General features: G+C 38.8%; 1 long non-coding RNA gene, 1 other non-coding gene and 1 pseudogene across 2 annotated transcripts; 1 reads left to right on the top strand and 2 right to left on the bottom strand.

Moving 5' to 3' along the window:
- Positions 1 to 147792: 147792 nt before the first annotated feature.
- Positions 147793 to 286524, bottom strand: LOC136324337 (uncharacterized). Its single transcript, XR_010729072.1, has 3 exons — positions 286388 to 286524; positions 150955 to 151021; positions 147793 to 148314 (listed from the first exon to the last, which is right to left on the bottom strand). It is a non-coding gene; the product is annotated as an uncharacterized lncRNA (long non-coding RNA).
- On the top strand, positions 233817 to 236221 carry LOC136324336 (dual specificity mitogen-activated protein kinase kinase 1 pseudogene; annotated as a pseudogene).
- Positions 272794 to 272869, bottom strand: TRNAS-GGA (transfer RNA serine (anticodon GGA)). The gene has a single exon. It is a non-coding gene; the product is annotated as a tRNA-Ser (tRNA).
- Positions 286525 to 288358: the final 1834 nt, after the last annotated feature.

Raw genomic sequence — 288358 nt, 5'->3', positions numbered from 1 at the left:
ATAAGATCATGTGGTTTTTGTTCTTTGTTTTGTTGATATGGTGTATTACGTTAACCGTTTTGCGTATGTTGAACCATCCTTGAGATTCTGGGATGAATCCCACTTGATCATGATGTATTATTTTTTTAATATGTTGTTGTATTCGGTTTGCCAGTATTTTGTTTAGTATTTTAGCATCTGTATTCATTAGAGATATTGGTCTGTAGTTTTCTTTCTTTGTGCCATCCTTGCCAGGTTTTGGTATGAGGGTTATGTTGGCCTCATAAAATGTGTTTGGAAGTATTGCTTCTTCTTCAATTTTTTGGAAGACTTTGAGTAGAATAGGAACCAAGTCTTCTTTGAATGTTTGATAGAATTCACTAGTATAACCGTCTGGGCCTGGACTTTTATTTTTGGGGAGATTTTTAATAGTTTTTTCTATTTCCTCCCTGCTGATTGGTCTGTTTAGGCTTTCTGCTTCTTCATGACTCAGTCTAGGAAGGTTGTATTGTTCTAGGAATTTATCCATTTCTTCTAGATTGTTGTATTTGGTGGCATATAATTTTTCATAGTATTCTACAATAATTCTTTGTATTTCTATGATGTCTGTGGTGATCTCTCCTCTTTCATTTTGGATTTTATTTATTTGAGTCCTGTGTCTTTTTTCCTTGGTGAGTCTTGCCAAGGGTTTGTCAATTTTGTTGATCTTTTCAAAGAACCAGCTCCTTGTTTTATTGATTTTTTCTATAGTTTTTCTGTTCTCTATTTCATTTATTTCTGCTCTGATATTTATTATCTCCTTTCTTCGGCTGGTTTTGGGTTGTCTTTGTTCTTCTTTTTCTAGTTCCTTAAGGTGTGAAGTTAAGTGGTTTACTTCGGCTCTCTCTTGTTTGTTCATATAGGCCTGAAGTGATATGAACTTTCCTCTTATTACTGCTTTTGCTGCATCCCAGAGATTCTGATATGTCGTATTTTCATTTTCATTTGTCTGTATATATCTTTTGATTTCTGCGCTTATTTCTTCTTTGACCCATTCATTTTTTAGAAGTATGTTGTTTAGTTTCCACATTTTTGTGGGTTTTTCCCCCTCTTTTTTGCAGTTGAATTCTAGTTTCAAGGCTTTATGATCAAAAAATATGCTTGGTACAATTTCAATTTTTCTAAATTTGCTGATATTGTCTTTGTGGCCCAACATATGGTCAATTCTTGAGAATGTTCCATGTACACTAGAGAAAAATGTATACTCTGTCGCTTTGGGATGAAGTGTCCTGTAGATGTCTATCATATCCAGGTGTTCTAGTATTTCGTTTAAGGCCACTATATCTTTATTGATTCTCTGTTTGGATGACCGATCTAGAGCCGTCAGCGGTGTATTGAGGTCTCCAAGTATGATTGTATTTTTGTCAGTTTTTGTTTTAAGGTCAATAAGTAGCTGTCTTATATATTTTGGTGTTCCTTGGTTTGGTGCATATATATTAAGGATTGTTATGTCTTCTTGATTCAACTTCCCCTTAATCATTATGAAATGACCATTTTTGTCTCTGAGTACTTTTTCTGTCTTGTAGTCAGCATTATTAGATATGAGTATTGCTACGCCTGCTTTTTTTTGGGTGTTGTTTGCTTGGAGTATTGTTTTCCAGCCTTTCACTTTGAATTTGTTTTTATCCTTGTTGCTTAGATGTGTTTCTTGTAGGCAGCATATAGTTGTATTTTCTTTTTTAATCCATTCTGCTACTCTGTGTCTTTTTATTGGTAAGTTTAATCCATTTACATTTAGTGTAATTATTGACACTTGTGGGTTCCCTACTGCCATTTTATAAATTGCTTTCTGTTAGTTTTGTATCTAGTTTGATTCTTCTCTTTTGTTTTTCTATCATTTGTTTTTGTTTGTTTGTGTTCCATACTTCTTTCCTCTGTTGCTACCTTTTTTAAGTCAAGTGTTTTTGTGGTGGTTTTTTTAAGGGTGGTTACCATTAAGTAATGAAAAGGGTACCTACCATATTCATTGTAGTACCCTATCTTATAAGTATTTCTGCACTTCATCATCCTTTGCTACTGTTAATCTCCATCCTCTCCCCCCTTTTTTTCCTTTGTTGTCACAGTTTAAGTTTGGTTTTATTGTGTTCTTGGTGGAGCTGTTACTTGTGGTGTTGTTTTCTTTTGTTCTTTGAATCTGGTTGGAAAACCCCCCTTAGTATTTCCTGGAGTGGGGGCTTTCTGTTGATAAATTCTCTCATCTTTTCTGTATTTGTGAATGTTTTTATATCTCCTTCATACTTGAAGGATAGCTTTGATGGGTATAGTATTCTTGGCTGAAAGTTCCTCTCTTTCAGGGCTTTAAATATTGGGGTCCACTCTCTTCTAGCTTGTAGAGTTTCTGCTGAGAAATCTGATGATAATCTAATAGGCCTTCCTTTATATGTTGTACTCTTCTTTTCCCTGGCTGCCTTGAGAATTTTTTCTTTGTCATTGGTTTGTGCCATCTTTATTATGATGTGCCTTGGAGTGGGTTTGTTGGGGTTAAGAAAACTTGGTGTTCTGTTTGCTTCTTGAATTTGAGGCTTTAGTTCCTTCCACAGGCTTGGGAAGTTCTCGTCTATTATTTGTTTGAGTATATTCTCCATTCCATTTTCTTTCTCTTCTCCCTCTGATATACCTATTATTCTTATGTTATTCTTTCTGATGGAGTCAGACAATTCCTGTAGGGCTTTCTCGTTTTTTATTATTTTTGAGTCTCTTTCTTCTTCTCTCTGTTGTGCCTCAAGTTGTTTGTCTTCTATTTCACTAATCCTATCTTCAATCTGGGCTGTTCTGTTAGCTAAGCTTGTTACCTCGTTTTTCAGCTCGTGAATTGAGTTTTTCATTTCTGTTTGATTTGTTTTTATAGTTTCAATTTCCTTGGTAATATATTCTTTGTGTTCATTGAGTTGTTTTCTGATCTCCCTATATTGCCTTTCTGTGTTTTCTTGTATCTCTCTGAGTATTTTTAAGATTTCTATTTTAAATTCTCTGTCATTTAGCTCCAAGGCTTCCAATATGTTAAGTCTTTTCTCCATAGATTTTTCCACATCTATTTGTGTTACCTCTCTTTCTTTTGTATCCATAATATTCGATTTCCTCTTTCTTATCGGCATCTGAGGGTGGTCTTATTGATAGCACTAATTAGAATTAATAAAGAGTAAAAAGAAAAAAAAAAGGGTAAAACACCCCCCCCAAAAAAACAGTAATAATTTATTATTTCCCCCTTTTTTTCTCTCTTCTCTTTCCCTCCTCTCCCCTCCTCAGGGAAATATCGTGCCTATAATGGAGGGACTGATTTGGGGTGAAGAATTCAAGGGGCAAAAAAAAGGGAGTAGGGACCTACTAAATGCAAAAAAAAAAAAAAGGAAGAAAATCTTAGACAAGCATAAGATGATTTGCTTGTAAGTGATGGTCAACTAAGAGATATAATGAGAGGGATAAGAGGGAATCAGAAAAAAGGACCAAAAAAGAATAATAAAGAAGAAAAAATAAAAATAATAAGTAAAAATCTGTTGTATTAAGTGGAGCGAAGACTAAATACAATGGAGACCTTGGGTTGGGAGGACCCAAAATGCCACAAAAATAAACAAACAAGAGAAAAAAAAATAAAAACAAAAGCAAAAAAGAGAAATAAAGCCAAAAAAAAGCCTTGAGTCCCAAATTGACTAATTTGTTCGTGATTGAGGATTATATGGGAGGAAAGTAAAATGAGAAAAGAAAAAACAAATAGAAAGGAAAAAATAAGAAAAAGAGAAAAACGAAGGAAGAAATAAAATAGGAGGAGAAAAAAACAAAATAAAGCAAGACAAAAAAAAAACAAAAGAGGAGAGAGTGAGAGTTAAGTGTTTTGGAGTATAATCTTAAAGGAGGGTGAAGATGAAGAAGAAAAATAAAATGCAACACTCATGGGTAGTGTAGTTCAAGAAAGGGGAAGCATAAGATGGGCAGAGAATAGAAGGACCGAGGTGGAGGAAATAAAGGCAAAAAGATAGAAGAAACAAACAACAACAAAAAAAAATTAGTGGATCAAGTTGTAAAGTCTGTGGGTTTTTCTTGATTTTGAGAGGTTAACTTCTTCCTTTTTCTTTTCTCTCCCTCTTCCTAGTCGGTGACTCTGTACCCCAGGCTCTGCCCCTGTGTCACTCTTAGGTAGGGATTTGCAGTTGATGGGATTCTATGGCAATGTCATATAATTGGCTTTAGTCTTGCTGGAAGTAAAGGCTTGTTGGCGTTTGCAGGGTCCAACGATGAGAGAGTTTGCTTTCCTGGATTCTGTCTCCTAGTCCCCCCTTCCTGAATTAGCAGCCTGGTGATCCAGCTATAAGGCTGCAACTGCTTCTGCCTGGGGAGTAAGAGGCTCAAAGAGCTGGGAAATCCCCACTCTATCCCCACTCAGTGCAAGGCTTTGGGAAAGGCTCTGAGAGTCAGGGCCTCCAGTGTAATCAGGCGGGGGTGGGAGTCAATTGTTGTCAAGGTGACTGTTCAGCGCCTATCATTTAGTTGGACCTCTCAACCCAGGCTTTCCACACTTTGTAGCCTGTTTTTGCAGGGAAGAAGAGGCACTAGTCTCTGCTTACGACTAGTGTAGTATAGACCTTATTCTCTGCCAAGTCCTTCTTGTTCGCGTTTATCCCTGAATATGGAGGCTCTATCAATCAGAAGTTGCCCCCGCCCCTTTAGCGAGAGGCACTAAAAAATATCACGCCTCTTGTCTTGGATCGCTGAACTGAGAGAGATCTTATCAATTAGAACCGAGGGTGCGCAGATTTTATGGGTTAAGCTAATTTCAGTGATTGGGTCGCAGCTGTGTTTCCGAAGGTATTTTAGGCTGCCTGCGCGCGCCCCTCCCCCAACGCTTGATTGTTAGCTTGAATGGCTGGGTGAGGTGCCCCGCCCACGTAGAGAATCTCCCAAGCCTCTCCCGCTTGCCCCGCCGCTGGCGGCTGGACCGCACCAGGTGCAGGATAATGGAGCCCCCTGGGTGTGCGGGCCAGCAGGGCGCCCTGGGCGCGTGGAATGCCCAAGGCACGTGCGTGAATGGGGCGCTCCGGGCACCGGTGGCCGGTGACCCCCACTCGCAGTGTGCGGGCCACTGGGAACGTCAGCGGTGCTCAACCGGACCGGGCGCGCGCGCGGCGGCTCGTGGCGGCCGCTCGCGGCGGCAGCTTGCGGGGGCTCGTGTCGGCCGCTCGCGGTGGCTCGCGGTTCCCAAGTATATGGGCTGACTCACCGCAGGCGCACTCCCTCGCGGCTTGAATGAGCGTCGCTGCTGCGGTAGCTTCCTCCACACCCTTGTCTCTCAGATTCAAGTGATAACAGTCCTTTTGCTTTCAGTTTGTGTGGAACTCCAGAATGCTCCGAGGATAAATTTTTTCTGTTTCTAGTTGATAAATTTGTTGTGATTTAGGGGAGAGTTGTCGGACGCGCTTCTCATGGCGCCATTTCCGTGACGTCACCGGAATCCCCTGTTTAAGACCCCCATTTTATTTCCTAACTAGTCAAACATTACAGAAGCTTGCTTCATTGTTTAATTCAGCTAATCTATTAGCATATAGTATAATAAGTTTTATAGTTGTTTTAGTTCTACTAGGGTTCTTTTGCATAATGCGTAGCATTGAGAAGCTACAACAGCAAGCTGTCATTCATCAAGTTCAATTGGCCTTAATTAAAAGAGAAGGGGGAGATGTGGGTGGAGCGCTGAGTGCATTCCTAGCTGCTGTGGCTGATGCAATGCTGTGAGAATACTCCAGCTCCTGGGCATACCCAGGAAGGAAGCTTGCCCGCTATAAAGAAGTGACTTAGCACCAACCACGCGGCTCCCTGATCTTTTCAGCCATTGGATATGAAGGACACACTGTAACACCCTATAGGCTGAACCTATGTATATAAGCTAGCTTACCTCCTGAATAAAGTGGATCTGCGTCACTGAACCTGGTCCCCAGAGTTGAGTCTTTGTGTCTCTGTTATCCTCACCCCCAGCAGGACTTGTCTACAATAAATAGGATTAGTGAAGAAACCACAGTGGGTAATGGTATACTCAAGGGTTCATGATTTGTATCCTTCATTAAATTTTCAGTATAACAGAAATTAATGCAGGGTGCTTTACTCTTGAAAAGGCATGACTTTAATCTGGGAAGGATGTGGGGAAAGCTGCTTTAGCTTCTCTCTATGTACATAGACCATTATAATGTGCCACTAGAGAATGTGGTTGACCTGAAAATTCAAGTTAAATTAAACACCTATGAGACATTTTCATTATAAGAACTCTTGAGATGCCACAAGCATCGTGGAATCAGTTCCTTGGCTCTTTGTTTACTCTGAATAACTCTGTGAACGTGGGCTAATATAGTTTGACCTAGGCTGTTGTCCAACTATAAAGCACTTGAGATGAATTTTCATAATAAACTCATAGCATACTTTCTGGTGTGTGATAGATGTGCTTAAATGAAGCAACAATGAAATGGGAGCTGGAAATGTGTTCATTGTCCTCTCATTGCACACCTTACTTTTTGTCAAGTTGTGCTGGAGCATGTGATCTATTCCAGGAGACTCAGAGTTTACTCTTCCAACCAGTAGTGAAGACAAGAATGAACATTCTGTCCAAGAACAGGGTCTTCTATACTTACCTAATGGAAAAAGAAAGCATAATGTTGTTGAGCACCTACTCTTTTTAAGGACCGTGGATGAAGTGTGAAGTGAAAGAGATATTGTTCCTTCCCTTTATACATCTTATGATTTGGGTATGGCACACAGGATGGAAGTTTCATCCAGGAATGAGAGCAAGGTATCAGGGTCTCATGGAGGTTTTCCTAATTGCCTCAATGAGACATTTCTTAGCCTGATCATGAGTAGTCTTCATATTCTCTCTGGTCTCTGGTTCCAGTGTCTTATCTCTATCTGTCATTCTCAAAATGATCCCCATACAAGCATAGTCAATGTCATCTGGAAATCTAGGCATGCAAATTCTAGAGCCCTAAACACACTTTTTGAATCTGAAACATTGGAGTTGGCACAACATGATCTGTATTTTAAGAGACCTCAATGGTGATTCAAAAACATACTAGAGTTTGAGAAACACTCTCCTAGAGGAGTGCTTCTCAAAATCACTGGGCATACAGAAATTCTGGGGATCTTGTTAAAATGCATACTTGGTCAGTAAGAGTGGCTGAAGGCTCGTAGCATTTCTAACATGCTCCTGGGTGATGCCAGTGCTGCTGGCCCGGGAACCACCCTGTGAGTAGCAAGACTTTGAGTGTCCTTGTTGCTGTTGATATGTGTAGTTTGGAGAGTTTTAACAGGGTGGTAAATGTCTCCTTTCCTTAAGAAGGAAGCATTACCCTCTTTCCTCTGGGCACCTATAGATATTGAAAGCTTCTTTGTTACATCATTTGTCATATTATACTGTAATAATTTATTTTTTTCTCTTTATTCCCCATTGGTTATCTACTTGTTGAGAGCAGGAAGAATGGCTGCATTTGTAGCAACTTTAAGTGTCTGGCATATAGATGACCCTTAATAATGGGTGATATTGCAAGGTCCTTATATTTATATCTATAGCAATAGCCATATAGCCTGTCAACAAGAGGCATATTAAAACTCCTTGCAGGTAACCTCTGTGTTACTTATTTGGCAAGCTTCTGACAGCTGGTTCCTGACAGCTTATGATGGACTGGCTAAATCCACAAGGCTGAAATTCTTCAAACACAGCCAAAGATTAATTTTTTGTCTTAAATGGCTATGTGTGTCTAGTGAAAGAGAGGAGTGAGATAAAGCTGATTTTGGTCTAGCTCCTGGTGAACTGTGGCTAAGGGGTGTTAATAGCTTTCCTTTCTGAGTTAGAAATTGTTAGTTCCCAGGAGAAAGCCTGGTTCTTATGTGGAGGGTTTAGCATTCTATCTTGAAGACTGCAATACTCTTATTTTCTCCATGTTAGAAATTATGATTCTTTTCTCCCTCTGTTCAGAATAATATGATCAATATTGTGAATTATTTCTGTTTAAACTTCTTTTCCCTTTGTTAGTAAGTTGCTAGTAGGTATAAAAATATCTACCTAGCCTGTGGACATATCCAATATTATAAAGAACCCCAGCTAGTGAGGTCACCTCTCCATTGTCCCTTCTCCCTTGGAAATGCAGATGGAATTCCTTATAATAGTGTGAAGATTGACATCACTGAAGAAGTAGCCCAGAGAAAAGGCTAGACTCTGATTACCATATTTCCCCATGAAAGAGATGCACCTTAATTTTGGGGCCCAAAATTTGAAAAAAAAATGTATTACATAAAGTTATTGAATTCAAGTTTTATTCATCATAAAATTCATACAACTCCTCATTACTGTCAAAATTCCCATTCATTAGCTTGTCCTCATCTGTGTCTGAGGATGAATCTCTCTCTCTCTCTCTCTCTCTCTCTCTCTCTCTCTCTCTCTCTCTCTCTCTATATATATATATATATATGCCTTTTCCTCAGTTCCATCTATGGCATTTCAAATGCCACAACCACTTGTATAAGATGCACCCAGTTTCTAGACCCCAATTTTTTTGGAAAAGGGTGCATCTTATATACAGGGGAAATACGATAAGTCCAACTGATGTTCTTATCTTCACCCTCCCCCCAAAATAAACCTCCTAGAGGGATTGAACCACTCGTCTTTGTAGAAAGCAAGTTCCACATTAAAAGTGGCCAGTTGATAAGAATTTAGTGAAGAATATTAAGTAAAACTAAGTGGTCTAAACTTACCCACCTTAAGCTGAATGAATGTTAAAGGCTTGGAAACACATCTTTGCAGATTCAAATTCTATTTATTACATTTATAGGTTTCCATGCTGCCCAATAAAGATCTCTAAAGTTAAGAGCAACGCCCAAAGAACTATTTAATGAAAGACCTAGATAAATGCATCTTTCTTCCACATACTACAAAAAAAGTAGGTTGTATTGCATTTTCATTAGATGTTTAATTATCATAGTTCTTTACAAAACACTTTATCTATGACTTCTAAATTCATTTCACTTGAGTTCACAGGAATTAGTCTATTAGAATGATTTTCAGTAAAGTCTGGCTTTAAATTAAGACCATCTGGCTCTCACAGATCGAGTAGCAAGTAGGAAATCTATTGTGCCATTCAAACCACCAAAACTATAAACTGATTGGAAGCTTTGGACCCTGGAATGTATTCCTCTCAGAGCAGCTATCTAGAGACAGCAATAAGAAGGGCAATTACCTTGTTCTGTAGTCATTCTCTTGCATACCAAAATATTTCTTTTTCAAGTTAATATTTTTAAACAAAACATTTTTTTTAATTAAAGTTAAGGAATCATCTCTCTAATCTTGGTTACAATTGTCAGTGGATATTTTGTTTCTGGGGTGATAATAAAGCAGGATATGAACCTGAAGAAACAAATCTATAATTCCTATTATCGCCATTCTCCTACCTTAGAGCGGGCAACTGAGAACCTAAGAGGAAAACTTCCTTCTGGAGTTTCCAAGTAGGATTTGGGGGAGGAAGACTCTTATCTTCTTTGAAAAAATTGTGATTATATCATATATCATCGGGAAACCACAGGTAAAACAACAATGAGATACCACTACTCACCCATTAGAATGATTAAAATCTGGAACACTGACACCAAATGCTAGTGAGGATTGCAGCAACAGGGACTCTTATTCATTGCTGCTGGGAAGGCAAAATGGTACAGCCACTTTGGAAGACAGTTGGTGGTTTCTTACAAGACTAAATATGCTCTTATCATATGATCCAGCAATTGTGCTCATTATAATTGCCAAAACTTGGAAGCAACCAAGATGTTCTTCAGTAGGTGAATGGATAAAAGAAACTAAAATAAACTGTTGTACATTCAGACAAGGGAATATTATTCAGCATTAAGAAGAAATGAGGGGGGAAAGACAAAGAAGAAATGAGCTATCAAGATATGAAGACATAGGGAAAACTTAAATTCATATTACTAAGTGAAAGTGGCCAAACTGAAAAGGCTACACACTGTATAATTCCAACTCTATGACCTTCTGGAAAAGAAAGAACTATGAAGACAGTGAAAAGATCAGTGGTTGCCAAGGGTTAGGTGGGAGTATTAGGAGAACTAGGTGAATAGAGCACAGAGGAAGGAATTTTACAGCAGTGAAACTGCTCTCTGTGATATTATAATAACGGATACATGTCACTATACATTTGTCCAAACTCACGGAATGTACAACACTGAAAGTGAGCACTAATATAAACTATGGATTTTGGGTGATTATGATGTGTCAGTATAGGCTTATTAATTTTAATAAATGTACCACTGTGGTGGGTGATGTTGATGGTGACAGAAGCTGTGCATATGTGGAGGTCAGGGAGTTATGGGAATTCTCTGTATCTCCTCAATTTTTCTGTGGTCCTAAAACAGCTCTAAAAAACAAAGTCTTGAAAAATAACCCCAGAAGTTATATATATATAAAATAACCTATGCTAGTTTAATTAACGGCTCAGAGTATGAAAAACTTGTCTGATTATGGAACTAAAGGAAACTAGCTACAAATACTGCCTTGTCTTCATAAGGTCAAAGAACAGGGTGATTATTTAAGTTTTAGGTCTTAAGAATGATTGATTATGAAGAAAAATTAATAGATGTTTCATTCTACTTCTAGAACAGGGTACAGGCCAGATTATTACCTTACTGGAAGGCCAACAACAACAACAACAATACCAGATAGCACTCAGTTAGAAGGCATTATTCATTCATTCACTAAGTTTTTATTGAGTAAACAAATAAATGAAACCCATTTAAATGGCATAACTACATTCTGCAGGCATTTAGAATCCATCAAGAAGCAACCTTTTCTATATGAGAGCACCTTTACAGAAAGTCTACCCAGCCAATAGAAAAAAACAGGAAAGCTAGTGGCTGCTTGGATTTGTACAGGCCCTGATGATTTATTCTGATGCAACAAGCACTGGAATCTAAATGAGGTATGGGAGGCAAATAAAAAAGAAATAAAGTTTGGCAACTCTGCCTATCTGGGAGCCTCCTCTCAGTCAGTGTTGATGTGAGAAAAGGAAATGATATTTTTATTTTCATTAAAATTCAACAAGCATCAAAGTCAGAAAATAGAACATCTTTCCTCATGGCTGGAAGCATACAGAAGCGGATGAGTGGGTACATTCTGCTGGGTGTTGCTGGAGGCTTCTCCAACACAGATCCATCTCCCTGCATGTGAGCTCAAACTTGCAGGGAGGAGAGGAGGAGACTGCAGACTGGGTTTGTCGTGGTACAAGGAGGATAGGCAGGTGTTTGGCTAGTTCTGGAAGACTCTTCCTTCCTTCCTTCCTTCCTTCCTTCCTTCCTTCCTTCCTTCCTTCCTTCCTTCCTTCCTTCCTTCCTTCCTTCCTTCTTTCCTTCCTTCCTTCTTCCTTCCACAGTCTGTATTGAATGCCTTTTATGTAATGGGGGCCTTTATTAGCTCCGGTGATAAGAATGTGAGTAAGATGTGGCAGTGCTCTCAGCTTTCTCACAATCTAATGAAAGAGACAAATAAGTCACCAGGCAACGGTAGCACTATTGAACTTGTGCATATAAGAGTTTTAAGAGCATATTCAGAAAGGGCATTTACCTCTGCCTTGGGAGTTCAGGGAAGGCTTTGCAGGGAAGGTGGTATCTATGTTAATACTCCAAGGATTAATAAGCCAGGTGACACCTCAGTAGTATGGGAAAAAGATGGGAACAGGGGAGGAGAGTGGAACAATGGGTAATGGGATTGGAAGAGTTCACAGCATGTTCAGAGGACTAGAAGAGAAACCGAGTATAATACATTGGGAACAATTAGTGCAGGATGGTTGAAGCATGTTCTTGGAGGAGAAAAAGTAAAGATGAAGAGATGAGAAAAAAAGAACCCTTGTAAATCACACTAAGGTAAAAGACATCAAAAAGTCTCAAAGGCTCAGCTCTGGACAGTTTTAGGATTTCTGCATAATGTGATGCAGTGGAGGAGAGGCCACACCGCACACACAGTGCCTCCACATAGCTCAAGGAGCTTAATTGATTTGTTTATATTTCTGTTGACTTCAAATCAAAGATCAATTTCTGAAGGGCAAACAATAGTTTTTGTAAATGTTTGTATTTTTCAGTAGGAAATGACCTAGTTGAGAACTGCTGTTGTGAGGCCAGAACATGAGAAGACACACGGGCAAAGACCCTTGTCACTTCAAAACAAGACAATCACCAACCTTTCATACCCACTGTGGTTCTCATGCCATTGGTGGATAATAATCATGGTAGGTGAAGAGTGTAGTGATTGGTTCTTTGGACAACAGTGCATATTTCAAGGCATTTTACTTCCTTTTCAGTACATTAACACACATAATATTGCCAGTTACCAAAGCAATGCCAGTATACTGATGCTAGCCTTTTTGTAATAGGCAAACGTGGTCTGCCAAATGGAGAAATTATTAATCAGTCCCTTGCCAGTTTTTATAAAGTTTAAGAATAATTGTGATTTTGGGATCTTAGAGTAATCATATAACAACCAGGTAGGGAAAGGAGGTAGGATTCCCTGTACTCATACGGTAGACACAGCCGTATGAGTACAGGATGCAGTTTGGAGGAAGAATCAGTCATTTGTTCGTTCAGACATTTATGGAAACTCCACTATGCACTACCTAGCTGGTGGAAATTCAAAGGTAGATAAGGCACCAATGCTGCCCACTAGGATCTCACAGAACAGTATGGTGTGATGAGAAGTAGGGCACAGTCATAGTAGGGTAAATGCTATGATAAAGACATGTCAAAGGTAATCAGAAAGATGAGGGACAGTGAGGGGTCCTGAGCTCCGCCTGTGTAGAGGGGTGAATGGTGGCTCTCCCAAAGGTATGTCCATCCAGAACTTGTAAATGTGACCTTATTTGGAAAAAGGATCTTTGCTGATGCAATCAAGTTAAGGATCTTGAAATGAGATCACCTTGGATTAGGGTGGGTCTTAATCCAAGGACAGTATCCCTGTAATAGACAAAAGAGAAGATAGAGATGCAGGGGAGAAGGCCATGTAAAGATGGAGGCAGAGGTTAGTTTTGTTGCCAAAGCCAGGGAATACCTATAGCCCCCAGAAGCTGGAAGAAGCAAGGGAGGACTCTCCCCTGGAGCCTTCAGAGGTGCTGGCCCTACCAACACCTTGCTTTCAGACTTCTGGTTTCCAGAACTATGAGACAATAAGTGTCTGTTGTTATAAGCCACCCAGTTGTTGGTAATTTGTTGTAGTCGCCTAGGAAACTAGTACAGGGTAGATGCTGTGAGAAATCAAGAAATGCTTTGGGAAAAGGTAAGGCCTGAATGAAGTCTTGAAGACAGAGTCAGAGTGAGCCAGCTGAAATGATTTGAGTGTGGGAACAGGTGGAAAAGAGGCTGGAATGGAAAGGTAAGTGATAACAGTGTTGAGTTAATTTAGTGTCTTGAAAAATTAAAGAGTGATCTTGAAAAAGTACTTGCATCTAATTATCTCATGATTGAGTTAATGTGACCAAAGAGAAAAAGAAAAAAAAAGCTTATACATAAATATAAGCCTTAAAAATTTTATTTTTGTGGACAAACAGGTTTGAAAAACAACTGTTCATATGTTAGGGCTCCAAAATTCACATAAACAGATTGACAGCTGTGAGAAATTCTGCACTCTATTTCCCCCAAAGTTCTTGTGTGTATGTGTGTGAAATTCCTACTAATATAATAGTTCAAGGAAAACAGCACTTCCAGAACACATTTGGGAGACATTACCACAGAAATGTTTTGGAGGTGTGACCCCAAACTGTCAAGGCTCTTTTTCTTTCTTTCTGTTTTTTTTCCTGCAATGTTTTGTAATTACAAAAAAATTGGGGGGGGGATATATTTCTTTGTACTTGTTAAAAGACTAATACTTTGCTACTTGGAGTTTACCCTTTATGCTGTGATTTATCACCAACACCTTAGAACATGTGAAGAGCTGGTCCTTTCTGCCAAATGAGTTTAAGTCAGGACTAGAGGAGCCAGGAAGTGTCTCTGAGAAGAGTGAAAGGGTCAGCCGCGAGTGGTGATTTGGTGCATGGGAAGTGAGGATGCAGGCAGAGCAGGTCCTGAGGAGGGCAGCAGCCAATTCACGTGTGTCCAGGGTCTGGCCCCGCCCCCAGACTTCCACGTGTTCACTCAGCCACTGGCTGTCTTCTGAGTGGAGTTGGTGTTTGCAGCTGTTTCTCCTCCGCCCTTTCATTCTTCCTGTCCCTGAACTTCTGTTTTCTGGCCAAGCCAGAAGCCCTTCTCGGGTATCTGGGAAAGTGACATCCATGATTAAGACCTAGACATGAGACTCGTGCTTGTGTCCTGGTCATCTGCCCCAGGTTTTGCTGGGGTGCTGCATTTTTTTCTCAATGGGCAAAGGAAAATGAGTAACTTTCAGAGAATAATATTTACAGGTAAATTCTGTTTGACCAAAGCAAATTGCAAGCATGCATTGATTAAGCCAGAGATCATTTGAAAAGAAGGTTTCATGTAAATACAACAACCAAACCCTTCAAAGCAATCACCAGTTGGTGCCTGAAACCTATATCTTATAGTGGTAACTTAAATGGTAATTAAATGATGCCTAGCACCATGGAGTCACTCATAAATCCTCCCAGAGCAGGGCCCCCAATGTAGTCCCCACTGGGGCTTTTGGAATCTTAACCAAAAGCAATTACACAGATTGCTCCTGTGACCAACATTCAAAATTATTACAACTTGATGTATTTTCTCTCTCTTTCTTTCTCTCTCTCTTGCAGCTTAGCTTTTGCTTTGTGCTTATTTCTTTTATAGATTAGGCCTGATTTTAAAGTATTTGTAAATCGTTCTCTAAGTAAAGGAAAGCTTTCTGATCTGTATGCAAATGATATTCTTGCCTGCCTTAGAAATTTAAGATTGACTTTGAATTGACCCCATGCTTTATCCCTCAGTGGAGAAAAATGAAAAGATATTTATAATACCTGTGGACATTGTATACGAGACCAGTGGGAGTTTTCTTCAACAGTAGATGAATAGCAGAAACACGGGCAGACTGAAATGTGGCAGATATACACGAAAGGCAGATTGAGGCTGATTTACCTACCTAGCTGAGTATTACTGTAGTTCTCTGTGGCTTCTCCTCTCTGATGGTTAAAATGCTGTAATCTTCTGTAAAACTAAGGAATATAAAACTAGCACACATTATGATAACATACCAGTTGATCCCCACAAAATTTATAGTATAAATTTCATTTTCTTCTTTTAAGTGTATTATGGTTTTGAGGACAATTTAAACAATTCTTCAAAATTTTATTAAGTATATGGAGGTGACATTAGTTAATAAAATGATATGTGTTTCCTATGTGTATTGCATTGTGTGTTTACTACCCCAAGTCAAATTGAAACCAAAGGTTCTTATAACTTTGATTAAATTTATTTTTATTTTTTCATTTTTTCGTTAAGTGAGAAACAGGGAGGCAGAGAGAGACTCCTGCATGCACCCTGACTGAGATCCATCCAGCAAGCCCCTTATGGGGTGATGCTCTGCCCATCTGAGGCCGTTGTTATGTTGCTCGGCAACCAAGCTATTTTAGCACTTGAGGTGGAGGCCATGGAGCCATGTTTAGCGCCCAGGGCCAACTTGCTCCAGTTGAGCCATGGCTGCAGAGGGGGAAGAGAGAGATAGAGAGAAAGAAAAGAGAGGGGGAGTGGTAGAGAAGATGGTCACTTTTCCAGAGTGCCTTACCAGGAATCAAACCCATGACATCCACATGCCAGACAACACTCTACCGCTGAGCCAACCAGCCAGGGCCTAATTTTAAATCCTAGTTGTAGAAATCATCTCTCTCTCTACATGTGCACATGTACACACACACACACACACACACACACACACACACACTCACGTATACATATCCCTCAGACACTTAGGCTTTACCCTGGATAATCAGCAGCCCCCAAGACAGCAGAAGTCTAGCCTGGACCTGACTAAGGGTCACATGTTTCAGACCTCTGGTAGGATAAAGAACATCTTGACCCAAGTTTTGTTTCAGTTCTTGAGCTCCAAGGTGGACTGATCCCCGGGCTATTTTCCCATGAGTCCAGACAAAGGGACACAGGAACAGACCTCAGAGGTATTCTCAGGACCTGAAGAAATGATTCATCACCCCTACCTGACCTCTGACCAATCAGCTCCCACCATGACCTCTCACCCCTCACCCACAATGTCTTGTGACTTTGCCCCATATAATCTGTAACCTACACACAATCGGAGAATTTGGAGTTTTGAGCATTAACTTCCTGTTCTCCTGGGTGGTGCCATTTACAATAAAATAGCCAGTATTTCTTCACTGCAATTCTCAGTGTTTAGTGTTTAGCTCTGCTAATGCTGGGTGGATGACCTTTCAGGGGTGAGAGAGAGAGAGAGAGAGAGAGAATTTCTAGAGCTAAAATTTAAAGTTAAATTTAATCAAAGTCATAAGGACCCTTGATTTCAAAATCTCCTTTTGTTACCATGTATATATTTAATCTCCTTTACCCTTCACTAGCTCTCTCATCCTCCTATATATACATATATATATTTTTTTTAAATTTTTTTATTTTTTACAATAACCTTTTTCTTACTAAGGTATGAACCACAAGAATCTCACTCATGTTAGAAGGTAATGTGCTTCAAACTACAAACTATTATACATACTCCTCTGCACATCAGTTTTCACCACTGGCAGAGACATTCTTTTCTGAACTTTATTCCCCCATATTGCTTTCAAAATTAAAATAACCAAAGCAGAACATTGATCTGGGATGAACTATGGATATTTTTATACCTATCTCAAATTCAGATTTTATTAAGGTTTTTGAAAATAAGATCACTTCACTTAAAAATGCCAGTGAAACCCAAAAGATTGAATTGCATGCGATTAGCATACCTATTCTTATCGTACAACATACATTTTTCATTCCAAACCTCAGGGATTTTTCTTTGGATCACACTATTTGAGAGCCACATTTTTTTAGTGTTTAGCTTTTATTGCCATAGTAGTGTGTTAACTGTCCTGTGTTCTCAAATAAGAATGTTAAAATTCTCCAGGTTACTGCTGAGCTAGCTACACCCAGAGTCTTAAAATCCTCAGGGTCAGGAATCAAATCTTTTCCCAGGTGCACCCCAGTGGTGGGACTCAAATAATTTAATAACTGGTTCTCTGTCCTAATGACTGTTTTAAGTATATATATATAAAAATATATACCAAAAGATAGTTTATTATTTCATGCATTTAATACTTAAATAAGAACAATAAAAAGGTACACAAAACTAGATCATTATAAGAAAGAATTTAAAAATATTAATGAAAAAATATTAAATAATACCTGACTGAAAACAATAAAACTGTTATTTAAGATATTTTCATGTTACTTTTTGCTTGGCATCCTCACTTGCAATTTTCTTTGCTTTTATACTGGCTTCCTATTGGTTTCACCATTCGAGGACAGAATAAACATTACTATGGGTGCTTAGAATAGACTATTGCACAGATGAATGTTAAAAAAGAATAAAGAATGTAAGTTTGTAATTTCCACATTAGGCGGTTGCCCAGGTGCCCACCTTAGAGAGAACCCTGATTACAAGTGCCATGTTAACAATTGGTTCACAGAACTAAACATAAAATTAGGTATCAGCTCTGCCGAACCGGTGCAAACCCCCTGAATCCCACCACTGGTGCTCACCCTCCAGGGAGTGTTTTGTGCCCACCCCCTTCCATGCATTTTCCTTGCTTCTTGCTTCTCTCTTTCTTCTAAGCTCTAAGGGCCCTTCTTCAGCCTTGTAACTTGTTTCCTAGAGCTCATTTCTTCTACCTCTGTGACTTTCTAAATAAACTTTCTCTTATATTTTGAAAAAACAATTTTTTTTCCCCAAAAGTTTTGCATTCATTGGCTCACAGTGGAGGGACATGCAGTGCTGAAACTGAGCATCCCAATACGACCCCCGCCCTCATTATTGAGAAAATGATGAAAAAGAAGTTCTCTGTTCTTTGCTCTGTGTCTCCCTCCATGAGACCCTGTGTCCATGCCCTCTCATGTCCAGGGCTCTCACGATGTTTCCTCACCCCCTTTATTTACCAAGGAACTATGTGATACCTTTTTTAGTCACCAAGTGCCTAGCTGATGGTATGCTCTGAATAAATGTTTGTTATTGGGTAAATAAATGAATGAGTGAATCATTTACATTTCATTTTGGGGGAAACTAATTAGAAAGAAAACATAAGGGGATAAAGTGAATCATACAGTAGGAATAGATCTTGGGCAATAAAAGCAAGAAAATAAATCGTGCTTGAGTCTCAACCCCAATCTTTTCTTCACAGAGCAATGGGAGTAAATGTGGTTAAGAGAAGCTCACATCTGTTTCAAGAGAAAAGGAATAATAAGAGGTAGCCAGAAATGAATAGAACCTTCTGGTAGAAAGCAAATTATCCCAGTACCTGCATGTGTGTTGTGGCCTGATGTCATTATTGAGGGCAAAGATCTATTCAGAAGGGGAATTACTATTTCATGATGATATGTTGTAGAATAGAAAGAGAAGAAGTCAAGGTACTTAATAGAAGTTAAAAAATTAGGTTTGTAGTATGCACAGAAGTAGAGTACAGGTCCCTAAGCTTTGTGAGAGAAAGATTCTGGGTTTGGTGAGTCTGTTGTATTTTCTGCCAGCTCTTCAGTACAGATAATGAGACTGTGGAGTTATATTTCTGTAAGGTCCAAGCTCAGCCTCCTTATTCCCAGGTGAGCTAGTCTGGATCCAGAATTGCCCTTTCCTTCTGTCTTTCACCTCTTGGTGTCCCCTTCTGTGGTGGGTGGGAGAGAGCAGGGACTCATCAAGCGGCACTAAGTCACCCCTGTGTGGGAAAGAATTTAGGATTCCTCCATAAATCCTGTGCTGAGTAAAGGAATGAAATTCCTTGTTACTTCCTTTTGGGATCATGACCAAAATGCACCATGTCTTGAGGGTACCATTTCTTTAGTGGGAGAGGTGAGAGTTAAATAATATGTTGCCTTTCCTGAAAGAATTTGAATTTTATGAATTTTCTTTTATTAGGAAACAAGAGACTTTTACCCCTATTAATGGGATTTCTGGCATCATTATTCAAGTGCAGAAAAATTAAGGGTGTTCTCTAGAGCCATATTAGCCTTTTCCAAACAAAATCTGAAGGGCAACTTCCTATTCTCCCTGTGCATGGAGCGACTGCTGGGAACAGAATTGCCAAGTTCAACCTAAAAGGGGTCCAGAGCTCCCTCACTGATTCTGCATTTCTTAACTTCTAAGAAAGAAATAAACAGCAGCTCCTGACATCCAGGCACTGGTCTGATGCTCCCAGCCAGGCCTCAGTGCTGTTAGATGTTGGCCTAGTACTCTAGCTACACTGAGTTATTCTGCTTAATATTTGGCTTCTCCACTAGAGTGCACACTCTATGAGGGCAAGGTTTTCCCACCTGGAGTCTTGTCTGGCACATGAAAGAAATGCACTGGATATTGATTGGTAAATATATTTATAAGCATGAATTTCCCAGTAAGGTGCCTTTAAATGCTGCTATATTCATCTAATATTGTGTTGTCTTCTTCTTAAAGGTAATAAAGGGCGAACAGGTATTCAACCATGTTGAAGGAGGAATCTGAAGCCTATATAGTGCCCTGGGAACAGAATGATGCCTTCTAGCCTTATAATCTTCAGAATTGTCACCAAATGATTGTTTGGAGTGTCTGTTCTTGGCAAGGCCATCATGCCTCAGGGGACTTGAGTCTAAAGTTTGCATGTTCCATTTCAGGCTAACTGAGTAAGAACCAAATGAGTATCATTGACACAACAATATGCAACAGCTTCTCACATATACTAAAGTCTTTGGGATTTGTTTGTGAGCTCTATTCCTAATGACATGGGTTTTTTAACAAGTAAACTAAGGTATTTGTCTATGACAGTGATTTTCAATCTATCAATGGGGAAATACACATTCTTGAATTCCTAAACTGTTGAGTAATACCTTTTCAGAGTACAATACAAATAAACTACTAGTAAACAAAAATATACAAAATGCAAGCCTGAATTTTTATAGATGAAAGTAAAATATTAACTTGACATAAAATTACTTTGTCAAGTTGCTTTAAAAATGTTTCTTTTCTTGTTTTTAATGTCAAGCTTACCTGGTCTATTACTGATGTCTTACTATTTGCAATGGCAGAGAAATCTCGACACAAGTTCAGTTTATACATGTGTGTGAAAGTCCAGAAAATTATCTATTTTTTTACAGGATGAATCTGTAAAGGAAGGTAAGAAAATCAACATTCGCAGATAAACTTTCTGTTTATACAGAGTAATTTGAGAATGTAACAAGATTGTTATAAGCAGAGCTCCACATAACTATTTAAAAAAAATTTTTTATCAAATGTTAAATATTCAAAACTTCAGCTCTGGCCAGGTTGCTCAGTGGATAGAACATCATCCCGGCACATGGAGATAGCAGAAGCAACCAATGAGTGCACAACTAAATGGAACTAAGTAGAACAACAAGTTAATGCATCTCTCTCTCTCTCTCTCTCTCTTCCTCTCTCTTTATCTCTATCACTCTATTCCCCGTCTCAAATATATGCAAAAATTTTTTTTATCTTATTTTTATTAATTTTAATGCAGTGACATTGATAAATCAGGGTACATATGTTCCGAGAAAACATCTCCAAATTATTTTGACCTTTGATTATGCTGCATACCCCTCACCCAAAGTTAAATTGTCTTCTGTCACCTTCTATCTGGTTTCCTTTTTGCCCATTTCCTCCCCCCACCCCACCCTCTCCTTCCTCGTCCCCTCCCCACCATTCCACCCCACTCCCTGTTACCATCACTTTCTTCTCATGTCTCTGAGTCTCATTTTTATGTCCCATCTATGCATGGGTTCATATAGTTCTTAGTTTTTTTCTGATTTACTTATTTCACTCTGTATAATGTTATCAAGATCCATCCATGTTATTGTAAATGATCTGATGTCATCATTTCTTATGGCTGAGTAGTATTCCATAGTATATATGTACCAAAGCTTTTTAATCCACTCGTTCTCTGACGGACACTTGGGCTGTTTCCAGATCTTCACTATTGTGAACAATGCTGCTATAAATATGGGGGTGCATTTCTCCTTCTGGAACCGTTCTATGGTGTCCTTGTGGTATATTTTTAAAAGTGGGATGGCTGGGTCAAAAGGCAGTTTGATTTACAATTTTTTGAGGCATCTCCATATTGTTTTCCACTGAGGCTGCACCAGTCTGCATTCCCACCAGCAGTGCAGGAGGGTTCCCTTTTCTCCACATCCTTGCCAGCACTTACTCTGTGTTGTTTTGTTGATGAGCGCCATTCTGGCTGGTGTGAGGTGATATCTCATTGTGGTTTTAATTTGCATTTCTCTAATGGTTAGTGATGTTGAGCATTTATTCATATGCCTATTGGCCATCTACATATCCTCTTTGGAGAAGTGTCTATTCATTTCTTTAGCCCATTTTTTGATTGGATTGTTTGTTTTTCTGGTGTTGAGATTTACAAGTTCTTTATAAATTTTGGTTATTAACCCCTTATCAGACGTACTGTCAAATATGTTCTCCCATTGTGTAGTTTGTCTTTTTATTCTGTTCTTATTGTCTTTGGCTGTGCAAAAGCTTTTTAGTTTGATATATTTTCATTTGTTTATCCTGTCTTTTATTTCCCTTGCCCGTGGAGATAAATCGGCAAATATATCGCTGCGAGAGATGTCGGAGAGCTTACTACCTATGTTCTCTTCTAAGATGCTTTTGGTTTTACAGCTTATATTTAAGTCTTCTATCCATTTTGAGTTTATTTTTGTGAATGGTGTAAGTTGGTGGTCTAGTTTCATTTTTTTGCAGGTTGCTGTCCAATTTTCCCAACAACATTTGTTGAAGAGGCTGTCTTTACTCCATTGTATGCCCTTACCTCCTTTGTCAAATATCAATTGTCCATAGAGCTGTGGGTTTATTTCTGGGTTCTCAGTTCTGTTCCATTGATCTATGTGCCTGTTCTTATGCCAGTACCAGGTTGTTTTGTGTACAATGGCCTTGAAGTATAGCTTGATATCAGAACGTGTGATACCTCTACCTTTATTCTTCCTTTTCAAGATTGCTGAGGCTATTCATGTTCTCTTTTGGTTCCATATAAATTTTTGGAATATGTGATCTATATCTTTAAAGTATGTCATTGGTATTTTAACTGGTATTGCATTGAATTTATAAATTACTTTGGGTAATATAGACATTTTAATGATGTTTATTCTTCCTAACCATGAGCGCGGTATATGCTTCCACTTGTTTGTATCTTCCTTGATTCCTTTTATCAATGTTTTATAATTTTCCAAATACAAGTCTTTAGTCTCCTTGGTTAAATGTACTCCTAGGTACTTTATTTTTTTGGTTGTAATAGTGAAGGGGATTGTTTCCTTAATTTCTCTTTCTGACTGTTCATTATTGGTATATAAAAATGCCTCTGATTTCTGAGTATTAATATTATATCCTGCCACCTTGCTGAATTCATTTATCAAGTCCAATAGTTTTTTGACTGAGACTTTTGGAATTTCTATATACAATATCATATCTTCTGCAAATAATGATAGCTTTACTTCTTCTTTTCCAGCTTGAATGCCTTTTATTTCTTTTTCTTGTCTGATTGCTGTGGCTAGGACTTCCAGGACTATGTTAAATAAGAGTGGTGAAAGGGGCACCCCTGCCTTGTTCCTGATCTTAAGGGAATTGCTTTTAATTTTTGCCCATTGAGTATGATGTTGGCTGTGGGTTTGTCATAGATGGCTCTTATCATGTTGAGGTATGTTCCCTGTATTCCCACTTTGCTGAGAGTTTTGATCATGAATGGGTGCTGGATTTTATCAAATGCTTTTTCTGCATCAATTGAAATTATCATGTGTTTTTTCTCCTTCCTTGTGTTTATGTGATGAATAACATTGATAGATTTGCTAATATTGTACCAGCCTTGCCATCCCAGAATATATTCCACTTGATCATGGTGTATGATTTTTTCCATATATTGTTGGATCTGGTTTGCTAATATTTTGTTGAGGATCTAAATTTATCAGGGATATTGGCCTATAATTTTCTTTCTTTGTGTTGTCTTTGCCTGGTTTTGAAATCAGAATTATGCTCGCCTCATAAAAGGAGTTTGGAAATTTTCCTTCCTCTTGAATTTTTTGAAATAGCTTGAGAAGGATAGGAGTTAGTTCTTCTTTGAATATTTGGTAGAATTCACTTGTGAAGCCATCTGGCCCAGGACTTTTCTTTGTTGGGAGTTTTTTGATAACTGTTTTGATCTCATTTGTTATAGTCAGTCTGTTTAGGTTTTCTGATTCTTCCAGATTGATATTTGGAAGATTGTATGTTTCAAGGAATTTGTCCATTTCATTTAGGTTGTCTAGTTTTTTGGCATACAGTTCTTCATAGTATTTTCTTACAATCCTTTGTATTTCTGTTGTGTCAGTTGTTATTTCTCCACTCTCATTTTTAATTTTATTTATTTGAGTCCTCTCTCTCTTTTTCTTAGTGAGTCTAGTTAAAGGTTCATCGATCTTGTTTACCTTTTCAAAAAACCAGCTCCTAGTTTCATTGATCCTCTATATTGTTTCTTTAGTCTCTATATCATTTATTTCTGCTCTGATCTTTATTATTTCCTTCCTTCTACTACATTTAGGCTTTACTTGCTTTTCTTTTTCTAGTTCTTTTAGATGCAGGGTTAAGTTGTTTATTTGAACTTTTTCTCGCTTCTTAAAATGTGCCTGTAGTGCTATGAACTTCCCTCTCAGTACTGCTTTTGCTGTGTTCCATAAATTTTGAGTTGTTGTATGCTCATTATCATACGTTTCTAGGAATTTTTTTATTTCTTCTTTGATCTCATTCTTAATCCATTTGTTAATTAACAACTTGCTATTTAGTTTCCATGTGTTTGAGAATTGTTGAGCTTTTCTTTTCTGGTTGATTTCTAGTTTCATGCCATTGTGATCAGAGAAAGTGCTTGATATGATTTCAATCTTCTTAAATTAGTTGAGACCACTTTTGTGCCCTAACATGTGGTCTATCCTAGAGAATGTACCATGAGCACTTCAAAAGAATCTATATTCTGCTGCTTTAGGGTGAAAGGTTCTGACAATATCTATTAAATTGAGTTGATCTAGTGTGTCCTTTAAGTCTGCTGTTTCTTTGTTAATATAGTTTTCTCAGGTTCTATCTAGCTTTGTTAGTGGGGTATTAAAATCCCCTACTATTATAGTGTTGCTGTTGATCTTGCTCTTTATATCCATCAAAGTCTGCTTTATATATTTAGGTGCTCCTATATTAGGTGCGTAGATATTTATAATAGTTATATCTTCCTGTTGGATTGCTCCCTTTATCATTATGTAGTGGACTTCTTTATCTCTTACTATATTCTTTGTTTTAAAGTCCATTTTGTCTGATATGAGTATTGCTACCCCAGCTTTTTTTTCATTTACATTTGCATGAAATGATTTTTTTTTCATCCTTTTACCTTCAGTCTATGTGAATCTTTTGTTTTAAGGTGTGTCTCTTGTAGACAGCATATGTATGGGTCCTGTTTTCTTATCCATACAACTACCCTATGTCTTTGGACTGGGTCATTTAGTCCATTTACATTTAAGGTTATTATTGAAACGTAGTTGTTTATTGCCATTTTATTCTTTAAAGCTCTATTCCTCTTTTACTATATTTTTTTCCCACTTTGATCTGTTTACACCATGCCCCTTAACATTTCCTGCAGCATTGGTTTGGTTGTAATAAATTCCTTGAGGTTTTTTTTTTTTGTCTGGGAAACTTTTTATTTCTCTTTCAATTTTAAATGATAGCCTTGCTGGATATAGTAGTCTTGGTTGTAGGTTCTTGTTCTGCATTACTTTGAATATTTCTTGCCATTCCCTTCTGGCCTCAAGGTTTCTGCTGAGAAGTCAGATGTCATCCTTATGGGGACTTCTTTGTAGGTGATAGCCTTTTTTTCTCTCGCAGCTTTTAATATTTTCTCTTTATCGTTTAGCTTTGGTATTTTAATTATGATGTGTATTGGTGTAGGTTTCTTTGAGTTTCTTTTTAGTGGAGTTCTCTGTGCTTCTTTAATTTGTGAGAGTTTCTCTTGCATTAATTTAGGGAAGTTTTCAGCTATGATATGATTGAATAAAACCTCTATCCCTGTTCTTTCTCTTCTTCTTCAGGAACCGCTATGATGCGGATGTTATTTCTCTTTATGTTGTCACAGAGCTCTCTAAGAGTTTCCTCAGAGTCTTTTTGAGTTTCTTTTCTTCTTCTCTGCTTTCATGCCTTCATTCCAGTTGTTCTCCAACTCGCTGATTCAATCCTCAGCTCTATCCATCCTGTTTTTAAGTTTTTCCATTGTGGTCTTCATTTCTGATATAGTATTTGTCATCTCCAACTGATTCTTTTTTTAATATTTCAATATCCTTTTTTATACTTGCTATTTCTTTATTGAGGTGTTCGTGATGACCATCCATTGTTGTTCTAAGATCCCTAAGCATCCTTACAATCATTATTTTAAACTCCGCATCCAGAAGTTTGATTATTTTCATATCACTCAGTTCATCTCCTGAAGGTTTCTCTTGTGGTTTCATTTGGATTGCACTTCTTTGTCTTCTCATTGTGTCTGTTTGTTTGGGTGTTTTCTTTGTAGAGCTTGTTGAGTCTAGGTAGGCTTGGTGTTGTCTGCCTCCAGTTTTCACTTGTGTTGTTTCTAGGTCTTCTTGGGTTGGCATCAGCTATTATTTGTAATCCACTTTCGGATTTGGGCTGCTTTGAAGTCTTGATTTGTTTGTTTTCTTAACAGGTGATTGTCTTGTTTGCTGATCTCAGCAGGGGGCTTATTTGAAACTGTATCCAGGAATGCGGTGAGTGTGACCTGAGGTTCTGAAGTCCTCTTCTGCCAGTTAATCTCTCTGAGGGCGGGTTGCTTTCTCAGCTTCAGTAGGGGGAGGTGTATCTCAGATCTCCATAGAGACCTGAGTTACTGCCCCTCCTCCCCACTTCTTGTTTTCAGCTGTGTCTTGTTGTGCTGATTGGCGATTGAGAGATGTCTGTATCTCTGTGACCTGGAAGTACTTTTGTATTTTGCTTTGTGGAAGGATCAGCCCCTCCCCCAGTTATGGCCGCCTCCAGCACTGAATGAGTCAGCTTTTCATATCATCACCTGTATTCCTCTCCCCCTCACCATCCATCTCTCTCTCTCTCTCTCTCTCTCTCTCCTTTCTTTTTGGAAGACAAGCGGGCCCTTTCAACACACCTCATTTTCTGGTTGCTAGGCAAGTGGCTGTGAGCAGTATTACTGCTTATTTCCTTGGAGTGAGAGTCCAGCCTCACTCCCCACCCCCCCATTCCTGTAAGCAGGGGAGATTCAGGTGCTCCCTACCAGGTTTGTTGTGGCTACTTCTTTGCTCCTTGGTTTCTGAAAGCTGTTCTTGTAGTCCAGATTTGGTTTTTCACACTGATTGTTCATAAATTAGTTTGTAATCTAGTTCGGTGGTGTCAGCTGGGAGTCTGTGCATCTGCCTACTCCACTGCCATCTTCAGGTCTCAATGCAAAATTCTTTAAAAAAAATTGTCTTCATTGAAAATGTATATGTATATATATTCAAAAATTCAATAAAAAAAACACAGAAGACATCTAAAAAGAGTTGTGAAATGAGTAATACATTTTATATTTGATCAATGTTTTAAAATTCCATGTTCACTTAAAAAAACTAAAGATATATATTATATTATTTTAAAATCTGGGGCTTTCCTTTCTATTATCTTAGAATTTAAATTTAAAAAGTGGGTTGACTAAAGCACTATAACATATTGCCCACTTACAGTAAATATCAGATCATGAGAATGGTAGATGTGATGGTGTTATAATGGTTTTGTTAACTTGTGACCAGTATGACAGACACTTTGTTTTGCATCATAGACAAAGTATACTACTGACATGAACTCAGATTTCCTTTGACAATCTGTAGAAGGAAGGATCTGTGGGGGAACTACATTATCATAATTGTAAGATTAAAACACACACAGAGCATCCAAGTTATCCAGCAATGGGAGACTATAAAACTTGATTATTGCAAAGGTGAATTGGCATATCAATTAAAAATAAAATTGACATTTGAAGCATATTTCAGATTTCATGGCAAATTACATCATTCTAAATATAGTTTCAAATAATTATGACACATTTGGTGCTAAGCTATTTTAGAATTCAAAACACTTCCATCTTGGCATGGTTGCAGCAAATCAGGGTGTTTGATCAAGGCTGTAGAAAAAAAGAGAGAGTAGATTTAATATTCCAGGTCTCCTCTGATTCTGCTTTTAGCTTTTACTTTCTGTACAGGTTAAGTCAGTAGAGTTATGCAAGGTGATGGCATTTTGAGTGCAAATGGGATTTGACATTTTGAATGTAAATAAGAATGGTTTGTCTTCTTGCAATGTCAAGTCCCTCCTCACCAGCAGCTAAAATAAAATGAAAACCATAGAAATGTGGGGTTATTCATTTTCTTGCATACACACTAAAGAATTTTATATTAAGTTATTGCTATGAACATTATTTCACCCTTTTCTTTTTGAATTTATTGCCTCATTACAGGGATTGATAATCATATCTCTTCTGAAGGACTATTAGAGACATACTTTTTTTTTTCAAACATGGCTAGGAGCTGGAGATATATAACTTTCATCTTTACTTTAGAGCACTTCTTGTTCTTCCTAAGGTACATAAAAATTAGGAAACTTTATGATTTAAAAAATTATTTTCCTCTCATGTTGTTATGGGAGCACAGAACAAAGCATGTGTAATGCAACTTAATTTTTCAATGATCTTAAAATAAAAGAGAAATGGTGAGGAGAAGAGGTGGAAGCAGACTTAGAAAGGAAGAGTCACAAGTTATGAGCTAGAGGAATGCTAAACCCAAGAATCCCCTGTTATAGGTAAGGAAACTAAAGGACAAGAAGGTAATTCAACTGAGTTTACCAAGCTAGTTCATCACGCAGCTGCCCCTCCAATAAAAGTCAAAGTAGATTAGTTGGGTATGTCATTTTCTCTTTCTTAGCATAACTTTTTTTATGATTTTAATTTGTGTTTACATAGATTCAAGTGTCCAATGGAATAGATCTCCCCCCACTCCCTTATTCCCTTTGGCCCCTCATGCCCCCTCCTCCCAATGCCTTCCCCTGTTCCCTCCAGGCTTTGCTGTGCTATTCTCTATAATGCTGTGTTATATATATATATATATATTGTTATATATATATATAATTTTATTAATCTCTTTCCCTTCTCTATTCCATCTTCTCTTCTACTTTCCCTCTGACCACTTTCCCTCTGGTTCTTTTGATCCCGCCTCTGCCTCTGTTCTATTTGTTCTGTTGCTCAGTTCACATTGTTCACTGGATTCCTGAAATGAGTGAGGTCATATGATATTTTTCTTTCTCTGCCTGGCTTATTTCACTTAGCATGATATTTTCCAGGCCCATCAATGTATTTTATTTATTTGAAAAATCAAGATACTCTCCATACCTTCCAGTGCAAATACCTGAAGAATTGAGTTGTCAATCATGTGAGCTTAATCCCTGTCTCTGAAACTTTACTGGCTGCATAATCCAGAGAAGGTTGCTTAAAGCCTTAACTCACCAAACCTTAGTTTCCTTGACTATAAGATAGGGGTTAAATAGTTCAGGTCATAGTTATTGACTTTCTCTTTTGTGCCAAGCAATGAGGACAGTACAGTGGACAAAGGCAGAAATGGTTCCTGCTCTTGTGGTGTTTATATTCATCCATTAATTTACCCATTTATTCAAAAAAATTATATAATGCCTACTATATTTTCAGGCAATGTGGTAGATCATGGCAGTACATCAGAAAATATTCCTAGACAAGAGGCAGAAGGACATAAAACCCCAGCAAATGGCAATACATATTATGGATGAAACAAGCATGGAAATAAAAGAATAATAAGGTAGAAGCTATGTGCTTTATAAAGGGGCTTTGGGAAGGCTTCTTTACAAAAGATATATTTAAGCCGAATGTTAAAATACAAAAGAAACTAACTCTGTAGAATGGAACAGAAGCACCTAAAAGAACCTGAGTAACAGAAGGAAAGTCAACATAGCTGACAGTAATAGAACAGGATGACCATTGGAGGAGTATTGAAAAGCCACATGAGCAAGGGTTTTAAAAGCTTCATTATTGAGAATTCAGTTAACAGCTACTGAAAACTTCTTGGTAGTATTGGGGGGATATGAGCAGTAACCTGACCTAATTTATGTTCAGAACATCTCTGGATGTTTGGTGGAGCATGGATTGAGGGACAGGAGAGGAAGAGGGAAGGTCAGCAATAGCATGTTGCAGTCATTCAGGCAAAAGATCATGGCCTACAGTGGAGGCAGGTGAGTTGGGGAGATGCCACTGCCTGGGGAAACAGTTTAAAGACAGAACAATTAGAATTTGATAATGAATTGGCCATGGGAATTTTTCTATTTAGTGAGAGAGACAGAGAGGGACAGATCAGGACAGACAGGAAGAGTATAGAGATGAAAAGCATCAATTCTTTGTCGCAGCACCTTAGTTGTTCATTATTTGTTGTTTCTTATACGTGCCTTGACTGGGGGCTACAACCGAACCAGTGACCTCTTGCTCAAGCCAGTGACCTTGGGGTTTCAAAATTGGGTCCTCAGTGTCCCAGGCCAATGCTCTATCCACTGCACCACTACCTGATAAGCTGCTGTGGGAATTTTTTAAAGTAGCAAAATTCAGAATGCCCCCTAGTGTGGAGGACTTAGGTTTAAGAAGGGGAATCAGGAGTTCCATTTTGGACATGCTGTATTAACATGTTGGCAAAACAACAACGTGAAGCTATGGAGCATCAGTAAGATGTGTGAGTCTAATGCTCAGGGAAGAAAGCTAGGCTGGAGAAAAATAAATAAGGGCATCATTGGAAAAAGGCCACAAGAATAGATGAGATCACTAGAGAGAGGAGAGACAATGGAATGGTTTAGTTCTAATTCCTAAGGAACTAGACTCTGGAAGTCATAAGAGCAGTTCCCAAGGGAAAAGCTGTCACAAACAAAGAGGTAAGTGGGAGTAAAGATACTATGATGCTCAACATGACCAAAAAGAACAGCTTAAGAATGAGGGGAATTTGCAGTGTTGAAAATTGCCAAAGGATAATGGAGATAGGATTAGAACAGCCACTGGAATAGGCAACGTGATGTTTACTGGTCATTTTAGACAAGAAAACATCACAATATTGAAGAAGAAACACATTCTCTTACCTGACTTGTGGTGGCGCAGTGGGATAAAGCGTCAACCTGGAACACTGAGGTTGCCGGTTCGAAACCTTGGGCTTGCCTGGTCAAGGCACATATGGGAGTTGATGCTTCCTGCTCCTCCCCCTTCTCTCTCTCTCTCTTTCTCTCTCACTCCTCTCTCTCTAAAAATCAATTAAAAAAAAGAAACACATTCTGGAATACATTGAATTAATACAGCAGGAGATGAGGCAGTGGAGGTAACACTTCTGCAGAGTTGGGCTAAGGGAGGAGCACAGAGTAGGCAGTGTCGTAAGACAGATGAGAACTCAAGGAGGATTTATTTTCCTTTTTAAATGTGAAGGAGTTATACAATGTTGTCAATGTGAGGTGAGAAAGGTTGGCATCTCGAGCAGTGGTCCCCAACCTTTTTTGGGCCATGGACCGGTTTAATGTCAGAAAATATTTTCACAGACCGGCCTTTGGGGTGGGATGGATAAATGTATCACTGGACTGAGACAAGCGTCAAGAGTGAGTCTTAGACGGATGTAACGAAGGGAATCTGGTCATTTTTTTTTATTAATTTTACTAGGGTGACATCAATAAATCAGGGTACATATGTTCAAAGAAAACGTGTCCAGGTTATCTTGTCAATCAATTATGTTGCATACCCATCACCCAAAGTCAAATTGTCCTCCGTCACCTTCTATCTAGTTTTCTTTGTGCCCCTCCCCTCCCCCTTTTCCTCCCCCCTCCCCGTAACCACCACACTCTTATTCATGTCTCTTAGTCACCTTTTTATGTCCCACCTACTTATGGAATAATGCAGTTCTTGTTTTTTTCTGATTTACTTATTTCACTTCATATAATGTTATCAAGATCCCATCATTTTGTTGTAAATGATCAGATGTCATCATTTCTTATGGCTGAGTAGTATCCCATAGTGTATATGTGCCACATCTTCTTTACCCAGTCTTCTATTGAAGGGCTTTTTGGTTGTTTCCATGTCTTGGCCACTGTGAACAATGCTGCAATGAACATGGGGCTGCATGTGTCTTTACGTATCAATGTTTCTGAGTTTTTGGGGTATATACCCAGTAGAGGGATTGCTGGGTCATAAGGTAGTTCTATTTTCAGTTTTTGGAGGAACCACCATACTTTCTTCCATAATGGTTGTACTACTTTACATTACACCAACAGTGAATGAGGGTTCCTTTTTCTCCACAGCCTCTGCAACATTTGCTATTACCTGTCTTGTTAATAATAGCTAATCTAACAGGTGTGAAGTGGTATCTCATTGTAGTTTTGATTTGCATTTCTCTAATAACTAATGAAGATGAGCATCTTTTCATATATCTGTTGGCCATTTGTATTTCTTCCTGGGAGAAATATCTGTTCATGTCCTCTTTCCTTTTTTTTTTTTTTTTTTTTGATTGTTTGTTTGTTGTTGAGTTTTATGAGTTCTTTGTATATTTTGGATATAAGGCCCTTATCTGAGCTGTTGTTTGAAAATATCATTTCCCATTTAGTTGGATGTCTGTTTATTTTGTTGTCAGTTTCTCTTGCTGAGCAAAAACTTCTTAGTCTGATGTAGTCCCATTCATTTATTTTTTTTTTTAATAAATTTTTATTAATGGTAATGGGATGACATTAATAAATCAGGGTACATATATTCAAAGAAAACATGTCTAGGTTATTTTGTCATCAAATTATGTTGCAAACCCCTCGCCCAAAGTCAGATTGTCCTCCGTCACCCTCTATCTAGTTCTCTGTGCCCCTCCCCCTCCCCCTAACTCTCTCCCGCCCTCCCTCCCATGTCCTCCCTCCCCCCCCCACCCTTGGTAACCACCACACTCTTGTCCATGTCTCTTAGTCTCATTTTTATGTTCCACCAATGTATGGAATCATGTAGTTCTTGTTTTTTTCTGATTTACTTATTTCACTCCTTATAATGTTATCAAGATCCCATTTTGCTGTAAATGATCTGATGTCATCATTTCTTATGGCTGAGTAGTATTCCATAGTGTATATGTGCCACATCTTCTTTATCCAGTCTTCTATTGAAGGGCTTTTTGGTTGTTTCCATGTCTTGGCCACTGTGAACAGTGCTGCAATGAACATGGGGCTACATGTGTCTTCACGTATCAATGTTTCTGAGGTTTTAGGGTATATACCCAGTAGAGGGATTGCTGGGTCATAAGGTAGTTCTATTTGCAGTTTTTTTAGGAACCACCATACTTTCCTCCATAATGGTTGTACTACTTTACAGTCCAACCAACAGTGAATGAGTGAATGAGGGTTCCTTTTTCTCCACAGCCTCTACAACATTTGCTATTACCCGTCTTGTTGATAATAGCTAATCTAACAGGAGTGAAGTGGTATCTCATTGTAGTTTTGATTTGCATTTCTCTAATAACTAATGAAGCTGAGCATCTTTTCATATATCTGTTGGCCATTTGTATCTCTTCCTGGGAGAAGTGTCTGTTCATGTCCTCTTCCCATTTTTTTATTGGATTGTTTGTTTGTTTGTTGTTGAGTTTTATGAGTTCTTTGTAAATTTTGGATATTAGGCCCTTATCTGAGCTGTCGTTTGAAAATATCAGTTCCCATATAGTTGGCTGTCTGTTTATTTTGATATCAGTTTCTCTTGCTGAGCAAAAACTTTTAATTCTGATGTAGTCCCATTCATTTATCTTTGCCTTCACTTCTCTTGCCATTGGAGTCAAGTTCATAAAATGTTCTTTAAAACCCAGGTCCATGATTTTAGTACCTATGTCTTCTTCTATGTACTTTATTGTTTCAGGTCTTATATTTAGGTCTTTGATCCATTTTGAATTAATTTTAGTACACGGGGACAGGCTGTAGTCGAGTTTCATTCTTTTGCATGTGGCTTTCCAGTTTTCCCAACACCATTTGTTGAAGAGGCTTTCTTTTCTCCATTGTGTGTTGTTGGCCCCTTTATCAAAGATTATTTGACCATATATATGTGGTTTTATTTCTGGGCTTTCTATTCGGTTCCATTGGTCTGAGTGTCTATTTTTTTGCCAATACCATGCTGTTTTGATTATCGTGGCCCTATAATATAGTTTAAAGTCAGGTATTGTAATGCCCCCAGCTTCATTCTTTTTCCTTAGGATTGTTTTGGCTATTCGGGGTTTTTTATAGTTCCATATAAATCTGATGATTTTTTGTTACATTTCTTTAAAAAATCTCATAGGGATTTTGATGGGAATTGCATTAAATTTGTATATTGCTTTGGGTAATATGGCCATTTTGATTATATTTATTCTTCCTATCCAAGAACAAGGAATATTTTTTCATCTCATTGTATCTTTTTCGATTTCCCTTAACAATGCTTTGTAATTTTCATTATATAGGTCCTTTACGTTCTTTGTTATGTTTATTCCTAGGTATTTTATTTTTTTTGTTGCAATCGTGAAGGGGATTATTTTTTTGAGTTCGTTTTCTAATATTTCATTGTTGGCATATAGAAAGGCTATGGACTTTTGTATGTTAATTTTGTATCCTGCGACCTTACTGTATTGGTTTATTGTTTCTAATAATCTTTTTGTGGAGTCCTTCGGGTTTTCGATGTATAGGATCATATCATCAGCAAAAAGTGATAGCTTTACTTCTTCTTTTCCAATATGGATGCCTTTTATTTCTTTGTCTTGTCTGATTGCTCTGGCCAGAACTTCTAGCACCACGTTGAATAAGAGTGGAGAGAGTGGACAACCCTGTCTTGTTCCTGATTTAAGGTAGAAAGTCCTCAGTTTTATGCCGTTTAATAGGATGTTGGCTGATGGTTTATCATATATGGCCTTTATCGTGTTGAGATATTTTCCTTCTATACCCATTTTGTTGAGAGTCTTAAACATAAAATTGTGTTGTATTTTATCAAAAGCCTTTTCTGCATCTATTGATAAGATCATGTGGTTTTTGTTCTTTGTTTTGTTGATATGGTGTATTACGTTAACCGTTTTACGTATGTTGAACCATCCTTGAGATTCTGGGATGAATCCCACTTGATCATGATGTATTATTTTTTTAATATGTTGTTGTATTCGGTTTGCCAGTATTTTGTTTAGTATTTTGGCATCTGTATTCATTAGAGATATTGGTCTGTAGTTTTCTTTCTTTGTGCCATCCTTGCCAGGTTTTGGTATGAGGGTTATGTTGGCCTCATAAAATGTGTTTGGAAGTATTGCTTCTTCTTCAATTTTTTGGAAGACTTTGAGTAGAATAGGAACCAAGTCTTCTTTGAATGTTTGATAGAATTCACTAGTATAACCGTCTGGGCCTGGACTTTTATTTTTGGGGAGATTTTTAATAGTTTTTTCTATTTCCTCCCTGCTGATTGGTCTGTTTAGGCTTTCTGCTTCTTCATGACTCAGTCTAGGAAGGTTGTATTGTTCTAGGAATTTATCCATTTCTTCTAGATTGTTGTATTTGGTGGCATATAATTTTTCATAGTATTCTACAATAATTCTTTGTATATCTATGATGTCTGTGGTGATCTCTCCTCTTTCATTTTGGATTTTATTTATTTGAGTCCTGTGTCTTTTTTCCTTGGTGAGTCTTGCCAAGGGTTTGTCAATTTTGTTGATCTTTTCAAAGAACCAGCTCCTTGTTTTATTGATTTTTTCTATAGTTTTTCTGTTCTCTGTTTCATTTATTTCTGCTCTGATTTTTATTATCTCCTTTCTTCGGCTGGTTTTGGGTTGTCTTTGTTCTTCTTTTTCTAGTTCCTTAAGGTGTGAAGTTAAGTGGTTTATTTCGGCTCTCTCTTGTTTGTTCATATAGGCCTGAAGTGATATGATCTTTCCTCTTATTACTGCTTTTGCTGCATCCCAGAGATTCTGATATGTCATATTTTCATTTTCATTTGTCTGTATATATCTTTTGATCTCTGTGCTTATTTCTTCTTTGACCCATTCATTTTTTAGAAGTATGTTGTTTAGTTTCCACATTTTTGTGGGTTTTTCCCCCTCTTTTTTGCAGTTGAATTCTAGTTTCAAGGCTTTATGATCAGAAAATATGCTTGGTACAACTTCGATTTTTCTGAATTTGCTGATATTGTCTTTGTGGCCCAACATATGGTCAATTCTTGAGAATGTTCCATGTACACTAGAGAAAAATGTATACTCTGTCGCTTTGGGATGAAGTGTCCTGTAGATGTCTATCATATCCAGGTGTTCTAGTATTTCGTTTAAGGCCACTATATCTTTATTGATTCTCTGTTTGGATGACCGATCTAGAGCCGTCAGCGGTGTATTGAGGTCTCCAAGTATGATTGTATTTTTGTCAGTTTTTGTTTTAAGGTCAATAAGTAGCTGTCTTATATATTTTGGTGTTCCTTGGTTTGGTGCATATATATTAAGGATTGTTATGTCTTCTTGATTCAACTTCCCCTTAATCATTATGAAATGACCATTTTTGTCTCTGAGTACTTTTTCTGTCTTGTAGTCAGCATTATTAGATATGAGTATTGCTACGCCTGCTTTTTTTTGGGTGTTGTTTGCTTGGAGTATTGTTTTCCAGCCTTTCACTTTGAATTTGTTTTTATCCTTGTTGCTTAGATGTGTTTCTTGTAGGCAGCATATAGTTGGATTTTCTTTTTTAATCCATTCTGCTACTCTGTGTCTTTTTATTGGTAAGTTTAATCCATTTACATTTAGTGTAATTATTGACACTTGTGGGTTCCCTACTGCCATTTTATAAATTGCTTTCTGTTAGTTTTGTATCTAGTTTGATTCTTCTCTTTTGTTTTTCTATCATTTGTTTTTGTTTGTTTGTGTTCCATACTTCTTTCCTCTGTTGCTACCTTTTTTAAGTCAAGTGTTTTTGTGGTGGTTTTTTTAAGGGTGGTTACCATTAAGTAATGAAAAGGGTACCTACCATATTCATTGTAGTACCCTATCTTATAAGTATTTCTGCACTTCATCATCCTTTGCTACTGTTAATCTCCATCCTCTCCCCCCTTTTTTTCCTTTGTTGTCACAGTTTAAGTTTGGTTTTATTGTGTTCTTGGTGGAGCTGTTACTTGTGGTGTTGTTTTCTTTTGTTCTTTGAATCTGGTTGGAAAACCCCCTTTAGTATTTCCTGGAGTGGGGGCTTTCTGTTGATAAATTCTCTCATCTTTTCTGTATTTGTGAATGATTTTATATCTCCTTCATACTTGAAGGATAGCTTTGATGGGTATAGTATTCTTGGCTGAAAGTTCCTCTCTTTCAGGGCTTTAAATATTGGGGTCCACTCTCTTCTAGCTTGTAGAGTTTCTGCTGAGAAATCTGATGATAATCTAATAGGCCTTCCTTTATATGTTGTACTCTTCTTTTCCCTGGCTGCCTTGAGAATTTTTTCTTTGTCATTGGTTTGTGCCATCTTTATTATGATGTGCCTTGGAGTGGGTTTGTTGGGGTTAAGAAAACTTGGTGTTCTGTTTGCTTCTTGAATTTGAGGCTTTAGTTCCTTCCACAGGCTTGGGAAGTTCTCGTCTATTATTTGTTTGAGTATATTCTCCATTCCATTTTCTTTCTCTTCTCCCTCTGATATACCTATTATTCTTATGTTATTCTTTCTGATGGAGTCAGACAATTCCTGTAGGGCTTTCTCGTTTTTTATTATTTTTGAGTCTCTTTCTTCTTCTCTCTGTTGTGCCTCAAGTTGTTTGTCTTCTATTTCACTAATCCTATCTTCAATCTGGGCTGTTCTGTTAGCTAAGCTTGTTACCTCGTTTTTCAGCTCGTGAATTGAGTTTTTCATTTCTGTTTGATTTGTTTTTATAGTTTCAATTTCCTTGGTAATATATTCTTTGTGTTTATTGAGTTGTTTTCTGATCTCCCTATATTGCCTTTCTGTGTTTTCTTGTATATCTTTGAGTATTTTTAAGATTTCTATTTTAAATTCTCTGTCATTTAGCTCCAAGGCTTCCAATATGTTAAGTCTTTTCTCCATAGATTTTTCCACATCTATTTGTGTTACCTCTCTTTCTTTTGTATCCATATATTCGATTTCCTCTTTCTTATTGGCATCTGAGGGTGGTCTTATTGATAGCACTAATTAGAATTAATAAAGAGTAAAAAGTAAAAAAAAAAAAAAAAAAAAAAAAAAGGTAAAACACCCCACACAAAAAAACAGTAATAATTTATTATTTCCCCCTTTTTTTCTCTCTTCTCTTTCCCTCCTTTCCCCTCCTCAGGGAAATATCATGCCTATAATGGAGGGCCTGATTTGGGGTGAAGAGTTCAAGGGGCAAAAAAAAGGGAATAGGGACCTACTAAATGCAAAAAAAAAAAAAAAAGGAAGAAAATCTTAGACAAGCATAAGATGATTTGCTTGTAAGTGGTGGTCAACTAAGAGATATAATGAGAGGGATAAGAGGGAACCAGAAAAAAGGACCAAAAAAGAATAATAAAGAAGAAAAAATAAAAATAATAAGTAAAAATCTGTTGTATTAAGTGGAGCGAAGACTAAATACAATGGAGACCTTGGGTTGGGAGGACCCAAAATGCCACAAAAATAAACAAACAAGAAAAAAAATAAAAACAAAAGCAAAAAAGAGAAATAAAGCCAAAAAAATGCCTTGAGTCCCAAATTAACTAATTTGTTCGTGATTGAGGATTATATGGGAGGAAAGTAAAATGAGAAAAGAAAAAACGAATAGAAAGGAAAAAATAAGAAAAAGAGAAAAACGAAGGAAGAAATAAAATAGGAAGAGAAAAAAACAAAATAAAGCAAGCAAAAAAAAAACAAAACAAAAGAGGAGAGAGTGAGAGTTAAGTGTTTTGGAGTATAACCTTAAAGGAGGGTGAGGATAAAGAAGAAAAATAAAATGCAACACTCATGGGTAGTGTAGCTCAAGAAAGGGGAAGCATAAGATGGGCAGAGAATAGAAGGACCGAGGTGGAGGAAATAAAGACAAAAAGATAGAAGAAACAAACAACAACAACAAAAAAAAAAAAATTAGTGGATCAAGTTGTAAAGTCTGTGGGTTTTTCTTGATTTTGAGAGGTTAACTTCTTCCTTTTTCTTTTCTCTCCCTCTTCCTGGTCGGTGACTCTGTACCCCAGGCTCTGCCCCTGTGTCACTCTTAGGTAGGGATTTGCAGTTGATGGGATTCTATGGCAATGTCATATAATTGGCTTTAGTCTTGCTGGAAGTAAAGGCTTGTTGGCGTTTGCAGGGTCCAATGATGAGAGAGTTTGCTTTCCTGGATTCTCTCTCCTAGTCCCCCCTTTCTGAATTAGCAGCCTGGTGATCCAGCTATAAGGCTGCAACTGCTTCTGTCTGGGGAGTAAGAGGCTCAAAGAGCTGGGAAATCCCCACTCTATCCCCACTCAGTGCAAGGCTTTGGGAAAAGCTCTGACAGTCAGGGCCTCCAGTGTAATCAGGCGGGGGTGGGAGTCAATTGTTGTCAAGGTGACTGTTCAGCGCCTATCATTTAGTTGGACCTCTCAACCCAGGCTTTCCACACTTTGTAGCCTGTTTTTGCAGGGAAGAAGAGGCACTAGTCTCTGCTTACGACTAGTGTAGTATAGACCTTATTCTCTGCCAAGTCCTTCTTGTTCGCGTTTATCCCTGAATATGGAGGCTCTATCAATCAGAAGTTGCCCCCGCCCCTTTAGCGAGAGGCACTAAAAAATATCACGCCTCTTGTCTTGGATCGCTTAACTGAGAGAGATCTTATCAATTAGAACCGAGGGTGCGCAGATTTTATGGGTTAAGCTAATTTCAGTGATTGGGTTGCATCTGCTTCCGAAGGTATTTTAGGCTGCCTGCGCGCGCCCCTCCCCCAACGCTTGATTGTTAGCTTGAATGGCTGGGTGAGGTGCCCCGCCCATGGAGAGAATCTCCCAAGCCTCTCCCGCTCGCCCGCCGCTGGCGGCTGGACCGCACCAGGCGCAGGATAATGGAGCCCCCTGGGTGTGCGGGCCAGTTGGGTGCCCTGGGCACGTGGAATGCCCAAGGCACGCGCGCAAATGGGGCGCTCCGGGCACCGGTGGCCGGCGACCCCCACTCGCAGTGTGCGGGCCGCTGGGAATGTCAGCGGTGCTCAACCGGACCGGGCGCGCGCGCGGCTGCTCACGGCGGCTCGTGACGGCGGCTCGTGGCGGCCGCTCATAGGGGCGGCTCACGGCGGCTTGCGGGGGCTCGCGTCGGCTTGCGGTTCCCAAGTATATGGGCTGACTTACCACAGGCGCACTTCCTTGCGGTTTGAAAGAACGTCCCTGTGGTAGATTCCTCCACACCCTCGTCTCTCAGATTCAAGTGATAACAGTCCTTTCGCTATCAGTTTGTGTGGAACTCCGGAATGCTCCGAGGATAATTTTTCTGTTTCTAGTTGATAAATTTGTTGTGATTTAGGGGAGAGCTGTCAGACGCGCTGCTCATGGCGCCATTTCCGTAACGTTCCCATTCATTTATTTTTGCCTTCACTTCCCTTGCCTTTGGAGTCAAATTTATAAAATGCTCTTTAAAACCAAGGTCCATGAGTTTAGAATCTATGTCTTCTTCTATGTACTTTATTGTTTCAGGTCTTATATTTAGGTCTTTGATCCATTTAATTTAAGTACAAGGGAACAAACTGTAGTCGAGTTTCATTCTTTTGCATGCGGCTTTCCAGTTTTCCCAGCACCATTTGTTGAAGAGGCTTTCTTTTCTCCATTGTGTGGCCCCTTTATCAAAAATTATTTGACTATATATATGTGGTTTTATTTCTGGACTTTCTATTCTGTTCCATTGGTCTGAGTGTCTATTTTTCTGCCAATACCATGCTGTTTTGATTGTCGTGGCTCTATAATATAGTTTGAAGTCAGGTATTGTAGTGCCCCCAGCTTCATTCTTTTTCTTTAGGATTGCTTTGGCTATTTGGGGTTTTTTATAGTTCCATATAAATCTGATGATTTTTTGTTCAATTTCTTTAAAAAATGTCATTGGAATATTGATGGGAATTGCATTAAATTTGTATATTGCCTTGGGGAATATGGTCATCTTGATTATATTTATTCTTCCTATCCAAGAACAAAAAATATTCTTCCATCTCATTGTATCTTTTTCGATTTCCCTTAACAATGGTTTGTAGTTTTCTTTATATAAGTCCTTTACATTCTTTGTTATGTTTATTCCTAGGTATTTTATTTATTTTTTTTTGTTGCAATCATGAAGGGGATTACTTTTTTGAGTTCGTTCTCAAATGTTTCATTGTTGGCATATAGAAAGGCTATGGACTTTTGTATGTTAATTTTGTATCCTGCTACCTTGCTGTATTGGATTATTGTTTCTAGTAGTCTTTTTGTAGATTCTTTGGGGTTTTCGATGTATAGGATCTTATCATCTGCAAAAAGTGATAGCTTTACTTCTTCTTTTCTGATATGGATGTCTTTTATTACTTTGTCTTGTCTGATTGTTCTGGCTAGAACCTCTAGCACCACATTAAATAAGAGTGGAGAGAGTGGACAACCCTGTCTTCTTCCTGATTTAAGGAGGAAAGCCTTCAGTTTTGTGCCATTTAATATGATGTTAGCTGATGGTTTATCATATATGGTGTTTATCATGTTGAGATATTTTCCTTCTATACCCATTTTGTTGAGAGTCTTAAACATAAAATTGTGTTGTATTTTATCGAATGCCTTTTCTGTATCTATTGATAAGATCATGTGGTTTTTGTTCTTTGTTTTGTTAATATGGTGTATTACATTAACCATTTTATGTATGTTGAACCATCCTTGAGATTCTGGGATAAATCCCACTTGATCATAATGTATTATTTTTTTAATATTTTGTTGTATTTGATTTGCTAGTATTTTTTTTAGTATTTTAGCATCTATATTCATTAGAAATATTGGTCTGTAGTTTTCTTTTTTTGTGCTGTCCTTGCTCAGTTTCGGTACGAGGGTATTTGGAAGTATTGCTTCTTCTTCAATTTTTTGGAAGACTTTCAGTAGAATAGGAACCAAGTCTTCTTTGAATGTTTGATAGAATTCGCTAGTATAACTGTCTGGGCCTGGACTTTTATTTTGGGAGAGGTTTTTAATAGTTTTTTCTATTTCCTTTCTACTAATTAGTCTGATTAGGTTTTCTGCTTCTTCTTGACTCAGTCTAGGAAGGTTGTATATTCTAGGAATTTATCCATTTCTTCTAGATTGTTGAATTCAGTGGCATAAAGTTTTTCATAGTATTCTACAATAATTCTTTGTATATCTATGATGTCCGTGGTGCTTTCTCCTCCTTCATTTTGGATTTTGTTTATATGAGTTCTTTCTCTTTTTTCCTTGGTAAGTCTTGCCAAGGATTTGTCAATTTTGTTGATCTTTTCAAAGAACCAGCTCCTTGTTCTATTAATTTTTTCTGTAGTTTTTCTGTTCTCTATTTCATTTATTTCTGCTCTGATTTTTATTATCTCCTTTCTTCGGCTGGTTTTGGGTTGGCTTTGTTCTTCTTTTTCTAGTTCCTTAAGGTGTGAAGTTAAGTGATTCACTTAGGCTCTCTCTTGTTTGTTCATATAGGCCTGAACTGATATGAACTTCCCTCTTATCACTGCTTTTGCTGCATCCCAGAGATTCTGATATGTCGTATTGTCATTTTCATTTGTCTGTATATATCTTTTGATCTCTGTGCTTATTTCTTCTTTGACCCATTCATTTTTTAGAAGTATGTTGTTTAGTTTCCACATTTTTGTGGGTTTTTCCCCCTCTTTTTTGCAGTTGAATTCTAGTTTCAAGGCTTTATGATCAGAAAATATGCTTGGTACAACTTCGATTTTTCTGAATTTGCTGATGTTATTTTTGTGGCCCAACATATGGTCAGTTCTTGAGAATGATCCATGTACACTGGAGAAAACTGTATACTCTGTCACTTTGGGATGAAATATCCTATAGATGTCTAACATATCCAGGTACTCTAGTGTTTTGTTTAAGGCCAATATATCTTTATTGATTCTCTGTTTGGATGACTGATCTAGAGCTGTCAGCGGTGTATTGAGGTCTCCAAGTATGATTATATTTTTGTCAGTTTTTGTTTTAAGATCAATAAGTAGCTGTCTTATATATTTTGGTGCTCCTTGGTTTGGTGCATATATATTAAGAATTGTTATGTCTTCTTGATTCAGCATCCCCTTAATTATTATGAAATGACCATTTTTGTCTCTGAGTACTTTTGCTGTCTTGTAGTCAGCATTATCTGATATGAGTATTGCTATGCCTGCTTTTTTTTTTTTGATGTTATTTCCTTGGAGTATTGTGTTCCAGTCTTTCACTTTGGATTTGTTTTTATCCTTGTTGCTTAGATGAGTTTCTTGTAGGCAGCATACAGTTGGATTTTCTTTTTTAATCCATTCTGCTATTCTGTGCCTTTTTATTGGTGAGTTTAATCCATTTACATTTAGTGTAATTATTGACACTTGTAAGTTCCCTATTGACATTTTAAACAATGCTTTCTGTTAGTTTTGTGTCTTGTTTGATTCTTCTCTTTCATTTTTCTATCTTTTGTTTTTGTTTGGTTGTATTCCATATATCTTTCCTCTGTTGCTATTTTTTTAAATCATGTGCTTCTGTGGTGGTTTTTTCAAGGGTGGTTACCATTAAGTAATGAAAAGGGTACCTACCATGTTCATTGTAGTGCACTATCTTGTGAGTACTTTTGTACTTCATCATCCTTTGCTACTGTTAATCTCCATCCACTCCGCCCCTTTTTTGTTGTTGTTGTCACAGTTTCAATTTGGTTTTATTGTGTTCTTGATGGAGATTTTACTTGTAGTTTTGTTTTGTTTTGTTCTTTGTATCTGGTTGGAAAACCCCCTTTAGTAATTCCTGGAATGGGTGTTTTCTGATGATAAATTCCCTCATCTTTTCTGTATTTGTGAATGTTTTTATTTCTCCTTCGTATTTGAAGGATAGCTTTGATGGGTATAGTATTCGTGGCTGAAACTTCCTCTCTTTCAGGACTTTAAATATTGGGGTCCATTCTCTTCTAGTTTGTAGAGTTTCTGTTGAGAAATCTGATGATAATCTAATAGGCCTTCCTTTATATGTTGTATTCTTCTTTTCCCTGGCTGCCTTGAGAATTTTTTCTTTGTCATTGGTTTGTGCCAATTTCATTATGATGTGCCTTGGAGTAGATTTCTTGGGGTTAAGAAAACTTGGAATTCTGTTTGCTTCTTGAATTTGAGGCTTTAGTTCTTTCCACAGGCTTGGGAAGTTCTCATCTATTATTTGTTTGAATATGTTCTCCATTTCATTTTCTTTCTCTTCTTCCTCTGACATACCTCTTATTCTTAAGTTATTCTTTTTGATGGAGTCAGACAATTCCTGTAGGGCTTTCTCATTTTTTTTTTAATTTTTGAGTCTCTTTCTTCTTCTCTCTGTTGTGCCTCAAGTTGCTTGTCTTCTATTTCACTAATCCTACCTTCTATCTGGCCTGTTCTATTAGCTAAGCTTGTTACCTCATTTTTCAGCTCATGAATTGAGTTTTTCATCTCTATTTGATTTGTTTTTATAGTTTCAATTTCCTTGGTAATATATTCTTTGAGTTCATTGAGTTGTTTCCTGAGCTCCCTAAATTGCCTTTCTATGTTTTCTTGTATATCTCTGAGTATTTTTAGGATTTCTATTTTAAATTCTCTTTCATTTAGCTCCCTCTAAGGTTTCCAATATATTCAATTTTTTTCCTCATAGATTTTTCCTTATCTATCTGTGCTACCTCTCTGTCTTTTGTATCCATGATATTTGATTTTCTCTTCCTTAATGGCATCTGAGGATGGTTTTGTTGATAGTATTAATGAGAATTAATAAATAATAAAAAGTTTAAAAATAAAAATAAATAAATAAAATTATTATCCCCCCCTTTTTTTTCTCCTCTCCTCTCCTCTCCTTTTTGAGAAAATCTTGTGGTGAACTGTGAATTATATTGTGTTAAATAGAACAAAAACTACCTATAATGGAGGGCCTGAGTTGGGGAGAAGTGATAAAGGGGCAAAAAATGGGGTATGGACCCACAAAACGAAAAAAAGAAAAAATTTGGGTCAAGAATAAAATGATTTGCTTTTAGGTGATGGTTGACTAAGAGATATGATGAGAGGAATAAGAGGGAAACAGGAAAAAGGGGAAAAAATTAAAAAATTACTATTGTATTTAGTGGAGCAAGAACTAGATAAAATGGAGACCCAAGGTTGGGATCACTGCTAGTGAGTTAAAAAAAGTGAAGTAAAAAAACCCCAAAGTGCCACAAAGAAAAATTTGTGTCCCAGATAAAGTAATTTGTTCGTGATTGTGGATTGAATGAGAGGAAAAGTAAAGGAGAAAAGGAGAAAAGAAAAAACTAATATAGAGGGAGAAAAAAAAGAAAGAGGAAAACACAAAAAGAAGAAAAAAGAATAAAAGGAGAGAGAGAGAGAGTTAAGGGTTTTGGAGTACAACCCTCATAGAGAGAAAGGAAGAAGAAAGAAAAGATAATGGGAGATGTAACACTTATGGGTAGTGTAGTTAAAGGAGAGGAAAGAGTAAGACCAGCAGAGAATTAAATGACTAAATTGGAAAAGGAAGAAAATAATCAAGACAAGAAGATAAGAGAAACAAATGAACAAATATAATAAAATGGCATAGGTTATAAAGTCTGTGGATTATTCTTGATTTTGAGAGGTTATCTTCTTGCTTTTTCTTTTCTTTCCCTCTTCCTGGTTGGTGACTCTGTATCCCGGGTTCTGCCCCTGTGGCATGCTTAGGTAGAGGTTTCCAGTTGATAAATCTCTATGGCAATGTCATATATTGGGCTTCAGTCTCGTTGGCAGTCAAGGCTCATTAGCATTTGCAGGCTCTGCCAATGAGAGTGTTCATATTTCCAGAGCCTCTCTCCTAGTCTTTCCTTCCTGAATTAGTAGCCTGATGATCCAGCTATGGGGTTGCTGCTGCCTCTGCCTGGAGAGTAAGAGGCTCAAAGAGCTGGCAAATCCCCACTCTATTCCTACTCAGTGCAGGGCTCTGGGTAAGGCTCAATGAGTCAGAGCCACTAGTATAATCAGGCAGGGCTTCGGCCCACACAAAGACCTCTAACTCTGCCCCTTTGTCTGGGAACATGGGCTCCCACTCCCGAGGGAATCTCTTGCCCACTCTCCATGCTCACCGACCAGGATATCCGGCCGGCTGCCTCTCATTTTGAGTGAGGCACCCCGCCCACTCAGAAAAGTTCGAGAGTAGGGAATTTCGCCCCCACTCACTCCCCACGTGCTGCTTTTCAGGGTGCAAGGATGACCCTGAGACTCCAGTTTCGGCCCACAGAAAGGCCTCTGACTCTGCCCCTCTGTCCAGTAACACGGGCGCCCACTTCAGAGTTCTAGGAGGAATCTCTCGCCCACTATCTGCACGTGCCAACCAGGAGATTGGGGTGGATGGCTGTCCCAAGTGCCTTTCTTTGTCTGGATTTGGCGTGAGCGTTAGCTTGTGTTGATTGGGTTGCCACAAACACAGTTTTTCCTCGGCTTGGATGTCCGTGCCACAGCCTGGTTTGGATGTTTGTGCCACAGTCTGGTTCTATTCAGACCCTATGCCCGCCTTAGTTCCTATACTCTCAGTTCCCAGTGAATGCGGCCCTTATTTAGGTTCGTGAGGAAGGCGGAGTGTTTCTTCCTCCTTATTTCCTTTGGGGTTGATTATATATTTAGTCAATTTTTTCTCAATCATACCTTTGTGTTTAGTGGGAACTTCTGGAGGCTCCAAGGATAGATTTTTCTGTCTCTGGTTGAAGATCTTGTTGAATTTTGGGGGAGATTTATCAGTATCACTCCTTACGGTGCCATTTCTATGATGTCATTCTGGTCATTTAAAAAAAATAAAACATCGTTCAGACTTATATATAAATACAACAGAAATAATGTAAGTTATTTATTCTTTCTCTGCAGACCAGTACCAAATGGCCCACAGACCAGTATCGGTCCGTGGTCCAGGGGTTGGGGACCACTGGTCTAGAGCACACACAGAGTAACTTAGCACAGTGTTTGACACACAGTAAGGGGCTATAAATGCAGGTATTGTTGATGGCAGTGGCTTTAGGGAACCTTTTGTAATCATTGTATTGGCCTAGAATGGGAAGAGACTACAGCTGCATAGAAGAATCCTGGGAGTGTAGAACTGAGGTAGGATTAAATTTTAAAAAAAATGTTCTTGACAATAGAGAATTATAAAGCAAGACTGGACAGGGCAAAGATGTTTGTAGGGCCATTAGAACAGAGTTCTCCTGCCCTGCCTCACCTTACCCCTTCACCCTACTTCACCACTCAAAGTCATCTCCATCTCCTTTCTTTCCTCTCTCTTATTTTTTTTTGAGAGATAAGGATAGCATCAACTTGTCTCACTTAGTTGTGTCATTGATTGCTTCTCATATGTGCCCCGACTGGGGCTCAAATTGCACCCTCAGGATCTAGTTACTGACCCTGAGATTGTGCTGGTGACTGCAGTGCAACAGGATGACTCTCTGTCCACTGTGCCACTGGCTAGGGCCAAATCTTTCTCTTTTCCTGAGTGCAAAGCCACACAACCACAGAGAGAAAAATTTGGCAATACCTAATGCAACAGCTTCCTTTGCATTTGCCTTTTTACGAAATACTTTCTTCTCCGGGAATTTTACCCAGAAGATACATTCCACAATGATGAAAAATAAAGACACATGCAGATTTGTCAGTGGCATCATTTGTATAAATGAAATATTGGAAACAAAATAAATGTCCATTCTCAAGAGACTAATTGAAATAATTATGGTACATTCACAGATGTAGTACTATGCAGTTGTGAAAAAGAATAAGGAAGTTCTCTGTGAACTGATATAAACTGATAAAGAGTAATTTATCTCTAGAAATAGAAGTGATTTCTCTATATCACTTCCTGGGCCCAATGCAAAGCAATGACATGATCCCTTTGCCTCTAGTTTTTGGGATAGTCTGTGAGAGTGACCCTTGGAAAGGTTTCCAGGTACTAGAGGGACATATAATTCTCTTAATCTGGAAGACCAAACTGTCTCCTCTTCCCAAGCACTGGAAACATTTGGTCAAAATGACAGCTTACTAACTCGTCCCAGAAGTAACTGTATTAACTTGACATTGTGGCGTGGGTGGTGGCAGCCATGAGAGAATAATAGGATTTAAATTTCAATTCTTTTCAGCTGCTGGCCAGGATTAGCAAACAGAGATAAATAGAATCCTTTTGCTATTTTTATAAATCACAGCTTTGATATAGGTTTAGAATAAAAACATCTCAAATTTCTCCAGAGATGACATATACAGACTACTAGTGGAAAGGTACAGAAAACCTACCTTTGGTTAAAGAATCTGGCTCAGTTTCCCTCCAGATAGCATTTGGGGTGATGATCTCCATAAGGTTTTATTATTGCTGATCACTCTGTACTCCTTCTTGGGCATTTGTCAACAAATTAGTCCAATGAAAGCACTTGTAATAAATCTCACAGGGACTCATCACTCTGTAGTTGCAATTCTTGGAGCTATTGAAGTTTGGTGGTTCAATGACTTTGTAATTTAAGCTGTAGCCAGTAGGAGAAAGGAAACAGCCTCACTGTCTCAAAGTAATGACTTAAAGCCATTATTCTGAAGTCATGAGAGCTTCATGGCTTTGTAGTTTTTGTCTTGCTTCTGTGTTCAATAGAATGTGCTCGAACTGGGGAGGGGAAAGTTAAGCCTGAGAACTATCTGAAATCAAGAACTGCTGAAGCAAGTACACTTTGTTCACATGACAAGAAAAGACATAGGAGACACATGCTAAAAGTATTCAAATATTGGAAGGAAATATCATTAAGAGGAACACATTCTGATCACATTTGGAATGGGGCTGAACTGTAAGCATTGATGGGAAGTCACAAGGGGGCCGGTTAGAATTTTTTTTTAATTTTATTGATTTTAGTGAGAGAGAACAGGGGAGAGAGAGAGACAAAAAGACAGAGAGAGAGAGAGACAGGAACATCAAACTGTTTCTGCATGTGCCCTGATCAGGGATCGAACCGGCAACCTCTGAGCTTCTTGATGATGCTTTAACTGACTGAGCTATCTGTGACCAGTTGTAATTTAATAGAAAAATGAATTTTCTGACACTAACAATGAAACAGATTTCCTAACACTAACAATATACAAGTAGAGGCTAGATAACTCTGTCAAGGTTATAATTTGTTTATCTCCAATATCTTTTGTCAATTTTAAGAGCCAGTTAATTCATTTATTCATTCCACCTTTATTCATTCAAGTATGAATTATTACCAAGGAATTATGCGTCAAGTACTGCCTAGATAGTGTGAAAATAATGAGAATGACATTACAGTCTGGTAGAGAGAGAGAGAGAGAGAGAGAGAGAGAAACAATGACCAAATAATCACATAATGAGTGCATGATATCAAACTGGGACAAGAATCATAAGGAAAGGGATGTGGTTCTATGGAAGCATATGACAAAGGAATTTTCTTAAACTTGGTGGTGGTGGGGTGGATGTTGTACAGAAAGGCTTTCCTGTTGATGTGATGCTTGAGCAAAAAGTTGGAAGATGATGAGAGTCAGTCTGGTGTGGTGGGCAGAGGGAGAGGGAAGAAGAGGTTTTTAAGGAAAGGAAATAGCATTTTAAAAGCCCCGTGGAAAGAGAGAGCCTGATAGGTTTTTTCCCAGTCTTTCATGACAGTAAGAATGACCTGAGGCTCTTGTATACCACTTTCTAGGCCCTTCCCCTTAATGTATTATTAAGGGGGCTCAGAAATTTTAATTTACCAAATAAGTTGACTGATTCTTATCAGCGACGAAGTTTCAGACATGATATTAGAGGACCTAAAAGAAAGCCAGTGTGGCTTCAGCATAAAGGCCATGGGGTGAGAGGCAGGCTTAGTCATCACCCTGAGAACCATAGGTAGGCTTGTAGAACTTGTAACTAAAAATTGAGGGGAAAATTTTTTCATATAGCTTTAATTTTCTGTGTAGAGGAAGGAAGAAAGATGGCTGGCCATATTCAGTAGGAACAGGCTGCACAAGCACTGTCACAGCTTGAGGAAACTGGAGACGTGAGAAGGCCATTGAGTAGGAGAAAACGGTATGATAGATGGGCAATGTTGAGGACACACTCAAGATCAGTGATTATGGATAAAGTGATAAATTATGATTATAGTGATAAAGATTTGCTCTGCTATGTTGTTCACCAGCAATTATTAGATACTTAAGTGTTATACCAGAGAGAAAGCCCGATAGCGGGGTTGATCCCAGGTTGGATGTAACAGACTGCAAAGGCAGAAGGGAGTTTGGAGTGTCAATGAGACTGGTTTTGAAGTGAAGGACTATGGCATGCACACTGGATAAGGGAGAAGTGAAGAAATGATCAGATTGAAGGATTGCTTCACATAGTGGGGTAATAGACTGAGGTTCTGATAAATCCAAAGTGGGAATGGTTGGAACTACAATGTTATGGTCTAAAGGCAATATGCTTAGATTTGTGGTGTGGTGACAGAGCAGCCTTACAGAACATTGATGTGCAATATTATGGGATAGAGATGGGTTTCTCTGAGTAGAGGAAAAATACATCGGAAAAGAGGCAGCCAGCTAAGTGAGGGAAAAATCCTCTCATCTCTACTACCGAAACATAGGAGAATGGAGACAGAGGAGGGATTTTGTTTCTAGGCACACTTGTTTGCTTCCATTATACTAGTTAATGTGTAGGTGGGTGTAGGTCAGGGAACAGGGAAGGTGATGTGACTGGTTTAGGTCATCACAAACCACAAGAAACTTTAGGGTCAAGACAGCACTTTGTCATGTCTGCGAGGCAACAGAAGCCAGGAAGACATAAATACTAGAGAACAAAACATGGCAGCTGGCCAGAAACTGATGGAGATGATGAGCAACTGGAAGATCCGTAGACACCGAGAGAGAAGGGTAAGGAGAAAGACTAAAAAGTAAGCAGAGAGCCAAGCAAAACCAGGAATGGAGGAAAAGACAAGAGAGATGAGAGAACAGATGTTGCACACCTAGACTGAAGGAACCACTTTGCTTTGACTCAACCCAAGCTGTGTTATTTCCTTGTGACCCTGATGAAAATGCATGCAGGGCAAACCTGGCTTGCAGATGGTAGTAAATGAAAACAGCCAGTTGATAGGAAATGTCTGTTTGAAAGTAATGCTTGAAAACACATGGTCCTTTGTCTTTGAAGATGGTCCTATTATACTTTAGACTCTAAATTGGGATTTGCAGCCAAAAAAATTATTTTTATATTTTCTTAGCTAGTGGTAGCTTATTGGTTTATATAACCATTAGAAATTAGAATTGTAATGCTTCAAAAGTTCAGAAATAACATTTTTTTCAAAGAATTATCAGGTGGGAACTGAAAATCAAATCAACACAGTTGTTTTACCCTTGCACAAACTAGTGCATCCCAAACTGGAATACTGTGTACCTTTTATGATGATTTATCTCAAAAAATATGATGAAAGAGCTAAGCAATATTATATTTTTAACCCAGGTAAGAGGGCGACTGTGCTTCAGAAAGCCTTATGGTAGCCCTTGTCTGGCTGTGCCTTAATTACAGGTTAAAGAGTCCCTGGAGCCAATGGGGTGGGCCATGCAAATATGCATCCTCCTTCCAGACCATATTCTGGTATCTAGGAATCTGAATTTTCTGTCTAAATACCCTGAACCCTACTTTCAGAGCCTGTGTGGCTCTGTTCCCTTGTCTTTGCTCCTAAGGAGAAAGTGGCACCCCTTGTGGATACCTTGTTGCTTAGACTAAAATGGTAGCCAAGGGACAGCTGTTTGTGGAGGCTATGGCTGAAACTTAAACAGGCTGCCTGGGGGTCCACATTCATGTGAGATAGTGTGGAAAGGAATCAGGGAAGGGAAGAGAAGGGGGGAAATGCTGAGGGCCTCAGGCTGGGAGCCATGGGCCAGCTTTTCCTGTGCTGCCATAGCCTCAGAACTCTGAGAATTCCAAACTCAGACCTAGGGCTGTTCAGATTTTATGAAGTTGTATTTGTCATAATAGATGAGTAGAACGCATTTTAATTAGCAGTCAGTTAGCTTGATTTATATCTTTTAAATATTTAGACATTGGATACATGGGCCTCCATTTGTACTCTTCCTCAGTCCCAAATATTTGGGATAAGCCTGGGTTTATATGTAGAAGTCATTCCAACTTTATATCATCTTCCATTGTAGCACTGTCCTCTGCCTGTTTATGTGTCTATCTCTCCTCCTAGACATTTTGCTCCTCAAATTATGTCCTATTTATCTTTTAATTCCCCAGTATGTAGCTGATAGCTTCTTGGCACATAGTAAGCACCCAGCAAATATTTGTTGAATCAGTTTGTGAAGGACTATGCAGTCATGGAAATTCTCTAGCTAAGGCAATTCACTGGTAGATCCATTTTCTGTTCTTAAAATCCTAGTATCTCTTCTTCTTGCTTTGTCTGTATGGATACCATATTTTTTTTTTCACAAAACTTACTTTTCTGCTCTGTATTACATTTGAATATGAGACATGCAGAAATTTATTTCTAACAGGTGGCACCTGAACTCTTAGTGAGAGGAACTGTCTTCTTCTGAAAAACTACCATGAAAATCTAGACTTTGGTCTATGGAGGAAAGTGGATGGGACCCAGTGTTGGCTAACAGAGAAGTATCATAAGGAAAGGAATCAGTTTGTACAGGAGAAGATGAAACACTGGGAGTTGTGGAGAACAATCTGGGGACTACGTGGGGAAGAGAAGAGAGGAGCCAGCAAGATGGTGGACCCAAGAGGATGTGACCCATTTTGCACCACCGTTACCCATTTGACTAGACTGCTCTTTTCTCAAAGCATGTTTAGTGTGATTTTTTTTTCAGAGACAGAGGGAGAGTCAGAGAGAGGTATAGATAGGGACAGACAGACAGGAACGGAGAGAGATGAGAAGCATCAATCATTAGTTTTTCGTTGCAACATCTTAGTTGTTCATTGATTGTTTTCTCAAATGTGCCTTGACCGTGGGGCTACAGCAGACCGAGTAACCCCTTGCTTAAGCCAGCAACCTTGGATCCAAGCTGGTGAACTTTGCTCAAACCAGATGAGCCCGCACTCAAGCTGGCGACCTCGGGGTCGTGGACCTGGGTCCTCTGCATCTCAGTCTATCTACTGTGCCACCACCTGGTCAGGTTAGTGTGATTCTTACCCCAATCTAAAATTATAATTTATAGAACAGAAGCAACGATCCCAGAAGTTGTGATTACTGTGAGAATAAAATGTTAGCTTTCTTGAAAATTTATAGACCTCCCAGGGAGGGTTTGAAAACTTCCATGAAGTATAGACAGGCAGGAGGAGTTCAAGAGTATTTACCTGGATTATGATATACACTCTCTTTTATTTTCTGAAATCTGATGCTTTGATATGGGGTTGGGGGACTTGTTAATTCTCTTCTCAGGGTTAGCCAATACCTAGAGATAGTAAACAACTTTCCCATAAATGTGCTTTTTTTTACTTCTTTTTAACTTATTAGTGAATTGTACTTATAAATATAAAGCACACAGTAAGAAAAATTTGGTATAAAAATTTATAAAGTAAGTGAATTAAAAATGCATAAACAAATACAATGTTTTTTACTTTATCACTGTATTTTAAGGTTTTTTTGAAAGCCACAGACATCTACTCTGGCTAACTTAAAAGGAAAAGTAATTTACTAGGAAAATGTGTAAGGGATTAGATCTGTATATAGTGGATATGAAAGAATGACCATGATGTACTAAAGCATATTTTTTCGTCAAAGAAGGATTGAAGCAAAGGCTGAAAGCTAGGTAAAGACTTTGGGAAAGGGCAGGAATCAGAGTAGTTCTGGGCATTGTGGTAGCAGGAACCCGTGAAGTCTCTTCAGGGTTCTGTGTAACATGCATCAGCTCTGTCTCTTTTCACACTTGTATAAATGTCATCTATGATTCAAACTCCTAGGAAGTATCTGATTGCTTATCTTGAGGCATGAGCCTTCCTCTTGGCTAGGGCACTTTGATTTACAATGAAGGTTTGGTCTCCAGATAAAATAAATTTCTGTTACCAGAAACTGAGGGAATGGATTTGTGAAACAAAAACTTCAGGTAGTCATTATAATTTTTTATACATTAGTATGTCATAAACATTTATTTATGGCAGGACAGAGCTATCCTTTAAATAAAGTGCAATGTTTTCTGAGTATGGATGAATTTATCTAGATGTCAAATCCTTGCTATACAAGGAGAGCTGTCCGGAAACTTCCTTTCATCCGATTTGACTAGCTAATTTTAAACTACAGAGTTTTTAGTTGGCCCTTTGTTTCTCCTGTTTGCTGACCTCTAAGTCTCTAACATAGCCCACCTGCTTAAACAACATTGAACGTTAACTCCTTTCCTGAAAACTACATTCTGATTTGAAGCTAACCCCTTGAAATGAAAACAGGTTTGCATCTGTGTGCAGGGACTGTTGATTTTGCATTTTAGGTATATTTGCAAAGAGCTCAATTTTCAAACTTGCAGCTGCTGGCGGTTTCCACAATAGTATACATAACTAGTAACTTCTCTTTATTAAGCCCTTACCGTTGTCTACGCACATCACCTACTTGATATCTATGTCTTATAGCCACCCCAGGAGCTAGACACTGCAGTCCTCCAGAAACAAAAGAAGGAGGTTCAGCAAATGTTAACCACTTCCCCAAAGTCACAGAAGTGCTGAGCTGGGATTTGAAATCAGGTCCATTTGCCCCTAAATTCTTGGCTCTTTCCATGCTGCCATTCGTGGAAAGGTACACTCAGCAGTTCTGCTCAAGCCCCCTTCTCCAGCTTCCTCTTAGTGTTTATCAACATATCTGACTCCAAAATTATATTGGAAACACCTCTCAAAGTGCAGATTGGTTTTTAATTATCATTGTGTATCCCACAGCAATCATCATGGTGCTTTCCATAAAGTAGATATTCTTTCTCTCTGTCATATTCTCTCTTTTCTTTATAAACATGTGTGCACGTGTGTGCAAGCACATACTCCCCCACACACACATTGTAGAGAAGTAAGCTGTTTTAGATGATGTAGACAGCTACTGAGTCTTTCCACTTTCTTTTAAGCCAACTTCTAAAGTTAATTTCTCAGCGGCCATTTCTTCCTATAGCAACTATCTATATATAGTAAATAAAAAGATTGAAAAGCTAAATGGCTTCTCTTTAAAAAGCATAGGGAACCAAACTTAAGAATCTCTGAAACTACTACAAAATTCTCCCAGTAGCTGATCCACTGTGCTCAAAGGGAGAACAAACGAGGCTAAAAGCCTTGAAAGACAAATACGAGTCCAGAAATAGATCTCAAGAAGCCAATGAAAATTCTAATCTATGCGAGCTGAATAGGTTTGCGTAAATTAAAAATACGGTGAGTGACCTTGGACAGGAAGATAAGTGCCCATAAAAGACAAAACTTAAGAAAAATCTGAAATACTCATGACTCTACTGGGTCAGGTACAGAGGTGAGAAGAGGAAAGGAAGGCACTACACTGGGGAAGGTGATGAGACAGGAGACAAAGGAGATCATTCGAGCAGAAGTCTCCAGAGGAAAAAAATGCCCTTAAATGTACTTGAGTTATAATGTACAATGCAGCCTTTCACCTCTCACTGAACAGGAATCTCTGAAATAACTTTTTATCAAAGTTTTCATAGGGAAATATAAGCATTAAAGAACTTTTTTTGAATGACTCTGATCTAAAACTTCTGATAATAAGAATATGGGGAACATATTCTTATGTATATGTGGAACAAACTGATCATGAGGGAAATGGAGTTATCCAGATTTTCTCCACTCTCCATTTAAATTTGTCTATGAAGATGGGCCATTGATAAATCCTGTAGAAATAAGCCCATTTCATTGCTTCTAGAAACAATTCTTTGAATAGCCCTTGTTTATCTAATTTTGAGTTCATGTATGCACATAAATACATATACTTTTAAAAATCTCACATTTAAATGTCTCGTTTTCCTGATTTGTTGGTATTAGATACTTTATCTTAATTTCTAAAGATGGTTTTCAAATTGCCCCGTGTGTCGAAACTAGCTGGTAAACTTCTTTAAATTGCAGATTCCCAGGCTTCCCCTCCCCACCCTACCCTCACCTCCCTCAACTTGGGTTGTGGTTTGGTCCTGGACTCTGCACTTTGAAAATAATCCCAGGTGATCCATATGCAGTATCTTAAAACTATACTTTAGAAAATATTGGTTTTTGTAATAATGCCAATAATCTGATTAGTAATATATCCAGATATAAGTAACTTTATAACAAATTGATGTTTTAAAATTCACTTTTAGTCTTTATAATTTATGATTGTTAGATGGCCTATATTCATGGATATAGTAAAATAACAGAGGATGTTGTAGTGCCACATTGTTATAGCTATCAGGGAAGGGTATATGGATGTTAACACATAATGTTCCAGCTTGAATGGGTGTGATGAACTAATTATAATTGTGATGGTCAGATAGCTGTGGCCCTCCTCACCAGAAAGGGAGGGAAGGAGGACTTCAACTGTATCCTTTTCAATCTGTTTCACATCCTCACTTAACAGTGACATAGTTAAGTGATGCTTAGAGTATTGATGGAACTGTTTTCATTGGTAGACAATGCTTTAATCTATCTACAAATAAGTTAATTTAGTTAAAAGAAGAACATTTTGTAGTTACAAATTTATAGGCCATGGCTTAGAAATAGTAGTATCCAGTGAATAAAATGAGTACTCAGATATGATTTAAGATTTATAAGATAAAGAGTCTGAGTAGGAGGGTTTCTTCTAGGAAAAAAAAAGATCAAACCTTGCAGGAGTAAATTCAAACCATAGCACAATTTTTATATTTTGGAAGAGAAGAAAGCACTGTGGATTCTTTTGATCTTTATTATCCTTATAATGGGTTGATCTACTTGGTAAAAATCCTTTTTGTGTTTTCTTCAAAAGTATTCTTTAGCTGGTGGAATATTCCTTAATTTTAGCATGGATTTTCTAAATAAATAAATATAAGTCACTACAAATCTAATCTGCATTACTTTGAATATTTCTTGCCATTCCCTTCTGGCCTCAAGTGTTTCTGTTGAGAAGTCGGATGTCATCCTTATGGGGGCTCCTTTGTAGGTGATAGCTTTTTTTTCTCTTGCAGCTTTTAATATTTTCTCTTTATCACTTAGCTTTGGTATTTTAATTATGATGTGTCTTGGTATAGGTTTCTTTGTGTTTCTCTTTAATAGAGTCCTCTGTGCTTCTTGAACTTGTGAGAGTTTCTCCTGCATTAATTTAGGGAAGTTTTAAGCTATGATATGATTGAACAAAGTTTCTATCCCTTGTTCTTTTTCTTCTTCAGGAACCCCTATGATGCCTTGCTGGGAGGCAAGAAATCTGAGTCTTCCATTTCTCTTAATATCTTTATTCTGCCTTCACACTGGAGTGACAAGTTACATGTAGGCCTCTCAGAACTTTGACAGCATTGCTTAGTTTTTATGCATTTAGGTGTTGGTGAAAAATTGGGGGCCATTTTGTTTTTCTTTTTGTACATGACCTGAAGGCTTTTAGGATCTTCTGTTTATCTTGATCTATTGAAATTTCATGATGGTGCATGTGTGGAGCCATTTTTATTCATTCATCTAAGTTTTCAAGAGGCCATTCATTCAGTATAGGTATTCATGTTCTTTGGTTCTAGAAAATTGACTTCTGTCCTGGTCGGATAGCTTGGTTGGTTAAAGCGTCATCCTGATGTATAGAGGTTGCCAGTTTGGTCCCTGGTCAGGGTACACACAGGAACAGATTGATGTTCCTGTCTCTCCCTCTCTCTTTCCCTTCTTCTGTCTCTAAAAATCAAGAAATAAAAATAAAGGAAGAAAATTGATTTCTTCTGAAATCTCTTCTTTCATTTTTTTAATTTTTGGTATTTTTTCTGAAGTGAGAAGCAGGAAAGGGAAGGTGGGGGGGAGGACAGACAGACTCCCACATACATCTGACTGGGATCCACCCAGCATGCCCACCAGGGGATGATGCTCTGCCCCTCCTGGGCATTGCTCCACTGCAACGGGAGCCATTCTAGCACCTGAGGTGGAGACCATGGAGCCATCCTCAGCGCCAGGCCAACTTTGCTCCAATGGAGCCTTAGCTGTGGGAGGGGAAGAGAGAGACAGAGAGAAAGGAGAGGGGGAACAATGGAGAAGTAATTGGGTGCTTCTCCTATGTGCCTTGGCTGGGAATCAAATCTGGGACTGCCACACGCCGGGCTGACGCTCCAGGGTGATGCCTTACCCACTGTACCACCACAGGTCAGTCTTGTTTTTCTTTACTTTTATATATTTTTGTCTCTTAATATCCTTGTTCTATATTCTTAGAAATTTCCCTAATTTACTTTTCAAACATGGCTATTAAAATGCTACAGCAAAGCTCTCTTTACTCAGAAATTTAGGGCTGTCCAAGTATAGCAGTGGGCATGTTATCTGTTTGGTCTAAAGCAAAAGTTTCTGGTTGGCAAAATGCATTCATGTACAGAATTCTACTTAGCCCTATTATTGCCTTATTCTTAGAGAACAGATACTCAGGGATCATCAGGCATTAGTGGAAAGCTTGTAACATAAAATGTAAATAAACTAGCTAAAGTTAACTAGGGTAAATCATCTGAAGATTTGGCTGAACTAGAAAGAGATAATTCCAAAATCAAAAGAGAACAAAAATAAAAACTAAAAAAATATAATTTCTTTCTTAAAAATATACCCTTTTATTTAGTTCTACCTGGTGAAAGGTAATGGGGTAGCAGTTTATTATATGGAGTTTAGTGTAACCCCCCTTTTTTGCCCCATTTTTCACTTTTGAATCTGTAGCCTCTTTGGGGTTTTGCCTGGCTCCCTTTTTGGATGAAATACCCTCTGAAACTGTAGCTTGCTCTGTTTATTTTCTTTGGCTTATGTTTCTTCAGAAAAATTTTGAAAGCTCTCATCCACTGGCATTTCCCCATGTCCATTTTCTTTGCTCTTAAGAAAATAACTATGTATTTTGTTGTCTTTATGTTTTTTAAGAAATCTGTGAGAGAAGGTTATGAATATATATGCTCAGTACAAAATCTTGAACACTGGAACAAATTCTGATTTTTGATCAAAAATTTTTTTAATTTAATTTACCAGTTGATGGTGCACATACTTCTCAAAAGACACACCACCTAGTTATGGAGAAATATTAATTAAAATATTATAATATCAATGTCCCATACTATTATTAGTCTCCATCTGTGAACTGCATCCTGAATTATGAAGTTGGTGTAGAGCTTATTTTATGAGCTTATTCCAGTCAGTGGTGCTAGTTACTACTCCATCCTACATGAAGCATGCTAAGACTAGTCTGAATGATGAGACATTGCACTCAGCATGCACTTTACTCATAGGAGTATTATAGAGGAGAAACTTTATAAAAGAACTTTGTAGAAGAAATAAATTTTTTTTTTTTTGTGACAGAGAGACAGAGAGAGGGCCAGATAGGACAAACAGACAGGAAAGGAGAGAGATGAGAAGCATCACTTCTTCGTTGCATCACTTTAATTGTTCATTGATTGCTTTCTCATATATGTCTTGACTGGGGGGCTACAACAGAATGAGTGACCCCTTGTTCAAGCCAGCGACCATGGGCTCCAAGCCAGCAACCTTTGGACTCAAGCTGGCGACCTCAGGGTTTTGAACTTGGGTCCTCTGTGTCCCAGTCCAACTCTCTATCCACTAGACCACTGCCTGGTCAGGCTAGAATAAATATTCTATTCATTTGGACATTCCTTGCACATTTCTGACAATAGGCTATGGCAGGGCTAGTTCAGTGATGCTAAATATTTTGTTTGTGTACTTCCTTTAAAAATGTAAAAACTTCTTTTCCATAAGTATCCCTTTTTATATTCAAAAATTTTTTAGATTTTATTTATTCATTTTAGAGAGGAGAGAGAGAGAGGAGGAGGAGCAGGAAGCATCAACTCCTATATGTGCCTTGACCAGGGAAGCCAGGGTTTTGAACCAGCAGTCTCAGCATTCCAGGTTGAATCTTTATCCACTGTGCCACCACAGGTCAGGCCTCTTTTTATATTTTAAGTATACAAATTTTTGTCAAAATATTAAATAACTACAAAGGATATTAGCATTAACATGTAAAATTCAACTATGACCACACTTTTTAAAATTTATCTAATGGAATCTAAGTATTGTATGAATTATATCTATTATCATCCAGTAAAAACTATATGAGCTAGCTATCTTTAATAGTATACTTTCATTGAATTTCCCCCTCTGAATTTTATACTAATGTATTATATAATATGTTTAGGTTGGAAACTAATTTATTGACTTATTCTATGTAAAAAATATGAAAGTAAATTGAAATGAAAATATCAATATACAGAGTGAGGCAAAAGTAGGTTTACAGTTGTAAGAATGCAAAACAGAGTTTCTTATATTATTATTTATGAATCTATATATTATTTTCTATATGAAGAACTGCAAACCTAGTTTTGTGTCCTCTGTTTCCTGTAACTACAAGGCTCTAAGGGTTAAATTACTTTTTTATTGATTATCATTATAATCATTAGTAGCAGCAAGTTACTTAATACATTATAAATACAGTATAAATTTTGAAAAGTATTAAATATAAAGTTTTATTGAAAATAAATATTTTAATGAAGTGGATATAGTTCCTTTTTCTTGATTAATTCACATTACTATGAATAAGTATTTCTTATTTCCAGAATGAGAAAGGGTTCAGAATCTTTTCTTTTCTTAAAGATTTTATTTATTTATTTTAGAAGAGGTGGAAGAGCAGGAAGCATCAACTCTCATTTGTGCCTTGACCGGGCAAGCCTGGGTTTCAAACTGGTGATCTCAGTGTTCCAGGTTGACGCTTTATCCACTGCACCACCACAGGTCAGCCTCAGCATCTCTTTTATTCTAGTTTTTTTTACTAGATGTAATCCATAAAGGTTTGCATATTAAGAAGATGAGAATACACAGAATTTTGTTATAGTAATGTCAATCATTTTTTGGAACTCCTTTTGGGCTATTTGTCAAAAATTACATGATATATTTTGGAAAATTCTTTTTAATGATCTACAATCTGACAACACAATCTTGCCTTTTCAGTTTTTTGAAAGGATGATTTGTAAACTACCTGATATGCACACAGGTTTGTGTTTTAAATTCATTTAGTGTCTTATGGGTTTTTACACCCTAAAGAAGTGCATTATATTAAGATGCAGTGAATTGTGAAAGGAATGGCTTGGCTGTAAAGTATTCCCAGTACAATCAATTTTAGGAAAGAAAATGTGTGAGGGATGAGGATCTTATATGATTCCCTTCAAACCGTTCTATGCCTTGGGAAGCATTTGCAAACACCCAGGGGCAGCAGCAGTCCAGAACACCACTAAATTATAGGATTTCAGTCCCTTTTGAGCCTTTGATTTTAAGAACTATTGATCTTTCCTTTTGCCTAAAAAGGAAACAATAACTTCAAAAAACTCTAAAGAGGGTCTCAAAGTGATTGGGGGGAAAATAAATGTGAACTGCAGAGGAAAAAAAGAACTGTGGTTAGGAAGCCCAATAGACAATGAGGAGACTAGATAAATGAACCAAATAAAATCCAATATTTTAATATGATTAAAAGTGGAAATTTGGAGTTTCAACCTATGTGAGGAGTCATAAATAAATATATATATATATATAAATATATAAAGAAATGGGTCTTGTCTTTTTGTGATGAAACAGCAAGCTGATGTCTTATCTGAAGATTTTAAAATCATAATAAATTATCTTTGAATTATACTGGTTTTTGGAAGATTCTGAGTGAAGATTATTGCTTTAGGACAGTGGTTTTCAATATTATAAAACACAACTCAAATTAAATATACTATTGACATCTCTATAACTGAAATGGGAGTTCCATAAAAAAAAATTATACTTACCTTTGCAATAATGAGATACTCTCCATTATTTTGTCTTCTCTCTTCCATTCTTCTCATCTTTTAAAAATAGTGTTGGTCAAGAATCACCAAATTTATTTCACAACCCACTAATGAGTAATGTTCTACAGTCTGAAAAACATTGCTGTAAGGCCCTCTGAGATGCAACCTAATATCTTTGTATTAAATATTTATTTTGAAACAATCTTGTAAAGAAAAGCACACTTATATTTAACTTATCTCTGCATAGGAGAAGGACAAAACCAAGATTTCTTTGGTGGCAGCCCATCCCTATTGTCGGCATAGTGCCTAGGATGAAATAGCTTCTGGAATGCTACAGAATGACAGTAAATAAAAAATTCAACCTAACAGAGAATCAAAGTCCTCACAAGCCAACCATTTAATTGATGTAAACCTTCTGTTCTGAGATGATAGAAAGGAGGGGTGGAATGGGGATAGAGGAGGCAGGGAGGTTGGGAAGGAGCAAGATTTAAGAGAATGGATGATGTAAGTGGAAAGTTACTGGATCTTCCTCACGCAAAAGATCTTCCCAATATTGTGCTAGATTATCTATGTGTTCCCCACATCTTGTAACTGATAACCGTCCTCATTTGCCCTTTCTCTCTAAGAAGAGAAATATGCAGAATTAAGCAAAGGCATCAACCTCCTAAGAATGTACTATTAGAGTTGGCTGGAGCCTATGTGGGTAATGAGAGAACAAACACATCATTAGTGCGCAATTCAAGCAGCCCAAGTAAATGAACACAACAGAGGAAAGCTGTGGGAAGACTGCTGAAGACAAGAAATGGTTTTTGAAAGAAAGGGAAAGTATATTCCCAATCTACCTATTAATCTAAGAGAATGTTTTGAAAGGTTCTTTTTATAGTAGGTAAGAAAAAAAAATCCAAGGCAAATAAACCAAAAATCTCTGAGTTATATAATATTATTACTTTCAAATCAAATTTAAAAAAAGTTAAATACGATTTATTACCCTGAAATGTTTCATTATTGATGAAATATCCAGAGTGCCTAAAACTTTGAACACTTAGAGACCCTGGAACAATAACTAGAGAATGTATTGGCAGGATCAAAAATGAATAAATGAAAATGTCCTAAGATCCATTGGAGAACCAACCTAAGTGGTGCTAAATGGATTTCTAAATGGAATTACTTGGGGGGAGCTTTTAGATCACCAGAAAACAAAGCCCAACCCAAACCAATGAAATCAGAGTCTCTTTGAATAGGGCCCAGGTGCAGTGGTCCCTCATCTATTGCAGGGGTTAGGATCCAGAAACCACCCCCCCACCACGATAAGCAAAAATCTACAAAGTAGCGACCTTATACGTATTTATTTTATTATTTATATATGTATTTTAAGGCTTTATTTCAATTTAATACTCTTTTAATTTGTTTTAATTAATATTTTATATTGTTTTCATTTTTTAGGCTAGGAAATGCTTATTTTACCACAAAAATAATTAAAATAATAAATATATAAAAATACCTATATACTGAAAAATCCTGCAATATAGTGTAAAATCCACCATACAAATTTAGATATATACAATTTAAAAATTCACAATATAGTGAGACCATGAAAAGTGAACCATGATATGGCGAGGGACGACTGTATCAGCATTATTCAAAGTTAATGTGCAGCCAAACAAAGTTGAGAACCATTGCCCTAGAGCCTTCCTACTCAGTTTGGTCTGTGAACCGGCAGCAACAGAATTCCCTGGGAACTTCTTAGAAATACAGAACCTCAAGCTCTTCCCTAACCCGACTGAATGAGAATCTGCAAAAGATGTAAGAAGAGCCTCAAATAATTATTACGCATATTAAAATTTTGAGAATCACTGATTTAAAAGACACACTATTAAATTCTCCTGTCTACTGTTTCCTCAATATTTTTTAATTTTTATATTGAACTACATCATTGTACTTGGAATGAGCCAAGTGGCAATAGCTGCCTTATTTCACTGCCTCTGACTTATCTAATTGCTCGGAGTTGGTGCCCTAATACCTTAGACCTGTCGGGCCAATTCCTGTCTTGATCCTAATTCTGAACAGCTTTGGCCCTCCCCAAGTGGAACCTGAATACATAGAATTCAGTGATCCTTGCTGACGACTATAGCCCAGACAAATTTTGGCATGCTAATTTATGTTTTTAGATTGGGCATCAAATTTCGGAGTGTGAATTTATTTTTTCTCTAAAGATTAAGCATCACTGTTAATACTAAAACCTTGCTCCTGTTTCTCCCTCTCATGGTTTTCTCTTTTGATTTCCACTGTTAATTCTAATTAGAACTCTACTCCAAATTCAAAAAGTGGCTATGGGGACAGTTGGCCTTCCCTGCTTACACCATTTCTCCTTCAAAAAGCTGTTTGAAGTTCTGAGCCCATACTCAGAACTGGATGATGATGTTACCCAGTTGGTTCTGCTGGTACTGGCTTTTTTACACAGCTGAGCTTCCTATGCCGTTTTTATTTTGTTTGTCCACCAAGCTATTGGAATGGACTGACAGCCATTAAAATAACTCCTGGGGTATAATTCCTCCTCCATTCTACTGCAAATGACCTCTACAGCAGAAACCTTTCAGTCCCTGGCTCTGGAAATGGACTTTATCAGTTCCTGCTCTTGTTTTCTTTTCTTTCCAGCTATATTTGATTGTATGTGACCCATAAAAACTTCATGTCTCTTGTCCAGATGAGCTCTAACATTATTCATATGATCATGTAGAGTTATCTTAGGTTCATAAGACTTGTAAGGAAATTTCAGAAGGCTTATGTGTACAGGGACAAAGAAACAAAAATAAAAGAAGAAATGCAAAAATAACCTTTACTAAACTAGAAGACATCTTTTGTACTGTGTTTCTGATGAACCTCAACTTATTCCTAGACATACTCTTGAGTTGTTCCTCTGTAGACATCCTCTGCTATTCTGGGGAAAATGTCTCTCCAGGCATTGGAATTGGAAGCCTTAAATAATCTACTATGACTTACTCCTGTAGTCAGAGATTGAATTTGGGGATATGTGCAACTCTGGCTCATTGAAGAATCAACTTCTGAAAGGGAAGATATTAAATTCCTCCAAAAAAAAAAGAACATAAAGGTTCATATGGCATTCAAATCATAAGATATGTAGTTGGTTTAGAATCAGGAGCTTTTAAACTGAACAGCTGTAACTCATTTGGGCAGTCGTGCAAAACAGAAAGTTGGCAGACCAGATAGTCTTTTCAGACATTAAACACAAAATGCTTGGGGCCAAATTTTGTGATTAAGAAATCAAATGTTTTCTTTTTCCTCTTCCAACCTGTTCTCAGAGTGTGGAAAGTTATATGATTTTTCTTCTCTGACTCTTTGGTTGTAGTTATTGGGAACTGCCAGTGTCTTCAGCCACTGGAGGTCAATTCAATTTAATTCAATCCAGTCTACTTCAATCCATTCCAATCCAATCTAATCTAACCTAATCCAATTTGACCTCATCCGCCTTTATTTGGGGGAGACCTATATAAACATAAAGAATTTTAAGTGCCTTGGGAGCTGATATACCAGGTTGTTTGCAGCTCAGCTAATAAAATATCTTGACTCTGGTGCAATATCTCTACTTCTTGTTTCCACTGAGGACCTAGAGATCTGATTTCTAGATACTTTTCCACATCCTGAATTCTGTTTCCTCCATAATTTCCAGATTCTATACATTATTGATTTTTCTAAGCCATTTGGGCATAACCTGCTGTTTTTGTGCCTAATTCCGGCATACCTACATCTCAACTCTCTCCCAACTCTCAACCTAGTTCTCTCTCCTGTACCTGTCTGTACCTTTGTTCTTCACTTCAACCTTTCAGGCTTTACTTTCTTCTCCCAAAGCTTGTCCTGGTAGGAACTGCTTCCTTTAAAACGGTTTTCTTTCAGGTACACATGCAGAGATATGCATGAGTATTTGGTATCAGCCTTTTGTTCAACTTTAGCTCCTCTTGAAATATGGAGACAGATGCTCTGATCAAAAGAAAGAAAAGATTAAAGAGAACAAACATCAGAAAAATGCCTTCATGTCTAGAAAATGTTAAAAAACCTGCTTTGGCTACATTTGAATAGTTGTATGTCTGGATTCCAGTCTCTTTCTTTCTGATCTCTGTGAGGTAGACCAGATTTCCAAGAGGCCTGGCAGCAGGAAGTAAAGGATAACACAGAAAGGTAGCTGCTGACTCCTGATTCTCGTGAGGAAAGGGGTGAAGCCAAAGCTTCTAGTCAGCAGGCAAACCCTCGGGATAGTTGTAGTGGTTGTTAAAATATGGGAATATTACTCTACTATCATATCATAATCTCTATTAACTGGTGAACAGACATTGCCCCACACTCCCACCCACCCCTCCTCCTTTCCCTGGTGGCATGACCATCTTCATGTTCCTCTCATGCCTTCAGTAACTAAAAGTTTAATATTGTGGGTCCAAAACTTATTCATTGGTTAAATATTGTGAAAAAAGTTCCTGGATGATTACTTGGATACTTAGAGCCTCTTTAGGAACAGGCAGGGAAGATCATTTTAGGAAGCGCTGTACTTATAATTAGCCTCCTGAGTTAAATTCCTCAGGGGCCTCCCAGATTCATCTCACTCCTGCTTTACCCATTTTCTTCACCAATTTGATATCTGGCTATCTGTGATCTAATTCTTCTGTCCCTCCATCTCCCATCCACAGAAGAATTGGTAGGTTCCAAATCTGAGGAGCAGATTCTTACCAGATGTTCACTCAACACCCTCATGCAGCTATGTCATATGCCAGCTTCTATGCTGCAGCCACCAGAGGCAATCAGATACCAAGGAATCCCAGTGCTTCCTGCCATTGTTCTATCCAACAGTATTATGGTGGGAGAGACAGAATCCTTTGAAATTGGATAGACCTGGGTTTAAAATCCAACTTGTCTTTGCTACCAAGTTACTTGAGGAAATGACTGAACTTTTATGAAACTTTTTTTTTTATCTGCAGAATAAAGGTACCTATTACCTCATAAAGATGAGGAGTAAACAAAATGATGCTGTTGGAGTGATGCACTTATTTTTGTTTTTGTTTTGCTCAGAATCTCTTTAGGGAACTATCCCTTCCTATTCTACATGACTTGACAATAGGAATGATCCCATGACCCAGAAGCTAAAGTACTCTCTTCCTCTTGGCCATGTGGTTGGGTTGGTTTTGATATGGACCTATGACCCAAGTCTAGCCAACTGAAATTTTCCCTGAGAATTTGCTGAAACAACCTACAAAAAAATATATTCTCTATTTTTGCATACAGTTTAAATAGGTAGTAGGAGAAAAAGAATTATTATTTTTATGATTTATAACCAATGTGTTATGACTTTAAATGGATTTTGAAAATAATGGTGTTCTGCCACTTTCAATCTAAAGAGTTTTCTTATGCATATAAAATGCCAACTCTACATATATATTTTATATCAACATATGATTTAGAGCACTAAATTAATTCTTGATCAATGGTAACTATATGAGTTCATCTTTAAATTAGCTTAAGGAAAAAGGGAATGTTTTGGTTCACGTGATTGGGAACTAGGATGGGGTGTTAAAGTGATGAGCTTCCAGGAATTCTGAGAGCATCATCTCTGCTTTCCTAATATCTATTTCCTAATATCTATTGTTTCTCTGACCCCTACTGTAAATGAGTTATTAAATTGGGATGGAGACATCACTAGGAACAACTTTAGGTGTTCACATCATAATCTCAGTTTGCTAAGTCCAGAGAAAAGAGAAACTTTTTTTTTTTCTGTCAGTGTCTATGAAGTGTCTCTCAATGTCTGTAGGAAAATTCACAAAAACATAAGTTCCTAAAACTTAGCCTGGTCTGAGTCACTTGACTGTTGCTGAGCCAGTCTCTGAGACAGGTGCACATGTGACCATGTTGTACAGTGCAATTGACACATTTACTAAAACCATACAGAGAGGGAAACAGCAGTTCTCAAAGACAAGGAGATACGATTCCTCTCAAAAAGGTGTGAAGGGATGCCAAGTAGACCAAAACAGTAAGTATCTGCTATTAATATTTTCATCATCACCATCATCACCATCATCACCTTCATTCTTATTTTATCAGTATTATATTAATCTCCACCACCATAATTATTACTTTTTTGAGAAGTATACACATAACAGTTTTTGGCTGTTGGGCTAATTTTTAAGGTATGGCATATTTGATAGCAAAGGGAAATGAACTTGTTAAAGAAAATGGCATTCGACCCTTTTCACAGTAAAAATTGGCCTGCCATCTCTGGAGCTATTTTCTTATTAAGAGGAAAAGCCATCATTCCTAACTCATGATGAGCATAGTCATCCACTTAAAAATATTAGTGTTAGTTGGAGCTGAAGCTTCATGAAAAAAACATTTTAGATATGCAGAAGTTTCATACTCCTAGAAACAGTATCCTTGCCTGAGAGATACTCACATTCCCATATAACAGCCTAATGCACTTTGTGACTACTTAATGGACATAAATTCAGTATGATTCTTGAACTTGGGGAGCAAAGACAATATATTTTAATAGTTCATTTTCTATATGTCACATATTTGATAATATGCCAAAAGGGATATTTCTGGCTATGGTTGATTAGTATTGATCCATGTACATTTGAAGATATTCAAAATACTTTTATTTATCCATGTTCTGCAGCAATATTCATTTGACTTTTTAATGTAATCGGATTTATTAAATAAATAAAAGTCTCAGTAGTTGACACGATAACCCATTTTCCTAGTATTATCTGGATTTGGAAATTCAATTAACGCAGATGTATACTTGGGAAAATTTACAAAGGCACATCATAGAATTTCTACTTCATATAAATTAGCAAGTCCTTTGTAGCTTTTATGGTCTTTGGTGATAAACTGTATTAAATCAGATTTTGAAGAAATAGATTTTTATTTTTCTAAAATGTATTCATTCAAGCCTTCATCACTTCATGGTAACATGCTATACTTCTTACCAGACATTTAGTATGTAGGAATTCTTATATTCCCTACTAAAAATATATATATAAAATTTTCAAACCAGAGAATTGGTAACACTGCCGGAATTACATTCTGATTTCAGAGCTAGAGGAGAAGGATATTGTTCATTAGACACCCGTCTTGCCTATCTTTTACTTGCCAATATTTGACTCCACCCTGTGGTAGCATCACCAGATTGAGTATGTCCCAAATATTGCATGGGACATATTTATATTAAAAAATGTGTTGTTTTTCTAAACTATCAGTTTAACTTGACATCCTATATTTTTACTTGCTAAATCGTACAACCTTACCCTAAAAGACATGACCTGACTCCTCCCTCAGAAACTGTGCCCTCATATTCTTTTTTTTTTAAAGGGATTATGTGATATTTATTTATTTATTTATTTATTTATTTTTTCTGAAGCTGGAAACGGGGAGAGACAGTCAGACAGACTCCCGCATGCGCCTGACCAGGATCCACCCGGCACGCCCACCAGGGGCCACGCTCTGCCCACCAGGGAGCGATGCTCTGCCCCTCCGGGGCGTCGCTCTGCCGTGACCAGAGCCACTCTAGCGCCTGGGGCAGAGGCCAAGGAGCCTTCCCCAGCGCCCAGGCCATCTTAGCTCCAATGGAGCCTTTGCTGCAGGAGGGGAAGAGAGAGACAGAGAGGAAGGAGGGGGGCGGGGGTGGAGAAGCAAATGGGCGCTTCTCCTATGTGCCCTGGCCGGGAATCGAACCCAGGTCCCCCGCACGCCAGGCCGACGCTCTACCACTGAGCCAACCGGCCAGGGTCTCATATTCTTTTAAAATATCTTCCTGTTAAACTATGCACAAGACAAAGAACCTTACCCCATTTACTCTACATTATAGACCTTTATGCTGTTCTTATGGCCCATCTTAGCTTGCTGGTATTCCCAACAGACCCATAAATCTGACTCAAAACCAACCTTTAACGGAAGCAAATCTTTTCTGCTAGTCCCTTGAGGTTACACAGTACATCACATGCTAAATCTTATTCTCTGAGGATGTTTTCTTTCCCTCTCTCCACAATCTTAATCTGTGAGGAATTTCTTCCCAATCTTGCTTTTGTTCCTCCCCAATTCCTCCCCAAATTCCTCTCTCTACTCTAGCCTCCTTTTATGTTCAGTTATCTTCTACAAGCTTCTGTTTGCATCCTCACGTATGTCCTGACAGATCTGGAGGAAGGGGAGGATGAAAAGAGGAAATGATCTGGATGAAGGTTTAGACCGACACATCCCCCACCTCTTACACATACACCAAACACAACTACAAATGAAATTCTTGCAAGTAACTTACTGAGTGGGAAGTTAGGTTATATTTAACCTTTGTCTAACTTTTCTTCCAAAATTAAGATGGTCTGAATTTCTTAAAATATATCCCCTCACCATTGTTTGCAATTATATTGCCCTTAAATGTCTTAAATGGTGAAGTGGTGACTTCTAACATAAAATATAAAATAAGAAAGTTCTTTTTTTGTGACAGAGACAAAGAGAGGGACCGATAGAGACAGACAGGAAAGGAGAGAGATGAGAAGCATCAATTCTTTGTTGCGGCACCTTAGTTGTTCATTGATTACTTTCTCATATGTGCCTTAACAGGGGGGCTACAGCAGAGCTAGTGACCCCTTGCTCAAGCCAGTGCCTTGAGCTCAAGCCAGCAACCTTGGGCTTCAAGCCAGCGACCTTTGGGCTCAAGCTAGCAACCATGGGACCATGTCTGTGATCCCATGCTCAAGCCAGTGACTCCATGCTGAAGCTGGTGAGCCTGTGCTGAAGCCAGATAAGCCCACACTCAAGCTGGTGACATTGGGGTTTCTAAACTGGGTCCTCTGCATCTCAGTCTGATACTCTATCCACTGCACCACCGCCTGGTCAGGTATCTCTCTCTCTCTCTCTCTCTCTCTTTTTAGCTAGCAAAGTCATATCAGAAGTTATTTCATGCATACAGAATTCTGTATTCTGCTCTCCCTCACAGTAAACTGAGCTTTACTACAGTAATTTCTCTGCATTTCCATACACACACACTTATTATTGCTACCATCGTCCAGCAGTATTTTTCCCCACTCATCATCATCATAACAGCTTATAAGTATTTGATGGGATTAAACAGAGTTAACCCAATTCTGTCATTTAAGTAGCCAAATTTATGAGTCCAGGCATCAATACATAGTGATAGATGTCTACAAGCACATTCTTGCTGACTGCAGTCTATACGGTGTGTGGGTGGGTCAGCCTGGTTGTAAGTTTCACAGTCAGGTAGACACTCTATATAACAAAGCAGATGAACTGTGATATTAATAGTTTAATTCCTTTGGTAAAAACTGCCACTGAATTATTATTTTTAAAAACGTTTTATACAATCTATGCCTGGTGACAGTCAAATACAGGCTTGAAAATAGCTTTTTACCTTTTCATTTGCCCAGAATAAGTAATGTTTATTTATGGGTATAGAGAAAAAATATGTTTGTTTATTTTATGTTCCTTACATTAAGACTCCCATACCCCAGCAACCACCAAAGAAAGGCAGACTAGAAAAGCATTTGTTGAAATGGATAACAGCAACAATAATGATAATTTAATATTAGCAGTCATATATCTCGTATTTCAAAATATCAGCCTGATGCTTTTAAAATAATTGCACAGAGACAAATTTGAAACTGATTTTTAAAATTATTGTAATGCTAAAGGCTAGAGGATCTCCATGAGGAGAATGAAAAGATTATTGACTGTAACTGAAAGCAGAAAGAAAGCTATCCCGCCTCTTTATATGCAGTTTCTCATTTTGTAAATGATGTGGCTCTGATTTTGTAAATAAAATAGGAAGCCTATGTAGAATAGAAAAACATCCCATTGAAAAATTGTTAATTTAGCCAAATGATACTTATAAACACAGGATAGTGCCAAAAATTAATGGGTTCATTTTATTTAATGGACCTGTTCTACATTCTTGGTCAATTATTTCCCTGATGATTTATCACAATTGGCCCTTCCTGTGGCTAAAAAGTACCTTTTAGACTGTAGTATATCTATTTGCATGATGCAAAGGTATAATTTAACTCTGATGACTTTATATTCCTGAAGAATTCTGAAAGGTTACTCTGATAGAATACTAAGCCAAATGTGGATTATATCAGTGAGGCTCATGTGCACGCGCACACACACACACACACACACACACACACACAAAATGTTAAGCCAAAAATGTAAAGAGTCAGACCCAACAGAAAATGTACACATTGATTACAACTCCATAAAGGTAATACACATTAGCATAGAATAAAAATGGAATTGGAGGATAAAGATCTCATGTGCATTAGGAGAATGAGTGTGTGTATATATAAAATTTGGTTTATAATAATTTACAATATAAAAAGGATTCTAGAAGAAAAACTGCCAAGACAAGACTTGTTTCAAAATAATGTTCTGTCCTATAAAAACACACATTTGTAGCCAAAGTGATTTATTTCAAGAATGGATTAAGGATCTCTTTTGTTGTATGTTTTTTGACACAATAGCACAAGATTAATATTTTAAAATTGTACTTAGAAATAAAATACTAGTGGCCTCCAGGATACCATGTGCCAATTTTCCCCTCTGAACCATTTTTACAGACAACTTACAACCTCTGTAAATTATAGGTTTACGTGGAAAAATAAGGGGTTGTTGTATAATAAGGAAGCTGACAAATCTTTAACTATAATGGTACTAGTTATTGCTACTGAATTTATGCATAGATACTGACTCTAATTAAGTAATAGCAGAGGTTGCCTTTGAATTTACGAGGCTATAATCAGCTCCCTTGTGCTCAATAAATGCCACAGCTACAGTCTGTGGTGTTAATTTCACACTGCAGTGGGAACTAGTGGTTGTTGCCAAATATACTCATAAGTCACAGGCAATTTAGATTATTACTATGGTGTGTGCTGCATTGAGAAATGAACTAGTTCATAATCACTTTTTAAAGTCATTATTGAGTGTTTGTATATGATAAGTCTTCTGACGTTGATGAGGCACAGTGTGGTAGCTTGTTCTTTCCCCAAAATCTTTTCCAGATAAAATAAATATGCTGAATCCTCTAAGAAGCTCCCACTTCCTCAGTTCTCTAGCTGTTTCTGGTACATGAACACTGGAAACTTGGGATTTTTTCTATAAACTGTGCCAGGTGTGATGTTCCCCAAAGAAGAGTGCCTGATATAGGGTCATTTCCCTTTGGGGATTTCATGAATTAATGTGATGGGATTTTATAAATGCCATGAGCTTGCTGGAAAAACTGTACCTTGTTCTTTTCCAATTTCCTGAAGCTGGGTATGAGCTAGAGAACTCTCACACTGAGGTTTAATGCCGGAATAGCTTACCTCAAAATGACACACAAAAAAGATGAGAAGTGAACAAAACAGCTCACATAAAACCCAGGATCTCTCTTTCTTCCTTTTACCTTCTTCTATTTAGGAGGAGTTGCTCTTGGCATTTGGGTTTTAAGAAATTCTACCCACACTACATCTTATTATGAAATCCACAACACTGGAAGTGCTCCTTATGGTTTAGCAGTGAATGGGTCCAAACCCCAGCTGTTGACAATAGGGGTCTTCTTTGTAACTGAAAGTGTGCTTTCACTAATCCCAGGGACAGCATGCTCTGACTGGTTGCAGTGATCATGGATTTCTGTTTTGAGTATGTTCACATCATTTCCAAAGGAACCCACTAGGCTCCAGTGCAATCAACAATATAATAGGAGAACCAGCTTTTCTTCTTAAGATGCAAGCACAGGAGGCATATGGCTCCCTAGGTGATGTTATTGTAGACCTGCCAAAATCAAGATGCCAAGAAAGACTGAAACTAGTCGAGTTTCATTGCCTCATGGTAGTCTTCCAAATAAAATGACACAAAATATCCGATGGTTTCTGTAATGATTTCTATTACCTGTCAAGAGAGAGTTCTCCAAACATCTGAAAGATCCTGGATCCTGGAGTTAAAGCTGATCCTTTGGTGATAGGATGTACCCTTTGGGAATAATAGATAATTATTATAGAAAAGTGTGTGTGTGTGTGTGTGTGTGTGTGTGTTTTCTGATCCTTCTTATTAGCATTCCAGACAGAATTGTGGACATACAGTGGCACATAATTACAACTTTTCTTCACCTAATTTATGACACAAGAAGCCAAGTCTCTCTTCTAGCACAGACACACAGAACAAAAGATCAGGCAAGCAGCTTTATAAACCAAAGGTGAATAGATTAAGCAAAGACAAAAAAATAAATATAAAAACCCCCTCATAGATATGGACAGAAGTACAGTGATTACCAGAGAGGAAGGGAGGTGGGGTGAGATGGAAGAGAGTAGAGGGGGATAAATGGTGATGGACAGAAACTTGACTTGGGGTGGTGAACACACAGTACAATATACCAAATATTATAGGATTGCACACCTCAAACCCATATAATTTTATTAACCAATATCACCCCAATACATTTAATTTTAAAAAAGGGCTTTAGGAAGAAAATTGGGATTTGTGGTACATTTTCCTCATTCAGTGTATGTGAGCAGCCTAGCTGTTTTGGAAGAAAGATGGAGACCATTAAGAAATCTTGCTTAACGGCATAGATTCACAATCTGTCTGTGGTGGCCGTGGAGGGCATCACTCCGTCCCTCCTAGGAGAACCTCTTGAGAGGAGCATTGTTGCTTGCATAGCTGACAGCCTCTGTGGCCACACCTCTGGATCTACCATGACATTCGTGCCAAGGCCACAGTCTTCGCAGACAGCTCTCAGCTGATGAGCATGGTGGGAATACTAGAAAGGGGCCTTCCTGCCTGATACAGAACTCCACTAATGGACAGTATGTGCTCCAAGATTCCTCATCATCCTGGCCACAATTTTTACCAAGCTGCACTGCACTTGGAGGCTCCTGCCACCTAATCCACCTTTCTCCCCTCACCTTTCACGATTGTCAGTCTACATCCCATCTGGAGGCTCTCTCTTTCTACTCCCACTGTCTTGACTTTTCCCATACATGTCTCCAGATATTATCAAACGTCCACTGGGAAGCCATATTTCCCTGGAGGAGAACTGCTGGTATGAGGTTATAAAGCTTCCCTAAGTGAGGCGCTTGCTCCCCTGAGCCCTTGTGCCACTTAGCTGCTTAAAGCACTTTTTATGCTTGTCATTTTTTTTAGCTATGCAAGGAAAAGGCTGGAATCTTAGCTCTTCTGTGGCTCATTACAAGCTTTTCCAAAGGAATGGTGTCTTTTGGATTCATTTTATCTTCCCAGATCCCTTTTAGATCTGAGTAAATGGTGACCATTTATATGTTGAATCAGAGAAGAGAGGGAGGAAGGCAGGGGAGAGGAACAGAGAGGGAAAGGTGACAAAAGCAAGTAGTTAGGCAGCAAAGAGCAAGGAGAGGGTGACTCCATGGTCTGATTTTCCCCGGCTGACAAAATAGACCTGCGATATGCTTACACCTTTGAGCCTGGTCGTTTCTAGTTCATTGTTTTCCATTTTGATTTTCCTGCATTCTTTCCTTTTATATTATCTACTTGTTGAGGAGCCATTTATTTATTATACTCCAAGTGTTAAAATCCTCTTTGGTTTTTGAATCTTCTCATGGCCTCTTCTTTCCACATTGAGGCTGTTTCCAGGCAACAGCTGGCAGCCTGTGGTCCCTCCCCGGGAGTTGATGGCAGTTAGCCATCTATAACGTGATTTCACCCATCAGGGCATTGCTCCAGAGGGCAAGCACTTTTTGTTTTGGGTTAACAAAGTAATTTTCTGAATAATGCATAGTCCCAAATGGAAAGGTAGCCAGGAATGCAGTCAATTAATTTGGATGATGTCAGAATCCACATGAGCTGCAGAAGAGGTAGAGTTCCAGTCTTTTCCTTGCTCAGCTATTCTGAGGGTTGATGAGCAGTGTTCCAAGGCCTTCGGCAGGCCATTGCATTATAGTTCTCCACCAAGAAAATAGGCTTTGGAGATTTGGAACAGGATTCATTGGTTTATTAAAATTGTTTAAAACTCAGACTAACAGGAATGAGAACAATGCTGGTAGGCATAGCAGAATTATGCCAGTGTCGTGGGGCTCAGCTTGCTCTCAAAGCTGGCTTTCTTCCGAATGAGCTGATGGAGCCAGAGGCACAGGGACTCTACCGGGCTTGGGCCAGGCCTTATAACTGGTCTAGAATTCCTCCTAACTCACCGGCCAACTTCTTGGTCTAAACCGTCTCCATCTATTCCCTAGATACCAGTTTGCCAAGCTTAAAAAAAAATTTTTTTTTAACCTCTAGAGTTCTTAGTCTTTCACATTTTTCATAGTCTTCATACAGCTAAAAATATCCTTTGCCATCTATCTTTGATATTAAGGAACACTTTGCTACTGTCACCCAAATTGGAGTTTTATGGGATCCTTCCTAAATTTGTAAGGGACAGATCAATTATTAAACTCAGTAGTTCCCAAATTTTAGTTAATAAAACTTCCACTGAGGGAGCTTGTTAAAAATTCAGATTCTGACAAGGCCCAAGTGTTTAAAAATTTTTGAATGAGGTATAACTTACATGTAGTCAAATTCACTCGAGTTTGATGCATTTTGATAACTGCACATAGTCATGTAGCCTCCATAGCAATCACAGTGTGAAACAGTGACATCAATCACCCCGCAAAGTGTTTTCATGTCTCTCTGCAGTTCCTCTCCTCTCCCCTCACGGACAACCACAAGACAACTAGCAGTCTGCTTTCTTTCCTGTAATTTTGCCTTTTCTGGAATTTCATATCAATGTAGTCATGCAGCAGGTAGCTTTTTGTGTTTAACTTTTCTCCCTTAGGATGCTTTTGAGGCTTGTCTGGATTTGCATTTTAAATAGAAACTCAAGCTGATTTCGAGCAGAAAGTTTCATGGCCATACTTTGAGAAGCACTAATCTAGGCCAACCTTCTTGTTTCATAGGTGAAGAAACTGAGGTGTAAATTAGTGCTTTTGTCTGAAGTGAACTATTACTGGGAAATTGTTGAAACTTATGTCCTTGGAGAGTCTTCCTTGAATCATTTAATTTTTCTCTTTCTCTATTATGAGAGATTGGATTCCTGAAGAAGCACAAGGACAGGTTTATCTTAATACTCTCCTTATTTTGCATTTCTTGACCAACTATTTATGCTCCAATATGTGACTGTTTGGATTTTCTTCTGGATTGCAGGAACTTTTTGACAGGTCTTTCTTTAAATTAAGAAATATTTGCTGAGAAACAGATTGTGATTTAGTAACAAAACAACTCTTCAAGATTCTTGATAATAGTATATTTGCTTTACAGGACTTCTCATAATTGAGAATTCTTAGTTTTTAACTTGACCTCAAGCTTCCTCAAGTTCCTCCAAAGGAACTGTGTCTGATTGATTTTATAGACTTATTTCTCATCTGACTATTCCAGGTTGGAAACTGATAGCATTGGCCTTGAAGAGCTAGCACAGCAAGTTTTCTGCTCACCTTTTTCTGGATCATAGGCCCCTTTAAGAATCTTGATAAGAGCTATCGAGCCCTTGGGGGCAGGGGCTGAGGGGCCCACTGGCAGGTGATGTGGCAGTTAACCAGAGGATCCAAGATCAGGTAAACCATAGTCAGGGAGCCAGCTGGGAAGGTCTTTGCAGGACTGGGTACAGCTCCAGGGCACATGGTAAGAGTGTCAGCGCTCTGTAAGGATGCTACTACTGACTGAGTCTTTTGACCTTAGGGAGTTCAGGTCTACTCCATCAGAATTATGCCCAGACATAATTTTACAGAAGAGGAAACCAAATTTCTGGGAAGAAAAAAATCTACCTATAGCTAGTACTTAGCTTAGGCACATAGCCAGAACATAGCTTAGTCCTGCAACTGGTGACTAACTCATGACTTCAACATAGGTCTTTTGTGCTCTATCACCCATCCTATGCTGTCTTCTCTACTTGCTCTAAAATTAAATATAGGAGAGTGGTGTTGGGTAGCACATCAGCTAGTGATCATTTTGGGGCAGAGGAAAATTTCAAGGCCCTCATCATTTGATCATCTATGCACAGGACCATTTTAAAGGACTAATGATATTTTATGAGGTTCTTTCCTTTTTTGTTGTTGTTGTTGTTGCTTCTTTAAATATTGGAAGTGCAAACAATGCTATAAAAATAAAACAAGTTAATCATCCTTCAAAAGTAGCTGAAGAAGGGGGAAGCAACCAGTATATATCCTGTAAAGTAAGGAGACAATTCTAAAGATAAAACTGGATTTTCAACTGTGACTTTCTTTTGCTACTCTTCAGTGCTCTGGAGTGAGCATTTATAATTTATCAATCCTGGACCAGAGTGCTCAGTTATTGTCTGGAAGAGACCTGTGACCTCCTATCACACCCCCAGGTTTGAGGCAAGATGGATGATCCTATAATAATTTGCTTCTGTAATCCTTCTTCAGAGCCCCTGAGAATCAAAAAATATGAATACCAAGAAAATAAACTAAACGTGTGAATTATTTTATAATTAAATTACATATTCATATATGAATTTTTAAATTGCAGCAAAAATTAAAATATTGGAAGAATTTCTAAACAACACAGAACACATACTGAATGTATTTTTAAAGTCCTCAAAGTAAGAGTTCATCAATAGTTCTTAGCTTTTTTATGCTGAATCTGTTTCTCACTGGGTGGCAATGACTATGTCTACCCCTCTACTTTTAATTATTTTTCTTCTCTCTTGATCTGCTAAATTCTAAGTCAGTTTTGAAGACTTAACCTCAGTGTCAACTACTTTGACTTCCTGAATGTAGTATATATAAGTTCATTAGAATACTGAGGTGGGCAAAGTAGGTTAAAAGTTGTAATGCAAATAAATAAAAAAAGAAAATATGCTTTGTTTTGTGTACCCACAACTGTAAACCTACTTTTGCCCACTCCTCTACATACCTTACTGTATTATAATCATTGGTTTTCCTGTTTCCCTCCCCATTAGAATATGGAACTATCTTGCTTAACTTTGTGTTCCCAGATCCTAGTGCATGTCTGGCAAGTGGTTGATACTCAGTACCCCTAGACAATAGAATTGGTGAATGCCACCTCCTCTGCTTTCTTGTCACTGCGTCTACCAACCTTTAGTTTATTGTCCTACAAACACTGGTAACTTTAGCTTCTTGCCTCTGTTCACGTCACTTCCTTATCTCTTATATTCAGCCTGAGAGAATTCATGTGGATGGTATACCCAACATCCTTGACATAAAGTCAAACAGAATGTTCATCCTGATTCTGCTACATAAATTCATTCCCATGATTCAAGAATCATTCTTCATTTCACCAAAATGTTTGCCTTTCAAAACAGTGAATACAAGTATGCTATTCTATAATCTCAATTTTATATTCTTTCCCTTTTACCGTTTAATTTTCACTAAACCAGATTTCAAATATGCTAGGACTTCCAGTCTCTGTCTTTGATTTTCTGGCCCACCCTGGCATGTTTCCTTTTCCACCATGTTCACATTTTATGATTGGTCACTTCAATTCATTCCTCTCCTACAACTTCACCTCCTTTCACTTTCCACTAATTCTACCCCAGAACTCTTTAGTCTAAGCTCTTTAATGTAGTAACATCCCTTTTATATTGGGGCTATTGAATGGTATTAGAGAAAATAACATAGCCTTGCAAATTATTGCCATCTGAATATAAAAATTCTTCTTATTTTGGGGGGAAGAATTGACTTTGAAAGTCTAACTGTTATTTTCAGGTTAACTTTATGTTTCAGTCACCTCTTTCACATAATGTCAGAACCTCTTGGCCTTACCTTTCTCAAGGGCCCTCAAGCATTAGTTTTACCCCCAAATTCCACTGCAAAGATATGCTCTATATGGACTCTTTCCAAGTAGTGCCTCATCTACCATCTTCACATGGGCACAATTACTCATCTCTCACCCTGGGGCTTCCCTGGAAACCTGCTAGGCACTCAGATATAAGCAAACTCATAGTACAGGGATGTAGATAGTCTCTGGGGCTAGACTTTGACTGATGGTGATAAGAGCTACTAGAAAAATTTCCTCTTTATTCTCATTCCCAGGACTTTCCTGCAATATTTCACATGGCCTACTGCAGATGGCCCTCTGGTGTCATGTAATCAGTTGCACTTGAGAGCAAGCAGCGGTATCTCCGTAATGTGCCTTCTCATACTTGTTCTTCCTCTGTCTCTGTCTCTGTGGAATTGTGCCACACACTGACCCTACCTCACCCCAACTCCCATAAAAGTGTTAGAAAATAAGCTTTTGCCCTAGGTTCTGTTTGTGAGTAATCTGGCTAGAATACTTCCTATACCTTATTACCTTCACTCTCAAAAGAAAACTTGCTCTGTATTATATGGAGAGAAAAGAGGCTACCAGGTGTGAAAATTTCAATTTTCTTGCCCCACACATGTAAATTCAATTACCAATCCCCTTGTTTGTCTTCAGTCTCAGAGAAAAGGTATCATTTCTGTAACATAAGTCTAATCTCTTTCATTGTGCTTTGGAGTCTACCCTTCCTCTCTTTTCTTTCATTTCACTGTCTCCTTTTCTATGGACCCTTTCTTATAGGTTAAAAATATGTATGTATCTTCTACATTTAAAAAAAAACCTTCCTGAATTGAGAAGTACAGGCTGATAGTTACAAAATAGGCATGGGGATGTAAAGTACAGCACAGGGAATATAGTCAGTAATATTGTATTAACTATGTATGGTGTGAGGTGGGTACGGGATATCAGGGGGAACACTTAGTAACGGGTATGATTATCTAACACCTATGCTGTACACCTGAAACCAATACAAAATAATATTGAAAATAAACTGTAATGGAATAAAATAAAAAAAATTTAAGCAAGTGTGAGAGAAAGACACATGGGCAGACTGGAAGGGAGAGAGATGAGAAGCGTCAACTCATAGTTGCAGCAGTTTAGTTGTTCACTCATTGCTTCTCATACATGACTTGACTGGGGGGCTCGAGCTGAGCCAGTGACCCCTTGCTTAAGCTGGTGACCTTGGGCTCAAGCTAGTGACTTTGGGCTTCAAGGCATCTACCTTTGGGCTCAAGCCAGTGACTATGGAATCATGTCGATGATCCTACACCCAAGTGGGTGAGCTCACACTAAAGCTGGATGAGCTCATGCTCAAGCCAGATGAACCCTTTCCTGAGGGATAACATCCACTGCCATATTGTATCTAATACCAATATGTGGATGATCTTCAGATCTCAGTCTAACATAAATGTATGACTCGAGAACCAGGCCCACATGTCCAACAGCATCATGGATGTCTTCATCTGTCACATCAGCTCAACGCGGCAAACTTTTTATGCATATGTTGTTATCCTACCCACTAGGCTCTTCACTGCAAGATCTACAAGTCAAAATTCTTCTCACCCTTCAAAACACACTTTAATGTCATCTGCTTTAAACCTTGCCCAATTTTTTTAGGTAGAGTAGATCATGCCTTCTTTTGGGCTCTTCTCTGGTGAACTGCTTCCAACAAACATTCATTGATAATTTATGTCAAGCCCCAGAAGATGAACAACGAAAACAGCTCACACATGAGTAGAGAAGTCACTGCAGAGGTACAAGTTCCTCTAGTAAGGGAGACATTCAAGAAAATCTTGTGAGGTCATGGTTTTCAAAGTGTGGTTTGTAGATCCATGGGGAGGTCACTGAGACTTTTCAGAGAGTTCAGAAGAGCAAAACTATTTTTATAAAAATGTTAAGACATTATTTTCTTTTCTACCATGTTGGTATTTGTACTGATGATGCAAAAGCTATAGTGGATAAACTTTTTGGTGTCTTATAATGAATCAACACAGTGACGCTAACGCAGTAATGGTTGGATTCTTTACTTCTGCTCACTCACATAAAAAAATATCAGTTCAATTTGAGAATGTCCTTTTTGAAGCAGTAAAAACTATTAATTGTAAATCTCAACCCTTGAGTATAAATAAGTGTTTTTAATAGGCCATGTGCCAAAATGAATAGTATCCCTAAAGGACTCCTGCTGCATATAGAAGTATGATGGTTGTCTTAAGGAAACACACTGTGCAGTTGTATGAGGGGTAGTCTGGCCCAGCCGCTTTTTGTGAAGTGCCATTTTTACTTGAAAGAATGACTGATGAGTGAACTGTGGTTATTTAGACTTGAGTATTTGGGAAATATTTCTTAAAAATGAGTGACTGAGCCTGTCATGGAAAAATAATTGGCTGAATTTGTTGCTAATGATGAAATTCAAGCTTGCAAGTGAAAATTAAAATTTTGAATAACATATCCACATATAAGTATGACAGCTTATTAATATAAAAGGGTTTTTTTTTAAAAGACTGGTGGTAATATTAACAATGTGACTTGTTTAATATTATATAATGAGATGTGCCAACATGTGGAAAGATCTGTATAACTCAGCAAACCAGTGTTTTTCAATGACCAGTGCATTATGTTAAAAATCATGAGCAAAAGATCCTTTCAAAGTGAAAGATAGACCAATGAATTTTTAATTTAACAGAGTATGAAAAGTTCATTGAAATTGTGTTTGATTTCACATTACAACTAACCTTTAAGAAACGACAAGTTGGCAAGTTTTGATATACTATTAACAGAAATGTCTGAAAAGGATACTGAAATACTCCTCCCTCTTCAAACTGCGTATCTGTGTGAGGCCAGATTTTCTTCATCTACTTCAACTAAAACAACATTCTACTATAGTAGATGGAATGTAAAAGCAGATGCAGGAAGCCAGTTGTCTTCTATTATGCCAGATATTAAAAAGATTTGTAAAAGTGTGGAACAAGTCCACTCTTCTCACTAATTTCTTTTTGTTTTAGAATATATACTTTGTCAAATGATTATTTTTTTCTTTGAATTTTGATTCAGTGAGAGAAGGGGAGGCAGAGACAGGCCCCCACATGCACCACAACTGGACCCATTCAGCAAGCCCACTAGGGGGTGACGCTCTGCCCATCTGGGGCATTGCCCATTGCTCAGCAACCGAGCTCTTCTCAGCACCCGAGGCAGAGGCCATGGAGCCATCCTCAATGCCTGGGGCCAATTCATTCCAATCAAGCCATGGCTGCAGGAGGGGAAGAGAGAGAGAGAAAAGAAGAAGAGAGAGGGGTGAACCAGATGGTCACTTTTCCTGTGTACCCTGAGAATTGAACCAGGGACATCCACTCACTGGGCAATCCACTCGCTCTACCCCTGAGCCAACCAGCCAGGGCCATAAGTGATAATTTTTTAAAACCCAAATAAAATCATAACTTTCATACAGATATAAAAATGAACAGAGTATAAATATCTTACTCAACTTGTTAATCAATAAGGAAACCAGGCAGATATTAGAAATACTTCAAAAAAATAAATTCATATGAAGTAATGTTGAAATGAATTTTAAATGGAGGCAGAATTAATTTTTTCAATCTCACCTTTATCAGGCAGGACATATTTTGTATTTCTAATAGTTATCTACTACTACAGAATTATAAAATAGCTCAAAGAAAAGAGAAGATGAGAGGTTGGTGACCCAAAAGGGTTGTTTCCTACACAGTGCATAGTTTCACACTGAAATGAATTTTTCTCAACAAATTAAATTTTATCCTAGTTGTGTTAACAAGAAATTGGTTTGTTATTGTTATTTTTAAATAACATAGAAATCAATATTTAAAAATTGTCTGTTTATATTTCTAATATAGTCAATATAGCTAAATATAGCCCATATGAGCAAAAAAAATTTTAGGGGGCCTCAATAATTTTTAAGAGTATAAAGGGATCCTATAACCAAAACGTTTAAGAAACACTGTGGTAAGGATTTAAGAAACTAATTAATCCCTCCACTTACCTGTTTACTGGGATTGAGAATTCCTCAAAGGTCAATAAATCCTTCATTTGGTTTACTTTTTCCTCCACTTCCTATCTCTCTCCCATTACCTGGATACTGTGACAAGTAGTTCATTTGGACCACTTAAGGCTAACCAAATTCATCATGCCTTGTACTTCTGCAAAGGCTGAAAATATGTATATGTCACTCTGATTCTTTCTCTTTTAACTCCACTTCTTCCAAATTCCTTGCATTGTTCCCAGATCTGTAGCAAATAGATCTTTTTTTTTTCCTTGACCTCATCATTAAATAATTTCTTTATGTCCTGTCTATGATGTAATCAGACCCTCTCCTGAAGTGCTGCCTCCCTGGCTAAGAGTCGGGAAGCAGAGTGGTTATCCTTCTGCTACTCACTGTTGCTTTCTGACCATTATCTCTTTTATGCACAAAAGCAGGCTCATTTGAAGCTAATATCATCTGCCTCTGTTCCCATTACCATCAATCACCTACCCCTCATTTGTTCAAGCTACTAAAGACTTAGGCTTGGGTTGACATTATTCCTCTCTAATCTACTATCATTCTGGATGAAAAACACTTACCATTTCTGGACCTTTTGGGTTTTAATGACCTCCTCCCATCATATATGATCAGATCTTAAAACTTGTCATTCCCAGGAATTACTTCCCTCCACTGAAATCTCACACTTCTTGATCACAGTCACATATTTCTGTGGTTCCCTTGGTCTGTTTCTCTCACATCATTCCTCATTCTCTGTAATCTCTACTCCTTTGTTTCTTCAACTCTCATCCCTGTATCATCTTCAGTCCCATCTTGACCACAAGGCAGATGTCTTCAGTAACTCTCTTGCCAAAGTCGTCAAATCTCAATGCCCACCTTTTATTTCCAATTCCCAGAGAACTTCTGATTTTAAAGATCTATAGCTGATTGGCTTTTCTGCTCCCACTTGCAGGGTTCTCGGTGCTACAGGTGAAGCTTGGTGCCACTACAAATGCACAATCTCTAATTTTGTGCACTCTTCGAAAATGCCTTAAACGTGTACATTTTTCTGAGTAAAATCTCTCAAACCATTTCCACACCCCCTCAATTCCTTCCCTCCACTAACCTCTCCTCCCGTGCATCAGGAATATATTTATCCCCTTCTTCACATACACACAATGAAAGGATGCTATCGTCTAAGGACTTGCAATTTCCTGCCACTCCTACCCACAACTGCATCCTGCTTCCTGCTCTCTGGTCACAGTGGAAGAGTCAGAAAGTGCCTTTCTAAGGCTAATCCCTATCCTCACAAGATAATTCAAACAGGATATTTGTTTGAAAGATGTAGCCTAACTTCAGTGATTCCACAGGGGAGGACTCAGAAAGTCGCACTAATCTTTTGCCCTTTTCACTTGCTGGTGCTTCTTATCTGAACCCAAATGGAAGCCAGAGGGCAAGGAAATCCACTGATTCAATCCATAAAGTTACAATCTCCCAGGACACGGGGCACAGGGAAGAAGGCAGAGAGTAGATATAAAGGCCAGAATAAAATACTCAGCATGTCCTCCTTTTTCAGAGCCAGGAGGTAAGGAGAGTCTTCAAGCATTTTGCACTTTGCTGGGACTCCATCCCAATAGCATGCCCAGAGTTCCATCCGATTGGAGCGTAGGGGGCAGAAGAGCAGGAGGGTCAAACTAGAACCCTTGTTCATGTACTTCTGCACATCAGGTCCTCTAGCTGAGAAAGAGTTCAGGATTCCATCAACAGTGCCCCTAAAAGGGAGAGCAGCACCCTTACACCTTTCCCCTTGTCTGTCTGCTCAAATAGCACCCTGTGGCTGACATTTCTGTGGCTATGTCACACATCCTTTGTCCTTAACCCATCCTCGGTATACAGGGTTCTCTCTACTCCTCTGCATGAAGGGGTAAACCAGAGGGCTTGACTCTTGCTTCTGAGGGCTCAAGTAGTAGTGAAATCAAAGACCACATAGCCTAAGGGGCCCTTTTTTTTTTTTTTTATTTTTTATTTATTTTTTTTTTTTTATTTTATAATTTTATTTTTTTAATGGGGTGACATCAATAAATCAGGATACATATATTCAAAGATAACAAGTCCAGGTTATCTTGTCGTTCAATTATGTTGCATACCCACCACCCAAAGTCAGATTGTCCTCTGTCACCTTCTATCTTGTTTCCTTTGTGCCCCTCCCACCCCCTATCCCTCTCCCATTCCCCCCTCCCCCCCGTAACCACCACACTCTTATCAATGTCTCTTAGTTTCACTATTATGTCTAAGGGGCCCTTTTTGAGACTACCTACTCCCATCATAGTGGAGAGCTGAACTGAATGTGTAATGGATGAGCTCAGAGAAGGGTAAGATGACAGCATTGGCCTCTTCTTTGTATGTAGCCAGCTTAACTCCTCCTAGCTCTTCCTTGCTACAGATCAGTCCCAACTATTGCAGCAAGAGATTGCTTTTGATTTAAGCATATGTGCTCCTATTAGTCATAATAATTAACCTGTATTCAGTCACTGTATATAAGAGATGGAACCAGGTTTTCCAAGGTCTGAACCTGGTCACAAATAAATATGTGCAAGCTATGGTAATGCTGTATTTAAACATTATATAATATGATGGAGAAGACAAATATCTGCTCTTCTGATTTAGATTTGAGGTTAGAAAGGCAGGTTTATGCCTGAGTGGACCAGACCCAGACTGCAAGCACATCACCTTCACTGAGATCAGACGTTATAATGGGAAATGAAGTCACCCAGTTAAAATGAGCTGAGCCTTACAAAAGACTTCCTCGTGCTCCTGTTTATACAAGCAAATTACTCACCCCAACAGCTCCTAGGCTACAGCACTTGCCGAGCCTCTGCCTGCTCTTTCCGAGCTAACCATTTATCACAACTAGAGCTTTATTAACAATGTACCCTCTGCTCTTCAGAGAACAAATAGCAAAATCTGGTTTCTGAAGATATCAGAACCATTTATTTTTGAAGTTGGCAGTGCTGGCTGTGAGCACTGCTCCAGGATGGATCTCTTCTGTAGAAGTAGTAGTTATATATTTTTCAGAACAAGCTTTTTCTCTTTTCATCTATAAGAAACAATAAAATATTAAAGATGGTCTGAAAAAAATTAAAACATTTTGAAAGGGAAAGAGCAAACAAAGCATTCACCCTGACTGGCAACAATGGCAGGAAGCCTCTGAGAACGGGAAAGGGAAAGTGGTCAGGAACAGGGCCCTCTGGTCATCACACCTGTCCCCTGGCTTCCCTGCAGAGCCAGCTGCCCGTGCTGGGGGACTAAACTGCCTGCCCCCTGGCTGTCAAGGGCACAGGAGCAGATGCAGCATCTTTGAGGTGGCTACCTCCCTCCCCCATCTGGCCAGGACCCTCTTATGGAACACTAGGACAATTAGTTGAAAAGTGAGAAAGTCAGCCAATTAGCTAGTTAGCTGCATTTTCTTGATGAGAGGGACAGAATGGCTTAGAATTAGAAAGACTTGGGTATAAATTGATGCTCAACCATATACCCACTATATGGTCTTGGAAAAATGCTTATCTCCTCCCAAATCCATTTTCTCATCGAAGAAATGATAACATTCACTATCCACCTGGATAGTGAATGCAATCACTAATGTATAGCACCTGGCCTGGAGTAGGTATCTATTATAACCACGGTAGCAAGCACTTACTTAGATAGTATTGTTGCTGTGCTAGGCTCTCATATACTGTCTTCACTCATTTAATTCTAAAATGGCCATATGACATAGGTACAGTTTTGTGTCTATTTAACAGATAAAATAAACTGAGGCACAGCAAGGTTAAGTAACTTGTTCTAAAATACACACCTGCTTAAGAGATACTGAGTCAGGATTCAAACCCAGGCAGTCTGGTTCTGGCTCTTGAATTATAAACTTGTGCTGTTCACTAGAAAAGTCTTATATATGGATTAGTGATAATTTCACTACCCATAGTAACAATGTGGCTTTTCTTCCCACAGAAATGAAAGGGAGTTTTACTGTTACTTTTGGTTAGCCACTGCTCCCATGAATTTGAGAGAGCATCTTAGGACTCTGGCTTTCTATTCTGCAGTGAATGAATGGCCCTTCTCTTCCCTCTCTAAGAAATCTAGCATATCAGGCTTAGACTCTTTAGTTTAAATCCATCACGTTCCAACAACAACCAGCTGGTTTTATTACTCTGCTGTACAATGGAAATTATCTAAAATGGTTGTTTAGGTATTTCCAAATTTCATCAGGTTGTCAGGGACTTGTGGAGACATCCTACAGCTGGAGAATTCAGAGCTCCAAGATGCAATCCCAGATCTATGATGCTACTGGTAAACTTAGGCATCAATGGCCAATCGACATCCTCTACTGAGCAAAAATGAGTTAGTTTTACCTAAGTAGGTGCAAATAACATCATGTTAAATCCAGATCTTGGCCTGTCCTGATTTGTATATTAGTCTTGTTCTACATTAATTAATGCATTTTTATAAATGTGAATATGGTGGTCATCAATAAACACTTATGAGTGGCCTGACCAGGAGGTGGCAAGTGGATAAAAAGCATTACCCTGGGACACAGAGGACTGAGGTTCAAACCCCGAGGTCGCCAGCTAGAGCACAGGCTCATCCAGCTTGACCACAGGCTCACCAGCTGGAGCGCGGGATCACTGGCTTGGGCATGGGATCATAAACATGAGCCCATGGTGGCTGACTTGACCCAAGGTCACTGGCTTGAAGCCTGAAGTCGCTGGCTCGCTGGCTCGGCTGGAGCCCCCCAGTCAGCACATGTGAGAAAGTAATCAATGAACAACTAAGCTGCCACAACAAAGAATTGATGCTTCTCATTCCTTTCCCTTCCTATCTGTCTGTCCCTATCACTCTTTCTCTCTCTCTTTCTCATTCTCCTGCACTAAAAAAAAAAGAAAGAAAAGAAATTACGAGTGGTTGAATGAATGAACTGAAAGTGGTAAGGAAAATAAGTAAATAAAAATGTAAATTTTCAGGGAAATTTACTGTTTTGCAAAATCATTTTGTAAAATGAAGACTTCTGTGATAGAAATGTCTTCTGGTTAATGTACTTACTTAATACATTTAGATTTTTGTATGATGAGAGGGCATAATCCCAAGCCCTTGACGGGCACTGAGCTTTGAGAAGGAGGGTCCCATGGGTGCCACATTTGGCTGTGGCAGTAACCCAACTGTAATCAGACACCATCTGTGATTGCCTTTCTGTTTTACATCAAAACCTCACTGAACAGAAATACCCCCTTCCTCCCATCACCCCCCCCTCTCTGCTTCCCTTGTCCCCACCAAGCCCTCCCAACAGGTCTTATGATTTCTCTCTGATCAGTTTATTTCTACCCAAGAGACACACAAGTAACAAATTAATGGTAAACTGAATTTTCCAAGTGTCTAAATGTTCACCTTACAATCATATATCAGTAGACACATGAGTATGAGCTAAAGCAGAAAAATCTTAAATTCCTGAACTGGGTTTATCAACAGTTCAGCCTAATAATAGTTTTATATGTTTCCAGTTACAGATGAATGTGCAAACATCAGACCAGCACAAAAATCACACAAGTACAATGGCATCGGAGGGTGCATGAGGATGATTTCTCTCCACATATACTTCAGTTTTCAGAAGATTCTGTCTTTTTTTAATACAATGATTCAGGGATGATACACAATTCTAGTGTCTTATTTACATAAAATGGGGAACGAAATGAGAAGGGGTTGGAATTTTATCACATTGGCTGCAGAGTAGGAGAGATTGGAATCAGTGTACTGGACTTAAAACTAATTTTGGATCTATGAATATATGTATTTGGGCCCTGACTGGGCGGCTCAGTGGATAAAGCATCATCCTGGTGTACCAAGGTTGCAGGTTGGATCTTAGGTCAGAGAAGTATGAGAAGCAACCAATTGGTGCATAACTAAATGGAAAAACTAAGTGGAACTATAAGTTGTTGCTTCTCTCTCCCTTTCTTTCTCTCTCTCTGTAATCAATGGAAAATTTTTAAAAAAGAAGAAAATACACATTTAGCAGTCAACCTTACAAAGACATTTTTATATAGATAAAAGTGGAGTGGTTACCAGGGGAAGGGTGATGTGGGGAAGGGGGAGAGTAGGTAAGGAGAAGTGTATAAAGAGGGACAAATATAAGGTGACAGAAAATTATTTGACTTTGGGTGATGGGTATACAACATAATCAACTGTTCAAAATACTATAGAAATGTTTACCTGGTTTACCTGAAACCTCTGTACTCTTGTGGATCAATGTCACCCTGTTAAATTTAAATTTCTAAAAAAATAAAAAGATGTTTTTAAATTCTTCTCTGTGACAAATGGCAATTTATTTTCTTTAAAGGTTTAATTATGCCTGACCTGTGGTGGCGCAGTGGATAAGGCACTGATTGATCGGGAATGCTGAGGTTACTGGTTAGAAACCCTGAGCTTGCCCAGTCAAAGCACAAACAGGAAGCAACTATGAGTTAATGCTTCCCACAACCCCCTCCCACCTTTCTCTCTCTCTCTAAAATGAATACATAAAAAAATCTTTAAAAGAAAATATTTAGGCCCTGGCTGGTTGGCTCAGTGGTAGAGCATCGGCTTGCTGTGTGAAGTCCCAGGTTTGATTCTTGGCCAGGGCACACAGGAGAAGCGCCCATCTGCTTCTCCACCATTCCCCCTCTCTTTTCTCTCTATCTCTCTCTTTCCCTCCCGCAGCCAAGGCTCCACTGGCGCAAAGTTGGCCCCAAGAGCAGAGGATGGCTCCATGGCCTCCCCTCAGGTGCCAAAATGGCTCTGGTTGCAGCAAAACAATGCCCCAGAGGGAGCATCGCCCCCTGGTGGGCATGCCAAGAGGATTCTGGTTTGGTACATGCGGAGTCTGTCTGTCTGTCCAGCCCTGCTTCTCACTTCGGAAAAATACAAAAAATAAAAAAATAAAAGAAAATGTTTAATCGACACACTTTTCCTGTTCGGCTACTGCAGCGGTTCTCAACCTGTGGGTCGCGACCCCAGCGGGGTCGCCTAAAGCCATCAGAAAATACATAATGCATGTCAGGTATTTACATTCCGAATCATAACTGTAGCAAAATTACAGTTATGAAGTAGCCACCAAAATTATTTTTTGGTTTGGGGTCACCGCAACGCGAGGAACTGTATTGCGGGGTCATGGCATTAGAAAGGTTGAGAACCACTGGGCTAAGGTATGACAGCACATCTGTGTAAAGGGAAAAGATATATCATTGGATGTTGAGTGGCAATTCCATTGCCCCTGTATGGCAGTAACATAGCCGATGTACAGGTCACTACAATTAGTCCCCTTTACTTTCCAGGCATGCGCTGAGCTAAAGGAGAGAATTCACTTGAAACCTAGAATAAAATGGAATAATGGAGATTTTGAGTACTCTACTATAAAGGAACAGAGCAAAGAAAAGTCAAAGACTTTTGTGAAGTGCCCAGCCTGTGTGGCTGTGGGGGCAACCTGCAGGAAGAGCAAGGGATCTTCCTGGTGAGGGAGGCGGTGCACTCTGGGCGTGGGTTTGTGCAAATGAGGGAAAATGGGACAAAGGACTGGAAATGATCAGCAGGCACCTGGAAATATGGAAAGATGGTGAGAGTATAGCTTTGGGAAACATCTATCTGCACTAAAGGATGAGTTGATGCTATACTAAGAAGTGAATTTTGTTTGGTACTATACTTAATCTTATTATAGATGACATCTTATCAGGTTTTTTTCCTAAATAAATTTACTTTTGGGGTAAAAATGGAAAAGGATGTACATGTCAATGTGAGATAAAACATACATGTTCACCTCCTCTCTTTAGAAGCTACACTGAAGTGATAATAAACAGTTTTTAAAGAATAGAAAGAGAATGGGGACTAGAACACTAGTAGAAGAAGAGAATTCAAGAAATTTCTAGAAGATGGGAGGTGGTTGGAAGCCTGTAGACAGTGAAACAGAGTTTGAATACCACAGTCCAGAATGTGCTGTGAGGGTCTGCAGTGGAGCCCAGAGGAGCTAAAGGCTTGAAGACAGAAGAATGATAAGATAAGGTGAGCAGAAGATGGAAAATGGGACTGTTCCATGAAAGTCAGACCTGGCAGCTTCACTTGCTCCCAGGCCCCAGCAGTGCTGCAGGCAGCCCGGGCATAGTCTCCAGGATCCTCCTCTAAAGAGGAAATCAACCAGGGAAAGCCATGACCTCTTTTGACAGTGTTGACCTCTCAGCAGAAAGTGTTCCTCATTCTGACATTTGGGTACCTGCACACAGTTAGGGAGGTCCATGCCCATGCGCCATAAGGCTGGTCTTTCAACCTGCCTGCCTTTATGCACAGATCTCAGGAAGACACCCAGCAAGGAGAGGTCTATTGATGAAACAGACCTTCCTACTGAACAGCAGAGGAAAGACACACCTTCATTATTAATATGTTTAATATGTCTCCTCCAAGGAGGATCACACACGTGAGGGAAACGAGTAACATGAAAGAAAAAGACTATAATTACACGGGAAAATAGACATAAGGCAGAACACAAATGAGGACTTTTACAAAACCCTGTGGTAGCCTCAAAGAGACTTGAGAAGATATTGTGTTGGTAAAATAAAATTAAATTGTTGTGAAACAGGAACACAGAACAAGTCAGGGTGCTCAGAAATGATGTGTAACAGCTATATGATAAAGCAGAAGACATCCGCCAAACAAAGAGCAAAAAGACAAAGAGAAGATAAAAATGAAAGTAAAAAATAGAAGCTTAATTTAAGGTGTCCATCTTCTGACTTGTAAAGGTTTAAGAACGGATCTTAATAAAAAGGAGTAAAAATTAATAGGGAAAAAAAAGCCCCCCAAATAAAGATACAAGGACAAACTGAAAAGGCATTCTGAGGGGCAAATGGGATAAAGGAATAAAAAGATTTCAATTTAGAGACATCCTTATGAAATTTCAGAACACAAAGATTAAAGAAAAGTTCTTAAGCTTCCAGAGAAAATAAACTTGGACTTCAAAGGAAGAGAATGAGATTGGCACATGACTTCTTATCACCACCTGTTTAAAGACAATAAGGAAAAGCTTTCAAAGTACTGAAGGAAGATGACTTTCATTCACCATAGATGTCTTTCTTTTTTTTAAAAAAAAATTGAGGTATAATACCCATGGTGAGAGATGCACAGATCTTAAGTGTAGAACCTGATGTGTTTATGTGTTTCTGCCATTCAGATCAGAAGATAGACTATTTCCATCACTCCAGGAAGTTCCCTCGTGCCCCTTTCCACTCATAAACCTCACGTAATCTCCTCGCTCGAATAATCAGTATATGATTTCTATCACCATAAACTTGTTTTCCCTGTTCATGAACCTTATATAAATTTAACCATACTGTAATGTACTTTTTGTGCCTAGCTTCTTTTGATCAATATATATTTTTTCTATTTATTCAAGTTGTTGGGTTTAACAGTACTTCAATCTTTTGTATTCCTGAGTAGCATCCTATTGCAGTATTATAGTACAGTGTGTTTAACATGCTCCTTTTGGTAGACACTGGGTTGTTTCTAGTTTGAAATCATTATGAATACAGTTAACACAAACATTCTTACACAATTTTTTGTGTGAATTTTTTGACTGTTTCTTTTGGGTATGTACCCAGGACTGGGATTGCTGGGTTGGTCATACATAGGTGTGTATTTAAATTTATTAAAAACTGCTATTACAGTATATCTCATCAGCAAGTATTCTAAAGTTCTACTTGCTCTACATCTTCACCAATACTTGGTGTTATAAAGTTAAATTTAAGTTATTTTGGTCAGTGTGTACTGTTATCTCACTGTAAGCTTAATTTGATGTTCCCTGATGAGCCAATAATGATTAACTTCTCACACATTTCTTATCTCTTTTTGCAAAGTTCCTATTCAAGTACTGGCCCATTTAAAAAAAATTAAATTGCCCTGGCCGGTTGGCTCAGCGGTAGAGCGTCGGCCTAGCGTGCGGAGGACCCGGGTTCGATTCCCGGCCAGGGCACACAGGAGAAGCGCCCATTTGCTTCTCCACCCCTCCGCCGCGCTTTCCTCTCTGTCTCTCTCTTCTCCTCCCGCAGCCAAGGCTCCATTGGAGCAAAGATGGCCCGGGCGCTGGGGATGGCTCTGTGGCCTCTGCCTCAGGAGCTAGAGTGGCTCTGGTCACAACATGGCGACGCCCAGGATGGGCAGAGCATCGCCCCCTGGTGGGCAGAGTGTCGCCCCTGGTGGGCGTGCCGGATGGATCCCGGTCGGGTGCATGCGGGAGTCTGTCTGACTGTCTCTCCCTGTTTCCAGCTTCAGAAAAATGAAAACAACAACAACAAAAAATTAAATTGTTTGGGTTTTTTTCTTACTGATTTTTAGAAGTTCTTTATGAATTCTTGATCCTGGGTTGTTGTCCCCCCCCCCCCAGATGTGTATATTGCAGACATTTTCTCCTAGTCTAAAGCTTGCCTCTTCACTTCTTTATTTAACCTAGATCTCTATATCCAGTCAAATTGTCCAGTGTAGGAAAGCAGAAAACATTTTTTTAGGTTTCCATATCTCAGGATCTCCTAAGGGCTTTTCTTAGAAAGTCATTTGGGGATAACCTTTAAGAAGACATGCTGAAAAATCAAGAAAGTGTAATATGTAAGCTCCAAAAAAAAAAAAACAGTAGACTCCAGGAAGACAGAGAAGAGATAGGGTAAACTCTATACAAGGGGCTTACGCTCCAGATTGGAGCAGAGGAATGCAGAGTTCAGGGGGGGAAGGTGAAGTGCACGCACCGAAGGCCATGATCAGTGACCTAGGTGAGCCTGAGGATAAAGTGAAGGTGCATCGTTCTCCTGGCAGCAAGAAAAAAGAGTCAATTAGTTCAGGAAAAAACAAAAAAACTTATGGGAGAAAGTATGCTTCAGATATTATGAAATAAAATAAAGTGTCACTTTTTTCCTGATATGGCATGTCACAATCTTAAGCATTTAATTGATTTTATGTAAGAACAGATTATTCATTTGACTTGAAAGAGTAGGATATAGCTCTTCTCATTTAAATGGCTCAGGGGGTAAGCCATTAGACCTGTAGAGACAAAAACGTAATTCAAGCATATTACTTGGCCCTGCAGTCATTGATATTTATGTAGTTATGATAACATAAAATCTGTAGATTTTTTTTACTTTTAGAATCAACCTATTTAGACAAGGAATGGAAGACCTATTTATATTTGAAAAAGAGAATGAAAACAAAAATTCTGATGTACAAAATACAAATACAGCCATCAGAAGACTAGGCAGCAATCACCTTGTGGTAAATGTAAAGGAACTAGTTGGCCCAACGACTAGGTTGATGGAGCAGGAGGAGGAGAGCATAATGTTGGAATATGAACTCTGTGAGGGCCTGATTTGGGGGGAGAAGGGGCGCCACTTTACCGCTGTATTGCTGGCACCTAGAGCAATGCTTAGCACGTGATTTGCCCTTAGTAATATTTGCTGAGTGCAGTACAAATTCAATGTTACAAATGTAACAATTAGAAGGACAAAATACATGCTGCCTCATACTTGATTTCCACTTCTTATTCTACTCCTTAAGAAAGGCAGGTTTGTGGTTCCTGACCTTGGCTTTACCCCTGGGAAATATTTTTCGTGTCTCCCAGTTTCAAGCTCTGTAGTACCCTGCCCCGTGTTGTCTTAGGTGCTCACAAACAGCCCGGCTCAGTTCAGTCTCCCACAGTTCAGGCTGTTGCTGAGGCGAATTCGGGTAGAAGCTCTGCCTCTTAGTTGCTAGTGAGCCCAAGAACAGGACCCAGGCTCTGGGAATGTGCTCAGCGGAAGCATCTGCACCAAGATGCTTATGTTAGTTCATAACAACTAGCAAATTTCAATTTGATTGTGTTCATCTTTTTCTTTTTCTTTTCTTTTCTTTTTTGTATTTTTCTGAAGCTGGAAACGGGGAGGCAGTCAGACAGACTCCCGCATGCACCTGACCGGGATCCACCCGGCACACCCACCACGGGGCGATGCTCTGCCCATCCTGGGCGTTGCTCTGTTGCGACCAGAGCCATTCTAGCGCTTGGGGCAGAGGCCAAGGAGCCATCCCCAGCACCCGGGCCATCTTTTGCTCCAATGGAGCCTTGGCTGTGGGAGGGGAAGAGAGAGACAGAGAGGAAGAAGAGGGGGAGGGATGGAGAAGCAGATGGGTGCCTCGCCTGTGTGCCCTGGCTGGCCCTGGCCGGGAATCGAACCTGGGAATTCCACACGCCAGGCCGACGCTCTACCACTGAGCCAATCGGCCAGGGCTCATCTTTTTCTTTTAACTTGAGAAAAAGAAACTTGTTGCATGGATCAATTTGAAGCTTAAAGGACCAGACGCAGAGAGACAAAACACTAGAACGTGTCAGACAAGAAACAGAATGTTTAAGCAGGAAATCTCTAATTATGATTTCCCCTTATTTATAACAAACAAACAGATAAACAAATAAATAAAAGAAATAGGAAGCTGGAGAGATTTGAGGATTTGGTTGAGATCTGGCTGCCAACAAAGTCAAGATGAATAGATCAGAATCCACTTCAATGCCAGGCAAATGCTCTTTCTGCAATGTGACATCTACCTATTCTCTCATCTCTGTTAGTGATCAGTCATGAGTGGACTGTGTAAGTGACTTGATTTCTACTGGCCAGTTATAGAGAATCATGATTTTTGCCATCTCTATCTAAATAAGTTTGACAATTTACTATAAGAACCCATACGAATCCATACATTAAAAATTACTTTGAAGTGGGGGAGTTATTTAATAATAGGCTAATACTTTAAAAATATCTAGTTGAATCTAGTAAAGAGTCCATTTCATCAGGTTGTTTAAAATAAGTATCCATTTCATCAAATACATTAGATTTTTTGAGTAAAACTCCCAAAAGACATGTATAAAAACAAAAGAGGTTACATGTTGGCCATGCTTGCCTATGTCATAGACCTCTGGAAGGATCTGGAAGAAGGGTAAAGGGTTGCCTCTAGGACAAAGAGAAGGCTGGAGAGACCTACATTCCAACATATACTATATATTTGTACCTTTTAAATGTACCACATGCATGAATTAATTATGTAAAACTTTTAAACATAAACTTGAATTTTAAAATTAAAAAAATACCCATTTGAGTTTTTATAAGTTAAATTTGGGGAACAGAGTAAGCTCGTCCAGCTGCTGCCAGGAGTAAGATGCTTTAAAATACCTTGGTGACATTTCTGGAGTCATTCTGTCAGAGCCGTTCAGAGGGAGGGCCATGACGTCATGGGTGCTGTGCTGCGTGGGCTCTTCATCTCCTGGAGCCGTGACGAGGTGGTATGCAGGGCCCCAGAAGAGAAGGCTGATGGAGTGCTGACTGGACTCGTTTTGCTCTCAGTCATGTTTTTTCAATAAAAAATAGCTTCGTTTTTCACTATTTCCCCCCTAAACCCACACAAATGTCAAAACTGCATTTGCATTTCCAGCAACAAAGTTAACATGACCAGTAGAAGGGGAAACCATCTGCTTCCCAAGACCTGCCTTTGCTATAGATTTTTCGAGCATGAAGCTTTTAATAAGCCTCTGCATGCAGTATTTCATTTCCTCCAGACGAGACGCTACCTCACGGCCTCCACACGCCCTCCCTTTGGCTCAGAGCAGCGGCCTGCCTCTGTGACCTGCCCAGGGTGGTGTCCAACCTCCCCTTAGGTAACCTGGTCTGTTTTTAGAGCACAGATAGAGTAATTAAAATTTTTAAAGTGGTATGGGAGGCTGCTTCTCTCTAACACAACCAAGTTGCGTGTTTAGACAATTATGGAAAGTAGCTGGGCACCTGAGCAAAGGCCACCAATGCTGCGGGGACTGCAGATACTGAAGAATGCTGCTGGAGAGGGTTTCGAAGCTTTGAGACTTGGCACTCCTTGGAGTATCAAATATTTTCTCTTCTCTTTCCCTCTTTCTTTTTTTTGGATCCCCCCAAAAAACAAGTACTATTTTTTCTTCTTGGAACAAATATGGAATTTGGAGATGAACCTATAACCCTCTTTGACATCAGTTTTTTATTAAGCATCGGGGGAAATAGGGTGAGCATTGCCAGAGACAACTCGCCAGAAAAGGTGGTAAATCAGCATTTTACAGTCTACCACGAGAGTTTAAAAAGGCAAGATCTTAAATGATGCTTCTGGGAATTACAGATTTTGCTATAATTGCATGTTGGGGCCCATCCATATGGGAAGGAGCCTTTTATTTATTCCCCTAGCCATATCTTTCCTCTGTTTGGATGGTCCGACACTGGGCTGCGTGCTGCCTGCCTGCGTTACACGAAGGGCCCGATGCAGTCAAAGGCACCGTCCGTGGAACATGGTCAAAGGCTGTCATTTGCACGCCCCCAGATACTGCTTCCCACTGCTTTGAAGGGGAAGTGGAGAATGAGAAGAATTATTTGAAAGCCATGAAGTGGGGGGGGGGCACCTCGTTGGGAAGCAGTAAAGAACATGCAGTTATGGTAGACTTTGGATGTTTGTGTGTTTTGGGCCCCTTGCTGAAACATCAGGGTTGGCGATTGCATGGGTGAGATCTAATTTGGGTTTATTAAAATATGCAGTAAAATGGAAAGTTGAGGACACAAAAGGACTTAGCAGAGGCTTTGTGGCTATCCAAATGACTTCCTACTTCTCTTTGATGGTTTAGCTATCTGCTCACAAGATTCTTCCTTTGTTACTGTTCTTTTCCTTTCATTTGTGATGTCTGAGACATAGACTAACCACCTTCTTTTGAGGTTTTGGCAACAAATTCACGTCTCAAAGTTAAGGTGGGTGAGGACAGGGGCCTTTTTTGGGGTTTGCTTACATCTCTTTTGGGGTGGGGAATGTGGAGGGAGGAACTGATTGGCAGTGCTGTCAAAAGCATGTTGACTCTCTTTCATGTGGTTTCCCTGGGCATGTCCCTCTGTTTTCTTCAGAAGCAACATTAAACAGTATCAAAACCTCAGTTTGAACAGAGAAACTTCCCCCCCCGGGAATTTGCAAGCATCATGCCTTCTGTTTATTGCACCAGGATGAAATTTATCTTTCTGGGAAAGGCACATGCAGATCTCCCTGTGCCTTTACTTCAGTGAAAGAGATAACAGTTACAATATACTTTTCCCATTTGTTTCCCCAAAGAGGAAAAAAAATCACTAATTTTCAGGTAAATACCCTATATTTCATGTTATATAACGTTATGGACTATAAGAAGCACCATTATTTTATAGATTACTAAGAAAGAAAAAAATGCTATCAATTCAATTTACATAATGTTATTCTCAGTTTTTATTTTCTTCTTATTGAAAGAGCTATTTTAGAGTTATTTAGATAAACATTATTATGATATAGCACTTTTGTGCATTCCTTAAAAAGGGAAACATAAGCAAATTAAGTTGCGTAAGGCATTTCTAAAACTTCTTCCCATTCAGATGCCTCTTCTGAAAACTTTTCAGTTCAAAGCAGTATAACGTGATTTTCCACATACTGTTGTCCTCTGTGGTGTCAGGAGTGTCGGTGATGTCACATTTCTTTAAAACCATCATCGACCCTCTCCATGCATTCCTTCCAAACCACCACCACCACCTTGTGACTTTGGATGCATGAGCACCCTATGGAAACCATAGTTCAACTGGTTCCTGGCTGACAATGATCAAGAGGCACCTCCCCATTCCAGAGATGTAAAATCAAGGAAAATGTATCTCAGAACTGACCCTTTGCCCTGTATGAATTTGTCAAAGTTCTTCCAAAGTGCTATGATACCTTGGGATAGACATGTAATGAACTTTTATATTTACATGTCATGTTACTCCACTCCAACAGTAGCATTCATTCATTCATTCATTCATTCATTCACTCATTCTTTTATTCATGTAGCCAGTCTACAACATGTTTATTGAAAGCCCACTCTGTCCCAGGCATAATGGTATGTATTGTATTAACAATACAAAGATAGTTAATATAGGGTTCTGGCCTTCATGAAACTTGCAACAAAATTGAGAAGTAGACTTAAAATTACAGTTACAATGTGTTATGATCAGTGAAGCAATAGAGTTATGTAATAGGTACTTGTTATAAAGACAATAACAAAGATCTTTGCTTGGGAGGGCTGAAAAGAAAGAAGACCTAGACCTGCTGTTGAGATGGGGCAAGGGCCCTGGTAGAGAAAACATCTTGCCGTCTTTAAATACTAGTCTCACACATTTCTTACTTCACTTAAGTAGGGAGTATTGCCTAATTAAAAGCACCATTGTGTATCTCTGACTGTGTTGTTGGGTTGTTTACAATGTAAGGGCTTATCACTTTTGTGTACTTCTCAGGATTGGAGAACTGCAGCCTAAAACAGGAGGTATGCTGTGATTTCAATAGCAGACCAGAAGAAATCAGATAGAAAGCTAGAAACATGTGAGCTGGAGCCAAAAGCACTAGTGCAGGTGAGCAGTGAGCCCCCCAAAATGCTAATCCATAATGCACACAACATTAAACTAGGGGTGTGGTGAACTTTGGGCTGACACTCAAGGATGATCATAACATTTCCTGGCAGACACAGACGTACTGTTATGACTAGCCAGCCAGCAGCATTGTCTTTGCAGTGAGATCCAGTCAACTGCAAGGGAAAAACAGGCAATTTCTGTGAGCCAGGGGAAGGAGGAGTCATGCCACAGCTATAGAAGTTGCAACCTGGGAAAATGGAAATGCACTGAAGGCATCAGGGTAGAATCCAGTCTTGAGAAAATCCCAGGAGGACTTAGAAAGAAATATTGTTCAATGGGCACCCCGAAGTCAGTATCTCATCCCAGGCACAGAGACTTCATGCTGTAAGACTAATTCTAAAACACTTTCCTTTGCACCCCACCTATTTCGTCAGGGAATAGGAGAGCTCTAAGAGACACCCAGGGCTACTCAGGATCAAGCCAGAGAATTCCTTTATCACTCACAGCTAGTAGGGAGTGTCACTCACCTTTTAAAAAAGGGATTGAGATTTCTCAGTGACCAATAACTGCTGATGTTATCCAGCTAAGTGGTGGTGGTAATAGTGGTGATGGGGGTGGTGGTGGTGGTGGTGGTGGTGATGGCATTTGGCTTGAATCCAAGCTTTCCGATTCCAAATTCCTGAAGAAGCAAATTGATACCTGATAGTAAGGGAGGCCCCTTCTTCCTTGGATTCAGCCTCTGCCCAAAGAAAAACAGAATTTCTTCCCAACTTTTTTTCCCCTAACCTGAGGAACATAGAGGGAAATATCAGTAGCCACAACTCAATTTCCTTACCAGAGAGAAGGGTGTTTCTTGGTTTGAAGCTGACTTTTCGTTGGGTTGCAGTTCACTCGCAGGAGGGGTCATTGCATGGAAAGCAGCAGAGCTTCATTGACCGATGTCTTCTTCTGCTTCTGAGGGCAGTTTGCTCTGGATGAATGACTTACGCATAATTTTCTTTCCCCCATTCTTCCCTGGGAATTTCTGTTCTCGAACAGTAGAACTACCTGGGCAGTTACCTGTTACAGAGGCAGACTGGACCAGGGGCTTTCCCTTACAGGAGGAAGCCAAGCCCCTTGTTTTTGCTTTCTTTCATTTCATGTGACATCCTCCTATCAGTTCAACAACCCAGATAATGGGAGTGGTGAGATCTTGGCAGCTAAGCAGTAGGCATTGGGGATAATTACATGATGTTTTTTTAATTGTTTCTTGTTTCCTTGTCACTGACACTGGAGGATGTGTATGAGTTGGTTTTCCAAGGGGGTAGAGGCTAGTAGGTGTTATATGGGCTGAGACTTACTTAAGCCTCTTACCCTTAGCTATGCTACAGAGCCTGTTCTAGGGAAGCCCTGATCAGTGAGTATTTTCTGAGATATTTGGCCACTTTTCTACTGTGTTCTGTGTTTAGTCTATTTAAAGCAAAGCCTGGAGGATAGAAGAGATGAGAAACAGAATTTCAGCCCTAAAACCCAAACTCAACCTTGAACATCTAACAACAGCACAAGCCATGATCAGTGGTGGGTGTTCAGTAAATGTTTGATTTTACAAAGAAATTCAGGTGCCTGTGAATCATTATTGTGCTTATTCATCTACAGAGCCCATTAGTTTTCACATTTTCAAATCAGTCCAAGGATCTCTTCCACCTTTGTCCTAGCAACTAAAGTTGCCATTTAGCATATGCTAATTTAGTTTCCACTTGAGTCAGTGACATTCCTAAACCAAGCCATAGACTAGTCTGAGTTATTTTCATTCACTAGAATCCAAGATAAACAGTGCATCCTGTGTCTTTACACAGCAACCATTTGTTTAGAAGAATGTTTTCTGGAGTAATGTGGCATGAAAAATAAAACTAATGACAATCAGAAAGTTTTGCAGACCAAAGAGGAATAGATAATGTAGAGTTGAAAGGAGGCTGTGAGTCACACTGCAGGTTGGAAAACAATTCCTAAAACACACTTGTACAATGCCAACTAAGTAGACATTCAGTCAAAGGATAAGTTTCATCTGGTCTAAATTTTTGGCCCAATGTGAAATTAGTTTTTATGATCAGCGCTCCCTACATGAAAGAAGTATCCATTATGTGCAAAATTATGTAAAAAAAAAAAAAAAGAGCATTTTTAAAAAGAAAAAGAAACAAGTATTTTGTTCTATGGCAACATAGTTTTAACAATGCCAGAAGCTTTCTTTAATTTGAAACACTACCTTGAGTTAAAGGTGTAAAGTTAGAAAGAAAGAGTTCATTTAGTGATTTGTGTTGTCTTCATAATACTGAAATCACTGAACAAAATTTCGGTTTCTAAAAAATTATGAATAGTTGAAGTTTACCAAGCAATCACTTTTATTGTTTATCTAGGTGAAAATAAATAATGGATTTGACTCAACTTTGTTCTTTTGACCTATTGTTTGATGTTGTATGAATACAAATTTTATTTAGAGAAAACGAAGTCAGTCTTGTAAATTACCTTTGACTATATAACTGGTTAATCTACTGTGTAGTTCTAGATAAGTCAATTAAGTTTGCTAGGCCTTATTTCTCATTTGTAAAAATTAAGGGAGTGAACTACAATAGAAGGCCACATTGGAGGTCCATCTTTGTTTCAGTCCTCCTTTCTTATCTTGTTTTCACCCTTATTATACTTGGGGAAAAGAAGTATCTATACAACCAGTTGCAACTATTACATTTCTTCTTTTCACTCAGATGCTGATTTTTATCTCTTCTTTTTTTATCATCTCTTATTGTAGTAACAACAAAATGTAGACAAAATGTTTCATGTGTATAAAAACTTCAGCCACAACCTTTCTCTTCCCTGACATACTGTATGACTTAACAAGGAATCTGTGCTTTAGCATTATGTAAGGGCTGGTAAGGTGACATTTCTTGTGCATTGTAGAGTGGAAAGAAGGTACTATGTACCATGTAAAATCTTGTTATTTTATCAGATGATGTTTTATCAACAAGAAAAAATAAATAGAAAGAAAAAAATAATTACAAAACTGAATTCTATGATGTATGCCAGTCCGAACATACATTTGAGATGCCATGTCCATGTTTAAGTCACTGCTAAAATGCTTTCTAAACAATATGTAGTTCTAGCTTGCACATTGTGGCAGTGTTCTCTACAGCATTCTCCAGTAATCCTCACCTCCCCATTAAATAGGCCTGACCAGTTGTTACCAAGAAGATATTATAGAAATGGCAGTGTGTGACATCTGAGAGCAGACAATAAAAGACATGTAACTTTTACTTTATGCTCTCTGGAATTACTAGGAGGAAGCCAGTCACCAAGTCATGAAAACACTTTAACAGCTTTATGAAAAAGTACACGGGGGAGGGAACTGAGGCCTCTTGCCAAAAGCCAGCACCAACTTGTCAATAGTCAAGTAAGCTATTTTGGAATCAGATCTTCCAACTCCAGTCAATCCTTCAGATGATTTAAGAGTCATTGTATTGCCTGACCTATTGTGGCACAATGGATAGAGCATTGACCTGGAATGCTGAGGTTGCTGGTTCAAAACCCTGGATTTGCCTGGTCACAGCACATATGGGAATTGATGCTTCCTGCTCCTCCTCCTCCTCCTCTCTCTCTCTCTCTCTCTCTCTCTCTTTCCTCTCTAAAAAATGAATAAATAAAACCTGAAAAAAAAGTCATCATATAATAGCAGCCTGATAAGACAACCTGACCCAGAACCACTCAGTACCTAGGTAAGCCACTCTGGAATTCCTGAAACACAGAAACTGTGAAACAAATGTTTGCAGTTGTTTTAAGCAGCCACTTTTGGTGGGTAATGGGTATGCAGCAATAGATAACAAAAACATGAGTCAAAAGAAAAATGTAGTGAGTATTCATTTGTTTTAGTCACTTACTCATATGTGGGAAAGAAAATAATGTTCTTTGTTTTTCTATAGCTCAACTTAATCTCTCTTTTAAACTTTATTATGCCTTATTATGGGAAAATATAACCTTAATCTATTCTGGGATAATTTAGTAACTTTAGTTAATCAGTATTTTTTATCACACTCCCTTCTGCTTAGAGGTGGCATCTGTGACCAGGCAATAGTGACTTACCTAGTGACATGGTATCCGGAGTCTTATCCTTGGTCTTTATAATATGACCTCAGTGAAAAACATAAGTGACTATAAGTGTATTACTAGTAAGAGATATAAAGTCAGACTTTTCAATATTCTTCCCAGGTCAAATGCTTTTCACTGTTTTATCAGCTCTAATATTCCATTAAAATCTAAGGTAATTGTACAGGGCACAGAACAAACCAATAAAGATCCACTTAAAATTCTATGGCTTCTTGTGGAGTTAGACGGCCAATATTAATTTAAATGTGTGGATTGCTTTGAAAGTCCTTTTCTTTACTATGTGAAATGGGCTATTCAAGAAGTTTATTAATACCCCAAAGCTATTCTGGAAAGGGCAGAAAGTAAAAGAAGCTATTTTACTATTGGCTGATTCTTTAAAGTGAATGATTATTTGAGAAGCTTTATGCTGGATGCCAAAAGCTTCCTTCATTATGTTAAAACAATTTTATTTTTGTACTTGCAACTCTATGACATATCTATCATTTTTCTCCCCTTCAGTCAGATAGAAGTGAATGTCTTGGATAAATGACTAATAAAACAGATCAGTGACAGAAATGTAAATTATTAGCATCCAGAAATGCAGTTGTCATATAGTGAATCACATACTTAGATATAGTGCAAGACTCTTAAAAATAAATTACCTATGGCAGTGGATCAGGACAAATACTGCAGTGTGGTTGTTCCGTCATATGGTATACCTCCAACAGGAATGAAGTCAACCCTTATATTACACCTCATTTGAAGACTTTCCTTTTGTTTCTTAGCCTTTGTTTCAGTACTACAACTTAAACAACATTCATCCTGTTCCATGTTGAAAAATATATCCAGGTTTCGGACATTTTATCTAAGTCACAGCCTAAGACACATTTCTGCTGCACAGCTCTCCTTCAGTTGTTATCATGGCAGAAGCGATGACTTGTTAGCTTCCGTAGCTCTCATAGAAGCCGAAGAGTAAAAATAACACATCGGAGGACACCAATGTGAAAAGTCTCCCTTTTGTAAGGAATAAACTTTCATGGCCCATTTTTTTCCTTCCTATCTCTTAATTTCAGAGTCCATGTTACTTATAAAAAAGATCCGAATCCACAAACTGTAATACCATGTGCCTGTAGATGTGTATTTATCTTTCTACCCTAAGTACTTTTATTATTTTTTAGTTTTCTTTTTGGAGTTGCTTTATCATTTCATAGAATTGGTTTTTGATTTATCACATACCTTTTGCTGTGTGAAAGCAAGTCATAAAGGAATATCATAACATAGTATAAAAAGTGAAGACACATAGAACAATAATATTTAGTCCTGAAATAATGATTAAGTCAAAGAAAAATGAAGAAAGATCAGTGTTATAGTTAGCACTATAACCAGGGCCTTAAAATGAGATGATTCCCACTGTAGTTTATATATAAAATCAGTTTGAAAAACAAGCATGAATTCTAATGTTTGAGGCAAGGTGAAGGGCAAGGGATATGAGGAGGACAACAAGTGTGATTACTGTAGTAACAAGTGACACACTGAATTGAGGGAATCATCAGTTATATTGTCCTTTTGAATTTTCACTGCAGCATTAGGGACTCTCAGTAAAATGTATTCTTGGAGAGACAAAATATTCTATTTAAATTTTTAAAATCCTGCTTTGTTAACAAGGATATCCTATTCCCACAAATAATTTTCACTGTGGTATTTCAGAATCTTAGAACATTACCCAGCTTTGAAAACAATTTTATTGTTTATTGGCAGTGTAGATATTATTTGGAAACTTGTGGACTTGCTGTAATTACAGGGTCTATGATTGACTCTCTAATTGGAAAAAACCTTCCCTTATCCTTTAAACCATAGTCTTAAAATAGCATTTTTCTTCTAATATAGACATTCTGTTAACTCTATTATTTTCATCATCAATGTCAGAAGTATCTGTTGAGTGGCATTATTTGTCACCATATAAATCCTATAGTCAACCAACAATACATGCTAATGGTAAAACATAGATCAATAGGTTGTTTATATCCACATTCCTGTGTGTGTGTATGAAAACAGATGTAAAAGGCCTAAAAAAAATATTATCAGCATGTAAAGGAGCTATTACATCATATATATAATTGAGTTTATTCCAGGAATGCAAAAAGTGGTATTATATCATAAAAATTATCAATAGAATTCACTACATTAATGAATTAAACAAGAAAGCCATATACTAATTCCTTAGAAACAGAAAAATTATTTGATAAAATATGCCTATTGAGGTTAAAAATATCTTAGCAATTTAGGAATAGAAGAGAACATATTTAGCCTGATAAAGATTATTTTAAAATACCTAGAGAAAACTTTATTCTTAATGAAAAAATATTAGAAGTACTCCCTTTTTAATTAAGACCAAGACAAGGATGATTACTGTCACTGCATGCTCTCAACATTCATCAAAGGCCCTTGTCAGTTCCATAAAACAAGAACAACAAATTAAATGCAGAAAGATTAGGAAGGGAGTAATAAACTGCTCATTATTTACAGATTAATGTTTTACATTATTTATTAGGGTAATATAAAGGAATAAAACAAAATGGGCATATGTAAGATCAATATTCAAACATTAATTGCATTCTTAAATATCAGCTGTTATTTTTAAGCTACATGACATTTAAAATAGCAATGAAAAAATATAAAATCCTTGGAGAGAAATCTAACAAAAATTGTGAAGAACCTTTTTGGAGAAATTATAAAACTATATGGAAATACATTAAAGAAGACTTAAATTGTGAAGTCTATCAGGTGTGCAGATAGGAATATCCAATATCATAAAGATTTTAATTCTTCCAAATGTAACCTATAGAGTCAATGCATCCTAGTAAAAAGCAAAAACAATCTCCTATATTCTATAATTTTTTAGAGACATTTAAAAAGTTGTTTCCGAAATGTATATAAAAGAACGAAATGCCAAGAACAGACAGTAAATTATGGGAATTTGTCCCACCCCACCTCAATACTAACTATGAGTTCTTGTGGTATTGGTGCAGCCTCTGTCATAAACAAAAGAGAAAACCTAGAAACAGACTCACATTTATCAATACTTGATATATTACAGAGATACTATTTGATAATGTTGCTGAGGCAATTAATTATCTATGTGGGAAAGACTAAAATTGTGTTCCTACCTCATCCTATATATGATCATTTTCAGATAAATTAAAGGCTTATATTTGAAAGACAAAAGTTTAAAGCATTTAGAAGAAAACATAGAAAAATACTTTTTTGAGTTTGGAATGAGTAAAATATTGATAATTTTGCATATACTAAATAAAGAACTTCAGTTTTCTAAACAGTACAATAAAAAAAATGAAAAGGCTAACCAAAACAAACAAAGAAAGTATGAGGGGAAGTATATGTAGTATTTGCAGTGAATGTAACCAATATACATAAAGAACCATACATTAAAAAAAAAAAAGAAAAACAACTAAATAGAAAAATGGGTAAATGACATGAACAGTATTTCTTAGAAGAAATCTGAATGGCCAACAAACATTTGAAAAGGTGGTCAGCCTCATTAGTAACCAGAAAAATGCAAACTAATGACATGATGAAATGCTATTTTCCATCTATTAAATTTGCAAAAAGTAAGCAGTCTGAATGCCAAGTGTTGCTGAGAATAGGGATAAACATATACTTTATGTACTGCTGGTGGGAATGTAAATGAATAAGACCTCTTTCCAAGACAATTTGGAATTATCGTGTAAAATAAATGTTTATGTGACCTGCAGTCCAGCCACTGCACTCCCAGGCCTGCCCCTCAGAGGAACTCTTGCATGTGTACACCACGTAAAAGAGTGCTATGGCAGCACTGGCTGTAATAGAACAAACTGGAAACATCCCAAGTTCCCGTCTGCAGGAGAATGGAATCAAATCACAGTCCCACGATGGAATATTATGTAAAAAGATGAATGAATTTTAATAATATAATAGTGAGTGGAAAAAACAAATTCTAGAAGATTATATATATTATGAATCTATTTCTATAAAATGATAAAACTAAACAATATACAGTTTAGAAGGATGTACTCTACTCATAGATATATAGTAAAACTCTATGTACAAAGCAAGGGAATAATAAACACAAAATTCAAGATAGTATTTATCTCTGAGATAGATAATGAATGGTGATAGCAGAGAAGTATATTGGTAGATGCAATGATTTTAGAAAAATTCTGAGCTTCAGTGGGCTGAAAAATTTAGAGAAGTTTATTTTATTACTATGTTTCCATGTGTCAAATATGAAACAATAGTAAAATTTAAAGGTCATACATACCTTACACCAGGAAAAATACATATAGAATAATAAATTCAGATACTTTTGATTATATTTTTGGGTTATAAAAATGAAATGTATTCAGCACTAAAAAGAAATGCTCTATCAAGTTATGAAAAGACATGGAAGAACCTTAAATGAATAGTAAATCCATGTCATTATACATTTTGTTCAAATCCATAGATTGTATAACACCACAAATGAACTATAAGGTAAACTGTGGACTTTAGGTGAAAACGATGTGTCAGTGCAGGTTCATCAATTGTAACAAATGTACCGTTTTGGTGAATGATGATAGTAGTGTGGGAGGCGATGTGTGTATTTGGGGGTGGAGGGAAGATACATGGGAATTCTGTATGTGCTTTTCAATTTTGCTATAAGCCTAAAACTGCTCTGTAAAATAAAAGCTATTAAAAAGTTTTATATATATACATATATATACTGATATATATATATATCTGAAGGATTCCTTCAGAATATAAATATGCAAACTAATAAAATATATATATTTATTTCTGAAGGAACAAAAGGGGGAAATACCAAATTGTCCTTAGTCATCTCACAGCAGAATTCAGTATCAGAGACAACATAGCAATATCCACACAGTTCTTTGAGAAAAAAAACTTTAGTCAGTTAAATTGCCACTCAAGTTTAAAGAAGAAAAGAAAAGATATTTTGAAATATGAAAGAAGTCTGAAAACAGTGCACATGAACCTTTCTTGGGGGAAAAAAAAAATCTACTTGCTGCCAAAATCTAGACAACTTGAGCTGAAGTAAAGCACTCAGCTATTGGGAAGTCATTGTAAAGAGCATTGGATCCATCTTAATATAAATGGAAAATAACAACTGAGAGGACTATGGTCACAAAACAGAAAACAATGGTTTTAAATTCTGATTAGAAAAAATAAAATAAAATAAACAGTAGATTTAGAGGGGAGGATAACAACATTGCTATTTCCCCTGTTTCATATCAAGACATCCAGTGATACTCCTATCAACAACTGATTGAGCTACACATATACACACATCCCAACATCTTAATGGTCTTTGTGGGGAAATTTCTTTTTTTAAAGAATATTTTAAAAATCAATATCCTGAGTAGTGAAAAAAAAAATTTTTTGTAAAAACTAGCAATTCTCTGTTTCACTTCATTTTCTTTTTATTTTGTTAAATCCAGGAACCTAATCACTTTCTATTTGTAAAAAACCATGTATATGATACAAAGCGAAATAAGTAAATCAGAAAAAAACAGGAACTGTTTTATTCCATACGTAGGTGGGACATAATAGTGAAACTAAGAGACATTGATAAGAGTGTGGTGGTTACGGGGGGGAGGGGGGAATGGGAGAGGGATAGGGGGTGGGGAGGGGCACAAAGAAAACAAGATAGAAGGTGACAGAGGACAATCTGACTTTGGGTGGTGGGTATGCAACATAATTGAACGACAAGATAACCTGGACTTGTTATCTTTGAATATATGTATCCTGATTTATTGATGTCACCCCATTAAAAAATAAAATTATTAAAACAAAACAAAACAAAACAAAAAAAACATGTATAGCACCATCTATTTTTTTTTTTTTTTTTGTATTTTTCTGAAGCTAGAAACGGGGAGAGACAGTAAGACTCCCGCATGCCCCGGACCGGGATCCACCCGGCATGCCCACCAGGGGGCGATGCTCCGCCCACCAGGGGCGATGCTCTGCCCCTCCGTGGCGTCGCTCTGCTGCGACCAGAGCCACTCTAGCACCTGAGGCAGAGGCCAAGGAGCCATCCCCAGCGCCTGGGCCATCTTTGCTCCAATGGAGCCTTGGCTGCGGGAGGGGAAGAGAGAGACAGAGAGGAAGGGGGGGTGGAGAAGCAGATGGGTGCTTCTCCTGTGTGCCTTGGCTGGGAATCAAACCTGGGACTTCACGCCAGGCCGACGCTCTACCACTGAGCCAACCGGCCAGGGCAGCACCATCTAATTTTTAGCAACTGATTTCTTTCCCTTTTTCTGTATAACTTACATGATTTCTTCTATCTATGTAGGTGTTCACCCATTAACATTGGTTATTTCTGTTCGTATTTGCAGTTATGTTGCTTTCTTTTTAAATATCTTTCTGTATTGTTTGAATTATTTATGATGTTTAATTTTTAATATAACAACAAAGTAATTACTTGATTATAATTTATATTCGTTAAATAGAAGAATAAGACATTTGAGGATTTTTTACTACAGTGGATTAATTTGTTGTAGTAATGCATAAGATTATAATATCCTTGAAAGAAAGAATGGGATTATATCAAACTGAAAGCTTCTGCACAGCAAAAGAAACTGACAACGAAACAAAAAAGCAGCTAACCAAATGGGAGATGATATTTACAAACAACAGCTCTGTAAAGGGGCTAATATCCAAAATATAATTATATAAAGAACTCACAAAGTTCAGCAACAAACAAGTGAATAATCCAATTAAAAAAATGAGGAGAGGACCTGAACAGACATACAAATGGCCAACAGATATATGAAAAAAGTGCTTTCTAGCTATTAGAGAAATGCAAATCTAAACTACAATGAGCTACCACCTCACACCTGTTAGATTGGCTATCATCAACAAGACAGGTAATAAATAACAAGTGTTGAAGAAGCTATGGAGAAAAAGAAACACTCATTCACTGCTAGTGGGAATATAAACTAGTACAACTATTGTGAAAGAAGCTATGGTAGTTCCTCAAAAAATTATGACTAGAATTACCGTATGCCCCAGCAGCAATTCATCTACTGGATATCTACTAAAAAATCTCAAAAACATTATATGTAAAGACACATGCACCCCTATGTTCATTACATTATTCACAGTGTCCAAGACATGGAAACAACCAAAGTGTCCCTTGATAGAGGATTTAATAAAGAAGATGTGGTACATGTATACAATGGAATACTACTCAGCCATAAGAAATGATGACATATTGCCATTTACAACAACATGGATGGACCTTGAGAACATTATACTGAGTGAAAAAAGCAAATCAGAAAAAACTAAGACTTATATAATTCCACACATAAGTGGGATATAAAACTGAGACTCATGGACATAGATAAAAGTGAAATGGTTACCAGGAGTGAATGTGGGGGAGGGGGTTGGGGGGAAGTAAAGAGGGACAAAAATACAGTGATGGAAAATGATTTGACTTTGGGTAATAGGTACGCAACATAATCAATAGATCAAATGATATAGAAATGTGTACCTGAAACATATGTACTCTTTTTTTGATCAATGTCACCCCATTAAATTTAACTTTCTAAATAAAATTTAAAAGAAAAAGAAAGACTAGTCTACGTTTCACTTATGTTTCCCATGACATTATGCACAGCGCGAATGATCAATAATTGCTTTTTAACTAAAATTGTACATTTTGTCTACTTAGACTTAATAACCAGAGAGAAAACACCCCAAAATATTATCATATGTTTCCTCTAAAGAGATTCCCATTGAATTTCATTTGTTGTGTCTCCTCAAGCACTTCAGTGTGTTCATAGGTTAACACTAACCCCTAGATAATTGTCTTTGGAGCTACACTCAAGCAATTAGTTAACCTAATTGTTCATTACTTCATTAAACAAATATAAATATTTATTGAGCACCTACTATATGTAAGTGCCTTTCTGTATTGCACATACATAAATGAGCTAATAATGTTCCTATTTTCAAAGAGCTTACACTTTAGTAAGCAAACACAGACAAGAAATAAACAAGTATATACTTCTCTTATGATGATAATGCTATGAAAAAATAATATAGATAAGAGGAGAAGAATGACAAGGTAGGGGGATAGGGTCATCACAGAAGGCATTATAAACTGACATTTGACCAGAGACATTAGTAACTTAAAGTTGAGTGAGGTATGTGGATATCTTGGCAGAATGAATGAAAGTATCATTTAATGAGATGAAGATAGGTTGGCCAGATGGGTGGACAGGAATATGTGAGAGATTAAGAGTTTGATTTCAGATGTGTTTGAGAGGCCCTTTAGGCATCCGAAATGGAAGGATTCAGTAAATAATTGGGTCGATGGGTCTGGAAGCCAAAGTACATGTTGTGTTATATGAGACTACAAGTCAAAGCGTATGTATAATTAAATTAAAAATATGTATAAAGCCAAAATATATAACCTTAATGTAACACAGGCTAAAATAATAATAAATATTCCTCTTGAACAAGTAATCCACTCATTGTGAAATATTAAAAAATTGCAAGACTAATTTTTTTTCTAAGCAATTTATTCTTCCAATTTATGTACAAGAAGAAAAGCTTCTAGTTCAGACGTATGGTGTGGTTTTCTTCTCTGCTGGTCAATTGAAATAGCATAGCTGGGGCTTGTAAAAATAAGGCTCTACTGAATGGACGTAGGGTCCTTTGCGTCACTGAACCCTGTGCTTGCTGGCCTGGCTACACATAGTGTACTGCTGTCACGCATAGAGACCAGGGAGGTTGAAGGACCACTGCATTGTTAGAGCCAGTGCTTTACTGCTCTAGTGGGTTTTCAATGCAGCCAGCATAATAACGAAGAAATACGGCCAATTAGTGAATGATGGTGTGCTGCAGGGAAAGACATTTCAAGACAATTGCTCCAGAGACCAGAACATTCCCTTCCCTTTTCCCTTTGTCTCATATCCCTCAATTGCCAGTGTTTCATGTTGATGCTAGTCTCCAACAGCTTCCCCACAGCCTCAGCAAAACTTTCCTCCTTCTCTGTTCCTTGGGTTTAATGAACACCGAAGTCAGAAGATCAATGGATTTCAGTTAGGCTCACCATTGTGCTCTCAGGCCCATCTCTGTCCTGAGCAGCAGCCAAAACTTGAGACCCTGTGGACACTCAGGCAATGTGAACACTTAATTCAGAATATGGGATATTCTGATTCTTCCTATCTAGAAAATGAGCATCATATCCACACGCCTCAAAAATATGTCTCACAAAGTTGTCATCACAGGATGTCTAAATATAGAAAATAAACAGTAAGTAGGCATTACTCATTTGGAATCAAGAAACTACATATTAAATCCAGTGTGTAGAACTTATAAATAAAACTCAAATGTAAACTGAGATTTTCTTGACCTTTGAAGATCTCAAAGTTGATTCAGACTCAAAACCTCCCTTTCTATGGCCAGTGATAATCCAACATCTTACTAGATGATATTCACCATGGTCCCCTCTATTCCTGTACCTATACGCACTTGCACCATCTGTCTTTTCTACCATATCCACCTATACCCCAAATTGAACCCTTTCCTTGGTTTTCACACACACACACACACTCTCTCTCTCTCTCTCTCTCTCTCTCTCTCACACACACACACACACACACACACACACACACACACAGCTGTTTCTTGCAAGGCATCTGGCAAGTTTGGTAGCTCTCCTACAGATTTGAAGGGGAACAGGGAGGGGGACATCGTGTACTAACACGTCTCGGGTCGTCTCACTGGCTTTGCCTCTCCTTTATTACCTTCCTTCACCTCCAAGGACAAACATAGTCTTCACTGTATTCATGGCAAGTTCTGGTTTTAACAGAAAATGTGGCTTCTCTGGACTGTCAGTGCCCCTGTTTACCTAAACATAAATATAACATTTTCACCTTGTACTTATTTTGAGTCTTGCTGAACTCCCACATATCATGGATCTACCAGAATTCTCTGCTCATGAGCATTATCATCACCATGTGAAAATGGAACCCCGGAAACACAGACACAGATATTGCACAGATCTCTGCTCACACTGCCTTCTTGTCCCATTGGATTTTACTTACAAAACAGGGGTAGTCAACCTTCTTATACCTATCGCCCACTTTTGTATCTGTTAGTAGTAAAATTTTCTAACTGCCCACCAGTTCCACAGTAATGGTGATTTTTAAAGTAGGGAAGTCACTTTACTTTATAAAATTTATAAAGCAGAGTTACAGAAACTTAAAGCATGTAATAATAATTACTTACCAAGTAGTGTATGTTGGATTTTCGCTAAGTTTGGCAGAATAAATCTTTAGAAAACAACTTACTATAGTTAAATCTATCTTTTTATTTATACTTTGGTTGCTCCACTACCGCCCACCATGAAAGCTGGAACGTCCACTAGTGGGCAGTATGGACCAGTTTGACTACCAATGCTTATAAAACATAAGTGCCAAGATAAGTTATTAAGAATTTCAAGATGGCAACAGGAGGGCATTAAACCAAGTGTGTGAAACACTTCTGAATGTGGTGCTCTGTGTGACTGCTCCAATTGCATTCTTGGAAGCAAACGTTGGAAGTGGATGTTCTGGTCCAAATCAGGCCTTCATATTTCTGCCGCCCTGACTGATATTGCCCCACCATATGAAATACCAAACCAGAAATACACAGTCAACCCACTCCTGGTTAATAAATATCTGTTATGCACGAGCTAATAACTGATAAATGTTTCAGTAAAATGCAGACTCATAGATTGTAACTCAGGGTCAGGTTGTAGCATGGGATTATGCTTTTTAATAGTAATCCCAACCACTAGGAAGTGCAAATCAAAACCACAATGAGGTAACTCTTCATGCCCATTAGCCTGGCTATATTTAACGAGATATATAGTGACAAGTGTTGACAAGGATTTGGGGGAAACAGAATCTTCACACACTGCTGGTGGGAATATAAATGGTACAGCCACTTTGAAACCAGTTTGGAAGTTCTTCAGAGATAAACAATAGAGTTACCAGATGAGCTAGCAATTCCATATCTAGATACGTACTCAAGAGACTTGAAAACATGCCTACAAGAAATCTTGTATACAAAAGTTCATGGCAGCATTACTCATTATAGCTCAATATGAAAACAACCCATATTTTTAACTGATGAAGGGATAAAAAAAATATATGTGCTACAGCTAAGCAATGGCCTGTTATTGGGTAATAAAAAACCCGGTACTGATACATGCTATAACACACATAAAACCTTAAAACATTATGCTAAGTGAAAGAACTCAGTTATAAAAGATCACTTATTTTAAGATTCCATTTATATACAATGTCCCAAATAAGCAAGTCCATAGAGACAGAAGGCAGATTAGTTGTTGCCTGAGATGAGAAGGTTGGACAGAAATGGAGAGTGACTCCGAATGGATAAGAAATTTCTTATTGGAATGATGAAAATGTTCTAAAAGTGTGTTGATGGTTGTTTAACTTTGTGAATATGCCAAGGACCACTGAATTGTACACTTCACACAGAGATGGTATGTACATTGTATCTCACTCAGTAAAGCTATTATACAAAATAATAATCCCCACATGGTGCCAAGGCCAGCAGTCCAGTTTTTACACTCTGACAAATGCCCACTCTAAGCTTCTAAAGTTGATATTCATTTAAAATTAAAAGCACAACTGTAATAATTCTAATTCATTTTTTTAAGTATATTCACTACTTACACCTTTCTAAAGAGAAAATACAACATGAGACAAATGAGGAAAAACTTGGGGTAAGATATCTTTAACTTCAGCCCCAAATGACTTTTAAAGCACCCAGCTTTGCTGACAGAGAACGGAAACAATGGCAGCAGTAGAACGAAATGAACTCTTGAGAAGAGAAAAAAGTGTGTCTGAAAGAGAAAAACGTCAATAACTCCTCTTCAGAATCTGTAAGGAGGAGCTTAATTTCTCCATGAAATGGCTTTTTTGCTTGTTGTTAAGATGCCCTGTCCAGGCCCGACCACCAGGAGTGTTCTTCATCTTGCGTTTTCTGTGAGATGGAGTCTCTTATCAGCCGGGATTACAAGAAACAGGGTGCACCGTGTAATTGCAATGAAAGCAGTTTTTATCCCCGTTGGGCGTCTGTTGATGCCTAGCATTATAATTTTTCTCTGTAGAGCTTGCAGACACAGTAATTATTTAATTGCTTGGTTTTTATTTGTCATTTGTAGGGTTTGAGCTCTAGTGAAGCGGAAGCAGAACCCACAGGCAGAAAACAAAGACGCTGTCCCAGCGAACGACCTTCACCCCTGAGGCGCGCACAGTTCTCCCTTTCTCTCACAAAATGGGGGAGATTAAAAAGCGCCCTATTTCACCCCGTAGTCCATAACCATAAATTTGAACTCTTAAAAAATTATAAACTTAAGTTTGGTGTTTATACAATGTGTAGAAACACTTGTATCTATTTCTCACATAACTCAAATTAAGAATGGAATCATTTGTTGAGATTTCAAAATTTCCTTTTTAAATATCTAAGGTGACCAATATCATTGAAGAACCACAAAGCAGAGTTGTAAGGGAGAGCAAAGCAGGTTCTCATGATTGTACTTGTTATACCAAAGATTTGTTATAGATATTCTGACTATATTATATATGCCACTATATTCATGATCAAAATTTTATCTGAAAAAAAAAAGCAAAAACAAAAAAAAATGCATGCTTGTTGATTTCAACCCTGGGCACCTCCCAGGGAGGGACTGTACATTATTTATGTCAGCACCAAGCCCAGAGTGTAGCACACAGCCTGGAGCATAGCTGATGCTCAGGAAATGTTGGAATTTACAAAACTACCTTGAGAACTTTCCTGTATCCACTCGGGCATTCCCCCCTTTGCTTCCATTTATCCCAAATCAGTATTCTCCAAGTGGCTTTCAGTATGGCCTTGTCTGGCCTTGTCTGTGACATAACCCCTCCACAGTAAGATGCTTTCTAATGGGGACTCACTGCATTCCAATAAGTGGTGTGTGCCCTGAATTGCTAGGTACGTATCAACATCATGTTTTAGAGATGACTGAAATCTACCAATGTTTCAAACTGTCTCACTTAAAAAGGAGGGCATATTCATCCCCAGAGAGCTTGGTTAGAGATGTTCCATGTAGCTATAGTGCTCTTAATTAGAGGAAAATTCTTGGGTTCTTCCCAGTTTTGTTGTAGGGAGCTTACTCTAGAGCTCATGGGAGAGCCAGTGGATGGAGAGGGGAGTAAAAGCGAGACCATACAAAGGAAAGAGCTCAACGCTCAGCACATGCTCTGCTCATCGATAGGTGCAGCCAGGAGCACAGCAGAGGGCTGTGAGGCTCCAGATAGCCCAACATTATGGACCTGCAATCAATCCATGACATAGTTTTGAGGAGGAACTTGTCTTCTTCAAGCACTTTTGCTCCTCAGGAAGAGGATGCCGCAAATGGGTTTGTTCTAGTTGAGAAATATGCAAAAGGTAGTGGAGAGCAAGTGATGGCCAGAGGCTGAGGTAGGCTCTGTCAGATCTACCTTGTCCTTTGTGTCAGTTTTGAATGAGACCCTCATGAGTCTCCATGAATTGGGAGAGGTCTGGAGAGTGCTCAGTTTGCTGGGGGATCCCTAAATCTTTAGTAATAGAAAAATAACACCACTGCTTCCATAGTAAGAACACCAAATGTATTACACTGAAGTTGTTAGTCATATCCCTTCTTTTTATTCATGAAAACATGCTGCAATTTTGCTCCTTCATTCTAGAGAAATTCTATTTAAGCGAACGGGAAGAAAGCAGCAGAATTTAATAGGAAAAATATCAGCTTGGATTTTGAAAGCATATTGAAGCAAGCAAAAATAGCAACGTATCATGGAACCTAGTTTCCTAGAGGGAGAAGTCTAGGTGCTTTGTACCGCATGAGGCTGGCCTCAGTGTGCTCTTGTTTCTCTTCTCATAAACCCTTGACTTCTAGTCTTTCACCTACTAGAGACTGGGCAATTCTACTTGATGCTGACTGAGGGAGCAATTCTTAGGGAGTGTGACTGGAGCTTTTAAGAGACTACATGAGCCCTTAGGGACCAAACTGCCTTCCCTTCCTGAAACTTGTCTCTTCATCTATGAACTGAAAGAGTCCCACAGAATCTTTAGGCTACATTTGCATTCTCAATGTAATGGCAATAATAAACGTATCAGCTTAACTTTCCCAGTGTGCCTTTGGTTAACTTCCATTTTATTCATTTGTTGGAGCACATTATAAAGAACATAGGCTTGGATTAAATCTAGGTTTAAATCCCATTTGGACCCTGTCCTAGCTGTGTGACCACTGACAAGTTACTTAACCTTTCAAGATCCAAATTGCTTCTCCTGAAAAATAGTGATACTAACAGTTTAGTGACAAGCTGTATACTTGTCTTTTGGACTAAATTGTGTTCTCCTCAAATTTATATGCTGAAGTCTCAACCCACAGAACTTCAGAGTGTAATCATATTTGCAGGTAAGGCTTTTAAAGCATGATTAAGTTAAAATGAGGAGCTAGGGTGGGGCCTTAATCCAATATGACAAGTGTCCTTATAAGAAGTGGAAAAGACACTGAGGATGTACTCATAGAGAAAGGACCGGAAACAGACTCATAGCTACAGAGAACATGATCCAGCAATTCTACTTCTGGGTCTATGCCCAAAAAGATTGAAAGTAGAATCCTGAAGAGATATCTGTATGCCCATGTTCATAGCAGCATTTTTTACAAAGTCAAAAGATGGAAGCAACCCATATCCATTAGCAGACAAGTGGCGAAACAAAATGTGGTATATACATTCAATGGAAGATTATTCAGCCTTAAGAAAAAAAAGAAGAAAATGCTGACACACACTACAACCTGGATAAATCCTGAGGACAGTGTGCTAAGTGAAATATCGAGTCAAAAAAGATATTATTGTATGATTCTACCTACATCAAGTACCTAGAGTGCTCAAATGTATAGAGACAGAAAGTAGAATGGTTTTTGCAGAAGCTGGAAAGGGAAAGGAGATGCGGAAGTTATTGTTTAATGGGTGTGGAGTTTCAGTTTTGCAAAATAAAGTTAAAAAAAAATAAAGGGATGATTAAGTTAAAATAAGGACCCTTGGGTGGGGCTTTAATCCAGTGTGACTAGCGACCTTATAAGAAAAGGAGAAGACATTGAGGATGTGCTCCCAGACACAGGATCATGTGAGGACATAGCCAGAAGGCAGCCACCAGCAAGCCAAGGAGAGAGGACTCAGAAGATTTGCTAACACCATCATCTTGGGCTTCTGGTCTCCAGAACTGTAAGAAAATAAATTTCTGTTGTTTAAGCCACCCAGTCTGTTCTGTTTTGTTATGGCAGCCCTAGTAAACTGATATAACTTGCTACAGTACCTGTACTACAGTCCGCTTTTAAATAAATTCTAGCTAGTTTTACCATATGCCAAACATTAGTTGAAGGCCTGCCTACCTTGTACTGGGCCATCTGGGAGCTGGGGGTGGAGGCAGGGGGAGAATAAGAAGGTGGTAATGATAAACCCACGAGGTTCTTTCTAAAGAAGGTAGTCTATAGGGAGATAAATATATTAGTAATTAGTACATTATAGTGTGCTGAATAATATAACAAAGGCATGTTCGTTTAAAAATTTTTTGTTATTTTTAAAATACAATTGATGTACAATATTATATTAGTTTGATGTACAGCCCTATGATTAGATATTTATATACCTTGTGAAGTAATCACCCCAATAAATCTGTAACCCATCTGACACCATACATCATTATTACAATATTTTTAATTGATTTGAGAGCAAGAGAAATATGGATATTGTTTCACTTATTTATGCTTATTTTCTCTTTAAGTGAGAGGAGGGTAGATAGACTCCTACATGTGCCCCAACCAGGATCCACCCAGCAACCCTTGTCTGGGGCCAATGCTCTGCCTATCTGGAGCTATGGTCACAACCGAGCTATTTTTAGCACCTGAGGCAGAGACTCCATGGAGCCATCCTCAGAGCCTAGAGCTGAAGGGCTTGAAACAATTGAGCCACTGGCTGTGGGAGGGGAAGACAGAGAGAGAGAGAGAGAGAGAGAGAGAGAGAGAGAGATAGCAGGGGGAGAGTTGGAGAAGCAGATAGTCACTTCTCCTGTGTTGTCTGATCTGGAATCAAACCTGGGACTTCCATATGCTGGACTGACGCTCTACAACCGAATCAACAGACCAGGACCTATTTATGCATTTATTGGTTGGTTCTTGTATGTACCCTGATGGGGATTGAACCTGCAACCTTTGCATATCAGGATTATGCTCTAACCGACTGAACTACCCAGCCAGGGCCTTCAATATTATTGACTATACTCCCTATGTTGTACTTTATATCCTTGTGACTATTCTGTAACAACAATTTGTATGTCACAATCTCTTCACCTTTTGTACCCATCCTTCGACCCCCTCCCATCTTGGCAACCATCAAAATGTTCTCTGTATCTGTGAGTCTGCTTCTGTTCAGCTTGTTCATTTATTCTGTTTTTTAGATTCCACATATAGGTGAAATCTCTGGCATTTGTCTTTCTCTAAATTACTGTAATTAGCACAATACCCTCTAGTCCACCCCTGTTGCTGCAGATGGTAAGATTTCATTCTTTTTTATGCCTGAGTCATATTCCGTTGTTCATGCGCACAACATATTTTTTACTCACCTATTAATGGACACTTAGGATGCTTTAGAAAACATGTTATTGACTTGTTTTACAATTTTCTTATTTTTCTTTCACTTAAATGTTATCCTTAATTTTATCATAACATTCACCATATCTTAGTTACTTCTTTCTTGACTTTTTTCCCCATTTGACTCTACATTTACCTGAAAAAGATTTTTTTTTCTACTTGGGACCTCCTGAATTCTCATGTCTTTACTTTTACTATTCAGATCTTTTATTTTTACCTTTTTAGACTCATCACTAACCCAGTTACTGATTTCATGAAGTCATCTGCCCAGACAATTCTGAATGGCGTCTGTCACTTTCTGTGTGATGATACAGCTGAGCAATGGCTTTCCTGACCCCTCAATTGCATCAGGTTCCCATGACAACACAGGTTTCCACTGATAGTTGTAAATTTTTTAGCTCTGAATTCCAAGGTGTCCCATTGCAACCTCCCCTCAGTCTTTCTCTATTACTGTACTTCAATATCATATTTTACTGTGGGTTCTGTAATTTTCTCTGTATGGTTTTAGACTCAAGGTGTTTTTGAATAAGCAAGTGAGGCTCTTTTTAAAAATAAAATTAATTTTATCTAATTTTTGGGTCATTTAGGATCTTGACAACTCTTGGCAGACATGTAAGAATACACTGGCTGAAATTACTCACTTTGCAGTTTTTGCATACTCACGGGGTCACATTCACATCCAAGGATAATTGATGGGTGTGCCATGATGGTCATTAAAATTATGACCTATCTTGTAATTTAGGAAGGATCTGTCACAAATCCAGGAATAAACTTCTATTTTCAGCCCTTTATGACTTTACTATAAAAAAATTATTGTGGAATGAGAAGCCTAGAATGTCTCAGCTCAGAAACATTTTTTCCCCACTCCTTTTTACTCAATCTGGGAAGCTAAGAATGATCTTAGTGGGTTTTTTAAAATTTAATATCATTTAATTCTCATCAAAATCCAATGAGATAGGTACTATGAATACTCTCATCATGCTGATGAGGAAGCGAAGGCAAAAGCAGGTTCAGGGAGAGACCTAGGAATGATCTTAGTTTAATGGTTTTCCCTGGCAAGCCTCACGTGAATTCTGTAGCATTTTTGCCTCTTTGGAGTTTTCACATGTACTTTGTAGAATTAGTACTTGAAGATACGGTGCAAATTGGAAAATCAAAAGAGCAGCTATATCAAATTTTGAGTGCACAGAGAAAATCAACGTCTGGGGATGAAAAACAAAGGGTCCTGAAGCGCATGTACTTTGGTAAAAAAGAAAAAATGCAAGAGATTCAACTGGATTCCTTCTGACAGCCTCACAAAAAGGTGCATGAAAAACTAGAAAGTAGTGGGACTGAAGCAGTAAATCAAGGTTGACAAGAGAGGGAATTGTGAGTGAAAAGTTCTCTTAGGCACAACTGTTTTTTGTGACTTTTCATCTTAATTCAGGAATCATGTTCCTGAATTGTATGGTATCAATCACATGTGACCCTTTTCTCTGTTTTGTCCCCAAAGGGTCTACCATATTTCTCCTTCTCTCTCCACCTCTCTCTCCATATAGCCACCATATTGCTCAAGTTCTTTACTCCCTCACACTCACTCTATTCCTCCCATTGCCTCCTCGCTTTCCTCTAGTCCTCCGTTCTCTGCTCCGTCTCTGCAGTATTGTTAAATGAAATAATGCTTACATCACTTCAAACAGTGCCTGCTACATAGTTAAGTGCTCATAAAGGTTAGATACCATTATTCATTCCTCCAGTCAAACCTCAAAACCATTTTTTTTATTATACCACTCATATAATTGTGAATCTTGCTGAGTTTCTACTCCAAACCCAAACTCTTTGGCTGGATATCTGAGGCTCACTTTTAACTGGCCTCATCATAAATTTTTAAGGTCATTTCTTTCTTTTTTTTTTTTTTTTCAGAGATAGAAAGAGAGTCAGAGAGAGGGATAAACAGGGACAGACAGACAGGAACAGAGACAGATGAGAAGCATCAATCATCAGTTTTTTGTTGTGGCATCAGTTTTTAGTTGTTCATTGATTACTTTCTCATCTGTGCCTTGACTGTGGGGCTACAGCAGACGGAGTAACCCCTTGCTCAAGCCAGCGACCTTGGGTCCAAGCTGGTGAGCTTTTTGCTCAAGCCAGATGAGCACGCGCTGAAGCTGGCGACTTCGGGGTCTCGAACCTGGGTCCTCCGCATCCCAGTGCGACGCTGTATCCACTGCGCCACCACCTGGTCAGGCAAGGTAATTTCTCATTGTTGTAGCCTCTAAGCCCATTAGGCTAATATGTGGCTCCTGCTTAGATCTTCATCATCCCTGCTGTGGTAACATTCCTGTAATCCTAGCTAACATTTATGCATCATCCTCTTTATTTCTCACACCTATACATGCAGGTAGTATTGCAATTTTACAGATTAAGAAATTTTCTAGAAAGGTTAAGCAATTTATTGAAAATAATATAGCCAGGACATGGCTCAGCCAGAACTAGGACAACGCAGCCTCTGACTCCACAGTGGTCCACAGAACTTCATTCTTTTCTTCTCACATTACTAACTGAAAGATCCTCACTCCAACCTCTACCCTCTTTGGACCCCACTCAACTTTTCTGACTAGTCATAGAGACAATAATCAGTCTTTCTCTCAGTTAACCGTCAGAGGCCACAGTCTTATGCTAGTGTGTGCTATTTTTTTTCTATGTTAGATGATTCGTTGTCCGTATGATCATCTCCTTAATCATTCAGTCCCTTGTTTATGGTAGAGGCTGGTGTATTTTTCTCTTAATCATCGTAGTTGTCTGGGTTAGCACTTTGGGTAAAGAAGTTTATAAGAGGGTATGAACAAATGATCAATACTATAAACTCTGGGCTTTCAGATATATATATATTTTTTTTTTTTCATGAATACTTGGCAAGGAATTTCCTGCTAAATATGAGGAGAAGAACACAAAAGCACTGAGCCAAATCCTCTATGACAGTAACCCTGGGCATCCTGACAGGATTCACCTGTCCTGGCTGAATGTGCTACACATGGCTGGCTTCCCTGAGTTATGGAGCAGCATATGACCAAAGACATGGGAGGAAAGGTCTGTGGATGCTGGCTTTACCTTCCTATGCCTGTTTCAGGGAATTTCTGTCGGGTGTGAGAAGGACACATCAACGGTGCAGAAGCATCAACTCAGTTGAAAATGGGACTGAGACTTCAGGAATAACTGTGGACTGTGAACTAAGAAGCAAACCAGTCAGGCATGGGGTTTGTTTCCGACCTGCATAATTTGATCTTCTCTAAAAAATTATTTCTACGAAAATGTCACTGTATTGGGAATAGGCCAAATATGTAGCCTGTGAGAGATGTGATTTTGTGTGGAGTTAAATGGCTGTATTGTCAGCACCAGAAAGCAAATGCAAACTTGTGATGTGAAGGTAGTATATGTGATTGAATGCACTAAAGAGATTTTAGTACCACGCAAGGCCACATCTGCCACCCAAGCGTGGTTTTGTAGCTTTGGGTTTGTTCAATATGGTCCCCTGATATTCAAAGGGAGACCAGCAGAGACTTTCTGTGAGCTGCTGGCAACAAGGCTGGGGGTTTTATCTTCAAGCGACAGAAGGAATCCTCACTGGCTTTCGAACTCTGAGGCCAGGTGTGTCCTGGGAGAAATGAGGAAGCCAAGTGTAAACTTTTGATCATGTTAATTCACGCCCCTTTCAGAGTACAGGTTCTGACTTGTGACAATTAACTCCACTGGCCATCAATTTAAATGGACTCAACAAGACAGGAAAAAAAAATTAGGATGGAATCATTTAACTGGTCAGAAATTCAGGACCTGTTGTATAAATTTTAAAGAGAGCTTGAATGTTTCAGATCCTCAGTGTGTTGCTTTGCTTTCTGCGGCTGCTGCCTCGGTCCTTTGGACAATAAAGTGAATGCTTTAGTCAGACTGCATGTGTTCCTGTCCCTGAAAAGTTGGGTTTTATCTTTGTATCACAGACTGCTGTGAATGAAAATAAGAACTCTATCTTGCTTTTGTAGCTCGAAATCAAGAAAAAGGTTTGACTGTACATTTCATCAAGAAAGGTATTTATTATTACATCTGCTGCTTCTAACCTGCTACCCTCAGGTGCTTGCCTAATCCTCTTGTAATGCTTTCTGTTCTCAGCTTTAATTTTTTTCCTTTTGTAAGCTTACACTGGATCCCTTGTGTTATTGAAATGCTTTTTTGTGTGTTTATTTCTGAAGGATTTGTAAGTAGTATGTGTGGTAGAACACTAATGCCGCTCATTCTATTTTTAACCACTTATAATTTTCTTTTGGGTTAAGCCTTTGTATTTTGTTCATTTGCTTTTCTCTCAAATTCCCAGCTAAATCTGTTAATCTCTTGTGTATGAAAAGATCTCCAGTGAAAGATTGAGCTACCAACTTGAGAAGGACTATGGCTTTTAAATATCTTTTCCTTTTATTCTCTTATTTTTCTTCTTAATGTTTTTTGTTGTTATTGTTGTTGTTATTCTAGTGAGAGAAGTAGAGGCAGAGAGACTCCTGTATATGCCCTGACCAGGATTCACTCAGCAAGCCCACTGAGGGCAGTGCTCTGCCAATCTGGGGCCATTGCTCTGATGCTCAGCAACCAAGCCATTTTTGTTTTTAACATCTGAGGCTGAGGCCATGGAGCCATCCTCAGTTCCTGAAACCATCTCACTCAAACCAATTCAGCCATGACTGTGGGAGGGGGAGAGAGAGAGAGAGAGAGAGAGAGAAAGAGGCAATGGGGAGGGGTGGAGAAGCAGATGTTTGCTTCTCCTGTGTGCCCTGACTGGGAATCAAACCTGGGACAGCCACATGCTAGGGCAATGCTCTACCACTGAGCCATCCAGCCAGGGCCAGAACTATAGCTTTTAACGTTTCAGCACAGCTTCATGGCTGTAAGTTTTAGTGGATTTGTCAAATCCTAAGAAATTTTGTAGGTTGTATATTATTTTTAGGACAAAAATTTCAGGTGAAGAAATACTTGATTATTTTAAATCACTGACTTCAAACTACACTGTGAAGATTTCATTGTGACACATATATGATTGTACAAGGACTGTGATATACAATATTTGGGCTCTTAAATTGGCACCCTTATGACTTTTTATATCACTGTCCTCATATTTTTTTAATTATCCTTCAAAACTAGTTTTTAAATTATTTATTCTTGACTAAAGAAGCACAGCAGAAAGGGAAGGTGTTTCTATCAGCATTTATTCTTTCATTCAACCAACATTTTTAGGGGTTATTATTTTTTCTCTATGTTTTGGTTGCTTTTTAACTTTGAACATGACCAAATCGAAGCGTAGGATTTTCCAGGCTGAGAACCCATAATTCAGGGCCAGTTGTGCACATCTAGTCAAGAGACAGCTCTGCGAGAGATGAATGGTCCAGCAGAAGGACAATTACCACTGAACAAAGGGAAGGGGGAACTAAAGAGTTGCTATTATGGTGGCATTATATATATTAAATGAGGCAAACTGTTCTAGAAGCATAGATCTTCCCTGGCATTTCTCTTTGATGATTTATGATATGGTTACATTGAGTGTCCTTGTGGCCTCATATGCAGCAGACATTACTTTGATTTTCTTTTTCTTGAGCTTTATTTCATTCCACAGAGCACAATCCAAGAAAGCCAGAGAGGTTCCTGTTCAATGCACTGTACTTCATTAAAGCCAGGGGAAATTTGGACTGGCAAATTCTATCTGGTAGAACAGTGATAAACAACACTGGACTATTCTCACCTTTACTGGAATACTAGTCCTTATCCCCTGCTATCATGTGATAGTTTTGCTTTTATATGCTTCTTCCCAACTATAAAATTCAGAATATAACTGTTGAAATAATTTTTTATTTCTTTATCTCTGCAACTGAGCCAGATATTTTCAAATACACCATTATATTACTTAAATTTCAGCACCCCTAATAGATAGATATAATCACTAAATCCATTACAAAAACTTCCACACATTACATACTTGATAACCAGGAAAACCAGAACTCAAGCAAGAGCAGTCAGGATTGCACAAAAGCCATGTGCTGTCTATTATGTGATGCTAAACTCTTGCTGAATTTCCCTATATAATATACAACATTACTAAAAAGATCTCTTCCATGCCAACAAGTCATCTTGGGCACTCTTTCTTTAAAAACTCAAACCCCAATTAAAATATGTTTTTGTACTGTGGTCCTTAAACTCATTCCGTCTCAACTGAAGAGTTATACTTAAGCACCAGGTTAAAGGAGGTCACCTTAGGACAGAAAGGAAGGGACTGTGCTTATTTTAACCGATGTAGAAACATTTCATGTTCAATTATAAGCCACTGTTTAAACCAAAGGGAAAAAGTAGTTATTGTTTTGATGGCCTACTGTGACATTATGAAAGAAGTCATCAAAAATCACATGATTCACACAGAAAATGGCATCCTTTCACCAGAAGAATGATAACAGCATATAATCAGAATTCTGAGATCAGATTTGTCTCCATTTTGGAATAAAATTATGGGTCTGAGTCACGTTTGTTTTTGGTTTCTTCTTTTAACTTCAGAGATTCAAGGCAGTGGTTTAAACATCCAAAGTTTGAGTTTCTTTTTCATTGAGTATAAAAGAACATTTAAATTTGTTTATTGACTCAGTACTAACCACTCCAATTAGTGTTATATCTGATACTTGAGCTGAGTTTTTTCTTGTCTTAGACTGGATTTTTCTAGAAGCAGACCGGAGGCAAGCATTTGAAAACAATTTATTTGGGAGGCAATCCCAGAATACTAGGACTAAAATAAAGAAGTGAGACAGGGAAGGAAATAAAGCCAATCAAAGTGTGTTTATGAAGCCAGTTACTACAGTGAGCAACAGTAGCTAGTGCTACTTCACGAGCTGTCTGGTACCTATCAAGTGAGATAAGTCCAGTAGCTGAGATCAAACGTTTATAAACACAGCAAGTTGACAACATCATAATATACGCATTGGTTTTTATTGTATTTTACAAAAATGTTGGTCAGAAACAAACAAAATACTGTTACCTTATAACTGATGGGTTGAGAATCGTCAGTATAGAGCAGATGCCTGAGTTAACGTGACCCAGGGGAGCTCGTACACACAGACAAGCCAGTATTTTAGTGCTGCTCCTGGAAGCTTTAATAACTCATCGCTCGCAGTCTGCTGTGCATGTGGGCAGAGTAGGCAAATAAATGCAGGTGTTGGCTTTTGGAACTTGGCTAGGGCACCAACACCTGCTACATTTTCTTTGAACTAAGCGCAATAAGTTATAACAATAAGAACAACAATAAAATGGATCAGCAGGACTAATATTCATGCAACATCCTTAAAAAGCATTCTTATTTTCTCCTCGATCTTGGTATTTTCTTACCACTTTCTTAATGTCCCACAGGATTGATATGATTATGACATAAATCGTCTTCATTTCCTCTAACATATTTACACCCTATTTCTAGGGATTTTTGGGGATTTGGGGGTGGCATTTTAAGGGCCACCCTAGGGATTTCTGCTTCTTGTATGATGATGGGAGCTCCTAACTGTACAGCACCCCAAAATGAACACTTGTCAACATGGATGATGTTCTTTTTTAAAAGTCTACATGGCGGCTCTGGAAAATGATCAAAAGCAGGCAGATTTGGGAAAGGAGTTAATTAAACCTTGGAAAAACGCATGGTGCATCTTCTGGTTTTATGGATTTAGCCTGCATGCAGGCAGTAGCTACAACATGATACAGGACAACTAAGGTGAGACAAGTCATTTGTATGAGTATAACCATATCTTCCCCCTAAAACCAAATAATCAACATTGTTCAGGAAAATATTACAAAATCCACAGTCTCAACAACATCACATCTATAATGTCTAGCATATAATCCAAAATGTTTATCAATATCAATATAAACTAACAAAAAAAAACCACAAGGAAATGTCACCCATAAAAAGTAATATACAGATACAAACTGCAAGATAATTCAGACATTAGATTTATCAGAAAGGACTTTAATTACGTTCAATGAGGACAAAAAAGAAGATATTTTTGTAACAGCTAAAAAGACAAATATTCTCAGTACAGAAATAGAAAATACAAAAAAGAGCCAAATGGAAATACTAGAATTGAAATAATAGATTACCCAAGATTTTAAAAAGGGATGAACTTACTAAATAGAATGAAGGTAACTGGGGGGGGGGGGGGGATCATTGAACACAGACAAATAGAAATTAGCCAAAATTTCCCAAAGTTTATAAGAGACAAAATGATTCAAAATTCATTTATTAATGCTGTCAGGGTCTATCCATATTGTCACAGATGGCTGGATTTCTTTCTTTTTCATAAACCAACTGTTGGCTTTGACAGGAAAATACATGTTGAAACTTTCTAAAAATGGAATGCAATATAATAAAATACCTGGAAAACTAGAGGGAATGTTTATTAATAATTTTTTAAAGTTCCTTTAATAACAAGATGCATTTAATTTTATTTTATTTTAGATATTTGTCCTGGATCTATAAAGTATATTAATTAAGCCTAAATTCTGTGTGAAGTATCCCCCAGAGCAGAATGTATTCAGACACGGGACTAAAAGTATTTGTTCTTTGTTACATATACACTTTTAACTTTACTTGAGGAAAATAGAGGTGAACAAATAGCTAATATTTTGAGCTGATAAAGTGGTTTGGAGAAGACAGAGCTTTCCTGTCTTTACATCCTAGATTTAAAAGCTTCTAAATATAGACCTTAACAACACTCTGGACATCAGCATAAGCAAGATGAAGTGATTATCTTTATTTAGTAACTGAAGTCCCACAGTTTGGGTTTGAACACTCAGCAAGTGACCTGATGCACTGTAGTTTATTTTTGCATTTTAAATTTTATATTCGACATAAAGAAAAACGTATGACTCACATGATATTTTTACATAGTGGAAGCGTAAGGAAGAACTTCCTTTCAATGGGAGATATCCATACGTGGACCTTGTTATGACTTACCAGTTGTTAAAAGTATGAGAGGTTGGAGGATTTTAGATCTCAGTGGCTCTGGGGTCTTGTTCAAATTTTTAATCTAAAACTGTGAATTCCATGTTTGTTTGACTTCCATATGGAGGTTTTCACGGTTAAATTATGAACGTTTATTTCCCCACTGCCTCCTATGTATTCCCCCCCACACACATACCTCTGCTCTTCATGTCTAGTTGTCTCTGTCCCTGGGGACATTTGATCATCTCTATCTGGCTCTGTCCTTCATGTCTAGTGCTTTTATGTTCCTGTGCTAGCCCCATGATGGACAGAAAAATCCATAAATGTCTAGCAGAAGCTGTAGGAAGCAAGGGACACAGAAGGTGAGTAGTAAATAAAAGAGGCTTCTTTGAACTTCAAAGTATATAGGACTAAGAAAAGTGATAGAAGAAAGGCTCTAAATGGGACACCAGGGCCTTTTAAGTACACGTCATTAGGGAAATGGGAGTAATTTGCATGGGAGGACTTACCTACTGCAAGGTTGGTTATCTTCCGACTTTTCATCCTGTCCCCTTTCAGCTCTCATGCTGTCCAACTTGACTCACTAACAAAATTTAGGTATCCTATGTCCTATCCTCTCAGAAGCCTTGGCTCTGATGTTAGATACCATGACAAAACAGGCTAGCAATGAGTATGTATAATTAATGTGTTATATTTTTTCAGTTAACATGTTTACCTCACAGGGAGGGTTCTAATTTTAGTCACACTGCTCTCTGAAAAGCAGGCCATTGAGAGAAGCATTTGAAAGCCCTATGGTGACCTCTGATTACATCAGGTGGGCAGCTGACCATCCTGCCTACTTTTAGGTGCTGGTTTCAAGATTGTATAGTTCTTCTGCCCATCACTGCTTCTCTTGTCCTCTCCTACATCACACTGTAACCCAGTACAGCTGCTGGAAGGACAGGGGAAGATGTGACTTGCTGAAGATGCCCTCTTCTTAGTGTAGTGACAGCAGTACAGTGGTACAGGTGACCCAGGAACTACGTGTGAGTCCCAAGGACTGCACAGCGCAGTTCTAAAGTCAAGAGATGGTGTTGCCTGACCAGGCAGTGGTGCAATGGATAGAGCATCAGACTGGGATGTGGAGGACTCAGGTTCGAGACCCCAAGGTCGCCAGCTTGGGCATAGGATCATCTGGTTTGAGCAAAGCTCACCAGCTTGAGTCCAAGGTCACTGGCTCGAGCAAGGGGTTACTCGGTCTGCTGAAGGCCTGCAGTCAAGGCACATATGAGAAAGTAATCAATGAACAACTAAGGTGTAGCAATGAAAAACGGATAATTGATGTTTCTCATTGCTCTGCGTTCCTGTCTGTCTGTCCCTATTTATGCCTCTCTCCGACTCTCTGTCTCTGTAAAAAGAGAGAGAGAGAGAGAGAGAGAGAGAGAGAGAGATGGTGTTGGTTTGCAACTCACGCATTTTCCAGGTGAAAACTGAAATTGGCCTCTATACAGGGAGGGCAAAGAAAGACCCGAGAAAGAGGCAGAGCACTCCAGATTGATAGATAGCAGTTTTACCAAACAAGAGAACTGACATAATAGGCTTGTGTGGGTCACAAGGTGAGTAAATCTCCACACCTACCCTCCAGAATCTTAAGAGTTTATTGCATAGAGGTCTTAGCAGTGTTCAGTCACATATACTGTCCAAATGGTCTCAACAACACCTTGCTCTCTCAAGGAAACATCCTTGAAAATAGCACCCATTGTAGAAAAGGTGGGCAGAAGGTACATTTCACGGACTAGGAGGGATTGAGGAGCCTCCAATTGCCAGGGCTACCTAGAGAGTCATCTAATGATAACAATCTCTTGATGACTTCCTTCAACAGCGGTAAGGGCAGAGCTTGGATTGAAAGTTAAATCTGTGGATTGCAAACCAAATTAATCCTACTTAAATATATCCTGGGAATAAAAAGAACTGTGAATAAATCATCAATGCATTTGATAATCTTCCACCTGAAAGTAAAGCACATCTTGTTTTGTATTATCATTGATATATTGATATTTTCACTATGACAAAGGAAAAGGGATATAGAGCAAAGGAGATTCAGAGACAATAAGACTAGGCAGGGTTCTTGGGAAAATAAGAAAGGGGCATAAAAATAGAAGAGACAACCACTTGGAAATTCAGATATTTCAACAGAACAGTAATTAGTTTTGTTTGGACATCACATCTTGGCAGCTAAATTTCAGAGGAACCAAATAGAAACAATGTACCCTCATCAGTGATAAAGCTGGGAGCAGGTGACGACCTCTTTCATCTTACCTACATGTGTGGGAGCGAGCAAATGCCCCAGCACAGAGCAGCGGTCCCCAGGGCTTTGTAAGCGGTCTCTCTGGTGTAAACAGGTCAGATCTTTTCTCCTTCTGTGCTGAGCTAAAAATAAAACTATCTGATTCTCTCTAAGTGCCCCCTGGTCAGCTGCCTGCCATCTATTACTGGAAAAGACTGTATATAAAAAAGGAATAATAACTAGTGCTTCCTGTGTTTTGATCAAAATGGCCTGAATTTACCTTTACAAGTTCAATATTGTATTTCCCTATAGAGAACTCTGTTCCAGGCTCTCTCCTCTCCTCCTGTCTGTTTTCCCCATATTTTAAGTGAAGAGATACATAGAAGCATTATGAGGGTAGATGTCACTATCACTTCCAGATGCAAGTTATTTATTGAAGCCCTGTGATCACACAGGAGTGGGCCCCACTCTGGTCAGGGCTAAAGAACAACAACAGGCCTTTAGTTTCTTTTTATTCTGTGGGACTGTTAGAACCCCTCTCTGTTAGCTTGGCTGTGGAGGAAGTTGATGACTGACTGAGTTTTCTGACATGGATTCTGTCTGTATCAGGTCAGTCCTTTGTCCAGATGATGCTAAGGCATCAAAACCTATTTTTTTTTGTCCTTCAACTTGATAACACCACTGGCAGAGCCAGCTTGTGAGATACCCAATTCATGAGTTCTTCAGAATCTGGTTTCCACCTATTGTTCCGCCTTCTTTCCTAGTTCCATCACCAACCCTCTTCCTCAGTAGTCTACTCACCAACCCTTAAACACGTTGGAGATAGTCCTACCTCTGAGCACTTGCTCACACCATCTTTCATTCCTTCCACCTCCTCTTTGTCTCTGCTTCTTTGTATTCTGTTCATTCTTTAGAATTCAGATCAGTCCCCTTCTTCTCTGGGAAGTCTTTTGTTCCCTGTCCTTCTTTAACTTTGTTTCCCAGAATGAAGTCGAGGTCCTCACAGCATCAGCACCTAGGGAGAAATATATCTTCTCTGGCCCACCCGAGAACTACTGAATTGGATTCTGCAGGTTAATAAGATCCCCAGGTGATTCTTATATACATGGGTTTTGAGAAACACTGTCTTATAGCACCTACTGCTTAGCACATTTGGCATTTAATGGCTGTATCCCCAAGTAGAGCCTAAGATCCTAAGGGAAGTGACCTTGATCTAGCTCTTTGTGACCCCAATGTCATATTCACAATGTCTGGTGGTTGAATTTCATAGTCATTTAATAAACATGCAGCTAGGCACTGAGCTTGGCTCCAAAGATATTGATATAATTAGGTGGTGTCCTTTTAAATGTTTCCAGGTGCATTTTCCTATCCAGGTTCTGTTGCCCTGGGACCTCTCCCAACTAAACCAGGAACATTAGTGCTTTAGAAGAAAGGTAGATTTCCCTTTGGCTGTAATATTAGAATATTTTCTGAGAGCATTGCAAGGTAATCTACTGGATTTTTTAAATTCCTTTATGTTCCCCTTAGTACAAGATATCTATCTGGCTTAATCATGAAGTCCTGTTATAAGCTACAGAGTAGAGAAATTCCAACTGCATTGTAAGGGAAAGGGAGACTGCTAATCCCTTCCAGTCTCAATGGATTATGGAAAGAAGAAATTGGAATTATGGAAACAGTCTAGAAACATGTTTGTCTCATCTTCCCAACTCTTGGCCTTAGTCCCAGAGTAGGAAATTATTGCAGATAAATCAAGGAAAAATCCCAGAGAGGCTTCTGTTTTACTTCCCATTTGAGACTGTGGAAGCAGGAAAGACGACAGTGCCGTTTTGCCCTGCAGGATCAGAGAGCAAACAGAAGTCCAAGCCTAACTCAGGGGACCTACCATTCCAGAGCTGAGGAAGGTTCCATTGAACAAGTGAAGATGACTGACGTGGAGGAAACAGACCTTCAGGCACATGAGCAGTTGGCACTAAGAGGACACTCAGGGGCAGTTCTAAGTTATTTAAAAATGAAAGATTTTAGTAATCAAGGGCTGGTACACCACTCCAGGGTCATAAAAACTTAGGGTCCTTTTCTTCTTGCTGCTTTACCATCCATTGCTTTTTCCTGTATTGTCCAAGATGGCTGCTTCAGCTCCAGTCATCATGTCTGCATTCTAGCTGGTGAGAAGCAGAATGAGGAGAGGAAGGGCACACCCCTCATCCTCTTAAGGAAATAATAAATCAGGTAAGAAAATTTAAATAAGGTAAGTGAGAAGAGTTTAATAAAAGGACTGTTGACAAATTTAAGAAGAATTAGGAGAAAAGTAACTAAATACCTGGGACTATCAACTGGGTGAGTCATTACCACCACCAGGCTTGAAGGGACAAGGAGAGCTATAGAGAGAGCTATAGCTATAGCTATAGAGGAGGGTTGGGTTTTAGTGAAGGAATGCACCACGCCAACTTACAGCCTGGCATTCACATGGAATTTTTCTCAAATGACTTTAAGTCAAACTGCTTTGAATGTAAATCCCTAGTTGGATGTATCCTGGGAACAGAAAGAACTGCAAGTAAATCATCAACTCATTTGATAATTTTATAGTTAATAGTAAGTAGCCTAAACTCTTTCCCTTCCCATTCTTCAGGGTCTCCTCTTGATGTCTCCTTAGTCACATTCAAGTGAAAGTCAGAGGTCACGGGAGCCCATGGATGTATTCTATAAAAATCCATTCTCCTTTTTAAATTATTATTATTAAGTGAGAGGTGGGGAGGAAAAGAGATAGTCTCCCACATGCGCCCTGACCTGGGTCCACCCAGCAAGCCTGCTCTGGGGCAATACTCTGCCCATCTGGGGCCATTGCTCCATTCCTTGGCAACCGAGCTATTTTAGCACCTGAGGAGAGGATCTGGTGCCATCCTTACCACCTGGGGCCAACTTGCTTGAATGAGCCATGTCTATGGGAGATGGAGAGAGAGAGAGAAAAGAGGGAGGGGTGGAGAAGCAGATGGTCGCTTCTCCTGTGTACCCTGACCAGGAATCAAACCCAGGACTTTCACACGCCAGGTCGATGCTCTACCACTGAGCCAACTGGTCAGGGCCAAAAGTCTATTATTATTATTATTTTTTTTGTATTTTTCTGAAGCTGGAAATGGGGAGAAACAGTCAGATAGACTCCCGCATGCGCCCGACCGGGATCCACCCGGCATGCCCACCAGGGGGGCGACGCTCTGCCCACCAGGGGGGCGACGCTCTGCCCATCTGGGGCATCACTATGTTGTGACCAGAGCCACTCTAGCACCTGGGGCAGAGGCCATAGAGCCATCCCCAGCGCCCGGGACATCTTCGCTCCAATGGAGCCTTGGCTGCGGGAGGGGAAGAGAGAGACAGAGAGGAAGGAGAGGGGGAGGGGTGGAGAAGCAGATGGGCGCTTCTCCTGTGTGCCCTGGCCGGGAATCGAACCCGGGACTTCTGTACGCCAGGCCGACGCTCTACCACTGAGCAAACTGGCCAGGGCCAAAAGTCTATTTTTTACATCAGAAAACATAATAGAAAATGGTGTGGCCCTGGCTGGTTGGTTCAGTGGATAGAGTGTCGTCCTGGCGTGCGGCCATCCAGGTTCTATTCCTGGTCAAGGCACACATGAGAAGTGACCATCTCCTTCTTTTCCTCTCGCTCTCTTCCTTCTCCCTCACTTCCCCTCTTGCAGCCAGTGGCTTGACTGGTTTGAGGGTTGACCACGGGAGCTGAAAACAGCTTGGTTAGTTTGAGCATTGGCCCCAGACAGAGGTTGCCAGGTGGATCCTGGTCAGGCACATGTGTGAGTCTGTCTCTCTATCTCTCCTGCTCTCACTGAAAAGATAAGATGGGAGGAGAGGGGAGGGGAGGAGAGGAGAGGAGAGGAGAGGAGAGGAGAGGAGAGGAGAGGAGAGGAGAGGAGAGGAGAGGAGAGGAGAAGGGGAGGGAAGGGAAGGGAAGGGAAGGGAAGGGAAGGGAAGGGAAGGGAAGGGAAGGGAAGGGAAGGGGAAGGGAGGAGATGGGAGGGGAGAAGAAAAGAGAAGGGAAGGGAAGAGAAGAGAAGAGAAGAGAAGAGAAGAGAAGAGAAGAGAAGAGAAGAGGAGTGTAGAATTGATTTGGAGGGGTACACAGGGCATCTCCATGATATTTCCTCTCATTTCCATATAAACTTAGGCTTACATGTCATTGACCTGAATTAAGTCACATCCCATGTGGAGAATGAGCTCTTTTATTTTAGTTGGCTCTAATGACTGATAAAAATTAGGGTTCTCATTACTAAGGAAGGTCAAGATTGATTTAGGTAGGAAATCACCAGTCTCTGAAATGTAAGCTATTTTCTGATGGGGAATTATCACGGTACATTTTTCTATCTGTTGTCTTTATGGAAATTAACATATTTTAATAGCAACCATTCACTATTGTCTTATTGTTGAAACCATGAATACTTTCCATTGGCTATGAAAGTGCCCTGCCTTTGGATCTAACTAGTGCCCTTTTTTTAAGGGAAGGGGAAAAGAAGAAGAAACCATTCCTAACTGAATGGGGAATACTCTGGTATATTTGAAAGAGACCTCCCTTCATCTTGTCTCCTGGTCAGCAGAACTACTCTTCAATGAGCCAGTGAATTTGATGTCCATGCTACTATCCGCCATCTTTATTCAGCTGGGGTTTGTGCAGTGTGTTTAGAACATAGAATTCCTCCCACATTCCATGAATTCTCTGCCCTCTGTATTGGCCCACACATCCATTTAGTGTCCCTATTCTCCTTCCTATGCCATTTCAAAATAGTCTGGCTCGTATCTTTTCCCCTTTCTCCTGATATTCTCCATGCATGTTAATGTTTGCAACCTGAAAGTCAGGTTAACGTCCTCGTTCATAAAGAGAAACTCCATGCTTTATTAGTGGAGGTTTTGTTTATGAACCTTGCCACCTATGAGGAATAGAAACTGGTGTTCCCAAAGCCCTCTATTCAGGGTCATTGATCTCGGGCACTTGACACTGTGGGTGCTGTTGCAATGGAAATTCAGCTACTAAGATAGTTCTCCAAAGACTTTCCATGAAAGTGGTTTGATCCAAAGAGATCTTAACAATGTATGAGAATTGTATTTAGCCATTTAATAAAATATTTTATGTCCCTTTTAAAAATACAGTTAGTAGTTTTAACAATTAATATTCTGTTAAATTAAAAACGCCATACACCAGAATATAAATTTTATCTTAAAAGGGGTTATGCATGCATGCATATCTTAAAAGGAAATGGGAATACTTGTGTAATAGGGTAAAATGAAACATTTAATATGCAGCCCAAAGGCGTGGTTCATTAACAAAGTCTGATGTCTGAAATCTTTTACGCAAATAAGCGTGGTCTGCAAGAGACACGGAACACACAAATAACTAATCTTTAGCTTATCCAGTGTTTAGGGAGGACCAAAGTCAACAGCAAATGCCTCAATGATACACATGTGATGAAAATTGAGTTACATTTTCACGTGATGGCAGGTGTGCACACCTGAAATTAAGCCGCTGTACCTCATCAAAGTCAGAAACAATAAGCCTCCAAAGAGGAAAATAAATTGATGGTCCATTCTTATTTTCTCCTGGGAGACTCTGTAATAAACTGTTATATTTTTCCATCCATTTTCCTCATTTTTGTTCCTTTTATTTTTTATAAATTAATAGAGGAAAATGGCAGTGTCTAAACTAATTTGGTCTTGTGGTTGCACACAGATTAAATAGTGAACTAACACAAGAGTGATTTAAAGCCCATTCAACTTCCTTTTTTATTCCCTGATGAGTTATTTGACAAGATGCCTCGAAGGCAGTTCTGTTTAAAAGAACAGAATCAGTGTGGACACAGAAGCAGGAAGATCGGTGACGGCCATTAGCCGAAATGCATCTGCTTTTCACATGGTGAGCGCATCCTTTCCTAACTGTTCCTAATTATGTGTGACATGCTGATATGAGGTTTATAAATGGAGGAGGTGAATTTGACTGGCCTCCTTATAATGCCACAGACAAACTAATTATGTAGAAATGTATTCAAACAACACTCCTATTTTTGTTAAGAATAGAAAAGAAGGAATAAAAAGAATATTTGGGGGAGGGTAAGACACAGTGGAACAACAAATAATAAAATATCCTGAAATTGTGAAGAAAAGCAAATTGTAAATAAAGCAAACCCCCCCCCCCCAAGACCATCAGAAGATAATGGGGAAAATGGAGAAAGGCTATTTCCAATATCAGGATCTACTTGATTAGTTTAAAAAAGAAAAACAAACAATAACTATCTTGACAACAAAGAAAAATCATAAAATGACATAAACAATACATTAGAGATCAGTGTCCTAATCTACAATCTTGTCAGATATATAAATTTCAAAGTAATTCTCAATATCAGATATGGATGGGGTGGGGAAGTGGGTGTTCTCAATAGACCCCAAAGTCGTGGCACAAAGGTGGTGATGTGTACACTCTCTGTTTTATTTATTTTATTCAGTTGGAGTGCCAGAGACTCCCATTCATTGATGCTTCAAATATATTTGAATTTAGGGATAATGAGTCACATAAACTAAACTCACAGAGGCTGGTATTTATAAACATCATGACAATTTAATAATTTACAATGAATAACATAACTTGCATGAAGAGCAGATTATTAATTTTAACCTGGAGAGCCCATTTTCTTCTGGTTGTAAAGTCATACAAAGGCAAATAAAATTCATAGGTTTGGCCCTGGCTGGCTGGCTCAGAAGATAGAGCATCGGCCCAGTGTGTGGATGTTCCAGATTTGATTCCAGGTCAGGGCACACAGGAGAAGCAACCATCTGCTTCTCTCCCCTTACTGTCTTCCCTTTCTCTCAGCCAATGGCTCAATTTGTTCTAGCGTGGTCCTAGGTGCTGAGGATAGCTCAGTTGGCCTGCGAGTTGGCCCCAGATGGGGTTGCTGTGTGGATCCCATTCAGGGTGCAGGCAGGAGTCTGCTTCAATATCTCCCATCCTCTCACTTAAAAAAAATTAAACAGCCGTGGTGGGTTGGCTCAGTGGTAGAGCGTCGGCCTAGTGTGCGGAACACCCGGGTTCAATTCCCGGCCAGGGCACATAGGAGAAGTGCCGATTTGCTTCCCCACCCTTCCGCCGCGCCTTCCTCTCTGTCTCTCTCTTCCCCTCCCGCAGCCAAGGCTCCATTGGAGCAAGGATGGCCTGGGCGCTGGGGATGGCTCTGTGGCCTCTGCCCCAGGCGCTAGAGTGGCTCTGGTCGCAACATAGTGGTGCCCCGGATGGGCAGAGCATCGCCCCCTGGTGGGCGTGCCGGGTGGATCCCGGTCGGGCGCATGCGGGAGTCTGTCTGACTGTCTCTCCCTGTTACCAGCTTCAGAAAAATGCAAAATAAATAAATAAATAAAATAATAAATTAATTAATTAAACATTTGCCTCATGAATATGGAAAATTAACTATGGAATACAAAAATTGAATGTCGTTGGGAATTGAGAACCCAGTAATCCATATTCCCAATAGGGTTTACTTGCAAAGTGGTTCATTTCTTGCCAAGACACTGCTTTTTTTTTTTTTTGGACATTGCTTTTCCGATTGTTTTTTTTTTTTCTAGCTCTTTTGTTTCTATATTATTTCCGCTGACTTCTTTCTCTACCCTTCTGATTGATGTATTCTTCCTTTAGATATGATAATAACATTAGTTGAGTATTACGGTTATTGTTAGTCTGTTCTTTAGACCATTTTCATTTCTTTAAAGTACTCTGGCACTTCACTCACTACTCAGAATGTGGTCTGGCAGCGTTGATGCCACCCGATAGCTCGTTGGAAAGGCAGACTCTTGGGTCCCACCCCAGGCCTACTGAATCAAAGTGTACATTTTAATAAGATCTTCATATTAAAGTTTAGGATGCATTTCCCTATGTCTTTCCCTCCATTCTACCTCCCCTTCCATCTCCTTTTATGTTGCCTTTCCAATTGTGCCAACTCCAATTCAGTACAATATTGAAGATAATCTCAGATATAGCCTCTTTCCTAGGCTGGCCCATTATGTTTTGAATTGTATCTTTGGTCTCAAAGGAACATCTTCCTTTCAAACTTTGGAGGCTATTTCACTGTTGCATCAAGGGACACACGTTCTCTGATGAGGACTGGGCTTGAAATGATCCCACAGCCCCAGTGGTATAATTAAAGCAAGCAGAAATCAACTTGTTTTTTTCAAGATAGCATTTTATCACAATTTATAACATATATATTGAAACCCAAAACATAGCTCTATAATTGAATGAACAAACCTAAATTCCAAATAAGGTCTCTCTCACTTTTAAATTAGGATCCTACAAGTTGGAAATTATAGAAAATAAACTAAAACAGTTTAGGCCAACAGAATTGTTGACTCTCATAATGGCAAGGATTGAGATTTGTATCATTGATGAGACTGGGACCCAGGGCATCAGGTCACCAGGCTCTCTGCTCATCACTCTGATGCCAGCTTTATTCTCTCCTCTTACAGGGAATTGTCCCCCCTGAGGACAGTTGCCAGCCCTTAGAGATTCAGACTGGGTAGCTTGCAGTATGATTTGCTTGGTGACACAAGACAACTTCTATTTTTACTATTTGAGAGACTGGAGTTCTGATATATTCTTGATGAAAATCAACTAATGAATTCTATTACTGATAGAGTGAACCATTGAAAGTTGAGGAAAACATTTTGTTTTAAGAGAAAGAGAGTCAGGAAGGGAAAGAGATGGGGAGGACAGAGATGAGAGGCATCGACTCGTAGTTTGTTCATTTTAGTTGTTTATTGATTTTTTCTCATATGTGCCTTAATGGGGGGGAGGAGCTCCCTCAGAGCCAGTGACCCCTTGGTCCAACCAGCAACCTTGGCCTTCAAGCCAGCAACCTTTGGATTCAAGTCAGCGAACTTGGGATTACGTTGATAACTCTGCGCTGAAACTGGCAACCTCATACTCAACTGGTGAGCCCGTGCTCACGCCAGAGATTCCACACTCAATCCTGCAACCTCAGGGTTTCCAACTGGGGCCTCAGCACCTGAGGCCAATGCTCAATCCACTGTGCCACCACCTGATCAGGCAGGAAGACAATTATTAAGAAGAAGTCACAGAGGAAAGAGGTAAGCTTGAGGGATCTGGGTTCTTACCTCCCCACCCCCATATTCACCTCCAAAGATAGAAGGACCCACCCAGCACTGTGCACATTAGTAGTGATCCAGATTAATGGTTTCTTTTTCAACTAAGTGTTGTCTTTTTTTTTTTTTTTTCTGAAGCTGGAAACGGGGAGACAGACTCCCGCATGCGCCCGACCAGGATCCACCCGGCAGGCCCACCAGGGGGCGGCACTCTGCCCATCTGGGGCGTCGCTCTGTCGTGACCAGAGCCAATCTAGTGCCTGAGGCAGAGGCCAAGGAGCCATCCCCAGCGCCTGGGCCATCTTTTTGCTCCAATGGAGCCTTGGCTGCGGGAGGGGAAGAGAGAGACAGAGAGGAAGGAGAGGGGGAGGGGTGGAGAAGAATATGGGCGCCTCTCCTGTGTGCCCTGGCCGGGAATCGAACCCGGGACTTCTGCACACCAGGCCGACGCTCTACCACTGAGCCAACCGGCCAGGGCCTAAGTGTTGTCTTTATTCTACTTCAGTTTATAATCTACTCATCATATAGATTTTTTTTTCAAAAATACGTATAGCTAATCTGGCCTCTCTAAATTGTTTATAATATATTTAAGATTAAAAGCAAATAGTTTTCCATAAATCTATTCCAATAATCACATCAAGAAACTTGTATTGGTATTTGTATGTAATTCCCGTGATGTAATTTTTAGATATGTATAAAAACAAGAACAAACTACTTGGGAGAGAAGCTTGTTAAGCCTAATCTTGTTTCATATTTGGAGTCTCATTCAGGGACTATGAACTTGACAGTTCTATTTCTTCATTAGGAAAGCTTCATAGGAATCACATAATAAAAGCGCAAACATTATGAATAAAATTAAAATCAGTCATCCTTGGAGGGCATTACTAGAACTGTTTACTAATCAGAGCAAGTATAGAGACTAGATCTCATGCTGCTTAATGTTAATTTTTTTTCATCCTTATTTTCCCCAAATATAGCTTGCTTTTTAAAGCACTTGCCTAGAATTAAGACAAGTTTATACTATGTGGTTGAAAACATGAGAAGCTGTACATTCTCTGTTGAAGTGATACCGTGCTCAGTAGTCTTTGTGTTTGTCCTATAATAAGAAATGAATTCTTCAACATACAGCATAAAGACCATGCAAGCATCAGTTTTCCATCATGAAGGTCAGTAGTAGTGCATCTTAGGTGACCAGGACAGGTACTGGGGAAATTTATCCATTTGAATAGCATGCTTTTAGAAATGACTGGAATACTTAGCCATTCACAGGGCTGGTTCTGCCACCAAAACAATACTGAAGATTACGTACTGAACGCTTAAACTATGTATATTAAGCAGAGTAACAGAAGGAAGTAGACAGCATACTCAAATTGAGTAATTTCAACAGAATTGAATAAAGAGAGTATTTACATAGGTGGGGGCAGGATCTCAGGGACACAAGAGCTAGAGTGCAATACCCTGAGTCTGGTCACAGCGGAGCACTTTCCCATGCTGGTTTGAAAAGATGGGGACTCGAGAAAACAGCCGAGTACGACCAGGACCAGGGTGAGGCTAGTGAGATAGATAAGGTGCAAAATTCAGAGACATGCTCTCAGGGTCTCTTCATTGGCTCTTGCTCCCCCATTCCCATCCCAATGGATGAGCGTTGCCCCTGGAGGTGTTAACTTCCCTATACTTCTGTTTCTCTTACATCATTCTGGAGGCAGAGAGTGGAAAGACTAACAGAAGAAGCTTGTCATTTGTCATAGGATGCCACCCCACCTTTGTAAGGTGGTTCTGCGCTTACTAGAACTGTTCATGAAAGCAGAGGTAGACTGGGGGAACATGACTCCCAGCCCCAAAGTTACAGTATTCTCAGGCCATGCCCTAGATGGAGAAGCACACGGGAACACCTGTCAGCACCTTACTCCTTTGCTTTTCTTTTGACTCCCCATCCTGATCCCAACAAGTTCTGAAATCCTGTACCACCTCAGATACAGGATTTAATACACTAAGATATTGTACATTTGAATATCTATGTTTCTTAAGGGTCAGAAATCAACTTGTTTTTTCAAGATAGCATTTTATCACAATTTATAACATATATATTGAAACTCAAATGCTGAGCATTGTGTCTTTATTTCCTTTTACATTTCTGCTATAACAACCCTTCCCTAAACTGAGTGGGGTATGTGGGGAAAGCAGGATTGGAGCAGCAGAACATGGCATCAAGAGATGCATTGCTTAATGCTTCAGAATATAATCATGCCCTGTCCCACAATACATGCATTGAGGGATAAAAGTCACTCCTTTCTGGTTGTCCCTAGCCTTACCCTGAGCCCTGCTTAATCAAGAGGATGATGGCCTGACCTACTCAATCTATACACTTCCCCACAGCACCCTCTGCCTCCCATCCCACCCCAAGGAAGGTCCTGGTTGGCCAGATTGATGCTTTGGCTGTTACAGTGGAGAATGTGTAGGAGAATGGGAAGATAGACTCCAAAGTGGCACATAAAGGAAGAGATGGAGGGATTTGAAGAATCAGGTTTGAGGAAAACCACTGTAGCAAGTAAAGGCAATGTTCAGAACAGGAACAAAAATGAGAATTTTAAACAAGTGTTGCTGGAAAGTGTGAGGTTTTTGTTTGTTTGTTTGTGTTTTTTTTTCTATTCAACAGATATACATGTAAAGGAGTCAGGGTGCTTCTAAACCGTTTTTGCTTGCATGCACTGTGTTAACTGCAACTTGACTCCGAGACTGAACCATATGAACCATGTCATGTAGGCGTTCCATATCTCTCCTGAAAAGACTTTTATTGCTCTCTCCTTTCTCAGTTCTTTTCTTTTCCCCTTCTGGCCACTCCCCTTTTTCCTCCCAGCTCATCATGGGTATGTTTTTTAAAGTGAGTTTTATGGATTTGTAGACTATAAGCCTTGGTCCTACCCACAAATTTAGACCATCCTAATGAAAGGAAATGCATCTTCTCAGATACTTGGTCTTAATTCTTGGCTTTTGAATGTTATGTGACATCTATTATGTGCTGTGTATTACAGCCCTAATGAATATTGCTAAGTCTTTCTTGATTCTACTTCATTTTCCCTGTCACAAACACATATACTTTCAAGGTCTCATCTTACCTTGAATTTCTTTTCAGCCCAAGCCCAGTATTGGGGAGCATCAATGGCTCTTCTCTCTAGATTTCATATGTGCAATATAATTTGTATTCATTTCCCAAGGTTGCCTAAAAAATCATCACAAAATATATGGCTTAAATCAACAGAAATGTATTCTATGATTCTGGCTGAGAAGTCCAAATCAAGGTGTCACCAAGGCCCTCTCCCTCTGAAGGCTTTGGGGATGAGTCCTTGCTCCAATACTTGGTGTTCCTTGGCTTGGAGCTCCATCACTCTAATTTCTTTCTTTTTTTTTTTTTTTTTTTTTTTGTATTTTTCCAAACTTAGATGCAGGAAGGCAGTCAGACACACTCCCGCATGTGCCTGACCAGGATCCATCTGGCATGCCCACCAGGGGGCAATGCTCGGCCCATCTGGGGCATTGCTCCATTGTGCCGGAGCCATTCTAGCACCTGAGGTGGAGGCCATGGAGCAGTTCTCAGCACCCAAGCCAACTTTGCTCCAATAGAGCCTTGGCTGTGGGAGGGGAAGAGAAAGATATAGAGGAAGGAGAAGGAGAAAGATGAAGAAGTAGATGGGCACTTATCCTATGTGCCTTGACTGGAAATTGAACTGGGGACTTTTCCAAGCCGGGCTGATGCTCTACCAATGAGCCAAGCTGCCAAGGCCTCTATCACTCTAATTTCTGCCTCGGTCTTTACATGGCCTTCTTCCCTCTGTGTGCATCTCCTCTTAGAAAGATACTAGTGGTTGGTTTTGGAGTCTACCATAATCTAGTATTATTTCATCTTCATTTAACTAATTATATCTGCAAAGAACTTATTTCCAAATAAGGTTGTATTCCAAGGTTCTAGGTGGACATGAATTTGGGGGTGATACAATTTCATGCAAAAATTTTTTTCTTTTAATGCCATTCAAAAAGTTCTTTCTTTTCCTTCACCCACAGGCACTACACCAAGACTGCCAACTCCACTGAGTCTATGGCCAGGAGTAGGCATGGACATTAGATGTACACAATGATCCCTTGAGTTGCTGCTATTAAAATACAATGTTAGGCATTCAGCTTGCTCTGACAATTCAGAACTTCTTTCAGAAGGACATTCACTCCGTGGGCTGTGGAGATATATGTTGGCATAGGTTGCAGCAATTTGATTTACTTATAATAATGGTGCATACAGATCACTACAAGTAGCCAGCTATCCAGTCAGGGCCCATCTACTCAAAAACACAATCTAATTTATCCTTTTATAAAACACTTCAGAAAATGTGGGAGGACTTGTCTGACAGTGTTTTAAACATTTCTGAGGCACCAAAAGATGAAGAGCTTGGTTCTTAAGAGTCACTTTGACTGACTGATATCTTTCTGTGTTTAGGGGCTGCCTTGTAGTACAGGTTTTTAGAACTAGATTTAACTCCAAGACAAAACCAGAAGGGAAAGGCTGGCAAAGGGGGAAAGAAATTAGCTTTTGTTATATGAACTCCTGAATTGGAAGTGCAAGTAAAATCCAAGGTTTTAAAATTAACTTACAAATCAAAACAGAAGAACAATGCCCTTTGCATTTACTTACACATAACGACTCACATCTGTAACTAGGAGTGTGGTTGGAGAAGTCTCATTGTCACCATGAGATTCCTTTACCATGGAGTATCATTATAGCCTGGCTGGCGTGGGCCCATACTGTTAATATTTTGTGTTGAAAGCTGCCTTGCAAAACTGCTGGGAAATTGAGATGTCCCATTAAAATCTGTGCTGGATGATAACTAAACCCAGTCATCTCATAAATTCAAGGCAAGGATTGCAAAACAAAATGTTTCCTCGGGGTCAAGCAGGTAACATAAATAGGAGAGGTGGTCTAGGTGAGGGCTGTGGCCACTAGAGGAGAATCCAGGGTCCGGACATTTGAAGAAGCTGCCATTTATTTTCAGTGATTGTCAACCAATTGGCATGTGAGTTTCTTTTTTTTTTTAATTTTTATTTTATTTATTCATTTTAGAGAGGAGAGAGGGGGGAGAGAGAGAGAGAGAGAGAGAGAGAGAGAGAGAGAGAGAGAGAGAGAGACAGGGGGGAGGAACTGGAAGCATCAACTCCCATATGTGCCTTGACCAGGCAAGCCCAGGGTTTCGAACTGGCGACCTCAGCATTTCCAGGTCAACGCTTTATCCACTGTGCCACCACAGGTCAGGCAATGAGTTTCAGTATTAATAGAGCCAGATATTAAATTTCTTTTAGGAAAACAAAACATCTCAACTTGTATGTAAAATTCCTGCTTTTTAAAATATAGAAAACTGGCCTGACTAGGCAGGGGATGCAGAGAACCAAGATTCAAAACTCTGAGGTCACCAGCTTGAGCTTGGGCTCATCCAGCTTTAGTGCGAGTTTACCAGCTTGAGGGTGGGGTCACCTGCTTGAGCGTGGGGTCACTGGCTTGAATCTAGAGGTCCCTAACTTGAAGCCCAAGGTCGCTGGCCTGAGACCAAGTTGCTGGCTTCAGCAAGAGGTCACTCACTCTTCTGTAGCCCCCCACCCCATCAAGGCACATCTGAGAAAGCAATCAATGAACAATTGAGTGCTACAACAAAGAATGGATGCTTCTCATCTCTCTCCTTTCTTGTCTGCTGTCTGTCCCTGTCTGTCTGTCTCTCTCACTAAATATATATACTGTATATAAATATATATAATAAATATATATATATGTGATACATAAATATATATAAAATATGTATATTTAGCAAGAGAGAGAGGATTGGTTAAAATTTTTTTTTTCATTTTTTTTTATTTTTTTTATTCATTTTGTTTTAGAGAGGAGAGAGAGAGAGAGAGAGAGAGAGGAGAGACAGAAAGAGAGAAGGGAGGGAGGAGCTGGAAGCATCAACTCCCATATGTGCCTTGACCAGGCAAGCCCAGGTTTTGAACCGGCGACCTCAGCATTTCCAGGTCGACGCTTTATCCACTGCACCACCACAGGTCAGGCCGGATTGGTTAAAATTTTTAAAAGCATAGTCCAGGTAAAATAATAATAATAATAATAATAATAATAATTCTTAAAGCCTGGCTTCTGCATGAATCCACTGATTTGAAATTTCTATCTCAAGATTAAAGAGGAAATGCAATTTACTGGAAAATAGAAACCCAAACCACAACTCTCCACTGTTAGCTGTATTAATAATAAATAGGTCTGCATTTGACCCAAGGAGACTTGGGTTGTACCCCAACTTTATTGCTAATGAACTCAAAACCTTTGAGCAAGTCATTCTCACTCACGACCTCAATTTCCTATGTTGGACCAGGATTTCTGAATGTTTCTATCGATCTCATTTATATTCTGTAATTTTGTGATCAAGTGCCCTGAAGGAAAACACTGTCCTTTTCATTCAGCATCTAGCCCCCTGAGTACTTTATCCAGCACCCCAGGTGCCACAGGGTTTGTCTACTCTGGTGGTGGGAACAGGACCCTTCCCAGGCCTGTGTGAAGTCCAGGGACGGCCCCGTCTGTGCTTGTTGCCCTGGCCGGGGTTAGTCTCCTCACATGCACGAGCTGGTTAGTGTGCAGATCTCCAGTGCTCTCCCTCTGTGCAGTTCTTTTCCTCTGGTACCCCGGGCTGAAGACTCCAGTTCCCTTGGCCTTCAATAAAGTCCTATCTTTCTCTCCCCAACTCAGGGAGACCTCCAGGCTTTGCCTGGTTCCCCTTGCTCATACTGGAGCCTAGAAATTCTCTCCAAACAGTAAGCTGGGGCAATGGCAGAGCTCACTTAACTTGTTTCTCCTCTCTTGGAGATCAGTGTCCTACACTGTCTGTCTCTGAACATTTTTTTTCATATGGTTTATGGTTATTTATATCTCTAAGTGTGTGTGTCAGGGGAAGTATAGATCCAGTCCCCATTATTCCATCCTTCATGAAGCGGTCCACTGGTCTCCTTTTGATTCTACCATCCCCCATTCAGCCACTCATGAGATGGTTCTTCCAATGCCATCTTCTTTTGTCCCTTAACAATGCCTGCCTTCATATTTTCTTCCTTGTCCTGTTGCCTCCAGGTTGTACACTGGCAATGGAAATAACTTTATTATTTTATTTTTAATCAATAACCATGGGGAATTAACTTTTTCCATTGATCTATGTTTATTATAAATTGCTGCATCAGCCACTACTTCAGTTTAGTATCGATTCCTGGTATAAACATGCAACTCCCTGAGTTTCCGATCTGTGTCAGGGTATTACTGCATTCCTAGCATTCAAATTCACTCCTTAGTACCATCTCTGGTATCACCACTGTCCCATTCCTCTTCAGGCTCTTTATATTCTTCACGTTCATTCGTCTTCATTCAAAAATGACTGTGGAGCATCTACTGGTTTAGTCTTGTGTTAGGCCCTGGGAATATAGCAGTGAGCAAAGAAGCCATTGGTCCAATCTGTCTGAACAAGGGAAAAAGACATTAATCAAACACCCATTTGTATATTTGTAAGAATACAACTTTGAAGATTTGAAAATGACAGATAAAATCATTTTCAGCCTGACCAGGTGGTGGTGCAGTGGATAGAGCATTGGACTGGGATGTGGAGGACCCGGGTTTGAGACCCCGAGGTTGCCAGCTTGAGTGTGGGCTCATCTGGGTTGAGCAAAGCTCACCAGCTTGAGCCCAAGGTCACTGGTTCGAGCAAGGGGTCACTTGGTCTGCTGTAGCCCCACAGTCAGGCACATAAGAGAAATCAATCAATGAACAACTAAGGAGCCTCAACGAAGAATTGATGTTTCTCATCTCTCTCCCTTCCTGTCTGTCTGTCCCTATCTGTCCCTCTCTCTGACTCTCTCTGTCTCTGCCACAACTCCCCCCAAAAACCATTTTTCAAACACTTAAAAAAATAGTTGAGTAGCTGATAAAGAGGAAGAAATGATAGGTTTAATATAAAAGTTGTGCAATTGCTTCAGAATAAGCTACAAAGGACATCTATATCCCTGGGGTCACAGATGATGGTTTTCAACAGACCACACGTGAGAGGACAGGAAACAAACCCAGAGCTCAAGGAGGAACGAGGCTGGGAACCCTACAGGGAGAGGACCCTAAGGAGTGATGCCCCGGAAGTGAACTGGCCAGACTTCATTCCACAGATGAGGTCACTTCAGTTTTACCCTTGGCTCTGGGTGAAACAGAAAAATAAAACAGGCTCCTCTGAGAGTTCATTATTACAGCCTCAGTCACCTCATATTGGGGCTTGGATTTAAATATGAAAACCAAAGATCCTCAGGCCAAAAATGTAATTTAACGTATTGCTGACCATTCATACAGAAAATAAATGCAAATGACTGTTTAACATAGAACAAGATGACAAGCTTTCGTCATCATAAAAGTACACTGAGATAAAACATTGCTACTATCAAATTTGTAAAATATATCAAAGTGCCTTTTTCCCATTGCTGATGAGGTTGTGGAGAAACAGACATTCTCATATGCTGCTGAGGGTTTTATAAAATGCTCTGGCCCCAGTGGAGGAGAAGATCTTGTACTATTACATATACATTGACTATGTACACATCAGTTCTGTCTCTAGGAATCTATCCCAAAGATATGCCATAAAAATACAAATTGATATCAGCACATGACTAAAAATTTCAGCTCTAAACAATTTATCAATTTAATCCCAAAGGAAGGGAAGTAAAAGCAAAAATAAATAAATGGGACTATATCAAACTAAAAAGCCTCTGCACACCAAAAGAACTGACAACAAAACAAACAGGCAGCCAAGTAAATGGGAGATGATATTTTCAAACAACAGCTATAATAAGGGGTTAATATCCAAAATATATAAAGAACTCACAAAGCTCAGCAACAAACAAGCAAACACTCTAAATAAAAACTGAGGACTTAAACAGACACTTGTCTCAAGTGGACATAAAAATGGCCAACAGATATATTAAAAGATGATCATCTTCATTAGCTATTCAAGGAATGCAAATCAAAATTATAATGAGATACCACCTCACACCTGTTAGATTGGCTATTATCAACAAGACAGGTAATAATAAGTGTTGTAGAGGCTGTGGAGAAAAAGGAACCCTCATCCACTGCTGGTGGGAATGCAAATTAGTACAACTGTTATAGAAGAAAGTATTTTGGTTTCTCAAAAAATAAAGAATAGAACTACCATATGACCCAGAAATCCCTCTACTGGGTATCTACCCCCAAACTTGAAAATACTGATATGTAAAGATACATGGACCCCCATGTTCATTGCAGCATTGTTCACAGTTGCCAAGACATGGAAAAAACCAATGTGTCTCTTGATAAAGGATTGGATAAAGAGGATGTGGAATATATATACAATGGAATACTACTCAGCCATAAGAAATGATGACATAGTGACATTTACGACAACATGGAGGAATTTGAGGACGTTATACTGAGTGAAATAAATAAATTAAGTAAATAAATAAGTATAGATGGCATATAAAACTGAGACTCATGGACATAGATTAAAGTGAAGTAGTTACCAGGGCTAGGGGGGTGGGGGGAAGGAATGGGCCAAGGGTGTAAAAAGGGATGAATATAAGGTGACAGAAAATGATTTGACTTTGAGTGATGGGTATACAACATTATCAACAGTTCAAATGCTATAGAAATGTTTACTTGAAACCTATGTACTCTTATAGCTCAATGTAACCCTGTTAAATTTAATTTTCTGAATAAAGTTTTTTTTTAAAAAAATCAAGTAATACATCCATACCCAAAAAAATGTCAGCTCTACTTGTAATAGGAAAAGACTAGAAACAACCCAAATGCTGATAGAACACTAGCTGAATAAATGATTGAAAGGAAGCTGGTAGAAATAGATAAGGCAAATACTAACCACAGGAAAGGGGAGTAAAAACATTCATTTTAGACAAATTAGAATTTGACAAAAATTCTAAGAAATATTATGAGATAAAAATAAAAATTATAAGAGACAAAGAAGATCACAGCATATTAATGAATGGTTAATTTGACCAGAAAGAGATACTATTTCTAACCTTGCATATACTTAATATCAAAGCTTAGAAATATGTAAAGCAAAACTTACTAGAATGCAAGGAGAAATCAACAAATCCACCAGCATAGTAGAAGACTTCTAACAGTGTACTCAGGAACTGCAGATCAAGCAGAGAAAAATCATAGATTGTAGTAGAGATGGTTGCTTTCCCTCCAATATCTCATTGTTCTTCTTTTAAACAGGGATGTGATGATCCAGAGTGAAGATTACCTTTCCCAGCTTTCCTGATACACAGGTGCAGTCAAGCCATCGAGTTTTTGCTCAAGGGGAAAGTGCCAGAGTGCTAAGGACACCTTCTCGGACCTGCACTTAGAGGGAAAGGGTTCATCTCCTCTTTGTTCCTCTGGCAGGAACGGAACGAATTAGAGGTGGACCACAAGGTGGTGGCTCCGTGTTGAGGGAAAGAGCAACAAAATAGAGGTGAGGGGGCCCTGAGCACTGCAAACACCCTGGATAGCTTATGTGATAACTCTGCAAAGGAAGTAGGCTCATGTCTGGTTCGCATTGTTTTGGGTCTCTGATACAAGTAAATTTAATCCCCAGAAGTAGATTTGCAGGCACAGAATCAAGGTGACATTTGCTTGGAAGGCGTGTTGCAGGTTCTGAGAATGCAGACAGCACAGGCCGGAAACCTGGGGGCCTGCAGCAATTCACTGGGCCACTCTGTCTCCTCAGATACTTCAGCAAGTTTTTCACATGCTGACGCAGGCTTTCCTCGCAATTCCTTTATTTTGAATGACTTCTGGGAAGCTGCCAATAAGTTGAAGCAGAGCAGGATTGGCAGAGCACAGAGATCATTAATAAAACACTCGAAATGAAAAACTCTGCTTAAGTTAGTACTTTACAGCCTTTCTCATATTGTGCACTCTTAATATGATACTCGTGTAGCGCACAGATCACATGAATGAGGCTGCTCATAGCCAGTGTGACCAGTCTGCATGCCCCGTTCATCCCAAATGGGTTAAGGGGAACAATATCTTGGCTGTCTTTTTCACCTATTTGAGGCTAAATGGTGTGCCAGTGCACTGCTTGACTAGCTCTGTTTTACATAAGATCTTTGGCTGCAGTCACTCTGACATGGAACTGACCAGAAGCAAGCAACCTAGGAAATCGTAGAAGAAAATTTTGCCAAAGAAACCACAAGTTTAGTTTATGCAAATATGTGCTTGTTAATCTTGAAAACAATTCCCAAGCACCCAAGTCTGGATGAGCAGAACTTGCAATAATATCATTCATTGCCTCACTGCAGAGGTAAGTAAACTTTCCAAAGGCTACTCCAATGAAAGCATGGGACAGTTAAGAGGACAGGGAAGCACTCTTTAATGGTGAAGTCAGGGGACAAAGGACAAAATGGATCCTGCCAGATGCACAAAACAATAACTGCCACATGGCCTGACCTATGGTGGCGCAGTGGATAAAGCGTCGACCTGGAAATGCTGAGGTCGCCTGTTCAAAACCCTGGGCTTGCCTGGTCAAGGCACATATGGGAGTTGATGCTTCCAGCTCCTCCCCCCCTTCTCTCTCTCTGTCTCTCCCTCTCCTCTCTAAAATGAATAAATAAAAATTAAAAAAAAATAACTGCCACATGGGTTAAGCAGTATCTTCCTCCACTGCCAGGACAGAAAATCGCAAGGCCTGCCCAGTAGCACTTAATTTTTCTGAAGGAGGAATGACTCCTGGGTATCACTTTTCTTAGTGAGGAGTTTTCATTGCAATATCCTACTCATTCTCCACCACCTTGTGGGGTGGGGTGGGGGTGAGGGAATGAGGGTGAGCATATAAATAGGCTTCATTGCTGGTGGCTGGGTCCTGGAGAGGCAGACCTGATGGAGCGAATGAGGCATCACTCAGGAGTTTACACGCCATGAATGGATTATTGTCCTTGGGGAGAGAAGGTTGTATTATATGTGGTAAGAAGTGTACATGGGCATAATCGGGTAGTCATACTAAGTGTCTATCATATTAGCCCAGGATTGCTTATACTCACACTATTTTGGGAGAGAGAAGTAACCTCTTTCTTAAGACACAGACCTTTAGGCCTTTACTATAGCAACCTGGAGACATGTAGAAGAATAGTCCGATAAGCTATTTTTCAAATTACAAAAGAACAGAAACAAACAAACAAAAAAAAAACACCTGTAAACAATTAAAATATCCATCAAGAACAGAATGGGTAAATAATTGTGGTTTGTCAGACTGAAATACAGTATAGTGGCGAAGAGCACAGGAATAAACTACATGAATCTTCAACCATGCTACAAGCATGATGTTGAGTGAAAGACAACTATAGAAAAATGAAGAATTTACATAAAGTTTTAAATAAGCTAAAACTAAGGCATCATTAGGTATACATTCATAGGTTGTATAACCATTGTGATGGTTAATTTTGTGTCAACTTGACCGAGCCATGAAATACCTAGATATTTTTTCCAACATCGGTGCTTCTTTGAGGGTATATTTAGATGAGGTTAATATTTAAATCAGTAGACTGAGTAAAAAAAATCTCTTCTTTATGTGGGTGAGCATCATCCAATCACTCAGAGGCCCAGCTGGAACAAAAAGGCTGATTCTCCCTTGAGGAAGAGGGAAGTCTTTCTGTCTGGTGACCATTGAACTGGGATATTTTTTCCCCCACCTTCAGACTCACACTGAAACACTGGTCCCAAGCCTGCTGGCCTCAGGGCAGGAACCACACCACCCGCTCTCCTGAGCTTCCAGCTTGACAACTCTATCCTGCAGCCCTTGCGGCTCAACAGCGTCCATAATTGTGTGAGCCAATCCCTTATACAAATTGTTTTCCATATTTATATGCATCCTATTGTTTCTGTTTCTCTGGAAAACCCAGAGTAATACAACCATTTAAGAAAATCAATTAAGAGTTATTAACAAAAGACTCAAGACAGTGGTCACATCTGCTAGGAACAAAGTGAAGGATCCATTCAGAAGAAACACACGGGGGATGGTAATGTTTATGACAATTCTCTATTGCTTCATCCTGGGAGGTAAACTTTATGAACTTGCACCTTCTTAGCTTTTAAAATATACATTATCATATAACCTTTTTATATGCATGTTATGTTTCTTAATGAAAAAGTCTTCTTCATTGAAAAGATGACAATTTTGAAAGTATGTTGAAAGAGGTTAAAGATTCCATGGGTGGCGAAAGAGTGGTGGCCGGGGCGATGCCACCGATCATTTCCCCCGGGCTTTCTGCATCTGCAACTCATATCCATTGTGTTCATTTATTGGGTACATGAAGGACTTCCAAATAAGTACATGTTTTTCTTAACAAGTAGTTAACCAGGAAAGGAGGAGGTCAGTCGCTCCTTGAAAGTGGCACTAGTTAAGCAGCTCCCGAAGCCAAGGGGAATAGCATTTTCTGCCCCAGAGCACACAGTGAGGTCATATGACACCCACAAAGAGGAAGGATTGAAACATGCCCTCCCTTTTATTTGGTGCCAAGTTTCTTTGGTTAATTCCACTGGGGTTATCTCAGACAAGAAAACTTAGTCCCTCAAAAAAGACAAATGGTCAGAAGAAAGCACCCAGCAGAGGTCCCCAAACTTTTTACACAGGGGGCCAGTTCACTGTCCCTCAGACCGTTGGAGGGCCACCACATACAATGCTCCTCTCACTGACCACCAATGAAAGAGGTGCCCCTTCCGGAAGTGCGGCAGGGGGCTGGGTAAATGGCCTCAGGGGGCCGCACGCGGCCCGCAGGCCATAGTTTGGGGATGCCTGCGTGAGTAAAGCATGGACTCAAGTATCAAAGGAAGTCGATTAAATTTGCTCAGTTTTTTGATCTAGTTATTACTCATTTGTGGAAAAGTTTAAAATCCCCAGATCGGCCCTGGCCAGTTGGCTCAGTGGTAGAGCTTTGGCCTGGCATGTGGATGTCCCAGATTCAATTCCCAACCAGGGCACACAGGAGAAGTGCCCATCTGTTTCTCAACCCCTCCCCCTCTTGCTTCTCTTTCCTTCTCTTCCTCTTTTGTAGCCATGGCTTGATTGAAGCAAGTTGGCTCCAGGCACTGAGAATGGCTCCATGGCTTCCACTTCAGGCTCTAAGAAGAGCTTGGTTGCTGAGCAATGGAGCAACACCCCAGGTGGCAGAGCACCCTGTAGTGGACTTGCAGGGTGAATCCCAGTCAAGGCGCATGTGGGAGTCTGTCTCTGCTTCCTCTCTTCTCACTGAAAAAAAAAAATATCCCCAGATCGTTCCTAATGCAGGTGTGGAATGTGGAGCTGAATGCTCCAGTTAGCAGGATACAAAATTCTCATATAACTAACTTGAGGGTATGGAAACACCTGTCCTTTCTGGTGGAAATTCATAGAAAAAAGGTGTATTTATTTATTTATTTTATTTTATTTTTTTAGAGAGGAGAGGGAGAGACAGAGAGAGAGAAAGGAGAGACAGGGGGAGGAGCTGGAAGCATCAACTCCCATATGTGCCTTGACCAGGCAAGCCCAGGGTTTCGAACCGGCGACCTCAGCATTTCCAGGTCAATGCTTTATCCACTGCGCCACCACAGGTCAGGCCGAAAAAAGGTGTATTTAATGTGAAGAAACATAGTACTGGCTAGTTTCTTTAAATGAAGAGCAATACAGAAAACAAAGCAAAACCAAAAGACAATTGTATTTTATGTGGCATTTGGAGATGGCCATATTTGTGTATGTATGTGGGGTTTGGGGAGTTGCTAACACTGCTATATCAGATTATCATTTATTAAGTGTGTACTATGTGTCCAGAACTATGCTAGGCACTTTGAGCACATCATCTCTTCTTTTTACAAATAATCTATGTAGTAGGCTTCATTATCCATATCTGACACAGGCAGATTCAGCTTCTCCCCTCGATCTTGGAAACATCCCTTGCTTGAAGCAGAAGGTATAGAAAGAGCTGCCAGTTCCTGTCTGTCTGGGGTGGACCACTGAAGTGCTTCTGGTATAATGCTGCATTTACTAACCCGCATTAAAAAGGGAATGCCTGCTATTCCTTAGTACTTGTTGGGCATCTTCATCAGCTTATAGAGTTGGAGTTTTCCCTTGTTCTTTCCTCCCCCTTGCCTCTGGGCCCCATTGTTGTCTTGCCTCACATCCCTCTTTCTGTGCTCCGTCCTTCCCTGTGTGTCCTGCTGCTTCTTTGCCTTGGGTCCTGATGCAGGCTCCTTGCCCAGGATTGGTTTTGTCATTACCTTAGATGGTCCTTCACTTTCCAGATGGAGACTATGGAAGCCTCATAATGACATCAAAAAGGATGGATCTAGTGCCAAGTTTTTTGATCCTTCCTCTCATGCATTTGACAGTAAGCAACTGAGACCAGCCCTAAAGATAAAGTCCAAATTTCTTTATCTTTTTATAATTTTTAATTTTTTTTCATTGATTTGAGAGAGAGAGAGAGGAAAGGAGTAAGAGAAAGAGAGAGAAAGAGAGAGAGAGAGAGGCATCAACTCATTGCTTCACTCAGTTGTTCCATTTAGCTGTGCACTCACTGGTTGCTTCTTGTATGTGCCCTGACCGGAATTCGAACCCATGACCTCGGCACACCAAGGACATTTTGTTCACTGAGCCACCCGTCCAGGGCTAAAGTCCAAATTTCTTAACATGGCTTGTATAGTAGTTGAGTTTATTTCAATATCACTTTATTATCTTATTTATCACTTAATTACACTTATTATCTACTGTAGGAAATTCAAAATGAAAAGCTAACATTCTTTTCATTTGTCTTCTGGAAAGACAATTGAGCATTTCTTTTCTGGACTTTTTGCCCTAGTAAAAATGGGAATTAATAATTTCTTTCTTTCCTCCAGATGTCACTAAATATTTTTTTGAATGCCTTTATCTAGGAGATATGGTTCTATATAAGGTAGGATAGAAATAGGTATTTTGAAAAGAAAAGGATTGTGACCCAATCTGGAGGTACTGATGAGTTGTGGGTTATGTGAGTGTCGGAGACAGGAGTCTGCTTACATTCATGGTTGTAGTGGTGGCAGGACATTATGCACATGTATCCTGAAATGCTAGGCCCTGAGTCCTGTATCCTGGGACCTATGAAAAATGTGCCTGTCTCTACAGTGTTTGTCATGGGCAAGGAGGTACTGCTGGCTGGCAGAGGGGAAAAGGCCTGAGTCAGGAGCACTGGTGGCAGCGGCAAGGACAGATGGCATGTCGGAGGCCCCTCATTAACCTTTCTGAAATATGATACTCCTGAAAAAGGAAAGGGTTACAAAAATATCATATGTGACTGAGGCTAGATATTCTTCAGTCCTTAGCAGATAAGAACCGAGACATTTTTAAATTCAGAACTATAAAGAGATATGATTTTTCTTACATCTCCAGAGTCCTGGTGCACATTTACCTATCACCAGCTTTGCTCTATCTGTTTATGAAACTGTATTTTACCTTACTCTAGAACAGTTAAAACTTTTCAATATTTCAATCTTATCATGAGTTTCCTTGACTCCAAACTTTCACATTTATCATTGCATCTGTTTGAAACATTTCTATCTCCTTCTTCCCACCCCCAACACATGCAAGCATGCACGCACACACCTACACACACACACACACACACACACACACACACACACACACACCCTGACCCAATATGCTATCATCCATAGGTAAACAGAATTTCAGAATGGGGCCATGTGCCTATCCTGATTCATTTGTGTAGCTGATGAGGGATTTTTACTTATCTAATTTGGACACATTTCAATACAGCATAGAAGACTCACACACAAATAATAAAAAATTTTGTAGCACTGATTTAGAAAGGAACAAATGTTCTAGCAGGATCAAAATAATCTTATATAGAAACATGTTTCCAATCAAAGCTAAGAAATACATGAACCAAAAGACTGGCACTTGCCTTTGATTATAAAGTTGACGTACTAGCAAAGGACTTGAATTGTTCAGATCTGGTTACAAATCCATAAAATAGTTCCCTCTAAGGAGCTATTATGACCTTTTTTATATAACCCTCATTATAAATTAATTCTCCATGACAACTAACTAGGGAAATATTTTAATCTAGATAGAAAAAAATCATACTCATCTAAGAAGCTTCCGTTAAGCTCTATGTTCAGATACTAGAAATGATTTTATTAAAGTTCAGGAGTGATTTGCAAACTAATGTTGTTTTGATGTGTCTGATACATAATAGAGTTGCTGGGTTTATCTACTGAATTAGTTCCTTTAGGTAAATATTGCATTGGGAGCAATCTTGGGAATGATAGTGACATTGAACCTTGTTTTATGTTTTGATTACCTGTATTATTATTACTTTCTCCCCTGAAAGGCTCAAAAAAATTAAATTTGTCTTGAGAGAAAATATTATTCTGCTGTTCAGACACACAAGAGTAAAAATAATACTGATGTTTCAAAGAAACCAAAGACAACTCTGCCTGCGGGAGGTTTGTCTTCTTGTCAGAAGCCTATAGATTAGATTTGCTACATTAAAAACGAATAATATGTATTTCGGTCAAGGGGATATTGAAAGTAGAGTTATATTTCTGTGTTCCACACATAAAAGATCAGCAAATAATTCAGTGGTTGCTGAACAGTTGGGATTTTTTTGTAGGAATTTTTCTAGCATATTTCGTAGCCTTGCAATTCTCTTGAGCAAAGTGATCAAGGTGATGAATGTCCTTCTTGAATTAACTCCTGCTACAGTGAAGTGCCAGTTGATCCAAGCTTTTTTAATCATGACAATTCAAATGTACCTCATTATTTTTCTAAAAATCTGGGCAATACCTTCTTGAAAAGCTATAACTGACAAGAAGTACACCTCCCTAGAGGTAAAGGATGGCTGGGAATCATTGAATTGATTTTTGATGTGTCATTGTCAGATTGTACCAGACACTCTGCAATCAGTCAGTTGCAAAGTTGCTCCCCAGCCTCTCTGTGGTGTGCTCAACTTCAATTCCATCTAAAGCTGAGTCTTTGGAATGTACCCCCCCCCAAAAAAAAAGAAAATACATGAGTTTGTACATCTTTCTGAATCTATTTATGAAATAGGTTTGACTATTATAAATAGAACTCTACTGACAATTCATTAAATTGTAAAATGTTTAAGAGTTATAAGAAACCTAGAGATCGTCTTGCCTTTACTGTACAGAGACTAGGGCCATTGGAGGCGACATGACTTGCCAATTAGTCAGAGAAAAAGCCTGATTTGGAACTTTGCATAACATATGGTATGCAATATGTGCTTGATCAGTTTTGTTGAATTCAAATGAATTGGAATATATTCTCTTAGATCCTAATTCAGAGTGAAACAAAGATGATTTATCACTTTATAAATGTTTAAGCTGTCTCAAAAAGTCAGCTCTGTTAAGGAAAAGAAGAGCTAACATTCTTGATTGATAATATATGCCAAGCATTATGCTAAGTGCTTTACATACAGATTGTATACATTTCAATCAGGTATATCTTTTATCTTTTTTTCTTTCTTCACATGAAGAAGCCAAGGATCAGGAAGATTTGGTAAACTGGCCAAAGTTACCAGCTAGTGAATAAAACTGGGTTCTAATTTGGGACTTTCTTATTCCAAAGCTTGTTTTTTAAAGTGTGCTGTAACCAAGTGTTTTTATTATCCGAGTTAAATAATTGAAGTGTCCACAGAATGGTGCCAGGTAATGAGCCTCAGAAAATACATATTTGTAGATTTTAAGAGAGTTCAGCTGAAAAATGTAAAGGCATAGTCTATTTGACTTCCAATTCTAGCAACTTGACAAACTAAGCCAATTTAGAGAATATCACGTAAAAGCTAGTTGGAGAGCTTGGTGAATTTTTTTTAATGCAATATCCCTGATGCACTTAACAGGAAATCATGTAGATACACACACAGGTGTACCCATGCACACTCACAAGAGAGTTAAAAGAAAGATAAAGAATTCCTATATGGAAAACAAGACACAGAAAATTGATTCTCAGCAAAAATTAAAAAGCACACATTAAAATGATCCACCTTGAGTCAGAGTCATCAGGCACAATAACCAACAGGATTAATACCCTCAAAACTTGGGATACTTGAATAATATTTTACACACACATATGTGTGTACATATCTGAAATTATGAAAGAGAATCCATTGAGAAAGAAGATACAGAAAAAAAAACCCAAGCAGGTATGAAGAAAAATCTAACTAGAATTTTTATAAGTGAAAAATAGAATGGTTTAAATCAGGGGTAGTCAACCTTTTTATACCTACCGCCCACTTTTGTATCACTGTTAGTAGTAAAATTTTCTAACCGCCCACTGATTCCACAGTAATGATGATTTATAAAGTAGGGAAATAACTTTACTTTATAAAATTTATAAAGCAGAGTTACAGCAAGTTAAAGCATATAATAATAATTACTTACCAAGTACTTTATGTTGGATTTTTGCTAAGTTTGGCAGAATAAATCTTTATAAAACAACCTATAGTTAAATCTATTTTTTTACTTATATTTATATTTTGGTTGCTCCACTACCACCAGCCATGAAAGCTGGAACACCCACTAGTGGACAGTAGGGACCAGGTTGACTACCATTGGTAAATGAAAAGTTCAATATTCAGGCTAATGAGTAGATTAGACCTGGCTAAGGAGAGACCTGGTTTAGCTGAAGAGAGATCTGAGCTATTTTCCAGTCAGCCACTCAGAGATCTTAAGAATTGGAACAAATATAAGAGAGTCTAAGCACCATGGAAGATGTGGTAAGAATATTCAATGTTATCTAATAGGAGTTAAGAAAGAGCAGAGAGAATGAGTGTTGGAAATACTCAATATAACAGTGGTCCCCAACCTTTTTTTGGTCACGGACTGGTTTAATGTCAGAAAATATTTTCACGGACCAGCCTTTAGGGTGGGACAGATAAATGCACAAAATAAAATTATGCGACCGGCATAAAAACTGTGGTATTTTTAAATATAATTGTCGAACTTAGAGATAAGCATCAAGAGTGAGTCTTAGACAGATGTGACAGAGGGAATCTGATCATTTTAAAAAAATAAAACATCGTTCAGACTTAAATATAAATCAAAAGGAAATAATGTAAGTTATTTATTCTTTCTCTGTGGACCGGTACCATATGGCCCACGGACCAGTACCAGTCCATGGCCCGGAGTTTGAGAACCACTGCAATATAATATTCAGTAATTGAAAAAAATAAGGGTCCATCAGTAGATAAGTGGATAAAAAAGCTGTGGTCCATTTACACAATGGAATGCTACACAGCCATAGAAAAGAAGTAAATTTTACCCTCGGTGATAGCTTGGATGGACCTGGAGAGTATTATCGAATCATATGAACAAAGTGAAAAAGCAAAATAGATACAGGTTCATAGAGAGAGAGCAGGCTGACAGCTGTTGGGGGTGGGGTGGGGCTGCTGAAGAGAGGGATTGAGCAACAAAGGAAAAAAGAGAAAAAACTTCATGGACACAAACAATAGCTTGGTGATTGCCGGGGGGCGGGGCTGAGGAAAGGTGGAGGCGGACATTGAGGTCACAAATGGGGATGGAAAGAGATTTGTGGTGAACACACAATACAGTATACAGAGGATGTGTTGTGGAATTGTGCATCTAAAACCTGTATAATTTTGTTAACCAGTGTCAGCTGAATAAAGTCAATAAAAAGGAAAAAAAATTTTCTAGAAGAGTTGAAAGATATGTTTTCAGATGGAATGCATACAAGTCCCAAGAAGTTTAAATAAATATAAATTTACACTGTTTAAGGGAATTTTTGGTCAAAGTGTGGACAGTTTCTCTTTTCTGTGCCAGTATTCAAACCAATTAAAGGCTTATTTTTATAAGGCAATAAATAAAAGGCTTACAAATCCAAGAAAAAGTCATTAGTCAAAATGGTTTTTAACAAGTACATTTACACTCCACTCAACATGACAAACAACCAAACATCAGACACTACTTTCATTGTTTTCAGATATTACTTCCATTGTTCCATAGCCTTCTGTTCTTGAGATTTGTTTGCTTGTTTCCTACATTCATCCATGCAAAACTGAAGGACATGCACCTTCACAGCTGCCACCTTAGAACGGACAAAACAGAAGTCTGTCGAGTGACGTCACGGAAATGGCACCGTGAGCAGCGCGTCCAACAGCTCTCCCCTAAATCAGAACAAATTTATCAACTAGAAACAGAAAAATTTATCCTCGGAGCATTCCGGAGTTCCACACAAACTGATAGCGAAAGGACTGTTATCACTTGAATCTGAGAGACGAGGGTGTGGAGGAATCTACCACAGGGACGTTCTTTCAAACCGCGAGGAAGTGCGCCTGTGTGCTATCAATAAGACCACCCTCAGATGCCAATAAGAAAGAAGAAATCAAATATTATGGATACAAAAGAAAGAGAGGTAACACAAATAGATGTGGAAAAATCTATGGAGAAAAGACTTAACATATTGGAAGCCTTGGAGCTAAATGACAGAGAATTTAAAATAGAAATCTTAAAAATACTCAGAGATATACAAGAAAACACAGAAAGGCAATATAGGGAGATCAGAAAACAACTCAATGAACACAAAGAATATATTACCAAGGAAATTGAAACTATAAAAACAAATCAAACAGAAATGAAAAACTCAATTCACGAGCTGAAAAACGAGGTAACAAGCTTAGCTAACAGAACAGCCCAGATTGAAGATAGGATTAGTGAAATAGAAGACAAACAACTTGAGGCACAACAGAGAGAAGAAGAAAGAGACTCAAAAATAATAAAAAACGAGAAAGCCCTACAGGAATTGTCTGACTCCATCAGAAAGAATAACATAAGAATAATAGGTATATCAGAGGGAGAAGAGAAAGAAAATGGAATGGAGAATATACTCAAACAAATAATAGACGAGAACTTCCCAAGCCTGTGGAAGGAACTAAAGCCTCAAATTCAAGAAGCAAACAGAACACCGAGTTTTCTTAACCCCAACAAACCCACTCCAAGGCACATCATAATAAAGATGACACAAACCAATGACAAAGAAAAAATTCTCAAGGCAGCCAGGGAAAAGAAGAGTACAACATATAAAGGAAGGCCTATTAGATTATCATCAGATTTCTCAGCAGAAACTCTACAAGCTAGAAGAGAGTGGACCCCAATATTTAAAGCCCTGAAAGAGAGGAACTTTCAGCCAAGAATATATACCCATCAAAGCTATCCTTCAAGTATGAAGGAGATATAAAAACATTCACAAATACAGAAAAGATGAGAGAATTTATCAACAGAAAGCCCCCACTCCAGGAAATACTAAGGGGGGTTTTCCAACCAGATTCAAAGAACAAAAAAACAACACCACAAGTAACAGCTCCACCAAGAACACAATAAAACCAAACTTAAACTGTGACAACAAAGGAAAAAAAGGGGGAGAGGATGAAGATTAACAGTAGCAAAGGACGATGAAGTGCAGAAATACTTATAAGATAGGGTACTACAATGAATATGGTAGGTACCCTTTTCATTACTTAATGGTAACCACCCTTGAAAAAAACACCACAAAAACACTTGACTTAAAAAAGGTAGCAACAGAGGAAAGAAGTATGGAACACAAACAAACAAAAACAAATGATAGAAAAACAAAAGAGAAGAATCAAACTAGATACAAAACTAACAGAAAGCAATTTATAAAATGGCAGTAGGGAACCCACAAGTGTCAATAATTACACTAAATGTAAATGGATTAAACTTACCAATAAAAAGACACAGAGTAGCAGAATGGATTAAAAAAGAAAATCCAACTATATGCTGCTACAAGAAACACATCTAAGCAACAAGGATAAAAACAAATTCAAAGTGAAAGGCTGGAAAACAATACTCCAAGCAAAACAACACCCAAAAAAAGGCAGGTGTAGCAATTCTCATATCTAATAATGCTGACTACAAGACAGAAAAAGTACTCAGAGACAAAAATGTGTTCGAGTTTTTTTTTTTTTTTTTCTTTTTTTTTTTTTTTTTTTTTTTATTTTCTTTTCTTTTTTTTTTTTTTTTTTTTTTTTTTTTTTTTATTTTTTTTTTTTCATAATGATTAAGGGGAAGTTGAATCAAGAAGACATAACAATCCTTAATATATATGCACCAAACCAAGGAGCACCAAAATATATAAGACAGCTACTTATTGACCTTAAAACAAAAACTAACAAAAATACAATCATACTTGGAGACCTCAATACACAGCTGACGGCTCTAGATCGGTCATCCAAACAGAGAATCAACAAAGAAATAGTGGCCTTAAACAAAATACTAGAACACCTGGATATGATAGACATCTACAGGACACTTCATCCCAAAGCGACAGAGTATACATTTTTCTCTAGTGTACATGGAACTTTCTCAAGAATTGACCATATGTTGGGCCACAAAGACAATATCAGCAAATTTAGAAAAATTGAAATTGTACCAAGCATATTTTCTGATCATAAAGCCTTGAAACTAGAATTCAACTGCAAAAAAGAGGGGGGAAAACCCACAAAAATGTGGAAACTAAACAACATACTTCTAAAAAATGAATGGGTCAAAGAAGAAATAAGCGCAGAGATCAAAAGATATATACGGACAAATGAAAATGAAAATACGACATATCAGAATCTTTGGGATGCAGCAAAAGCAGTAATAAGAGGAAAGCTCATATCACTTCAGGCCTATATGAACAAACAAGAGAGAGCTGAAGTAAACCACTTAACTTCACACCTTAAGGAACTAGAAAAAGAAGAACAAAGACAACCCAAAACCAGCCGAAGAAAGGAGATAATAAAAATCAGAGCAGAAATAAATGAAGTAGAGAACAGAAAAACTATAGAAAAAATCAATAAAACAAGGAGCTGGTTCTTTGAAAAGATCAACAAAATTGACAAACCCTTGGCAAGACTCACCAAGGAAAAAAGGCACAGGACTCAAATAAATAAAATCCAAAATGAAGAGGAGAGATCACCACAGACATCATAGATATACAAAGAATTATTGCTAGAATACTATGAAAAATTATATGCCACCAAATACAACAACCTAGAAAGAAATGGATAAATTCCTAGAACAATACAACCCTTCCTAGACTGAGTCATGAAGAAGCAGAAAGCCTAAACAGACCAATCAGCAGGGAGGAAATAGAAAAAACTATTAAAAATCTCCCCAAAAAATAAAAGTCCAGGCCCAGACGGTTATACTAGTGAATTCTATCAAACATTCAAAGAAGACTTGGTTCCTATTCTACTCAAAGTCTTCCAAAAATTGAAGAAGAAGCAATACTTCCAAACACATTCTATGAGGCCAACATAACCCTTTATACCAAAACCTGGCAAGGATGGCAACAAAGAAAGAAAACTACAGACCAATATCTCTAATGAATATAGATGCTAAAATACTAAACAAAATACTGGCAAACGAATACAACAACATATTAAAAAAATAATACATCATGATCAAGTGGGATTCATCCCAGAATCTCAAGGATGGTTCAACATACGCAAAACGGTTAACGTAATACACCATATCAACAAAACAAAGAACAAAAACCACATGATCTTATCAATAGATGCAGAAAAGGCTTTTGATAAAATACAACACAATTTTATGTTTAAGACTCTCAACAAAATGGGTATAGAAGGAAAATATCTCAACATGATAAAGGCCATATATGATAAACCATCAGCCAACATCCTATTAAACAGCATAAAACTGAGGACTTTCTACCTTAAATCAGGAACAAGACAGGGTTGTCCACTCTTTCCACTCTTATTTAACGTGGTGCTAGAAGTTCTGGCCAGAGCAATCAGAGAAGACAAAGAAATAAAAGGCATCCATATCAGAAAAGAAAAGTAAAGGTATCACTTTTTGCTGATGATATGATCCTATACATCGAAAACCTGAAGGACTCCACAAGAAGATTATTAGAAACAATAAACCAATACAGTAAGGTCGCAGGATACAAAATTAACATACAAAAGTCCATAGCCTTTTTATATGCCAACAATGAAATATTAGAAAACGAACTCAAAAAAATAATCCCCTTCACGATTGCAACAAAAAAAATAAAATACCTAGGAATAAACATAACAAAGAACGTAAAGGACCTATATAATGAAAATTACAAAGCATTGTTAAGGGAAATCGAAAAAGATACAATGAGATGGAAAAATATTCCTTGTTCTTGGATAGGAAGAATAAATATAATCAAAATGGCCATATTACCCAAAGCAATATACAAATTTAATGCAATTCCCATCAAAATCCCTATGAGATTTTTTAAAGAAATGGAACAAAAAATCATCAGATTTATATGGAACTATAAAAAACCCCGAATAGCCAAAACAATCCTAAGGAAAAAGAATGAAGCTGGGGGCATTACAATACCTGACTTTAAACTATATTATAGGGCCACGATAATCAAAACAGCATGGTATTGGCAGAAAAATAGACACTCAGACCAATGGAACAGAATAGAAAGCCCAGAAATAAAACCACATATATATGGTCAAATAATCTTTGATAAAGGGGCCAACAACACACAATGGAGAAAAGAAAGCCTCTTCAACAAATGGTGTTGGGAAAACTGGAAAGCCACATGCAAAAGAATGAAACTCGACTACAGCCTGTCCCCGTGTACTAAAATTAATTCAAAATGGATCAAAGACCTAAATATAAGACCTGAAACAATAAAGTACATAGAAGAAGACATAGGTACTAAAATCATGGACCTGGGTTTTAAAGAACATTTTATGAACTTGACTCCAATGGCAAGAGAAGTGAAGGCAAAGATAAATGAATGGGACTACATCAGAATTAAAAGTTTTTGCACAGCAAGAGAAACTGATATCAAAATAAACAGACAGCCAACTATATGGGAACTGATATTTTCAAACGACAGCTCAGATATGGGCCTAATATCCAAAATATACAAAGAACTCATAAAACTCAACAACAAACAAACAAACAATCCAATAAAAAAATGGGAAGAGGACATGAAGCAGACACTTCTCCCAGAAGAGACTTACAAATGGCCAACCAGATATATAAAGATGCTCAACTTCATTAGTTACTAGAGAAATGCAAATCAAAACTACAATGAGGATACCACCTCACTACTGTTAGATTTTTAGCTATTATCAACAAGACGGGTAATAGCCAATGTTGGAGAGCCCTGTGGTAGAAAGAAGGAACCCTCATTCACTGTTGGTGGACTGTAAAGTAGGTACAACCATATGAGAGGAAAGTATGGGTGGTTCCTCAAAAAACTGCAAATAGAACTACCTTATGACCCAGCAATCCTTACTGGGTATATTACCCCAAACCTCAGAAACATTGATACGTGAATGATCACATCGTAGCCCCATGTTCATTTGCAAGCACTGTTCACAGTTGGCCCAAGACATGGGACAACAACCAAAAAGCCCTTCAATAGAAGACTGGATAAGAAGATGTGGCACCTATTACACTATGGAATACTACTAGCCATAAGAAATGATGACATCAGAATCCATTTACTGCAAAATGGTGGGATCTTGATAACATTATAAGGAGGTGAATAGTAAATCAGGAAAAACAAGAACTACATGATTCATACATTGGTGGAACATAAAATGAGACTAAGAGGGCATGGACAAGAGACGCTGGTGGTTTGGTTACCAAGGGTGGGGGGGAGGGAGGACATGGGAGGGGGAGGGGTATGCGAGGGGGAGGTTGAGGTAGGGGAGGGGGAGGGGCACAGAGAACTAGATAGAGGGTGACGTGAGGATAATCTGACTTGGGCGAGAGGTGTTTGCAACATAATTTGATGACAAAATAACTAGACATGTTTTCTTTGAATATATGTACCCTGATTTATTAATGTCATCCCATTACCATTAATAAAAAATTTATTATAAAAACAAAACAAACAAAAAAAAAACAGAAGTCTGTCTGTGGTAGAACTGTAATGCTTTGTGGACACAACTAAGCTAGTGCTTCCCCCAACAGGACCACACATATCCTAGAAAACATCACAGATCCAAAATAGTCACAAGTTGTATAACTTCTAAACAAATCTGGTGGAAATGGAAGGGAAGAAAACTCAAACCAATAAAAAACAGGAAAGAAATCGAAGAGAAAACATTATTTTATGAAAATAAAGGAATCATGGATGAAATAAATCTAAGTGTACCATCAATCACAATAAATGTCCATAGATTAAACTTGCCAGTTCAAAGATAGAGTCTTAATTTGTATTTTAAAAAAAAAAAGTACCTCTATGTTCTATTTAGAGAAGATGTTATGTGGACACAAGACGACAAGAAGAGAAGAAGGTAAAGAATGGGAAATATCTGTCAGGCAATTCTAAGCAAACATTATTATAGGCAGTGATGCTGCACACCTTTGATGGACCAGAATCTAAGGGCAGGGGCCACAAGGGCAGCAGCCAGGACAGGCTACAAACATCAGAGCTGGCTAATCAACTCTTCTGAATGTGGATGCGTCACAATTTGTGTACAAGGAAGAGAACAGAATCATTTTGTTATTCTTTTTCCAATGTATTTCCTGAGTCAATGCTCAGCTCATTAATTTTCAGTCTTTAAACTTTCTTTTTTCAGAAATATCTATATATATGTTTATATTCTGTTTCCCTCTAAGTACAGTGGTTCCTTGAGATATGAATTTAATTCGTTTTGTAACCGAGCTCGTAAATCAGTCAACTCATATATCAAACTGCCGATACTGGACCCGTGCGCCAACACACCAACTAGCGGCAGCTTCCCGAATCACGACTTGTATCTCAGAATTTCGCTTGGATCTCAAACAAAAATATGGACCGAGTCGCAGCTTGTATCTTAAAAAAATCGTATGTTGGTCTTTTCATATCTCAAGGTATAACTGTATAGCTATATCTGTCAATATTTATATATAGTGTTTTCATTGTCATTTAATTCACAATATTCTAATTTTTGTTATGATTTCTTTTGAGAAGTGAACATTTCAATTTCTTTTTTTTTTTTTATTAAGTTAGGGGCAGTGAGGCAGAAAGACAGACTCCCTCATGTGCTCTGGCTGAGATCCACCAGACAAGCCCAAGGATCCCCTATGGGGCTATGCTTTGCCTATTTGAACCCATTGTTCCATTGCTCAGCAATTGAGCTATTTTAGCACCTAAGGAGAGACCATGGTGCCATCCTCAGCACCTGGGGCCAACTTGCTTGAATGAGCCATGGCTGTGGGAGAGAGAGAGAGAGAGAGAGAGAGAGAGAGAGAGAAAGAGAGAGAGAAAGGGGAGGGGTGGAGAAGCATATGGTCGCTTCTCCTATGTGTCCTGACCTGGAATCAAACCCAAGACATCCACACACTGGAATGACACTGTACTGCTGAGCCAACTGCTAGAGCTTCAATTTCTTAATATTTGAGTGTAGTTCTCTTTTCATTTTTAATTATATTTCATGTGAGGGTAAATGACATACACTAACTTTATGAAATTTCTATTCCAGTGGGGGTAAGATTAATAACCAGTTATCAAAAATAAATAGATAATTTTAGATCATAATGCATCTATAAAGCTAATAAAGTGGGATATGTAGTAATACAATATTAAGAACTAGTTTGTCTGCTGTATAATCTCCTCTTAGTGATTCACTATATAAACTCATAAAAGGATGTGAAAAGATGGACAGTTAGGCAACATAGCTTTTTTTTTTTACATATTCCAAAATTATCTAACCAGATAATTTTATAATGTTTATAATGTCACACTGGTTGCAGTGACACTATTGGTGCCCTGCCTATAACTCCTCAAAGCTCAAAATTTTCTGTACATGGCCATAACTACAGGTACCTGAGAGCATTCTCATGCTCTGCAGGAGAAAGTGCCAGGGATCCAAGGCCCCTGGGAGCAGTCCTTAAACACCGAGGAATGAGATTAGAGAGTAAATAATCAAGCTTCTCTGCTATGTGGGTGAAACAACTTTTGAGTGGCAAGTATGTTCTTGAAAACAGTGCTTTCTAACCTTTTTACACTTGGGGACCAGTGAAAATAGGAGAATTATTTTGGAGACCACTAAGGCAGAAATCACCATGAATATAAGCTAATTCGACTAAGATCATTGGGTCTGTCATCTTCATACAACTTCAGGGTGGTTAACTCTTTCGTGGACCAGCACAAAATTTTTTGCAGACCGATCCTCAGACCAGCGATTGAAAAATACTGCTTTGGCCCTGGCCGGTTGGCTCAGTGGTAGAGCGTCAGCCTGGCATGCAGGAGTCCTGGGTTCAATTCCCGGCCAGGGTACACAGGAGAGGTGCCTATCTGCTTCTCCACCCCTCCCCCTCTCCTTCCTCTCTGTCTCTCTCTTCCCCTCCCGCAGCCGAGGCTCCATTGGAGCAAAGATGGCCTGGGCGCTGGGGACTGCTCTGTGGCCTCTGCCTCAGGCGCTGGAATGGCTCTGGTTGCAACAGAGCGACGCCCCAGAGGGGCAGAACATGCTGGGTGGATCCCGCGCATGCGGGAGTCTGTCTGACTGCCTCCCCGTTTCCAGCTTCGGAAAAATGAAAAAAAAAAAAGAAAGAAAAATACTGCTTTAAAGCATCTCTCAGGTAAGCCAGTGGGATCACGTGCCAATTGTCCACGATGGAAACCTGCTTTCCAGCCCACATTTTCTTGACTTTCTTCTCTTTCCTGTCCAATATCCCTGCCTTTTACTGTACTTCCTAAGATTGCAACACAAAACACCAATGAACAGCTTGAAAGCTTTTCCTGTTGTAACAGAAACAGAGTTTGAGAGGAGAAACTCTGAAGCATTGGGCTGCCATCACAGTTTCATGATTTATATTACTTTTACCAGAGATTAGAGGAATTTATTTCTATTCCTGAATGAAATAACTACAGGCAACTTAAGGAACATATTTTATCCCAGCAGAGAGTATGTGGTCCCTTCTTCTACTTTTGGAAAAACTGTAATGTTTCTATCTTATTTTAAAAACTAAATTTCTGTTATTTGTAAGCTACTCAGTCTAGCATTCTGCAATAAAGCATGGACAGACTAAGACAAGGCGCTTTTATCCTGGGATCAATGGATATCCAAGGGCTCAGTGGTTAGAATTCAGGGTCTTTCAACTAGAAAATAGAGATAAATGATAGGAAGAAAGAAAGAAAGATAGATAGATAGATAGATAGATAGATAGATAGATAGATAGATAGATAGATATAAGTATAGACCTCTATCTAAAGACACACATATGGGATGAGCAAAAGTAGGTCTACAGTGCCATTGTGATATTCTTTTGAGTTAATAAAGCTATTATTGTAATAATAACCTGTATGGCTTTTTCCATATGAACAACTGTAAAACTACTTTTGCCCACTTCTGTATATCTTAAATTTTAGTAACCTCTAAATGAAAATTAACATTTCCTTCAACTGTGAATGTAGGCAACAAATCACACAGTAGAATTGGCAGTATGTACCTGTGACTTTATCATCTGTAAAAATTGTGAGGTTTTGGATCACATTATAATTGGTGTAGATGTCTTGAAAATTGTTGTCACTTATCACAGCTTCAGAATTATGGTAGTTATTATACTCTGCAATAGCTCTTGTTATTTAATAAGTAAAGATATATATTATACATAATCTGTTAAAATATTTGTATATATTTGGTGTTCTTTGGAATCCTGATTTATTTTATGCATTAAATAATATTTTTCTAAGAAGGAAGCCACAGGTTTCCCCAGACTGCACAGGGTGCAAGGCCCAGAAGAAGTTAAGAATGCCCAGTGGCCACTGTTACTACCTATTTCACAGTTTTGGAGACTGTGGCTGAGATAACCTAAGGTTATAAGGAACAGAGCTAGGAGAGGAAGCCAGGTAGTGTCTCCAGCGTTCATACCCTTAACCCTGTGGCTGCCTCTTTGAGGTTCAATAACAGTTTCTCTACTGGGTCCCAGAGACACCATGACCTCCCCCGCAGGAGATCTGAGCCCTAGTCGATGCTGCACATAGCAGCCAGGTGTGCTCAGTGAAACCCTTTATTGGCTTCTCCTCACACTATCCTGCTTAGTCTGGCTCTTGTCTACCTCCCCAAGCCCTCTTCCTCCCTCTGTTCTTCTCTATTTTCCAGCCACGCTGCAGTCCTCTACCTCGGGCCTTTAAACTTAGTCCTTCCTGTCACTAAAACGTTCCTCCTCCCTTCATGTCTTTCTTATCCTGTGACTACTGTTTTCGTGTCCCCATCACACAGTGGGCTTCAGTGATTAACTCATCAAGGTAAGTTCTCATTGTTTTTCTTCTATAATTACTGGATATTGGAAATGTCTTCTCCCAGTTTTGGCTTATTGTTTTACCTCCTTTAATAAAATCATTTGGTGAGCAAAATTTTTAATTTTAGAGATTCAAACTAATCAGTCTTTTCTTTATTAGTTTGTACTTTTTGTTTCATAGAAAATCATTCCCTACTCCAAGGCCATAAAGGTATAATTTTGTATGCCTTTAGGAGGTATACTTCTTGATGCATCTGGAATTGGTTTTGGTGAAAGTTGTGAGGAAGGGATTCAATTTTTTTTTTCATATGGATCTGAAACATTTTTTAAAATCCTTTTGTTTTAGGATATTTTAATTATAGAACATTGTATTTCCTAAGGATAGAAAACGGGGTGTTTAATAACAATAACCTTGATGCTGTTTGTGAAGAATACACCCTAAGTGGCGGTATAGAGAAATGAAAAAAGCATGCTTCTATTTTCAATGTACGCTAAGTAGTTTCGAAAGAAATTACAACTGGCCCATTCTAATTAATGCTCAAGTTTTAGACTCTTTATAAAGGAAGGAATTGGATCTATGGAGTTGGCAACCACCCCTCTATGTTTCAGATGTTGCTTCTGGAGGCAGTCTTAGCTAGCCTTGTGTCCAACAACTTGGCATTTAACCCTCAAAGTGAAGCTTCTAGAAAACAGATCAGGAGTGCATGTGCATGCCTGCATACATACATACATGTCTTTGTGTGTTTGTATTGGGAATTGTGTGTCTGCATATGGATGAAGTAGAGGGGGAAACACAGAAATGCAGTGTGGTATCTCATTCTGAAAAATGCACTCTCTCCCAGCACTAATATTACAATCACAGGTGGCAGAGAGGAGAGTCCCAGTAACAATGCATGCTGGGTTACTGCTTTTATAAACTCTATTAGTTCAGCGCATCACCCCAGTTACTCCTATCAGGTGTAGGGAAAAGAGGGAAAGACCAGAGGAAGGACAAGGGCAACTGGCAGAAATTTCTGCTATGGGATCTGCATGTCCAGTTTAACAATTTGTACGTAATTCTTGGCATGCAGCAAGACACATAGGCCCTGGATTGTGGACTCAGGAATCCCCGTAGATGAATAAAAGGTCACAGCTGAGCACCCAGAAAGATAACTGGCTTTGAGGCATAAATTATTACAGCTGTAACCTGTCTACTGAAAGATCAATAGCACGAGTGTTTTATTCCCTTAATTGGGTTTTAATCGAAAATGGCACAACAAGATTTTGCTCCGAAGGAAACACAGAGGAGAAAGAAAAATCCTTTTCAGGCTGTGTAGAAGGATATTATAGAGAAAAATAAATAAAATGATTGTCACTGATTCACTAGAACCCCTTGAGAATTGTGACTGGGTCTAATTCACAATAATATTGCAGGACAGTAGATAAGAGATGGTCCTAGAGCTAAACACCTCGAGTTCTAATCCTGCACTCACAAATTTATTACTTGTTTTTTGTTAACAAGAGACTTTATCGCTATACCTCAGTTCTCTTGTGGAAATGAGGAGTAGGAGTAAAAATAGTATCTACTTCATGGAATTCTTCTAAGGTTCAGGATGAGTTAATATGTATTAAATGCTTGATCAGAGCCTGATTGGTAATACTATAGAATAGTTAGACCCCTACCCCCCACAAATTTCCTCTAGCATCAATGTAGCCTCAAAGCACTTGTTAACATAGCAAAGTGAGTTAGTAAGAAAGAAAATGTTGACTGGTTTTATTTTCTCATTATTACTTCTTTACCTCCAGGAGACTTGATATTTTGTTTCTGTAAAATATCCCAAAGGGGGAGTATGTAGGTTGTGTTATTATTCCCAATTCTTTGCTGTTTCTCCCAGTGAGTAGTTTACTTCCCAAAACATCAATTTGACTGGCTCTATGACAGGGGTCCGGAACCTTTTTTGCTGAGAGAGCCATGAATGCTACATATATTAAAATGTAATTCCATGAGAGCCATACAATATGTTTAACACTAATTACAAGTAAATGTGCGCATTTTATGTAAGAACAACACTTTTAAATTACAATAAGTCTCTGAATTCTTTTTAATAATGTTGTTATGCTGTTGCTAACCAATGATGAATAAAGTACTTCTTACCATTAATGTGACTTCTGGTGCTGCATGGTTTTGCTGATGGCTTTGTAGTCTGGTTGATACGTGGTGAGGTTAAGCTTCATGCAGGCGTGGAGACTTCCATCTGTTAAATGTGATTGTAGGTTGGTCTTAATGTTCTTTAGATGTGAGAAAGACTGCACACATGCATAGATAGAGCCAAACATTGTCACTACAGCAGTACTCACATGCTGCAGTGTGTGGTATGTGACGGGAAGCATGCTCCAAGTTTTGACAATCAGCTGGTCCGCAGGTTGAAGTTTTTTCATTTCTCCCCACTTGTGTTTGCTCGCCAACTCTGCTTGCTGTCATGCAAGTCTTTCCAAATCTTCATTCAGTGATTTGAACTTATTCACCCACATGTCTGAGGCCTTCAGGTCAGCAGCTTGTAGCTCAAAATCTCTGATGGAGACAACGGGGATGTAACTCAGGTTGGCGCTGTCCACTGCACACTCGTGTGGATGGGTGATGAACTTAAAAAGATGAGTGCACTCACAAAATTCTCCAAAGTGTGCTTTGAATGACTGCAGGAGATTGGATGTGAAGCCTGCTAGCTTTTGGAGATCAAGATGTTGAGCAGGGTTACTTGCTGTGCATGCATCTTTAAACTCTCCTAGTTTTTTCAAAGTGTAGTAAATGACCTGTTTCAATGTCGGCAATGAAGAGTTCCAGCTTGTTTTCAAATGCAAACACTGCTTGTTGAAGGGATAAGACTGTATTTCCAATGCCTTGCATTTTCACATTCAGCTGTTTCAGATGTTCAGTCATGTCCACAATATAGTAGAACTTCAGGAGCCACTCAGTGTTAGCTAACTCAGGATGTTTGACGTTTTTCATTTCAAGAAAAGTCCGGATTTCGCTCAGACAAGCCACGAAACGGCTGAGCACCTTCCCTCTTGACAATCAATGCACATTGCTGTGCAGAAGCAGACCAGGATAACTATTCCTAACTTCATCCAGCAGTGTTTTAAACTGGCGATCATTTAAAGCTTGGGCAACAATAAAGTTGACCACCCAAATGGCCAGCAACATCACCTCACCAAGCTGATCGCCACACATCTGAGCACAAAGCACCTCCTGATGTAGGACGCAGTGAAAACTTAGGATGGGTCTCTTTTCATGTTCATGAAGAAGCGCTATGAATCCTCTGTTTTTCCCCACCATGCATGGAGCACCATCAGTACACACCAAAATTAGTTTATCCATCAGTAGATTTTTTTTCTTTAGCAAACTCAGTGAAAGACATGAATAAATCCTCCCCTCTTGTTGACTCTTTCATAGGCAAAACAGCAAGACTTTCCTCACATAGTGTGTCACCAACAGCATACCTTGCAATCACACTGAACTGGCATAAATGGCTTACGTCTGTTGACTCATCCAAAGCGAGAAAAAAGAATGGTGCTGCATTTATGTCCTTCACTTGTGTTGCCTCAATTTGATTTGCCATCATGATGTTACAATTGTGAACAGTTCTTGCTGACAGAGGCATGTCTTCTATCCATTTGATCATCTTGTCTTTATCCGAAAAGTCATCAAAAAGTTCATTGGCAACATCAAGCATGAATGTTTTGGCATACTCCCCATCTGTGAATGGCTTTCCGTTTCTCACAATTGCTAAAGCACCAGCAAAGCTAGCCGAATTTCAGTCACCTTGTTGGGTCCAAACATGGAGTTGCTGCTGACTAGCTTGCACTCTGCACAGTAGCTCTTGACATGCTTTCTTCCTGCTGTCCCCTGCTGGATATTTTGATGCAAATGTAGTACGGCATGTATTAAAGTGCCGCTTTGTATTTGACCATTTCATCGATGCAATTTTATCATTGCATATTAGACACACTGTGTAGAATCTGCCCTCTCCACAAAGGCAAATTCCTGTCCATTCCTGCTGAAAAGTATGATACTCCTCATCTTTTTTTTCTTTTAGCCATCTTCTTTGTCAAAAGGGTTTCTGCAATTAGCTAGCTGACTACTTGATTAAAAGGAGAGAAGTTTACTTCCTGACCTCGCAACGACCCGTGTACATTACACATTATCCAATAAAAATTTGGTGTTGTCCCAGAGGACAGCTGTGATTGGCTCCAGCTACCCGCAACCATGACCATGAGTGGTAGGAAATGAATGGATTGTAATACATGAGAATGTTTTATATTTTTAACGTTATTTTTTTTATTAAAGATTTGTCTGTGAGCCAGATGCAGCCATCAAAAGAGCCACATCTGGCTCACGAGCTATAGGTTCCTGACCCCTGCCCTATGACATGTTTTGGATGATACATAGTGAACAGAAGAGATATATGCAACCTCCAAACAAAATCTTAAGGGTCATTTCATGGTGTGGTATCGTTTTCTGTCTGCCATGAGGCCAGTTAGTGGCAGCCCCAACAACCTAGGGCCATTAATGAAGAAGATATGAAATAGGGCCATCTCTAATCTGCCACTGACGTGAAACCTGGGCAAGAGATAACCCTTTGTTCTGTAAGCACCCTGAACATGTGTTTGTTACTGCAGTATGACTTGTGTAAGCTGACTGATACAAGAGAGATGGAGAAGAGTGTTAGTTTGGGTAGAGACAGAAGTTTTCAATCTGGGGGTTGGAGAAATTGTGTAAGACTAAAGAACAGTGCTTTTTCAGGGACCCACAGCTACTCCTCCTCTCCTGCCATTTCTCTACTTAGAAGGGGGGACTGACCTGAGTAAAACGAATAGCTTAATGTGTTTATGTAGGAAGAAATGTTAGTAATGAGTTTCTAACCTTTTCAAAGTTGCTTTTGAGCACCCATTTTCAAGGGACCAATCCATGACCATGAATCAAAAGCTAATGGGGTCTCCCTGCTAGATCTGGACTGTGTAAGCCCCCACAGAACTTTAGTGTAACCTTGATGGAAATGGAGACCTCAGCAACAACTGGGATTGAATTCCTCACCACTCTAACAACACTAGGAATTTGATTTAGGACAGTGAACTGATGTGATATATCGTGCATGCCATTACAGTGATGAGTTCATGCCTACTAGGTTTGCTTGATTCAGAGATCTCACCTTTCTTTTAACAACTTCTTTTGAAAAATATGATTTTTTAAAAGACATTAGCAAATATATTTCCTGGATATTAAAACCATAACTAAATAAGGGACCACTGTGGCATAGTCCCTGCAGTGATGCATTTATAACATGATGATTTATTATTTTTGATTAAAATTCAATTATTGTTAGATTGGCTGATAGCTTTATCACCTCCACTTTCTTTATAATTCTTTGAGGTGCTGACCTATATTGACCCAACTTTTCCAGCCTAGGGGAATGCTTTTTAACTTTAACTTGCATTTTATCACCCATCAAGTTCTTTTATTATTAAAATAATCCCAAACACATTTATTCCATGAAAAGCATTAAACTATTTGGTGTGTATATGAAGATATTCCTGATAAAATATGATGTTAATAGAACAGTAATCATGTTGACAAGAGCCAGTTTTTATCAGCATAAAAACACTCTATTAGTTTTGAGATCTCTCATTTCTCAGATTTTTTTTTAAATGAGAGGAGGGGAGGTAGAGAGACAGACTCCCACATGCACCCCAACCAGGATCCAGCCAGCAACTCTGTCTGGGGCTGATGCTCAAATCAGTTGAACCACAGGTTGTGAGAGGGAAAGCGAGAGAGAAGAGGGAGGGGAGAGAAGCAAGTGGCCACTTCTCCTGTGTGCTCTGACTAGGGAATCCAACCCGGATGTCCACATGCCAGGCCGATGCTCTGTCCACTGAACCCACCAGCCAGGGCCAGATCTTATTTTAAAATACCTTTTGACACTGTTTCTGCTAAAAACCATTGCATCATTTCTCTTGCTTTCCTTTACATCAAAACTTTTTTACAATTGTGTCCATTTTACTGTTTCCCATTCTTTCTCTACTTCCTTAGTCCCACTCCCATCAGAGTCTCACCTCTCACCAGACTCCACTCAAACTGCTCTCACCCAAATTCACGGATGGTCTCCACACTGTTTAATCTGCAAATGAACTCTCATCTCTCTTCTATTGTAATTTGACCAGGAGCAGCACTTGACATTTGCTCATTCCTCCTGGAAACTCTTATTTTGCTTCTTGATAACACATGCGCTTGGTTTTTGTACGGTTCCTCTTTCTCCCCATCAATTGCCCTTCAATGCTCCGGGATTTGTTCTTTTGGATGCTTTCTCTACCATTTTGGTAATCTCCTCTAGTTTATAATTTCAGGTAATGTTTTTATGCTGATGAAGCCAAAATATTCCTCTTCACCATGAATTCTCCCCTGGCTCTGCACTCATAGACTGAACAATCTTCTCAAGAGCTTCAAGTCTTTACATACATCTTCAAATTTGTCCAAAATCAGAATTCAGGCTTTCACCCATAAAATTGCTACACGCACTTTCTTTTCCACCTCAGAGAATAAAAACAATACCTTGCCTTCTAGTTGCTCAAATCAAATATCTGAAAGTTACCTTTGAGTCTCCTCTATCTTACCCTATGCCCAATCCATCCAGAAATTCTGACGGCTCTACCTTTAAAATATATCAAAAATTCAACTACTTCTATTTACTGAGGTAGCCCAATCTAACCATCATCTTTGGCTTAAAATATCACTATAGTCTCCTAACTGGTCTCCTTGCTTTCACATTGGCCCCATCTATAGTCATTATTCCACAAAGCAGCCAGAATAATCCTGCTAAATTTAGGTTAGATTATCTCAATATTTCTGCTCATTATTTCATAGTGGCTCCTCCTTTCTTTCACAGTTTAATCTACTGTCCTTACAATATTCATACATCAAGTTCTGCCCCCATTCTCTTCTTTTTCTGACTGTATCCCGTATCTTTTCATTGCTTTTTAAACCTATCAGGCACATTTATGTTTTAGGGTCTTTCACTGTTCCTGATGCCTGGAACACTTCCCCACCAACAGTCTGCCAGGCCACTTCGCATTTCCTTCCAGGAATTCCTCAAATATCTTTTTCTGCCTGATGCCCATTGATCCCCGAGATCTAGACACCTCCATCCAAAACTCTAGCTGTTTCTGGCACTCCTGGTGTTTTCTTTTTCTTTTTTTGTATTTTTCTGAAGCTGGAAACGGGGAGGCAGTCAGACTCCCGCATGCGCCTGACCGGGATCCACCCGGCGCGCCCACCAGGGGGCGACGCTCTGCCCATCCGGGGCATTGCTCTGTTGCGACCAGAGCCACTCTAGCACCTGGGGCAGAGGCCAAGGAGCCATCCCCAGTGCCCGGGCCATCTTTTGCTCCAATGGTGCCTCGGCTGCGGGAGGGGAAGAGAGAGACAGAGAGGAAGGAGAGGAGGAGGGGTGGAGAAGCAGATGGGCACCTCTCCTGTGTGCCCAGGCCGGGAATCGAACCCAGGACTTCCGCACGCCAGGCCGATGCTCTACCACTGAGCCAACCGGCCAGGGCTGGTTTTCTTTATCTGTTCTCTATTTAGCCAGATAGTTATCCCATTCTGATATAACAAACCATTTTTTTCATGTTTGTTTTTTTGTTTGTGTTCCCTTACTGGAATATGAAGGCAGAGAATTTTGTCACATTTGTTCATGGAACACCTAGAGCAGTACCTGGTACATATCAGATGCCCAATAAATGTTGGTGGAGGGGATTGATGAATAAATGAAGGCCAGTACATTGTGCTAGTGGTCACAGGCCAGAGCAAAAGCCCCCACTTTCTAGCTGGACTGATTCATTTAGCGAGGTGAGTCCCTGTGGTTGGGTCAAGCACCTGAGTGATGCTGAGAGTGAACACCCTTTAAATTCGGCACCTTAGGCCCCTCACTCACGCCATCTAGTCCTGGCCATGGCTGGTCATGATACAGTCTATTTCTTAACTAAAAATGTTGAACAGAAAAGATGATAAAGAACCAATACTGTGTATCTGAGTGAATTTAAAATTTTATGCCCCATAAGTACAGGTAAATAATATTTTTCCTCTTTTTTATAGAGAGCTTTACTAATTAGACAAAAAATGGGAACGGAAACTATTTTCTCTTGAGGAATGCAGATGTCTTCAGGAAAAGAATTGTGAATAGATCACATACTTTTTAAAGGTCATTTGAGTCTACTACAGAAAAGTTGAGAAATTATACATTAATTTTTGAAAACATTGCATATAAATATTTACTCTACTTGTAATCAATTAGACTCAATATTTAATTCAATTCTGTTTCATTCAATCATTAGCATTTCCTTCTTAAATAGGCAAAGGTCACTCAGTTCTCTGGGGAATTCTTGGCTCCAAGAGTAAATATTCCAAAGACTTCCGAGAGGCAGTAACTGCAGGCATGCCATCCACACACTCAAAATCTGAGCTGAGCCTCTCGCTGGCATAAACTCCTTTGTATTCAGATCAGAATGAGGCTGTCTGCTTAGGTTTTGATACTGAACTCACAAAAAAGAAAAAAAAAGAAAAAGAAGGCCCTCCAAAAGGATTCATTGTGTGAACTAGTCCCTCAACTGTATCTAAAATGTTGCTCTCTACTTCTTAGTATAAAGATTCCCAAGGAGAAAAGGGAACATCCTAGGTTTCTATTCTTTTGTTTGCTTGTCTCCTGCTGTAATAGCAATTGCAGCAGAGATCTGGAACCTTAATAAAAAAAAAAAGAAAAAGAAAAAGCTTGCTCCATTACCAAATTAAAAACACTTCTGGCTGCTTTTCTGTGTGTAGTTTTATCATTTTGCTTTCATTTAAATCATAGACAGAAACTGACATTTAAAATACCCTAGCATTACAATTAATATTAATTATAATGGCAATAACCCAAGAGCCAGGAGGGAGTATGGGAGGAAGCACAGTGGTCGCTCTTCGCTACACGCTCATTAAAAGCAACCTGTCTGTCACCCTCCTCCTCTGTGGCCACAGTTCAGTTTGTTTCAATACTGAGCAGAAGTGGACGCCTCTGGTGTGCAGAGTTCCGAGCTCCTTTTTGAACCTCACTCTCTCGTTAATATATAACCTGAGCAGCCAAAAAATAAATCTTCCCCTCTTCCTACCCCTCCACTTCAACCACACATGGACTATTTCTGTCCTTTGTAAATGACAAACCAGAGATGCAGGATCTAAGAGAGACCATGGCCTGTGGAAGGTTTTATCTAAGTGTGAGGAGGGCACTGAGGGGTTGCAATTTACATTTGGATTATTTATTTATAGATTAAACACGGACAGGCCAGGATAGCCAAACCCACGCTGCTGTACCTTCCCTCTTTGCAGACTGGGCGACTCAGTCAGCAACTGTCAAACCAGTGGGTGTGCCTCCTATCCAATCCCAGGTTCCAATCAGACTCCTTGAATATCTTAAATGGATGCTAATCTTACTTTTGTGCCTAAGACACAGTTCTGCAGGAAACTTGCTTAGATATAGATCTGTTCTGCCACTTGTTAACTTCAATGGATACATGGCTCCATGACTCTAAAGTCTCAGTTTTCCCACCTGTAAAATAGGGGTAGTGATAGCTCTTATCTCATATAGCTTGTTTTTCTGGGGACCAAATCTACTTAAGGAGTTTGGCTCAGTGCTTAGCTTAAAGTACTCACTCTCTAAATATTAGCTATTATCATTTCTTCTACCACAGAATCGCTGCCTCCCAGGTAAGTTTCATAGAGGAACATCTGAAATTCTGGCATGTGCTAAGGATTTCCTGATCTCTGCTGAGTTTGGATTTATCCTACAGTAGATCCTAAAGCCAAGATTTACGTTCTCATGGTTTATTTGGAAGGTGATGTCAGGAAGCATGCAAAAAAGTAGGGAGGTGAGGCCAGGAAGGGAGGAAAGCCAGTGAAGGGTGCATAAATTCCATAGCCATGTGTGGAAGCTGTGTCATGTGGACTCATGAAAACCAATAGAGCTCCATGTTTCATAGGACATACTCAAGCTCACTCCATTCTCCCTGGAGCTTTAGCACAAGGGAATGTCCTTTTTTTTTCTTTTTCTTTTTTCTCTTTTTTTTTTTTTTGGGGGGGGGGTTGTATTTTTTCTTTTCTTTATTTATTTTTTGTATTTTTCTGAAGATGAAAATGGGGAGGCAGTCAGACAGACTCCCGCATGCGCCTGACCAGGATCCGCCTGGCATGCCTACTGGGGGGGGGGGGAATGCTCTGCCCATCTGGGGTGTTGCTCTGTTGCAACCAGAGCCATTCTAGCGCATGAGGCAGAGGCCATGGGGCCATCCTTAGTGCCCGGGGGGGGGGCTTTGCTCTGGTGGAGCCTTGGCTGCAGGAGGGGAAGAGAGAGACAGAGAGGAAGGAGAGGGGGAGGGGTAGAGAAGTAGATGGGCTTCTTCTGTGTGCTCTGACTGGGAATCGAACCCGGGAATCCTGCACACCAGGCCAAGGCTATACCACTGAGCCAACCGGCCAGGGCCTAGGAATGTCCTTGTTGAGCAAGCTACCCAAAAGAAAACTATATGGAGCAACCATGACAGACCGAGCAAGTCAGTCTCATACTATTCATCACCAAAACGCTGCAGCCCGGTGTAAACAGTTTCAACTTTCTCGGGAAGCAGCACGGCAGATTGGGAAATCCTGTCCAAGGGGTCCTATACTGCCCCTTCATTTGGAGTTAACCCTCAAGGACCCCTACCAGGACAACTTTGGCAGATGGATGTTACTCATATACCTTCATTTGGCAAACAGTTGTATGTCCACATTACAGTGGATACATATTCCGGATCTATAGTAACCTCTGTCAGAACAGGAGAGGCTGCTAAGCATGTTATAGCTCATTGTCTGTATGCATTGTTCTATTATTGGATTTCCTAAACTGGCTAAACTGAAAATGCTCCTGCATATGGAGCAAAAGCATTTACTGTATTTTGTCATGCTTACAATCTTTAAAGTTAAGGTATTATTAAAGTGTACTCAGCAAACATTTTAAGGTCAATTTAAAAAAAAATTTAAAAGGGGGTAGTCATATCTTGGAACTCCTACAGGTCTACTATATCATGCTTCTTACTTAAAAAAAAAATTACATTTCTTTTGAATGCTGATGAACAGGAGACACCAAATTATTTCGCCTGCAAACTACTACCTTCTTTATTAGATCCAGCTAATAACACTGTTTTGTCTTTTTCCAAATAGCTCCAGATATATGGAAAAGATTTATATAGGCAGATGGGGATCCTCAAACCCCTCAGCGAGATCTTCTGAGCATGGCTTTTAAGATACCTAGAGGCAGAAAAAGCCCAATAGAGATCAGGGGAACTACCAGCTTCTAGGATACACCCTTAAAGGCTCCAACGCCCCAAAGGGGTCTCCTAGGATGCCATCTGGGTCCTGCTTCAATAGTGGAAAGGAAGGTCATTGAGCTAAAGCCTGCCAGGCTTACATGCCTTTGCTGTGAGGAAACAGGGACACTGGAAGGTAGGCTTCCCCCTCGCTCCTCTAAGGGAGGGTTCAGTCTCTTCCAGCCCTGCTCCAGCCACCTATGACCTAACCTTGCCTAGAATGCTGGGATTAGCCACTGAAGGCTGAAGGTGCCAGGGCCATTGGCCCCATCTACGACACTGTGGACGAGCTTAGGGTATTTCTTCCAAGAAGCAGGTAAACTGATCTCATTTGCACAAGGGCCACTTAACTATGTTTTTTATTCTTCCCTCAAAGATCTCTGTTGTGGGTGTTGATAGTCCTATTTTCTGCTGCTTTGCTTAATATATAGTGTTTCCTTTATCCCTTCTACCTCAATGCCCCATTCATATTTCAGGCCGGGACCTACTCCTAATTTAGAGCTCTCTTTCCCCCTTTTGCCAACTTCTATTATGAATCTACCTTTGCTACCCAGCTTAGTGTATCTGAAGGTTCTCTTTACCATGCCACAGTCGCAGAGCTCCAGGGAAAAGCAACCTGGTCTCATCTCTCCAGGCAGAGGAGAACAGAAGCTCCATATTCACGCATGCTGCAAATGGCCTTTCCAGTCTACCTGAATCATTACCAGCTAGAAGCAGCGGTCATTGGGACTTGGACATGAGCTGCAAAGTATAGAATGGTGACAACAATTCCAGTGCCATGAAGACTTTTCCTGGATGTGGACTTTTCCTGGACTCCTGCTCCCTGTGACAGCTCCTAACAGACTGAACTGTGGTTGCGTTGCATTTTTCAGGAATTTGGCATGGTGATGGGGCTAACTCGGACTTGGTGAACATGTTAAGGACACTAATCTTTTATGGATTCTTGCTGTATTAGCCAAGAGTTTGCTTAAAGGCTTTTAATCACTGTAAAAAAAATAGAAGACTGGATAAAGAAGATGGGGCACATATACACCATGGTATGCTATTCAGCTAGAAGAAATGATGACATCGGATCACTTACAGCAGAATGGTGGAATCTTGATAACATTATGCGGAGTGAAATAAGTGAATCAGAAAAAAACAGAACTGCAGGATTCCATGCATTGGTGGGACATAGGGACGAGACTAAGAGACATGGACAGGCGTGGGGTGGTTACGGGGGGTGGGGGAGGGGAGGAGGGAGAGGGGGAGGGGGGAGCGAGGGATACATAGAAAACTGGATAGAGGGGGACGGAGGACAATCTCTCTTTGGGTGATGGGTATGCAACAAACAGAATTAAATGACAAGATAACCTGGAAATGTTTTCTTTGAATATATGTACCCTGATTTATTGATGTCACCCCATTAAAATAAAAATTTATTTATAAAAAAAAAATTTTAAGGACCTTTGCAAACCAGTTGTTAAATATAGCCATTGTTAAAACATAAACAATAAAAATTTTCAGTTAAGTCAATTATGTTTCTAAAACTACTCACTTATAATTATTTTACTAATATCTATCCTTTTATTTTTATTTTTTTATTAATTTTAATGGGGTGACATTAATCAATCAGGGTACATAGGTTCGGAGAAAACATCTCCAGGTTATTTTGACATTTGATTATGTTGCATACCCATCACCCAAGTCATATAGTCTTCCATCACCTTTGATCTGGTTTTCTTTGTGTCCCTCCTCTGCTCCCAGCCCCTCTTTTTCCCTCCCCAATCCCAGTAACCACCACACTCTTGTCCAGATCATTTACTTCTATTATATCCAGATGACAGAAATACAAGGGAAGGCTTCTGCCCATCTCTTTCTCTCCTCCTGTCTATGGATATTGGTGCTTGAAATCAGCCATGAGGGAAATTGGCAATTTTTTTCAGAGTTAGTTGTTAAACATTTACTGTCATTCTATTGTCGATGTGGGGTTACTACTGTGGATAACTGAAGTTAAATCCAGGTGGGAGCCCTCTAAGACAAAGTATGAAACATGCCTGATCATTCTTCCATGGAAGTGTAAGAAAGCCAGATAAAGTTTGCCACAGTGGCAATAACCTAGCCTGCCCCTCCCATGGCTAGGAAAATCACCACAAGCAGAGAACAGGAGCCACAAGCCCCTCAAAGTCACTATTATCAACCTCCTAAAATATACTTTTGTTCTATGCTCCCTACTCAAGGCATTGTAACTGAAACAATTATTGACCGATTACTCAAGTGATAAACTTCACTTCAACATTATTTTTGGACCAAGGTCCCCCCACGTACTCCTGTGTACACTCCCGTGTACAAGCCCTCACCACGTCCTGTTGTTTTAATTGATTACATCTAGGTTTTTTTTATCCCCAATGCTACAATCTGAGTCCATAGTACCTGAACTATGAAACAAAGTGTCCTAATGAAAATCTAGACATCTCCTTCAATCCTTATTCATATAGTAGCCAGTGTGGCCAGTCTTGTACATAGACATGATCATATCTCTCTATACCACTTATAGTCCTTCCATGTCTAGAATTCTTATGATCTGGTGTTGCTTTTCTTTTATTTTCTTTTATTATTATTATTTTTTAGCAAGTGAGAGAGAGAAAGACAGACAGAAAAGGAGAGAGATGAGGAGCATCAACTCATAATTGTGGCACCTTAGTGATTCATTGATTGCTTTCTCATATGTGCCTTGACTAGGGAGCTCCAGCCTGGCCAGTGACCCCTTGCTCAAGCCAGCAACCATGGTGACCGGGGTCTCAAGCCAGTGACCATGGGGTCATTGACTATGGAGTCATGTCTAAGATTCCATGCTCAAGCCAGAGACCCCCTTGCTTAAGCTGGTGAGCCCGGGCTCAAATCAGTGACCTCAGGTTTCGAACCTGGGTCATCAGCATCCCAGGCCAACATTCTATGCAGTGCACCACCACCTGGTCAGGCTGGTATTGATTTTTTTTTAACTCATTTCATTTCACTCTCTCTGTCACAACCTATTACTCAACTATATTGAAATTCTTTCAATTCCATGAGGAATTCAGGCTGTTTCACTATAGGATGTTGCATAAAGATGTCTACCACAAATATTGTCCCCTCATTCATTCTTCATCTGGCCAGCTCCTATTCATCTTTGGGTCTCAGCTTAGATGGTACTTGAAATCTAGCCCCCACATTTGAATGGATTCCCTTCCTGTGTCATCCTTTACTTCCACTTTACTTTTCTATAATCCCCATTAGATTATAAACCCTAGGAAAGAAGTGTCTAAGTTTGAATCACCTGGTAAAACAAGATTTCAGCATATAATGTCTATTATGTGGTCATAGCTAAACAAATATTTGCTAATAGAATAAGTGAATTGTGGGAGGCCATTATCTATAACTCATGACTCCTTTGTTTTCATCACTAACAAATAGACACCCAAGCAATGATAGAATCAAGTTAAGAGGTGCTGAATGTGGAAACAATTTCTGAAAGATAGTTCTAAGAAAGTATAGAGTTCTGTAGCTATCATACTTCTTTTTCTTCTGTTTGGTGGTCTTTAAATTAAAAGTAACAGAGTATTTTTAATTATAGGTATAATATTTACAAATAAGATTATAAATCAATTCACCCAAAACACAACTTTTCTCTAGATTTATTTCTCAATTTATTGAAGCTGTGTTCACACTATATTATTTTTTAAAACACTATTCATAACCAACATTTTAATGGATGTATCATAATCTATTATTTGCCCTGGAACCATGAATTGAAGTCATTTATCTTTTGATTCAATTGTTTAAAATATCTCTGTTGGGCGGATAAAATGTATTATGCTCACTTTGTTAAAGATGGCACTGCCCACGTGGAGGCCGTTGCCCAGGTGATATTAATGTGTGTCTCTGTGGGCTGTGGGCAGGCAGGATCCTTGTAGCCTGGGGCTTTGTTTTAGGATTAAGCCTTTCCCACTCATTTTGATGTGGGATGGTACAATCCCATCATGCCCCAGATAAGTGACTTTGTATTAAAGACTTCCCTATTTTGTATATTGGATTAAAGGTTATGAATCTACAGTATAAAATGGGCTTGCTCTCTTGATTACTGAGATTATCATTAGAGGAGAGAGCAGAGAGGAGAGCAGAGAGAGACCACATGGAGGAGGCCAGGAGAAGCAGCCAAGATGGCAGAGTGTTGAGTGAGAAGCCAGTTTGTGCAGTTTGTGCAGAGAGAAGAAAGGAGATGGGGAACAGAGGGGAATAAGTCTCGTGAGCTAGAAACCTTTGATTCTAGGAAACTTGAATAAGTCAGTAGCTTTGTGAGCACTGAATGTGAGTGGGTTTTGGAGCCCTGTGTGTGTTTTTACTTGCCCGCTGGGTGCAAGCTAGGATTAAATTAAAGATGAAGGCCCACCAGCTTTTGGCTCCGTTGTTTCTTTGCTGACTGTCCGAACCCAATGCGAACCTGCATGGGCCGGGCGGCTGTGATAGTGGCCCTGGCGACTGGCTTTACAATCTCCAAGAATGTTAAATTTTAACTACAATTAAAATAAGCCTGAATTTCCAGTGAGAACTATTTTGTGATATAGTTCTCTCAGCTGAGCTCTTTACTAAATGAACAGAGTTTTCCAAAATTTCCTATATCAGAATCCCCTGGCACTTTTTAAGAAATCCGAGTCTTTGGTCCCACTTTTCTCTAGAGCTATAGAACTCTCAAGAAGGATGTGGGATCTGTAGTGCCTTTACTCATCTCATGCGATGCTGGAGCAGGAGAACTAACATTAGACTAAGAGTCACAGAGACAAGTGTATTCCTCACTATTCCTGAACTCTGAAGCTACAGGAAAGCTGTTTCATGTCCCAAGGCCTCAAGTTTTCTTACCATAAAATTCTGATTCTACTTCCTGCACTGTGTATGCCACAGGAATATTAACCAAATCCAATGCAAAAATAAATGTATATAACTGCTTTGAAATTTACACAGTGCTACACTGACATTGGCATGATTGGTATCAGAAAAAGGGCACAAATCTATCATTTCTATTTGTATGGTTTAATCAACAGCATCACACTCTTGCTCCTTTTTCAGTTACAAAGTTAAAGCAATTCTAAATGCTTTTGAGTGAAACTTTAAATCAAACAGTGGTAACAACTCACACTGGGCAAAGCTTTCTGTTTCAATAAAGTCTCAGTTTTCTGTAGTTTGTGAAAATAACATTTTGGCTAATCACTAGAATCTTCAGGAAGATGAACACCTCAGAAGGCAGTGATTAGAACAGGGGTCCCCAAACTATGGCCCGCGGGCCACATGCGGGCCCTGAGGCCATTTATCCAGCCCCCGCCGCACTTCCGGAAGGGGCACCTCTTTCATTGATGGTCAGTGAGAAGAGCATAGTTCCCATTAAAATACTGGTCAGTTGGTTGATTTAAATTTACTTGTTCTTTATTTTAAATATTGTATTTGTTCCCATTTTGTTTTGTTTTTTTACTTTAAAATAAGATCTGTGCAGTGTGCATAGGGATTTGTTCATAGTTTTTTTTATAGTCTGGCCCTCCAATGGTCTGAGGGACAGTGAACTGGCCCCCTGTGTAAAAAGTTTGGGGACCCCTGGGTTTGAAGATGGTCAGAGGCAGGTTTGTACTCGGGAAATTCTGTACTTATCTGCTTTGATCTTGGTTTTATTTTTTTTCCCCTCAACTCTATCAAACAGCTTTTTCAGTTTTTTGAAAAATTAACCCTTTTAACTTAAAGACAATATTTTAAAATATTAAAAGTACTAAAAGTTTTCATGATTTGAGTAATTCTTATACATATTTACATACCTTTTAATATACCAACAAAGAGCCAATCTTACATCTCTGGTTTTCAAGTCCTTACACATGAAAATTTGCTATAGTATCACAAAGTTAGACTGATTCAATATTTATTTATTATTCATGGTTTTGAGTAAGTGAAGCATTAGATATTAAATATATCATATTCTATGACTTCTAGGTAGAGGGGCAGGAGAGAGAAATTGATTATACAATAAGACTGAATAATTTCATTGAAGACCTTATTGCAATGCATCATGGGAAGAACATAGGATTGGAAGTCAGACAAATAAGGTTTCAAAGGTAGAATCTGCAGTAATTTCAGGCAAGAATTTTATATGCATAAGTATCAGTTTTCTCATCTGAAAAATAGGAATACTAATAGCTCTTTGATGGCAGAGTTTTGTGAGACAACGTAGGAAAAGCGCTAGCACGAAGAAGGCATTTGCAAAAGCTTAGTGCCCTTCTATCACCAGAGCTGATGTTGTATGTCTTTCACTTACCCTCCGAGTTTTCTACCTGTCACTGTCTGGCACGTTTTATTCAGCTTTGCTGATGTGCTGCCAAGACAGATTTTTTTTTTCCTCTTTCACATTTCAAGTTTTTGTTTCATATCCCAGCCTATTGTTCAGATGTGACTGCATTTCTCTTCTACATACAGAGGAAAGGAAAGGAATTAAGAAACAAGTTAAAGGATCCCAAATAAAAATAAAATGGCTTGCAGCCCAGGTAGGAAGCAAATATCAATGAATGTAGCCCAGTAGGAGTAAAAGTGAGACGGAGGCTGAGAAATCCATTCCTGTTCTTCACCTCACAACTTGTGCTTGTTGAGAGTCTGCTAGGTGTATGATAGCAATCCAAACATTGTAACTACCCTTCCTCCATGTCCACACAATGACCCCTTTCATTTTGCTTAGATTTTTTTTATATCTTGTTGCCGTCACCTTGGCCTGAACTGCCTTCCATCTCATCTGTTATATTATTATTTTACCATTCCCCTAGCACCATCACCATCATCATTATTACTTCTGCATGTCCATTGTGCTTTCTATTTGGTGTTTGTTTCATTCTGTCCTATACTGGAAGACACTGCATGTTTGTAAAGCAGAAGTATCTCTTGTGCTCCAACTCATAAACAGTAGCTCTTAGTTTTGTGCAAGGGGAGGAGCAATTCATAAGAACAGAGCTCTGATGCTTTCCTCAAAGGAACTGACTTTATTTGAAGCAGAGCATAGGGAAGTTTGAGCCTAACAGCACTTTTAAAAGCAATAGGGGTTTCCCTGGTCAGTTGGGTCAGTGGTAGAGTGTTGGCCAGACATGTGGAAGTCCCAGGTTCAATTTCCCGTCAGGACACACAGGAGAAGCAACCACCTGCTTCTCCACCCCTCTCCTTTCTCTTTCTCTCTCTCTTTCTTCTCTTCCTGCAGCCATGACTAGAATACTTTGAGCAAGTTGGTCCCCTTGAGATGGCTCCATAGTCCAGCCTCAGGCACTAAAATAGCTCGGTTGCCAAGCAATGGAGCAGTGGCTCCAGATGAGCAGAGCATTACCGGTATGGGGCTTGCTGGGTGGATCCCAGTTGGGGCACATGCGGGAGTCTGTCTCTCTGCCTCTGCAATTCTCACTTAATAATGATGATGAGGCCTGACCTGTGTTGGTGCAGTGGATAAAGTGTCAACCTGGAAATGCTGAGGTTGCTTGTTCAAAACCCTGGGCTTGCCTGGTCAAGGCACATATGGGAGTTGACGCTTCCTGCTCCTCCCTCCCTTTTCTCTCTCTCCTCTCTCTCCCCCTTACTCTCTCACCTCTCTAAAAATTAATTTTAAAAAATTAAAAAAAATAATGATGATGATAATGATGATGGTGATGATGATGATGATGATGATGATAATGATAATAATAATAATAATAAAGCAACAGAGGTTTTGGCAGCATACAATTCAGAGGAGGCTGCTCATTCTATGAGAGCAACAGTCAAAACCATTGGACTGCTAGTTTCTCAGCCCTCCTGGAATCAAAACAAGCCTCTAAGACTGGTATCACAATCTATCCCTGCATTGGGCAGAGTATTTAAATGGATCAGGCTATGGAGCAATTTATGTCATGCACATTGTCAAAAACAGTAGGGCAATTAGTAAAGCCTAATAGCTAGGTACCATACCACAGCAGGCAGGAATTCAGCAGAAAGATCAGGGGAAGAGACAGTTCTAAAAGCCCCAAATCAAAAGCCCTAGCATAACTGTCATCTCAGTTACCTGTACACACACCCAAGGCTTGCTAAGGAGCAATATCAGAGGCTTCACAATATGGTGGAAACAGACTTCCCTAAAATAGTCCAGCCAAGCCACAAAAATAATAAAGCAAATAAGAAAAACAAGGCCTGGAGAGTGGAGAAGAAAATTAATATCAAAATTGCTACAACATATTGCCTAAAATATCCATTTTCAACAAAAGGATTATAAAAATACAAAGAAACAGGGTTAAGTATAGAAGAAGAAAAATAATACATTTTACTCTCTTTGGTAATTTTTTCATCTCTTAAAGTCACTAAATGAGCAAGTCCATGTTTTCCCAAAAATTTACATTAGTATTTTATTTATCGGGATTTGAAGGAAGGTATACGAGAGGGAAAAAAAAGTCAACTGGGCATTTGGAAAAAATAATATTTTAGGGTATTTTTCATTTCAAGAAAAAGCAGGTGTGTTGGAGAGGAACACACCTGGTATTGAATAGAATCTGAAGTTAACCACCTTATTGCCCTGTAGTCTTTAGAATATGTCCTATTAATTTGCATATGACTGTTCTTCAATGGCAATTTTGATATCATAGAATGAAAGTACTCTTCACTCCCCACCCCTACCCTCCACCTGTGACATGAAGGCTCTGTGTTGGAAGAGGGATTCAGGCACTGCAAGGGTCAAGGCTTGGCGTGGGCACGGGTCCCTCGATGTCAGGAGGGTATCATCAGGAGAGCCATCAGGTGCTTGGGCGGGGATGCACAGTGATGTCAGAGGAGGCTTCGTGATATGTGTGTCAGGTGGTGATGAAAGCTGGGATGGGAGGCCGGAGTTCACATTGAGCAGAGATGTTGGTTTCACTGCAGGTCTTGCTGATCACAGCATGGGTAATCACAGAGTGCTGTATCTCACTTTGGGCCTTCCAAGACAGCGTGCAGCGATCCCACTCATCTAGGCCCAGGGCCCCCGTCCACTCCCGTGCCCACCTGCCGCCCCTCCACTCTCCTTCGCGTCTGCGTGGGAGCCGCACCCGGTGCCCCAGGAACACTGCCGTGCAGTGAGGCTGTCCAAGGCTGGCCGGGCTACTCGTCCTGGTGTCGCCTTTCGGTTGGGGGCACTGGGGTGCTACCAGTCTAAACTCACTGGTGCTCACCCAACAAGGAAGGGCTCTGACCAGGCCTCCAGCGTCAGACACAGGTTCTTCCCAGGGAAGCAAGATCCCTCTGACACCCCGGGTGGATCATGTGACTTCCAACCCAGTACCCCTAACACCACCTTCAGCAGAGGGCACCTTGAGCTGCCGCTTGGGGACTGCTCAATCTTAGTCTGTTGCCAGACTCCAAACCCGAGATCTCCACCTTGGATTTCCATTTGCACAAAGAGCAGACACTGGCCAACAACAGTGCCTTGGACCCCTGCCCACCTTCATATGAGCTCTCAGGGGACTCAAATTCCAGTAGAGGACAGCCACAGGATACCTGTTACAGCTTGGTTCACCAGGGACCTTAAGACCAAGATCTCTCCCTTGGATGCCCCGCTCCTCAACTTCAGGTCCCCACTCACGTCACATGCACACACCAGGAACTGAACTCCAAGATTCCCTTGAAGATCTCCAGGTGACCCAGGACTGTGTAGAGGGAGCTGGGGAATTGTGAGTCAGCTCCTGGGTGAAGGTGATCTGAATCAGCAGGTCTCTTCTTACCTCTCAGCTGCTCATGCTCAATCTCATGATTTTTATTATTCCTGTCATGGGAAATTATTGTACCACAAAAAAAAAATCCTCATTTTTTTAAAGTAAAAAAAATAAAAGTGAGAGATGACGTCAGAGTAATGGCGGAGTAGGAAGCGATACCGATAAATCTCCCCCAAAACTCAACAAGATCTTCAACCAGAAACAGAAAAACCTATACTTGGAGCTTCCAGATTCTTCGCAATACACCCAAAGGTATGATTGAGTGAAAAATTGGCTAAATATATAACCAAACCCCGAAGGAAATAGGGAGTAAGAAATGCTCCGCCTTCCTCACTAACCTAAACAGGGCGGCTTTTTCTGGTAACTGTGAATATAGAAACTGAGGCGGGCAAAGGGGGTGAATAGATCCAGGCCGCCGCAGCAAAAACGGCCGAACCAGGCTGTGGCTCAGAGATCCAAGCCGAGGAAAATCTGATCCTGTGGCAACCCGGGCAATACAAGCTAACACTCGCGCCAAACCCAAACAAAGAAAGACAAGCGGAGCGGCCATTTTACCCGGTCTCCTGGTCGGTGCGCAGTTAGTGGAAGAGAGATTTCTTCCTAAGCCGCGGAAGTGGGTACCCGTGTTGCCCCACGGAGAGGCAGGGTCAGAGGCCTTTCTGTGGGCTGAGGGCAGAGTCTCTGGGCAGCCCCAGCGCCCTGGGAAAGCCACGCACGGGAGGGAGTGAGAACTAATCCCAATGGTGGAGATTTTCCGTGCTGGAGGCTGTTTCACTCAGAGCGAAACGCGGCCGGCCTCATATCCTGGTTTGCGCGCGCAGATAAGGAGTGAGCGATTCCTCCGAGTGCCTCGGCAGTGCGCGCCCGTGTTATCGCACAGAGGGGCAGAGTCAGGGGCCTTTGTGTGGGCCAAAGCGGAATCTCGAGCCGCCCCAGCGCCTTGCAAAAGCCGCACACGGGGACGGAGCGAGACTCAATTCCAACGCTGCAACTTTTCCCTGCGGTTGGGGGTTTCACTCAGAGCGTGAGACTGCTGGCCGGATATCCTGGTTGCAGACAGTGAGTGAGAGTTTCCTCCAAGCGCCCCGGAAGTGGGCGCCCGCTTGTGTTACCGGATAGAGTGGCAGAGCCAGAGGTCTTCGAGTGGGTGGAAAGCCCGCCTGATTATGCTAGCAGCTCTGACTGACTGAGCCTTACCCAGAGCCCTGTGCTGAGTGGAAATAGAGTGGGGAGTTGCCAGCAATTTGAGCCTCTTACTATCCAGGCAGAGGCAGCAGCAACCCCATACCTGGACTATCAGGCTACTAATTGAGGAAGGAAAGACTAGGAGAAAGGCTCCAGGAACACGGACTCTCTCACTGTCGGAGCCTATAAATGCTAATGAGCCTCGACTCCCAACGAGAATAAAGCACAATACATGACATTGCCATAGAGACTTATCAACTGCAAACCTCTACCTGAGCGTGCCAAAGGGGCAGAACCCGGGGTACAGAGTCACCGACCAGGAAGAGGGAGAGAAAAGAAAAAGCAAGAAGATAACCTCTCAAAATCAAGAATAATCTGCAGACTTTATAACCTATCCCATTTTATTATATTTGTTCGTTTGTTTCTATTATCTTCATTCTTGAGACTTTTTTTTCCTCCTCCAATTTGGCCGAATAACTCTCTACCGGTCTTACTCTCTCCTCTCCCTGAACTACACTACCCATAAGTGTTACATCTCCCATTATCATTTCTCTTCTCTTCCTTTCTCTCTATGAGGGTTGCACTCCAAAACCCTTAACTCTCTCTCTCTCTCCTTTCTTTTTTCTTCTTTTAGTGGTTCCCTCTTTTTTTTTCTCTCTCTCTCTTTCTTTTCTCCCTCTATATTAGTTTCTTCCTTTCTCCTTTACATCTCCTCTCATTCAAACCTCAATAACAAACAAATTATCTTATCTGGGACTCAAACCTATGTTTGTGGCATTTTGGGGGGTTTTTACTTCACCTTTTTAACTCACTAGCAGTGCTCCCATCCCTGGCTCTCCATATTATCTAGTTCTTGTTCCACTAAATACAATAGTAAGTTTTTAATTTGTCCCCCCATTTTTCCATTTTCCTCTTATTCCTCTCATCATAACTCTTAGAAAACCAACACCTAAAAGCAAATCATTTTATTCTTGACCCAAATTTTTTCCTTATTTGCTTTTTGTGGGTCCATACGCTCTTTTTTTTTTCTTTTTTCTTTTTTTTCCTTTTTTTTTTTTTTTTTTTTTTTTTCTTTCTCTCTTTTTTGCCCCTTTATTACTTTTCCCCAATTCAGGCCCTCCAGCACAGGCATTGTTTGTTATAACTCACAGTCCACCACAAGATTTTCTCAAGAAAGAGGGGAGAGGAGAGGAGAGGAAAAAAAGAGGGGGGGAATAATTTCCTTTTTTAAAAAATTTTTATTTTATTTTATTTTTCTTTATTTCATTATTAATTTTTTTTTTTTAAAAAAACTCTTCGATTTTTTATTTTTTTATTTTTTTAACTTTTTATTCTTTATTAAATCTCATTAATACTATCAACAAAACCACCCTCAGATGCCATTAAGGAAGAGAAAATCGAATATCATGGATACAAAAGAAAGAGAGGTAACACAGCTAGATGAGGAAAAATCTATGGAGAAAAAATTTAATATATTGGAAACCTTGGAGCTAAATGACAGAGAATTCAAGATAGAAATCCTAAAAATCCTCCGAGATATACAAGAAAACACAGAAAGGCAATATAGGGAGCTCAGAAAACAACTCCATGAACACAAAGAATATATGTCCAAGGAAATTGAAACTATAAAAACAAATCAAACAGAGATGAAAAACTCAATTCACGAGCTGAAAAACGAAGTAACAAGCTTAGCTAATAGAACAGGTCAGATAGAAGAGAGGATTAGTGAAATAGAAGACAAGCAACTTGAGGCACAACAGAGAGAAGAAGAAAGAGACTCAAAAATTAAAAAAAATGAGATAGCCCTACAAGAATTATCTGACTCCATCAAAAAGAATAACATAAGAATAATAGGTATATCAGAGGGAGAAGAGAGAGAAAATGGAATGGAGAACATACTTAAACAAATAATTGATGAGAACTTCCCAAGCCTGTGGAAAGAACTAAAGCCTCAAGTTCAAGAAGCAAACAGAACTCCAAGTTTTCTTAACCCCAACAAACCTACTCCAAGGCATATCATAATGAAATTGACACAAACCAACAGCAAAGAAAAAATTCTCAAGGCAGCCAGGGAAAAGAAGAATACAACATATAAAGGAAGGCCCATTAGATTATCATGAGATTTCTCAGCAGAAACTCTACAAGCTAGAAGAGAGTGGACCCCAATATTTAAAGTCCTGAAAGAGAGGAACTTTCAGCCACAAATACTATACCCATCAAAGCTATCCTTCAAATACGAAGGAGAAATAAAAACATTCACAGATACAGAAAAGATGAGGGAATTTATCATCAGAAAACCCCCACTCCAGGAATTAGTAAAGGGGGTTCTCCAATCAGATACAAAGAACAAAAAAAAAAAAACAGAGCCACAAGTAAAAGCTCCAAGAAGAACACAATAAAACCAAATTTAAACTGTGACAACAACAAAAAGAAAGAGGGGGAGAAGACGGAGATTAACAGTAGCAAAGGACGATGGAGTGCAAAAGTACTCACAAAATAGTTCACTACAATGAACAGGGTAGGGACCCTTTTCATTACTCAAAGGTAACCACCATTGAAAAAACCACCACAGAAGCACATGAGATAAAAAAGATAGCAACAGAGGAAAGATGTATGGAATACAACCAAATAAAAACAAAAGATAGAAAAACGAAAGAGAAGGATCAAACAAGACACAAAACTAACAGAAAGCAAGATATAAAATGGCAATAGGGAACTCACAAGTATCAATAATTACACTAAATGTAAATGGATTAAACTCACCAATAAAAAGGCACAGAGTAGCAGAATGGATTAAAAAAGAAAATCCAACTGTATGCTGCCTACAGGAAACTCATCTAAGTAACAAGGATAAAAACAAATTCAAAGTGAAAGGCTGGAAAACAATACTCCAAGCAAATAACATCCAAAAAAAAGCAGGTGTAGCAATACTCATATCGGATAATGCTGACTACAAGACAAGGAAAGTACTTAGAGACAAAAATGGCCATTTCATAATGGCTAAGGGGACACTGAATCAAGAAGACATAACAATTCTTAATATATATGCACCAAACCAAGGAGCACCAAAATATATAAGACAGCTACTTATTGACCTTAAAACAAAAACTGACAAAAATACAATCATACTTGGAGACCTCAATACACCGCTGACGGCTCTAGATCGGTCATCCAAACAGAGAATCAACAAAGACATAGTGGCCTTAAACAAAACACTAGAGCACCTGGATATGATAGACATCTACAGGACATTTCATCCCAAAGTGACTGAGTATACATTTTTCTCCAGTGTACATGGATCATTCTCAAGAATTGACCATATGTTGGGCCACAAAAACAATATCAGCAAATTCAGAAAAATTGAAGTTGTACCAAGCATATTTTCTGATCATAAAGCCTTGAAACTAGAATTCAACTGCAAAAAAGAGGAAAAAAATCCCACAAAAATGTGGAAACTAAACAACATACTTCTAAAAAATGAATGGGTCAAAGAAGAAATAAGTGCAGAGATCAAAAGATATATACAGACTAATGAAAATGACAATACGACATATCAGAATCTATGGGATGCAGCAAAAGCAGTGATAAGAGGGAAGTTTATATCGCTTCAGGCATATATGAACAAACAAGAGAGAGCCCAAGTGAACCACTTAACTTCCCACCTTAAGGAACTAGAAAAAGAAGAACAAAGACAACCCAAAACCAGCCGAAGAAAGGAGATAATAAAAATCAGAGCAGAAATAAATGAATTAGAGAACAGAAAAACTATAGAAAAAATTAATAGAACAAGGAGCTGGTTCTTTGAAAAGATCAACAAAATTGACAAACCCTTGGCAAGACTTACCAAGGAAAAAAGAGAAAGAACTCATATAAACAAAATCCAAAATGAAAGAGGAGAAATCACCACGGACACCGTAGATATACAAAGAATTATTGTAGAATACTATGAAAAACTTTATGCCACTAAATTCAACAACCTAGAAGAAATGGATAAATTCCTAGAACAATACAACCTTCCTAGACTGAGTCAAGAAGAAGCAGAAAGCCTAAACAGACCTATCAGTAGAGAAGAAATAGAAAAAACCATTAAAAACCTCCCCAAAAATAAAAGTCCAGGCCCTGACGGCTATACCAGCGAATTTTATCAAACATTCAAAGAAGACTTGGTTCCTATTCTACTCAAAGTCTTCCAAAAAATTGAAGAAGAAGCAATACTTCCAAACACATTTTATGAGGCCAACATAACCCTCATACCAAAACCAGGCAAGGATGGCACAAAAAAAGAAAACTACAGACCAATATCTCTAATGAATACAGATGCTAAAATACTAAACAAAATACTAGCAAATCGAATACAACAACATATTAAAAAAATAATACATCATGATCAAGTGGGATTCATCCCAGAATCTCAAGGATGGTTCAACATACGTAAAACGGTTAATGTAATACACCATATCAACAAAACAAAGAACAAAAACCACATGATCTTATCAATAGACGCAGAAAAGGCTTTCGATAAAATACAACACAATTTTATGTTTAAGACTCTCAACAAAATGGGTATAGAAGGAAAATATCTCAACATGATAAAGGCCATATATGATAAACCATCAGCCAACATCATACTAAATGGCACTAAACTGAAGGCTTTCCCCCTTAAATCAGGAACAAGACAGGGTTGTCCACTCTCTCCACTCTTATTTAATGTGGTACTAGAGGTTCTAGCCAGAGCAATCAGACAAGACAAAGAAATAAAAGGCATCCATATCAGACAAGAAGAAGTAAAGGTATCACTTTTTGCAGATGATATGATCCTATACATCGAAAACCCCAAAGAATCCACAAAAAGACTACTAGAAACAATAAGCCAATACAGTAAGGTCGCAGGATACAAAATTAACATACAGAAGTCAATAGCCTTTCTATATGCCAACAATGAAACAACTGAGAAGGAACTCAAAAGAATAATCCCCTTCACGATTGCAACAAAAAAAATAAAATACTTAGGAATAAACATAACAAAGAATGTAAAGGACTTATATAATGAAAACTATAAACCATTGTTAAGGGAAATCGAAAAAGATATAATGAGATGGAAGAATATACCTTGTTCTTGGCTAGGAAGAATAAATATAATCAAGATGGCTATATTACCCAAAGCAATATACAAATTTAATGCAATTCCCATCAAAATTCCAATGACATTTTTTAAAGAAATAGAGCAAAAAATCATCAGATTTATATGGAACTATAAAAAACCCCGAATAGCCAAAGCAATCCTAAAGAAAAAGAATGAAGCTGGGGGCATAACAATACCTGACTTCAAACTCTATTATAGGGCCACGACAATCAAAACAGCATGGTATTGGCAGAAAAATAGACACTCAGACCAATGGAACAGAATAGAAAGTCCAGAAATAAAACCACATATATATAGTCAAATAATTTTTGATAAAGGGGCCAACAACACACAATGGAGAAAAGAAAGCCTCTTCAATAAATGGTGCTGGGAAAACTGGAAAGCCACATGCAAAAGAATGAAACTGGACTACAGTCTCTCCCCCTGTACAAAAATTAACTCAAAATGGATCAAAGATCTAAACATAAGACCTGAAACAATTAAGTACATAGAAGAAGACATAGGTACTCAACTCATGGACCTGGGTTTTAAAGAGCATTTTATGAATTTGACTCCAATGGCAAGAGAAGTGAAGGCAAAAATTAATGAATGGGACTACATCAGACTAAGAAGTTTTTGCTCAGCAAGGGAAACTGATAACAAAATAAACAGAAAGCCAACTAAATGGGAAATGGTATTTTCAAACAACAGCTCAGATAAGGGCCTAATATCCAAAATATACAAAGAACTCATAAAACTCAATAACAAACAAACAAACAATCCAATAAAAAAATGGGAAGAGGATATGAATAGACACTTCTCCCAGGAAGAGATACAAATGGCCAACAGATATATGAAAAGATGCTCATCTTCTTTAGCTATTAGAGAAATGCAAATCAAAACGGCAATGAGATACCACCTCACACCTGTTCGATTAGCTGTTATTAGCAAGTCAGGTAATAGCAAATGTTGGAGAGGCTGTGGAGAAAAAGGAACCCTCATACACTGTTGGTGGGAATGTAAAGTAGTACAACCATTATGGAAGAAAGTATGGTGGTTCCTCAAAAAACTGAAAATAGAACTACCTTATGACCCAGCAATCCCTCTACTGGGTATATATCCCCAAAACTCAGAAACATTGATACGTAAAGACACATGCAGCCCCATGTTTATTGCAGCATTGTTCACAGTGGCCAGGACATGGAAACAACCAAAAAGCCCATCAATAGATGACTGGATAAAGAAGATGTGGCACATATACACTATGGAATACTACTCAGCCATAAGAAATGATGACATCGGAACATTTACAGCAAAATGGTGGGATCTTGATAACATGATACGAAGCGAAATAAGTAAATCAGAAAAAAACAGGAACTGTATTATTCCATACGTAGGTGGGACATAATAGTGAAACTAAGAGACATTGATAAGAGTGTGGTGGTTACGGGGGGGAGGGGGGAATGGGAGAGGGATAGGGGGTGGGATGGGCACAAAGGAAACAAGATAGAAGGTGACAGAGGACAATCTGACTTTGGGTGGTGGGTATGCAACATAATTGAACGACAAGATAACCTGGACTTGTTATCTTTGAATATATGTATCCTGATTTATTGATGTCACCCCATTAAAAAAATAAAATTATAAAATAAAATAAAAAAAAAATAAAAAAAAAAAATAAAAAATAAAAGTACCGTTCACTTTTCAGTAAAGAGGATCAAGCATTTTACTTGGCATATCTCTAGCTTTCAGTTACAGGTGTGTCCTTGTATCAGAGGAGGTTCTGGGGCCATCTGAATTTGTCATCTACTAAATGATTCCGTGACATTATGCATCTGGGTTAGATCTGGGGCTTTGTGGGTGGGATAGGGGGGTGAGAGGAGGAAAGGGAGGAGGGAGCCATCTCACACAAGTGAAGGTTTGAAAGGCTTCTATGTCCAGCATCAAATGCCAGATTCGAAGAGGTGATTTCAGGGGAACACTTATTTGGATTGGTTTGAAATCTCAGATCCTGAAAAATATCTAACAAAAGAGACAGTGATGACCAAGGCATAGTTGTAATAAACAAAGGCACAGTCATAATTATATTTTCAAGGTTATGCTGCCAATCAAATGAATTAAAAAATGGATGTCAGACATCTGCCCAACTAGACTTTCATTTTTCTCCAAAAACTTTTTCCTGCTGTGATAAATGAAGAAAATGATAGAAACATGAAACGAATGATCAGAGATTAAAAAACAGGACATTTAAGATAAAAACCCTTCCAAATGCAGCTGTGACAAAAAGACTTCTTTGCAAGTCCATCTAGAAAGTGGCTGTGATAATTCAGAGAAATTATTTAGTACTCAGGGAAACATTGCCACAAAATGATGGAAGGGTCTAGTTGGAGAAATTGTCAAAAGACTGGCATCAATCATGGTTAAGTGTGGCATCTCTGCTGATTACATGTACCCTGAAGCAAACCTGTCAAAACATATCTCTGACACCACTATGACACACTGGTGGGTGACTGTGAGAATGATTGATGGGGTAGCCTGCCAACATCTGGGACTGGAAGGAGTGGATTGCCTCTGCTGAGTGTTTACAATGCAGAATTTTTTGTGATCCATGCATTAATTCTGTGCAGCTAAATGTACACAATGAGAAAAAGAAGACATCCTCTGGCCTGGCTTTGTGTGTATGTGAACTTATTCTCATTATTTCCTAGAGAAACCAAAGGTTTATAAAATGGGTCTAAAGTGGTGGTTTTCCACCACCGGTCCATGTGCCAGTGCCAATCCACCAGAAATTTTGTGCCGATCCAGCAGTTGAAAAACACAGGTCAAGCCCTGGCCAGTTGGCTCAGCAGTAGAGCGTCGGCCTGGCATGCAGGAGTCCCGGGTTTGATTCCCGGCCAGGGCACACAGGAGAAGCGCCCATTTGCTTCTTTACCCCTCCCCCTCTCCTTCCTCTCTGTCTCTCTCTTCCCCTCCCGCAGCCGAGGCTACATTGGAGCAAAGATGGCCCGGGCGCTGGGGATGGCTCTGTGGCATCTGCCTCAGGCGCTAGAATGGCTCTGAATGCAGCAGAGCGATGCCCCAGAGGGGCAGAACATCGCCCCCTGGTGGGCATGCTGGGTGGATCCCGGTCGGGCACATGCGGGAGTCTGTCTGACTGCCTCCCCGTTTCCAGCTTCGGAAAAATGAAGAAAAAAAAAGAAGAAAAACACAGGTCAAAAGAATTTCAAGAATCTACAGAGTAAATCCTTGAGGATTATTCTCATCAAGATCTATATAATGTTTATTGTGTTTCCTTCATACTTTTTAAAAAACTGAAGAATAAAACTACCACATTATGAGTATCAGTTATGCACTATATACTTTTATTTTTTTTTGAAGTCTAACATCTACCCAAGTAGTAGCTATTAATAAGACCATTATGTACCTGTGAAAACAGGCACAGATAAATTGTCATTGTACTGAGGCCACCCAGACTGTAAGTAATAGACTCCCTGCTACAATTCAGGATTGTCTGACTCCAATGACTATTCTCTGTCACACCACCTTCTCCCAAAAAGCTGCTTCCACTATACTACACAGGGGGTCTGTTAAAAGATTATGCAACTACCAGCTGAGCAGTAATGTCTTAGGTTTGCACTCATTATTTAAACCAATTAGGTTTTACATAAACTTGAAAACTCAGAAATAGTAATTCAGTTATAATAATAGTTCAGTTATAATAACTTACTGCCAACTCTATTCACTCCAGTTTTCCTATAATGAGGCCAAACCCTATCAGGTCCCGTCCAATTTCTGCATGTACAAGAAAAGGAAGTGCTATTGCTCATATACCGATCAGGTTTATTATGGTCTAAATGAATGATTTTCAACCTTTTTCATCTCATGGCACACAAACTAATTACTAAATTCCTGCAGGACACCAAAAAATGTATTTTGCTTATCTGACAAAAAAATAGGTATAATGTTGAATAATTCACACCAGGGAGCTATTGTTGTACTGGCTGTTGTCATTTTTTTATTTGACAATCTAAGGAAAAAGAAGTCAATGACTGACTAAATAATTAGGTATTGCATTTTTTTTTGTTTGCTTTTTGTGAAAGAGACAGAAAGAGGGACAGACAAACAGGAAAGGAGAGAGAAGTATCAGTTCTTCCTTGCGGCACCTTAGTTGTTCATTTACTGCTTTCTCATATGTTCCTTGACCAGGGGGCTAAGCAGAGCGAGTGACCCCTTCCTTGTTCAAGCCAGTGAGCTTGGGCTTCAAGCTGGCAACCTCGGGGTTTCGAACTTAGGTCCTCCGCATCTCAGTCCAATTCTCTATCCACTGTGCCACCACCTTGTCAGGCAGGTATTGCATGTTTTAAATTTTTTTGCAGAACCACAGTGTGCCACAATACACCAGTTAAATATAACTGCTCTACCCTGACCAACTCACCAGCTTGAGTGCGGGGTTGCTGGCTTGAGCGTGGGATCCTATACGTGACCTCATGGTTGCTGACTTGAGCCCAAAAGTCACTGGCTTGAAGCCCAAGGTCGCTGGCTTGAGCAAGGGATCACTCACTCTGCTATAGACCCTGGTCAAGGCACATATGAGAAAGCAATCAATGAACAACTAAGGTGCCACAAGGAAGAACTGATGCTTCTCATCTCTCTCCCTTCCTGTCTGTTCCTACCTGTCCCTCTCTCTGTCTCTGTCACACAGTAAAAGGAGAAAATCACTGCTCTAGGCATATAATTTAAATTTTTCTGGTAGCTATATTTTGAAAAGTAAAAACAGGTGGGGCCTGACCTGTGGTGGCACAGTGGATAAAGCGTCGACCTGGAAATGCTGAAGTCACCAGTTCAAAACCCTGGGCTTGCCTGGTCAAGGCACATAGGGAGTTGATGCTTCCAGCTCCTTCCCCCATTCTCTCTCACTGTCTCTCCTCTCTCTCTCTCTCCCTCTCCCTCTCTTCTCTAAAATAAATAAATAAATAAATAAATAAATAAATAAATAAAATTAATAAAAACAGGTGGAATTTATTCATTTTTAAATCATTTTTTCATTTTTCAGTTGCAGTTGACACAAGTTATATTAGTTTCATGTGTACACCCCAGTGATTACATATTGTATCTTAATAAGTAATCATCTCAATGAATACTAATCTGACACCATACATAGTTATTAGAATAGTATAGATTATTTTCCCTATCTGCTGTACATCACATTCCCATGACTATTCTGTAACGATACATTTGTACTTCTTAATCCTTTACCCTTTTTCACCCATCTCCTCAGCCCCCTCCCATTTGGCTACCATCAAGATGTTCTCTGTATCAATGAATCTGTTTCTGTTTTGCTTGTTCATTTATTTATTTCTTTCAAGATTCAGTTGTTGATAGATTTGTATTTATTGCCATTTTTGTTGTTCATATTTTTTATCTTTATTTTTTCTTCTCCTACTTTAACATTTTGTGTAATATTGGTTTGGTGGTGATGAACTTCTTTAGCTTTTTCTTGTCTGGGGACTTCTTTATTTGTCCTCTGACTGTAAATATGATAACTTTTCTGGGTAATCTTGGCTGTAGGTCCTTGCTTTTCATCACTTTAAATATTTTTTTGGCAATCTCTTCTGGCCTGCAAAGTTTCTGTTGAGAAAACAACTGACAGTCTTATGGGAGCTCCCTTGCAAGTAACTAGTTGTTTTTCTCTTGCTGCTTTAAGATTCTTTCTTTGTCTTTAACCTTTGAATTTTAATTATGATATGTTTTGGTGTAGGTCCCTTTGCATTCATTTTGTTTGAGACTCACTATGCTTCTTGGACTTGTATGTCTACTTTCTTCATCAGATTAGAGAAATTCTCTGTCATTATTTTTTTCAAATAGGTTTTCAGTTTCTTGTTCTCTCTTCTCCTTCCAGCAACCCCATGAGGCAAATGTTGGTATGCTTGAAGTTTTCCCAGAGGCTTCTTACACTATCCTTATTTTCCTGGATTTTTTTTTTCTTTTTGCTATTCTGATTAGGTGCTTTCTGCTTCCTTATCTTGTAAATTGCTGATTTGATTTTGGCTTCATCTTCTCTACTATTGATTCCCTGTAGGTTATTCATTTCAGTTAGTATATCCTTCATTTCTAACTGGTCATTTTTTGTGCTGTTGAGGTTCTCATTAAGTTCATTGCTCACTCTTATAACCAATGTTTTGAACTCTGCATCTAGTAGATTGCTTGTCTCCATTTTGTCTAGATTTTCTTTTCTGGCATTTTGTTCTGTTCTTTCATTTGGGACATGTTTCTTTGTTTTCTCATTTTGGCAGCTTCCCTGGGTTTATTTCTATTTATAGAGTAGAGCTGCTATATCTCCCAGGCTTGGTAGAGTGGCATAATCTAGTAGGTTATCTGTAGGGTCCAGAACAGCCTCCCTGATCACCAGGCTGCTCACTCAAGGTGCACCCTCCTGTGTGGGTTGTGTACACCTTCTTCTTGTAGTTGAGCCTTGATTTCTGTTGGTAAATCAATAGAGAAATTTACCCCTTAGCCAATCAGCTGCAAGGACTGGCTGTGATCACTAACTACTGACCTCTGACAACCATGGAGGGTCGGCTCTGCCAGGGCACACCCCACTGAGAAGGACTTACTTAAGCAGGGTTCTGGTGTCCACTGAGTTCCCTCCTTGAATATATCCCTTATAGAGGAGGCTGGGTAGTACTTCAACATGGTCTGAAGCTGTATACTGGTTGAGCTGACTTTGGGGCCTCCCAGGAGGTGCAGGCCACGGTCACCTATGTTCTGCCTAAGGCAACCCAGCATGAGCTACAAAGTGATGTGCAGATGGCTGCTACTTATGCTGAACTTGGAGGTGCTTGGGTAAGGCCAAGCTGTGAACCAAGGCTGGCTGCTGTTCATGTCAGGCCTGGGGCTACTTAGAAAGAGGTACAGGGCATGCTGAGGCCAGATGCTGCTTGTTGGAGAGATTTTAAGAAAATATGAGGCATGAGCCAAGACAAGCCATTCATATGGAAAAGCCACTGATAACCATTGGGTGGGCCCAAAAGTTGGGCGAGATGGAGCTCGGGGTATCACCAGGACAGGTCAAACAGTGTAAGCCAGGATGATACAGTTTTAGATATATCCCCCCACCTGCGGGCTCTTTAGGGCTCAGAAAAGGAACAATGTCCTCTGCTAGCACTTCTGTCTGGGAGAAAGCTGCCTCCCAGTTTCACCTTAAGGCTGAACAATTCAGTTCCTCATTGTATGTTCCTGTCACCTTTTGAACTACTCTCCCAGCTCTGGAGCTCAGAGAAAGTGATTCCTATCAAGTCTGTGTGTGGGCCCTTTAAAAGAAACTGCCTGGGACTCCAAAAGCCCTTCATCTCCCTCAGCCTCAATCTCTGATGGATTTTACAGCCAGAAGTTATGGGGACTTTATCTCCTGCCTTGAAACCCTGAGCTGGGAAGCCTGGTGTGGGGCAGGGACCCTTTGCTCCTCAGGGGGACCTCTGCAGCTGAAATATTCCTCCCAATATTTATCTACCACACATTGGTGTGGGACCAACCCCATCCACATCTCCACACCTTCTACCAGTCTTAAAGTGGCTTCTTTTTTAAATCCCTATTTGTAAGACTTCTTTTCAGCCAGATTTCAGGCTATTCTGACTGATGGTTGTTTGGTAGTTTAGTTGTAGTTTTGATGTGATTGTGGGAGGAGGCAAGTACTGTGTTTACCTGTGCCACCATCTTCAAGTGGAATTTACTTTAATAATAGATTTTATTTCACTCAGTATATCCAAAGGTTATTTTGACATGTAATCAGCATAAAAATAAATTATTCAATTTTTTTGTACTATGTACAATTTTTTTATAACATCTCAATTTGAACTGGCCACATTTCAAGTGGTCAATAGCCACATGTGGCTAATAGCTTCCATATTGGACAGCATGGTTCTTGATGATAGTGAATTACTTCACTTAACTAACACACCTCCCTATATTTAGACTACACCTCTACTTTATCTATTGATCCATCTGTCCATCTCTCTATCAACTGATTGATTTATTAATACATTTTCTCATAAAAAAACTTGAAGGGACCTGACACTCTTCTCACCTTACCTACTTGTTCTGAGGCTCTCTGATCATCTCAAACTCCTGAAACCCTGGCTACAACCTAAAATTGGGACCACTTCCTCTTCTGACTTCAAATATCTAACTATTGCCCCAAAGATTATGCATGGCTCTGAGAAAACTGTTAGCTTTCTTTGTCAATTATACTTTTTTTGTAATGTTCATGCATCATGAGTGGGTGACTCAATTCTCACAAAGTAAAATTTCATAAGTAACTAGTACTGAGCTCACGAAATCTCACCAGGACCCAGGAACCCTCATCCACTGTCCTCCAGTCACTGCCTCCTCCGAGGCAAGCTCCTGACTTCTAACACCACATATTAATTTTGCCTGCTTTTCATATTACATAAGTGAACTCTTTAAAGGCTTACTCTTTTAGATCTGCTCTTTTATAATATGTGCAAGATTCATCCATGTTGTTTTATACAGTATTGCTTTTGTTGTTGTTGTAATGGATTCTTTTGTATAATGATATCACAATTTATTCATCTTCTGGGCTGTTAATGGATATTTAGCTTTTTCTAGTTTTGGACTAATAAAAGTCATGCTGCTATGAACATTATTTACATGCCTTTTGGTTAAAAAGGAAGTGTGTGTGTGTGTTGAATTCTTGATCATAGGAGATGATACCTGTGGCAGGTAGAATTTTGTCCTCTATACTCATCCCAAGTATATGAGGTCCTAGTCCTTGGCACCTGTAAATTTTACCCTCTAAGGACAAAGAATCTTTGCAGATCTGATTAAGCCAAGGATCTTGAGGTAGAGAGATTATCCTGCAAGTCTTACACACAATCACACATATCCTAATCAGAAGGAGGCACAGGGATATTTCTCACACACAGAGATGTGAAGACAGAAGCAGAGATTAGCTTGACACAAGCACAAGGCAAAGAATGGCAGCAGGCACCAGAACGTGGGAGAGGCAAGGGACCGATTCTCTTCCGGAGCCTCCAGAGGGAGCACAGCTCCGCCATCACCTTGATTTCAGCCTGATCTACGGCCTTCCAAACTGTGAGAGAATTTATTTTGCTGTTGTAAACTCCCTAGTTTGTGGTAAATTATTATGAGGCACTAATAGTGTTAAGTAGTTTTCCCAATTGAGAATTTTCTGTTTAAAACAACAACAAAAAATAAACCTTAGTTCTGTAACCACCAACAATATTAAAGCATGAAGTATAAGCTCTAAAGGGCAAGGTTTAAAAGAAAACAGCTTATCATCACCATCACTATGTTTTTTAAAAAATCACCATCTAGCCTTGGCCGGTTGGCTGGGTGGTGGAGTGTCTGCCTGGCATGCGGAAGTCCCGGGTTTGATTCCCGGCCAGGGCACACAGGAGAAGCGCCCATCTGCTTCTCCACCCCTCCCCCTCTCCTTCCTCTCTGTCTCTCTCTTCCCCTCCTGCAGCCAGGGCTCCATTGGAGCAAAGTTGGCCTGGGCACTGAGGATGGCTCTGTGGCCTCTGCCTCAGGCACTAGAATGGCTCTGGTTGCAACAGAGCAACACCCCAGATGGGCAGAGCATCGCCCCCTGGTGGGCGTGCCGGGTGGATCCCAGTCTAGTGCATGCGAGAGTCTGTCTGACTGCCTTCCCATTTTCAGCTTCGAAAAAATACAAAAAAAAAAAAAAAAGTAAAAAAATCATCATCTAAAGGGCTCAAAAGAAAAACTTGCTGTAAAAATAATTTGCTGAAGCACGCAGATGAATATTTTGCTAAACTGTCTAGCATCTTCTATAAAATATGAGAAGACATGGGCTCTATTAAAAGCAACAAATAAACAAAAGACCAGCTAAAAATGAGATGAATTAAATTAAGAAGAATTGCAAGATAATCCAAATTGCGCATGTTAAACAAAATAACAAGCAACCATGTGGGGACTCTCTGTACTGTCTTTACAATCTTTCTGTAAACTTAAGACCACTCTAAAGATAAAAGTTAAGTTAAAAAAAGATCAGGGAGATGGTAAGCACAAAATTTAAGATGAGGCTAACCTTTTCTGGTAAGTATAGGGGATAGGATTGGTGAGAAAAATGCCTTCAAAAGTATCAGCCATATTCAGTTCTTAAGATGAATGTTAAACTGTGAATATTTACCTGTTATGCTAAAGATAGTGTGTACAATCATCAAATATTTTATATTAAATATTGCATAATAACTTTAAAATATACAGATTATAAATTCACGATTGATTTGGTGAAAACCAGGTCTGATGCAGTAGAAGCAAAATTTTAATACTTTTTTTGTGAAGAAATGAAAATAAGAAGAAAAGAAATAAAAGATATGAAACATCTTCTATACAGAAAATGAAGAGCTAGAGTCTAGAATAATTGCAATAGCAGAAAGAAATCTTTCCTGTGTTGAGAGAAGAGCTATGTTTTGAACAGCTCATTCCAGGCAAAACTCATTAAAAGGCCTATTTCTAGATAAAGACTGCAAAAAATCTTTGAGGTACAAGGATAGAAACAAAATATCTTAGTGATATTCAAGATGAGTAAGAGAAGAGTCCTAACAAAGAAAAAATCAATTTACCACAAACTTCTTTTCTGTAATGTTATATTCCAGAAAATAATGGAATAATACCTAAAGTTCTAGGAGAAATGCTATGGCCCCAAATTACATAATAAAAAAAGTGCCATTCTTATATAAAGGCAAAGGAAAACATTCTCAGATATTAAAAAGCCCAGGAAATACATTAGCTACATACCCAGCTTGGAAAAGAAATATATTTAATCACTTGAGATGAAGGAAAACCAAGGACTCCAAAGACGGTGAAGTCAAATATTAAAGGGCCTGGCAATAGTCATATTTTAAAATATCTAGTGTTGTAAAATGCTTTATAAATAGAAAAACAAAGGATAATTATTTCTAAAAATGTTATATAATGTATAAAATAATTTAATAACTATTATTCAGATCTTAAAACAAAAATATACACCTGGATCATTTATGTATTTCTGACTCTTAGTAACACCCCCTTTTGCCAGCCCTGATACATCATTGTCTAGAAACCTAGTTATTACTTCATCTCTATACTCAGAGCCTTATAACATGGCCTACGTAAGAGACTGTCAGAAATTACCTTATGTGTGCTCCCTCTCTCTCTCTCTCTCTTCTAAACCTAATCCACTTGAAGAAACTCAGGACTTTGAGCTCCTTTCTTTACCTGGACACTAATCCCCTTATAGGCTTGTAAATACCTTATACTTATCCTATCTCCTAGTCTTCCCATCTTTATAAAACCTTCCCCTGTCTACCAATACCCATATATTCAGCTCTTTTCTGGATTATTATTTTTTTTTCATCTATTTACCTGAGACCTGATCCTCACCTGAGGACACTGCCTGTCATCTCTCCCAAAGAGTAACAATTTTCTCTCCCACACCGGTAAGGGCCTTTGAATTTAAGATAATATCCTCTTTAGAACTCATTCTTTGAAGATCACGTGTCTCACTGTAAGTCTCTCCAAAATTAGTCTTATTATAATTATTGATGATATCTGTATCCATATCCATGTAGGTCAATCAATCCAATAGACTTTTCTACAATAACAAGAATGTCCTATCTCTGCACTAATGTGGTAACCACTAGGCACATGTGCTATGGAGCACTTCAGGTGTGACTAGTGCTACTAAGGAACTAAAATTTTCACTTTTATTTAATTTTAACTAATTTAAATAACCATGTGTGTTGGTGGCTACCATTTCGGATAGAATTAGACATTAATGATCATTTCAATAGCCAATGCTCTCAGCTTTTTGGCCTCTATTCTTCTAAGTAGCTTATCCTTAGGCATCTACTTTCAAACTCTAGAACATATTATTATCAATAACCACACCACCTCCAAAAATTTGATATTCAATATCCCGGCCATCGACTGTCCTTCTCTCTCTTTACAGCTCATCTCCTCGATACACAGTCCAACAATTGCACAAGTTCACCTGGATACATATCTCTGGTTCTCTTGCCTTTCTCACTCTCTCCTTCTCCATTTTACTAATTTGACAAAATACCAAAGTTAATTAAATTTGGTTGTCAGCCTATTCCCACCAGCACTTAGGTGACTAAATGCAGTTGGTGAAAAACAGCCATGCTGGCATGTCTCACTTTAACTTCATATCCACTGATCTCCAGAGGGCTTTTACCTCCTGCGATCTTACTACGTGTCTCTAGCTCATTAACACTCACTCTCCTAGACAACTGTACATCCTCTCCCAATGCCTCTAACTCTCAACACTCTCTCCTACTGTTTAATCCTTGCTGAAGATTTTATTCCTGTTGCACCAAGAAAATAAAAGTATTGAACATGAAACTTCTATAATGCTTCCACCAACATGTCTCCCAACCCATATGCATCTCTCCCCAAATATTTCTGCTTCTGTTTCTATGTTTGAATATGCACTGGATTCCAATCCCTGATCACAATTATTTTTCACATCTCCTGCATCACTAGTTTCTCCCTCTCTTCTGGTTATTCTCCTCAGTCTACCAACTAACTATATTGCCTCTACCTAAAAAAATAAACAGAGAAGCTTTCTTTGACTCATATTCACCCTCATCTATATTCCCATATCTCTGTTCTTCTTTACAGAAAAACACCATGAAAGAATTGGCTGCAATGCTATCTTCATGTCCTCTTTCCAATTCTCTCTCGAATACGTTTTTATCAGGCTTTTGTCAGCACTACATTCACTTAGACAGCTCATGTAAGGGTATACAGTGACCCCCCATGTAGCAAAATTTGTCACGGCCTAGGTTTTGTTACACTTCCCCTATCAGCTGCATTAATATAGTCATCACTCCTTCCTTCTGATCATTTTTCACTTGGCTGCTGATTCCTCTTTTTCTGGTCCACCTGCTATAGCACTGGCTTCTTAGTCTCCTCCTGGTCCTTCCTCACCTCCCAACCTCTGAACACGGAATGGCTGCAGAGTTCACTCTTCTGATCTATACTGGTCACAAAAATTAGGGGATATTTCAACATGAATATGAAGTGATAAAATACCTCCTAATTTTTGTGAGCAGTATATTTGTACTTATTAATTTATACTCACTCCTAGTATCATGTGAATCTGCTATCATAACTTTAAATACTCTCTAGGTGCTGGTGACTCCCCAAATTTATTTTTTCTGTGAAGAACCTTCCCATGTGGACACCTGAAGTCTAGACTCTCACTTCCATGGCCTGCATATCCAAATTGCAGGCTCGCCATCTCAACTAGGATATCCAATAGGAAATTCAGGTAGGTGTTATACCCAAAATTGCTCCTTCCACAGTGTGTGTCATCTAAATTAATGGCCACACTCTCTTCTCAGTTGTTTGGGCCAAAACCCTTGGAGTACATCTTATATCCTTTCCCTTATCTCTCTATTCTATATGCAAACCATCAGCCAATCCTATTTGCTGTTTTGCTTTCAAAATTTATCTTGAATCCAAGCACTTCTTAACATTTTCACCACCATCATCTTTTATCTAGATCTCTCCAAAAATGCCTGCCATTGTTCTTGCCTTCTGAATCCACTAATAGACATAATTATACTTTTAAAACAAAAGGTCAGATCCAGTCACTGCTTACCTCAAATCTGCCAGAGCTCCTATTTTATTCAGTGTAAAGGTCATTAAAATGGCCTGGAAGGTCTTACACGATCCTGTCATCACTCTGTGACCTTATATCCCACAAGTATTCCTCAGCTTAACTGCCCTCCAGGTACCCTACCTCCTCACTACTTGTCAGTGAAAAGCCCTACTCTGCCTAGAATGCTCTTCTCCAAGTCACCCACAGGATCTGCTGCCTTTCTTCCTTCTTGGTCCCTGCTTAAATGTTGCCTTATCATAGAGCCTTCCCTGACCACCTTGTATATAATTGCAGCAAATCTCACTCCCTGACACTCCACATCCTGTACCCTGCTTGATCTTTCTCTATAACACATATCACCACCTGATCTAACACTACATTTAAATATTATGTATATTTGCATCTATTAACTATATGATAGAGAACAATACTTATTTCTGAGAGCAGTAGCTTTTTTTATTTTCCATGTTCTATATCTATTTCCTGGCACTTATTGAAAATCAGTAAATGTGATTTGAATGGATGAAGAAAGAGAAGAAATTAAGAAGAGAAGAAAGGAAGGAAGGAAAGGCAGAAAGGCAGGGAGTGTGGGTGGATGCAGACAGAATGATATGGTAGAGTAAGAAATCATGGGAGGTCGAGCAGTGAGCTAAACTTCTTACTGACTTTCACTCTAATGATGGCAACTTATCCTTGCTTCTCAAAATTAGTCATAATATTTTACATTTTATTTTTAAAATATTAATAGTAACAACTAGTAGATTCTAAAATAGAATATATTTTTTTACTAAAAATTATAAAAGCAAAAGAATAAAAAGGCTCATATAGCAAGAATATTTTAATAATCTATATATCTACCCTTAATCAGTACCACATGGTCCTGATTACTGTTTTTTGGTTAAGTTCTGAATTGGGAAGTGTGAGTTTTCCAACTTTTTCCTTTTTTTAAGAGTATTTTGACTATTCTCATTCTGTTATATTGCACATGAATGTTAGGATCAGCTTTTCAATTTCTGCACACACACAAAAAAGCCATCTGGGAGTTTGACAAGAATTATGTTGAATCTATAGCTCAATTTGGGGAATTTTGCCATCTTAAGAACATTAAATTTTTTCAATTCATGAGGATGGCGTGTCTTTCTATTTATGAAGGTCTTGTTTATGAGTTCATAAATAAGTCTTATACTTTTTTTTGTTAAGTTTATTCTTTAGTATTTTATTACTTTTGATGGTTTTTTAATGGAATTGTTTTTTCTTAGTTTAATTTTCAGATTGTTCATTGTGCATATAAATATAATTGAATTTTATTCTGTATTCTGCAAGCTTGCTAAAGTTAATTTTTATATTAATTTTGTATCTAGTTCTAATAGCGTTTAGTGGTTTCCTTAAGATTTTCTAAATGCGAAAAAGAAATCATGTTATCTTCATATAGAGATAATTTTACTTCCTCTCCAATCGGGAAGCTTTTATTTCTTTTACTTACTTAATTGTTCTGACTAGAAATTCCACTACATAATTAATAAAAGATGCCCTTGTCTTGGACCATGCCTTAATGGGAAGCATTCAGTTTTTCACCTTTCAATATGATGCTAGTTGTGAATTTTTTATTATGTGGTCCTTAAGATCTTTATTACATAGATTAAGGAAGTCTCTTTCTATTCCTTGTTTGGATTTCTCAACTGCATCTATGTTTTTATTTCTTTTATTCTACTAATATGGTATATATTATATTAATTGATTCTTGTGTGTTGAGCCAATGTTACATTTGTGGGATGAATCTCATTTAGTAATGGTATATGATCCTTTTTATATGTTGCTGGATTCTCATTGAAGTTGTCAAATTTCTTGAATGAATGTTTTCTCATTTGCTGTATGTTAAGACAATTTCCAGAGACTTAAAATATTTGTGTTCTTCAATTTTTACTAGTTAGCATGTTGTTTTACAAGAGACAGGGGCCATCAGGCTCTTTATTCTGTCATTCTAAATCATTCCGTTTCATTCTTTCTTATTGTCATAAGTATTCAACTCTTATACCAAAACGTTATGTTCTACTTTATGAATAATTGTTTTGTTTCCAGTTATTTTGTTATTATGAATTTTCTATTTATGTGTACTAAAACAATATTCCCGTGTTCTTTAGGGTATAAATATACACACTTACTAGTTGTAGGGTACGTGCATATTCAATTTTGGAGGGTCATGTCAGTTTATCCAATTGTAAGTGGTTGTAGTGAGAGTTCTTGACATTACCCATCTTTCAAACACAGAGTATTGTCAGACTTATTAAATTTTACCGATGTGGTGAGTGTGAAATGATATTGTTATAATTTTGTTTCAAATATTTGAATATTATTGAGGGTAAGCATTTCCTTTATATTTATTCTAATTAATAATTTTTCTTCTGTTTTCATACATACAGACACACATACACATGTTTATTTTTTATCAGATTATTCAGATTTATTGATTTATGTTTTCCATTCGAAAGGTCTTATTTAAGAAATTTTTCTCTACACCAGATTCACAAATATATGCTTATATATTTGCTTCTATAATATAAAATATAGAATTTGGCTTTCACATTAAAATCCTTAAGCATCTAGAAGTAATTCTTGGCCCTGGCTGGGTAACTCAGTTGGTCGGAGCATTGTCCCGATATGCCAAGGTTGCGGGTATGATTCCTGGTCAGGGCACGTATAAGGATCAATCAATGAATGCATAAATAAGTGGAACAACAAATCAGTGTTTTTCTCTCTCTCTCTCTTCCTCCCTCCCTCTCTCTCCCTTTTTTTTTTCCTCTCTTAAAATCAATAAAATTAATTTTTGACCTGATGTGAGTTAGAGCAGGGGTGGGAACCTATGGCTCGGGAGCCAGATGTGGCTTTTTTGATGGCTGCATCTGGCTCTCAGACAAATCTTTAATAAAAATAATAATAACATTAAAAATATAAAACATTCTCATGTATTACAATCCATTCATTTCCTACCGCTCATGTTCATGGTTGCGGGTGGGTGGAGTCAATCACAGCTATCCTCCAGACAACACCAATTTTTTATTGGATAATGCGTAAGGTACATGGGTCATTGTATGGCTCTCATGGAATTACATTTTAAAATATGTGGCGTTCACGGCTCTCTCAGCCAAAAAGGTTCCCAACCCCTGAGTTAGAGATTTGATTACTTTCTTCTTTGCTTGTTTTGTTTTCCTCCTTATGGACAATTTTCTCAGTACAGTTTGTTGGATAATTTTTTCCCCACTAACAGATCTGTTTCTAGACCTTTAATTCCACCCAGTTGGTCTGTTCATTAATCCTTGAATCAAATGACACTATGCGAATTATTATACTTTGATAACAAAGTCTTAACAATCTACTAGGACAAATTCCTCTGTCTGGTTCTGCCTCAAAATTAATTTGGCTATTCAAATAAGATTTTTATAAATTATATATAATCATGTTGTAAAGTTCCAAGAAAAAAATTCTTTTAAGTTATGATTGGAATCACCCTCTCTATACTGGGCTTGGGATAATTAATCTTCCTACATTTAATATGATGTTCCTCTCAATTCATATATTTTAAAAATAAATTTTAGTAGAGTTTTTTTTTGACTTAGTTCTTTTCCTAAGTGTTTTGCATTTTTTGTCCTTTTAAATGTTGTAATTTCTTTAGTCCATTTTTAATCTGTCAAAAGTTAGAAATGTCATTGATTTTTTTTATGCATCGATCGATCTGTTATCTATTAACTTTGCTAAACTCCTTTATCGATTCTACTAAGCAATCTGTTTCGGTTTTCTAGATAAATAATTATGCCCTATATAGTCATAGATCCACTTTTTTCTTTTACAATCCTTATGTTTTTTGCTTCTTGTCCTCTCTCTTGTTGTACTCATATGGACTACAATTGATGGTTGTGAGCATCTTTTCTTTGTTCCAGATTTTAGGGAGAATTCTTTTAACTGTTCATAATTAAGCTTGATCTCTGCTATAAAATATTTATAGTTATTTGTTTTCAGTTTAAAAAATCCTTTTTCCAACTTTTCAGCTGATTATCAGCAGAGTTTAACTGGGGTTCTCATACAGTTTTTCTCCTTTAATTTGGCAATATGGTGAATTACATATTTTTCTAACATTGACCTAATCATACATTCCTGACATAAAACCAGCTCAGTAATAATTTACCATTTTTACATATTTCTGCATTTTATTCACGAGTATTGTTGTTTCATCTACATTCATGTGTGTGATTAACTTGTCATTTTAATTTTATTTTATTGTCCCTCTGTCTGAATATTATGCCAAATTTATGCCAACTTCATAAAAGAGAATTTCCTCTTTTCCTGTTCTGTAGAAGCATTTGTGTATGTCTGTAATCATTTGACCTGACAATGTTTATTAGAATTTGTCAGTATAACTTTCTAAGGAGACTAAAACTTTCAGTCTGTTCTTTTAATGACTAAAGCAACATTAACATTTTATATTTCTTTTTGATCCCATATGTAAAGTGTATTTTCCTAGATTTTGTTCATTATGCCAACATTTTAAAATAACTTTATTTTTATAAAATTGTTCATTTTCTTATTTTTAAAATTTCTGTTCCCTGTGTAGTTTTTATTTTTAAATGTTTTCCTATTTTTAAAAGTTTTGTTGCCCTTTTTATTGATTACTCTTGCTAGATGTTACTCAGTCTTGTACTTTTCAAAGATCTGTTAACTTTGTTGATCTCTATTTTGTCTTCTTTACTTCATTGATTCAAGCTCTAAATTTATCTTCTTTTTTCTGTTTTTTTTTCATGTTAGTTTTGTTGTTACTTCCTAAGTTGAATACCTTGCTCATTAATTTTCAACCTTTCTTGTTTCCTGTTATAAGCATTTAAGGACTGTAAATTTCTTTCCAAGTTCTACTTTAGTAGTGTTCATTATGATGTTTATAAATGGTATTTTCAATATCATTCCATTTTAAGAATTTTCTATCATCCATTATGATTTAAAAATTTTTTATCTCTAACTACAAGATGTTTTAAAAATCATTTTAATTTGTCTTGGAATTCTGTTGGGTTTAGAGTAAGTTATTTTTCTAATTATTCATCAGGATAACTTTGTAGGAAATCTAAATCCTTTGCACTTAGAGACCATCAATCTTCTCCTTTTTCCAGTTTTATCTTTAGTGCTGCTTCCCTTGGCTTGTTCTATCACTCAGGCTGGATAAAAATCTATCTCCACTTCTGACTTCCCTCCCATCTCACTCTTGAGAACCTCTGTAATAAACAGTTTTGAGGTCCTCACAGGTGTATGTCCTTTCCAGAGTCTCGTAGCTTTCCTCTACTACATAGTGTCTCCATCATTGTCAAATGCTGTGCCAGCACCCTAAAAATCTCTGGTTTAGTCCTGATGTTCTTCAATCATAACAGGTTGTACCTTCAAGTTTTTCATCCAGTTGTGTTTTTATTCATTCCCCGATAATAATTCCCTGTCTTGGGTCCTGATTAGCTCAACTTCTTTAACTTCCTTCATGCTAGTTTCAGATGTAGATTGAAATGTTCACCCATCCCCCAAACCCACTCCACACACATACTTTGCAGTTTAACTTATTTGCCATGGCTACCCACTGGCCACATACAATTTCTGTTTCTGTATTTAGCCATGGTTCTTGATTTCTATATAGTCTGTTCCTAGCAATTCTCTGTATCCACAATCCTTGATCCTCTTATTATCCCTTGTTTCTATTCCTTTATTCTACATGGATACTAATTGTTAAAGCCTTAACTTTATTTTTTTTATTTTTTTTATTTTTTTTATTCATTTTAGAAAGGAGAGAGAGAGAGAGAGAGAGAGAGAGAGAGAGGGAGAGGGAGAGGGAGAGAAAGAGGAGCTGGAAGCATCAACTCCCATATGTGCCTTGACCAGGCAAGCCCAGGGTTTCGAACCAGCGACCTCAGCATTTCCAGGTTGACGCTTTATCCACTGTGCCACCACAGGTCAGGCTAATTTTATTTTTTAACTCTAGTTCTTACTATTAGTATGCGCTAGGCACTATTTTAGCACTTTACAAACATTAATTCGTCCATTACTTATTATTACTTCAGGGATAGGTATCAGTATTACCATCCCCATTTTATCACTGTAGTAGCTAAGGCAAGGGACATGTTTTTCATAGACACTGTCATGGAAGGATACAGAGAAGCCCAGTAGGTCCTAGCTTGTCTCAACTCTCCTCTCTTTGCTCCACATTTAGTCATTTCCTGGCCATGCTGGTCATGTTGCTGAATGGCAGACCAAGCCAACCCCAGAGGCTTAAGACAGAGGCAATCATATTTCCCCTTCTGAGTCTCTCTTCAGCAACAGGATGTGCTCAGCTTCTCGGATTTCCCTTCCAGTTCCAACTTGTATACTCATGCCAGTATCTAGGTGAACTAGTCAGCAACACAATAGTATTCCAACTCTCCATTTCCAGATCTTTTCTTCCCCAGCTCCTCCCACCTTTGAACAAGGTCTAGATACATATACAATATCTCTAGTTCTGTGTGTGCGTGTGTGTGTGTGTGTGTGTGTGTGTGTGTGTGACAGAGAGAAACACCTGGCACAGAGTAGGTATCCAATAAATAATTGTTAAGTTAATGAATAAATGAATGAATGTGAATGTATACACTGATTTAATTCTGCTATAAGGTTGTTTGCCACCTAAGGTCAAAGACTATATCTAAAAATTCTACTGAATAATTTTTACAGTACTAAATTAGTATTCATTAATTTTCAAAATGGTACATAAAAGAACCAGAAATTATTATGACCTCTGACAAAGAAATAAAAGGTGCAAGCAAACATAGTTTTTAGACTTTTGTGTGACACAATTGAGCCCCAAGAAAACCCAGCTAAATTATATAGACTCTTAAGAAAAATGCAGGCTGATCAGACCTTGTAAAAATGATCACTCCATAAAGCTAAGGTAGGATACAGTTAGACCAAGCAACATTGTAAAGAGAGTCTCCTCTTTTTATTTTTTCCAAATAAGCCAGAAATAAAATTTCTGTAGGTTTCATGTATAGATAAATTTCATATCCTAAGGCTTAAATTATGTTCCTTTTTTCTTATGTTGTTTTTCTATCTGAAAATTACTTGGAAAAAGGGACTCTGTAATGGGAGAATTTGGTACATTGATTAAAAATTTTGTTATAAATCATTTGCAAATTCTATTTTAAGACTATATTGGAGTTTTTTTCTCTCTTTCTCTCTCTCTCTCTCTTTTTGTTTTGTTGCTTAACTTCCATGGTATCCACCCAGACTTCCTGATGTTTGAGCCCTAAACAAGTGTGATATGTTCAAGGGTACACTTAATTAAAGAAGAATTTAATGAAAGCACTGATGTATGACTTTCTTTTCAAATACATAGAAAAAAGAAAGCCAAAACCTATGGTAATGTGACATTTAAGTTGAAAATTTGAAAATTCAAACTGAAAAAATTAAGAAATGTAAAAATTATGGTTGTCATAGTAATTCTAGCTAAACCACAGTAGAACAATGTATTTCCTGACACTCATTTACACTATAGTCTTTTATATTACATATTTTATAATACATATCTGTTGTTGTTGTTTTGTTTTGTTTTGTTTATTTATTTTTATTTAGTGAGAGGTGGGGAGGCAAAGACAGACTCCCACATGTGCCCCCACTCTGATCCACTCAGCAAGCCCAATAGGGGGCGATGCTCTGCCCATCTGGGGCCCTTGCAACCAGAGCCATTTGTTAGTGCCTGAGGCATAGGCCATGAAACCATCCTCAGTGCCCAGGGCCAACCCGCTCTGATCGAGCCATGGCTGTAGGAAGGAAGTAGAAGAGAGAAAGAGAGAGAAAGAAACAAGAGAGGGAGGGGTAGAGGAGCAGGTGGGTGCTTCTCCTGTGTGCCCTGACCAGGAATTGAACCCAGGACATCCATATGCCCGGCTGATGCTCTACCACTGAGTGAACCATCCCAGGACCTATAAAATACATATATTTTAATGCTACATGGTACATAGTTACTACTAAATAAGCATTTATGTGAACACAAAACAAGCTCTTTTGTTTATATATTTTGCTATAGTTCATATACTAAAAAATAAATTTAAAGACTGTTTCTAAATTCATGTTAACTTTTAAATTCTGGGTCTGGTTTATTTAGTATCTCTTCCTTTTCCATCACTAAAACATGGCATTTAGACAAGTGCATTCAACATTATATGAGATGTCTTATTTGGCTCCATTGGTATTCACATCGAAGCCCTCCAAGGTGAAAAAAAAGAACATTTAAAAATGTACAGAATACTGGATTTTTTAATCCCAGTTTACCTTTCTGTCATTTCTACATACCCCATACACATGGTGTGCCAGTCACTGTAAGGCCCCTTCCAGCCTGGAAATTCTCTGATTGTATGACTCTCCCGAGTTACAGACTTCTGTCTCAGAAAACATCCCTTCATTTCTCCCATCGTTGTTCCACTACCCCCTGATGAATACTTGTGAAATCTCATTTATTTTTTGTAAGACAAGACAAAATTGGAACATCCCTCAGGCATCCAATAATAGAATGCATATCATATCATTCTTCCACTAAAAGTTGTGTTTTCCTTAGGGCAAAATTTGATAGAAAAGCCAAGATTTTTGTGACTAACTTGAAGGTAAGTTATTATAGCTCACACCTTCAGTGCTTCAAAGCATCACAGCCAAGAAAGTACGTAACTCTAAATAAGCCAGTTTTGTTATGCTCTATCAAACAAACCTAAGCACAGGAAAGGATTTTTCAATTTCCCTGCTACTATGAAGCATCGTTCAAATTAAACATCGCCCTCCTCTAAAGGGAGATAGCAGGGCCAGGTGCTCTCAGCTTAAACAACTCTAGCCAGCATGTTGTTGACCTTGGCATTCTGTTTATACTACTTATCTCAGTGTGTTGTAGTCCTGTGTTTATTCATCTCTCTTCCATGTAGAACTCAAGGTTCAGGCCATAGCCTGTTCCTCTGTCTTGCACACCATTGCATCCTGGCCACGTCACAAGATGAAGAGCCACAGAGTGATCATGCCAGTATGTATTTGTGGAAGGAGATAATTAATGACATAGTAAGCCTCGTCTCCCAGCATGGATGCTATTACTGAGTTCATAGTAGGCATTTATTATTTTTTTTGGTGAAAAAATGAAAGGAAGAAGAAAAGAGAGCCCCTAGCAGCTCTCTGAGATGAATACTAAAACCACAAACATTAGCGACCACCTAGTGTTTGCTATTTTAAGAATATAATATATTTGTTGCTAGTTTCTGAGATACTTCTGCCTTATACCTAAATAGTCGTGGAAATGTCTAAATAAAATGTTTGCCTGTGCAGTGTTTTGGAAGTCTGAGCTCATATTTGGCAGTCAAACCCTTGGACGTTGAGAAATGCCATTTTGCAGTGTCCAGGTATGTGACTGCACCGTGGACACTTCGTTTTCACCTGCTCTGCATTTTTGCCTGGTGACACAGTCCACAGATTGAAAGAGCACTTCAGAGGCAATGAGTTATCATTGTCCAAAAGAGCCTTGGGGCGAAAGTCACCATTTTATAAAATAAGGGAGATGCTAGTATTTGAAAACCAAGAGACAAGAACATATTTAAAAAGCAGTTTCTATTTGGCGGAGGGCCAGGGAATCAGGGTAGGAGGTGGAGATAGGTGGGATGTTTATTCTTTCTTCAAAGGCATCCATATGAAGTCTTGGCTTCATTCTAAGCTTGTTATAAAAAGCATTGGATACTTCCTATATTCCTCTGTGGTTCTTCATTCCTTAAAAGATTAACTCATTTGATCCACACAACATCATTACAAATGTCTGGTAACACTGCTATTTCTGTAGTCAGCATCCACTTCCCCCTTTCTTCCACCTAAATAATACCATGATTTTGTTTGAGTATGGTTATATGGCAGCTAAATTAGTAAAATTCCCATTCTCCCTTGCATGGTTATGTGATGTAGGTCTGTACATTGAGATAGAGACAGAAGTTTTGAGATGTGCTCACATCACCAAATAATAAGATAGAAAACAATCCAAGAGAAGATTTTTATGCTTTATCTCTTTCTCTTCCCTCCTCCTTCTGCTGGAACTATGACTATCTATAGATGCAAAAACCATGGGAATAAAGGTCACATATTTGTTCCACAAATTAAGGATGGTGATACTACATGAAGAAAAATGTCTTGCATATTGATGGTCTCTTGGAGCCATTGTTTCTGGCATGGACTGCCTACTCTTGGCTTTTTGATACCCTAGGAAAAAAAATATTGTTTGAATAAGCCACTGAACTTAAATACCCATTAATAGCAGTAGGTACTATTTAAATCCTTGTGTTTCTAGAAAAAAAACAAGGCACAAAAAGATTTAGTAACCTGGCCAAGATCTCTCAGACAGGAAATGGAGTGACCAGGTAAGAGCCCAGGCCAGTAGCTCTTGGAACCTTGCTTCCAGCATCCCGGCCTGAACTCTGTGTCAGCTTGGTTCCTTCAGATCCTCAGGGCCTTTGCACATTCTTCCAACCCTGAACCACTCGTCCCACTTCCCTGGTTCCAACATAGAGAAAAACAAAAGAGTTAATGTGCAGAACATGCTTCACAGCATTCAGACTTAACATAGAGAAAACTATTTCATAAAGAAATTTCTAAGAAACACATGAAAGCTTCAAATAAAGTCCTAAACTAATAAGATGCAAATCTGTCTTACAATGTACTCAAGAGGAATAAACTGCAAATGAATGAAAACATCTTTCATTTCCAAGGGTTAAATCACTGCCTATGCTGGCGACAGTTTAGTTCCAAGGCAGAGCCTAGAGAGCTGATGCCTAGTTGCCAATCTTCCACCATCATGCTCTCAAACTTTTCTCTCCTAGCAAAGCTTTAAGTGGAGACACATTGATTCTGCCTCTTGATATACATTGTTTTAACTGCTTATTAAAATCAGAAATGTTCAACTGAGGAATGCAGGAAGAATGCAAATTTCCTGTCAGTAGCCTTTCTTCCAGGAAAGTCCACAGCCCACGTGGATGTAACTTTACCAAATAGAACACGGGAGGAAGACAACAGTGTATGAAGATCTAGAACCAGGTTTACATAATCCACTCACCAGCCCGAAGTAGCATTCCAGAGAGTGGTTATTTGGCTGTCTGAATGACAGCCTTTGCAATGCTAATTACTCTCCTATTTGAATAGAACATTTCTGAGCACCAAGATTAAATTGCAAGTGATTTTGTCAGAAACACCTCAGAGCAGCATATCCCAAAGGCTCTAATGTCACATTTAAGAAATACTATATTTTGCAGAAATTCACAATATACATTAGCTTATTAAAGACTTTGAAAGTTTCTGTAATACAGGGACAGTTTGGGCATCATTCAGTACAGTTAAATACATTTGGGGGAAGTATGAACCTCCACAGCAGTTGGGAACATCACGTCTTTCCCTTGTCAGGTTAACCCTCTTCTAATCCCCGCCATCCCACCCCCACTCATTAAGCCTTTAGCTATGCAAAAATGTTGAATCAATCACAGCCAATTCTCAATCTCTCTCTTTCTTTCTTTCTCTCTGTTTTTTTTTTTTTTTCAGATTTTATTTTTGCAAATCTACCTACTCACTAAAGTTCATTTGTAACCCCTATAAGCATACTCATGGCACTTTGGTGGTCATTTGCAGATGTACACAGAGAGGCAAAAACATTGTCACACGAAATGCATGCTCTCCATTGAGGAAGAACAAGGCGAGGCTCTGCCTTCCCATCAGCTTTCATAATGTAAACATGTCCTTGTTGTCACCTATTTAGGTCATGTTTTTTAAGTTTTTGTCATTTTTGTGTTTTTTTGTTGATGATTAGTTGTTTTAAAGGGCCCCCAAATGTAGTGCTAAAGTGCTATCTAGTGTTCTTAAGGGCATGTGTGCCTTCCAGAGAAACTGTGGGTGTTAGATAAGCTTCATTCAGGCATGAGTTAAAGTGCTATTGGTCTATATGTAATATACAAGCATATGTATTTCATATGTAATATGCATTCTGGTAATGACTCAATGTTATAGCTTAAATAAGGTGTCCTTATGTAGAAACACACATAAAACAGGGCTATGCATGGATTGGTTCACAAAAACATGACCTGAGGCCTTCATGAAGCTAACCTGTATTTCTCCTGTGAGCAATGATTCAGTATTCACTAACTCAAGTGTTCACCGCAGCTTTGTTGAGCATATCTACCACAACAATGAGAAGTGATTATATCATGTATATAATTAATCAGATTTTAAACTTCTTCAATACATGAGAACCAGGAACTGATAGGAAGACTTATACATGATGCTCTTAACCTTCAGAACATTTTTAGTTAAGAAAAGCTGTATGAGAACAAAACAATCACCCACGCAGAGTACTTGCTATATGAGCCAGGTGCGATTTTAAGGTTTTTGTTTTGTTTTATTCCTTCTTTTACAAGTGAGAGGATGGGAGATAGATGTCTGCATGTACCCCAACAAGGATCCACCCAGTAATCCCCATCCAAGGCCAATGCTCTGCCCATTTGGGGCCATGCTCACACTATCTTTAGCACCTGAGCTGGAGGCTTCATGGAGCCATCTTCAGTACCCAGACTGATGCACTCGAACCAATTGAGCCATGGCTATTGGAGAAGAGAAAGAGAAGAGGGAGGGGAGGTGAAGAAGCTGATGGTCGCTTATCCTCTATGCCCTGACTGGGAATTGAACCTGGGACTTTCACACACCAGGTACATGCTCTACTACTGAGCCAACCAGGCACCCATTGTAAGTTCTTTACATATATTGCCTCATTGAAGCCTTTGAACAACTTGTGAAATAGGGACACTTTCTTGTCCATATTTTACCTGAGGAAACAGACCCGGAGAAGTTAAGCAACCTGACCATGGTCACACAATAAGTAACAGAGCTGGAATTTAAATTCAATCTGCCTCTAAAATCATGCTTATAAACATGATATCATGCAGTCTGTGAAGAGAGAGGTAGTCAACAAAATCTACTTTGATCAAGAACTCAGACAAAAATAAATAAAAACATTATGTTTAAAATAATAAACATTTTAAAAATGGTAAGCAAATGCCTGTTTAGGGAAGTAAATAATATTCAAATTGCTTCAGCTGTAGAGATTCCAGTGGACATCACGGTGTCTGTGGCTGTTACAAATGCTATGGCTCAAGTTGTGTTTTATTCGTTGCAGTTCTGAGAGTTAAATGTACTTCAGTTTAAGGCATAGTTAGATCACACTAGCTTTTCAGCAATAGAAAACGCTTTGAATGAAGGACCATGGCAAATTTTTCTCAGCTGCTACTGTTGCTCCTTATCCTCTTCATCTGTGCAGAAACTCTGTGGGAAACCCACAGCAGTCGGGATGAGGGGCATATATAAAGAATAGGGGAAAGGCATGTGTTTTGGGGGTGAGGAAGGGGTTAGGGAAAGGGGCGGAAACATGGAGAAATTAAAAACTAAACCATAAGAATCAATAAGGAAGCCACTAGAATGATGCTTTTCATGGCCTATTTATAATCCATTTCTCTCTCCACCCTACCTAGTAAACTTCTGTCCCTTCTTAAAATTCAGCTGGAACCCATGTGCTAATTAGTATACACGTGTCATTGCCCATCAAGATTCATTCTCCCTTCTCTCTGTGGACTGCAGACAGCCCCTGGCCTGCCTCAGCTAATGCAGAGAGTGGGAGAAGGAGCTCCAGGTATTCTCTCCTACCCCCAGGGTGACCAAATCATCCCAGTGTGCTTGAGAGTCTCACCTCTCAGGACACGCTTTCTTCCAGGCACACCTATCCAGTTGCTCGCCCTACCCCCTCCTCCCTCCATAGGCACCACCTCTCAGCAGTGACCAAGTCCTCCCATGCTACTGCCTTTACCCAGGGAGCCTACCTCCACGCCTGCATGATGCAAGTCCCACAGAGTTCTAGTCAGAGGTGAATTAAGTAAGGTCAGTTGAGGCCCAAAAGAAAATAGTGGGCCCCTTAAAAAAAAGAGAGAGACAGGGAAAATAAAAATACATGTTAACCATATTTTTAAATAAATAAAAAATATTATGTATTATTAATGTTAAAATTGCATGTATGAAACCAAACTTGGTGTCATTAGAAAAGAAGTGTAAAGTTGGGATTTTGTGGGGCCCTTCAGAAGTCGGGGTCCAGGGCGCATGCCCGGTACACCCGCCGTTAAATCCACTGTTGGTTCTGGTTCTGGTTAATTTATTTTCTTACCTCATTCCTTTGACCCAGAGCCAGAAGGTGCCACATTCTCCCTTGTCTGTTCCCCAAACCCTGCCCATGCCTCCATTAGCCATCCTTTCATGAAAGTCTGCGTCTGAATCATCAGTGAAGTCCGTTTTCTCTAGCACACCGAATGAAGCCTGCTCTCCTTATTCAGTGTCTTCCCATCTCTCCTCCTGTCCCTCCTACTGGCTTCCTGTGATACTGAAAACGCCCCAATATTCTACCTTGACTCTGCAATACTTGTCTCCATATCACCTCTTTGCAGATAGAAACTGTGCCCAATAATCCTTTGAAGCCCTCACAGCATTTAGCGCAGAGCTGGACACGTAGTGTTCAGTGGCTGATGGTGTCACATGTTAGCGGTGGATACGTGAGTGAGTGCCTGCTCCCACCCCGCGGGCCACAGGGAGCGCTGCCGGGCTGCTGCTCCAGCTCCTCCGCCACTCTTTATTTTGCACTTTTGACTAGGTTGAGATAGTTTCCTCCAAATCTCTACGTGGCACAATAAGAGACATGAATTGAAGGTTAAAAGACTATACTTATTGTGGTGGACAGAGTAATGTTCCCCAAAGATGTCATGTTCTGAGCCCCAGAACATGTACAGTTGTTTGACTTCCTGGCAAAGAATAATCAAGGTTGCTTATTAGTTGAACTTGGGTAGGGAGATCATCCCAGATACTGCAGGTGGACCCAGTAACATCACAGGGTCCCTGAAAGTGAAAGAGGGGAGAGGCAGGAGAGAGAGGTGGAAATGCTGGCCGGGGGTGGGGGGGATGCACAGGTGAGTAGTGTGGGCAGCCTCTGGAAATGGGAAAAGGTGAGGAACCAGCCCTGCCAACTCCATTCCAGCGCTGAGAACCATTTCAGACTTTGGACCTCCAGAACTGGGAGATGATTCAGTTTATGGTGCTTTGTTGCAGCAGAGATAAAAAACTGAGTCAGGAACCAAAAAGTAACTGTCTTCTGTTAATGTGAATATGATTTAGTTTTATAGTCAAATATAGAATTAAAAAAAAAAAAGCTAGTTAGACTCTTCCCATCATTTGATTCATGTCTTCAATTCTACAGCAGGCATAGGCTGTAATAACAATTCACCTGAATCTAAATTTGGTCATTAAAAAAGAAGTTTGGAAATATGTGATGAATATTCAAGTCAGATCATCAGCTTTGTAAGAAGTTGAAAACTGTTTCTTCCCTATTTTTTGACCCACAAATGGCTACCTAGACTCTCCCCTGAAGAATTTTCTAGGCTGGCCTCCCTGATTTCTCCCCTGTAGGTCACCCCCAGTTAATTTGTTAATCAGGTCATGTACTCTCCTGAGTCCCCGGGCCTGCAGGGCGGAGTCCAAGCTGTGGAAACAAGTATTTAATCTAATCACATAGCTCAATTCAACAAAACACTACTGCCTACCCAAACCCATCTCCCCTGTCTAAAGACACTTTATCTTAGACTTTCTGTCCAGAAATGCAGCTAAACGTCTACAACAAAGAATTATCTGACTAAAAATACTAACGGTGCCGAGGTTGTTACACCTTACAGCCATCATCTGACTTAACCCTGGTCTAGATTGTTCACTGATTTCTTTATTATTCATTTATAACTTTAAAAACCAAACACTTGATAAATATCTATAGTTCTCTAGACCCTACATAAAATATGGTTTTAGAAAACTTAACAGTCTTGTTGGTGAGGCAGTCTCATTAACATTATAGTTCAGAGCAATGGTATAGTCACTAAAATATAAGCTATACAAGGTTAGGGAACCACTTCATTGGTGTACCCCCAGCACCTCATAAATTCTCAATAAATATTTGCTATTTGAATGAAGTATTCACTGCACAGAGATGTTCACAGCAGCCTATAGAAATCCATAAAAAGGCTTTCTTTTCTAAATTAAGATGGTCGGAGTAAGCATCCTGGAGAAGATTGTCCAGGCAAAGGGGAAGATGGAGTCGTGAAAGGGCAGGAATAAGAAGGAGAGATAAAGAGATGTGATTTCAGAGAGATCAGCTTGGGCATCATGACAGAACAACATACAGCCTCTTTGTTCCTTAGCTTTTCACATGTATATGCCATATTTCTCAAGCTCCCATTGTAAGCAGTTTGAAAGTTGGAACTATACCTAATCCATTGGTGTAGTATCTCCCTTCCCTCTTCTCCCTACTCAGGGCCAAAGCAGTGTCTTTCACAGAGCAGGTGCTTAGTAAGTGACTGTTACTAACCAATGTAATTCATTATAGGAAGAAATAAACAATGGCACTTCTGAAAACATGATACATGTATACTTACAAATATACCTTATTCTATAAAACAGATATGTTCTGGAAAAAATGTATATGCATTGAATTTTTGTAAATTTTAAATTCTAGCAAGTGGTTTTTTAATTTTTATTATTATTTTTAAATTTTTATTTAGACAATTAATTTTAATGGGTGACATTGGTCAACTAGAGTACATAGATTTAGAGAAAATATCTCCAGATCATTTTGACATTCGATTATGTTATATAATCATGATCTAAAGTCAAATCGTCCTCTGTCACCTTTTATTTGGTTTTCTTTATGCCCCTCCCCTCCCCCACCCCCTCTCTCTCCTCCCTTTACCTCCCCCTGGTAACCACTGCACTCTTATTATGTCCATGAGTCTCAATTTTATGTCCCACATATGTATGGAATCATACAGTTCTTAGTTTTTTCTGATTTACTTATTTCACCCAGTATAATGTTATCAAGATCCATCCATGTTGTTATAAATGATCCTATGTCATCATTTCTTATGGATGAGTAGTATTCCATAGTATGTATGTACCACATCTTCTTTATCCAACTCTCTTTTGAAGGCTTTTTGGTTGTTTCCATGTCTTGGGCACTGTGAATAAAGTGGTTTAAAATGTAAAGAAATCATCAGCTTTATTGGGTAATGCTCAATATTTTTGTGATGGTAAAATTTGCCTTTCATCTCACAGGTGTTTTTTTTTTTAATTCGATAAGAGGAAGGGAGGTAGAGACACATTCCTGCCTACACCCTCATCAGAATCCACCCAGAAAACCCACTAGGTGGTGATGCTCTGCCTATCTGGGGTATTGCTCTGTAGCTTAGCAACTGAGCTCTTCTTAGTGCCTAAGGTGGAGGCCATGGCATAGCCATCCTCAGCGCCTGGGGCCAACTCGCTTCAATCGACCCATGGCTACAGGAAGGGAAAAGAAAGAGAATGAGAGAGAGAAGCGAGAGGGGGGAGGGGTAAAGAATCAGATGGGCACTTTTCTTGTGTGCCCTGACCAGGAATTGAACCCAGGACATCCACACACCAGGCCGACTCTGTACCACTAAGCCAAACAGCCAGGGCTCCAGGTTTATTTTCTTTGTATAATTTAACTTTATGTGTATCCTGATTGTAAGCTTTAAGAGTGAAGAGAAGCATTACAGAGCCTCAGTGGCCTGTAGGACAATATTAAGCAGTCTAATTCATAGAAATATTTTAAGTTTCAGAGAAGGAGAAGGAACCAGAAAAAGTTATCTTTGGAAATAATGATTCAGCATTTTCCAAATTTGTTGAAAACTAAACCTACCAATCCAAGAATCTCAATGACTCTCAGCAGGAAACGCGTGCGCGCACACACACACACACACACATTATTAAGTAGTATTAAAATCAAATTGTGGAAAACCAATGAAAAGTGTCTTGAGTACTCTACTTTTATTTTCTGGTCTTCAGTTTTCTTTCACCTGTAAAATGGAAACACCCATCTTGTATATTTTATTTTTATATCAGAGGCAAAAATATGTAAAGCAAATAGCAGGTACTTAAGAAGGCCCCCTTGACATGGTGATTCTTAACCAAGGCTCAGGAACAGCCTGGGTCCAAAGCTTAACTCTGCAACTTAGGGATCTCTGGCAGGTTACTCAAACTCTCTGTGCCTCTCAGTTTTCTCACGGATGAAATGTGATTGTAACAAACAAACATAGAACTAATAGAGATGTGAAGATTAAATCAGATGATAATTGTAAGATACATCGCCTGTGACGAGTGTTCAAAAAATTTCAGCTGTTCTTGTTCAATGAGAAACAAGCAATCATGTTCTAGCACAAAAGTGACATCCTCATGTATGAGTTGTGCCTGCCATCCCAGTGCTGGGCGCGGCTCAGGCCCCTTGGAGAAAGTGCTATGTATTGGAGAAGGAACGCATCAAGCTTCACCCTGGGGAGTGAAGCTGCAAGATTGGGCAGAATCTAGTTCCTCTTAGGGTCTCCTGAAAGACTATTTCTATAACCAGCAATTGTTTTTCATAGAATAGACTTTTAATAAAAAGTTATTTCTTCCCAAAGAGTGGAGCAGGAATTTAAAAACTATAAAGGAATGTTAACACTGAAATAAAGGCTAAAGAACTGTCCCCTGGAATTTGGAGTAATCATTTTTGTTTTGGCCAGCTCCTGTGAGCTTTGGGATTGGAGGTTTGATGCGTGCTCTGTCAGCATTGATCCACTGGGATAAACTGTGCCATATAAACATGCACAGAGATGAAAGGGAGTCAACGTCCCTCTTCGCACAAGAAGAGATGATAACCGATTCACATAAAGGGAGGTCTGTCCACCATTCTGTCACCAAAATCCATTCTGCTTTGTCAACTTGACATCTTAATAAAGCCCTTTTATCTCAAAAAGATGAGGGTCTAATTTAGTAAGACCTTGTTTGCTGTGTCATTTTGAACTTACTTCATATCATCATGGGGCGAAGGAGTTGGAATCAACACTTCACTTCCCACTGATTTTACTGACAACACTGAGAATCTCATCTCAGAGGAGTGAAAGTAAGTGCATTTATTGGCAGCATCTAAATAAGAGAAGATCAGTGGTTTCGCTGGTGCAATAAAAACAACTTGATTTCACAAAAGCCTGTTTGAAACAACTTGATTTCACAAAAGCCTGTTTGAAGCCTCACAACTATACAATTGACACACTGGAAATTAGTCCATCCTCCCCTAAAGTATAGGTGAACTGCCTTTGTCAAGGTTCTTTTGGTATGTAATTGACAGCAACCCACATTTTCTTGAAGGGGAAAAATGCATTTAATGGACAGTTACCAAGTTCCCTTGCAGAAGCCAGGAGAGACTGGGCCCACCAGGTAACTGCAACCAGAACTACAAGTGAACAGGAATCTGGCCGTCTATTTCTCAGTTTCTTGTCTCTGCTTCGCTCAGTGTCTATGTTCTTCTGTTTACTGAGCAGCTTTTCATGATCTCTTTGCACACAGCTGAAGGCATCCAACCTACAGTTCCCTCAGTTCCCCTTTCTTGGTCATGTTCACAGGCAGACATTCATGGGTTATCTCTGAATCCTAACTCCAAATTACTAGGAGTCAAACCTCCCCTCTAAGCTCAGATCAGATGTCTTTTGGTGTTCTACTAAACATGGTCAAAGTGGGTACTAGTTTGAGGGACTGGATCATGTGACATCAGTATGAATGTCTGAGCTCCATTACTGTGGGGAGTTGGGGACTATTCTCAGAGAAGGAAGATATTTAGCACATATACCCACAAACATTAAAACAATTTTATAGAATAAATACTATAAAAAACATATTGTCTACTCTGCAAAGAATTTAACTCTTATTTCTTCAAAACGACAGATGTAAGGAGGAAGTCCCCACAATCAACACCGTGACATGTAGACAATAACATGAGGCCAGATCTATAATCATTAGAAAAACACAGCTTACTATCTCTGGGTCTCTTAACTGTCTTTTTTAATGGCCAACAGAAAAGACCTTTTTTTTTTTTTTTTTTTTTTTTTAGTGACAGAGACACAGAGAGAGACAGAGAGAGGGACAGATAGGGACAGACAGGAAGGAAGAGAGATGAGAAGCATCAGTTCTTTGTTGCGGCATCTTAGTTGTTCACTGATTGCTTTCTTATATATATGTGCCTTGACCAGGGGACTGCAGAAAAGTGAGTGACCCCTTGCTCAAGCCAGTGACCTTGGGCTAAAGCTAGTGACCCTGGGCTTCAAGCCAGTGACCGTGGGGTCATATCTATGATCCCATGCTCAAGCTAGCGACCCTGCGCTCAAACTGGTGAGCCTGCACTCAAGCTGGATGAACCCGAGCACAAGCCAGCGACCTCGGGGTTTTGAATCTGAGTCCTCCTCATTCCAGTCAGATGCTCTATCCACTGCACCACTGCCTAGTAGGCAATAGCAGAGTCTTTTTTATTTTAATTATTTTTTTTCTGCAGTTAGTGGGAATTTGAGTTCAAACCTAAATATTAGCAAAGATAAAATTTTATCTCGAATTTTGTACTGTTTATTTTTAAAGCATTAATATTTATAACTGAGCTGAAGTTGGTTTAAAGTATAATAAAACATGGGTTATTCCCTTGAGATAATAACCTTGGGAATATACAAAGGAGTTGATAAAGACTGAAGGCATTTTCCATCTTGATGTGCTGACCTGATGGTGAATTTAAACCTTCACCACAGTATTTTCCAGAATGTTGCTATGTATTTCTTAGAATTATGCAGTATCTGCTTGCCCTCAGATTTTTATCCTAAACTCATTCAGAATGGACTGGCTCTTCAGTTTCTTCTTTCTTTCTTTCTTTCTTTTTTTTTTATTTTTTTATTTTTTTTTATTTTTATTTTTTTTTTGTATTTTTCTGAAGCTGGAAATGGGGAGAGACAGTCAGACAGACTCTCGCATGCGCCCAACAGGGATCCACCCGGCACGCCCACCAGGGGCTATGCTCTGCCCACCAGGGGGCGATGCTCTGCCCCTCTGGGGCGTCGCTCTGTCTCGACCAGAGCCACTCTAGCGCCTGGGTCAGAGGCCAAGGAGCCATCCCCAGTGCCCGGGCCATCTTTGCTCCAATGGAGCCTCGGCTGCGGGAGGGGAAGAGAGAGACAGAGAGGAAGGAGAGGGGGAGGAGTGGAGAAGCAGATGGGCGCTTCTCCTGTGTGCCCTGGCCGGGAATCGAACCCAGGACTTCTACACGCCAGGCCGATGCTCTACCACTGAGCCAACCGGCCAGGGCCTTCAGTTTCTTCTTAACTTCCCACTTTTGAATGCATTTTGATGGACTCACTAAAAAACATAGTTTGCTGGTTTGTTTTGTTTTGTGGCAGACAGAGGGACAGATAGGAACAGACAGACAGGAAGAGAGCGAGATGAGAAGGATCAATTCTTCTTTGCAGGACCTTAGTTGTTCCTTGATTACTTTTTTATATGTGTTTTGACTGGGGGGTGGGAGAGCTCCAGCAGACCGAGTGATCCCTTGCTCAAGCCAGTGATGTTGGGCTTAAGCTGGTGAGCCTTGCTCAAACCAGATGAGCCCACACTCAAGCTAGCGACCTCAGGGTTTCAAACCTGGGTCCTCTGCATCCAAGTCTGATGCTCTATCCATTGCACCACCACCTGGTCAGGCACAGATAATATAGTTTTAAAAAATAATTTATGTGGAGCCAGCAAGTAGTTTTAGTGTGCCTATTGCACCCGTGCAGGTCACAGGAGATGAAGCTAGAGAGGACCAACCTGGAGGCTTTGCAGAAGAAGCTGGAGGAGTTGGAGCTGGACGAGCAGCAAAGGAAGCACCTTGAGGCCTTCCTTACCCAGAAGCAGAAGGTGGGGGAACTGAAGGATGATGACTTTGAGAAGATCAGTGAGCTGGGTACTGGCAATGGTGGAGTGGTGTTCAAGGTCTCCCACAAGCTGTCCGGCCTGGTTATGGCCAGAAAGCTAATTCACTTGGAGATCAAACCTGCAATCCAGAACCAGATCATAAGGGAGCTGCAGGTTCTACATGAGTGTAACTCCCCATACATTGTGGGTTTCTATGGTGCATTCTACAATTATGGCGAGATCAGCATCTGCATGGAGCACATGGATGGGGGTTCCTTGGATCAAGTTCTGATGAAAGCTGGAAGAATTCCTGAACAAATTTTAGGAAAAGTTAGCATTGCTGTAAGAAAAGGTCTGACATATCTGAGAGAGAAGCATAAGATCATGCATAGAGATGTCAAGCCTTCCAACGTCCTAGAGAACTTCCGTGGGGAGATCAAGCTCTGTGACTTTGGGGTCAGCATACAGCTCATCGACTCCATGGCCAACTTCTTCGTGGGCACAAGGTCCTACATGTCGCCAGAAAGACTCCAGGGGGACTCATTACTCAGTGCAGTCGGACATCTGGAGCCTGGGGCTTTCTCTGGTTGAGATGGCAGTTGGGCGGTATCCCCTCCCTCCTCCAGATGCCAAGGAGCTGGAGCTGATGTTTGGGTGCCAGGTGGAGGGAGATATGGCTGAGACACCACCCAGGCCAAGGACCCCTGGAATGCCCCTCAGCTCTTATGGAATGGACAGCCAGCCTCCCATGGCAATTTTTGAGTTGTTGGATTACATAGTCAGTGAGCCTCCTCCTAAACTGCCCAGTGGAGTATTCAGGATGGAATTTCAGGATTTTGTGAATAAATGCTTATTAAATAACCCTGCAGAGAGAGCAGATTTGAAGCAACTCATGGGTTCATGCTTTTATCAAGAGATCTGAGGCTGAGGAAGTGGATTTTGCAGGTTGGCTCTGCTCCACCATCGGCCTTAACCAGCCCAGCACACCGACCCATGCAGCTGGTGTCTAAACATATGGCAAGCAGCAAAGAGCGAGTCTCCCGCCTGGTGGCATTTCACATTGCTTTCAGGTCTCTTTCCCAAGCCTCTGTTCAGACATGCATTTCACCTATGAAAAAGGATGAAGAATATACAGTATGTGCCAAAATTCTGTTCGTGTCATTTTTAATATTACCATCTTTATTCTTTCTATCATTATTCCCCTAAGTGGATTGGCTTTGTGCTTGGGGCTATTTTTGTGTGTCGATGATGAAAACATGTGCAACTGTCTTATAGTGAACCTTTGGTGACTGTGGGTAGTCATTCTTACTGAAAATTGCACTGCTCTCCCTTCTCCGTGATTGGCTGGCTGCCTATATTTTGAGTATACTTTGACACTTGGTGCTTCATTCTTGCCAGGCATACCTTCTTTACCTGAGGAAGGAGCCTGGTAAGATCCTTCACAGGCAGTGCATGTGAAGCATGCTTTGCTGCTAGGAAAATAAGCATCATAAAGTGTATATCATGTTATTTTATTATGTTTTTGCTTTTGGTGTAGAATTCAGCAATTTCCATCAAAATCTAGTCAGAGCCTTTCACTGCCATGATGACTGGGGCTTCACCAGTCTGTCTACTCTGATGATTTGTAGTCTTCTGGTTGTATTTCTATATTTATTTTTAAATATACTGTGTGGGATATTTAGTGGTATATGTCCCTTTAAGTTTGGATTAGTATTTCTAAATGGTGGAATTACTTTGAATGTTACAAGAGTATCAAGGCATTAAAATGTATGAGATTTATCTTTCCCCAAATCCAAGTACTGATGCTATTGTAAACAGCAGTGTGTATACTGCCTAAAAATTGTATGAAAATCCTTTTAACCATTTTAATCCAATGTTTAACAAATCTAATCTCTTATTCTAATAAATATACTGTCAAGTTAAAAAAAATTTATGTGAAAAAAATCCATACATTTTAGAGATGTAGATAAAAGTATATTGGGATAACATTGCATAATATCTGAGATTTGCCTTAAATACTTCAGCAAATAAAAAGAAAAAAGAACATTATGAAGCTTTGTGCTAAGGTCTAAATAATAGGTATATTGAAATGTATTGCATTATTCCCAAAAATATATATATACAAATAGCCTAGAAACACATAATAAGATGCACAATATCATTAATTAGGAAGATGCAAATCAATACCACAATAAGATACTGCTTTACATATGAATCAGCCTTTACTATATTGTGCTTTGTCAAAAAGCCAGACACAAAAAAGCTACCTATTGTATGATTCCATTTATATGAAATATCCAAAGCAAGCAAATTCAAAGAGACAGAGTAGACTCCAGGCTCTGAAGAAGGGCAGTTTGGAGGGAAATGGGGAGGAATTGCTAATCCTTTCCTTTTGAGGTAATGACAATATGCTGGAATTATATAGTGATGATGGTTGTACAACTTTGCGAATACACTAAGCCCATTGAATTGTACATTTTAGAAGGGTGAGCTTTATAGTATGTTTATTATATCTAATAAACAGAATGTTTTAAAAATTATTTCTTTGGTCCCTAGGAAATTTTTAAAAGAAAGAAATTGATATTTAAGTACAAGTATTTAATTAATTGGGTAATTGGGCAATTAAATATATATATATTTCAATTACCTAAGTCCTGACTGGCTAAGCTTTTCTATTATCTCAGATAAGAATCAATATTTAAGAGGTAACTAAAAAAGGATGCATATGGCGTTCTTACTCCATATTTAAAGCTGTTCTTCAGAGTTGGTATCCTGCTAGCAGTACCTTTAACACCAACCTTCCATACACTCTCCTTAGTACTAGCTACAAAATACTAGTGTGCATTTCTGAAGAAGCTAGAAGGGTAATGAAAGCCCTACAATGTCAAGGCTAAAAGACTAGAACAAGGCAAATCTAAATTTGAGCCCCAGATCCACCACTACTTGTGTGATCCTAAATTCATAGTTTCTACATCTGTAAATCAGACATCATCATCTTGAGTTTGTTCATGAGATTTTAAAAGGTGATGATTTAGAAAAAGCATAGTGCAGGTGAAGGTATGTGAATTGGTTTTCTATTGCTGCATACTTAAAACACCCATGTTATCTCACTAGTTCAATGGTTCTGGAGTCTGGACAAGGCTTAAATTAATATCCAAGCAACACTCAGGGTGTTGCAAAGCTGCAGTTAGGGGAGAGCCAGATTGTGGTCTCATATGAGGCTCTCCTAAGGGAAGCTCCACTTCCATTTTCCCCCAGTTATTGGTAGGATTTACTTCCCTTTAGCTATGAGTACGCCTGAGTTTTCTGCTTTCTTGCTAGAAGATGATCTCATTTCTTAAGGGCCCTCTCAGGTCATAGCCACATGGCCAGTGAGGGGATTCAACTGGTTTACACCAGTTCAGCAGAACTGATATCTAATTATTTTGTTGAGTTCAATGAACCAGTTGTTAAAAAAAGCACTTGTAATCAGAGTTTTCTCTAAGATGGGTGCCTGGGCAGCCACCCAATGTGGAAATCACAAATTTACATTCTTTTTTTAACATTCATCTGCTCAACAACTGATTCTAAGTGCCTATAGTAATGTTTATTCTGTCCATAAGTGAAAAAAATGCAGGTGAGGACACTAATCAAGAAGTAATATGGAAATATCTTAAATAAATTTTATTGTTTTTTGCCAGGTATTATTTCACATATTTTCATTAATATTTTAAAACTTTTGTATAACAATCTAGTTTTGTGTACCTCCTTTATTGTTCTTATTTAAGTATTAAATGCATGAAATAATAAACTACCTTTCAGTATATCGGGTTTTTTTTTTACATAAAATGGACATTAGGGCAGAGAACTGGTTGTTAAATTATTTGAGTCCCATCACTGTGTGCAGCCCTCTCACAAGATGGCAGCTTTCTTCTTCAAAGCCAGCAAGTCAGTCTCTTTCTCTTCAGCAAGGGCTCAATCTCTCTGTTAAGGGCTTTTCCTGATTAAGTCAAGTTTACCCAGGATAATCTCCCTTTTGCTTAACTTAAAATTTCAAAATGATTTGAGACCTTAACGCAGTGGTTTTCAAAGTGTACGCCAGGATGCACTGGTGCACCCTAGAAGATTTCCAGGTGCATCTTATGGTATTCCAGAAAAATGTGTGCCTGTTGGGGACCAACAAACCAACAGGGTTTTGGAGTTTAGATTTTTGGGGGACACAGGTGTGGGGAATTGGCTGTAAACTGATAGTCTGCCCAATACCCCACCTCACTTGCCTGATTAGGTTGCAAAAGGCTGTTAAACTGTGGTGCTAGATTGTTTACACTACCCCCCATGTTCCCTAGGAAGACTGGAGGCAAGTTTCTTCTATCCTTTGTTTGGTGTAAAGTTAAGATAATATGTATGGCAGGGGTTTTCTGCACACAACACAAGAGTAAAAAGAAAGAAATTCTTCAATGTATTGACAAGGAAATGGGAGTTTGTCTTTCCAATATATGCCCAAACATTGAAGAAATCACTAGGACACATCAGGCTCATGTTTCTCATAAACACAAGAATGAAAAAACTTATTTGCGCAGGGACCTGCCAAATGTACTAAATCTTACTAAGAATGTATCTTTATATATAAAAAGCTAACTTTTTTGTCATTTATTTATTTATTTATTTATTTATTTATTTATTTTGTATTTTTCTGAAGCTGGAAACGGGGAGAGACAGTCAGACAGACTCCCGCATGCGCCCGACCGGGATCCACCCAGCACGCCCACCAGGGGCGACGCTCTGCCCACCAGGGGGCAATGCTCTGCCCCTCTGGGGCGTCACTCTGCAGCGACCAGAGCCACTCTAGCGCCTGGGGCAGAGGCCAAGGAGCCATCCTCAGTGCCCGGGCCATCTTTGCTCCAATGGAGCCTTGGCTGCGGGAGGGGAAGAGAGAGACAGAGAGGAAGGAGGGGGAGTGGAGAAGCAAATGGGCGCCTCTCCTATGTGCCCTGGCCGGGAATCAAACCCGTTCCCCTGCATGCCAGGCTGATGTTCTACCGCTGAGCCAACCGGCCAGGGCCTTTTTTTATTTTTTAATCCCTCTTTTTTAAGAATTCTAAAAAGCATAACTCAAAAAATGTAACATAAAAGTGTTTTAATGTCAGAATAAATTTAATTTTGTTGTATTTATTTTGTTTAATTACCATAAAAGCACGCTTGGACTTTATTTTCTTATTAAATATTTGACTTAATTATTATAACATATTTATCAGAAATTAGTATACAGTGCACCTACAATTATTTGTAGGATTTTAAATGCGACCCAACTTCAAAAAGTTTAAGAACCACTGCCTTAACATTTCCGCGAAATTTCTTTACCTTTGCAGTATAGTGTAATCTACACATGGGGATGAATCTCATCATATTCAGAGATCCTGCTCACAGTCAAGGAGTAGGGACGATACAGGGTATATATACCAGATTGTAAATATTGCTGAAATGAAGATGGGGATGCAGATATCTTTTCTCAGTAGTATTTTTATTTTCTTTGGACAAATACCCAAAAATGGAATTGTTCCCTCATATGATAGTAGTATTTTTAATTTTTTAAGGAACCTCCATACTGTTTTTCATACTTGTTTACCAACAATAAACAGAGTTCTCTTTTCTCTACATCTTCACAAATATTTGTTATTTTTCATATTTTTAATTATAGCCATTCTAATAGTTGTGAGGTGATATCTCATGGTTTTAATTTGCATTTCCTTGCTGATTAGTGATGTTGAATATCTTTTCATGTGCCTATTGGTATCTGTATATCCCTTTTGGGAAAATGTCTATTTGAATCCTCTGCCCATTTTTAAATCAAATTGTTTGTTCTTGTTTGCTATTGAGTTGTATGAGTTTTTCATGTATTTTGTATATTAACCACTTATCAGATATGATTGGCAAACATTTTCTCTCATTTAGTAGGTTGCCTAGGTATTTTGTTGATAGTGTCTACTGCGCTGCAGGTTTTTGTTTCTTTTTTTCTCTTCTTTTAGTTTGATGTAGTTCCACCTGTATATTTTTCCTCTTTATTGCATTTGCTTTTGGTATCAAATAAAAAAAATTCATTGCCAAGACTGATGTCAGGGAGTTTACTGCTGGTGATTTCTTCTAAGAATTTGCTGGATTCAGGTCTTACATTCAAGTCTTTAAAATTTTTTGAGTTAATTTTTTTTTTTTTTTTATAATTTTATTTTTTTAATAGGGTGACATCAATAAATCAGGATACATATATTCAAAGATAACAAGTCCAGGTTATCTTGTCGTTCAATTATGTTGCATACCCACCACCCAAAGTCAGATTGTCCTCTGTCACCTTCTATCTTGTTTTCTTTGTGCCCCTCCCACCCCCTATCCCTCTCCCATTCCCCCCTCCCCCCCGTAACCACCACACTCTTATCAATGTCTCTTAGTTTCACTATTATGTCCCACCTACGTATGGAATAATACAGTTCCTGTTTTTTTCTGATTTACTTATTTCGCTTCGTATCATGTTATCAAGATCCCACCATTTTGCTGTAAATGTTCTGATGTCATCATTTCTTATGGCTGAGTAGTATTCCATAGTGTATATGTGCCACATCTTCTTTATCCAGTCATCTATTGATGGGCTTTTTGGTTGTTTCCATGTCCTGGCCACTGTGAACAATGCTGCAATAAACATGGGGCTGCATGTGTCTTTACGTATCAATGTTTCTGAGTTTTGGGGATATATACCCAGTAGAGGGATTGCTGGGTCATAAGGTAGTTCTATTTTCAGTTTTTTGAGGAACCACCATACTTTCTTCCATAATGGTTGTACTACTTTACATTCCCACCAACAGTGTATGAGGGTTCCTTTTTCTCCACAGCCTCTCCAACATTTGCTATTACCTGACTTGCTAATAACAGCTAATCGAACAGGTGTGAGGTGGTATCTCATTGCCGTTTTGATTTGCATTTCTCTAATAGCTAAAGAAGATGAGCATCTTTTCATATATCTGTTGGCCATTTGTATTTCTTCCTGGGAGAAGTGTCTATTCATATCCTCTTCCCATTTTTTTATTGGATTGTTTGTTTGTTTGTTGTTGAGTTTTATGAGTTCTTTGTATATTTTGGATATTAGGCCCTTATCTGAGCTGTTGTTTGAAAATATCATTTCCCATTTAGTTGGCTTTCTGTTTATTTTGTTATCAGTTTCTCTTGCTGAGCAAAAACTTCTTAGTCTGATGTAGTCCCATTCATTAATTTTTGCCTTCACTTCTCTTGCCATTGGAGTCAAATTCATAAAATGCTTTTTAAAACCCAGGTCCATGAGTTGAGTACCTATGTCTTCTTCTATGTACTTAATTGTTTCAGGTCTTATGTTTAGATCTTTGATCCATTTTGAGTTAATTTTTGTACAGGGGGAGAGACTGTAGTCCAGTTTCATTCTTTTGCATGTGGCTTTCCAGTTTTCCCAGCACCATTTATTGAAGAGGCTTTCTTTTCTCCATTGTGTGTTGTTGGCCCCTTTATCAAAAATTATTTGACTATATATATGTGGTTTTATTTCTGGACTTTCTATTCTGTTCCATTGGTCTGAGTGTCTATTTTTCTGCCAATACCATGCTGTTTTGATTGTCGTGGCCCTATAATAGAGTTTGAAGTCAGGTATTGTTATGCCCCCAGCTTCATTCTTTTTCTTTAGGATTGCTTTGGCTATTCGGGGTTTTTTATAGTTCCATATAAATCTGATGATTTTTTGCTCTATTTCTTTAAAAATGTCATTGGAATTTTGATGGGAATTGCATTAAATTTGTATATTGCTTTGGGTAATATAGCCATCTTGATTATATTTATTCTTCCTAGCCAAGAACAAGGTATATTCTTCCATCTCACTATATCTTTTTCGATTTCCCTTAACAATGGTTTATAGTTTTCATTATATAAGTCCTTTACATTCTTTGTTATGTTTATTCCTAAGTATTTTATTTTTTTTGTTGCAATCGTGAAGGGGATTATTCTTTTGAGTTCCTTCTCAGTTGTTTCATTGTTGGCATATAGAAAGGCTATTGACTTCTGTATGTTAATTTTGTATCCTGCGACCTTACTGTATTGGCTTATTGTTTCTAGTAGTCTTTTTGTGGATTCTTTGGGGTTTTCGATGTATAGGATCATATCATCTGCAAAAAGTGATACCTTTACTTCTTCTTTTCCGATATGGATGCCTTTTATTTCTTTGTCTTGTCTGATTGCTCTGGCTAGAACCTCTAGTACCACATTAAATAAGAGTGGAGAGAGTGGACAACCCTGTCTTGTTCCTGATTTAAGGGGGAAAGCCTTCAGTTTAGTGCCATTTAATATGATGTTAGCTGATGGTTTATCATATATGGCCTTTATCATGTTGAGATATTTTCCTTCTATACCCATATTGTTGAGAGTCTTAAACATAAAATTGTGTTGTATTTTATCGAAAGCCTTTTCTGCGTCTATTGATAAGATCATGTGGTTTTTGTTCTTTGTTTTGTTGATATGGTGTATTACATTAACCGTTTTACGTATGTTGAACCATCCTTGAGATTCTGGAATGAATCCCACTTGATCATGATGTATTATTTTTTTAATATGTTGTTGTATTCGATTTGCTAGTATTTTGTTTAGTATTTTAGCATCTGTATTCATTAGAGATATTGGTCTGTAGTTTTCTTTTTTTGTGCCATCCTTGCCTGGTTTTGGTATGAGGGTTATGTTGGCCTCATAAAATGTGTTTGGAAGTATTGCTTCTTCTTCAATTTTTTGGAAGACTTTGAGTAGAATAGGAACCAAGTCTTCTTTGAATGTTTGATAAAATTCGCTGGTATAGCCGTCAGGGCCTGGACTTTTATTTTTGGGGAGGTTTTTAATGGTTTTTTCTATTTCTTCTCTACTGATAGGTCTGTTTAGGCTTTCTGCTTCTTCTTGACTCAGTCTAGGAAGGTTGTATTGTTCTAGGAATTTATCCATTTCTTCTAGGTTGTTGAATTTAGTGGCATAAAGTTTTTCATAGTATTCTACAATAATTCTTTGTATATCTACGGTGTCCGTGGTGATTTCTCCTCTTTCATTTTGTATTTTGTTTATATGAGTTCTTTCTCTTTTTTCCTTGGTAAGTCTTGCCAAGGGTTTGTCAATTTTGTTGATCTTTTCAAAGAACCAGCTCCTTGTTCTATTAATTTTTTCTATAGTTTTTCTGTTCTCTAATTCATTTATTTCTGCTCTGATTTTTATTATCTCCTTTCTTCGGCTGGTTTTGGGTTGTCTTTGTTCTTCTTTTTCTAGTTCCTTAAGGTGGGAAGTTAAGTGGTTCACTTGGGCTCTCTCTTGTTTGTTCATATATGCCTGAAGCGATATGAACTTCCCTCTTATCACTGCTTTTGCTGCATCCCATAGATTCTGATATGTCGTATTGTCATTTTCATTAGTCTGTATATATCTTTTGATCTCTGCACTTATTTCTTCTTTGACCCATTCATTTTTTAAAAGTATGTTGTTTAGTTTCCACATTTTTGTGAGATTTTTTTCCTCTTTTTTGCAGTTGAATTCTAGTTTCAAGGCTTTATGATCAGAAAATATGCTTGGTACAACTTCAATTTTTCTGAATTTGCTGATATTGTTTTTGTGGCCCAACATATGGTCAATTCTTGAGAATGATCCATGTACACTGGAGAAAAATGTATACTCAGTCACTTTGGGATGAAATGTCCTGTAGATGTCTATCATATCCAGGTGCTCTAGTGTTTTGTTTAAGGCCACTATGTCTTTGTTGATTCTCTGTTTGGATGACCGATCTAGAGCCGTCAGCGGTGTATTGAGGTCTCCAAGTATGATTGTATTTTTGTCAGTTTTTGTTTTAAGATCAATAAGTAGCTGTCTTATATATTTTGGTGCTCCTTGGTTTGGTGCATATATATTAAGAATTGTTATGTCTTCTTGATTCAGTGTCCCCTTAGCCATTATGAAATGGCCATTTTTGTCTCTAAGTACTTTTCCTGTCTTGTAGTCAGCATTATCTGATATGAGTATTGCTACACCTGCTTTTTTTTGGATGTTATTTGCTTGGAGTATTGTTTTCCAGCCTTTCACTTTGAATTTGTTTTTATCCTTGTTACTTAGATGAGTTTCCTGTAGGCAGCATACAGTTGGATTTTCTTTTTTAATCCATTCTGCTACTCTGTGCCTTTTTATTGGTGAGTTTAATCCATTTACATTTAGTGTAATTATTGATACTTGTGAGTTCCCTATTGCCATTTTATATCTTGCTTTCTGTTAGTTTTGTGTCTTGTTTGATTCTTCTCTTTCGTTTTTCTATCTTTTGTTTTTATTTGGTTGTATTCCATACATCTTTCCTCTGTTGCTATCTTTTTTATCTCATGTGCTTCTGTGGTGGTTTTTTCAATGGTGGTTACCTTTGAGTAATGAAAAGGGTCCCTACCCTGTTCATTGTAGCGAACTATTTTGTGAGTACTTTTGCACTCCATCGTCCTTTGCTACTGTTAATCTCCGTCTTCTCCCCCTCTTTCTTTTTGTTGTTGTCACAGTTTAAATTTGGTTTTATTGTGTTCTTCTTGGAGCTTTTACTTGTGGCTCTGTTTTTTTTTGTTCTTTGTATCTGATTGGAGAACCCCCTTTAGTAATTCCTGGAGTGGGGGTTTTCTGATGATAAATTCCCTCATCTTTTCTGTATCTGTGAATGTTTTTATTTCTCCTTCGTATTTGAAGAATAGCTTTGATGGGTATAGTATTCGTGGCTGAAAGTTCCTCTCTTTCAGGACTTTAAATATTGGGGTCCACTCTCTTCTAGCTTGTAGAGTTTCTGCTGAGAAATCTGATGATAATCTAATGGGCCTTCCTTTATATGTTGTATTCTTCTTTTCCCTGGCTGCCTTGAGAATTTTTTCTTTGCTGTTGGTTTGTGTCAATTTCATTATGATATGCCTTGGAGTATGTTTGTTGGGGTTAAGAAAACTTGGAGTTCTGTTTGCTTCTTGAACTTGAGGCTTTAGTTCTTTCCACAGGCTTGGGAAGTTCTCATCAATTATTTGTTTAAGTATGTTCTCCATTCCATTTTCTCTCTCTTCTCCCTCTGATATACCTATTATTCTTATGTTATTCTTTTTGATGGAGTCAGATAATTCTTGTAGGGCTATCTCATTTTTTTTAATTTTTGAGTCTCTTTCTTCTTCTCTCTGTTGTGCCTCAAGTTGCTTGTCTTCTATTTCACTAATCCTCTCTTCTATCTGACCTGTTCTATTAGCTAAGCTTGTTACTTTGTTTTTCAGCTCGTGAATTGAGTTTTTCATCTCTGTTTGATTTGTTTTTATAGTTTCAATTTCCTTGGACATATATTCTTTGTGTTCATGGAGTTGTTTTCTGATTTCCCTATATTGCCTTTCTGTGTTTTCTTGTATATCTCGGAGGATTTTTAGGATTTCTATCTTGAATTCTCTGTCATTTAGCTCCAAGGTTTCCAATATATTAAATTTTTTCTCCATAGATTTTTCCTCATCTAGCTGTGTTACCTCTCTTTCTTTTGTATCCATGATATTCGATTTTCTCTTCCTTAATGGCATCTTTGGGTGTATTGCGAAGAATCTGGAAGCTCCAGGTATAGGTTTTTCTGTTTCTGGTTGAAGATCTTGTTGAGTTTTGGGGGAGATTTATCGGTATCGCTTCCTACTCCGCCATTACTCTGACGTCCTTGAGTTAATTTTTACTTATGGTGTAAGATAATGGTCCAGTTTCATTCTTATGGACATCGCTGACCAGTTTTTCCAATAACATTTATTGAAGAGACTATCTATTTCCCATTATATATTCTTGGTGGCTTTGATTATTTACCATAGTTATACATGTGGCCTTATTTCTGGTCTCTCTGTTCTGTTCCATGGATCTATGTGTCTGTTTTTATGCCAATACCGAATTGTTTTTATTACAATAGCTTTATAAAACAGTTTAAAGTCAAGGAGCCTGATGCCTCTAGCTTTGTTCTTCTTATGTTGGCTGTTTAGGGTCTTTTGTCATTCCATACAAAATTTAAGGTTGTTGGTCCTATATCTGTGAAATGGGGTAGTCACGCTAGAATTCTGTCTTGATTTGGCACAAGAGAAGTGCTGAGTATATGGTACTTGTTGTTATTATTAATAATACTATTAATGTTATTACTACTAATGTTATCAGTAACCCCTAGTAACATTTGTTTCTCAACCTAACAGTGCACTAGAGGGAAATGATACTATATTATAATACTGTGAGAAGCAATTAAAGCAGTTTAGCAACCTGTGTTTACAAAATACAAGAAAAGGAAAGCTCCATAACCATCTAGCAAAAACTGTTGAAAACTATTTATAAACTAAAATTTTCTAATTTATTTCTCACTTAAGCTGACTTAATCCAAAAGTGGGAAAAATGTAGCTCTGGATGTAGAAAAACCAGATGGGTCCTATTTTATCCACTCTGTTTCATACCAACCTTTTAAATATAATTTCGGTATAGCAGTACATCATAGATTTAGCTGGTGGAAGATGAGAAAAAATAACATTAGAAGGTTCACAAATTGTGTAAGTTTGAGGAGTGAATTCTTTAAGCTCAGAAATCTGTGTGTGAATTTATCCAAGGGATAAGTAGATTTTTTTAAAGTAGAGATGACAGTGGCAGCAGCATTGCTCTCTAATCTCCTTGAACCATCTCATAAAAACAGACAGAAGAACTCCACTAAGATAACAACATCAAAGACCCATAGAAGATATCTCCAACAAAACTTAGTGACAAGATATCTCTATAAACTGAATTTATCAAAGCAAACCATGACAGCTACAAGACTCATGTAGTAATATCACATCCTGAGAGAAAGTAAAAAGCCACTGGCCTTTAAACAGCTCTGAAAAAAGTAAGAGCTCCTGAATTGCATATACTAACTGGGAAATTCAGTCAGCCAATCCAATAATAGCAGCTGAACAGGGAGGTAGGTTTCTGGTTTTATTATTTTTTTTCTGCTATAAGATAGGCTCTGGAGCAGTTTGGAGCCTGAAAATCTTCAAAACTTATGAACTCAAGCTCTCTTCTAAGACTGAGTCCCTGCCATTGACATAAAGATTGACCACTCCTCTCTCTACATGTAGAAAGCAATGCAATCTACAATTCAGGGATAACCACTAGGAGGAGTAGGCTTTCTACTGCTTAAAGTAATTGTTAAAAATAGAGTCATACTAAGCAAACTGGAAACAGTAGTGTCAAAGAAACTAGAAGACCCAGTTAAAAGTCAGAGAAGAGAATAGAAGCAGATTTTAGGAAATTCACAGCCATAGATTTAAGAACTTTGTGAAAACAGGAAGCAAACAAGCTCAAGAGTTAGGGAGCTGGAGAGAAAGAACAAATCTTTTGGGCATTCAGCAAACAAAGTACCACATATGGTGGAATGAAAGTGATAGCAATAATTAATAATAATACAGGAATAAACTCCTGTGTTTCATGTACTCACAACTGTAAACCTACTTTTGTTCCACCCTGTATATACTGTCTATATAAATATCATATATATAACAGACTTTTATAAAAACAATCTTTATATCAAAAATTAACGAGTAATATGTTTAAGATACTCAAGGAAAGACCATTTAAGCAATAGATTTTAATATGCAGTCAAACTGACCTTCAAGTGTAAAGACACTGGCCACCTACTATGAACATGCAGAAACTAGGGAATGTTGTTTTATGAACCCCTCCTAAGGAATCTTCTAGAGAAAAATCTTCAAACTGAAGGACCATTAACAAAGACTGGTGATTCCCTGCTCTTTGTGTAGGAAGTATTATGATCCACAATTCAGGAATATTCATCAGGAGAGGAAGGTTGTATGCTGCTTTGATTGTAATTTTGCCCAGTTTTACCCAGACAGTTAAAATTCAGAGAACCCCACTATTCTTCCTCCCAATTCTTTATTCTTACAATGAATTGGAAAAGAGATGAAATTAGCTTATAAAGTCACATTCCTTTCTTATTCTTTACTCATTTTTATAAACTATTAAAATTTTAAAAACAAAACGAGGCTTCCCATGTAAACATGTATAGGCACCTATAATGTTCAATTGCTATCTGCAATAATAAATAAAATAATTCTGAAATAAACTTAAACTATAACATAAAAATTTTCCAGATTTAAAAAGACAAGTGTAAATTATTTATCATTCAATAAATAAAAACTTCTATCTCTCTACTGGGCATATCATCTTCCTACCCAATAAACAATTTCACAGTTTAGGCGTCATACTTCAGTATTTGGGCGTTTGAGAGCTGCTGGTCTGCATATGGCCATCAAAGGGGGAAAATCCGTAAGAGCAGGAGAAAGAAGAACATTACCCACTTGGAAAGGATATTTACACAATGATTCAGAAATGTTCCCATTTTGCAAACTCTGAATTAACTTCTGAAGAGCCGTATCCAGGCGGGACCAGGTAGCTTAGCTGGTTAGAATATCATCCTGATATGCCAAGGTTGTGGGTTCAATCCCCAGTCAGGACACATACAGAAATCAACCAATAAATGTATAAATAAGTGGAACAACAAATCAATGTTTCTCTCTTTCAAATCAATAAATAAAAATAAAATAAAAAATAAAGAGACACATCCAGGTCAGACTGCTCGGTGTGCAGGTACAGATAGGCATCACTCAAGTCACTGAGAGTTCTCAGTTCCATATACTGCAAGCCAGGGAAATGAACACAGCTTTGATGGATTCTTACAGGAAAGAAATGTGTAGTACTATATAAGCATGTCTCTTATTTTTGTTTTCCTGAACAGGATGGTTCTGAGAAAGTACCATGAATTAGAGAGAATTCTGGGAGTTGCTTTTTAGCTTCTCCTATGGGGGCCTCAGGGCTCATTAGAATGAAAATGTCCTTGCAACTCCCTACCTGTGCTCTTTGAGAGCCAAGCCATTTCTTTCCATCTCACCAATAATTACTTTTTCCCCTAAAAATTTAACAGATAAGCCTTCTCTAGTGAATTGCCACGTAGCTCACAGAGATCAAAATGGAAAACTATGACAATAGTATTATATCTTGAACTTAATGTGCCCAAGTCAGAATTATTGATTTCTAACTCTTCCAATCTGTTCTCCCCTAGTTTTCTCCATTTCAGTGAATGGTACCAGAAACCATCTAATCACTTAAGCTAAAAACCCCAGAGACCTCCCTGTTTCTTCTCTTACTGCTAATATCCAACCTATACTCAAGTCTTATTTGCTCTATCTCCGAAACATCTCTTTAATTCATCAAATTCTCTCTCTGCCTACTGCTACTATCTGAGTCCATGCTATTATTTTCTTTTAGGTAGACCACTGCAATAGCCTCCTAACTAGTCATCCTGATTCCACAGTATCCCACTGCCCACTGCAGTAGTCTCTCTGACATGCTAGATTGGCCTCAGCAGGCTGTATCACCTCCCTACACAAACATAACTTCCTTTGCATCTCATTGCACATAAAATACAATCTAAACCACTTACAAAGCCCCATTCTCTCAGACCCCTGCCTCCTCTTCTGATCACTTCTATACTTGCCCTCAAGCAGAGAGTAGCCTTCTTTCTATTTCTTTAATACAACAATTCTTTTTCACTGTAGATCATCGCAGATCTAAAACACTATTGTCATTTCAGGTTTCATCTTAGAAATCACTGCCTCGGTATCTTGAGTGATAATTAATCTCATACCTTTCCCGTTACTATGTATTTTAATAGTTGTCCTTATCTGTATTTCAATTTTTCTTGTTTATATTTTCATCATCTACAAAATGTAAGCAACACAGAAAATTGTTTTGTTTTGTTTCTCATTTTCTCCTCAGATCCTAGAAGACCAATTGGCACCTAGTAGAAACTTAATAAATATTTCTTTAATAATCAAATATATATCAGGGCTTTGTTTACTGAGCAGTGCATGAGTCCTTAAGTGCTGATCACTTCTTTTCCACAAGCATTTTTTTCCTCTCTGATTTGTGAGAGAGATTTATCATAAGTGTTTCCCCTTGGTCCTGGCCGGTTGGCTGAGTGGACAGAACATCAGCTTGGTGTGAAGATGCCCCAGGTTTGATCCCTGGCCAGGGCACACATGAGAAGTGACCATCTGTTTCTCTTCTCCTCCCTCTCCCCTTCTCTCTCCCCTTCTCGCAGCCAGTGACTCGATTTGTCATAGGGCCACCCTCTGGTGCTGAGGATAACCTGCTTAATTTGAGCCTCAGCCCCAGACAGGGGCTGTTGGGGGGATCCCGGTCGGGGTGCATACGAGAGTTTATCTGTCTATCTTCCCTCCTCTCACTTGAACAACAACAACAAAAAATCCCCCCACCCTTTTTCAATGCAAAGTTTCACTGACAGCAACGGTTTGTAGGCAAGGAAGAAAGACTACACCAAACGGGCAAGTTTATTTTTGTTTTATTTTGAGAGAAAGAAATATAGATTTGTTGTTTCACTCATTTGTGCATTCATTGGTTGATTCTTGTATGTGCCCCAACTGGGGATCAAACCCACAATCCTGGCTTATCAGGACGACACTCTAACCTACTGAGTTACCTGGCTAGTGCCGGCACTGGTTGTTTCAAATTCTTGCATTCAGTAAAAAACTGGGACGCTGTGTTTCCCACACAGACACCTTGGAAATGCATTCATTTGGGAAATGAAGATAGCTCTCCAACCACAGATAGGTACTTTGAATCTCTGTAAATAAGCTGCATTTTAAATGCCAGGCTATTATCTTTTCTAATAACCTCCCAGAGCAACAGAGGTGAGAACAGCACTGCAATGGACAGCGCACTTTAAAATGTGGGCCGAACTGTAATTGTCCTTTTCAATTTTTTATCACTGTTCAATTTTATTGCCCTCCAGTCTTTTCAACAAGGCATTTCTGTGGGAGGAGGGGAGGCTATGTGTATGTGGTTATTTTTTTACATGTGAAGGAAATGGCTATTTACAATTGTATTTGTGATAAATAGGAAAGTCAGTTGTCAAGTGATTAGGAGCTGCACAATGAGTCATAAATATTACGTTTCTCTTGAAACATTTGGCACTCTGCAATGTTATTTTCCAGATAATATGCATAGAACCCAGGTCATATCGGTCTAGGAAGCATAAGTTAAGATCACAACAACAGTCTATTCATAGGTCCTCCTGGATTATAACTTCCTAATTTCTAAGGGATAAGCATTCAGAGCAGCCCCTCTTCCCCTTTATTATGTTTATCTGAGAGTTCCAAAAGAGGGTCAGGTGGTACATGTCATTTTCCCTGCCGCCCCTCCTTCCGTTGTCCCTATATATTCCTGCTGAGATCTTGCCATCCATTTGATCTGTTTTGTTTTGTTTGTTTGTTTTTTCTGAGGTAGGGGGACAGACAGGAAGGGGGAGAGATGAGAAGCATCAATTCTTCACTGTGGCACTTCAGTTGTTCATTGACTGCTTTCTCATATGTGCCTTGACCGGCAGGCACCAGCTGAGTGAGTGACCCCTCACTCAAGCCAGTGAGCCTGCACTCAAGCTGGATGAACCCACACTCAAGCTGGCAACCTCGGGTTTCAGACCAGGGTCCTCAGAATCCCAGGCTGATGCTCCTCTATGCTGCTAGAACTATCAGGCTGCCCATGTGGTACCCCCTGATCTGCTTGCCACCTCTGCCTACATCTCCAGTGAATGGGAGAAACTATTTACTGCCTCATCTTTCACTGTTTGGAAAGTAAGAATAGGATCTTTCAGCACAGTTATTTGAGCGCCCTAGTGTTGAAGCTCTAGTTGTTTTATTTTGTAACCTTTTCCTACCCTAGACAGGGCACCCCCCCCAAGGTACTGGATCAGGGGGACTCATATTTAACATCATTCCATACATTATACTAGCACTCTTCTCTGCTCACATCCTATCAGTAAGTCTGCTGCAGACTGTTACCCATTTGCCTTCTCCAAGGCATCCAACACACCTGACTATGTCTGAACTCAAGAGCAAAGAGTATTCAAGCATTTTCATATGCTCAAACAAGGTGCCAGAGCATTTAACGCTACATCTATCCCCTTTGCCAACTTATGACTGGACAAATTAAGAACACAGAGGGCAGGAAATGGTTTAGATAGTAGGGAAAAGTAAGGCTGAACCTGAAATAGGGTAGCCAGGGCTGAGAGTTCAGCTAGACAAAAAAGAAACTCTGTACTCACTCCACTAGGTCCATGAAGATAATTGAAGAAATACCTAGACTGGAAATGCAAGCAAACCTAACTGAAGAACCTTCCAAACAGCTCAACATTATGGAAAGCCAAGAGATTATATGGCCCAAGTGCAGCAGAGCAAAGTGGAGTTCCAAAGCCAGCTCCCATGGTGGACATGGAGGATATATTGTAAAAGGCAAGAAAATCTACAACGAGGCAGCAGGAGGGAAGCAGAGCAGCAGCAGGGAGGGTGGAGACCAAGCAGCACGCTTTCTCCACTGCATGGTCTCAGTTTTCTCTCTCACTTGAAAGCTGATCTCAGGTAAACCTGCCCTGACCACCTGAGGGGAATATCTGAAAATAGCAAAGGGCAGGGAAAAGACACAGCTCTTTAAGAGCCATTTTCTTTAGAATAACCACAACATTAAGTAGATAGCACTGCGTATGCATATTTTGAGGAAATTCCACAAACTCATGAGCAGGTTGGGTTCTGGGGGTTCCTAAACATGGAGACTTCCTAAACTCTTCCCGAGTCTACTTATCTGTAAATCCAGAGGGACAGTGTGCGTGTGACCACTGTCACCATCTGTTCTGGGACAACAGAGTAGACACAATTTTTCTCTGACTTGTCTCCACTAAATTTCAACACTGAAAATTCTCTGAATAGACAGTCTTTATTAGCAGAAGCAGAGTGAGAAAGGAAATGATTTGGTCCCCTGGCTCTTCTTCTCCATCCAAAGCCCTCATCTCCCCATGCCAACCACTGTTGTTCAGCCTTCTGCATGTCGACTGAATTCAACAAGTATTTACTGAAGGCTCAGCATGGGAAGAGAGAAAGACAGGATAAAAGTTAATCCCACTTTCAAGGAATTTTCAAGATAATAAAGGAGTCGATCAAATAATTACAAATAATTATATCTTCCCATATTACAGATACTCCAGTAGGACGTAACACTCTTTAGGGATGATTTGGTTTGCGGGTATGAGCAAAGGTTGAAGAAAGTCCCCCGAAACATTTGAAATAATACATGAGAAATGCATAGAACAGAGGAATTAGGATAAAGATGGCTGATTGAAAGTGTATTAAATTCTACTCCATCCCCTAAAGACCTCCAAAATTTCATGAAAGAGATTTTTAAGGCATACACTCACAGAAAGAAAGAAAGAAAGAAAGAAAGAAAGAAAGAAAGAAAGAAAGAAAGAAAGAAAGAAAGAAAGAAAGAAGAAAGAAAGAAAGAAAGAAAGAAAGAAAGAAAGAAAGAAAGAAAGAAAGAAAAAGAGAGACAAAGAGAATGGAAGAGAGAACAGTCACAAAACTTTGGAATCTGGAAAGCAGATAAATAAAGTGGAGAGTGGAGACCACTAAATCCTAAACTGGCAGTGGGGAAGGCAAAAGAAGACTGATTTATTCCACAGAACCTACCAAACAAGATATTGCCCCATGTGTCTCTGGAACTAGGTGTGACAGCAGGGCTAACGCCAGAGGAAAGTTTGTTTAAGAAAGGAGAGCTCACAATCACTTCCCCCGCTCTGTGCAGCCGACTACACCCTTCTCACAGCCTGTCTTTGGTGAGTGTGAACCAGAGCAGTCCTAGCTGTGGGATACCAGGCACAGTCAAGGGTGAAGCGATAATATAAAAACAAGAGGAAGAAAGGCTTATTGACACACTGAATGTGAAAAACCCAACCCTCTCCAGCCAGCTAATGTTCAGAACACCATCAGACATATTGGGCCCTGCAGGATATTAAAGAGTGTTTTTTGCTGTTGTTGGTTTTTCAAAATCTGTCCAGCCCAAAGGGAAGACCTGAGGAAAATGATGTGGTAGCTCTCTAGCCATAACTCCATGCGGGGACGCCCAAGCCCCACTGGCCTCACCTCACATCCATGCTCAGACTGTCCAGCTGGCTTCGCAGCGCCTCATTCTGAAAATATGAGTGTTCCTAGGTCTATGGCAAGAGAAATGAAAACATATGTCCTCACACATACTTGTGCGTGATATTCATAGCAACATTATTCATAACAGCAAAAAGCAAAAACAACCTGAATATTCCCCACCAGGAATATTACTCAGCCATAAAAAGAAAGGAAGTATTGACACATACCACGTACAACATGGATAAGTCTTAAAAACATTATGCAAAGGGAGAGAAGCCAGCCACAAAAGTCCACATATTGTATGAATTCACTTATATGAAGTGTCTAGAATCTGTAAATCCATAGCAACAGAAAGTAGATTAGTGGTTTCCAGGGATGGGAGGGAGGTGAAAACAAGAGTGACTGCTAATGGGTGCAGGGTTTGTTTCTGGGGTAATGTAAATGTTCTGTTACTGCATTGCTATGATAATCGCACAACTCTGAATATTCTAAAAACTACTGAATTATATCCTTTAAAAGGGTATATTTTGTGGCATATGAATTATTTTTTAACAAACTTGTTATAAATACCAAAATTCACCAGACATCAGAGGAAAAAGTGTAACTCAGGACTGCCAGTTAGAAATATAATGCAAGCCACATAACTACTGTAAAATTTTATACTGGCCACATTAAAATAAGTAAAAGGAAATAGGGGAAATTAATTTTAATAATATATTTTATTTAATCCAATATATCTATATCCTCTCAACGTGTAAGATTTGTAAAAATAATACTGAGATCTTTTATACCCTTTCATTTTAAGTTCTCAAAATCCAGAGCATATTTTATACTCACATTACATCTCAGTTTGGACTAGGGCCAAATTTCAATTAATCATCCACAAATCTAATAACTCCTGTATTAGAAAGCATGAGTCTGATGTAGACCAAAATATACAAACAAAAATAAAGCAAAACAAAAATTCTTAAACAGAAACTACAGGAAGAGAAAAATCTTTTGGGTTAAACTATCATTATATCCAATAAAGAGTTAATATCTAAAATATATGAAGAACTCCTACAACTTACCACTAAAAAAAAATCTGATTAAAAATGGGCAGAGGACCTGAATATACATTTCTCTAAAGAAGACATACAGATGGCTAAAGACATATGTAATTGCCATCTGAAAAGATGCTCAATGTCAGAGAAATGTAAATTAAAACCACCACAAGATATCATCTTACACTTGTCAGAAAGGCTACCATCAATAAATTATTATTAATTATACTTGCTACTCTTCAATTTAAAGGCATCTTGTTTAACTTCAGAAAGAATTGAGAGAAATAAAAAATATTGTGCCTTTGTACACTTTCACAAATGCATCATTTTTTGATAAAATACTTTTATTAAATCACAAGATTTAATTAATAGCTTCATCAAATCCCTGGAATTACAGATTTTGTTTATTATGTTATGGAAATTCTCTGCATATAACTTAGAAAGAATGACTTTTATTTTCTAAACATTAGCCATATAAGACCTATTTTCCATCAGAAAAATCTGATTTTATTTTTCAATTACAATAAGCATGTTATAAGGTAACCCAGGGAATTTTAAAAACACACACAAAAATAGACTACATCTTGCAAAATACATTATTAAAACTACTCAGGATTAAATTATTGTAGATATAATGTAAGTAATACATTCATTCTATAATAAGCTTTAAGATAATTCTGATTACTCATTTTCTACCTCATGAGAATATAAAATGTTGCTAAAATTATGGTATTTTTTAAACAAGAAATATGATGAAAAAGCATGCAGTTCAATAAATATATCCTGATACTTGTCTTTTAGGACTAATTTAATAATCAAATTTTTAAAATCAGCCTGATCAGGCAGTGGCACAGTGGAAAGAACGTAGGACTGGGATGCAGAGGACCCAGGTTTAAAATCCCGAGTTGCTGGCTTGAGCACAGGTTCATCCCTCTTAAGACTGGCTCACCAGTTTGAGTATGGGGTTGCTAGCTTGAGTGTGGGATTATAGACATGACCCCATGGTTAATGGCTTGAGCTCAAAGGTCGCTAGCTTCAGCCCAAAGGTCGCTGGCTTGAAGCCCAACGTCACTGGATTGAGGAAGGGGTCACTGGCTCAGCTGCAGCCCCCCAGTTAAGGCACATATGAAAAAACAATCAATGAACAACTAAGATGCTGCAATGAAGATTTGAAGCTTCTCATCTCTCTCCTTTCCTGTCTGTCCCTATCTGTTCCTTTTTCTGTTTCTCTGTCTCTGTCTCTGTCACACACAAAGAAATTAAAATCAGAAATAAAGAAATAATTCCATTTAGTCATTAGACATTACATTTGAGAAAGCATATGTTGCTGAAAATTACTCATACTTTTTGTTAATAGAATATAGAAATATTGAATATTTTTAGATAAAAATCAAAGATTTGCTATATTTAAAATAAAAAATTTAAACATATTTTTGATAAAAGAATAAGTCTATTAATAATAGATGAGAATTTAAAAGAAGTCACATTAAACTTTTATCCAAGTTTTCCCTTCTGTATCTTAAAAATTTGGTGAGTACTGAGAAATATTCATTATATTTAAGAGAATCAATAACACCAATCTATACTGCTTCAGCTTTTTGGAAGGTGCTTTTTGTTCTCATTTAATCATATGTCATAAGGATAAGTATGAAGAACAGCTGAAATGGATTTGTATTTTAATATTTTTTAAAGCTGTTTTCTGTGTTCAATATTTCTACCACTTTGCTTTGCTCTTATGAGATCTTCTCTCAGAACTACACAGTCTTAATAGTCAGGGACTTAAAGAAAGTTATCATTACTACCACTGCCCTACTCTATCATGTATCTACATTCTGAATATGCCAACAAGGACAAGCGTATCTGTTTTCCCAGAACAAGCTTCACCCTTAATAAAAAAATGGGTAAGACAAAAGTCCTACCAGATAAGGGTGACTTGATTGATGGTTAAGTGAGCCTCCTCCTGCATTTGGCACTCTTCTACACACCAGGAAAAATTTATGGCTGGATGAGAAGAAATGCCTTTGTTTTGTCAAATGGGAAAAAGAGCTACTGTGAACTAAAACTCAATTTCGGCTACTGGAATTTTAGAAAGAGTATAAATGAAAGTTAAGAGCCTAAAACTGAAAATCTAATTCTATGTCTGCACAACCCTTGGAAAACCCTTGTGCACCCCAATTTCAGCACCACTGGCTTAGTCCATTCTCCCTTTGCAGTGTTTAGATTCAGATAATGGTCCTCCAGATAGTTTTTACTGTTTGTACAGGATGTGATATACATGAGCCCCCTCACCTATTAAAAAGCCCAAGTTTTCCTCTAAGAAATCTCTATTTCAGAAAACCTCTTAAAGGTTTGACCTCAGAAATGACAGTGAACAACTGTGGCTTTCAGACTCGGTCTAATCTGTCCTCAAAGACCTGCTCCAGTCATGTCTGCTGTAGTACAGGAAAGGGTGGGGCCTTTTAAACTCATTCCTGATTAGCACATGAGCTGAAAAATTGCCCATTGTGAAGTGCCAGGATGTCACTTCCCATGAAATACAATTTGCTAGTCCTCCAAGGAGGTCATTGCAATGTCTTAACCTTGTCTCATTCACTATTCTATGAACATGATTTATATTCTTGAAAAACATTATTTTAAAAGTGTTAATATAAGTGGTTATAATTATTTTGCAACCTTAATCATAATTTTTAAACAATCAGAATTGTGTTAATGAATATGAAATATTTTATTTTTTCTATCTTTCAGCAAATTTAACATTGTTTCCATTTATCCATTCAGCATATACTTATTAAATAATTTGTGTGCCAGGATCTTATCGTAAGTAATGTGGATGCAAAGATGAAAACAGGATCGCAGACTATAGATATGGAGAATAGATCAGTGGTTGCCAGAGAAGGAGAATCAGAGAGTGAGTACCGTTATTAAGGGATAGCACAAGGGAGTTTCTTTGTGGTAATAGAATAGTTTTTAGAAAATTTTTTCTCTAAAGGGCCAGATAGTAAATATTTTCAGGAAGTAATGTTTACAAAACAATCAATATGAACAAGAGAAATCGTCCACTGTAAAAAATCTGAAGAAATTTTACAGTGATGGACAGAACCTCTAGATCTGAATTTATCGTTCTAAAATGGAGCTGGGGCCCTAGTAACAGAATGAAGGAGTTTACAGGTCTCTGAGGAATATGGGGGAGACAAAAAAGGAGAGAGACAGAAGGAGGGTGACTCCCACATACATGCCCAGCAGAAGTGGGCCCTGAATAGACTGTCATAATAGGAAAAGCAACGATTTGTGTTAGGGTTGGCAAAATATGGTCCATGGGGCAAATCTAGCCCACTGCTTGCTTGTATAAATAAAGTTTTATTGTAACACAGCCACATCCATTCATTTATGTATTGTCAATGGTGGTATTAGCACCACAACAGCAGACTTAAGTAGTTGTAACAAAGACAATATGGGTCCAAAGAGCCTAAAATATTTACAATTGCTTAAAAAAAAAGAAGAAGAAGAAGAAGAAGAAAAAAAAAGGTTTGCTGGCGTTTGTTTTATGTTGATCTTGGACTCTATAGCTTCCTGCCATTAATATGTTATTATTATGTCATTATATGTGCTTATATGCCATTTCAGACATCATAAGTATAACATGAAAGTTATATTGTGTCCATCCATTCAACAGAGTTTACTATAACTGTTAACGAGTTTTATGTAAAATCTATGTGAAATAGGGAATGTAAAAAGTAATCAATATGATGCAATTGAAAAAAGTGAATTGCAGAAGAATTTATGTAGCCTAAAGCCATATAAAATATAAATACATTGTAGGCTTATAAAGTATACATTTTTGTGCTTATGGAATAGTGGCCACTGATATGGGTGAGTCTATATAGGTCATTACCACTTTGTGATTTTTACATTTCTGCATTATTTTAATTTTGTGCAAAGTATGTTATTTGGTAATCATAGAAAAAAAGCCCCTGTGAAAATAAGAATATCAAATATTGCCAGTCCAGGGGGAATAAAAAAAAATACTTTCAATTAGTTTGTGTATGGGCAGGAAAGCAGGCAGGTAGCATAATAAGGCAATGCTAAATTTGAAATTTGTGTGTGTGTGTGTGGGGGGGCATCCAAAGCAGCTGCATGTCCTGGAATGGGGAAAAAAAGAATGAAAGGAGATTCTATGTTATCAGAACTGGAGGAGAGGAGAGAATCATTTGGTGACTTTATAGATTGAAGAAAATAAAGAAAAATAAATTTTAAAGCCTATAAGATATGAGATTTTAAAATATTTTAAAGTATCAGATAATTGCTATACAATATTGAACATAAGTAAAATTTGACAACTTTATTTAAACATCAATTTCTGAAATGGGAAGATGGCTACTTAATCATTTTTATCTCATTTTGTTTTAATGAACTTAGTTGGCTTCCAAGACGGTATGTACAATGTTTGATTTAAGTGGTTACTGACCATTCTCTTGACTAGATTATTCTCCTCAATACCTTCCTGAGCAGATTTCTTGCAATGCCCTTAATAGAGTATGGCCAAAGAAAAGAGAATTCTGTCTTATTACTCTCTTTTATGTATGTTCATTCACTGTAGTTGCCAATCTTGGCAAGCATTTTTTTTTAACTCGCTCTACTATTTTATTGACCTATGATGCTTGCGTGGAGTTTAAAATTAGTTACTAAATTATCACCATAAGTCAAAATTTTAGGTACTAAAATTGATTGCATTCATCATCAGTGGGGAACTCAGCATTTAACAGGTGTAGATTTGGCCATAACAGCTTATAACCTTGCATGTATTTCCATAGCAATAATTTAAGAGAACATAAGTACTAAATTGATTAGGAATATTTCCAGAAAGAGACAATTCTTTAAGAAAAAAATGGTTATTTTACATTCAGGTAAATTTCTCACTATTAGATAATAATGGTTTTTAAAATTAGGTTTCAGCCACACTTCCATACAGCTTTATGACTAGTAAGCTGTGAACTTCAGAAATATATACTATAGTCAAAGCTATACATGCCAAATATTTAGAATTTCTCATAAAAAAGAAACAGGCTGAATAATTTTTTCTTCTTTTCCAAGTGAGAAGAGGGAGATAGAGAGACTCCTGCATGTACCTCAACTGGGATCCACCTGGCAACCCGACTGGGGTCAATGCTCTGCCCATCTGGGCCCATGATCACAACCAAGATACTTTTAGTGCCTGAAGCAGAGGCTCCCCAGAGCCATCCTCAGTGCCCAGGCCAATGTGCTGGAATCAATAAAGCTGTGGCTGAGGGAGGGGTAGAGGGAGAGAAAATGAGAGGGAGGGGGCGAGGGGTTTAGAGAAGCAGATGGTTGCTTCTCCTGTGTGCCCTGACTGGGAACTGAACCCGGGACATACACATGCTGAGCCAATGTTCTACCACTCTGGCCAGGGCAGAGACTGGTTGAAATTCAATACTTCAAAAGTCCTCCCTTATCATTGGGGGGTTGTGTTCCAAGATCCCTATAATGCCTAAAACCACGGCTAGTACCTGAATGCTATGTATGCTGTTTTATCCTATCTATACATGTGTACCTTGTCACCTAAAAATAGGAACTTTACAGTTTTTCTCTGGCGTATTCAAATGACCAATATCACTACTCTTGTACTCTAGGGCCATAATTAAATAAAATAAAGGATTACTTGGACACCAGCACCATAATACTGTGACAGTTGATCTGATAACCAAGATGGCAGGTACTAAGTTACTACTGGGCAGGTAGTATATACAACGTGGATACAAAGGGATGATTCATGTCCCAGGTGTGATGAAACAGGGTAGTGTGTGATTTCATGGCACTACTTAGAACAGTATGCAATTTCAATCTTATAAATAGTTTAGTTCTAGAATTTTCTATTTAGTATGTTTGGACCACAGTTGACCATGAGTAACTGAAACTTTAGAAAGTGAAACCACACAGATGGGGAGACCACTGTACACTATATATGAGGGAACATAGTAGAAGTAAAAGAAAATTGATCAACAAATAAATCAGAATCTCTTCTCTTGTTACATAATCTTAGGTAAAACAATTAATTTTCTAAACTTCAGTTTCCTTATTTGAAAATAACTGATAGATATATTTTTCATTTTTTCCCAAATGTGTGATGACCAAGGTAATACATGTGGAAGCACTATATGAAGTCAAGCTTTATATCAGGTTGTTTTTTGGCTAACTACATGGATTGCGCTAAGGGATATTCAATATGGAATCATCCAATAAAAAATTCAATATTTTCATTTCCCAAAATATAGAATAATATAATAAAATTTCAGAGCTAGAAGCCATCTTTGATATCATATAGTTTGTTCTATTGTTTGAAAATATCGCCTACTCTTTGCTTTTGAGACACCACCTTGTCCTGATTTTTCTCCTCCTGTCTGGCCACTCCTTCTCCAGCGCCTTGACTGCACCTCCAGGGTCAGATAGTTTAATAGTAGAGTTCCTCCAGACTCATTCCTGGTCCCTTTTGGCTTCTTACGTTATGCCCTTTCCTGAAACCCTCTAAAAACCTACTTCTCCAGTTTTCATTTCCATTTACATGCAAATTTTTTATTTGAGCATATCTCAAGTTCATACTTCTCCCCAGATCCAAGTCAACCAGTCAATTTCCTACTTAATATCACAATCAGAGATTTCAAAGACAGTTCAATAAAATCTTATACAAACTTGACCTCAGATTCTTTTTTCTCATATGTCTTCCAAATAAAACCCTCTTCCCATGGGCTTATCTCTGTGCATTTTAAGTCCATATAACCTTCATTCAAATTAGAACTTTGGGTGTTATCACTGTCATTTCTCCATTACTTCTCATACCCAAGAATGTATAATACTTAGTCTGGTAGATTTTTCCTTTAAAAACTATCTTCGATCTACTTCTCTCCATCTCTACCCAAGTCCAGATTACTCTTGTCTTTCATCAGAACTACTTAAAGAGCCACTTAACTCTGGCCTGTGGTGGCACTGTGGATAAGGCATCGACCTGGAATGCTGAGGTCACCTTTTTAAAGCCCTGGGTCTGCCTGGTCAAGGCACATACAACAATCAATGAACAACCAAAGTGAAGCAACTTTGAGCTGATAATTCTCGCTTCCTTTACCCTCTTTGTAAAATCAATTAAAAAAAATCTTTGAAAAATGAAAGAAAAAGCCATGCAACTCTTCTATTGGTTCACTTTTATCTTGTCATCCCACAGCATCCAAAGTAGTATTTGTAGTCTACAATTATTCTGATACCAACTCCCTAAAAGAAATCCTCCAATGACTTCTTATGTTCTACATTTCTGCCCATCTAGCAGTCTAGCATCATATTATTTCCTTTCTTATCTTACATTCTGCATTTTAACCATCTGCCCTTCTTTCATTTCTTCTGAAATACTACACTCTTTCCTGCCTTTGGGTCTATAAATGGACTTTCCTTTTGCCTGGTATTTTTGTTTCCCACCAATTCACCCCCTAAATTTCTTATTTAACTAGCAGCTTAAGAACAAATGTAATTTCATCATAAAAGTCTTCCTGAAATTGCTGACTAGATCACATTCTCTTTTTTGTGATCTATTTTTCATTCAAAGTATTTATCGCAGGTTGTATTAGCATGTGTATATATATGTAAATTTATTATCTATGCATGTGTATATGTGTGTATATGATTTTTATTGTTAATATCTGTCTATGCTCACTGGACTGGAAACATTATTCAGAACCATGTCTATTTTGCTATGTCCAGTGTGAGCATACTACTTGATACTCAAGAAATACTTCTGGAATGAACGAAAGAGCACTTAGTACATAATGGAGCTGAACTTCTCTGGCCATGTTCCTGACTGATGACTATCTGTCTCTGGTTGAATAATATCAGTATGGCAGAACATTTCACTTTTCAACAACTCTAATAATTAGAGTGTTTTTAAAGTACTGAAATCTATCTCCCCACTTTTTATCAGATAGTGTAGTTCTTCCCAGCAGAATAGTAATAAACAACTTACACCCTCTTATTGTCACTCTCTCTGAGATAGTTGAAAATATTTACTGTAAATTATGTTTTAGATTAGAGGTCTCCATTATTTCTCAGTCATTCTATTTCTGACAATTACTAGGCCCTCCATCACTCTGATTGGCCTCAACTCTGTAGTGGTTAAGAGAACAGACTCCAGAGACAGAATTTATGGTAGAATCATGGCACTGCCATTGACTAACTTGAGAAACCTTAACAAATTTCACAACTGCTCTGTCTTTCTATTTCCTCACTTGTGAAACAGAAATATTAGTATTTATTTACCATATGGAACTACGAGGCAAAAAAAGTGAGTTAGAATAGTGTGCCTGGCAAAGAGTAAGCACTCTTGAGATATATAGCAATAATAGCTAAACATTGTATAGTGTCAATTATGATGATTGTTATATAACTGCATCCATTAGGATTCAACTGGGGAATTGGATATGAGCTATGGAATAAAGGAATTAACATAAGAATAACATAATTTGTGAGAGGAGCCAGGAGGACAAGCAAGTCTGAAAGGAATGATTGGAAAATTAGAGAAGTCACTCTAAAAGACTAAGATCACCTGACTACCAAAGGGGGAGTCACAAACAGGGAGCTAGTAAAAATACCTATGGGAATAGATGATGGACCAGCATCCCAGCCTCTGGTGATTGGCTGGGGCCACCACTGGCCATCAGGGTCAGTAGTCAGGAAGAAGAGCTGGATACAGAGTAGAGGACAAGGACAACCTATCACCATCTCTAAGTCTGTCACTTCATCTAACACCACAACCTGCAGAGACCAGTGGATGTTGCTAGACTTGCACCACCCACATGTCCAGAAAACTTTTTTATCCAACTTTGACTCAGAACCAGTGAAGAAAATTCAGGAAAAGTTCCATCATAACCCAGTTGACAATAAATGATACAGCACAGTATATAGAATTGCTTTGGTTTTACAACCTTTCTCATAAATCTGCTGCCAGCAATAGAATCAAAGCAGAACACAAAAGTGTAACATAGTGGGGCTATAAGTGAACCGTCTAGAGCCACCAAATTGTACATGACTCTTTTTGTCAATTTTGACCCAATTGTTTCATATTGAACTTTCTGACATTGAAAATCCTCTTCTTCATATGAACTGCATTGAAACAGAACTCTGGGACCCACTATTTGTATATATGATTTTTTTTCATAATTTACCCTCATTCAAATTTCAGCATGTGAATTGAGAATTATGGTTTTACTTGTCTCAGTTAAAATCATTTTGTATCTTGATTCTGAGATATAAATATTTGCTAGACTTCCTATTTTAATTTTTTCTTTTTTTGACAGAGACAGAGAGAGAGAGAGAGAGATGGACAGACAGGAAGGGAGAAAGATGAGAAGCATCAATTCTTCATTGTGGCACCTAAGTTGTTCATTGATTGTGTTCTCATATGTGCCTTGACTGGGGGGCTACAGCAGAGTGAGTGACCCCCTGCTCAAGCCAGCAACCTTGGGCTTCAAGCCAGTGATCTTTAGTTCAAGTTAGTGACCAGGGGTTCATGTCTATGATACCACACTCAAGCCAGTGACCCCACGTTCAAGCTGGTGAGCCCATGCTCAAGCCAGATGATCTTGCGCTCAAACCGGTGGCCTCGGGGTTTCAAACCTGGGTCCTCTGCATCCCAGTCCAACATTCTATCCACTTGTGCCACAGCCTGGTCAAGCTTTCTATTTTAATTTTATATGCAAACTAATACACGTGTATTGCAGGATTGGGATAGGTGGGAGGAAGATTGGAGACAGCCTTGACTAGGACAGATCTCTATCACATTTTTCAAACTGGTGTTCCACAAAACATTAATTCACAAGATGCTCAGGACAAATGCTATACACAATATTTCTCTCTTTATACTTTAGTAAATAAGTTAGGGAAACTCTGGGTTCAACAAAATCTACAGGTAGCTTTGCTTCTGAGTATCCCAGAGATTATTTGGTTAATACATATTATGAAGCTCCCCACTTAACCTGATTTCCCCTTTTCTAGGGAACTGGGGCTTTGTTCACCAAAGCAAAGATATCATGACCCTGGCATTTCCATTAGCAACCATGCATAATACTTCTCACTCTGATCAAACACATAGACACCTATTGCCAGTCCAGTGCACCAACCAGAGATTCTTGTTTGCCCCCCCCCCACAGTCCACCCTGATCAACTTCCATAATTCTAAATCTCAGAGGAAAGATATAAATAGGAGTGCTGGTATTTGCCCCTTCCTCCTCAGAAAACTTTATACTTCTTATGTAAATTGGGCCATCTCTTCCTAAGACCAGGATTGCATACCAAGGACATAGAGTAATAGCATTATTGGTCAAGTAGAAAAAATTCTCAATATTGTAATTAATAAAACTGAGTGGTCACTTTTGTGGCTCTGTTCTGAATAAGAAGGTTTGATCCTGTGGCCTGTTGTCTCCACCCTTAGATAAAGGAGAGGCTGAGATTCTCAGTACAGTATCTCCTTAAATCCTATTTAAATCGGCTTTGACAGTTGCCCAGTTATTTACTTCTCTTGATTTTGAGGAGTCTTAGGAGATATTATATAAAGTAGTGAGCATAGTTGGTAGAGTAGAATAAATTCACCATAAGGGAAGCTATTATCATGACTGATTATTTTAATCTTCCTAATTACCTTTAAGCATCTTAAGGACAGGGACCAAGTCTTATGCTTCTTTGTATCCCCCTAGCTATTATCATTGTGTCTGGCTCACAGTTGGCTTAATAAATATTTATTGAAGATATGAAGTTGTTTATTTCACAATTTTTATTTGCCTTTTATGCTCTTATGTTTCTGAAATCTTCTTTGGCTAAAGAAATAATTGCAATTTGAGGCAGACATTTATATACTCAATCCAAATTCCTCTGAAAAACCAAACTAAAGTAGGTAGAAGAAGCAGAGTTTGAAAATCCCTCTTAGTTATGTCTATAGTCTATAAACACCACTTCCAAGATTCAGAGAGCTGCTTAGAGAACAATGTCTTTATCTACACTGTCAAATAAACTCAAAGTTAGTGCTTTGATGGAGCTTCAGTGGATCCTATAAAACTGAGATTCAACTTTAGCATCCTCCAAAGAGGGTTGGTCCTGCTCCAGGCTTCTCTTCACTGTAGAGTGATGGGTTGACAGTAAAGGATTCATCTAAAATGCCATCTGATAGCAGAGAGAATCACAGTCCAAACTTGGAGCACAGAGCATGTCTGTTGTCAAACAGGAAGTGTAGGTAGGCATGGGAATGGCAGAAGAGAAGTCTGAACCTTTGAAGGAGGATGTTAGGGTAGGGAACTCTTTCTTTAACTCTTCAAGCCAGAACCATTTAGTGGAACATTTTATGGTGATTGAAATATTTTGTATTCAAACTGCTCAATAGGGCACATATGACTGTTGGGCCTCTGAAATCCGACTGTCACAACTGAAGAATTGAACTTTTAATTTTATTCAGTATTAATTAATTTTAATTTTAGTAATCACATGAGGCTAGTGGTTATGGTATTTCATCTAGAGCAAGGGTCAACATGATAGCTAATAGCCACATGTAGCTACTGAGCACTTGGAATGTGGCTAGTCTGAATTGAAATGAACCGTGAGTATAAAATGCATGGGTGGGCAGAAGTAGGTTTCCAGTTATTCGTAAGACAAGCATGTTATAATTATTATAACAGTTTTATTAACTCTGTGTTTCTTGTACACATATCTATGAAACTACTTTTGCCCACCCCTGTATATAACATTTCAAAACAGACAATGTAAAATATATCAATATTTTCAAATATTGGTTATATGTTGAAATAAGTTTCAATATATTGAGTTTAAGAAAGAATATTTTCAAAATTAATTTTATTTGTTTATTTTTATCATTTTTAATATGGCTAGTGACAAATTACAATTATATATTTAGCTCATGTTATATTTCTATTGAGCAATACTGACTCGTAGTCAACCCAGCTGAGGCTGGTTTTAGGCTAATCTATTTCTGTGAATATTTACATACATTCTGGGTACCAATATATTTATGACAAGCTAGATAAACCCGGCAAAATGTCTGACGGAGGTTGACGAGTGGGGCCTCTCTAAGAAAAAGGCATAATAACTGCCCTTAAAAGGCCACCCAGCCTATGGTTTTGCTATGGCAGTCTGAGCAGAGTAATTCGCGTCCTCCTCCCCACCCCCCTACTTTTTGTCTCTAAGAGTAGGTATCGATTATTAGTGTCTCTTCTGCACTGCATCAGAAATCGATTTTCATTACAAAGCTTACCAACCAAAGGAATTCCAAGACTATTCAACCAAATGACCACCGATAGCCCTCAAGGTACTTGCCACACTGTCTCCTGAAATCAAACTGTTAAGAAATAGTAAAACCTTAAAAAGAATACTCTCTCCTATAATAAATTACCAAAATTTTAGTAGCTTATAACAACACAAAATTCTTTTACAGGTCAGAAGTCCAAAGTGAGTCTTGCAGGACTCAAATCAGGTGCCACGGGGTTGGTTCTTTCTGGTGTCCCAAGGGAGAACCTGTTTCATGCTCTTCCAGCTCCGGGAGACCACCAGCATCCCTTCCTATTACTGTCACTCTTAGCTTGCAGCCATCTCTCTAATCCCTGACTTTCATCATCACACCTCCTACTTCGGTAGTGACATCTCCTCTGCCTGCTTTTTAGAAGAACAGTCATGATTCCCTGGATTATCTAGGATAATCTCCCCATGGTGAGATTCTGAACCTAATCCCATTTGTAATTCCTTTTGCCATATCAGGTAACATTCAAACTGTCTGTGAATTAGGACCTGGATATCTCTGGAGACATTATTCAGCCTGCCAGAAATAAAATGACACCTGTTTAATTGATCTCACCAATAATTTCTAAATTCCCATGAAGAGTTACAATGCTGATCCATTTCTTTACATGCTGTCAGGAAGGTGTCAATCAGACAGAATTTGGAACTAGTAGCATGGATGGTTTCCAGAGCAAATGATATTTTTTTCTGAGAATAATCTCATTTTCTCATGTACTATAGGATTTAATTTTTCAACAGCAGGCAAGTAACAAAATATGTCTTTCTCTCTCTTGTGAAATGCATCCAATTATCCTTATGGTTTAAATGATTTTCTGTTGATAAAAAGGTGCAAATTATTTTAATAAATTAGATAATTTTGCAAGTTGAAAAATGTCATGCCATTTGAGATGTTTCAGATATTCATGTGAGAGGAGAGCGTTGACTCAGGCCAGCTGTAGCAGGTGAGTAGGCAAGGTGCTTGAGATTGTCTGCATGTAATGAAGGCATATAGATTTGAACATAATATGCAGACAATAAATATTTCATATAAAATTGAGGGGGTGTGGATTCCAAGGTATCTGACGAGTCTGACCCTCTCATTTATAAATTAAGAGAGTCAGGCCCTGAAAGTGATCTAAAATCATAGAGCAGGCAAGGTATTTTTGAACTTTTAGGGATGTGAAAGACGGTTGGATGTGGGCCTACAGAAGTGAGCAGGTTGTTTTGCTATTTAGATTGGAGGTTTGGCCTCTAACACCGATGCCTCAGCAGGATTACCTCATATATATGCTATCACACACATCCACAGCACAATGACTTGTATGACAAGTCCTTTGGTGCACTCTGAGTCCTGATGGGGGATAAGGTGAGTTGGTGATAGAGCGTAGGCAGGCCACAGACAGAAGAAAAGGAAGACAGCCTGGCCAAGTCTACTGTAGGAAAAACAGACTCAGAGAAGCCTGTCTATGTGATGGACTCAGGTCACATAGACCAGTGTGAAGCATCACCAACAAAAGCAGAGCCACAGACTGCTCCCCACGCCAGCACTTTGCAGAGGCCACACCCAAGTCTTGAGGCTCCTGGTTCAATGAAGAGCTCCATAAGCAAAATCACAGACATTGTGGGATATCCCATAGACTGACATTAAAGTCATGGCTTAACATTTTGAGAAAGTTATAAGATTCTTCTTTTCTCACAATAACTACAGGATTTATTTTATATATATATATATATATATATACACACACACACACACACACACACATATATATATGACCTTAATATATATTACTATATATTTTATATATCATAACAACCTATAATATATATTAGATGTTATATTAGATTAGGATAATAAACCCGTACCACATGTTTTATGTTTATTGGCTTGAGGCACTATAGACTGGGAATGAGATGCAAATTTAAACTTATTTGGCAATAATAATCTGGCAATACCATCATTGTGTCTCTGTGACACTGTACATAACCTTGGATATTGTCAAAATTCCACTATTAAATTTTGTAACTATATATGATGATGGTTATTAACTATAATTATTGTGATCATTTAGCAATGTATACAAATATCAAATCATTATGTCATACACATGAAACTAATTTTATATGTCAATTATACCTCAATTTTAAAAAATCTTTTTTAAAAAGCCAAACAAACAAATGCCACTATGTGTCATGAGAGCCATAGTTATAACCATGGCTTATAAGATTTTTGAAAAAACTATTTACATAATACAAAGAAAAAAATATTTTTTAATTCATTGATTTTAGAGAGGAAGGTAGAGAGAGAGAAACATTAATTTGTTGTCCCACTCATTTATACATTCATTCGTTAATTCTTGTATGTGCCTGACCACGGATCGAACTCACAACTTTGGTATATCAGGATGCTGCTCTAACCAACTGAGCTACCCAGCCAGAGCAGAAAATGTCTCTAAAACAAAATCATCAAGCTTTTACCGTGGGTAACTTCTAATAAGGGAAATGGAATTTGGATAGGGGGAGGGCATACCTGTTGGCTTCCTTCTTCATATTAATTGAATTTCTTTTTACAATGAATATAATACCATATCTCATGTATAAATTTTTAAAAAATTAAATTGCCGCACCAGAAACTGTCTGATCCCATGTGTACTTAAAGCATGACAAAATTAAAGTTACCTTAAGAAGGAATCTTTCAGGAGAGTGACATATTGCGTATATCAAAGAAGGTCATCATTGAACTATTTAAAATAAAAGGTAATACATAAAGCATACCCCACTTTTATAAATATTTAATAAAAATTAAAGTGGAGAAGTCCATTTCTACCTTTTACTAAATCTAGCCTTTCAAATAAGTAAATAAGTAATATTAAACACTTTAGTGTAGTAGAGGCTGTGGGAAGATTTAGAAGTCCTGAACTCTAATGCCAAGGCCTCTGTTCACTAGTACAAGACTTTTGTTGGAGAGCTGCGCAAACTAATGCTGTAGGCAGGGCTAGAAAAAGCCATTCTACTCAGCTCATCAGTGAATAAAAATATCACAATCTAATTTATCTTCTAAGATTACCGCAGGCAATTCAGGTTGAACAGTTTCCAAATAATAAACATCTAACTAATAGAAAAAGCATGGGACAAAGTGGTCAGAAAACCTGGGAGGAGTGAGAGATAACAAGGCTCAGGTAAGCTCCATGAATTTAGGCAAAACCCTGCCACCTCCCTACGCTCTTTGCAAATCTGCTAAAAGGGAATAAATGGGATCAAAAAGGTAAGTCACACTGCAGGTTCTGAAGTGTTCTGTAAATGTGTTAAAAATTAATATTCACCTCATTTCCCACTTGCTGTAGTTGTAATTGTTTTAAATTTTTACATTCTCTGTAGAGTTTTGCGACCTACTCACATGCTTTTTTGGGGGAACAAGATAAGATAAAATTAAAAATTATTGAAAGATATAATTTTTATCCCCAAATCCTACCATCTACTATTAAAGGTTATCTGGCACAGTAGGAACAGAGTACAGTAGAGAAAAGAGTACAGTTTGGGATCTAAAAGACCTTAGGTTCAAATCCTAGTTTTTTCAGGTTAGGTGGCTCTAGGTAATTTACCATGAGTCACGGCACCCACATCACAGCGTCAATGTGACAATTAAATGAGTCAATCAATGTAAAATGCACTAGGTGCTTGGGAAATATTTCTTTTCTTTCATGATCAAGAATCTTACAAAAAAAGAGAAAGTCCACATGACTCAGAAAGCTTCCTAAACAATGACAGAGACATAAAACCTGTGGCCAGAGCAGCATTCAGAGTGCTGACCCCAAGTCCAAGAATGGAGTGAATAGGAGCTATCACGGGCACAGCATTTGTAGCTTCCAAGGCTTTTTTTGCTGTTAGATGAAACACTCGATCTTCTTGAGTTTTGTGTTGGTTTTTGTTTTTTGTTTTTCCGTTTTTGGGGTTTTTTTTGTATTTTTCTGAAGTTGGAAACAGGGAGGCAGTCAGACAGACTCCCGCACGCGCCCGACTGGGATCCACCCAGCACGCCCACCAGGGGGCAATGCTCTGCCCATCTGGGGCGTTGCTCTGTTGCAACCAGAGCCATTCTAGCGCCTGAGGCAGAGGCCACAGAGCCATCCTCAGTACCCGGGCCAACTTTGCTCCAATGGAGCCTTGGCTGAGGGAGAGGAAGAGAGAGACAGAGAGGAAGGAGAGGGGGAGGGGTGGAGAAACAGATGGGCGCATTTCCTGTGTGCCCTGGCTGGGAATCGAACCCAGGACTCCTGCACTCCAGGCCGACGCTCTACCACTGAGCCAACCAGCCAGGGCGATCTTCTTGAGTTTAATGATACATAATTGTGACTCTCTTCTAAAATATAATAAACAAATATTGGCTTCATTTTTCTAGAAGAACAAACCTAGTCCCCCCCCATCTTCAACAAGGGAACTAAAACATTTTTTTTTCAAAGTAGAAATAAAAAATTTGTTTTTAAAGGTATTGGAAGCTTGTCCCTCTTCCTATCCCAAACCATATTAGACAAGGTTTGATAAATGAAGAATGAATAAGCAAGCCCAGTAGGCATCCCCAGCCAGTAAATTCCCTCTCAAATCTCTTAACATCTTGTGAAGAAACAGTTGGTGCTAAATGGTCTGGAGAGTGTGAGGGAGTCCAGAAAATGGGTGTGGGAAACTCGGGCTCTGGACATTGACACTTTATGGAACACTGGGCCACAGTTTTCATAACCAGCCCTGATGGTTGATGAGTCTTCAATTTGTAGATTTATTGATACACAGGTCCTGTTTTCAACAACTTCTTTTAAAAGTTTCTCTTTAGAGGTTCTTTCGTTCACATATTTTCCTTTGATTAGACTTAAGACACTCTTCTACTATGGTTTCATCTTTGGCAGGGAAAGGATATACCCTTTGGGAGACCTTGGAAAATTATGTAATCCCTTTTAGCTTCAGTTTTATCACCTCTAATAATGCAAGAATAATACCACAGAGTTGACAGAGGCACTACAAGATTTAATAAGTTAATTAAACATTAATTAATATAAAGCCCTTCATAATAGTGCAAGGCAAATAGTAAGTAAATATTAGCTATGGTTTACTATTAATATTATTCTTTCAAAGTATTCCTCATAATTTCTCTTTTCTTATAACTTTACTTGTACTCCCATGCCTGCCCCTAGTGTTTAGGAATACAAACTAACTTTATTTGTTTCTAAATTGAAAATGAGATATTTTTTAAGTATGGATTTGTTATGTTAGGTTTCAGAAAATATGTCTGCTACAAGTGTTGCATTTGTCACCTTGTTAATTGAGTTTTGACATGGTAAGCCAGTGTTCTATAAGCTGTATAGAGCATAGAGAGGTGAGCCATGCTTTAGTATATATTTTAAGATTCTAATTCTAACCTTGGTGTTTTCAAATGACATTATAGGCATTTGTAGAAAAGTCACTGTTTTTCTTCCACAAAGTAGGGTGGCCTGGCATAATCTGTTAGTGACTTTAGCTTTCCAGCTGTAAGAAACCTGGCTATATTGCAGTAGACTTCAGATGGCAGGTGCTTCAGATCCAAAGCCATAACAAGTGTTCTTTGCGCTGGATCTCAAATAGTTGGAGTGGGCTTCTCCCCCCCCAAAAAAAAAAAACCAGCTAAACAAGAAAATAACCCATGTTTTCTACAATCCCAGATTACATTGTTGGAGGGAAGGTCTTTCTTTGTGAAAACTGGCAGAAAGTAAAGGAAGAAATGCATGCATGGTTTCTCACTACACAGGACAAAAGATTTCGATCCCAAATGGAGAAGGGTGTACTCCAATGTCTATACTGGCCCCACACTGCCTACCTCAGGGGAAGGTCTAACCGAGCTTTTCCCAGACCCTCCAACTTAGTCCCTACCTTCTTCCTTAAGCCTTCCCTGTCCCATGCTCAATTTAGTTCTAGTTTATTGCCTTTAATATTTGATTTGTGTTGTTTTATCAATCACAGTCAATAGTAAACTCCTTGGGTGAGAAGACCATGTCTCTTTTTATTGTAACATCACAATCCAGAACATATTGTAAGTGCTCAAAACTGATCTATTCTAACATCACAATTTATTGTCCAAAATTATGCCCTTTCTCAATACAACCTACATATCTTCATCAGTGGTGTCTCAGCTACCATCTAGACTAGAAATACCATGAAGAGTTTAGGGGCTGCTTCATTCAACATTATGCCCTCACAGCCCGGAACAATGCTTAACATATATGGCATGTGCTAAAGAGTTGTCAACTTTAATAGAATTTTTTAGAATACCTTTGCTAAAAACTTTCCCTCCTCCTTTCAAAATGCCACATTGAGGAATAGTTCTTCTTTTTCTCTCATTTGTTTCTGGCCTTCCAAATACTGCAAAAGCTTATCAGCAAGGTAAGAGCTGAAGCCAATACTACAGGTCAGGAGTGGGTTGAATTCTCCACCTGCTGCCAGTTTTTATAAATGAAATGTGATGGAAATATAGCCATGCCCATTGGTTTATATAGTGTCTATAGCTATTCTCCAACTACAAAGAGAGAGTTGAGTAGTTTATAACCATATGCCTATAAAGCCAAAGATGTTTACTATTTGCCACTTTATGGGAAAAGCTTGCCAACCCCTGCTCTAGTTTAAACTGCAAAACGACAGCACCTCTTAGTTGTCTGTTATGAAAAAAAAAACAAGGAAAAAAGCTCTGAAAATTCCCAGGTACAAAAACAATATTTAACGATAATTTTAAAACAATGGGAATCATGTTAGCATATATTACATATTATATATACATATGTAAAATCATATTTACACAACTCCTTTATGTATGTAATCTTGATTCTTTTACCATCTGGAGGCATTATGGTCCTGTGCTATAGATAGTCTCCTCTAGTTAAATCTTTGTGGGCCCCATTGTCTGAGACAGCACTACCTGTGCTCCAAAATATATTTCCAGAATGAACAAAGGGTTGTAAAGTCCCTTGTTCCCCTTAGTAACCTCCCAATGTCAATATTCTTTTAGTGAAAGATTGGGTGTTGGTGTGTTTTTTCTTATGCTTCTGTAAATACACCCATTCCAAATTTTATTACAGGGAGTTTAGTAATTGTAATTGTGTCATAGGCCCCTGAGAGGTATGCAAATGCCCCATGCATCCACCTCTATATGTGAAGACAGGACTGAGGTCAGAACAAAGAGATGGTAAATCTTACAATCTTCTCTTTGATAAATTCTGAAAGTTTAAATGATCCCATTTCAGTCACTGTTATTCTCCATAACTAGCTAATGGTTCCTAGTGGTACCTTAGCCACGAAATTTGTTGCTTAGCGGACATAGATATAGAGATATAGAGATATAGAGATAGATAGATAGATAGATAGATAGATGATAGATATATATTGATATAGATGATATAGATATACATATGGATATAGAGATAGAGATAGAGATATATAGATGATCAAATATGAAATTAAGCCAGCAAATGGGAGCCAAGCAGAAGTGAGAAAGGTGGTAGATGACATCACAATTTAAAGCAAGTCCAACAGATACAGAGATGTAGGACTTTTGAGGGCAAAGGAGTCAGCAAAGTTCAGAATAATGTTCCAACTTTATCAGGCATCCAAATCATTGGAAGGGCCTATAATAAACAGACTTTGGGGCTCCTCCCAGATTTCCTGATTCAGTTGGTGATGCTGATGCTACTGATCCAGTGACCATACTTTGAGAACCATGCCATTGTCTAGAATATAGACTGTAGACAAGTGTTTCTCCAACTCTAACAAGCCTCACTCTCTTGTAGATCTTGTAAATTATAGATTCTAATTCAACATTTCTGGAAGAAAGAAGACTGAAACCCTCCATTTCTAAAAGCTCCCCAGTGTGCTAAATTGATAGCACAATTATATTTGATATTTTACACAGGAAGGGACTCCAAACTGTTCTCTAAAACATGAGATCTATTTTGTAAGTGAAGTTAAGCTCTTGAAGTTTCTGTGAAGTTACAGCAGGCTTCAGGACTTTAGGTTTGCATCAAGTATTTCTTTCCTGAGTCCAATGCCTTCCCTCCCTCCCCTTCCTCCCCCCCTCCCTCCCTTCCTTCCTTCCTTCCTTCCTTCCTTCCTTCCTTCCTTCCTTCCTTTTTTTCTTCCTTCCTTCCTTCCTTCCTTCCTTCCTCCCTCCCTCCCTCCCTCCCTCCCTCCCTTCCTCCTTCCCTTCCTCCCTCCCTTCCTTTCTTCCTTCCTTCCTTTTCTTCTTCCTCCCTCCCTCCCTCTCTCCCTCCCTTCCTTTCTTCCTTCCTTCCTTTTTTTCTTCCTTCTTTCCTTCCTCCCTTCTTTCCTTCCTCCCTTCTTTCCTTCCTTCCTTCCTTCCTTCCTTTTTTCCTTCCTTCCTTCCTTCCTTCCTTCCTTCCTTCCTTCCTTCCTTCTTTCCTTCTTTCCTTCCTTCCTTCCTTCCTTCCTTCTTCTCACTTTTACACTCAAGTTTACTCTCTCTTCTTTACCTATTAGCTGTAAATTTGTACCAAACCTTGCCTATACAGTCAGGTAATTTGGATTCTAGTGTGGGGTGTGGTTCTAAAAAGCTGTGGAATGTTCAGCAGATCCCAGAATCTCTGTTGGCCTCAGCTTCCTCTGCTTCAAGATGATGTGGCTGCCCTAGATAGTCTTTATGATTCCTTGAAGCTCTCAAAGCCTCCACTATGTTAAATGCAAACAAAGGCACACCAAAAAGCAACAGTACACGTGCTGCCACCTTTGGGTGGAAAACAAAACTTTAGCTGGACCAGACACAACAGAAACTTTTATGGCCTGCAGACCCAACACCAATGAATATTTCAATTCATACCAGCCTCCCTTTAACATAAAATTTCAAGTATAAACCAATATTAATTTTATTTTAATGTCATTAGCTTTTACATGTATTAAAATTTTGCAGCTTGGTCAATGTTCTGTGGATTATTTTCTCATGTTAGGAAATTTCATGATTTCAGAAAGCTTGAAGTGCACTGGTTTATAATGCAGTCTAATTAAATTATTGATTAGTGAGTAATTGACCAACCCCCAAAACTGGACCATAGAGAAAGAGAACAAAAATGTTGGCATTGGAATAAAATTAATTTGGATTTAAGTTTTTGACCATTCTACTTTCTAACTATGCTCTTTAGCAAGACAGTCTACTTCTCTGAGCCTTCCCTTTTATTGTTTGGGAGTTTAAATTTTTTAAAATTAATTTTGTAAAGTCCATGGCAAAGTTACTGACACTCAGTAGTATTCAATATATAGAAAAAAATTAGCAAATGGGCATTGCAAGGCAGCCTGTGAGGTTGAAATCAAAATGAGCCCTGAAACCAGAAAATTGGTTTCAAACTCTTTCACTTATCAGTATCATAACTTCACACAGTTCACTGAATCTTTGTGAGCCAGTTTCCTCATCTGTGTAGTGGAAATCAAGACTTTCTAGAGCTGGTTGAGAATTAAATAATATTGCTAGGCACTGAATTGTGTCTCACCCCCAAATTCATATGTGGAAATCCTAACCCCCAATGTCACTGTATTTGGAGATAAGATCTTTAGGAGATAATTAAGGGGTTTTTTTGTTTTTGTTTTTTAGTAAGAGAGACAGAGACAGAGAGTGGGAAAGACAGACAGGAAGGGAGAGAAGTAAGCATCAATTCTTTGTTGCGGCACCTTAGTTGTTCATTGATTGCTTTCAAATATATGCCATGACCAGAGGCTACAACCGAGCCAGTGACCTCTTGCTCAAGCCAGAGACCATAGGCTTCAAGCCACCAACTCTCAAGCTGCCGACCTTTCAAACTTGGGTCCTTTGCGTCCCAGGCCAACGCTCTAGCCACTGCACCACCACCTGGTCAGGCAAGAGGTAAAGTTTAATTAATTCATAAAGGTAGGGACCTGATCTAGTAGGAAAGGACACCAAAATATCTGTCACACCCAGTGCACATGCACCAAGGGAAGGCCACATGAGCAGACAGAAGGCAGCCATCTGCACTCTAAAGAGAGAACTCTCACCAGACACCAACCATGCAGGTACCCTGATCTCAGACTTCTAGTCTCAAAAACTGAGAAAAAAAATTCTGTTGTTTAATCCACCCAGTCTAACCTGACCAGGTGGTGGTATAGTGGATAGAAGTAGAACTGGAACACAGAAAACCTAAGTTCAAGGCCCTGAGGTCACTGGCTTGAGCATGGGTTCATCCAGCTTGAGCATGGGACCATAGACGTGACCCCATGGTTGCTGGCTTGAGCCCAAAGGTCTCTGGCTTGAGCAGGGGTCACTAGCTCTGTTGGAGCCCTCCTGCCCACCAATCAAAGCACATACAAGAAAGCAATCAATGAACAACTAAGGAGCCGCAACGAAGAGTCGATGCTTCTCATCTCTCTCCCTTCCTGTCTGTGTGTCCCTATCTGTCCTTCTCTCTGTCCCTCTCTCTCTCTGTCTCTGTCTCTCACTAAAAAAAATAAAAAAATAAAAAATTCCACCCAGTCTATGGTATTTTGTTATGGCAGCTCAAGCAAGCTAATACAAATATCATAAATATGTGCACGTAAAGCCCACTAGGGCTTTGACAATGTCCTCTTTCTTTTTTCTCTACTCCAATAAAGAGCATGCTAAAATTATATCTATTAGGAGTCTAATTCAATTCTTGAGTGACTTTGAATTAATCCAAAGTAATGTCTTTGCCACTAGAAACATTTCTACACGTATACTTTCTTCCAAGTGCTGGAGTGGCATGTATCTCGACCCATTGTTCTAGGGCTCCCATTTGGAAACAGATGTGAAAGAATAAAAGTTCTGTGCAAGGCAAATGAAATTGGGTGTGTAAAGCCAGTAGCCATGGCCACCGTCACAGTTGCCTGGCCCATGCAAGTTTGCATTTGATTCGGACAGTCGGTAATGAAACAATGGAGCCAAGAACTGGTGGGCCATTAGCTTTAATCCTAGCTTGCACCTGGCGGGCAAATAAAAACACACATGGGGCTCCAAAACCCACTCACAAAGCTACTGACTTATCTGAGTTTCCTAGGATCAAAGTTTTCTAGCTCACTAGCCTTATTCACCTCTGTTCCCCATCTCCTTCTCTCTGCACAAACTCTGCACAAACTGGCTTCCCCTTCAGCATTCCTCCATCTTGGCTGCTTCTCTTGTCCTCCTCCAAGTGGCCTTTCTCTGCTCTCCATTCTCTGATATCTCCTTTAATGCTAATTTCAGGAACCAAGAAAACAAGCTCCTGATCTGCCCCACTTTATAGTGTAGAAATCAAAACCTTTAATCCAAGATACAAACAAGGAAGTCTCTGATACAAAGTCACTTATATGAGGCATAATGAGATTCCTCATGAGAGTACACCACCCCACATCATGCAATCAGTCAAGGGTGTGGGGAAAAGCTTAGTCTTAAAACTGAGCCTTAGGCTATAACCACCCTGCCTGCTTACACCCAATGCAAACTATAAGCGAGCAAACATATATCATATTTAAAATCTTATTTGACCAACAGGGTGTCATCACTACTGCCACCTGCAGATGGCACTCTGCAAACAGACAAGTGGCAGAACTAATAAAGGGAGCCCATAGCCAGGCATAGAAGCATGCAGGTGTGGGTTTGTAATCTAATACCTTTAAATTTTTCACAATCCTATTTTCATCGAATGGGAGATGGCCATGACTGGAAAATTGCCTGTTATCAAGGGGAGAGCAGAGTTGGACCCTATTAAGCTGTTTCCTGATTCAGAGGAGGAAGCAAGTTTTTCCTCAAGAGAAATGTATCTTTGGAAGGACTTATCTCTGCTCAGTAAACTGAAGCCTAGAACTCGGGGGTCAATCATTTGGTAGTATTAGCAGCAAGATGAGTGCAAAAGAAAGAAGGGCGATTTAAAAAATTCTCCCAAATGCTTAAAGGTCTTTATCTGCTGCCCAGTTACTTTCCAATTATTTTTTGACCACTTATTTCTTCCTTCCAGGCACTCAGCTGCTTGCTGCTTACCATGTATACCTCAGACTTTTCTCCCTCTAATCTTCTCATCTCGTTCTTTCTCCTAGGAATTGTTTATCTCCAACCTATTGTTGTGACCCATTTTTCCATGGATCTCATGTCACTGCATGTTTTGTGAACAAAAAGCACTGACTATTCTTTGTTCTGGCCTATCTTTTCAAAGATGTTTGTATAGAAAACAGCCTTGGAAGATAAAGATAATGTCTCCTTCAAGAGTAAAGGTACCTACTGTCCATTATAAAAGATTTAGGCTCCTTAAACCCAGGGTTTCTCTTCTCTAACACAACCCACTGTGTGTGTAGGTATGACCTGGCCCTCTTTGCATTGCTGCATGGGAATTTAAGTCTCAGAGAACAAACATTTTAAAAAAATGCTAAATCCTGGCTACTGCTATTTCCATGGATTATAAACTTCTATTTGTTTCTAATCCCGAGTGTCACGTCTCCTACCAGCGCCCACAAAACTGGAGCAGGCTAACTTGGTCAGCTTTCAGGTAGGTAAGATCGCAGACTCTCCACAGTCCTTGACACAGGTTTTTATCCCTGAACATCCAGATCTTGCTTATCTTTCAAGGTTTACCTCAATGTGTTGTAGAATTGTGCACCTGAGACCTGTATAATTTTGTTAACCAGTGAACCCCAATAAATTCAATAAATAAAGTTTATTTTAAATTCCTCACCTTCATAAAGATATCCTGGTTAGTTTTTGCTCCTATGTAAAATAGGGATAATAATAGTTTCTACCGATTCAGGTTGTTGTTCAGGTTAAATGAATAAACTATAAGTGCTATAAGTTACTTTTTATTTTGTATGCTACTTATTTATTTAGGAATATGACTTCTTCTGTTAAGCTGTAGCTTCATTGGAAATAAGAACACTAGTGGAATAATCTCAATGGCCTTCAAATGCCTAGCAAAAAGAGGCATTAACTTTTTAAGTAATTCATTCATTCATTAATTCAAAAACATGCATTAATCACCTATTATGTGCCAGGTATGCTCTATGCATGAGTGATACATCAGGATTTGGGAATTAGATTTGGGAAAAGCACTTGCTTATGTAATTTGAGTCAAAACAGGAAATCACTGAATCAGAAATTTCATGAGTATGGCACACAATGCTTAATTTCTTTAAAACAATCTTATTTTCTACATTGTTGGGATAGGTTAGAAAACAAGGGTATATAATTTTTAAGTTTTTTTTTTAAATTGGTACACTATTGGGTTGATTTAGGCAAGACCTTACTTCATTGTTTATTTGATAATTCTGTGCATCTGAATTTTTCCTTACCCAAGACAATCTCCCGTACACAGTCTCTGGCTCTGCACGTGGAAATCAACTTTGTCCTGAAGACAAGTCTCTTGGTTCAGTTTGGTTGGTGGACTCCACCCTTCACCAGGTTTTGGCATCTGACACTGGTAGAAAAGGTCTCAGCATTGTAAATGTAGGAAGGGTGGAGGCATCCCAATGACCTCACCCTTTCATCAAATGAATAGGTCTCTCCCAGATAACAACCATTCTGAAACATGCCAGCCGGAAGGGAAGGGCCAGTTTCCGAAAATTAGCAGCCCCACTACCCGTTCATTCAATACCAGGCCTCAGTACCCTGAGAAAATTATTTTGCTAAACTATGACTTCAACTGCTCTGACATTATGCAAAATACATTGTCATCTCCCTGAAGTATCTGAAACGACAGAAACATAGCATACTTATAGTCATATTTGCAACAACAAAAATGAGCACAGATATGTGTCAATGGAAATATTTTCTTCCTTGACACCTCTCTACATTAAAGAGACAGCAGCAATTCTCAGATATTACCTTTCCTTCTCCTCTCTGGGATCCTACTGCCAATTTAATTTCCTCTCTGTGTTTATTTTTTTCTAACTCAATCAGCACAAAACATAAGCAACAGTGATCATAACATTTTAGATGTGCAAAGTACATACTATAACCACTATCCAGGGAGACCCTCTCTTTCTGATAGCACATGATCTAAAGAAAAGGGGAGGTTGGCCTAAGCTTCAGGATCCGCATTGGTTTCCCATCTTGCAAATCAGTCTTTCAAAAATATCCAAGATTACATTACTAAACGAAGCCTGGCACATACAGGGACTCAAAAAGTATTATCTGAGGTCCTGGCCAGTTAGCTCAGTGGTAGAGCATTGGCTCAGAGTATAGAAGTCCTCGGTCCGATTCCCGGCTAGGGCACACAGGAGAAGCGCCCATCTGCTTCTCCACCCTCCCCCTCTCCTTTCTCTTTATCTCTCTCTTCCCCTCCTGCAGCCAAGGCTCCATTGGAGCAAAGTTGACCTGGGCACTGAGGATGGCTCCATGGCCTCCAACTCAGGCACTAGAATGGCGCCTGGTTGCAACAGAGCAATACCCCAGATGGGCAGAGCATCGCCCTCTGGTGGGCATGCCAGGTGGATCCCGGTCAGGCATATGTGGGAGTCTGTCTCTCTGCCTCCCACTTCTCACTTTAGAAAAATACCAAAAAAAAAAAAGTATTTTCTGAATCAAATTGAAATGTATTTATTAAATTTTGAGAAAATATAGTATTACACTATCAGTCTTATAGCACACCTGGTAGTGGGGTTAGAAGATGTCACCTTCAAATTTAACAGGTTTTTGCTGTTTCTTTAAATCAACTGAGTAAGATGGGCCTGCAAAGCTCCACTGCTCACATTTTAAAGGAGTTACATTATTTGCTTCAATAAACACTTGGTCACATATAATTAGTAGTAAGAAGCTTCCTGCAGTCACCAAGCTCTGTTTGTTTTCCAAAAATAAAGGAATACTTTCTATTAACAAAGAGGATATACCTAGTGAAACACTGTTTTGTTGACAGAAATTTGGCAAATGAAAGCAGAAATAATAGAGGCAGCATTGTAATGCAAAATGATCTTTAGATTATTAAAATCATCCACTTCTCTTGCTTGTTGATGAATATTTATTGATTGCTTACCCCTTCTGGTACTTATAATTAGTCGCTGAAGAAGTTACTATAGAAGGAATACAGGTTCTTCCAAACCTTAAAGTTTCAGGACCAAAAAGGCAGCTCTCTTACGGGGATGCCTCAGGATGGTGATGGCATTTGGAGATATAGGTGAGAAATCCATCTAGGAGTCTCTCTGGGCCTGCCCCACCTCAGAGGACTTATTTGGGAGGGTCCCTCTCAGCTCACAAGAAGAGGCAAAGTTTTTCAATCTTTTCACCTCAAAGGATCCTCTCTTTACTCGCTTATTCCTGCAACTCTTTTCATTGTGAACAAAGTCTTTCCTACCAATTTGAGATAAGTGGAAAAAACATAAATAGTTGCTTGATTGTTGCATGAGTTTCCTTTAAATGCAATCAACTTACCAACCCACAAGTGATAGAGACTTATCTCTCTCTCAGATCTTTCTTAGAGCACTAGGGCTTCTGAAGCCAAAACCTTGTGCGTTACCACCAGACCACACCCATCTACATGATGTTGCATTCTAAGCTTGACTTCTCTGAACTTCCATTTTCCTATCTCCTAAAACACCCATCCTCCCTATGTGAAAAGTGAAACAATGATGGGAAAGTGCTTTGAAAGCTGTGAAGTGTGGTGTAAACACAGGGATGAGGACAATGATGATTATTTTTAATAGCATGTGATTCCAGACACTCTTCCCCCACAGTGCTTAGTGCCCTCTGACCAGGTGTGCTTGCCTCTCCGACTCCTCACCCCATTAGAACTTAAGCTCCAGGAAAGTGAGCTCTTTATTTGTTGCTGTATCACCAGTCACCCAAGGAGCATTTGTTTAATAAGTAAAAGAGTGAATTAACGTTTTATATATGCTACCAAGTTTTTTTCTATATATTTACTTATTTAATAACATCAGTATAAGGAGTTTGTCAAAATTCAGTTGAAAACCTTTATGCTAACTCTTAACTACCATGAGTGCACTTTTAAAAACTTGATTGTCATGCTGTTTTTATTGGTGTTCAGATATTATATAAAATCTAAACTGCATAAATCTAGAAATGGTGAGCAAAAATAAATATCGTATTTCATTTTGTGGGTGAGAAAACAGAGTCCGGAGGTGTGAAGTTCCTTATCTCTGGTGTGGTAATGGTGGTATCAGTAGGGTGACAACCACATACTTTGCCTCTTGGTGGCACCACCTCCCTTTTCTCTCTATGGACATGGGTGACTGAGTATCCCCTGCTATTCTGACTTTTGTTTGATAAAGGCAGGCTTTCTCTGTTGAGCCACTTAAGTGGGTGTTATCATGTCACCCTCTAGTGGCTTCTGTCAAAGCTCCAAGAAAGGGAAGAAGAGAAAATAAATGCAAATTGGGGTCAGACAGATGGAATGTCAGCTTGTGGAGAAAGAGATTCAGGTAGATAGGACTTACATAGCCTAGGAAACCAACTGTGGTCATATATGCATGTAGGAAATGCTGAGTACCTACTATGTGAATGGTTTTGGGGAAACAAAGATGATGGCCAAGTTGATGCTGTGATGAAAAAAATAGTACTGCCAAAGAAGCAAAATAAATTGAAAGATGAGAACTCCACTTTATCTGGAATGTCTCACCTTGAACCAGTTGATAGCTCTGAGTACTCAAGCTGTATGCTATAATAAATTAGTATTATTTCATCACTAATATCAGCTTTATGCAGTAATTCCTCACTACTGTCATCAACAGGTTCTGCAACTTTAAGTGAAATGACATATAATGAAACCAATTTTACCATAGGCTAAGTTCCTACAGCATCTTATCAACATTATAAGAAAATGACATTGAATGATGTTATTGGAGGACCTATAGTATAAATGATTGCCAACTGGGTAACCTCACCTCAGTTTAATATGTCCTCTTCAGCCCTTGTGGGTTGGCTCAGCCGTAGACCATTGGCCCAGTATGTGGAAGTCCCGGGATCGATTCCCAGACCGAGCCCATCTGTTTCTCCACCCCTCCCCCTCTCCTTCCTCTCTATCTCTCTTTTCCCCTCCCGCAGCCAAGGCTCCATTGGAGCAAAGCTGGCCCGAGTGCTGAGGATGGTTCCATGGCCTCCGCCTCAGATGCTAGAATGGTTCTGATTGCAATGGAGCAATGCCCCAGAGGAGCTGAGCATCGCCCCCTAGTGGGCATGCCGGGTGGATCTTGGTAGGGCACATGTGGGAGTCTGTCTGACTGCCTCCCTGCTTCTAACTTTGGGGGAAAAAATTTCCTCTTCACTCTCCCATTTCTTCCTTCATTTTCTGTCTCCATTAATACTGCCCAGTGGTCAGATCCAGAGACCTATAAGTCAGCCTAGACTTTTGCTCTCACCCAGCCCTCACCCCCAATATCCAACAAGTCACTGAATCCAATTGATTCTGCCTCCTCTATCTTCCACTGTCTCTGGCCTTGTCCTTCTCCTCAGCTTTATATTGAATGGGGACTCCTCATTCCCATCTTCTTGCCTTTGGATTTTTTTTCTCAATTCATCCTCCACAATGGTGTCAGGGCAATCTTTCCCAAGTGCAAAAATAGAAATATTACTTCTCTGCTCAAAACCCACCAATGGCTCACCCTGAACTGTAGGTTAACTTTCAAAGGTAGTTTAGCAAGCAGGGTCTTTCATAATCTGGCCTCTGACTGCCTATCATAACTTATCTGCTGTCTCTCCCTTCCCTTTCCTACCTCTACCTACCCCAAAGCACATAGCATGCTCTTTGATCCATCCAAATTGATGTAGTTTGGTTCTCTAAATGAATGCTGCTTTTTCTCTATTTCTGGGTCTCAATACATGCAATTCCTCTGTCTCAAATATTTTCTGATCCCTTTGGGTGATTAAAGATCACTTACTTCCTGTGAGTGCAGTCTGGCTTGTCTTTTAGGAGTCTTCCGGGGCAAACAGTCTCCTGGAGATGCCTGCTCTGTTCTCTGGTTGTAGAATGCCTTTGTGTCCGCAGGCTTACAAACCACTATGGTCTGTTTCCCCCACTGGATTATTCCTGAGGGAATGAACCAAGTTTTAGTCAACTTTTAATCATCATCTAATCAACATTTAATCATTAATCAGTGTTCAGAACAGAGTAAGCCTTTGTTAAATATTTGTGGAATTAATGAATTAAAAATTGAACAAATGTATAACAAACTTCTGTTTCAGAAAGTTAACATATTAAGATCTAAGGAAAACTGGTTTTGACAAAGCACTATGTTTGGGTACAGGTTTTCACCGGAGGCAGCCGGGTGAAGGGTACACGGGAGCCATCTGTGCTGTTTTTGTAGTTTCTGTGAGTCTCAAAATATTCAAAACATAAAGTTTGTTTTTTTTAATCTAAGCAAGATAATTTTCTGTGGTATTTAATTTTCAATAACTTTTTCAAAAATCAGCATGCTTTTAAAAATTGAAATCAATTATTCTATTTTCCCTTAAAGAACAATTGATGGCATATTCTGAGAGTCTCTTAGGAGAACTTAGAAAACATTTCGGTCATTGTCACCTACTCCTCCCCTCCCACTGCCAGCCAGAGGCACTTATAATCTTCTTGGTCCAAAGAGAGCCTATAATTAAAACAGGCTTCTCACTCTTGTCATCCGAGGACAAGAACCAGGTTTTTAAAATATGTACATTCTAGAAACTGGACATTTCCATGTATGGGGCAAACCATTGACAGCAACATTAGCCTCAATGCTATGTGGAGAAAGGGAGCATTTGTAGGTTTTCTCTCTTTATCACCCAGTCACCTGGCTCAGGAGCAAAATCAGGGAGGACCAGACTTCACTCTCAGCTTATAAAAGCTTTTATTGGAATGACAAAGGAGGCACTATGGCTCAGACTGGAAGGAGCAAGTCAGATTACACTCTTATATGGTTATGGACTGAAGTTTATCATCACCATCTTAATCATCTTGGGCTGCTATAATAAGTACTATACACAGGATCTGTTAAACAATTATTTATGACCACTCTGGAGGTTGGGAAGTCCAAGATCAAGGTGCCTGCAGATTTCAGGATCTAGTAAGGTCTTGGTTTGCAAATGGCTGCCCTCTTGCTGTGTCTTCATGTAGTGGAAAGAGATCATCTCTCCCATGTCTTCTTATAAAGGCCACTAAACCCATTCATGAGGGCTCTACCTCATGACATAGTTACCTTCCAAAGGCCCCACCTCCAAATACTATAACTTTGAAGATTAAGACTTCAACATATTAATTAGGGAGAGCCACATACATTCAGTCCATAGCAATGACCCTTTCTTCTTTTGTAACTAATTATCAAGACTGTACAGAGAGAAACAGGATGCAGAGCAAAATAGAAGGCAACTTGAGAGTGGAAACATGATGAGATCTATTTAAATGAAGCAGGCTCTTCCCTTTTCATGGAACATCTTACTCATCTTCACTAGATAAGTCCTATAAGACCTTTTAGTTTTATCCCAGAAGCTCTCCCTGCTCCCCCAGCCCCCACTACTCATTTCGAAAGTGGGTATATGTCCCTGCCTCGTGTTCCACCAGCACCATGCACTTTTTCCTCTCAGGGGACTTATGACACATATGAATTGTAGTTATTGGCTCACCTGTCTGTCTTCCCCATTCAGCTGTGATTACACTCCTTGAAGGCAAGGGCTATATATTGTATTGCTCTCTGACACATAAATACTTGTTAAGAAAATGAATTGTTGTGGTTACAAGTGAGACTCAAAGGACTGGTCTCTTCTAAACCAACAATTCTGTCTGTGATCCTGAATTTTCCTGTTGATTTTCTCTTTTCCACTGCACTAAAGTGAACTGTTTTTGTTGGTAATACAAAACCTGAAATGAGAGCCCTGGCCGG

Source organism: Saccopteryx bilineata, chromosome 2, assembly GCF_036850765.1.
Source record: "Saccopteryx bilineata isolate mSacBil1 chromosome 2, mSacBil1_pri_phased_curated, whole genome shotgun sequence".
Lineage (NCBI taxonomy): Eukaryota > Metazoa > Chordata > Mammalia > Chiroptera > Emballonuridae > Saccopteryx > Saccopteryx bilineata.
Note: the sequence above shows the minus strand (reverse complement) of the source record. Positions and strands in the feature narration are given on the sequence as shown.